Below are 285,896 nucleotides of genomic sequence, written 5' to 3'. Positions count from 1 at the left end.
ATATTGAGAGTGAGAGGAGGGGTAGGGGGGTAGCAGGATGCCTCCTTTTCTTGATCCACCAAGCCGATCTTGACCCTGAGCAAAATCTTCCTCCAGCGAGAATTAATTTCCAAAAATCCATTCAGGAAAAGACTCTTAAAGTTCAGCCACCTGGTTGGCCCTCTTGAAAAGAGAGCTGACCCCCTAGAGCTGTGGTGTTTTTGGGGGACTCTGAGGAATCTCAGGGGAGGGGGCTGGGGGACAGGAGAGCAAGGGCTCTGAACCAATAGCGGTGTTGCCCAATGTTGCCCCATTTGTAAAGGAAACTCAGCAATCAAGAGCTTCTCTGCTTGTCCTTCCTGCCCTTTCTCCTTGTGCCCACACCCCGCGCACCGGAACCCCTGCCCTTCCTTGTGGTCTTCTCTTCACTCCAGTCTGGTAGGGCTGGGCCCATGTTCTCAGTCTCTCTGGGTTGATACTTCTGTGTCTTTCTGATTCCCTTTCTCCTTCACCCACTATATGTGATCTAGGGCCCCAATGCACCCAGTCTTTCTTCACTCTGCCCTTATGTCCACATGTTCCTTTCTCTTCCATGGTCACAAGATGGCCCTGGGCTCCTGCTTGGGCTCCTGACCACTCCCTTGCCTCTCGGCTCCCCCACTGCAGTCTGTCCCCGAGGGAATCTTTCAGAACCACAGAGCTAACAGTGATTCCAAGTCATCTCCCCTTGCCCCACCCCCCACCGCCGCTACACTCTGTCCCTAAGGAATCTCATCCCCCTTCCCTCTTTGGATTAAACAACCCACTCTGTGCTGAAAACCCCCAGAAGTGTATTGCCCACCCAGATCTCATGCCTACTTGGAGGTGCGCTCAGCCGTGAACCAGACAACTCAGCCTGAAATCCCACCAGCACCCCAAAGCAGCACACCCAACTTCCGGTGCTGGACCAAGATTGAGTAGACACATCTCTCCCTGTTCCTCCTGCTAAGTACAGCTTAAACCCTGGAGATGATAGATATAGTGGTTTAAACAATATGAATGAATCATCTTAACGTTGTAAAGGTAGAGGTTCAAGTTATCCTCAGTGGGCTAAAGAACACCAGGCTGTGCTCCATCTGGAGACGCCAGAGGAGCCCACTTCCTGGCCTTTTCCATCTTCTAGAGGCCCACCGTATTCCTTGCATCTTGGCCCCACCTCACTCCCACTTCTGTTTCCATCATCATATCTCAGTCTCTCACACTGACTCTCCTGCCTCCTTCTTATAAAAACCCTTGTGGTTACATTGGGCCCACCAGGACAATCTCCCCATCCCAAGATCTGTAATTCAATCATATCTGCAAAGTCCCTTTTGCCACGTGAGGTAACATACTTATAGGTTCCAGGAATCAGGACATGTACATCTCTGGGGTCCATATTCAACCTAACAGGCCAGTATACTGTGATAAATTGTGTGTGTGAAGTAATACCTAGAGCAACCACTATGTAAACTATACAAAGAGATACACTCAAAAACACTATAGACAGGGACTTCCCTGGTGGTCCAGTTGTTAAGACTTCACCTTCCAATGCAGGGGGTGCGGGTTTGATCCCCAGTTGAGGAGCTAAGATCATGCATCCTCGCAGCCAAAAAACCAAAACATAAAACAGAAGCAATAATGTAACAAATTCAATAAAGACTTTAAAAATGGTCCATATCAAAAAAAAAAAAACCCAAAAAACACTATAGATAAATCAAAATGGAATTCTAAAAAATGTTTAAGTATCCCACAAGACAGTAGGTAAAAGAAAACAGTGAAAATGTAAAAATAGGGAAAACAAACAAAAATTAAAATAAAATGACAGACTTAACCCTAATATATCAATAATTATATCAACTATAAATAGTCTAACTATTCCAATTAAAAGACTGGGATTGGCAGAGTGTTTTAAAAAAACAACCCTGCATTGGCTGTCTACAAGAAACTCACTAAAATATATAACAACATATCTAGGTTGAAAGTAAAAGAATGGAAATATATATACCATGTAAATGTTAATTAAAAAGAAAGTAGGAGTGGCTGTATTAATATCAGATAAAGTCAAATTCAGAGCAAAGAAAATTATTAGGGGCAGCTTGGAATATTACATAATGGTAAGAGTCAACACACCAAGAGATCACAACAATCTTAAATGGGTATGCACCAAAAAACAGAGCTGATAGAACTAAAAGGAGAAATAGATAAATTTATAATTATAGTTGGAAGCATCAAACTCGTCTCTCAACAACTGGTAGAACAGGGAGACAGCAAATCAGCAAGGGTAAGGACCAATCCAACAACACCACCAACCAAGATCTGATCAACATTTATGGAACACTGCCCAACAACAGCAGAATACACATTCTCCTCAAGTGTCCACAGAACATTTACCAAGATAGAGCACATCCTGGGACATAAAACAAACTTCAACAAATTTAAAAGAATTTAAATCGTACAAAATGTGTTTGATCACAATTAAATCAAACTAGAAATCAAGAACAGAGATAGGAACACCTCCAAACACTCAGAAACTAAGCTTCGTGCTTCTAAATAATCAATGGGTCAAAGAGTCAGAAATGGGGAGCTTGAGTTCCTCCCAAAAGACAATGAAGTCATAACTTTGAATAAGAACCTAGGTAGTTTTAAAACCAGCAGCCAAGCCAACATTTTGAGAAACACAGGTGTTCAGATATGGGAGTGACACACACACAGAGACAGAAACAGAGAGAGAGAATGAGAACCCATTATTCTTTGCAGAAGCCCCCTGTGAAATGAGATCACTTTCTTCTGGCTCTCTCCTCCCCCACATCTCCCTTTTCCCCTCCCATACTGTCCTGCAAAGGGCTATTCTTGAATCCCATGGCTCTTTTGATCTGGCTATAGCCAACTGACTTAAATTGTGGATCACCTACTCAAGCTGGCCAAGGAGTCTTTTTTTAACTTTTTAAAAAATGACTGTCATACAGAAAAGTGTAAAAATGTAAGTGTACAGCTCAATAAATTATCCCGAAAAGAACACTTATGTAACCACCACTCAGGTCTAAAAAGAAAACATTGCCAATTTTCAGAAGCCTCTTTATACCTCCACTCAAACCAACACCCTCTCTCTGTCCCCAAAGTTAACTACTAGTCTAATTTTTAACACTATAGTTTACTTTTGCCTCTGAACTTTATGTAAATTGAATCATACAATATGTATTTTCTTGTATCTGATTCCTTTCATTGAACATTATGTTAGTGAGATCATCCTTTTTTTTCATTTTCTGATTTTTATTTTGTTTCCTAATAATTGCTAGTATTACAAATACAATCTATTTTTGGATATTATCCTTATATCCGGTAACCTCATTAAATTCACTTATTAATTCTAAGGCCCCACCTAGCGGCCTCAGTGGCTCATCTTGGCATTTTCTTTTTTTTTTTTTTTAATTTATTTTTATTTATTTATGGCTGTGTTGGGTCTTCGTTTCTGTGCAAGGGCTTTCTCTAGTTGTGGCAAGAGGGGGCCACTCTTCATCGCGGTGCGCGGGCCTCTCACTATCGCGGCCTCTCTTGTTGTGGAGCACAGGCTCCAGACGCGCAGGCTCAGTAATCGTGGCTCACGGGCCCAGTTGCTCCGCGGCATGTGGGATCTTCCCAGACCAGGGCTCGAACCCGTGTCCCCTGCATTGGCAGGCAGATTCTCAACCACTGCACCACCAGGGAAGCCCTCATCTTGACATTTTCTAATCCGTCTTCCAGTCAGCTGCCTCCTGACTCTTAGGTCCTACCTCTGCTCCTACCTCCAAAATTCTCTGGGCTACAAGGAAAGATTTCCCAGAGCCCATGTGGCCATGTGGCCACTTCCTCAAGAGCTGAGGGTCACTATGTTGGTGACTAAGGACAGGTGATGTGCTTTGCAGGGGCTGCAGAGAGTGCCACGGACTGAGGGGTGAGTCCAGGACTATCTTGTTCTGAACCATCATTCCCTAGTCATCGGGAATGGTTCACCTTGTTGAGGAAGCAGCAGCAGGATGCAACATGGATGCCAGATGGCCAAGATGAGGGTTTAAAGGCAGAAGATGATTCGTAGAATGAGGAACTGGTAGCAAAGCCTGGGGACCTGCTAGATGAAGCAGAGCCCGATGGCTATTTGCAAATGGAGTAAAGAGTCAGAGAAGTGAGCAATTTCCAGGATATTTGGAAATATTCTGGCTTGAGGTTGTTCCTATGAAATAACTTGAACAAAAAAAATCAGACACTCTCAGAGTTGAATGTTTCCTTTGATGCTATTTCACAAGTAGGGTCTCTAAGCCCAGAGGGGGCATGTGGCCTGCCCAGACTTGCCCAGGGAGGGCTAGGTAGAATCTGGTTTCCTGACTCCTTGCACTAGGGGAGGAGTGGGGTTCCTTTCAGTTAAAAACATCCTCACTGAGCATTTATTCTGGTCCAGGCACTTGTCAAGGGCTGTGTCACCAAAATGAACCAGATCTGGTCCCTGCCCCCAACGGCAACAGAAAAGTGAGCAGGCAGTTACCATGATGGGAGATGAGAATGTCCAGGAAAAGGCATGGAAGACCATCCCTGTGCTCAGTGCCCTATAAATGGGAGAGGGAGTCTGCATCCCACTTGTGGCAGCTCTGAAAGGGGCAGGCAAAGTCCCCACACACCCTCACTCTGGCATCTTCCAGCAACCTCCACAAGGTGGCCTTGCTGGAACCAAGTGACTGAGAGAGAGAGTATAGGGACCAGGAATTGTGGGGCCTTGTGGGTAACTGGAGGAACTTTCACTTTTACTCTGGGGAGGTAGGAGTCACTGCGGGGTGGGGGGCTAAAAATAGACTGAGAGGGAGCAGAGAGGCAATTGCTGAGGCTCAGCGATAATCAGGGACAGAGATGAGACAGCTTCTCCTGGGGTGCAGCAGCGGGGAAGTGGAAAGACAGGTTGAATTCTAGGCACATTTGATAGGTGGACACCATGGGATTTGCTTGCATTACCAGGGGATATGGGGTGTGAAGGTCAGGAGCGGAAGATGACGCCAAGGTGCTTGGCCTGAGAAGCTAAAGGATGGACTTCCATTAACTGAGATTTGGAAGACTGTGGATGGAACAGATTGGGAGGGGGTGGACCAGAAGTTCCATTCTGGACACCATCAGATTGACAGACCCCTGGACCTCCAGATGGATTGTGAGAGAGGAAGCTCCCTGACTCACCACCACTCAGAATGCACTGGTACTGCAGGAGTCAAATGCAGAGGTCTGGAGCTTTATTTAAAATTATTTTTGGGGCCATGGATCCATTTTCTCTCCAGGATAATGCTAATGTCTAATTACCCAAAACACTGTCCAACTCCAGGGCCTCATGAAACACTCTGTATCATGTTGATGGATCATTTTTACATGTTAGGAGCCTGGGACAACTTTCCTAATGGCCCCCTCAAGTCCCACTCTGACCCTTCTGCCCCTGCCCTACCCATGCCTGCAGCAGTGGAGTGCAGACAATCTCCCATTCAAGCCTTCAGCTTATCGGCACTGTTCCATGCATGTCGGTTCCTTCCTTGCACAGGGACCCAGAAGGGCTGAAGTGTTTCTCTGTATGGTCCATATCTAGCACAGAGCCTGGCTCTGCGAGTTCCATGACTAACACTGCTTTGTGATTGATTGTTGACCACTGCTTTGTGATTGATTGTTGGCTTATCCCTGAGCGAAAGGAAACATCTACCTTGGCTACAGGGAGAACAATGGGTACATTCACAAGCTTCAGAAGGGCTTGTGTGCATTTTTGGACAATGTTTATTCATCATTTTATGGGCCACTTTGTGTTGGCCACAGATTTCAGTGCACTAAAGAATTTACTGAGATCAGAGCTGAGCAGTCAGCCATAAGATGTGAGAATTATACCCATGAGAGAAGCCTTGAGAAGGAGCAGAGCTTTCTCACACTGGGCTTCTGCCCCAGGGACAGCCTAGTTCAGGCTTCCTTCCAGGTGGGCCATGGGGCTGATACATAAAGGACAGGAGACCCGGACGGTAGGGATACAGCTACCAGTGGAGCTGCCCCCAGCTCTGTGCCCTCTGCCACTGTTTATGGGAAGATACTCCAGCCATACTCCTTGCCCTGCAATGCTCACGGGCTATTCCTGCCCTGATGCCTGGTGCCTCCCCTCCTCACTCAAATTCTCAGAGCCAGCAAAGGGCAGCCCCCTCCAGGAAGCCGAGTAGCTGCATCTGCGTGACCTCTTCCTTCCTGCAGCCCACCTCCCTGCCCAGATCACACATCAGCAAGTGGCCCAATGGAAGTAGCATTTGCTTATGGAATCTTTCGTGGATAATTATCACCCAGCCTGTGTCAGCTTGTTTGCTCCGCCAAGGCCTCAGTTTCTAGGAAACTGCTGGTCCTGAGATAGGACTACAAAGTACAACTGAATTTTGTTTAAAACCCCACAAACAGACATATGAATGGGTACAACCCATTTGGAGGACCATTTGGCAGTATCAGCTAAAGCACAATAAGCCCCATGACCAGGGCTGGGCCGCTAAGTGCTTAATAACTGGTTCTGGGAGTGTAATTCCAGCATGACTATTGTTTGATGTATTTTTTCATGTTAAAGAGCAAGAAGAAAGAGAAACGACTAGATGCATGTCAGAAGTTCACTTATTTGTCGGTGATGTGAGCAATGTCTTTCCTGAATCAGATACATGATCGTTTTCCAGTCCTATATAATTGAAAAATATTTTCTCAGTTGTTTGTGCTATTTATGATGTTATAGCTACAGAGATGACACACTTATTAGTTTAATCTGCATTGTGGACACTTTCTCTATCACTTTCTTAAGTCTAACTCTAGACAATCAATAAAAAACAACAATCTATTAAGCCCTGATTTGTAGCATTTGCCAATTTCCAAGGTGACTGATTTCATACTGCCAACGTGGATGGACATCACTGAATCTGGAGTTGGGAAGAGATGAGTAATACCATGTTATACAGTGTTCCTGCCAAACGGGTACAATAGACATAAATAACATCGAGAACGACAGGAATGCAAGGGAAGAAAGGTCAGAGTGGGGCAAAATTCTTCAAGCTCCTGGCAATCTAACAGCTGGTTTTCATGAACTCAGACGAGCCAGCTCCTGCGCAGAGCTGCCTAAGTGTACACCTAATAGAACTGTGTGCACGCGAGCGCCAAAAGCACAAACAGGAATGTTCACAGGAGCATTACCCCTAACATTCAAAATGTCTCTTAGTGGCAGACAGGAAAAATAAATTATAAAGCAATAAGAATTGCTGCTACCCACTATAAGAGGGCTGAATCTCAAAAATACATTGCTGAGTGAAAGAGATCGGACACAAAGCTGTGTCTACCTTCGTGCATAGCTCTGACTGTGCTTATATAAAGCTCAAGAACAGGTCAGATGAGCCTATGATGTCACAAGATAGGAGAGTGGAAACTTTAGGCAGAAGGGGTGGGAAAGTGATCGGTGGGGGCAGGAGTGGGGCTTCAGGGTGCTGGTAATGCGGGGTTTTTTCTTGATTTGGGTGGTGATTACATGAGGGTGTTCATCTTGTGATAACTCACCAAGCTGTACATATATTAACCATGCACTTTTCTACACGTAGGTTGTACATCAATTAAACATTTATTTTTAAATGCCACCAGCATGAAGGCAAACGACTGCATCCCCCAAAGGGGATGTGTCAAAAATGCTGCGCTGGGAGGCCCTCTGGAACCTGCAGGGCAAATCTTTCCTTGATAAACGACCTCCTCTCTCCAATGTCAACCCTTGACAGTGGCTGAAGAGAGAAAGGGGAGGGGTGAGGAAGGGGATGGATATTTGTAAATGGACAAGAGTTGTGGTTACCCAAGTCACAGTGGGATGGTGTTTGAGCTGGGCCTGGGCTCAGGAGAAGGACGGAAGGGAGAGAAGGAGGGAGGGAGGGAGAGGAAAAGAAATGAGCATGGCTGGCAGACTCTGCCCAACACCTGAGCACAGTGGCAGGTGCTGTTCCGGACGCTGTGTGTGCACAACACATTGGATCCTGAGCCACCCCTGCGAGGTAGGTCCTGCCATCACTCTGCCCATCCCACAGATGGGGACACCAAGGTTCAGGGGCAAGGTGACACCAAAGCACCCTCTAGGCAGCCTCAGGCCCCAGGAGCTGTGCTCTCCTCACCCTGCCCCACCCCGTTACTCCCCTAGGAAACTTTGTGTCTCTGCTGGGAAGGCAGTGCCAAGAAGGGCCTGAATGTTCTGCCAATGTTCACCTCCCTCCCACACTGGCACTGAGCCTTCGTAATCTGGGGCCCCCAGCATGTTGCTGTTAATCAAAATTAGCTGTGGCTGATGAAGCAGGGACATCAAAGGGGCCCACAGGAGGAAAAAGGAAACAAATGAAAAATCGGGTCAAATATTCCCAGCAAATGATGACACCTCGAGCTCCACAATCTGTCTCATCTCTCGCCCCCCAGCCCCACCCACCTCGAGTCAAGCAGGGCAAGAACCTGCAGCCTTGGGGCAGAGAGGCCAAGTCTTCCATGCCCTTGGGGGCTGCTGAGCTAGCTCCAGACTGGTAAGGGTCTCCATGACCTCTGGGTCTGGCTCCAAGGCCATGCTTCCTCCCTGGCCAGCCTCCTGCTCTCCCAAGCCCCTGCCAGCCCCAGGAGGAGGAAGCCTTCTTCCTTTCCTTTTGTGGATTAAATTCTGGATCAAGTCAGACCTCAGTCCAACACTCAGCTGGATCGGGGACCAGGGAAGCTGGGAGAAGAAAGCTCAGGGGTGCAAGCTGGCTGAGCCAGAGGCAGGCAGCCCGGAAGGTGATGACAAGGCCTGCTGGCTGGGCCCCAGGCTTTGTTCTCCTGGGTTCCAGTTGTGCTCTGGCCCCAGACCAGCCATGAGGCCTGCAAGACACTGTCCACTGGGGCGGGAAGTAGAGCTCTCTGCTGGGGAGAAAGAGTGAGCAGGAATGGGGTGTGGGGCAAAGAAGGAGAACTGGTGGGAAGCAGGGAGCCCTGCAGGGCAGGATGTCCCCACAGTTCCTATGACAGCTGCTGGTGGCAATGGAGGACCACCCGCTTGCTTAATGTCAATCACCAAGCAGGGATGCCAAGGTCACAGGCTGAGGCCGGTGGGAGTGGGGTGGGGTTCTGAGGACCCACACGGCGCCTAAGGAGAGTAGGGGGCCTCCGCAGAGGAAAGAGACTGCAAGAGGTACCTGCCCCCTAGAAAGCCCTCAAGCCACACCCTTCCTGTGCCCAGCCCCTCCCTCTTTAGAGAACCCACTCATGCCGACAGGCTCCTTTGCTCCCACGGGTGTTGGCCATCACACCTGTGAAGTGGTTCTTCCTACGTCATCTCCCTCAAGCTTTTGGGTCAGGGTTCATTGCTGTGATGCTAGCCATTTGTGGTGCGTTAATTATCGCTACCATTGGCTAGGTGGGAACCAAGGCATCCCGGGCTCTCTTCCCCAGGGAGGCTGGGGCTGAGGCAGCGGTCTGAATTGAAGCTGGGAGGACTTCAGTGAGATACAACCAGAACTGCCACCCTTCATGCAAAGGGCTCAGGAAGGAACTTAGAAGAGAAAATGTCCTGGGGAAGCTTCCTTGGAATCTTTTAAGGCCTGTCACAGACAAGGAAGAGGGCTGGCCTGTCCTCTAGAAGTGAGAGAAGGAGTGAGCACAGGTGTTTGGGTTCTGTGAAGAGAGGCTGGGGCTACAAGGAGCAGCTGTGCTCCACTTCGGGGGAGTTCCTCTGCAGGGAAAGCCCACCCTCCTGTGGCCCCTCTGACAGACCCCCATCCCCACTCTCAGGCTGGGCAGGAACAAGGAAGCAGCCTGGTTTCCTGCTTTCTTACCCACAGCAGTGCTCTTTCACGCTGGGGGGGAGGAAAGCCCCAAGGGAGAAATGATGCCAAGGTTGGGAAGGGATGGCCTCAGATGGGCCAGGCACCTGGAACTTGGGGACGACATAGACCAGCCACACGATGAATGGCAGCCTTCAGCTTCCAACAGTGAACCTGGGCTACGGGAGAGGCATTTCTAATTCACCTCTTCGAACTTCAGTTTTCTCATCTCTAAAATGGGAGTAAAAAATCTCCCAGGGCTGTAGCAAGGATTCGATATTTATATTTTTTAAAAACCTTGGCACCGTGTCTGGCGCATTAGGGAAATGTTGGTTCCAGCTTTGGCTGTTGGGATCTGTTTCAGGTTGGTTCCCGCAACCTTTTGGCATGCCCCCATCCTTTTGTTTTTTTGAGAACCTCCTTATTTTCTGGCACCACAAGATGCTACAGGCTCATCTTGTATGTTCCCTGCCCCCGGCCTAGAATCAGCCATTTTACCAAGCCTGCCTTCCTTCCTTTTACTGGACAATGATAGTCAGAAATCAAAGCCTTAACACGGGGTATACTTGTTGCTACTGGGCTGTCTCAGCAGAGTGAGGTAATATAGGTAAAACTCATACACGTAAAGTACACAGATGTACTCACATTGTTTCTGTATCTAGCCAGCTGTGCACGTACTGAGCTGCATCCTGAGGTCTCCAGTCTAACCCAGTCAGGATTCACTCCAGCCTTCCTTCCTTGTGTGTCGGTAACTTTCCTCTCCTGCGGTATACACAACTTTCTATCATCCATTTACTTCTTTGTTCTACCCCCAGCACACCTGTGAAGCAATTCCGGAACTGCAGCCCTCCGGGAAACAAAGTTACCAATTAGAGTACGTTCTTCACAGCTCCTTTCACCTTTAGCCTTACAATTTCCAGGCAAAACACTGTTTTCTAAAGTGATTCAGATCAGCCCCTTTTCCCGCCAGCCACTTCAATGAGGTCATGTCATGCATTTGTATAAAGTTTGTGTCAATCATCAACTTACCACCTCCCAGCTCTGAATGCACCCTTCAGCATGTGCACTGAGCTGGAACTCCAGAGTGAGCGCGATGGTGAGCTTTCTCAGCAGAGGGCGCCGGAAGGACATTGCAGGAGAAAGGCGTCCTCCTGCCAGCTCCAGTGAGGGCCAGGGGAGGGCCGGGTGGGCGTGAGGACAGGCAGCCTGGGTCTGGTGATGACCTTTTCCAGAGCCCTCTCCATACAGAGCGGGGAGCCCCACGCAGCCTGCGTGGCCTCCTGTGCGCTGGCACCCGGACTTCCTCTCCAAGCCCAGGGTCACACATTGAGCTGCAGCCCCTGTGCAAGCCTCCACGTGGCTCAGGCACTCAGAAGGCCTCCTGGCCCCATGGCCCCCAGTGAACGTCTCTGCTATCCCTGGGCTGACCGCACCTTCTCCAAGGAGACCCGAAGCCCTTCCAAGTTTGTCCTCCCTTAAGGATTCTCCCTCAGCCCTAAGTTTCCTTATACCTTAGAGTTACTCTTGGATTATTTTAGTTTTTTATTGACTCTTCTGCTGCCCTAGGAGCACTCCCTCTGGGAGAGAAGGTTAGCCTCGGCCCCAGGGGAATGTGTCCTAATTTAATAAAGCAGCCCAATTATGACACCTTGGGACCAAGGGGATGAGAAATGCAGACTCAGGTTGGTGGCCCTACCCCTGGGCTGGTGGCAGGACAATCCCAAGTGTTGGTGAGGATTAGAGCAATTGAAACACTCATAAACTTTCAAAAAACTAGCTTATGTACCCAACTGTTGGGCTGCACCACACAAACCTACAAGGCCTGTGCCTGCCCCACTTCAAAACCAAAGAAAGAACCCGGAGTCAGCAACAGAGACGTCAGGGGTGTAATGGATAGGGGAGCTTACACGTCTGAAGCGAGGTCCTGGAGCGACACCCCACCGTGTGCGGTGGACGGGGAAAAGGATCATGGTGGCAGTCTTTGCTCCTCCTTCGCTCACTGGGAAGGGAAGATTACCAGTTACAGGGGAATTGATGTCAGGTGGGCTCATTAGTTACCAGGGAAACCAGCGGAGGGGCACGCCCGTCACCGCCCCTTTGATAAGAACAATCACCAGCTGGGGCGGGGGCAGGAGTTTAGGAAGGTCAGTCGTGTGTAAGATACAGGTGAAGCAGACACTGGTAGGGCAGGGGAGGTACAGAGAGCCATCTTGAGTGGCCCGACCATACACCAAAAAAAAGGCCTATAAAGGTGCATAAGAAGACATGTCTTAAGAATATGCATAGTCCCATTATTTGTAATAAGCAAACATTGGTGTGGATAAATACATTGCAATTTTCATTCAATGGAATATACACGATTAGGAATCAATAAATTATGGCGGCATGGCACAAGATGGATAAATCTCACATACATACTATGGGGGAAAAGAAATGTTAAAAGATAAACTGAGGCACATTAAAATTTTCAAGAGTTTGAGCATATATCAACTGGAATCAGGCAGCACCAAACTGAAGGTTGGCTGGCTATGCTCCACCGACAGGGGCTGGGGGAGGCTTTTCTAGAGAAGACACAGAAGCTAAACAAGGAGACCATCTGATTGGCTATAGCTTACCTGGTTGCCTAATTTGGGAAAGCCTAGTTGGCTATTTGTGATAGGTTGTTCTTAAGTTTCGTTTTCTCAGATTCCAGTGCGTTGATTCTGGCTGAGGTTTCAGTTTGCTTACAAAGACTACCGAGGCAGAAAAACCAACTCAGTCTAACGGACTCCTTGCTTAATTACCTTAACAGAAACAGGGGGCTGTGTTTAACATTTTAATAATAATTTTTATTTTTAAAAAAATGGTCATTTAAGTTTTCACTTTTTTTTGCACCATTAACAACAGAATTATGAAAAACTAAAACTCAAAACACAAAGATGCTCCAAGAGAAGACAAAGCGGCTGAGCAGTGAGGGTCCCTGCCCACGATGGGGGTCTCCATTTTCATGGCCAGAGCAGGCTGGGAGCTCTGCAGTCAGGTACCTCGGGCCTCAGAGCACCCCTGAGTACTGCACTGGCCTGTACACCTCATCCAGATGTCAGTAGGTGCCACTGAGCTGCCTCAACTGCTGTGCTGAGGAAGGCATTCATGTGGCCAGTCACTTGGTCTCACATTCCTTCTGGATTGTTCATTACATTAGCCCTGGCCCAGGCTCTGAATTTTAACTCACAGGGATAGTGAATTTCAGTCCATAAACAGATAATCAGTAATGAGAACTTTTATAATCTAGAGAGCAAGTTGTCTTAATGAGAAGTAAAAAATTCTCAGTTGAATGATAATAAAAACAGAAGTTCAAACGGAATTTTTAAAAGTCCCAAAGATGGAAAATTCTGTTCTTAGGAATTAATTACTGATTAGGAGACTGGTTAGGGTTTTATCAGTCTGAAGGAGGAACTAAATTGGTTTACAAAGCTTTTTTTTTTTTTTTTCTTCTTGCACTCAGCACAGGACAGGGACAGAGCAAAATGAAAGAAAAACCGTGGAAGACATTTGTATTAAAGTTGACTTAAAGAGCAATTTCCTTGGGGAATAAGATCCTAGAGGCTAAGGTGGTCAGATTTGAAAAAGAGACCTGTCCTGACCCAAATGCTCTTAAAGCTGAGACTCTGAAAGAGGGCATTCTTTTGGGATGGATAGATCAGGGATGATGACACGTCCCAGCAAGACCCAACAGAAAAAGAGGCAAATTATTAGAGAGAAAATGGAAATGATCCCGCAGAGTGGGAAACTGTGGACAGTTGCCCTGGAAAAACCCGACAGCAGCAATTGCAGGACCACGCCCATTCCTCCCTCACCCCACCCCCAGGCCCCGGATTGGGATTGTTCTACAGAGCGGCAACAGAATTTGGACAGAATTCATTTAACATTCATTCAAGTAATTCTTGAGCACCCAGGCACTCTCTGGGTGGATAAAAATTCCCTGCTCTCCTATTTCAAATTGGTTGTCTCCTAGAAACTAAGGCTATGTCAGGACGTGGTTTAAAAACAAACCCCCAAAAAGATAAATATAGAATGGTGAGAGGGAAAGAGTGTGGGAGGGGAGGTGAAGGGTGCTACCATATCTAGAGATTGAGGAAGGCCTCCCTACTGGGGTGACATTTGAGGGGAGACATGGAGGAAGTAACTGAGCGAGCCCTGCTCCAGCTTATCACGTTCACGGAGGAGTGAGGAGGCGGGCCTGGCCAGGGTGTGGCATCCGGATTGATTGATTGATTGATTGATTATTTATTTATTTATTTATTTATGTATTTTAATTTGGTTGCCCCGGGTCTTAATAAGGCAGGCGGGCTCCCTAGTTGTGGCTCAGGCGTCTGGATTTTAAAAAAAGCTCTTTGGCGACTCTGTAAAGGCTGATTTTTCAGAGAGAACACTAGGGGAAGAATATGAATCAAGGGGCTATCAAAATTGTCCGGCCAACAAATAATGAGAATCTTTTCTCATTATTCCAACAAATAACGAGGAAGCGGTAGCTGGTAGGGAAAAGAAGGAATGCACTATATGCTGCAGTTGCTTCCTGCTCCTTGTACCTGTTGGAAAAGCAGGCAGGTGGCCCCAACCCTCAGGACTGTTGGGAAATGCCAGGAGGCTTTAAACCCTTCTGTATTCATTTCTTCACTTACTACCACAAGCTGGGTGGCTTAAAACAATGAAAATTTATTATCTTACAGTTCTGGAGGCTGGAAATCTGAAATCAAGTTGTCAGCATTATGACTCATGTCTGAATGAAGCTCATCTAGCACACATGTTTTCTCCGTAGGGCACATCACAGCCTTTGCGCTCTTAGGAACTCAAGACACTACTTCAGCACTACACTTGGGGCCTCTTTAAACAACAGAATCACCAACAAAAAGCACAAAAATTCGAAAAACATGGCACAAATAGACCATGAAAAGGACACCTGTTTACAGCATGAGAGCTGATTCAAGAAGGCAGAGTGCTGTCTTGTTCCCTTTCAGCTGGGAGCATGTGCATTGGGTAACTCAAATTTTTCCCACTCTGTGCATGTCCCAAGCTTTCAGAGATGGTCTCCTCAGAGCAGCTGACCCAGGGCCCAGCCCAGGGTTCAGAAAGAGTATCAGGGAGTGTCTAGGCTGAGTCCTGACCCTGTTTGAAAGAGAATGGCTCCAGGCTTGGAAGCTGAGATGAATGTCCAGAGGGACCGGCCACAGCCATTCCCCATGAGGAAGGGACAGAATCCTGCTGTGCCCTGGCCAGCTGAGAGGCAGTGAGGCAAGCTCCTATTTATACACATGAATTTCCATTTCCGGAGTGGATGGGTCCCTGTGAGAGTTGAGGGTGTTCCAAATGAGGTCCTGGAAATTGTGTTTGTCAAGCTCTCCACATAAGAGACCAGCATCTATGGGCTCTTCTCTGTACCAGGCACACCTAGAATCCTTCCACATAAAAGGCACATTTCATCCTCCAAAAGCCTGAAGCCACTTGTTCACTGCCACACAGACCAAAGACCCCTGACTTCCAGTCCAGACTCTCCCCTGTACCCTCACCCTCTTCCTAAATCTTCTCCTAACCTGCCCTGAGGTTGAGAGTACGTGGGAGGAGCACAGAAAAAGAACTTGAAAGAGAGAAATTGATTAAGCGGGCTCCCCAAATCTGGTTAATTTGTGACCCGAGCCAAGTTAATATAGAGAAACAAAACTGGAGGGTGAGGAGGGCAGACTCAGATGGCCCAGGGTGGGCCTGCTGTTGAAGGAGCTGAACTCTGGTGCAGCAGCAGAGGGCGGGAGAGAGGTGGCTGTGAGGCTGCCAAATGCTGCCATGGCCAGCCCCTCCCCCTCCCCCTCTCTTCCTTTTCCTCCCCACCCACCCCTACTGCCTCCCTCCTTCCGGCTTCTGTCCCTTCCTTTTCCCTCTACGGCCCACTGCTCAGATTGCCAGTGCCTGACCCAGCTGGTGGATATGCCACCAGGCAGCCCTAGGGACTGGTTTCCCCAAAAGCAGGCTCTGTAAACCTTGCGGGAAGGAGGGACACCTCCGTCTCCCTCTCGTGTGATTGCTACCAGGATCTCTCCAGGTTTCCCTTCCCTTCCGCTTCCTCGTGTGGTCTCCACCGTAACCGAGCATCAGAAGCACTTGGGGAGCTTTTTAGAAACGCTGATGCCCAGATCAACTCAATGAGAACTTCTGGGGCTGGGACTAGTAGTGTCCCAGTGAGACACGAATATGAATACCCCGCTATCTTCTCTTCAGCCCCACGGAGCTTTCCCAGGCCTTGGCATACCCCACCCCTACCCCAGAAACCCAGAATTCTCTGGAAAAACAGGTTAAGTGATGTTACTCATGGTAGTTAGAGAGAAGACATTCAGCCTATGTTAATTTAATTGTGACAAACACTCTCACATTCTTTAATACTTGTGTTCAAATATTTCTATCATTTAAGCGCACAGAGTTTTCAAATTAGAATATTCTCACCAAAGCAAGCGGCTAAAGGTAATCTTTACGTGACCCAGAAACACTATCTGCGTATCTTTCAAGATCTCCTTACACAATTATTCTCAAAGGTGGTTTTAATGAAACAGAACTGGATATGACATTTTCACACAATATTTCACACCAGCTACAAAGTCAGACCGATCCTTTGTTTAAATATTCTCTGGTCACCACCTTATTATCTGAATGAGCTTTACGCTGCAGAAGAGTATTTGCATTTGTTCAACTGCAGGGGAAAAGGAGGAGGCCATTCTCCCCTTCAGGAGATCTCTTTCTCCAGCAGCAGTTAGGAGGCGGGCACAGGAATTTCTTTAGTTAACACCAGGCAGGCCCAGGGAGTGAACAGTGGAACATGTACTGAGCGGGCCCTAGAACCTGAAGGTGAGCAGGAGACATGGGAGGGAGGGAAGGTGGGTGCTCTGGGTGGGGTGGATCTGCGTACAAGGCAGGACGGTAGGGAGGGCAGGAGTGTTCAGAGGATGGCCCGGAGTGTGGGGCTGGGGTTTAGGGTGAAGGCGCGGATACGGCCTTGGGGGAGCATGAGCCTGGCGGGGCTAAGGCTGGTAGAAAGGCAGGGCTGGCCTGTGAGGGGTCTGAATGCCATGCTACACCCCCACGTAGGTGGGGGTTTCCGCCTCTGGAAAGACCTGCAGCTGCAGTGTGGAAAGTGGCTCAAGCAGCCCTGGAGGTGCCGGCAGGCCAGGACAGAGGCTGTTCTGCAGGCCTGGGCTGCGGTAGGAGCTGCCAGCCTGGAGGCCTCGCTGAGGGCAGGGCTTTCCTCGTGAGAGGTAGTGTCTCCCGCTTTAGCAGCCACCCTGGCGTCAGCCCCGCTCCTCTCTCCTTCCTCCTTCCCTAGGCTCTCCTGGAGGAAGTAGGCGATGGTGAAGCACCTCGGGGTGTGGCCATGGCCTCCCACCCACGTGGGGACTTTGTAGCCTCCTCTCCGGGGCATGGAAACTACAACAGCTTTGGTCTCCAATGGGTGGAAGAGTGAGCTTGGGAGTTGCCTTGGACAGCTTAGTGTCTGTGAAACACGGTCCCACAGAGACTTGGCGCAAGCAAGGAAGTAAAGAGCCAGAGCGAGGATGCAGGGAGGCAGGAATTTGAGCAAAAGGTCCCAGGACGGCCATGTCCTTCTTTACGTCTCTCCTCCCGGGTCGTGAGCACAGCAGCCCAATGGATAAGGATTTTCAAATGTTACTTCTAGAAAGGGAAACTGCAGCCTGTCTCCACCATCTATGGGGCTTCGGAGGTAAAAAGGTGTGTTCCCAGTTCAAGGTGGGCAAACAGCAGAGCCAAGCTGAGATCCACCCCTCCTGACACGGAGGCCGGGGCCCTCTCTTGGTAATATTTTGCTGGATGAAGCCATGCCTTCCGTGTCTTTCGAAATTCCCTGTGGAGCCTAGTGCTGTTCTCGGAACTTGGAGCCAGAATCAACTGACATTTGTCCTTGGGGCAAAGACGTGGTCCACGAGCCCAGTCCAGGGACATAAAGGGAGAGTGGGTCTGAACCCTTGCTCTCTAAAGTGGGAAACCTCATGTCCTGCTCCAGATCCGTCAGAGCGCGGGAGACACTGTCGCACCCAGCTCACGGGGACAGCGGCAATGCGTCAGGACATGGAGGTGTGGAAGCAGGTGTTCCAGGAATTAATCCGGGAGGTGAAACCATGGCACACATGGAAACTGACACTAGACAAAAGCCTTCTTCCTAACATCCTGAAGCCAGGGTGGACACAATACCAGCAGTGGACCTTCGCCAGGTGAGTAGGGAATGCGAGAGCAATATTCCAGAAAATTCTTCCTTATTTCTTACGGTGTACACTCGTTACTTGTCTTCTTCTGCTCATGCTTGTAAATTGAAGATTACAGGAAGCAAGGTGCCCTTGATCCAAGACGTTTTGGCTTCATTAAAAATGTTTCCTTATTACACTGAACCCCAAAACAATTGCAGGACTGGGCTAATGCCCAGATAGAGAGAAAACAGGCTGCGAGGGGCGAGGGTGAGAAGCAGTGAGGAAAAGAGAAGGGGAGGAATGGAGGCTATTTCCCTCAACTGCAGGAGAGTTGGATGAGCAGGACGCCGGGCTCATGCTCCCTGCGTTGGGAGACCTAGGGTCCAACACAGGGTCTGTGGGGAGAGGCCCTGTGTGCTGAGGAGAGCCGTCAGGGAGGGGCGGAGGACGAGGAGAGCTGAGCAACACTCAGCAGCCTTACCCCTCTCTACTCCAAGCTGATGGAGTCTTTTTAAAATAGGACCCTCAGAAGTCATCCAAAGTCTCACCCTCTCTTTTCCAGTTGGGAAAGCAGAGCCCCAGGGATTGGGGGTGGGAGGCTGGGACTCTATCCCAGGACTGGGGCCATGCTCATTGCCTGCCCACCGACCCCTCGCCGGGAGAGGGTCCGGGCAGAGGAAGCAGAGCTCTCTTCTCCTGGTGGCGCGTGGTTTTCCCAGGCCAAGAGCATGGGAGCAGAGTCTCAGCTCATTTTTCCCAGCTCTGGAGGCTGGAAGTCCAAGATCAAGGTGCCAGCTGCTCTTCTGAGCCACAGGCTTCTCACTGTGTCCTCACATGGCAGAAGGAGCTAGGGCGCTCTGCGGGGTCGCGATTATAAGGGAACTAATCCCATTCCCAAGGGCTCCACCCTCACAACCTAATCACCTCCCAAAGGCTCCACTTTCTAACACCATCACCTTCAGCGTTAGGATCCCAACATGGGAATGTGTGGGGGGACACAAACATTCAGACTACAGCACTTATCCACACCCCCTTGTATCTATTTTTGGATTTCAGTTCAGGGTTCTTGGGGCTGTTGCACTTGTAGCCTTTGACCCACTTAAATCTACATTTGAAGAAGCCTTGATTTGGGGTCAAGAGACTGGAGTTCCAGTCCTGCCTCTTCCACTCACTGGGTCTCTGGGCATGACAAGTTCCCAGCGTGTGCCCCATCTCTAAAATGATCACACCGGACTTCGAATTTGCCCAAGATTCCTTCTAGCTCTGATGGCTTGTGATTTGCTGTTTTCACGGCAGACACACCTGTGGGTCACAGAGCATGTTGGTGGCACAATGGAGATAGGAACAAGGGGCTCGGGATTTCTTCCCCACTAATCCATGACCCTGATCAAATCATGTTTCCGTGTGTCCCTCCGGCACGGCCCACAACTGGGCCGTACTGAGCCAAGCTGAGGGTCTTGTCTTCTTTCTCCACAGGTTCCAGTGCTCCTCATGCTCTCGAAATTGGGCCTCTGCCCAAGTTCAGGTCCTTTTCCACATGCACTGGAGTGAGGGGGAATCCAGGGGCCAGGTGAAGATGAGGGTCTTTGCCCAGAGATGTCAGAAGTGCTCCCAGCCTTCGTTTGAGGTTCCCGAGTTCACAGAAGAGAACATCTCTAGGATCCTGAACAACCTGGTGCTGCGAATTCTGAAGAAATGCTATAGAGAAGGATTTACGTTGGTGGAGATTCCTGTGATCAAGGAAATCTCTCTTGAAGGGCCACATGACAGTGACAATTGTGAGGCATGTCTGCAGGGCTTTTGCGTGCAGAGTGAGTCAGGTCTGGCCATGTGGTCACCAATATCCACATTACCTCCCACAATAAGCTCACCCGTCCTCGGGATCACCACCGAAATACCTTCTCCCACGAGGAGTAGCACCGGAGGGGATGCAGTGAAGAAAAAGAAGGTATTACCCAGACAGTCGTTTCCTGAGACCACACAGGCTGAGAGCCTCCCCACTTCCTGGAGCCCCGGAGCAAACACCAACCTCCAGGCAGAGAGAAGAGACCAGAACTCCTTCAACAATTGCACTTTCTATTCCCACACAGCCCAGCATACCAGGAGCTTAGGCATGAGCTGCAGCTGTCTCATCCTAATAATCATCATTGTAATTGTGGTGAAAACCACTATCTGAGCCTGGAAAGCATGATGTTGAGTTAAAAAAATCAGACACACAGTCATCTATTGTGTAATCCCATTGACGTAAAATATTCAGAATAGGTAAATCTAGAGACGGCAAGTAGATTTGTGGCTGCCAAACAAGGGACTGGGGGGAGAGAGGAAATGGAGAGCAACTATTTAATCTGTATGGGTTTTTTTGGGGGGGTGATGAAAATATTTTAGAGGTGATGGTTGCACAACACTGTGAATGCACCAAATGCCATTTATTTGTTCATTTTAAAATGGTTAATTTAATGTAAATTTCACCTCAATTTAAAAAAAAAAGAACGCTGCAATTTCATTCATTCTCTAGAGAACTGAGACTGAGGCGTTTATGGCTCACAGAACAGTTTGGAAATCTCATGAAACCCGGGGGCCCTCTCCCCAGACGATTTTGCACAGACCTTCTGATGTCAATCTGTGGAGGCGTTTGCCGTCCAAAGCATTAGTCTGAAAAGCCGGGTTCTAGAGCAGTGGTCTCCACCGAGGAGCTACACGCAGCTGAGGGCTGAGACAGGACCATCCGCCAAGGTGGGGAGATATCCTTACAACTCCATTTAATTTTTGTTTGTGCTTAACTATTTCTTGTCACATGTTTTATCATGTATGTTAATATATTAGTAGAATGGTATAGTGATATGATAAATAAATACACACCCATTTGGAGTGGGTGTTCAGTTTCTCATTGACAGGGTTGCAAAATCAAAAACATCGTTGCAGGGGGACCCTGTTCTGAAGGACCAAGGGTGGAAGTCTGTCCATGGATTCTCACCAGGATTCTGAAACCAAGTTGCTTTCTATACAAGTTTTCTGTTCTGATTAATGAGAATAATTTTAAGACTCATTCTCACATCTTTTTTTATCTAGAAATAGGAATCCTTCTGTATATGTAGCTAAAATGAAAGCAGTAGTCATTGACAGCAAATGCTCCTTTTCACTCGCCCTTGTCTCCTTCTCCATCTGCCTGCCTCTCTCATCAACGACAGTGGTTCCAGAAAGCACAGGGTTGGTCTGGCTGACCCCTAGCCTGCAGGCTGCTCCTGCTGGGACAGTCTCTAGAACTTTTTCATTTTGCAAAACTGAAACTCTGTAGCCATTAATCAACAACTCCCCTTTTCTCCCTCCCCCTAGGCCCTGCTAACTATCATTCTTCTTCCTGTTTGTATGAACCTGCCTACTTTAGATACCTCATACATGTGGAATTATATAGTGTTCGTCTTCTGGTAACTGGCTTATTTCACTTAGCATAATGTCCTCAAGGTTCATCCATGTTGTAGCATGTGACAGGATTTCCTTCCTTTTGGGGGCTGAATAATATTCCACTGTGTGTATGTACCACATTTTGTTTATCCAGTCATCCATTGAAAGACGCTTGGGTTGCTTCCACCTTTTGGCTGTTGTGAGTAGTGCTGTTGTGAACATGGGTGTACAAATATCTCTTTGAGACTCTGCTTGCAACTCTTTTGGCTATATACTCAGAAGTGGAATTGCAAGATCATATGGTAATTCTACTTTAATTTTTTGAGGAACTGCCATAATGTTTTCTACAGCAGCTGCACCATTTTACAGTCCCACCATAAGGATTCCAATTTCCTCACATTCTAACCAGCACTTATTTTCTGTTTTTTTAAATATAATAGTCATATCAATGGGTGTAAAGTGATATCTCATAGTGCCTTCGATTTGCATTTCTAGAAAATGCAATTTTTTATGATGTAAGTTTACACTTTCAAGGCAATATCAGAAATAATATTTGTACAACTCAGCACAGAGATAACTATTGGGAACACAACAGAAATGTGTAGCTAAATTCTTCACAGACTTGCTATTCATGTTCAAACGTTTGAGCATAGTCTACGTATCTGTATTAGGCAAACTCCAGGAACTTAAAATGTAATAGTGGGACAAGACAGAACAAACACATGCCTAAGAAACAAACATCTAAGAGAAAAGAGGGTGCCCCCCAGCAGCCCATAAATAGCTGGAAGCTGAGTAACCAGTGAGGTGGGGAAGGAATGCTGGGTCATTAATATAAAAAGGGGTTCTTAGTGGAAAGAAAATCATAAAATATTAAAGTGGGGATCAGCCTTAGAAATTGTCTTCTCCAACTCTATTTTTTGCAGGTGGGGAAAATGAGGCTCACCCAAAGTGAAGTGATTTTTCCCAGGATTATACAGTACATTTGTGAAAGAGCTGGCCTTGCAATCCTGGCTCCCTTAGTTCCAATGCTGACTATCAGTCCCTTCAGGAGGTTACAAAATATGTTCAGAAAGTCACAAAAATAAACATGCTCTAAGTGAGAACCAGGGACTTCCCCGGTGGTCCAGTGGCTAAGGCTCTGCACTGCCAATGCAGGCGGCCCAGGTTTGACCCCTGGTTAGGGAACTAGATCCCACATGCCGCAACTAAGAGTTCGCATGCTGCAACTAAAGATCCCACATGCCACAACGAAGATTGAAGATCCTGCGTGCTGCAACTAAGACCCAGTGCAGTTAAATAAATAAACAAATAAATAATTTTTTAAAAAATCAGTGATGGAATTAAAAAAAAAAAAAAAAGTGAGAACCAGATCTTGTTTTGGACTACTTCATTGCTCGTACCTGGGGTTACAGGAGCTACCTGGGGTTGACCAGTCACAACTGAAATTAGACTGTAGTGTAGCAGCTGATTACTAAAGACTGAAGTCCTAACCCCAGACAGTGTCCATCCTTCCCTCAAAGCCACAGCTCTACTGGTGCAAGCTCAGCCTTGGGTCCTCTTTGTCTCCCTGGTGAATTTCACAATCAAGGCAAGTTCATCTATTTAACATCATATCTTCTTTGGTCCCATTACCAGTGTTTAGCTGCTTTCTTTCCTAAGAATTATGAGTGGTGCTAAGGCCCAATACTCAACTATAATTTGCTTCATCTGTAATTTATATTACGCTGCAATAAAACGACATAAGCATCTCAATTTTTCATCCTGATGAAACAGCTAGAGAATCTAAACAGAGATATTTGAGCTGCCTATTAACACTGCAGTTTGGCATCATTTCAAGTTTTAAAGCTTAGATTTAATTTCCTAATTTTTAGAAATAAATCCAATATACATACCATAAAATAAGCATTTAAACCTACATACACCACAGAACGATAACTAAGAAAACATACAGATGACCAAAAGCACATGAAAAGATACTCAACGTCACTAATTATTAGAGAAATACAAATCAAAACTACAATGAGGTATCACCTCACCCCGGTCAGAATGGCCATCATCAAAAAGTCTACAAACAATAAATGCTGGAGAGGGCATGGAGAAAAGGGAACCATCCTACACTGTTGGGGGGAATGTAAATTGGTACAACCACTATGGAGAATAGTATGGAGGTTCCTTGAAAAACTAAAAATAGAACTACCATATGACCCAGCAATCCCACTCCTGGGCATATATCTGGAGTAAACCATACTTCAAAAAGATACATGCACCCCAATGTTCATTGCAGGACTATTTACAATAGCCAAGACATGGAAGCAACCTAAATGTCCATTGACAGAGGAATGGATAAAGATGTGGTACATATATACAATGGAATATTACTCAGTCATAAAAAAGAATGAAATAATGCCATTTGCAGCAACATGGATGGACCTAGAGATGATCATACTAAGAGTAGTAAGTCAGACAGAAAGACAAATATCACATGATATCACTCATATGTGGAATCTAATTTTTAAAAATGATACAAATGAACTTATTTACAAAACAGAAACTCACAGATTTCAAAAACAAACTTATGGTTACCAAAGGGGAAATGCTGTGGGAAGGGATAAATTAGGATCTTGAGATTAACATACACACACTATAAAATAGATAACCAACAAGGACCGACCATATAGTACAGGGAACTCTACTCAATATTCTGTAATAACCTATCTGGGTAAAGAATCTGAAAAAGAATGAATATATGTATATGTATAACTGAATCACTTTCCTGTACACCTGAAACTAAAACAACATTGTAAATTGACTATACTCCAATAAAAAAAAAAAAGATAACTAAAAGTATCTAAGTTTCCTTCCCACTCATAAAGGGAAAGACAGTAATTGACAGAAAGGGAAAGACAGTAAATGATTTCCGGAGATTACTGCTCACAATCATCATGAGTTACCCTAAACTGGTGTTTGGCAAGCATGCCAAATGGTCATTCTAGAAAGCTAGAGTCAAGAAATCTGGTGTAGGTCTTGCTATTAATTAAAATGCTCTACTCAATGATTTCACCTAAGTGTCTTTGCCCCTTAACTTCCAGCATATGAAAAATGGGTATAATAATAAGCTTTTGGAACCAGAACATTTTTCTCCTAAGAATTATATTTTCTTTCATTCATATTGCTTTAATGTTCATACATATATTCTACTATGCAAATTACTTTTCCAAATTATGAATCAGTCCATAGGCATCATGCAAAATGTTCAAATCTCTATTATTTCCACTAAGATGCTTATTCTACTTTAGAATCTTTCTGCGTTTTTACGTTAATATGAATAAAGTAAATAGTATTTCTACAAGCCTCATATTTAAAAAATATATTTCTTTGGGGATGTTATGTAACATGAAATAATTATATATCAATGTAGTACTTTTTCAGTTATTTTTATGTAACATCGAGATAAGGTTTTTGCACAAAAGACTGGTTTTATTGAAATAAATTTTACATGAGTTATGGACAGTCAATTTATGTGAAAGCCCTCATTTCCTCCCTTTTCAGATATATTTTCCATTTGGCTGTATGTAACATATACTGTAGCATGAAATAAAATTCCAAAATCATTCACGTAGTACAACTAATAAATCTGCATTATATTTGTAAAGTGTTATAAAGAAAAATACAATTGTTTGAGGTTCAGTTAAAGTGATTTCTCATTTTCCTACTCTTTCCATCTCTTAACCTACTTCTCAGAGTTTGTCTTTAAGTTGAAGCAGTACTCTACTGAAGCGTTACTATGTGGCTTTAGACTGTTCTGCCTGCTTTATGTCTGTTGAGGATAAAATATTTAGAGTTATGATTAAACCTATTAAGACAAAATATTGGGTGTCAGTATTAACCCCTCTGGGGGTAGACTGGTTCTTCAGGTAAGAAAATGAAAATCACTCTTCATTTCTAGACCAGATTAACTTCTGAAAAACCCAAATGGCTCGACCCTGTTGTACAATATGGTAGCTACATTTGGCTATTTAAATTTAAATGTAATTAAAAATTTAGTTCTTCAGTCACACCAGACACTGTTCAAGAGCTCAAGAAGCACATGCATCTGGTGGTTACTAAATTAGACAGCACAGATGCAGAACATTTCCTTCACTGCATAAAGTTCTACTGGACAGCACTGGGCTAGACCATATAGGAGTCGATTCATATATAAATATATGTGAAGATATGCATTTTTTCCGTCTTAGTCACAAAAGCTACTTGTTTAAACTTAGCTTCAACACATTCACAATCCTGTTTATTTTAGCCCAAGATAATAGAATAAAAATAGATATTTGTACAATTTCTCCAAATCCTACAATGTGATATCAAAGTTCAAAGCCCTGTAATGAATACCTTCTTTGCCAATGTAAACCCAGTCTCCTGAGCTCCCTCTGGACCGCAGCGTCTTGGCCACAGGCAGAGTTCTCCTGTGGTACCTGCAGGGAAGCCTTGCTAGGAACTCCTCATCAGTGTGGACTAGTCATTCCCACTACTTATATGGCCACCTTGGAGGACAGGTCCCTGGAGGCAAGGCCTCTGCTCTGTGCTCTGGCAGGCGCCCCAGGACCCCCAGGGGGCCCACTCAAGGCAGGCTGACCATCCATGCAGGCCACGCAAGGCCTCCCAGGACCCCCAAAGGGCCCACTCAAGGCAGGCTGACCACCCATGCAGGCCACGCAAGGCTTCCCAGGACCAGCCAGGCCCACACTTACTCCACTAGGGCCACCAGCACACCATCTAAGCCCCATGCCTGGACAGACAATCCAGCCCTTCTTTCTGCCTTCAAGGTCCAGATTATACCTAAAGTCTTTCCTAAAAGCCTACACTTGTAAAATATAACTTAAAACATGAAAATAGCCATTTGTATAAACCCAAGGAAAACTGTCCTCAGTAAAAGAAATAATGCATTAAAACTCTTTCAAAATAACAAAATAAAATAAAGTCTCATCTGACTAGTCCAGTATAAATATTCTTCTCACCATCCCTTTATCTTCAGATTCCTGAAAACAATGCAATCAACTTCAAAATTTGGTCTTTACGTGATAATTTTTAAAAAATAACACATTTTCTAAAATATTAAATGTGCATTATTCGGAAACAAGTGTATGCAAATGAACCTTTAAATATCAATTCTCCAGTCCACAGAGAGAGGTACTCACATATTTGAAATTTGAATATCATCTTTCCTAACAACTATGACCGTGGTTTCTAGACTTTGTCTTTAAGCACAAGCCATTATTCCTCTATGACATGACCCACAACAGGAAGATTTACAGCTCCACAGGTCAGGAAAATTCTGTAGTCTTCTGATGGATGGCATCAAAGCTGAAGGCTGAAAGATACTTTAGTGGTGTAGCTGGGAACAGATTCTGTAACAAAAAGAAAATATATACTCAACCATTCCCCATTTTATTATGAAGTGTAACTATGTCAAAACACAAATTATTGCCACTTCATACTTCAAGTATAGAGATAAATGCATTTATTACCACTAAGTCAACCACTGCAAATGTATAGTCTGGCGTTAGAGATATTTAGATCTAAGAAGAATACATTATTATTAACTCTCATTCTTTTGCAATCTTCCCAACCAACTCACACAGCTACATCAACATCTTGGAAACTGTATGATCCTAAAATAATAAAAGTTGACAAAACAGAAATAGATGGCCAAGGATTTGGGACTGGGGTGCCAGGTGGAAGGGAATACAGTTTACAAGAGAAGTTTGGGCTATTCCTAAATGAAGCACCATCTTATTAATAACCCTTTTATCATTCTTACTCTTCCCACTGGTTACTCCCCACTCTCTCTCTCTCTCTTCACAGCCAATTTTTGTCAAAGGATGGTCTATACCAATGGTTCTCAAGGTGTGTTTCTCAGACACAAGGCATCAGTATCACCTGGGAACTTGTTAGAAATGTACTTTCTCAGGCCCCACCCCAGACCTGATGACTCAAAAACTCTGAGAGTGGGGCCTGCAGCTGATGCTTATGTTCACTGAAGTGTGAGAACCAGCGAGGGGCTTCACTTCCTCATCATTCTTGAATCACATCAGGTTGGACGTCCATGTAGACTCACTAAATCTACTTTTGTTCCTTAGAGTGATGAACTCTCTAACTCAGACGTTAGTCTTATGGGGAAGGAGGAAAAAGAGAGAAGACAACATGATGAAGAAAAAAGAAACAAACTTAAAAAAATTCAGAGCATATGTCCAGCATAGGTTGAACTATTAGGAAATCACCGTTTTCGTCGGTCAAAACCAGCTGAATATTGGCAGTATCATTTAGTTCAACCTACTATGAATGTGTGAAGGATAGAATTATGATAATTATTTAGAAATAAATGAATGGAATCAAAATCTATCATCACTAAAGTTAACTTTGAAAATCAAATTATTTTATTGCTGGCCACATAGATCGAAAGATTAATACTTATTTTCTCTAATTTGTTCTTGCATTTTTACATAATAGCACTATAATACAATTATGAAGAAATGAATAAAATACAAGGTTTTTCACAAGAGGAAAGTTATATGACCCAAAGATAAATTTTGATAAATAAATGGTTCTGTTATTTCAGTTTCATGTTTAACATAAATTTCTAATTTATTTCATAATATTTCAGCATTCAAGATTAGGGATGGACAAACAGATTAGAGGTAACTGTATAGAAATTTTCTTAATCTAATTGAAAAACTTTTAATTTGCCAATAAATGGTATTTTTCATTAATGTCATGAGACAGCAGAGTATCTGAATGTGACCCATCATCTTCGGACACCTACTAAGGAGGGAGGAATAAGCTCACATGCATGTTTTCTGAGCGTGACTGATGGAACCTGCCCCCAGGTGCTTGTCTTCAAAGTTTTGGGGGCCAGGGCTACCTCCTCCCTAAACCCACAGGCGTGACATCTTTCTTTCAGGTCTGCACCCAGCTTATCAGAAAAAGAGACCTGAAAAATTAAGGGGTAACTTGCAGGCATCCACACCCAGAAAAGAGGTGGGGATTAGAAGAACAAAGGCTGATTTATGCCTTTTCCTGTGTCTAGATGTGACAGAAGGAAGGGGTTCTAAGGCTTCTGAAACACTTCAGAAATAGCCACTGGGGAAAACACTTCTGCCCTTTCCTGAGGTACTGTGACCGCCCTGTTTCTCTGTATCTTCACCACCCTATGGGAAACCAAAACTAAATGCATCTACTTACTAATCTGCCATCTTGTTTTTTCCTTTTGTGATTTTTACATAGGTGTACCTTGACTTATACGAGATGACTTTTTTTAAAGTTGAATTTAAATGGGTTTTGACACGGAATCTTTTCCCATTAACTAGAATACTGTTTTATTAATATCATTTCATTGAAAAGCCATGTAAGGTTAGTAACACAATCTTCACATTTTAAGTGCTTGTTTCCCAGCCTCTCTGTCACATGGTTGTAGATGTATTAAGCATGCTAATGCACTAGGAAATTTTCATTATTTAAGGAAAGGCAATGTGTCTTTTTTTTTTTTGGTAAGTAGAAAAATAATTTACAAATTATTTTTATTTATTGGTTATTGCCCCTAACCAATTAACTTTTTGTCAGTTTGACTTATAGCAATAAATGTGTTGCATGAGTGAATGGAATACTATACACTCATTTGAAATAATTTTGAATATAAGTAACCTACCTCTTTCTTTAAGATCTTCAATATAGGCTTTCATAAATTCTTTATCAAAATGTTGGCGATCTTGTTCACTTTCCATCGTTTCATTACCATCTTGACACTGGGTATTCTCAATAGGATTGTCCATAAGACTTACAAATCTATTCAAGAGAGTATGGAAAATATCACATTTTCACCTATGTATTTGTATTGCGCAAAAATCCTCTCAGAAGAAGTCAACCTTTGTGGCATTAAATCCTAAGTTCTCACTTCTTCTTAGAAGTCACAGCTAACCACATAATATGTGTCACCAGTGGAATTCTACTGTGCAATAATCCAACAGGATTATGGAGTCAGTTTACAGCAGAGACTGTACAGAGGCTTGATGGGGAAATGACAGTTACTTAGCCACAGACAGAGGACAGCGGGCAGGAAGCCATGAGGTGAACAATAACATTTAGTTTCCCTGTCATATATGATGTCTTACTATGTTTGTTTGATATTACTCCCAATTAGTGACATCAAACTCTAAAATGATGTGGCTCCTTTGAAAAGGACTCATAAAATCCCCACCCAGGAGGTATTTAAAAGATGGACTACTGCAACAAAAAAAGAAGCTAAAGGAGACATTCCAAAATGGCATTTGATCTAATTTCTTCACAATTTTGAAAGATTCAACAGCCACTGACCCATCCAGGCCAGCGGTGATGGGAGTGCTGAGTATCCGACCAGGGAGCCCTGGTGCCTTCAACCAGCAGGTAGCATTTGTCCAGAAATCCTCTGAGCTCTACCTCCCCATGCCATTGGCCAAAAACTTCAAAATCCTGTAAGAAGGCACCAGAACTTCTTGTTCTCAGAGTACGAGAACCATCTAATCTGGTTCCTGACACGGGCACCCAGGCTCCAGGTGCTTCTTGCTCTTCCTTTGTGTATGAATGGGTCTCTACTGGGCTCTCTGTCTACTCACTTTAAAGGTGTGGATGAGTCACAAAGGGCTGTCGGGAGCTCCACCAAGTGGTCCCCGCTGACGACTAACAAGGTGAGCTTCTTTAAGTTAAGCAAGGCAAAGGGAAGATAGGTCAGCTTGTTCTTATACAGGAGCAAGGTCTGCAGTTCTTGTAGCCTAAGAAGATGTAAAAGGGATTAGAACACAAGGACTTAGCCTCATAGCAAGAAAACCAAAGTGAATTATAAATAAATTCTAGTAGGAAATCCCTAGTGAGTTTATTTTTTTTAAGTGACTCATGAGAATAAACTGACTTTACAATTTAAATAAATAAAGTCATGCCGGGTGACATGATTTGGGTTTCTTTTTTAAGTTTTTACTGACTTAATTGACAGTTGAAGGCAGAGATATAGCAGCAGGATAAGCAAATTACACAATATACAGTAGATCAAGATGGAATTTAAAAAATCAATATATTCAAGTGTCTACTGCATTCCCAAGGGTTAACAGGTCATGGGAAAGAAATCATATTAGAGTTGGAGTGAGAATAAACAAATTTTGGCAACATATTTCCTTTCGTATGTCTTGAAAACACAGTTACTCTTCTCTCCTCATATTTTAACTTTAAAACAGGAATAAACCTGCAGAGTGAAAAGGAAATGAGAAAAATATGCTCCAAATATGTTTTACTCTGTTTTCCATTTTGCTCTAACTCAGTGCCTCCCTCTCTAGTTTTTTCTTTCATTCATTTGCAAAATTTTGACTGATCCCACAAAATATTTCACAAAGTTCCCCTTGTGTTTCAAACTAAAACAATTCCCACTTAGCCTCATAAACCAGGAAGCATCCATACACATCATATGTACCAGGAGTAAAGAAAGGTCATATGAGACGGCATTCGGGACCAAACCATTTTCGGTTCCTATGTCCCAATAGCTTACTTACGCTACTTTATAACAAAGACTGTGGATTCCAGGAGGCCAGAGAGTTTGTTTCATTTACCACCTTGAACCCAGCCCACTCTCTGGGCCTGCCTAGTAATATTGGTAGAATGAATGAATGAAGGAATCTTACATGATTTAGTATAATAGTTACTTTTTAAACAAGAAATAGTTGTAAGGATATAATTTGAAGACATTACTAAGCACATCAATCAAAGCAGTAAATGAAACTTATAAAAATTATCCTGATATCCCAAATAGAATAATATGTTTTGATTCCGTACATAATAAATTTACTTTTCTACTTCTGGGGAGGAAAGGAAAGTTAATGGTTCCATTCTACTGAGAACTAAAGTAAATTAAAGATGTGTTCAAACTATATATATACATATATATATATATATATCTGCACATACGTATACACACACACATATACATGTGTGCGTGTGTGTGTATATATATATATATATATGTGTATATACAGTTGACCTTTGAACAACACAGGTCTGAACTGTGCGGGTCCACTCATATGCAGATATGTTTCAGTAGTAAACATTACAGTACTGCATGGGTCCATGGTTGGTTGAATTCACAGATGCAGAGGAACCCCAAGTACGGAGGCTGACTAGAAATTACATGCAGGTTAACCACCTCGTTGTTCAAGGGTCAACTGTACATGTATATGTATGGTGCAGACTGGGAATTGTCTTATTCTATAAAGAATCAAACTGATTTCCTGGAAACAAGAAACTCTGGAAAATCAGTTGATCTCAGAGAACATTCACGTGTTATGCATGTTTAAAATGTTAGTGACTAATTCATATACCTCACCTTCAGAATGCAAGTAGCTACCTGTCTATGTCTTGTGGCAGGTCATTCAGGTTATTGTTGCTGATATCCAACCACTGCAAATTAGACATCCGCAGGACACAGATCGGGACACTGGAAAATTTGTTTGCTGAGATATCTATGAATGAAACTTGCTTCAAATTACTTAACTAGGAAGGAATAACAAAATATTCTAATTACTTTTTAAGAGTGGGAATTAAGTTCAACTAATAATTTTGAGATTGATGTCTCTTCCCAAAGGCATTTCTATGAACATATACAAACCAGATCAATATAGTATGTATGTTGAGCATCTACTAGGTGTCATTCACTGTGCTACACGCTGGGGCTGCTAGGATGAAAAGCACACAGTGGCTGCCCTTGAGGAGTTTATACTTTCATAAACAAGCAATGAAATTTTATGTAGTAAGAACTAGTGTGAAGTTTCCAATTTGCAATGTTCAATAACACAAAGAAAGAAGCGGTTAATCTGCCCAGCATCACAGTGAGGTGAGGGTCAGTGGTCAGGAAAGATTTCACAGAGAATGGAGTACTTGAATTGGGTCCTGAGGTTCCCTGACAGATGGAAATGTAGGGGAGGAAACTCCAGGTGGGGAACAGCATGTGCAAAGTCAGAGAAGACAGAAAGTGCAAGCCTCAAAGAGTAGGATGACCTGGGGAAGACTGTCTTAATGGGTTTTGGCAAATCTTCAGAAGACTCACATGTGAACCGGTAAAGTGATGTGGCAAATGATCAGAAATCTCCCCTGTTACTCTGAAGGGCGTGCCCAACAGGACTTACTCACGGAGTGGACATGGGGCATGGGAGCAAGAGAGGTCAAAGGTGAGTTGGCTTGCTTCCAGCCTGCGCATCTGAGAGAGGACTGGGCCTCTCTCTCAGATGGGGAGGACTGGGGAACGAGCAGCTTGTGTGGGGAATCCTGAGCCCTGGCTGTGCACCCTCACCGGGACCACTGCCCAGCATTTCCTGGGTGACATGGGTGCTAAGAGCGGAAGTGGCCTCTTCCTCCCACCCGGAAGTTTTCAGGAAGGGAGAAGAATACGCCTTCTAGGACTAGATAGAATCAGTGGCCATGGCCTTGTCAGAGCCTCACCAGCGATACTATTTTTAGCCTATTCACTACCAGCAGAATTTGTGAGATCCCTCTCTCTCTCTTCAAGCACAAGAACCTTGTTGAGTTTTATCTGGCAATAAAAACTGTTCACTTTCATATGTTCTGTTTTATCAGAAAAATAATTTAAAATCATTTCCCCAATGAATACAGACAAAAAGAAACTAATGGATACTTTTAAATTAATGGACTTCTCAAATCCTATCTGTAGAACTGCTTTAGTTATCTATAAGTTTTGTTACAAGTAATATACGTTTTTAAATTTTATCCCCTTTATTTATTTCCAACTGTTTTCAATTTATTCCTCCATTATGGATAAATAAATCGGGATCTGCATTACAGACAACAGGCATCATATATTAAATAGGCATTAAATAAAAATATATTGCATGAAAATAGGATTTTTTGCCTAGTTTTCCTTTGATAGCTTTTTTGAACTTAAATTCAGGTTGTGGCCGAGTGTAAGAACATTTTTAAAGACTTGATAATAGCTGGTTTAGGGTGATTAAAATGTCTGGAAAAGTGATATAAATAAAAATGAATTTCATCTTTTAAAATTCTTCCCCATGTTACAGACCATTCCATGTCATAAACCAAATAAAAGTAAATCATAGTACAAACATGTTTCTTTCTTACTTCAAAGGGGAGCTCAGTTAATTCTAGATTTCCAAAACAATCCAGTTTCTCTAGATTTTCACAGTCTCCCAGTTCTGGAGGAATGCTCTTCAGACGGTTGAAACGTACATTGAGTTCCTTCAGGTTCTTCAGACGACCTGTCATCAGAAAAAGAAAACATGCATGGTGTAGGTCCATTAAGGTCTTTTAAGGACAAAAAGCAAAACGAAGATGTAAAACATTTGTATAAATGATGGTGGGAAAGGCATTAAACATAATTCTGTGTTTGTTTTTTAAGCACTCTGATTGAATGTCTGCTCATCTTTTATCCTGAGCATTTTGGTCCTTGATCAGAGCATTTTTTGCTTATTCTTTATCTGTTTAACCCTTTGTGAAACTACAGGCTAGGTGAGTGTGGGGGATTTGTTCCCTATGTAGACTGGGTCAGGGCCCAGCACCCACAGAGCGCAAACCCCTTTGAAATCACATGATGAATGAAGTAACAGGCAATGGCTTTGAAATGGTCCAGTTCCTAGGAAGCACAGTGACCAGCTATGGCCTATCGGTGGACTCTAATGGGAAGTGAGCTAGGTACTGAAATACACACAAAGCTCTATGTACGTGCTAAATGACTCAAACAAGGAGTCATTGTTTATAGGCTGCATGTAATTCATTTATCTTTGGCTTCAGATTTGCATTTACTAATTATGATGTATCATGCTTCCTAAAGAATATGCTTTAAAAAAGCCCAAGTCCATTTCACAGGCAGGAAGTGAACACACTAAGAATATCAGGCAATAACTGGATTGATGGAGAAACATTGAATCCCAATTCTGTCTTGATTGAATAAATACATGACCAATTCCAAACCAGAAACTAGCACAAGAGTAATATTTAATATTCCAAAAATCATGTCATGTGTGTTCTAAGGCATTGAATACCTTAACATTCTTAACCTAATTTTAAAAATTAGAAAACCAAAATTATTGTTCCCTTTTGCAGAGCAGGCACTCAAAATACAAATTTCCTGCCATTTTATAAATGAGAAAGGGAAACATACAAAGACAGTATGTTGGAGGCAGGGCCACTTCTGAGTCAACTTTGGTGGTCTCACTGTTAGAAGATAATGGTGATGCTGTGGAAATCAGCGGCCCCTCTAACTTACCCACCTGGTATACACTGCAACCTCACGGTCAGCTATTGGTGTCAAAATAGCAGGATGGATATGGGGGCTAATAAAAAATAAGGAAAGACCGCTTTTCTGGGGAGGACTGGAGAGCATGTGATCAGACTAGTGATCGCCACAGCCCCAGCTTCTGTAAGACAGTGTATTGTACAATCCTTCTTTAAATAAGGAAAGTAGAAGATTGGCATAGATGGTGTGAATGTTCTAAGCTGTCTAGTTTCCAGACACGGGAGAGTAAACTTATCTATGAAAGAGTTACCTGATCTGGTTGATGGAGGCATTTGCATTAGGGACACGTTTATACCAACTGTACGTGCATTTGTTTATCATGAGGGGATGCAAAGAGAAGGTGAGGTAACTGGAGAGAAAGCTGTATATGAGCTCCTTCTAGCTAGCTCAAAGAAAAAGCGACTTTCCTAGCTCAAAGGAAAAGCAATAGCTTTAGAAAGTCTGTCTCAAATATAACATTTTAATAATGTATAGACACTAAGAAATTATATATGTTTGCATTCAAATTGTTGTTCTCCATGCCACTTATTTCCACAATGCCTGATCTCCTTATAGACACACTACTTTTTCTTTCTCAACATCCTGGTAAGAACTTGGCATTATTAATCTGAGATGGGCTCAGTTGTCTCCATCAGACATGGTGAACAGCATTATCTTCAAGCACCATGAGCTTGAGGTTCTGGAAAAAACAGTTTTTCGGTGTGACAAGGGTCCCACGTCACAAAAACTAAAATAAAACTTTTAAGGCACTGCTATGGTCTGAGAATTCGTATGTTGAAATCCTAATGCCCAAAGGTGATGTTGTTAGTAGGTGGGGTCTCTGGGAGGTAATCAGGTTTGGATAAAGTCATGAGGGTGGAGTCCCCACGATGGGATTCATGCTCTTGTAGAAAGATCCCACAGAGCTCCCTGGCCCCTTCCACCATGTGAGGATTCACCGAGAAGTCTGCAACCCAGAAAAAGGTCCTCAGCCCACCATGCTGGCACCCTGATCTCAGACTCCAGAACTGCGAGCAATAAATTTATTTTGTTTATGAACCACCCAGTCTGTGGTATTTTTTTTATAGCAGACTGATCGGACTAAGACAGGTGTCATAGCTCCAGCATGTTATATTTCTAAATAGCTAATGAGTCCATCCCTTCCTAGAATGTTCCAGGATCTTTTCCAACTGAAATGAAATCTCCCTACTTATAGCCCATTCTCCCAGGGCCCTCAGACCTAATTTCCAGTGAGGGGAATATAACCCAACTGAGGCACAATTTGTTGTCCAGAGGCTTCTTGTTTCTAGAGCCCAAGGAATACCTTAAGGAATTTACATACTTTAAGTTATTTGAGTAAACATTATTAAATGATTTCAACAATTAGCTATTTTAAACCCATTTAATGATACTTTCTCAGGAGTTCCACAAAGGATTTAAGAGGACCACCCACTGCCATGCTTAATTCCTTGATGTCAAATGTCAGAAATAATTGTCCTGATAATGAGAAAAAGAACACCCCATTTGGTGACCACTTTCCCCGCACACCCTCTGCTCAGCCAATGCTCAGTAGTTCTCTAAGACAGCACTGTAAGAGATCCAACTCTACCTCCTTTACAAAATACAGCCATTCAACAGAAAAGAGCTCAAAACTCTTCATTCCCATGGTCCTCTTTCTTGACTATCTCATCCTGTAGCTGAGTTTTTTTTAAAGTATTTGCCCAAGTTACTCAAAGTCAGACTAGAATCGTACCTTCAGAATCTCAGACCTAGTATCCAATTACTTAGTTTAAATTTAAAATATTTGAAGAACAAGTTAAATAAATCATGCCATAATCATCACTTAGCCATCACTTAGGGAGAATGACGAAAGTTTGGATATTCTAATATTGAAAAATAACATTTATGTAAAGACAACAATAGAGTGGTGGTGGGATGAATTGGGAGATTGGGATTGACATATATACACTCATATGTATAAAATAGATAACTAATAAGAACCTGCTGTATAAATAAATAAATTAAGGAAAATTTTTTAAAAACTTAAGAAATAGACAATGATGATGATGATGATGGAGGTGGCTAGCAAATGTTGTGGGTTTACCTGTTCTAAATGCTTTCTTTGTATTAACTATTTAATCCTTACAATAACCTTGTGAAGTAGGTACGATTATTATCCCCATTTTACAGATAGGGAGACTGAAAACCAGTGAGTGACCTGCCTAAGGTGACCTGCCAGTAAGTGAAAGACCCAGGCAGCCTGACCCTAGAGTCCACCCCCACCTTCATGGTATGATAAGGGGAAACAAGGCTTAGGCTGAAGAACATGCTGTAAGCCCTCGTATGTAAATATGTTTAGCGTGCGTATATTTTAGCATATGTGTATATAAATATTTTTAACATGCATATATATTTTAACACATATTTATAAATAGATATGGCTACAATGTAGATATCTAGAAGAACATGGGTTGTGTGTACAATTTTGATACCCAGGAAACCGTTAACGGTCCTTACTGAGAGAGTTGACTTTACATTTTATTTCTTTCTAGAATGTTTAATTATTTTGCCCTGCTCATGACTGAGGTTTATGGGGATGATATGTCTCCAAGAAGACTTGAGTGTCTTAGAAGAATCATAACAACTATATGCCCAGCACAACTATGTGCCTCACACACAAGACAAAGAGAAACAGTGATGATGATCGCTGTGGACTTCACTTACGGTAAAGCAAGTGAACAACAAAATGATTGAAAATAATAGAACCTTGATCAAATTAATACAGTAAGCTAAACTAAACTTATCAATGGACTAATATGTGGAAACAATATACTGTTATATTATGTTTACAATAAATATATTATTGCATGTTTATTTCTAAAACTAATATGTGGGAACAATATACTGTGTCTCATGTTTACAATAAATATATTATTGCATGTTTGCATTTCTAAAACTAAAAGGAAGAAAAAACAAAAAGTTTCTAAACACAGCACTGCTCACTCATGAGTCTTGTTTCTGAGAAACTGGCAGATGTCAGTACTGCTGAGTTACATAGGTGAGACCCTGGCATCAACACCCAGAGGGGACGCCACGAACCAGCAGCTCTGGGAACACCCAAAATAGCCCGGCCCAGCAACTTCCTGGGGCAGCAAGAGGAGGAAGAGTTCTTAGTATTGCCTGCTTCCCAGACAAGGGGCCTGAAGGCTCCAGCTAAGCAACATACCAATTTCAGCTGGAAGACAGGAGATTTGGTTTTTTGGCAGATCCAGAACCCTGATGGCTTGAAACAGCTCGATATACTTAGGAATGATCTGAATCAGGGTATTGCTTATGTGCCATTCTTTCAGGTGCGTCTGCTCCTTCAAGGAATCTGGGAGCTCCTGGAATAGAATGGATCCCATCGATCAGAACTAGCTCCTCCGTATGTCGCAGTTCAGAGGCAGGGCACACAAAGCCAAGGAAAATGTGCATTTATTTCAAAAACAAGAGGTGAGAGAGCATGGGTGAGAGCTTAACTGCCAGCTCTATAGCCATTCCAAAAAGAAAGCAAGATGCTGCCAATGTCATTAATTTCATACTAGCAGATTAGCCAAATTTCAAAAGGCCCATGAATTCATGATTCTATTAAAGTCAAATGCCGAGTGAATACTGACAACCAGGCTCCCACCCAAAGCCACACATGTATTATTTATTTACAACATATGGATTTAACATTTTCTAAAAATAAAATCTGGCCACGTCTTAGATTTTAAAATGTGTGCTGCATTTCCTTTCCTCTGTACTAACTGCTTTTCTTTTTTTTCAGCAGACATCTTTTTTTTTATTGAAGTATAGCTAATTTACAATGTTGTGTTAGTTTCAGGTGTATGGCAAAGTGATTCAGTTATACATATATACACAAAAGAATATATATATATTCTTTTTCATATTCCTTTCCATTATAGTTTATTATAAGATATTTAATGTAGTTCCCTGTGCTATACAGTAGGACCTTGTTGTTTATCTATTTTATTTATAGTAGTTTGTATCCAGTAGACATCTTTTGAGCCATGTTATATCCAGGCAGACATCATGTTTGGCACTAGAGATACAAGAAGGAATCAGGCAGCTCTGAAACTAATCGCTTTTTAAAATATTTGATCAACACCCAACACCTGCTATGCCAAATTTCTAAATGTTTTTATGAGTCTTTAACAGGGAAAGAGCCCAGAAGGACAGTGTGGAGACCTGGAGGCCGAGCCATGTTCTAGGGGCACCCCCTCCCTGGGCCCTCACTTCTGAAGTGACAGAGAGGGACTCGGCCGTATCCAGGGCCTCCCCTGGATCTAGTGTTCTGGGATAAAATTGTAAAGGTGTTGAGAAGTGCTTAAGGCTTTAGAGGGGGCTATTTGTCCAGTTGAAGAAATTCAGTTCACAGGATTACGAGCCCCCACTGCACTGAGGTGTACTGAGCACTGAGAGACACGCATGTCCCCTGACCTCATGGAGCTGACCACAGCACATCATCAGCAAAGCGGGGCAGGAATGTACAGGGGAGAAGTCGGGTGGGGTGGAGGTAGCAATCAGAAGGTCCACAGTGACCCTTGCTTGGTACCTGGTGCTTGTAATGGGCTTTAGGATCATTGCTATTGGATATGTGGATTAAGCTTTTAACTTGCAAAAGTACTTTCACCTTAAATATGCTTTCACGTAACAGTACCATAAGATAGGCAGAGTGGGCATGATTAAGGCCCACTTAAAAGAGGGACACTGAAACCCAAAGGCATTTAAATGCGTCACTTAGAGTAAGGACAGGCTACATAGTTTCAGGAACTAGTACAAAATGAAAATGCAGGCCCTTTCTAAAAATTAAGAATTTCAAGATGGTGACAGCAGAGCATTAAATCAAGCACAGGGCCCCTCCCAGCATAGGTCCCTGTGTGACTGCCCCCAGCACCTGGGCCTGGCAAACCCATCTCGGCACCTCCTGGTCCTGATCTGAATGCAACCCACACCAGATCAGATGGTTTCCTCCTGCCGCTGAGACAAGATGACGAGCTGGGGCATCAGGGAGCTGACCCTAGGTAATAAAAACACTCTCTCTTTTGAAGCTTCAATTATCAAGTGTCTCATAAATAACTTCTCTCATATTCCTCTTCCAATAATGGCATACTTGGAAAGGCTATTATGCCTTCTAAAATTATATCCATAACTATTTTTAATAACATGGGAAAATCTTAAGATAGCGTGTTAAATAAAAATAAAAGGAACAGGGTAAAGATGGCAGATTGAACACAACACATACACTTTTGCTCCTCTCTAAAATTCCATGAAAGATGACAGTAAAGGAATTATTTTTTGAAGATATAAACCTTACAGAGGGCAAAGAGAAAGAGAAGGGAGGCAGCAACAGGAAAATGTTGGTAGCTGGAAAACTGGAAGATGGTAACCCATCTCCCTTGATCTGCTCAATCTTAGACCAGCAGCAGCAGGAACAATGAGACACAACCTGAACTTCTCACCAGAGGCCCCCGAGGCTCAGGAAGTGGAAGAGCTGGGCATGTCTGGAGGTGAGAGTGGAAGGCAGGGCTAAAAGAAGGAGGTCAAGTTCAAAGTCTAGGACCAGATCTCTGCCCCCGCCCATCATGTCACAGAACTACTGCCCCTGTAGAAGACTGAGGCTTATCCACTGGAGGGATTAAACAGAGTGTCTGGATTGGGGACCATCAGGTACATCTAGGGAGGGAGGCAGCAACCACAGGATGAGTGATGGATGCTGAGACTTCCCCACCCAGCCCTCCTCTCTGTCCAGAGCACTGGCTGCCGGGCCTCTCCCTGCCTGCAGGATGTGAGAGGATCCTCTCTGTGGGCACCCACCAGCTGCAGACAAATCATAAATATGCACTCCTGGGGCGGGGGGTGGGGGGAACGTGCTGGAGACATGGGGCTCTATAGCAACGCCCTCCAAAAACGAAGCCCTTACCTGACACACACTTGGAGCTTCCAGTTTCTCAGTGCTCCCGACACCCCGTGTCTCCAGACCTCCCAGAGAGCCCCAACATGCCAGACCAACACAAACACCCCAGAAGAAAAAGGAGACTCTGAAAGATGGAAACTTCCTCCAAAAAAATCTATCAATCCCAAGATAAGTAAGAACAGCCCCCATGAAATGAAAACAGGACAAAATTTTTAAAGGAAAATTTAAGACTCATCCATAAAAGTAGAAATGTAAAGCCACATTACAGGACTCATTCATTCACAAAACAAACAGACAGCTCTTGGAAATTAAAAACTTGACAGTAGAAGTGAAATTTTCTATTGAAAAGTTGTTCAGTAAAATTAGAGAAATCTCCCTGAAAGAGCAGAGCCCAGGGCCTGGGGGCTTCCAGCTCACAAAGAATGCTTGACTCCCAACACCTCCATCCTAATCGGGTACCCAAGTCATAGGTCACAGCCCCACAGCCGCTCCAGGGAACCCCAGGGGAGCTCTCCCCACCCAGTTCCCAAGGCCCCAGAAGCTCCACCGCCCTGTCCACCTCTTGCTGACCTCCTGCAGGGGCCAGACCTGTTGCCTGGTGCGATGTTAGAGGCCAGAACTCCCTCGCTGCCGTGAGCACTCTAAGACAGCGAACATCCTTTAATGGAGCTTGTCACTCCTTAAGTAGAGGCAAGACTGAAACACAAATCTCTCTGGGGAAGGAGAACAGCAACTGAAATTCATACTAATGAATGCCTGAGGCCCCAGAGTCTTGCCTTCAGTGGGTACCCATGAGGATAGGGTACCAGCTCAGGGAACCGAATGCAGGGGACAAGAAGGCTGTAAGTAATGAAGCCAACATCCACATAGTTCACCCTGGGGTCTCCCTAGCCTGCTGACTCATAACCCTCTTCCTATCCCCCCGACCACACTAGGCACTCACTAAATGCCCTTTAAAGTGGTTTTCCAAAGGTGCTGTGAGCCGAGAGGACTCAACAGGTTCCCCAAGCGGGCTGGGATCGTGCTTGACCATGGCACACGAGAATGATTTACCAGTGGTATTTAATTAGAAATCCAGACAGGCCCTCCCTCTTGCCCCAGAAAAGGCAGTATCCATGTATCCACTGATCTCAATGATGCGGATGCAGGAGAAAGACCACCAAAGAGGTTTCAGTCACAGCCTCTCCCAGTTTTATAGGGCTGTGTCGCTAACAAGACAGTGTCACAGAATATCCGCTCGTTTAATCCTCACAACAGCCCTCAGAGGGGGTCAAGGCAAGCATTAGCACCACTGAACAGAGAAGGGGATAAAATGTATACAAATGGAGCAAACAGCCTCAGGTCACACGGCCAATAAAGGGCCACCCAAATTATATGGTCTCCCAGTCCAGAGTCCTTTCAGCCACAAAATGGTGGGATAAAAAGAGATAGAGGGGGCTTCCCTTCCCTGGCGGCGCAGTGGTTGAGAATCTGCCTGCCAATGCAGGGGACACGGGTTCGAGCCCTGGTCTGGGAAGATCCCACATGCCGCGGAGCAACTAGGCCCGTGAGCCACAATTACTGAGCCTGCGCGTCTGGAGCCTGTGCTCCACAACAAGAGAGGCCGCGATAATGAGAGGCCCGCGCACTGCAATGAAGAGTGGCCCCCACTTGCCGCAGCTAGAGAAAGCCCTCGCACAGAAGCGAAGACCCAACACAGCCATAAATAAATTAATTAAAAAAAAAAAAAAAAAAAGAGATGGAGGGCAGGTCCCAGACAACTCTGTCCCACTGAACGGAAGATAGCCCGAGCTCATTTGTGCCGCCACTCAGCGCACACATACCATGTGCTGCTTCAACCAAGAAACATCAGACCACAGGCAGCCCTGAGATGCCTCTCCAAGCCAGCAGCAACGTGGGGGAGTGGGAGCACGAAGCACCTGTACACACCTGAGGAAAGAAAGAGGGGACATCTTTGTCCTGGCCTCAGAAACTGAGAGGAAAACTGGCTAAAGGGTCTGCGAAATTCCTTCGCGGCTCTACACTCTGTGACAAGTCAGCAAAGTCACCGCCCACGGAGGGGTGTTAGGCAAAGTCAAGCGCTCAGAGCATTAAAAAAAAAAAAAAAAAGGCAAGGAGTTATTTTTAATGGGCGGGGAGGGGTGGCGAGGAGGCGGCAGAATCGAGCGGGGGTTTTTTTGTTTTTTTGTTTTTTTATTTGGCTGCAGCCCGCGGCTTGGCGGAATCTTAGCTCCCCAACCAGGGATTGAACCCGCGTCCTCGGCAATGGAAGCGCGGAGTCCCAACCCCTGGACCGCCAGGGAATTCCCAGAATCAAGCATTGTAAAGGCTGTGCCATCCTAAGGAGCCGCTGGGGTCCCAGTCCCTCGCAGCGTCGTCGTAAAGATCCAAAGGGATCCCGCTGCTCTTTTCAAGACTGCACAGTCTTTCACCGCGGAAAAGACGCGAGAACCCGGTTCAGAGCCGGCAATGGCTCCTCCGCATCCAGGGGGAAGCTCTCTAAAGAACAGCAACAGCGCGCACTGGGCCAGGGTCAACGGCCTGAGCTCAGCCTAGCAGCAGACGTCGGCCGCAGCGCTGCAAAGAGCCTCGGCGTGCTGTAGGGACCGAAACGCATGGACTCACCTTCCAGTGCTCCCCCGTAAGTTCAAACACAAACTCACTGCTCCGTTTGTCTCTCTCCTTGGAAACTGCACTCTGCTTTGCGAGGGAGTTCCTTTCAATCTTGTCCAGAAGCCTCACGCTGGTGTCTATGAAGCCATTCTTGCAGTACACAGCCTGGGGGATGCCCTTCCTTCTGCACTCGGCCACGAAGCTCCACTCCTCCTTTATCCTAAAACGGGCAGCAGAGGTCTCCGTTATCTCCTGGGGAATCGCCATCACCTGCCTGGAGAAGTCAGGTGGGCCACCTGGGCGCAAGGGCAGTCCTTCTCATCACCTGCAGTTTCCCAGCAGGAGACAAGCCCTCCCCTCCACTTCCGCCCCCTCTCCCGCCCCTCCTTTCTTGTTTCCTCTGCTGTGGTGGATATGGGGTGCGGGGGAATCTTAAACCCTCAGAGTTGTAAAGTATTAGCAAATCTGACTTTAAAAGTAGAGGAGGTGAGTTAACATGGCTAAAATTTCTACCAAAATTACCTATGCCTTTGATTAATTACAATATCCCTTGATATTATGAGGTGACACCCAAATTTTTTAAAAATGCAAGGCCACAGGAATCTGATGATCTTTCAGGAGCATATGGATAGAAATATACAGGCAGCCCCAGTTTATAAAATTCGACTTTAGAAGGTCATCCATCACCCACCTTGGGAAACTTCACTCCTGTAGATGAACCTGTTATTCATAAGCTCCAGTTCCAATCTGACACTGGAGCTGGCCCAGGACTCCTCAGCCTCCCCATCACTCCCAGCACCTTCTTGTTGCTACTTCTCTGACACATTATTTTATAGTTGTCTTATCCCCCCACCTTGGTCATAAGCTCCATCATGATGGACCACGTCTTGCTGCCCTCCAGATGCTCACTCAGTCATTAGAACAGTGTTTTGCACCTGGGGGCCTTTCTCCATGTAGAGATTTGATATCTGCTTGGAGACTTTAACAGGTTAACATTCTATGTGGTACAAAAACAAGGTTTGTTGTGGTTTTCCTTCAAATCTATCACACAGAGACATTGTCTCAAAATAAGGTAGCCTGCCTTGGATAGGAACTTGGTGCATTCCACACTCAGGAAGGCATCTGGGCCCTACTCAGCCCAACTCAGGGACTTGGTGACAGGCAGGATCCCAGGCTTCTAAAAGAGGGCTCTTTTAGAAACAGGCTGCAGATGCTGCCCTGGTCTCTACAGGGCCTGAAGCAATACAAATGCTGAATAAAACAAAACAAAACAAAACAAAAAACCCTGTAGTAGAGGGTCAGTCCTAGTACGGAAACTCTCAGGTGGTACCTGAAGGAAAAGTGCACTAGAATCACAGTGGCTCTGTTGTCTCAGGAAAGCCCAGGAGCCAAGTGGTCAGGACAGGCAGGAACAGAGGAAAGAGTCTGGGGCAGAAACATCTTTGAGGACTGGGCATGTGGAAAGTCCTGGCCTGGACTACCAGGCACTGTCAATTGTAAGAATAAATGTAAGGCTGAAAAAAGCAAGAGACTGGTGGATATCCTTTTTCTGGAATACTGGAGACTTGGTGGATTTTATCTGATCCTATAGGGGTATGCACCTTTGTCGTTGACTAAGCTATTTTACAACTCGGCAGAGATTGAAGTTAACTTGTAGAAAATTGATAGCAATACAAATCATTCTTGTCTACAGACATTCTTGTCTCTTGGTGTTAAATACATCTATATGCTGATGACGTGCAATTATATATCTCCAGCCAAGACGTTCTCAATGAATCCAGCCTCTTTGCCTCCCAACATCTCCACCTGAATATCTAAAAGGCATCCCCCAAATTTACATGTTCCAACCCAAACTCCTGATCTTCACCTGCAAAACTTGCTTCTTCCTCCATCTTAGAAAAAGCCTGCCAGTTGCTCTGGTCAAAAAGCTCAGGGTCATCTTTGACTCTGTGCTTCCTTTCATATCTCACATCAAATCCATCAACAAATAGGGTCATTTCTACCAGAATCTGACCATTTCTCACCACCTTCACTGCTCCCATCCTGGTCCAAGTCACCAGCATCTTCATGTAGGCACCACTCTTGCCTCCCTACAGTCTAAACTCATCCAGCATTTTGAGTGAGCTTGTGACAGTGTCAGTCACACCATGTCATGCCTCTGCCCATACCTCTCATTGGTTTCTCATTTCACCCAATAAAAGCAAATGTCTCACTATGGCCTACAAGGTCCTGCGGATCTGTGCACTCCCCCTTGCCTGTCTGACCTCATCCACTACTGCACCCTCACTTACTTTTTCTGGCCCAGTCACTCTAGCCTCCTGGTTCTTCCCTGAACCACCCAGGCAAACCACTGCCTCAGGGTATTTGCACTTGCTGTTCCGTCTACCTGGAGTTCTTGATCCCAGATTTCTGCAGGGCTGGTTCCCCAGCACTATGTGCAAATGTTTCCCCCTTAATCAGACTTTTTGCTATTCAGAAACCACTTCAGGTATCAGTGGAGTTTCGTGCTTGCCATTCATCTAGGAGAACAGGAGCACTTGAAAAAAACCATCTTGCTGATGGCATTGGCTAGCACAGCTACTACCCTACCCAGGTCCTAGTCACAGGTTGCTGAGCTGGGGAAAAGCACTGGGTAATCAACTACCTGGGGCTTCAGGATCTACATATGAAGTCTACAAATAATGTAATAAAACAGATAAATTTTAAAATACCAGCACATGGAGAAATAGGAATTTAATACCAGGAGAAAGTGCTGGAAGAGTTAGAAGTGAGCTCCTCTGGGAAATACTAGCAGGGAATTGGGGTGATTTGCTTTTCATTATTAGCTCTTCTGTGTAATTTAAATATTTTTAATACCATGTGATAAAAATAAGTTTAAATATCTACCTGTAGCTCTAGCTCTGACTGTAGCAGTCAGGGATACAGGGCAGACCCTAGATCCAAGACACTGATTGAAATAATAAAAGAAATCCTCCCAGAATTTTCACAACCAGCAGCACAGCCACAGTGAGTTCTTGTATTCAATGAGCACTTTTCAGATTAATGTCTCTAACTTTTCTTTCTTCATTTCTTAGACTGAACCTGAAGGTAGAGTCTGACAAGGTAATGAAATGATACCGGTTAAGCCCTCCCCAACACATCTTTCCTATATCACAAATTACAAATTGATGTAACTATTTCACATATCTTGGTACAGCCAACGTAAGTGGAGGGAAAAAGGAAATTAGATGCGCTACTTAAAAAATAGTTAAATCCCAAATCTTTTTTGGATTTCTGTTTTAAATGTTTGATGTCTTAGTCCCTTTGAAACCTAGAGAAAGTCACAATGAGAATATAAACTATTTTTACAATTCCATTCTCTTCCTTGAGAGTAATTAACATAAATAAAATGTCATTGTCTTTATACTTTATCGCTCATATAATTGAATAATGGTCCCCTTAAGTCAATTTTAGTAGTATTTCAAATACAAGATAAACATACAAAACAATGCCATTAGAGCTCTATTAATTAAATCAGTAAGTGTGCAAATAAAATACTCTTTCCTTAGGAAATGAGCCCACAATCTTAGTCTAGATGGCAAATAGCCTCACTGGATGAAAAATTCCTCACTTAGAGCCTAACGAAAGCATCTCTATCTCTCCATCTAAATGACTGAGTTTCATTCAAGTAGAGTGATGTTCTCTACTCATAACTTTTAAGTGTTGGTATATACCTCATGGAACAAATACAGTATTACAAAATGAAATACCATGAAGTGAGGTAACAGAACAAGCTAAAGGGTTTTGCCTGGTTTAGTACATTTAAATTAACCAGATTACTGCCTTTTATACAAAGCAGTCATCAGTACATTAACTTTCAGGACTTCCCTGGTGGTCCAATGGTTAAGACTCCGTGCTCCCAATGCAGGGGCCCAGGTTCGATCCCTGGTCAGGGAACTAGATCCCACATGCATGCTTCAACTAAGAGTTCACATGCCACAACTAAGGAGCCCACCTGCCACAACTAAGACCCAGTGCAACCGAATAAATAAATTAATTAAAAAATATATATATATATGTATATATTAACTTTCCCACAGGCAACAAATTTTGAGAAACTAAAGGGTAACCTTCAAATAGTCCTAACAACAACAGTATAAATCATATTATGAAACTTCAAAAATACCTGCCAGAAAAAGGTAAATTCACTACATTCATTTTTGCAGGTCCTGGGAAATTAATGCTTCTTCCTGAACATCACATTCCTCCAGCCACCCTCCCAGTTCCTCCTCACCACCCAGCCAATTTGGTGGCTGTTTTTCTTATCTTGAGCTAGAAAATCCTAACAAATTCCCAAGAAGTTTTCTGTCTTAGGTTAAGATAAGGCACAGCACAAGCCCCATGGCACTGAGCCTAATGCAGGACCAACCCTGTGTACATGAGACGTGTGAATGTGGACACAAAGCCATTTGGCACCACGATGGAAGACAGAGATCAAGAGTCAAACGCGACTGCAAAGTGGCTTCCAGGGCACGGTTCTCAGACCGAAGCTCTTGCAGGTGGCTGCTGTTCCCAGAACCCACAGGGGGTTACCTCAGCTACAGACATCTCCATAAACCTCCCAGGGCTTGGGTCCCCATTCAGCAAGTTGTCCCACCCTAGAGTAACCCCAGATGCTGGGGGTGGGAGGAAGCTGGAGCAGGGCTGAGAACCACTTCGGGCTCATAGGGCCTTGGGACCTGTGTAATTCATGCTCATGTAGATCCCTAAGATCCTCTGCCATGGGTGTTGCCTGGTCTGAGGGTTCCAATTCTTAAATTTAAGATTCATGTCATATTGGATAATCTCATATTAGTGGCAAGTGAAAAGACAGGCCAGCTATCTATGATTACAGCATTATATCGGGGGAAAGGTTTGGCCAAATCCTCCATTTACCAGCCCTGTCATTTTGGGCAAGTTACTTAGGTCCTAACTTCGTCTTCAGACTGGGGATAATTATAACCACCTGGAACAGCTGTAATGCTTACAGCAGCAGCTTAATTATCAAGCATGATCAGAATAGGTATTTGTTTGATCGAAATAGTTCATAGAAGTGGAGAACCAAGAGTAAAGAGACATTCATACCCTACACATTTTGTTTTTAACCTAAAGCATAGACATATGTCACAATTTGCCAATTTGATGTAGGGTCATGGACCGCCTTTGAAAATGGGTCTGCCAATTAGAATCCCACTCTGCCTTTCTTGTATAAACCACACCCATAACGCATCATCCAAGACTTCCAGTTTGGGTTTCCTCACAGGGCATAAAAATTACAGACGTGCAAAGCCACCTGAATGTGCAACCTTTCTAGCTCATTGTACTTTTATCCGTCTTGTACAGTGTTAATTCAATTGGGTGGTTCGTACTGATCACACACATAGTTTTTCCGAAGCCCTCAACCTAGTTTTCACATACACAGTAACTCTCTTTTACTCATACTTCATGAGTGTATGACAGTAGTCAAACCACATCATTCCAATCCAAGTAAAAATTGCATCAACACAATGAATCTTATCTAATGTTCAGCTCAACGGGCGAGAGCTGAGTGCAGGACATAGAGCAGCCTCATGTGGTCACATGGGTGGATGGCATCAGCCTGCTGAGGGCAGCTGGCGGTCTTTCAGAATTTCCTGTAGAGGAATTTGTCATGTCATTGCTGTCTTTTCCATGCCTAGCACAGTACCTGGAATGTATGTGGGTCCTTATAGCTATGAGTATTACTGTTATAGGAATCGAATGTCCATTGTAGGCAACAGCGTGAAGACTCTGAAGTCCAATGAGCAAGTGTCACGGACAGGAAGAAATCTCGGAGGAAAGGCATCCCCCTCCACAACACAAATGCAGCCTGTCTTATTCGCTAAAGAGCTACAGAGCAAGTACAGAGAACACATACTTTTCCAATGCGCTTTTCTCGAGCCTTTCTGCCTCCTGCTTCTGCCAGGCTTTGTGCTTCTTGACACGAGTTTCCCACAAGGCTCTGATGACAGAAATGTCGAATACGACCACTTTAGGCCCCATTTTAAGAGCATGAAATTACCTATTTAAAAAAAAAATTATATATATATGTATATATATATATATGTCAGCTTCATACACACACAGAAGAAAATAGTTTTAACTTGAACTTTAAAATAAAATATGAGTGAATCAATTTCATCAATAATGATGAAATGCCTTGTTTCTTCCAGGATGGCAGTTGCTAATGTTCTTAGGGTCTGAGAGTACTCTTGTTTGTAAGTCAAAATTCAGCGCTCAACTGGGGTCCTCTCCTCTAGAATGTCACACATGTCTCTCTACCCCTCAGCTGACACGTGGGTTCCCAAAGCCCCCTGGGCATTCCTCAAGCTTTGTGGTTCCACATTCTATTGAATTTACTGGCATCTGATCTTCTCAGTAGGTTGTAACATACTCAGAGGTAAGTTTGATGAGTTAATTAGAAGATACACACACACACACACACACACACACACACCAGTTATCTGAGTCTAAACACCAGTCACCATTAAGTGCACCAAGCATTGTACCAAACCCCACTGAGCACTTTTCCTCCTGGGACTGACCACACAGCCTGGGCACTAGTCCTGTAGGTTTCCCCTGCAACATAAACCCTCAGAGCTGCTGATCTCTGTTTATGTGGTTTCTCAAACACAAGGAAAGTCAGACTCAGGTACATCTTGGTCATCACCTCTTAGTGAGAACTAGCACAGTGTCTGGCACATAGTGGACCCTCCATTAATATTTGTTGAAAGACTAAGTGAGTAAATGAATCAATGAAAGTGAATAAAAGATTTGCATCCAGGTTGCTTCACTCTCAGCCCACTCAGTGAACTTTCTCTCTTCTCTTTATTTTCCCACCTCATATTTACTATTTGTTTTAAGTCATTATTTGCTCACTGCAAAAAAAAAAATTATCAGGACATAAAAGTGCATTTCAACATTCATTCCACTAAGCTATGCTTATCTCCCTTATCGAAGTAAAATAAGTTTCTTTATATTGTTTTAAACTTCCCCTACCTACAGCATCAAAATCTGGCTAAATCCATTTCCTGATGTCCACAAATACACAGAGTGTCAGTTGGCAAACAGTAAGGCTATTGAATATTCTCTGTTCCAATTCCAGACACTTCTAAATAGCAGTCAGTGGGGATACAAAACCAAATATTTAAATCTTCTGACTCGTTTGTGCTCTCCACAAATGGCTTGCCAATATGAGTGGCAGAACTGGCTTATGTTTATGCAGCTGAACATTTGAGGTCAATAAGTTTAGTCTGAAGAGCTGAAAACACTGACCCCAGTTGATTTCCCTCTTTCCTTTAATTTCTGACATCTGGGACTGTCTTTTGTCTCCCTTAAAACTCTTTTACCTAAAGGAGATTTTTGACAAAGATGCAAATGGTGCAAGTTTTGTGTGGACATAAGTTTTCAATTCTCTTGGGTAAATACATATGAGTAGAATTGGGGGTCATATGTTAATTCTATGTTTAACCTTTTCAGGAACTGCCAGACTGTTTTACAAAGCAGCTGCACCATTTTACATTCTCACCTGCAGTGTATGAGGGTTCCAGTACCTCCATATCCCTGCTGACACTTGTTATTATCTCTCTTTGTATTGTAGCCATCCCAGTGAGTGTGAAGATTGTCTTTTTTTAGCATTTCCCTGATAGCTAATGATGTTGAGCATCTTTTTATGTGCTTTATGTGTTAAGCATCTTCTTATGTGTATACCTTCTTGGGGGAAATGTCTATTCAGATTCTTTGCCCATTTTTTAATTGGGCTATTTGTCTTTTTAGTGTTGAGTTGTAATAGTTCTTTATATAGTCTAGATACTGGTCCTTTGCCAGATATATGATTTGCAAAAATTTCTTCCTATCTTGTGAGCTGTCTTTTCACTTTCTTGATTCCATCCTTTTACTTTTAACCTAAATATATGGTTATAATCTATATGAGATTTTATAGACAGAATCTTGTTGATTCATTTATTTAACTCACTTGGACAATTTCTGTCTTTTAATTGGTATTGTTAGGCAATTTACATTTAGTACAATTAAGGATATATTTAGATTCAGGTCTACCATTTTACTATTCATTTTCTGTTGGAGCCCTCTTTTGTTTTCCTCTTTTATATTTTCCTGCCTTCTTTTGTGTTATCTGAACATTTTTTACTATTCCATCTTATTTTCCCTATTGTGTTTTTGACTATGTTTCTTTGTCATTTCTTTTTCATGGTTGCCCTAGGGAGTATAAAATACATGCTTAACTTATCGTGGTCTACTTAGAAACAGTATTTTAACCACTTCAAGTGAGATATAGAAAGCTTATTACCTGGGCTTCCCTGGTGGCACAGTGGTTGAGAGCCCGCCTACCAATACAGGGGATGTGGGTTCGAGCCCTGGTCCGGGAAGATCCCACATGCCGCGGAGCAACTAAGCCTGTGCGCCACAACTACTGAGCCTGCGTGCTACAGTTACTGAAGCCCGCATGCCTAGAGCCCGTGCTCTGCAACAAGAGAAGCCACCGCAGTGAGAGGCCCGCGCACCGCAAAGAAGAGTAGCCCCCACTCGCCGTAACTAGAAAAAGCCCACGAGCAGCAACGAAGACCCAACTCAGCCAAAAATAAATAAATAAAATAAATAAATTTATTAAAATAAAAAAGAAACCTATTGCCATATAGGTCCCCTTATGCTCTCACCTTTATGTTGTAGTTGTCCTATGTATTATATCAGTGTTAGATTTCTTGGCTTCAGATCATCAAACTTGTTTCAAAGAACTCATGAGGAGGAAGCTAGCCTGTCATATCTACCCTGATATTTACCATATCTGTTGTTCTTCCTTCATTCCTATTGTTCCAAGTTCCCCTCTGGTATCATTTGCTTTCTGTCTAAAAAACTTCCCTTAACAATTCTTTTAAAGGAGATCTGCTGGCAGATTCTCCATTTTCCTTCTGAAGGAGGGCAGGAGGCCCACAGAGCAAATGGGCCACACAAGCCTCTGTTTTCTGCGTCAAGAGAGCTGCAGAAAGTTATTGCTAGCCAAGGCTGCCAGGTTGCAAAGGGACCATATTCTGTGCCCATGACTGGGGCAGGCTCCAGTAGATGTCCCACAATGCTGATCCTCCCCTGGGAAAGGCAGGAAACCTCTTCCTACTACACTGTCACTCCAGTGTCCTTTACTGAGAAAGGTTAACAATGGTGTTCACTTCAAAGGACAAATACTTAAAGGAATTCCATTATATATCACAGAATACACACATTGAAGAGTGCATTCCAAGTTGAGAGGCAATAAGTTGATAACTAACACAGTAAGTGATCAATTTGGTTGGGTTCAGACCTCACATTCCAACCTGCCCTCGGAGGTTGTGATTCCCACGTCAGATCAGTCTTCTGACTTTGCAGTGCTCTTCAGCTGTTCTGTGGGCGCCACCTAGTGGCCATCTGGGACAGGGGTTCTAACAGACTGCCAACGCTGGTGAGGGTCAGATCCATGCAGGTGCAGCTCGGGAATGAGCCCAGGAGCTCATAAGCAACCTTTTGGGGTTGTTCTCCAGAGCTTCTCCCTCTCGGTGATCTCTCTGGTCCTTCTAGGTTCCTGGGGCTTGCTTTTCAGTCCTCTGGCCAGAGACCTGGTGCTTTAGCTACCCTGCTTTGCTGTGCATGTCCTACAACTGCACTGTGTTGGGCCAAACAGTGGGAGGACAGTGCAAGGAAAAAAGCAATGAGAGTTTCCTCCACCCTCTGGGGACCACAGCTCCTCTGCTCAGAAAGGAAGGATCCCTTATCCCAAAGTCTGGGTGACTGAGGTCCTCCACTACCAACCTTCTCCCCATTGCCCCTCACTGCTGCTACTACTACACAATCCTACGGGGGCCTAAGGCATTAGAGGGTGGAGAAAAGAAAAAGAAAAAAGACAGGGATTTACCCCCACTCTCTGAGCATTAGGAGGCTGTTTTCACTCCTGGAACAAAATTAGGTGCTTTGTGCTCAATTCTGGGTTTCAGGCTGCCTTGAGTCCAGGCTGGGGAATACTGGAGGGGAAAAATGGGAAACAGACCACAGGTTCTGTTCTACTTTGAATTAGGGTGTCCTTCCCTTCTTCTCTTGCAACTGCTTACTTTTCAGGGTCTTCACATTGCTGTTCTGTGTAATAAGCCCAGGTTTTATAGCTACATTTAGTGGGAGAGACAAGGTGAAGTGTGCCTACTCCATCTCATCCCAAACCATAAATCTCTGCATTTAATTTTTCTTTTACCACTTTCCTTACTCTGTTACCTTCAGCTCAGGAGCACCTAAGCTGCAAAGGTCTTAAGGCTTTGACTTTTGACATAAAAGCCTCCATAAAGCAATGCCAAGCATCAGCCTGAGAACAAGAGATTAAAGACTTTAGCCATTAATGGAGAAAATTTTTTTAAAGAGAAAGAATTAAGCAGCCTAGCTCCTTTGAGGAAATCTCTGCATATAATCCAAGTCTACACATAAAAGCAAACCAAAAAGCCAAAGTACAATGAACTGCTTTTGAACAGTGTGGACAGTCAGTCATCCAAGAGTACCTGAAGCTGGAAGACCCACCTGCTGTCCAGGGTGTGTGTGTTCTAGATCAGCCAGTCATGGCTCTGATTCTTTTGTGGAGTTTCCTTTATTTTCTTAGGCCAATAAATCCTTGAAAAGTAACCAGATCTGTACATTAATATGTACATTAATTTCTATGCATTAATTTAGAGAAATATAATTCAAGTCCCTACATTAGAGAAATGGTCTATTCTTGATGCCTTTATGTTCTATTTTTAAATATTTGTAAACCAACATTAGTCTCAGTATTTTGGTGGAAAAGAGTCTATCCTGTCTGTCATCTAACCACATTCACTATTTTCTCTGTGTTTTTGCCAAGCAGAGAAAGAGGTACTATCCTTCAACTAAGGGGGTTTTGAAAGTGCTAGGATTTAAATCAGGGTTTTGCCTATCAGAGGTTCTGTTTACAAATGTGTGTAATGAAAACTAGAGACTCTAAGGATGGTAAGTGATGACCATGTATGGTGGGGATCTACACTGTAACCTCCAGAGATCCTGCGAAGCTAAGAAATACCAGCTCCTAAATCCCAGGTCCAGCCCAGCTGCTGGCATCCTGTGCAGGACAGGGCTGAGTCCAGGCCTCCCTGGACAACTGGAAAGGATGGACCTTAACCCAGGAGGTAGTAGCCCCATGGGCGGGTGCTGAGATTGGGAAAGTGGTTTTATGACAAGAGCCCGTGAGTCATTCCATCCAGGAAAAAAAGCCCCTTTGGGGAACAGAGAGGAGGCAGATTCAGGGACAGATGCAGATGCCAGTCACTTAGCAGCTTGGGGGAAGGAGAGTCCCCTGGCAAATTCACAAAGCTAATCTCTTCTTCATAGCATGAACTCCATTCAACCCAGTCTTTCAGGCAATTACATAAGATGTAATTTTCTAAGCATTAACTTTCTGCAGAGCTATAGAAATATCACCATGGTATGCTATACCAAAGCAGAAGAGAGGAAAATTACCCTCTCCAGGATCCAGTCTGGAAGCCCTCAACACAAATAAAACAATAACCTGTCAGAGAAAATGTTTACAACCAAGGAGACGTTTCTGAGACAGCAAAAGAACGCAGAGCTTTAGCCTGGGCCTGCACTGAACTTGACAGCAAAGATGCATGGTTCCAGGACTCTCATTCCAGTTCTTTGCTAGAGATCTGGCTTCCCATGGTGAGCGCAGAATCACGAGAACAAGCCTCCCTAGATTTGGCTGCACTGTCCACAGCCACAGAGCATCTTCCAGAGAAGAAAACACTTGGGACTATGAGAAAGGAGGGAACTGCGGTGTCCCTCACTGCAACAGAAAAGACACTGGCACAGAGTGTGGTCAGGTTCATTCCCCTCCAGTGCCGAGTGTTTCAGGCTCTGAATGAAATGTCAACAATCAGAGACTCACAAAGGTTAGATTCACAGAGGAAAAAAAAATTTTTTTTCCTGGAAAAACTGTTTGCTTTATTGCAAGGGTCAGCAAACTTTTTTATTAAAGGGCAAGATAGTAAGTATTTTATGTAAGTACAATACTTACATAACAAAAGAGCAAACGCTTGGCCTCCCTGCTTGCCTGGGATGGGCCTGCCTGAGCACTGACCTTGCGTCCACGCTTCTGCCCAGTTGCCACCTACTGGAGACATTCTCAGGATAAGAGCGACTGGCCCAAGAGGGAAAGGCCTGGCAGGCCATGAGCGTGGAGCAGGCGAGGGGGGACCTGCTACAGTCAGCTTCGCTCTCTGCCCCAGTGACACCCAGGTGCCTGTGCGTCCTCTCCTCCCACTCACCTCAAGTTGGGCAGCTGGTAAGTCACCAGCTCTTGCACAGAGATTCGACTGCTTGGTGCCTGGCAGTTGCCAACAGTGGAGTCTCCAATATGTGAATGGCAACCAGCGCGGGCCTTGGGCAGCAGTGAGATACAGCTGGCCAGGTAGACAGGTGCCGAGAGTCTGGGGGAATGGGGACGGAGGGGGTTACTCCAGTTTGGTCTCCATGGCTCACAGTGCTAGCCTGCTCTGGCAGTGCCAGGCCTGAGGGTGATCATTTGCTGATCCCAGCTTTCGTGAACAATAAATGGCAGCAGCTTTCATTCCCCCAAGGTGCTAAGTGAGTGGCACCTGCATCTGTCCCTGAATCTGCCTCTTCTCTGCTCCCAAAAATGCCTTTTTTTCCTGGAAAAAAAGCTTTGGTGGATGTGATGGCTTTAAATTATATGCACAAATTCTTTGACATTCTTCCCTCTAAAAAGGTAGAGCTTAATTCCTCTCTCCTTGAGCTTGGGCTGGACTTAGTGACTCACTTCTAATGAATATAATGTGGTGAAAGTGATGGTGTGTGACTTCTGAGACTCAGTCCCATAAGGTATTGCTCTCTCTGTCGGATTACTCACTCTGGGGAAAGCCAGCCACCATGTCCTGAGGATGCTTAAGCAGCTCTATGGGGAAGCTTCCTGTGGAGAAACTGAGGCCTCCTGCCAACAGCCATGTGGGTGGACGCTGTCTTAACAGCAGATCATAAAGCCCCAGTCAAGCCTTCAGATGACTGTAGCCCTGGCCAAAATCTAGACCTCATGAAAGACCCTGAGCCAGAACCTGAGCCAGAAACCAGGTTTCTGACCCTTAGAAGCTGTGGGATAACAAATGTTTATCATTTGAAGATGTTAAGTGCTGGGGTAATTTTTATGCAGCACTAAATAACTAATAAAGTGAACAGTAAAATAAGAGGCACTTATAAAAATCAGTCTTAATTTACAGTGACATCTGGTGTCTATATACAGCTGCTTCCTTCACATACCCACTTGGATATCTCACGCATATCTCAAAAGAAACACGATTCCCTCCAAACTTACTCATTTAGAATCTATCCATCCCTGTCTGCCTTAATTTCCCATCTCGACAATGACTCCATATTTATCTGGAGGTCACTCCTTTATGCTTTCTGTTTCCTCACCCTGACCACCCAATATATGGACATGCACACATACACACACATACACACACACACACACACTCATTCACACATCCAATTTATTCTGTAGGGGCATGTGTTTCTCACCACCAATTACTGCCACATCTGGCCTCAGTTGTGCAAAAGCCTCTCAGCTGGTCTCCTGACTTCCCACTCACCCACATCCAATCCATTTGCTACACGACGGTGAGCATCACCATCACCAAAGAGAACTAGATCATGCTGCCACCTGGCCCAAGTCCTCCAGAGACTTCCCTTTGGAATGAGAGGGAGATCCCAGCTCCTCACAGGGCCCAGTAAGACGCTGGCACGACCTGCCCTCAGCCAGCCCCTCCCACTCACCCCCACTGCTCTCCTCCTCCGAGCCCGTCCACCACCTGCTTCCTCCCACCTCAGACCCTGCAAACGCTGCTCCCTCTGCCTAGACGGTCCCCCCATTCACACGACTCCCCCCACCCCGACACCCCTGAACTCAGCTTCTGCATTCCCTCCTCAGCGTGGCCTCCCCTGACTCTTCATCTAAGGTAGAGCCTCCTGCTGTTCTCTCTCTCAGACTGCTGCTTACTTACTTCACAGCACATAATACAAGTTGAATCATCTGACCATTTGTTTAATTTTACTTTATCTGTCCATGGACGGAACCAGGGTTTACTGACGGGAGCAACCACCTGAGGGGCCCCAGACTTGGGCTCAGAGCCTGGCCCCTCAAGTCAGCCACCGACACTAGGTCACGCAGTAACAGACGCCAGGCTCCCACTTCTGAACCTCAACCCAGAAACCCTGGGTATGGAGCCAGTTTATTACTTGGTGTGTATTTCTGTTCTTTGATTCCCAGGAACCCTAAATAACTGACATTTGGGGACACTCATTAAATGCAGAAAGATGAATGTCCTTGCCTCTGAGCTCTCAATTTGGAGGGGCGAACAGATGTTTAAAGGGATACATTTCAGTGCAGCGTGTGGATTCGACAACAGAGACTGAAGGAGCTGCTGTGCGAGCCAGAAGAGGAGAGATGTCCTCCAGTGCGTGATGGGGGGTGGGAGTAGGGGGTCAGGGAGAGTCCTGCAGGGACTGTGAGGAAGGCGAAAGGACCACTCTTCCGGGTTTGGTCAAATAGTTTTCCATGCTCCCTCCCCAAGCCAGGTATATCAGAATCACTTTACAGAACCATCTGCGATCCTGAGCCAGAGGGCATGACTGGAAAAACACGTCCTTTGGCAGCGGAACACTAGTCTCCACTTAGAATCATATGCCAGGGTTCCAGGTGGGAGGGGGGACTTTCTGGTCACCTAGTCCTCTCACTTCTTGTCAAATGACAGGCTGGGCTGGAAGAGGGCGGGGGTGGGGTACAGGGCTTATATCTCAGAGAATTTGACATGTGAAGGCTCTGGGAGAGTCTGGGAAGAGACTCAACAAAGTCCACAATACAGGTGCCAAGCCATCCTTGATACTCCCTCTGTGAGGCTGGGAGGGGGACAGCAGCAGAGGGGGAGAGGGGAGAAGGGCATGGAGCTGGTGCCAGGGGGGTCACCTGGACCAGCCATGGGGAGAGAGGCCTGGCTCCCCTCCTCCCCACCTGCCCCTTAGAGCCCCCCAGATCCCTCTTCCCTTTGGACTGACCAGCTCCAGGCCTTCCACAGCATTTTCCAGGTGTATCCACCAGGTGCAGAAGACACCTATCATCAGCCTTGCTGGATCCAAGGGAATGACTGTAACCAATGGGAACTTCTGGTGACACTAAGGTACAGTGGAGGCAATAACATGACAGACCAGGGGCTTTAATGGCCCACAAATTCCTTTCTATCCTCACATAAGGCCACTGCCTGGACCCCAGAGGTGGAATGCAGAGTGAGTTTTCTGATAGAAACAGTGGGGGAAATAGAGGGTAAGTATTCAGGTGAGGTCAGTCACAGTAGTCACAATATTTCAGCCAAATTCTAAATTAAATTACATTTTATGTCACCTGATCAGAGTTCCCCTGGGGACACCCATTATTTTACGGTAATTTGTTAAACTAGAAAATCTGGCCAAGGGAGGCAGAGGCTCCAGACAGGATCAAGAGGACAATCTCAGGGCTGGAGTCCTGCCTCCCCCGCCGACTGCTGCATGTCCCTGAGATGGCGACCTAACCTCTCTGAAACTCGGTGCTCTCATCCGGACGCCGTGTGACAGCAGCACTGAGCTCATAGGATTAGTGGGAGGATCACGCGTCATAATTTGTGTCACGTGCTTAAGACAGTACCTGGCACCTAGTAAACCTCAAAAAATGTCAGTTATTTAAAGAAAAAAAAAAAAGAAATTAAGACAGACCTTGTTCCCAGTTATATATAAGAACAAAAGGTGCATGAGCATCTGGGGATTTTTCTCTATCAGGTATGGTTACAGAGGTTCTTTGGGACAACACCCAGCTCCTAAGTTATGGGAGAGGATTTGGTCCATCAGAAGAGCCGCCACGCAGTGGTTAAGAATCCACCTGCCAATGCAGGGGACATGGGTTCGAGCCCTGGTCCGGGAAGATCCCGCCTGCCGCAGAGCAACTAAGTCCGTGCGCCACAATTCCTGAGCCTGCGCTCTAGAGCCCACGTGCCACAACTACTGAAGCCTGCCCGCCTAGAGCCCGTGCTCTGCAACAAAGAGAAGCCACCGCAATGAGAAGCCCGTGCACAGCAAAAGAGAGTAGCCCCTGCTCGCGGCAACTAGAGAAAGCCCGTGCGCAGCAACGAAGACCCAACACAGCCAAAAATAAATAAATAAATAAATATATATATATAAAAATATATATAAATATATAATATATAATAATATATTAATATTATTATATTAATAATATATTATTATTATATAAAATATATATTTATATAAAAATAAATATATATATGTTATAAATATATACATAATATATATTTATATATATTTATATATATATATAAAAGAAGAGCCACCAGCACAGTCAAACTGCTTACAAAACTAGACAATTCTCTTCCGGGTTTCCAATCACTTTCCCACCCTCACCCCCACGCCTCTCCTGGAGGACAGACTTCCCCGGCCAGATGTCAATCATCCCTTTCAGGGCACTGAGGAAGCACAAACAAGTTGATTTATCACCCCTGGACAGCACTGTGGACCAGAAAGTTTTGAGCTCAGCCTTGGGAACAAGGGTGGTGCTGGGAGTAACCCACTAACAGGAGCCGGAGTGTGGAGACCCGGCCACAGCAGCAGCCCGGCTACCTAGACCTGCCCGCTCACAGGCTCTCCTTCCCCATTCAATTCCAGGCCCTGCATAATCCTCAATCCGTGTTCGTTTGGGAGGTTCACCCCTGTCAAGCCTCAGCACAGCAGGGACAGACATAAACAAGGAAGCGCTGTCCCCCGCCCCCTCCACAGGTGCCCCATGCCCCTACCCTCGCCTTCCTCACAATCCCCCAGTTTCAGGAGCAGCCGCGCACTCACCCCCCACGCCCACCTACCCGTGAATGGGCTGCAGCCCTGAGCCCCTGCCGCTGCCTGCCGAGTGGAATCCGAACCTGTTTACTCCGCAGCAGTGACACACCGGGGCCAGAAGCGCTCCAACTGCCCCAGCTTCCCGGCCTGTGCGCTAATGCGCTATGTTTGTAAGATGATAATATGATCTGTAGGACATGTGCTGATAAACTATCTATCTATTCTATGTGACTCAGCCCAGCATGAGTCAAAACACACTTGGGCGGGGAGGGCTTGTCACAGCGTAAACGATGTGCCGGCCAATCTGAGCCATATAACCCGGGATTATCTGCACCTCCCTGCAGATGGCGGGGGGCCTTTCAACATTGGACATCCTGAAGTGTGCTAAAAAAAAAAAACAGGTCAGAGAAGGCAAAGGGTGCCATATTCTTAGCCCGCTAAGCTGGAAACCAAACTGAAAGCAGGATGAGAAAGCCATATGACCAAGGAAATGTAATTTTTTTTTTCAGAATTTGAAGCAGATGTCCAAGGTCTTGATTTCATCCTTACATTTTTTTCTTAATTTAATTTAAGAAATTAATTTCCTAAAACATATGTGAGTTTAGGTTCTCTTTAGAGATTTTACTATTTTGGCAAATATGTTTTCCTGATATCCAACAGTGGGACAATATGACAGTTAATAAGCAGCAATCGTGCCTACACAACCCCTTGGTGCCCCTTCACGGCAACAGTTCCTCATACACCTTCACCCCAAAACAGAAAAACACCTTTTGTCTAATATATACATAATAACTCTAATTACAAAATAGTTTGATTTCTGAAGGACTATTTTCTATAATGGAACATTTTCTGTTTGTTGACATTTTAATTAAATTACCATTTTTAATTGTATACTAAGTTAGTGGGGCTCAAATAAATCTTTGTGACTATATTGAATTATACCTCTAAAATGTTAGCTGTGCTTTTTATTACTTAGGATAGAATTTTCATATTATATTCCTCTTTTGATAAATAACGTAAGTTACCTATTTAGTAATTAATGTTTAGTTTGCATTTTGTTTTCTTTTTTCTTCTGGTATCCTGAACTAAACAATATAAATTGAAAAAGCAGTTTCAGTTCAGATTCTACTTGAATACTATTTCAATTTATAAGAGAAACATTCAAAAGCTTAATCATATTTAAGTGGAAAAAATTTTTTCCAACAAATGCATTCAGAATACAATGGGATTGGGCTTCCCTGGTGGTGCAGTGGTTAAGAATCCACCTGCCAATACAGGGCACACAGGTTCGAGCCCTGGTTCGGGAAGATCCCACATGCCGTGGAGCAACTAGGCCCGTGCGCCACAACTACTGAGCCTGCACTCTAGAGCCCGCAAGCCACAACTACTGAGCCCGTAAGCCACAACTACTGAAGCCCACGTGCCTAGAGCCCATGCTCTGCAACAAGAGAAGCCAATGCAACGAGAAGCCCGCGCACCACAACGAAGAGTAGCCCCCACTCGCCGCAAATAGAGAAAGCCTGCGCGCAGCAACAAAGACCCAACACAGCCAAAAATAAATAAATAAAAATAAAATTAAAAAAAAAATACAACGGGATGCCTTTATGATGCTGATTGGAGGAACAGGCCATTGTATAGTGCAGACTCCTCAGACTATAATGATGTGCACTCAACAGGATTGAGAAATTTAGCAAATGAAAATAATTTTCAGTTACATTTGAATTTCAGATAAATAACAAATAATTTTTTAATATGTGTCTCAAATACATGAGTCATACCAAAAAATTATTTGTTGTTTCTCTGAAATTTAAATATAAGTGAGTGTCCTGTATTTTACATGGCAACCCCCCACCCAAACCACCCAGGACCTTACTAAAATGCTGAGTCTGATTCAAGAGGCCAGAGAAGGGCTGAGAGTCTGTATCTCTAACAAGTTCCAGGTGATGTGGAAGCTGCTGGTCCAGAGACCATATTGTGAGTGGCAAAGATCTAGAATTAGCATAGTCTGGTGCAGTGATACCCAGGACTGGCTTCTCACTGGCATGGCCTGGATGGACCCCTCTGCCCATCAGAAGTTCTGACTCAGTAAGTCTGGGACAGGGGTCCAGGGGTTGATATTTTCAGCATGCTCCACAGGAGTTGTTGTTTCTGATTCACAGGCAGGGATGTGAACCAGGAAATATTTTAAAATACGAAAGGTACTATGTTCATGCAAGGAATTGTTATTATTGCATTAAACTCACCCTGTGCAGATTGTTGTATCGCTGGGCTAAGTGTGTCCAGAAAGACCTTCCAGTTTCTGAGCTCCCAAGGGGCAGCAGATAGGATTGTGCCCTGCGGTCTTCACATCCCAGTGTCCCCTTACAGCTGGAAGCAGCCCAACTCCTAACAGCCTTATTATTACCAACCCTGGCCACTTTCTCAGAGCTCAACACTTTTTTGTGCAATTCAGCTCCAGCTGGGCTTGTAAACTCATGAAACGCAGTCCAAAGACCACAGCTCCAGCTTCTCCATGGGGAGGTGTATATGTTTGCCTCACATCCAAAGGGGTTCCACACACAAGCTCACCCAGATACCCACAGGGGACTGAATGCTTTCTCACAGCCACTCTGAGTCTAGGATTCCTGTTGGAACATTGAGTCACACGCACCACGAAGCTTTCTTCCAAGTAAATACCTGGTCTCATCAGACCGTTGCCCCTGATTCATGACATAATTATAGAAGAATGAAAAACCCAAACTTTTATAAACTGCTTCATCCTACTTCAGTGACCATTACTAAATGTCTCCCACTGAAGTGGGAGCAAGTGGTAAGGGCTCCTGACTCACCACTTCACATTTGCTGGCTAAAAATCCTGAGCACAGCACCCTGGGTTCAGGAAGGCTGCGCTGGTTATTGAATTCGGGTGATCTATTGATTATTAAGCCAATTTTTCAAAATTATTTTGTCCAACTTTCTAATTGTTTTCTGCAGGTCTGAATTACCTATTCTATCATTACTGAAAGTGGAAACTACAATCATAAAAATAATTTAAAGAAATCTCTCATACCTACTTATTTTCCTTCAGTAGGGATTCATTTATTAATTTACCAAATATTTATTAAGTGCCTACTATGTTCCTAGAAGTATGTTTGGTATTAAATATTTGATAGTGAATTAAACAAGGAAGGATCTTGCCCTTTTGAAAGTCACAATTTGTTGGAAGAGGGTCCTCTAAACAAACATTTAAATATCCAACTGTAAACTGTGGATAATGCTATGAATCAAAAACACTGGGTGTTATGAAAAAGAGAATAATGGAATAGTCAGTGATGATCTGATCTCTTGTGTTGGTCAGAGTTCTCGGCTTGTAAAATTTCTGGGAGACACAGAAAGAAGATGGCCATATGCAAGCCAAGGAGAGAGGCCTAAGAAGAAATCAAATCTGGTGATACCTTGATCTTGGACTTCTAGTCTCCAGAACTGTGAGAAAATAAATTTCTGTTGTTTAAGTCATTCAGTCTGTGGTATTTGTTATGTCAACCCTAGCTGACTAATAATAAGTAAATTTCCTAAGTGTATTGGATACAAGATCAATATAAAAATCAGCACCACGAAAATGGAAGTAAAAGATACCATTTACTTTAACATTAAAAGAATAAATATTTAGGAATAACCCAACAAAACTGTACAACACCTCTATACATAAAACTATAAAAAGTTATTAAAAGAAATTAAACAGCACCTAAACAAATCTTCATGGATTGGAAGACTCAATATGATACAGATAGTAATTCTAAAGGAATGCACTCTAATCACAAAATCCTGGCAGAATTTTTTGGAAATTTAGAAAATGGTTTAAAAATTATATGGAAATTTAAAGGTCAAGAATAGCTGATATAACCTTAAATATGAAGAACAATGGGAGAGGACTGATTACCATGCCAAATAGCAAGGACTTTTATAAAGTATAAAGCTACAGTACTGAAGACAGAATGGTATTAATGTAAGAAAAGACAGACAGAATAAGGCATTAAAAAAGAAAAAACCACCTCAGCCACACAAACACATGAACAATTGATTCCTGATGAAATAGCATGATAGATCAGTATTATAGGAATGATCTTTTCAATAAGTGGTGCTGAATCTTTGTATAGATTCAATGCAATGGAATACTATACAACAATGAATATGAACAAACTTCTACAAACAACATGGATGACTTTCACCAACACAATGTTGAGCAAAAAGAAGCAGACATACATGTACACTGATGATTATAAAAAGGTCAAAACCGTGGAAAACCAACCTATGGGATTAGAAATTAGAAATGTAAAAGCTTTGGGTAAGAGGGACTGGGCAGTGGTTGTGAAGAAGCAGGAGGTGAACTTCTGGGGTTCTAGTAATATTCTTTTTCTTGACCTGGATCGTGGTTCCATGGTACTGACTTTGGAAAAATTCACTAACCTGTAACCCTAACTATTTGTACACTTTTATGAAAGCACAATATACTTCACTAAAAAAGTTTTAAAGTGTTTGTATTTGTTTTATATTGCTGTAACAAATTCTCACAAACTTAGTGGCTTAATAGAACATCATTTATTATCTCACAGTTCCCATAGGTTTCCAGCGTGGGGTGCACTTCAAAGGGCCCAGGGTCATTTGCATACAGGAAATCTTCTCCCTGGAGCACCTTAACCCATCTCTGACACAGCTTGGGTTTTGCACTTTGGCCTCCCTCCACTTGCATTTCATCCATTTCAAAACCATTAAGAGCTGTGAAGAATGCCTGAATGCAATCAGATACAAAATCCACTTAAGAAGCACTTTAAAATGAGATCCTCCAGGTCTTGTGAAACCAAGTGGGACCCCAGCTTGCCTTCCCAAGTCTCACTCCAAGAAGTCTGTCTGCCCATCCATTTGTCTGTCAGGGGCCACTGACCTTGACGTGGTCAGCAGCCATCAGGAAGTGACTGCTCCTTCCCCATCAACAGTTTTTTGATAACACTAAAATGGCACTTGGCATAGATTACTGGGCTCATTTTATCTAGCGGGAAGGGGAAAGGGAACAGGACCCCAATGTTGGAGATCGCTGTCTCCCCCAATATGCCCAGCACATATAGCTGGTCAGTGAATATTTGTCGAATTAGATTGGAAGGAAAAAAATTTTGGTGAGAATTCTAAACTACAGTCATGTCTACAAGTCTAAATCAGAATCCCCTACCCTAACACGGTTTCCAGTAAATACATCAGGACTATCTCGTCTTGTATATGGTGAAGTCTCTTGAATAAGTTGCCCAGAATTTGGCACTGCTTGGAGTACTTAGGATTGACTTTTTTTTCCCTTCACTGTTGCGGGGAGGGAGTATTCTTTGTTGTATTTCCTGGCTCAGGCTAGGAGGCGCAATTTGTTTTCCTTTGGAGCTTCTCAAAGACCTAGTCCACGCCCGCTCCACCTTCCCTTTTAGAAAGTAAGGCTGAAACGTAACGCTGAGTCAGCCACAAATGTGGCAGATGGAATAAGATTTAGCCAAAAGGAAACCAGCACAGGCAGACACTGCACTAGAGGCTGGGGAAGCGAGATTTCCAGAAGACCAGGTTTCTGGATCTCCTAGTCTGAGGGATAAGGCATAGGGGGAGGGGCTGGTGAAAGACAAGAAAACCAGCAATTTACCACAGTGTTGACAAAATGAGGGAAACTCCAGTTCAAGTTCCCTCTAAGAACCACCTGCCAGTCCCTAGAAAAAGAAATACAAGCATCCAATAAATGTAACAGTGCAAATCCAAACAACAACAGGATACTACCTTCACATATAGAATTGGCAAAAATTAAGATGCTTCCTGCAGCCAGCTGGTAAGGACCTGGAGGATCTGTGGGGAAGGGAGCAGGGAGGGACAGGAGACCGGTGCTGCCTTCTTGGAAAATAATTTGGAAATGTCCACCCTTTAACCAAGCAATTCCAGTGCCAGAAGTTTATCGGCTAGATATATTCCCAAGCAATCACCAGGATATACATATAAGGGAGTTCACTGCAGAACACAGAAACACACCAAGTGATTCCTGATAAGATAGTTTATGATATGTCTACATAGAAATTCATATGATATAGTCCCCACCCCCTGCACACACATACACAAATGGAGCCCCCTCTTAAGCCCTTCTCTGTCCCTCTTACCCAATTTCTGTAACAGTATAGCTCTAAAATGGCTCGTTTGAGCAGTCTTCCCTACTGAGATTGAAGATTTTTGAGAGCAAGAATGTATTCTTCTAAAACCCACACAGAGGTCTGTAGCAAATACAGAATAGGTTTCCAGCCGCACAACACAGAATAGGGTTTGTTAACTGGTGAAAACAGAAAGCCATTTACTTGATGAACGGGCGAGGGCTCCACTTCTGACAGAGTGTTACTTGAGTTTTATCAGAAGCTGTTGGGCGCTGAGCTTGGTGGGATAAGAGGCCCCGCATTCCTCAGCTGGAGAAATTCCCCAGCCTGGCTTGCCGCTCTCCCCCATCCTCTGGCCTGAGGGGACAATGACAGGAGCAAGACACAACATGTCCCTAGGAACCCTATGATAAAAGTAGGCTTTGACCTTAAAACCGCCTCATTGTGCTACAGAAATGGCTGCTCTGTTTATTAACTATTCAGTTGGGGTTTAATTCTAAATGGTCTCGACCACTGAAATGTTCGAATTGGCTTTCTAAAACTATCCTACCTCCAAATGTGTTTTCTTCCTTGAATTTGAGACACACACTGGAAGTTTCTCTTTTGATTACGATGTTTTTTGGTTTCGACTATTCTTGGTTGGTTGGATGGTTTTAAGGCAAATTCTTACTTGTATATTTTAAACACACACAACTCTGTCTCTCTTGCCCCAGTGTTTAACACAGGACAGCTCAGAGTTGTCGAAGCCAAGTTCGTGTGCCCAATGCATGTTTCGGTCTGTTTGGCCCCTTTGTGCGTTGGCACACAAACTTGGGTTTGACAACAAGAGGGCAATACCGAACCGTCCTGAGACCAAGACCATTTGTTTGTCAGTGCCCTCCATAAGGGAGGAGGTGGGCTGCCGGTGACTGGAGAACCCGCATTCCAGGGTCTCCCATCCCCAGGCCCTGCGTGGGTCTCTAACACAGTACTCACTGGCCAGATGCTGGGTGGCATCTGTCAGTCAGCAGTGACTGAGCAGAGGTGTCCAGTGGCCGTCCTAGAGTCACCAATCAACTCCCCACCCAGAGACAGCCGCACAACTACCATCACTGATTATCGTCCTTTATCCCCCCACTATGCGGTGGGGTCACCTCTCACCACTGTGTCCCCAGAGCCCAGCCCTTGACCGGTAACATAGTAGACTCATTAAATACTTGTTGAATGAACAGTCTGCAGGCCGCCAGCCGGATAGCAAATGTCTGGCCACTCAGGCACCTCTGCCTTCCCCTCTCCCTCATCTTCTTCCTAACTCAAAAGTTTGCCCAGATTCTGTCTAGTGCATACACTTGCCTTTCTTTGCCCTCTGTGCCCGTGGGGAATGCAGATCTTTTCAGTGAGTTCCAGTCTTTGGATACACAGAGATTCTGTGTGGGCTGCAGGCTGAACACACCAGCCATGCAGACTCAGGGCCTTGGTTCCCTCCTGAAAGTGGGGAGGTGATTTCCAGGGATCCTAATTCAAGTTCTAAAAGTTCCACAAGAGCCCCTTTAAATAAGGAAGTGTCAATGCAGGGGTGGTGTCCTGCTGCCAGTTCTGCCACAGACCTGCCCAGCCTCTGTGGAAAAAGACATCTAAGTCCACAGACGGGATTCTTTGTTTCATCCATAAAATGAGACTAATATTGCCAATGCTGTTATCTACTTAGCACACCGGATTGTTGAGGACTGTGAAGCACAAAGTGCACTAAGAATGTACTGTACTTTCTTTAAGCCTCCGTGCAACTCCTGGGGTTGGGTGATTAGCTTTCTCCTCTGCACTGGCCTTCGCCATATCCAGCTTCTAGAGCTTCAGGCCAAGTTCCCCATTCTCTCTGAATTTCAGCGTGACACTTGAAGCTTTTTAACAAGTTGAAAGGCCACACAGGGAGTTGAAGCACAGCAGGAATTAGTGAGCTGCTGTGGAGTAAAAATGCCACCAGCTATAAGTAAATGGGCTGCATCGCATCCCACCATTGCTTTGATGGGGACCTACCTCCCACTAAAAATAATTTAAAGTTTAATTCTCCCAAGATGCAGGTGTAGAAGCAAATAACGGCTCTTCTTTAGCACCTGTGGACCTGTTGCCTTCACAGAGGTAGACACTGATGCTGAAATGGCTTCAGATGCTGCTGCCAATTCGTTTTGCCACGGTGTAAATCCAATGGACAGAGATGGGTGACAAGAGAACTGAAACAGGAGGGAAGGGGGCAGGGCACAACCCTTCAAGAATAACACAGTGGTCGAGAAAAGCTGGAGACGACAAAAACTGGTTAGATAAAGATGCAGATGTAGAGAATGGACTTGAGGTCACGGGGAGGGGGAAGGGTAAGCTGGGACGAAGTGAGAGAGTGGCATGGACTCTCTCTACATACACTACCAAATGTAAAATAGATAGCTAGTGGGAAGCAGCTGCAGAACACAGGGAGACTAGCTTGGTGCTTTGTGACCACCTAGAGGGGTGGGATAGGGAGGGTGGGAGGGAGACGCAAGAGGGAGGGGATATGGGGATATAAGTATACGTATAGCTGATTCACTTTGTTTTACAGCAGAAACTAACACAACATTGTAAAGCAATTATACTCCAATAAAGATGTTAAAAAAAAAAACAAAACTGGTTAGAGCCGACCAGGCCCACGATGGCAGAAGATATGACTCCCGGTAGACCTTGAGCTCATTATGCACTCATTGTAAACATTAGCATATGCTAAATGACACACCCACAGGCGCCATGACAGTTCCAAGGCTGACCATAAAAGGCCAAAATGTGGGCGGTGGCCCAACTCCTGGAAATCCCTGCCTCTTCCCCACTCGTTAGCCTGTGAAATTACCCAGCCCATAAAAACTAACCAACCCATATTTCGGGGCCCTCTCGCCTTTTGAAATGGACTGCATTCTGCCTATGGAATGTGTATCTCTGCTTTCACTTTACTGTGGTTCACTCTTGAATTCCTTCCTGCTCAAAGCCAAGCACCCTCACTTGGTGGCCCATCCCGAGACCTGGGACATGACCATCCTTTCTAGCTCCGTTTTCCTGCAACCTCTTTACATTAATAAGTCTACTTCTTACCTATCACTTTGCCTCTCGCTGAATTCCTTCTGCGCTAAGACATAAAGAACCTGAGCTTCATTAAGTCCTGAGACAAGTTGTGCCATTTCAGCACCAGATAAAAGCTTCACACTTGTGTGCCTGGCAATATTATGTAAACACTGGGCTTTTACTTTAGAAATTAGGAGTGAATGATATTGAGAAACTACTTATGATTTTGGACATATTTAATAACGAACTAAATGATCTGGAGCACTCAGATGTTAGGTCAGAGTGCTACCAAACCCAGGCTCCGTGGCTCGTTGCTCAAGAGTCCAGTACTGAAAGACAAGTGTAGGGTAAAAGGAAAGATAGCCTTATTGAGGAAGCCAGCAACCCTGGGGAGATGGTAGACTTATGTCACAAAGACCTAAACCCCCAGGTTTTGCTCGGGAAAAGAGGGAAAGGGGTTACGTGCAGGGGAGGGGTCAGTCTTCTATTTTCAGAGATGATTGTCTCCATCACGCGGTTCCAAGTAGTCGTCAGGTCTCGCTTGTGGTTGGAACATTATCTGACCCATAAATCTTTGGTCACTTAGTCCTGGAGAATAAGGAACAAGGGTGAAGCCTATAGAAAAACTAATCCTCAATCTCGATACACATCAACAGCTTTCTCCATCAGCAGCAAGCTAAGCTAAGCTAATGGTAGAAGTCAGGCATAGTAATAATTAAGAAATATATTGGGGGGAACCCCCTGCCAGTCCAGTGGTTAGGACTACATGCTTCCACTGTTGGGGTCATGGGTTTGATCCCTGGTCGGGGAACTAAGATCCCACCAGCCTTGTGGTGTGGCAAAAAAAAGAGAAAGAAATAGATTTGGAACAATGCTGAGTTGCTGACAGTTCTTAGTTACAGTCTCATCTCCTCAGTTACAATCCCCACTGCCAGATTTTCCTTCCATGTCTAGGGAAAAGGGGTGAAGACGTCTTCTGTAACTTCAAGCTGAGCATGGGCGACGAAGGATTCTTAGAGTGGAAGGATCTGACATGGTGTAAGAAATATTCTTTGGTTCCCTTAAGTGCCTGTTGAGATTCCAAAAGAGGCATCTCATTACTAACGTTTTAAGTAACTGTTTTGCAAAGAGTTGGCGTGCCAATTATGATCCCTTGACTAGAAGATAAAATCCCAACTTAAGGATTCCTTCAAGCATTGACCTAATCCCAGAGGGAATCCAAGAAAATAGGTTCATAAACCAATCCCATCCACCTTGAAATAGGGGAGTATGGTGGGCTAAGATCTGTTGGAGCCAGGTAGCCTGTTGTGTCAGCATCATCTTGATTGTTTTAAGCACAGTTAATCTTCAACTCCAGGGTCAGCTTTTTCCCATTCTCTTGAGGCCAGTTCTTGGAATTGTGCTAGCCATAGATTCAGTGCTGCTCAAGACGGAGCAGCTTACGTCACGGCTACAGTCTGGTCATCATCATGCAGTTAGCTTTTACCCTCTGGTGGCAGTTATAGTATCTGCAACACAGCTCAGGAATGTGCATCAGACACGGTGTCCTTCAGGGAGGAACTGAAGATTCTGTGACTCTATTGTCCTAATCATTAACTGCTTGAGCCTGCTCCTTTGTGACTCAACAGGAGACAAGGGATATGGAGGGGCTTTTTGTACCTGGGAAGGCCCCTCAGGGTCCTGCTTGGTTTCAAGAGGCCATGGGCTAAGTGACATGCCTCTCCAGCAGCAGCGTCTGGGGCTTCAGGGAACCACCAAAAAAATGCTTATAGGGTAACAGGGGACACAGCTGAATCTGGGGTTAATTCCCATGTTGTTGGGGGCAGGGCGGAGAAGGGATGGAAGAGGCCACACTGTGGGCGCTGGAAGACTGTTAAAATGCAGTGAAACCCAGTGGCAAGGCTGAAATGGCCTCCCAGGCCGGACTGCCATGTTTCCAGAACTTTTTCCTAGAGCAGGCCTGGCACCCCGATGTGCAGGCCACCAAGAAGGCACGGGCCCTGGACGCACACTCGCACCTCCCTGCCCGCCTCCCCTCGCCCCACACCCCACCCCTGGCGCCGGCTCCGCTTCCTTCCAGTTTCGCTTGCAAATTCAGGTGCTCCTGGAATTTACACCCACTCACTCCTGAGAGGGAAGGAACCCCCTCCTGACCCTGAACTTCTATTTGGACTACCTGCTTCCTCGCCTTTCCCTCCCACCCGCTGAGACACACCCTTCTCGACCACCTGAGTCCGCCTGGGGCGGAGCACGGGCTCAACACACCTTTCTTGGAAAACCAAAGATGAAAGCAAATTTCGGGAAATAAAACTTTTCAATAAAATATCAAACGCCTTGGGAGAACCATACATGGTGTTCAGGTTTTCCCGATTACAGCAATAGTTTCCACCACTCCTCCAACTTGGAATCACCACCCCGATAAGAGTAATTGGTTTGCTCTTTTTTTTTTTTTTTTTTTCTTTCTTTCTTTCTTTCAAAGAGTAAATCTGATCTTTTTAACTCGAAACTAATGATAGAGACATTAGGGCTAATTAACAACTGTTTTACAAGAATGGCCTTTTCCATTCTTTGTTTGGCCGCTTCACCGCCTCTCACCTCCACCCCCGAGTGTTTAAGCATTGTAATGCGAATGGACCTCCGCCTCCCCGCCCACCAGAGGGCTGTCCCCGCCACCCAGGGGCATGTGGCTGAGGAAGGAGAATCTCCCTGAAGGTTTTAGTCAAAGCGTTTATTAGGACCGACCTGTCTGAGGAGGAACACCCCAGTTTCTTCCGACATCCTGGCTCCTGCTTCTGAGACCTTCTGGGGAGACCATATTTCTCATCTGGGATATTTTTCTCTTTAAATGCCCATTTTCACTTCAAGAAATTAACATTTTCCTTTGGGTGTTTTGGCAATGACTGCGAATTAAAAACAGGCTAATATCTTTTTCTTTCTAAATTGTTAGGAGCCATGGACCAAAGAAAGATGGAACGCTTTTCTTTCAGGTATGAACCAATCTTGAGTGTGAGCTTTTGATTACTAGTTTCCCAGCTTAGGAAACATGTCCTACACCTCTCTGTTGTTTGATTTCATCTCGTTCAAACCTTAAAGAGCTGCCAACAGTGCTGCTGTTTTTCCAAAAGACCTGGAACTTAAGGTTGCATCCACCTTTGCTATTGGCTTTTAACATCTTCAAACAGGTTATTGGCTCTGCCTCTGAAATGACTAGTGTTTTCCTACTCTTTTGTTAGAAAAGGTCAATATTACAACGAAATTAAGAAACTGCTTCTGAGAAGGTTAAAGGTATAGGCAGGTTTTCAATATTTGGGAACCGTTAAGAATAATGGGAAATTTTTTTAAACCTTGAATATCTTTTAAATGACTGGTTTAAATGAAATAGTTTGTAAAATGTGATTCATAAATTACATAGAATGTCATCCAGGCATTTAAAATTCCTATATGAAGACTATGTGCAGGAGAAAAAACATACGTGAAATAGAAGATAAAAGATTTATACCTACTTAAAATTATGTGCATATGAGGACAGAGCCTAAGAAGTAATAATACATGTTGGAAAGAGTTGGAGATTAGGTGGGCTTTAATCTCATCATCTTTCTTTGTGTTGTTACATGAATTAGTCAGCCATTTTAAAAGAAAGGAAAAGAAAAAAAGGAAAGTGGTGCTCTACAATTTCTCCCTAGTGGTCTGTGGTCCTGTGATGAGAAGACCCAGGTGTTAACTCAAAGGGATTTTATTTGCTTTGTTTTGCTAATGGAGGTCTGATATCCTCTTCCTAGTGTGATTTTGATCCTGGCCTTTTCCAGAGCATTTGAACTGGGATTAGTCACTGGTAAGAGACTTTGTTTTTTTGATCACTAGCAATTTTCACGTGGCCTGAAATACAGATGCAAGGAGTTAATTTTGTCATTCAGGATTGGGCCACTGTGAACTTGCCCGTCCGTCACAGGGAGACCTGGCCTTCAGAGACGATGGCCTTCAGTCCCGGGAGGAGCCTGCAATTCGTCATCGGCCTTCCCAGTTTGTACCATCCACGGGAATCCAGAACAGTAAGACGTACCTGCCTTAGATCTACAGTGCGGTATTGCTATCCTGGTCCTTCACATGTTTCCTGAGTATCTTTTAGACCCTCCTTCACCTAAGAGAGTGGGCACCTGATTCTGGAGCTGGGCAGATGAATAGTTGGACTGGTTTTGATTCTGGGGGCCAGACAGGCATTGTGTACTTCACCTCCGCAGAATGCAGTTTCCCTCACCTGATCCCACTTCATGCTGGGGACTCCAGGTACCACCACTGGCTTATGCGTGAAAAAAGATTTCTCTGATCAAAAGCACAGGTAGCCAAAGGAACACTAAAAAGGAGAGTCTTATTCTGTGAGGTTTACAATGTTTATAGACATCTGTCAACACTTTGGGGAGATTAAGTCCTTACCGCCATATTAACCTTGGCTTATGGGAACTCAGCTTTTCAATCCTTCCACCCTCTCAGCCACCTTTTCTTACATTTCAGGTAAGGAGCTAAACAGAACCTGCTGTCTGAATGGGGGAACCTGCATGCTGGGGTCCTTTTGTGCCTGCCCTCCCTCTTTCTATGGACGGAACTGTGAGCATGACATGCGCAAACAGTAAGCCACTGAAAGGGGCTGGGGGTGGAGAGGAGAGGGAAGGAGAGGTGGGGATTTAAACTCCGCATGTCCGTTCATCCTCAGGAACTGTGGGTCTGTGCTCCATGACACCTGGCTGCCCAGGAAGTGCTCCATGTGTAAATGCTGGCACGGCCAGCTCCGCTGCTTTCCTCAGCCATTCCTACCTGGTTGTGGTAAGCGGAGGGTTGCCTCTTTTGCCCTCTCAGGTTAGTTAGTTGCCTGTGGACACTTAATTAACAGGGTCTCTGCTCTTACCTCATGGCTTGCTGAAGACTGGCAGCCAAAGTTCTGCTTGTAAAAGCATCGAGGACTCCAGATGGGATGGTCGCCCTGGTGTCCTTGATATTTACTTCCTCAATATGTAGCCAGTCGTGCTGCCTTTCAGGTGGAGAGTTATTTCAAGTCTATCTGACGTTCTACAGTATGTGAAATTCTATAGAGGCAAATAAACAAGAAAAGACTTGGCCTCTTAAACACGAAGAGACACTCTCTGGCGTTCCTTTCTTTGGGCAGGGAGACCCAGACAGGCTCTAGGGGGGCAGCTCAGTTAGTGCCCACCCCACAGCAGGGTTGGGGGCACCCAACTCCAATTATTGCCCTTAAATTCCACCAGAGGAATTGACCCCACTCTCCTTTCTTAGGAACTTCTTCAGGGATCCTAAAAGGCCCCTCTAGGGCGCCCCCTGGTGATTGGTCTCATAACTCTTTCACCTCATTGATTTTTACTGATTTGAGGAAAACAATGACAAGGGCAGGGACCTAGAAGAGAACAAGAGGAGAGGGTTTGCTCCCTACCCCAACCTGAGCCAGATTTCTAGGGCCAACTCAGTTCAGAGGCCTCTCCTACTTCTGACCCTGCAGATGTCAGAAATTGAAAATGTTCAACAAATTGAAAATGAAAACAAATGCTTCACTGAGTACAAGATGGGACCCCAATCCAGGCAGGGATTGTCTTTTCCTTTTGCCTTGGGTATCAGGCCCAGGATAGGCGACTGGAAGGTGTGGGTGGAATGGCTGGATAGGTGGGGACCATATTTTCTCCCTGCAACTCGGGACGCAAAATGTGCTGTCTCCTTAGCATCAGAGCCTAACCAAGTTCTGCCACACGCCAGCAATTATAGGCGTCACCGGCTGGGATAGGTTACCAGGTGGGAGAGCATGTATCCAGGGAAGATCAAGTTAACAGTCTGTCAAAATATTTTCTTGGGGGAGTCTAATCGCACATAATCGGTACTATTGATCCCATAAGCACATTGTACTCATCAAATCTTGGGCCCTAACTGCTTTTGGGTTTGTGTAGATGTGCCACGTGTGTGGGCAACAGGATGAAGTGCCAGAGGGATTTCCTTTAATGACCAAGTGTCCCTACCTTCCAGATGGCCATGTGATGGATGAGCACCTCACAGCTTCCGGGACTCCAGAATTAACACTGTCTGCATGTGCTCTTATGCTACCTGGCATCTGCCTTGCTATACAAAGTTATTATTAACCCACATTTGTGTGCAGCATTTGCCATGCAGGTTTCATGACCTTTAAAGGCTGTCTCTCCAATGTCCCAACTGAGAGATGATCATTTGTTAGTAGCCTTGAAATGGTGACTAGATTTCCCTATGGTCCCTAACATTTCCTTAAAGTACCAACTACTTTCCTCTTCCCTGCCCTCTCCAAAACACTACTTTAAAAAAAAAAAAAATGCCATATCTTGTTCCCAAGTCCTGTGTTTCTTGATACATGTAACTCTACCAGGGCTTATTAATAGTTTCCTTTAAACAATTGAATTCTATCTTCAGATTATTAAAGGTTACTCCCAATGTGGAACTGAGCATAAAGCATTGAATAGAGTTGTGATCAGAATCAATTAAGATAGTATCTTAAGGGCTTCCCTGGTGGCGCAGTGGTTAAGAATCTGCCTGCCAATGCAGGCGACACGGGTTCAAGCCCTGGTCCTGGAAGATCCCACATGCCGCAGAGCAACTAAGCCTGTGCGCCACAACTACTGAGCCCAGGTGCCACAACTACTGAAGTCCGCGCGCCTAGAGCCCGGGCTCTGCAACAAGAGAAGCCACCTCAATGAGAGGCCCGCGCACCGCAACGAAGACCCAATGCAGCCAAAAATAAACAAAATAAAATAAATTAATTTTTAAAAAAGATAGTATCTTGAAAAGGAAAGGAAAGGAAGCATTTGTAAGGGGAGCAAAGGAGAAGGGAGGGGGCAGACATCAGAGGTGAGAGACAGGATGCTGGAGTAATGGAAATGTGTGTGTATCACTGGGAGACTAGGTAGAAAAGTGGGAGCAAATGAGAGATTTGAGAAAATAAAATGCATTACTTGATTGATCAGATGGGTACAGAGAAGCAGATTAAAAAGCTAAGCTGAAGGGCAAGTTTCTATCATCAGTAGGAAGCTGTATAAGACAAGGACACCTGTTTTCTCAAGGATTTGGAAAGAGAATAAAGTTTCCTTGAAAAAAAATTATATCTAAATTCCCTCAATGTATTAAGAGTGCTTAATACCTTATGATTTCTCCATACTATGCAATTATTTTAACAGTGGTAAAAGAGAAAATGTTCACAATATATTTAGTTGTAAGCCAGGTGATAAAACTATACATTGTAAAGCCCATTTTAAAAATATGTATCTGATGTATCTGGTCTGCCCAGTAAAAGTGGGAAGTACATTGACCAATGTGTGAACTGTGGTTATTTCTAGGTGGTGGGATTTTTCCTCTGCACTTCTCTGTTTTCCACGGTGAGGGCGTATTTTTGTTTTCATATGGAACGAGATGACTACAACAGGCTTAAAACTGAGGAAACTGGAAGAGCCAAGAGCTCAGAGTGGTGCCCAGTTTTGTTTCTGGCTTTAGTGTGTGTGTTCTGCTGTGAGGGACAAGATTTGGTTCCGTTATTTATGTACTGCTGGATCCACAATTCATGTTTTTCCAAATTAATGCCCTGCAGATGGAAAATTCCAAATGAGTGGAATTTTTTTTTCAATGTCCAGTGACAGAAGGTGAAAATGGGATAGGCAGAGAAGCAGTGAGGGATACCCCAGAGAGCTCAGAGCGTGAGGGTGGGCCGCCCAGTGGGGAGGGCTGTTCTGTCCACTTACTGGCAGTGGGGCCCAGTTTCCCAGTTTGAACCGGGTTAGTCCCTACACCACAGTGTTGTTAGAATGAAGTGAACAAAATAAAACACTAGCACAAAAAGTTTCTCAACAAATGTCACATTTCTTCTCTTTCTACCTTCCTATTTACCACAAAGTAGTGTAAAACATTTTTTAGCCCAGAAATGGAACAATTTTTTTTAAAACTTCAGAGTATTGAAAGAAGGCTTCTCATTTGCATGCAACTACTGTAATCCCTAACCACACTGTGGGCAAGGCTGGACCGTGTTTTGCAAAGTTGGGCATTCACACTCTACCTTATACGGGCCACATCACCTGTGCTTAATTTTTTTCTTTACATCAACTCATTTGTGTATTGCAGTAAAATATACATAACATAAAACTTATCGTTTCAACCATTTTTAAGTATAAAGTTCAGTGGCATTACGTACATTCACATTGTTGGGCAACCATCACCACCATCCATTTCCACAACTTTTTCACCTTTTCGAACTGAAACTCATTAAACACTAACTCCCCATTCCTCCTCCCCACAACCCCTGGCAACCACTAGTCTACTTTCTGTGTCCATGAATTTATTCTAGCCACTTCACATAAGTAGAGTCATATATATCCTTTTGCGACTGGTATATTTCACTTAGCATACTGTCTTCAGGTTCATCCATGTTGTAGCATGTGTCAGAACTTCATTCCTTTTAAAGGCTAAATAATATTCCATTGTATGTATATGCCACATTTTGTTATCCATCCATTAATGGCATTTGGGTTGTTTCCACCTTTTGGCTATTGTAAATAATGCGCTATGAACATTGGTGTATAAATATCTCTTCCAGTCATTGCTTTCAGTTCTTTGATCTATATACTCACAAGTGGAATTGTTGGATCAAATGGTAATTCTATGTTTTAATTTTGTGAAGAACCACCATACCATTTCTCATAACAGCTGCACCATTTTGCATTCCCACCAGCAGTGCCCAAGTCTTCCAATTTCCCCACTCATCCTCACCAACACTCACTGCTTTCTGGGCTTTGCTTTTATTCTTTCAAAACAGCTATCATAGTGGGTGTAGAGTAGTATCTTACATGGTTTTGATTTGCATTTCCCTAATGACTGGTGATGTTGAACATCTATCCACTTAAGTGCTTTTTACTCATCCCAAACAATAGCATTTGTGAAGCCCTGGATAATTTACACCAGTCTTAAAATTAAAAAAAATAATAATCAATAATAATAACGTTCACCTGTGTGCCATCTAAAATCATGAACCAGAGGTACACTTTGGGAAATGGTGTGCAAGGGGATGCAAAAGACTCTAGATTCTACCCTCAAAAGCCTTACAGACTTCTCAAAGCAAAGTGTCCACATGGGAACCAATAAAGACACACCTGGGTCCACACAGACTGGAAAGCATTTTGGCCTTTGACCCTGTTACTCCATGTGGGTGGACTTGCCCTGGGTCACTCAAATCACTGTTGCTGACCTAGAGGCCTGACATCAGAGAAGGGTTTATTGCACAAGGACTCAACCTTAACCTTGGAATACGACCACCTTTAAAATACCATCTTTAGAAAGAATTTTTAATGACATGAAATGTATAAAACACAACGTCAGGTGAGAAAGGCAGGGCACAGTGTGACCTTAACCAGAATTCTTAAAAGGTAGGAAACATGGAAATACTGAAGTGGTCATTTCCAAGTTGGGGGACTATGAGTAACTTTTCATCCTATTTTCTAAACTATCTACAATTGCATATAATTGATTTTATAACTGGGAAATCAAGGTTTTGTAAAGAGGAAAGGCAAGCGTTCTTTATGATGTTTGTATTTGTGAGGTTACAAATAATCCTAGTGAGGTCCATGGAGGTGTTCATGGGAGAGTGAGGCAGTTAGCCAGGGACAACTATGAAATTACAAGGAAAGAAAATCAACTTCAAGATGAATGGCTAGATGGAGAAGAGTTGTCTCTTTTTCAGTGAAAATGATGACAGAATTATGCTATGATGATGTCAATAAATAAAAGGAAACAGTGTAGGGGAAAATGGTTGCTCTGGGATGAGTCTTAGGTTCCCAGGAAGCTGCGCTGTTGGTGTGCAGGAGGGGATTCCTGGGGGAGCTCCCGGGAGTAACACTTGAAGGGAGAAGGGAGCTGCCTCCGGGAAGGAGAAGTTAATTGCGATGTTGCAGCACAGCAGCGATGCTACGTGTAACGGAGGCCTCGGCTGATGCCATGGGAGCTCCAGGGCTGGTTGACCCTTCAGAGCCATTCCCAGGTGAAGCAAGGGGCTGGGCCTTTGGACTCCTGAGTCAACAAGTCAGTATGGAGGTTCCTCAAAAAACTAAAAATAGAGTTGCCATATGATCCAGCAATCCCACTCCTGGGCATATATCCTGAGCAAACCATACTTCAAAAAGATACACGCACCCCTATGTTCATAGCAGCACTATTTACAATAGCCAAGACATGGAAACAACCTAAATGTCCATCGACAGATGAATGGATAAAGAAGATGTGGTACATATACACAACAGAATACTACTCATAAAAAAAGAACAGGGCTTCCCTGGTGGTGCAGTGGTTGAGAGTCTGCCTGCCAATGCGGGGGACACAGGTTCAAGCCCTGGTCTGGGAAGATCCCACATGCCACGGAGCAACTAGGCCCATGAGCCACAACTACTGAGCCTGCGCGTCCGGAGCTTGTGCTCCGCAACAAGAGAGGCCGCGACAGTGAGCGGCCTGCGCACCGTGATGAAAAGTGGCCCCCGCTCGCAGCAACTAGAGAAAGCCCTTGCACAGAAATGAAGACCCAACACAGCCAAAAATAAAAATAAATTAATTAATTAATTAAAAAAAAACAAACAGAACAATGCCATTTGCAGCAACATGGATGGACCTAGAGATGATCATATTAAGTGAAGTAAGTCAGAAAGAGAAAGACAAACACCATATGATCTCATTTATATGGAATTTAAAATATGACACGAACTTTCTTATCTACAAAACAGAAACAGGCTCACAGATGTAGAGAATAGACTTGTGGTTGCCAAGGGGGCAGGGTGGGGGCGGGATGGATTGGGAGTTGGGATTAGCAGATGCAAACTATTATATATAGAATGGATAAACAAGAAGGTCTTACTGTACAGCACAGGGAACTATATTCAATATCCTGTAATAATCCATAATGGAAAAGAAAAAAAAAATGTAACACCCACCTTGGCAGAGATAGAGCTGTGCCTGTATAATACAAGTATCTTGCATGAGGGGTGGTGGTGAACACAATCTGCGCCTCCACCCTTCCTCCCCCTCCCACTTTTCCTATCTCCCCACCCCCACTCCAACTACTGTGGGGAAAGGACCACTCTGTGAGCTGAATCCCCCCACAGGTCTCTCATAGATCCCATAATACTCCAACACCCTGATTTGTTTTCATGTCTGTCTCCCCAACTGGTCTGTCAGCATCCTCAGCCCCTGGGTGCCAACCTCCAGGGACTCTAGAGCTGGTCTGTGGATGCTGTAGATGGAGGAGGGAGGACAGGAGAGGGAGGGAGGGAGAAGGAGGAGGGAGGGAAGGAGGGAAGAAGAAGGGGAGGAAGGCAGGAAGGGAGCTGGTTCCTTATCTTCTTGTTTCTCATTAATGGCTGTGTTAAAGACAATTAACACTTCTTGAGACCATCTCCTACATCCCCACATAGAGGGAAGATGATAAAGAGAGGAAGAAGAAGGCAGCCTGCTGTTTGACAAAACTGTCATCAGCATGGTCTGGGGCTCCTTCAGAGAAGAGGGTCCTCTCCAGTTCTGGTTGCTTCCAGGAGCCTCGGCATCTCCCAGCAGACTTGGGCAACTTTACCCACTATGTCAACTCTGAGAAAGGAAGGAAGGAAGGAAGGAAGGAAGGAAGGAAGGAAGAAAGAAAGAAAGAAAGAAAGAAAGAAAGAAAGAAAGAAAGAAAGGAAGGAAGGAAGGAAAGGAAGGAAGGAAGGAAGGAAGAAAGAAAGAGTGAGAGAGAGAGAGCGAGGGAGGGATGGAGGGAGGGAGGGAGGGAGGGAGAGAGAGAGAGAGAGAGAAAGAAAGAAAGAAAGAAAGAGAAATGAAAGCAGAAGAGGGAGCTCACAAATCTTCTCCTAAGTGATACAGCACTTCTAAGCCACACAATTATGTCTTATGCTCAATGTGTGATGTAAACGAACCCATCACAGATTAGTCCCAGTTGCACAGGGAACCCTCCATGCACTAGGAATCAAAAGACAAGGGAGAGGGCTTCCCTGGTGGTGCAGTGGTTGAGAATCTGCCTGCCAATGCAGGGGACACGGGTTCGAGCCCTGGTCTGGGAAGATCCCGTTGCCGCGGAGCAACTAGGCCCGTGAGCCACAACTACTGAGCCCGCGCATCTGGAGCCTGTGCTCCGCAACAAGAGAGGCTGCGATAGTGAGAGGCCCGCGCACTGCGATGGAGTGGCCCCCACTCGCCACAACTAGAGAAAGCCCTCGCACAGAAATGAAGACCCAACACAGCCAAAAATAAAATAAAATTAATTAATTAATTAAAAAAAAAAAGACAAGGGAGAGATTATCTATTGTAATTCCAAATCACTCTGGTCTGTTTTTATTTGGAAAAAGAAAAAAAAAAAGCCGTGATAAATCATGTAATCAACGTCAATCAGAAAAACTGACATTATTATAGGATTTACCAGACTAGCCCATCAAAATAAAATCCATGTGCTATGAAAAGAAAATCAAATCTTGTTTGGTATTGTGAAAAGTAAGATGTTCATTTTTCTGTAGTACTTGGACATTTGGATAAAGGGTGTTTCCCCCTCTAAAGTGTGTCCCGGTTGTACAAATGCATCAGTTATAAACAGAAATGTCGACAGTCCCACCAGATAAAAGATGGTTAGATCCTTTGCATAAGACCCTTGCCTTGAAGCTTCGGCTCTCTCTCCACTCACAGCTGCTGAGTCTTGGCTCCATCTCTGTCAGCACAGGCACAGCCTAGCCAAGGGTCAGTGTCGTCCCCAAGTCCAAGACTCCTCCGTCTCTGGGCAGGGGAAGGAGGAGGGAAGTCCACAGAGGGAGATAAGACTAATTGCTTTGTAACTCCATGAGCCCCTAAAAGCCCCAAGTGAGAAGCATCAGGCGATTGCAACGGGTGATGTGCCCTCCAGCCTGGCAAATGCATGGAAGCTTACTCTTTTCTCTGCAAGAGTCACTCAGAGCAGCTCTTTGGAGCTAGTTCTGAATTCAGCTGTGCCTCATCTCACTTCTTAGGAGAGGGAATAACAGCTGCCAGGTGTGAACTGGTCTGCAGGGCAAGCAAGCACACCTAGTGTGCAGAGTTGGAGAGACTGCACCTTCTCCCCATATGGCCATGTTACCAGTCCCCAGCCTCCTTCCAACTTGAAACTGCTAGGTGGGCAGACCTGACTGATGTTCTTTGAGATGGATGTGGTCCTCCCCTTGGCGTCTGTCAATCACTGGGGCAGGTGCTCACACTGGGAAGCAAGTTGTTCCAACCGCCCATTGAAAAATGGCCAAAAGGAGGTTCAGAGCCATAGGTAGCTCAACAGATACATACATACACCCATTCAAGTGTGCTCCTGGAGATCATGTAGCGGCTCGGATAATTTTTTTGAAGGGCCAGTTTCCCCTTTGGACCTGGAAGAAATCAAGTGAACCCTTTCCTGGCACACAGGGAGAAAAGCCTCCTTCTTGGGTGGGGCCTCTGCTGGGAAGAGGAGGAGTGGTGAGAAAGAAGGGCCTTTAAACAGGATGGAGGAGAGCAGGAAACCGCAGACACACCTTTTCAGGCTGCCAAGAGCTGGCCATCCAAACCTTGGTCTTTTTCCCAACACAGTGGGTTTGGACTCTGACAGCCTAGAAGCAAGTCTCAGCCCCGCCCATTGCCAGCAAGTCACCTTAAAGGCCTGCGCCTCCACGTGCTGTGGGCAGAATGAGGGCCCGGGCAGTCTGTTCATCGTTGTCCCCGTGGTACTGGTGCCAGCACGTAAGTGGTGCTCAAGAAATGTTTTGGAAGGGAGTGGGGGAGGTCCTACCACCATGCTTCCCAGTAATCACCTCTCTTCCTGTAAGTCTCTTCCAAATATTTCCCCTGGGCTGCCTTGCTGCAGCGTGTGCTAAACACTCCTCGCCAAACCACAGGGCAGTGCTGAGCACGTGGCCTGGTTCTAAAGCAATGGCTTTAGAAAGTAGGCAGATTAAAGGGGGGAAAGTGGCGGGGGGGTGGTGGTGGGATGAACTGGGAGATTGGGATTGACATATATACACTAATATGTATAAAATGGGTAACTAATAAGAACCTGCTGTATAAAAAAATAAATAAAATAAAATTCAAAAAAAAAGAAAGTAGGCAGATTAGGTTCTCATTTTAATTGGATTAAGAGGGTTGTATCCCTTTCTACTTTCCTTCCTTTTGTTTATTTATTCTTCTGCAGTTGTTTTGGCAAAACATTTGAGTTCAACCCCCACAGAGCAGTGCTGAGTAACTTGAGTTCACACCTCAGGGCAACTCATTCAGCTCCCAGTGCCCTTCTGCTCCGCTACTGAGCTGGACACGTGGCGTGGCAGGAGGTGGCCAGGCTCACCCAAGCTTTCTGTGCCCTGCCTCCACCTCGGGAGATATTTGGATTAAAATCCAATAGCTGATTTCCCTGAATATGTCAGGGGTAGCTCACTCTTTGTTGCTCTTGCCTGAAAACAATGTTTGCACCTGCCCAAGGTGGTGGCCCCAGCAGGTAGAGGGGTTCATCCTTCCCCAAGGTGAGGGCAAAGACCAGGCCCACCTCCTGGCTCCCAGGCTGGAGGCAGGAGGAACAGCAGCTGCCTGGGACTCCACTCTCTGCCCCAGCTGGTCTCTTCTGACCCACCAGGATAGCAGCCCTGTGTCCCGGAGCCTGAAAGCCCAGCCATTCCCTCCCTGAACTCAGCACCCCAACTGTGGGCTCCCCCACTTTGACGTGAATGGGGGTCCCCTCAATGAGGGCTCACCCTCACCATTTGGGGCCCCACTGAGAGGTTTTCTTTTCAGAGACCCCTGGCCTCTCTAAGGTCACCCCTCCCGACACCTTCCATCACAAGGTCTTTCTCATCCTAGTGTTGGTTCATTGTCGTCATACTTACTTGTGTGTTGTCTGTGTTGCTCCACAAGGACAGGGATTTGAGATCCATGAGGCTGAGATCTCTTGTGATTTGTTCACTGCTGTATCTAGAAAAATGCTTAGCACATAGTAATGTAACCAAGCAGGACCCTATGGGGCCTTCCTGGTACAGACCCCCCCCCTCCATGTCCTCCACCTGCCTCTTGTTTGTAGTAAAACTTTAGGCTCCCAGGCCTTCCCCGAGTTCCAAAGAATAAATTTAATCAGAGAAGTGAGAAAATGCAGAAACAAAGGAAAACAGTCAAGCAAGACAAAATAATAATAGTTTAGCCATTAAACAGTCAGGGAACTTTAGTTCCTTCTCAAGGGCTATAGATAGTATTCTAAGCCATGTCCTTTGAGCTGTTTTGCAGACATTGAAAACCTCACCAGGGGGAAGAAGTTAACTCTATGCTGACTACCAGCACATAGACCCTAGACCTATAGGAACCAGAAGGTTGATGATGTTGACTCCCAATTACCTCACCACCAACCAATCAGAAGAATGTCCATGAGCTGACTACACACCCCTCAACCCTCTCCCTCACTCTGTCTTTAAAAACCTTTCCCTGAAAGCCTTTGGGGAGTTTGGGTTTTTTAAGCACTAGCTGCCTAGACTCCTTGTTTGGCACCCTGCAATAAACGTTGCACTTTCCTTCATCACAAACCAGTGTCAGTAGATTGGCTTTACCGTGCAAGGGCAAGTGGACCCAAGTTTAGTTCGGTAACAGTAGGTGACAAACAAATCATTGAAAGAGTAAGTGAAGGAGCCCTGTCCCATATTGTTATCTTGAAAGGTTTTGTGTTTGGGGCTCTTACTTCTTTAATCAGGGTTTCAGCTGTTTATTCAGCTACCTTATAAAACAGTGTTAGGCCCCACCAGAGCCCTCAGCCAGCTGAAGGGGCAAGGCAGGTGGCCTAAGGTCACACTCAGAGTCACACGTTACCTTTCCTCCAGCTGCTGTCATGACAACGGTACAGCAGTGACTGAGCATCCACCAAGTCCCCTGGGACCCAGGAGAGGCCTGGACCAGGCACAGGTGAGGAGTAAGGAAGTTGGCCAGATCCTGAGCTCGCCTGGCCTCCAGGGCTCGGTACCGCCCACTGCTTCTGAGCTGAGTGGCTCAAGGTAACTGCCGGAGCTGCTGCTGTCACCTGCAGAGGGAAGATGAGATGTGCCCAGCAGGGAAAGTGCCTGGGGTTGCCATCGGTCATCGGTAAACCAGCTGTCCTTGTCTTTATCTTCATTGCACATAAAACCAGTCTTTATTAGGCAAATGCCATGGATAAAATGTGTGGTATCACAAATATATAACCAGGCGTACAGCCAAGGAGGCATTCGGTCACCAAGGGGCCAGGCAGTGGTGACTGATCAGAGTTTCGAGTCTGTACTGCCTTGTATGGAAACTTTCTTAACAAGGCAAACCACCTCTAGAAACTCTGAACAATGATGGGTTCGCTGTGGAGAAAACCCAGTGGCTCCATGACCATGGGCAGACATTAATTCTCTAGATCTCACTTTCCTTGTGTCTATACTGTGGATGATACCAATATCCACGACTGAAGGATTATTGTGAGGATGACGTGAGAGCAAGAGCAGGCAGGGGCCCCGCTAGACTGAGTCCTGCACCCAGTAAGGACACAATGCCTCATTCAGAGTCAGGACTCAGGACAGTGCAGGGCAGGGACTTCATGCCCAGCAATGCCCAGGATCCGCCTCCAATGCAAGAGACATGGGGGTGGGAGGAAGTGACTCAAAACCTAAAACCAGTTCACGACCGCTCTGTCCCTCCCTGGCCATGAGGCCCCGGGGCACATCACATCACTTCTCAATCTCTTACCAGTGAGTTGAGACCAGCTGACACACGGGCTCCAAAATCTCTGTGGCTCTGACTTTTTGCGTTTCTCAAAGCATTTGGAACTAAGTGCAAGATGGTTTCTGACTTGTCGCCCAAGAGCCCAAAGCCAACGCCAAGTGACCCCAAGTGACCTTCACAGACCCCTTTCTGCCTTCTCCCCAAGTTCCTGAACCTGACAAGCTTTCTCACTGCTTCCCAAGGCTTTTTTTTCTTTCTGTTTCCTTCCTGACTTCTTCGGCTGCTCAACTTTCCTACTTGATGTGCTTTTCCCAAACTCTCATGTTAGCACCTTCATGGCCCCAACTCCTCTCATTGGAGTTTTCCATCCACATTACACTTTTCCCCCTTCTTTTTCAGAGTGCGATCGAGATGCTGTTCTCACCCTCGAGATCCTGTTTCAGCTCTTCGACTGCTCCTCTCTTGAAGCGCCTGGTGTTTGGACCACATTCTAGGCGTCTCTAGTTCGTGCCGACTCCTTTAAGATGTGCCGTAAAATATGAACTAGAAGGGGATCAGCTGGCAAGTGGGTTTTGCGGTTTCCTTTTCCTTCTGTGGTCTGTAGTTCTCCCAGTCAGCTTTCTGTAGGTTTGCTGAACATGGCCTGGCAAACTGGGACCTGTGCTGGAGGACCAGAAGGAGCACCCTGGGGGTGAGGACCAGGGGCTGCTGTCCTAGCAGTGAGGTCCTGGAGCAAGTCAGTCCAGCCCCGCAGGCCCCTCCAGGTCCCCCAGGGTCACCAAGGCCCCTCTGGGCAGCAGATAGTTTTTCTCCTGTCAGGGAGAGACACGGTCTGACCAGCTTGGACTTTGCCCCACACCCAGAGGAGAGGCAAGCCCCCTCCCCCATGGCTTCTGGTCAACTGCCTTCACCTGGAAGTTTAGAGAATGAAGCCCAGATCCACTCCGTTCCCTGTGCATCTCAGGAGAACATGATGCCCAGATAGCCTTCAAGGTAGCGGTGTTACCCAAAAAAAGTGCAGAGAGGACAAGGAAGGCAGGACAAACATGTGTGTCACCATCTTCCCAGAATCCAGGGCTGCCGTCTGTATTCTTCAGGGCAAACTGACCACCCACCTACCTCACCACCCTGGTGTCTTGCCCAGACTGCACAGTGAGACTGGTCTCTTCATTCTCTGGGGCAGGTGAGGCCCAGGTACCTGAGGAAGTCCTGGTTTGCTCCTCCTCTAGGCCTTGCAATGTGATGGGAGATAAAGACAAATTATTTAAGTTCCTAACACCCTCTCTCCCCAGATATTTTAAGGTAGAACTTCATAGACTAACTAATGAGAGTGTTCTTCATTTATTTATTCTTAGGGTCAGGCCTTTCTTTATGTGCCTGTTGCATTTTTCCTACTTCCTTTCTTTTTTAAAATTACCAAAAAACTTGTGCCTGCCCAACACTATTTGCAGTGCACGGTTGTACGCGAGGCAGGACGTGCAAGGCAGAGCGGGGAGGCTTCTGCAAGCTGTATGGACTCTACTCCTAGTGGATTGGGTTTGCAGAGTGCTTTCACCACTTCCCCTGACGTGTTGCTGCGGCAAACCCCGAGGAAGGGACCGTGGAAATAGGACAGGTGGTGCTCCTACCGCAGGTGAGCCCGACCCTCTGTTCACACACCACAGGGGCCTCTGCAGCTCTGTGAATCCACAGTTCCCGGAGCTGGATTGAACCCCTGCCCAGGCTTCATCTGCCCAGTCCTGAGCCCACCCAACAAGTCACCAAACTGTGGCCCCTGATGGCTGGTGTGGGATCTACACTGGGTTGGCCCCCTGCCCCCATCTCAGCATAGAGGGTACTGGGCGTGTTCAGGGAGAGACCCAGAGGCGCTGGGATTCTGTGAAGCTGAGCGCAGCGAGGGTAAGGTGCATGGGCTTAAACACCCCCTCCCTACCCTGGGGCTCTCCTGACACATCTAACCATCCTTACCCTGCACACAGGACAGAGGCTCCTGGAATTTTTATCTTTTGTGGGGTGTTTGGTTGGTTTCCAGCTCTTCACTGTCTCTGCAAAGATCATCCTTATGCCTGTATATTTGTACACTTGTGTAATTGCCTTAGTGGAATTGTAAAAGTTGGACACGAACTACCAAATTATCCTTAAAAATATTTTTTTGATTATAAAAGTAGGCCTTCTTATAAGTCTGTGGTGAAAATAAGTTCCTAGAGCCTTTGTTAGGACAACCTGGTGGGATTGCCCCCAATTTACGTGGGCTACACTTTGAATTTATCCCCCCCCAAAAGAATTGCACATGTACGTATAAAATTCTAGGAATAACCTAAATGCTTATAAATAAGGGAACAATTAAACAGGTATCGTGTATCCATAACAAGGTATATGGTACATCTTAACATGTACCGGTTAAAAAGACATCATGAATCTATATGCATAGACTTGGAAAGAACTTAAGGGTAAAACATGTGTGTATAACATTGCACTTATATTTAAAAAGCCACATGTCTTATTTCTACATATATTTGTACATATACCTAGAAAAAGGACCAGGAGACACATCAAATTCAGGAGTGGTTGTACCTGAAAAGGAAAGCGGGATTGAGTTGGGGCAAAAGGATGTGGTGGTGAAGGGGGGCATTCATGTCTAATTCTAGGTATCTCTGTGTTCTTTCAACATTTTATACCAACACAACAAAACAAAAAACAAAAAAAGCATGCATATATTACTTATTATAAAAATAAAGCAACTCATTAACCCTAATAAATTGATGTAATAGTATGTTTTTAAGCTTACTTTTCCACCAAATGACTCTGAAAGTGCCTGTTTTCCCACATCATCTCAACATTGGGCATCAGCCCTTTTAATCTTCAGCAAATACTTAGTCTAATATTACATTATTATTGTCATTAGCATTGTTTGAAAATGAGGCTGAACGTCTTTTTGTGTGTTTATTGACTACCCGTATTTCTCCTTCATGTCCTTTGCCTAATTTTGTATTAGATTATCTCTTAAGGATTTACATTAACCTTCTGTCTGTGTATATATAGCCTCCAGGCCTGTGCTGCTTTTCTATTGGCTTTTTATCCCCACAATGCAGTGTAATGAAACAAATACTACTCATTGGGGCAATTCATTTAACCCCTCTGGTTCTTAGTGTTCTCATAATTGCTTCTAATACTCATCCATCTATTGTGGGCTTACTCTGCTAGGAACTTTGCTAGAAAACTTGTACACACATGATCCCATTTGATGCTTTCAACGATAGTGTTGGGTAACTATTATTACCTCTATTTCACAGAAAAAGAAACTGAAACTCAGAGAGGGTGACTAACCTGCCCAAGACCACACAGCTGGTAGGTGAAGATAGATTCCAACACTGATTCCACATTCTAGGCCCTTAAATCCCATACTACATTATAACTCTTCATCCCCAGCCCCATCTCATCCCAAACATGTGGGCTTGGATCAAAGTAAATCTACTGTTATTGATTTTCTTTAAGCTAAAAACATTTAGTAGGGGGAAAAATAAAACATGCTCACTATATGCAAAGCATTGTCCTAGGTGCCTGGGGCAAACACACCAGGACACACAAGACATAACCACCACAGACCATGGTGCCCGTAGCCTGGGGTGTGAAGAGACAACTACACAAAGGGAAAAAGCACAGAGCAGGAGGTGCTGAGTATGGAGCAACTGGAAATAGTCAAGTTCACCATTCAAATCTGAAACAATAGTATTATCGCTCTGTGGGGTATAAAGCCCCATTTTATGCAGCAGGTCACATCTCATCACTACAGTGAGCAGACCATTGACAGGAAATCCTGGAGAGCACACGGTCCTGACTGTGGGTGGAGGGAGGGCCTCAGGTCCAACTGCTGGCATCACCACTGTGCAGAGGCAGCCCTGGCTGGGTGCTGGCTCACGGATCACCAGCTGCACTCCTGACAGAGGGCATCAGCAGGCCGCTCCCCGCACACAGGTTCTCACTCACCCACATCCTGGGCGGGGAGTGGAGGAGGAGTTCCATCACACTGTTACCAGCCCGACCCCCTCTCCATGCTGCCAGCCTAGGGGCTTTTTAAATATAAGCTGATTTAGCATCAGCTCTCTAGCTGCTGCTCTGTGGGCCGCCTCCACCTTTCCCGAGCTGTACCCTTGAAACAGTAAGGACGTGCTTGGCAAGAGGTGCCTGGACTCAGCAGCCTCATTTTTAGTGTCTGGAAAGACCTCATAAAATCCTTGCCCAAAATAATCTTCCCCATGCCACTGCCAGAAAATCTTCCCCTACACTCATTTTTCTTTAGAGGATGACAGGGAAGACTGGCGAAAATGCTGGTGTAATCCAGGCAGCTCACTCACTGGCACCCCCTCCCTGCCAAGTAAGAACAGCTTCTCTGAAGGTGATGGAGTATGGATCAGATTCATAAAGGGGTGGAAAAGGTCAGGCCAAGAGAGACACAAGCCCAGGCCCTGTCAATTTCACAACTCTTATCTTCTGCAAGGCATGTTTCTAAATGAGGTTCTTAAAGGTAAACCTCCAGGGGGACAGATAAATGCATCACAAAGCGAGCCCGTGGTCCTGACCACATGAAGGCATTTGAAGCCTCAGAGGGAAACTTCTGTCAGCATTTGCCATGGATGTCTCTTAGAGAAATTCCAGTTCCCGGCTCTGTATCAGTTGGCGTCTGCTGTGCGCAAGGGTCTTGGAAAATCACTGACCTATGGGTCAGTGATTGTCAAGTCCTGTTCTGCTTCTGCCCAGGCTGCCTGGCACTCAGGGGCCGGCTCACAAACATTATCCTCCTTCACCAGAGGAGCGGCATCGTTTAGGTCACTTCCCAAGCTCATCTTACGCCTTTTGTCATCTTTGCCGCACTTCTTATCACTTCTCCTCACCCTTGTTGATAACTCATTAGACAATGTGATTGAAAGCACTTTGTAAATTAAAAAATATCCTACAAAACCAGTATTAAACGCTTAGCTATGCAGGATCACAATCATGACTCAGGGCTCCTGACCGCTCCACTAGGTCAAGTGGAGCCTGGAAGTAAGGAATCAGGCCTGGGAAAGGAATTGCTGAGAGAAGATAGAGGGAGATGAAAGATGTTCAGCTGCTTCCTATTTAACAACCCATGGGTCCTGGTGAAGGAGCACAGGTTTAAGGTTAAAGCCACCCAGAGATGGCAGAGTCAGGGACAGAGCCCTGCAGTAGACTCCTAACACAACCTCCAGACTTCTCTTGGATTTGGCCCAGCCATACAGAGACCTCTTTGCTTATGGTGACCATATTTCACAAACTGGAAAAAGGACAGATCATAATCTTTAAGTAGCATCATCCTCAAGGGATAATAGGCTGGAATATTTGCAGTCAGGACTTTCCTCAAGATGCTGTGTGGGAAAGTCATCATACCTTTGTAATCTTGGCCATGTGCACCCCTTTTAACTGTCTGTGCTTGGTGGTATGGTCTTTGGGCTGTACACTCATCAGAGTTTCTTGTTTCCCATTCAATGCTCGGCCACATCTTAACGGAGATTGCACAGCTAATGAAGATGAGCTGTCAGGAATCACTTGGAATAAACTGGATTCCAGAACCCACAGTGTTAGAATCCAAGCCCTCACTTTCTGTTGATCAAACCCCAACAATCCCACTCTATTTGGACATTTATTTGGTCATCTGTTTTTTTAATTGACCACATTGGCTAGAGTCATTTTCTATTTAAGTAACAAAGATTTAACTTTGAATCCCCTACCCTCCTCCCTATGAAGATGCCCAGGGATGTTGACATGTCTTAGTCAAGTATGGCTCAAATGACACAATGTTAATCGTGTTTTATAAGGCTAGTTACTATTTATATTCTGTGTGCCTAATATATGGGCCAATTTCAACCAGATACAAACATACCAGCTTTAAGAGCACCTGCAGGCTTTGAGGTCAGACTGCCATAGGTTTGAGCCTCAGCTCTGCCACTTACAGCTGTGGGATCATGGTCATGTTGTTCAGTCTTTCCCAGACTCAGTTTTCATGTCTATAAAACAGGGACAAGAACCTCATGTGAGGACAGTCAGTGAAGAACCACAATATAACATCAAATGCTTCACAATATAACATACATAAATATTAGTTTCATCTTCCCCTACCCTCTCTCATAGAAAATTAGTCTCCTCTACTTAAATTCAAACATTCTATCTTCTTACTAATTTTACATTCCTTCCAAATAGTAAACAACGGGATAACTAATATGTCATATGTAAAGCATTGTGAGCTTTTGCAGGGAATGGAACTCACTCCATGGAGCATTAGGAAGAGAGACCATCATTACGTTAACAGGAAAGTTCGGGGCTACCAGCCCTGGGAAGGCCTTTCCTGGTCCAGTCAGCTTAACCCAGAAAAGCAGCCAAATAAGGGCTAGAAACATCATGCAACCGACATAAATACTTCCAGTGTTGCAAAACCCAGGTTAGTAAGAGGTTGGGATCAGCTAAAGAAATGTGTTGGCTCTCCACTTTCTGCCTTATTGACCTTGAACTTGCCTGTAAAAGGCCTAACATTGTTGAGGGGCAGTACTTGCAGCTCAGCGTTGAATGAAAGCACCTTCCTCTAACGAGGGGCTTCTTAGAGCCCCATTGCAAATGACAGAGATGGCCCTTCCTGGGGGCTCTGCCACTTCCTCAGTCTGGGCTGCAAGTGTGTTTCCTGCCAGCCCTCTTCTGACCAATGACTCATAACTTCTTTGCTTCCACTCAGCCTCCAAGCTTAGTAAAGCAGCCCCCTTCCTTATACATGGGGTGTCTCACAAAGTCTCATTTGTGAACCTGATGGCTGGACCAGGTCCCCACGTGCCTGGAGCTGAATGACTCTTGATGTTTAGGGTTCCTGGTGTGCAGCCTGGTCTCTCTAACTGGGTTTCCCTTGGACTGTTTGGCGGGAGGGTTTTTTAAGCTGGGTTGTTATCTCCTGCAGGAGAGGCATGTTTTCATGCTATTTATTTCGCTCTCTCCCTGCCCATCCCCACCACATCTAATGACACAGTTCTCAGAGCCAAGACTATATGCTGCACAGAATGCAAACATCTCAAGATTCAGTTGGGCCCTGGCAACCCCTGGAATTCTCCTTCACCATTCTGGGACAACCCGTCTCAAAAACGGAATCAGTACAAATCCCTTGTTTCCAAGAAAGGAGAAAGACTGTGTACGATGATAGCGGAAGCAAAAACATCTCCATCTATCAGGGTCTCCTCTGGGACAAGAGCTATGTGAGGAGCAAAGCAGCTGCATTTTCCAAATGCTCTGCCTGGTGGCAGAGTCTTCTCCTAGGGACTGTGGCCTCTGCTTCTCTCCTGTCCTCCAAGGACTGCTTCAGCCGCACGGCTCTTGCAGTTGCCCTACTAGGTCAGGCCAAGTTCAAGGAGGGAGTTGTTCAGACCCTCAACTCAGAAAATGTCCCATTTCCACTGTATTGGGCTGTCTTAGGAATAAATGCAACTAGAAACCAACCAAGCAGCATCAGGCTCTGCAGCGTCCCCACGACTCGCTTCAGAAAGCCTGAAACCTGGGTGCTGAGAGGGCTCGGAAGCTGTGACTCTTCCACTGCAAGCACGCCCAGCACCCAGGTCTTGGTGCATCAACACCTTTCTCCAGAAAAGGAGCCAGGGCTGCAAAGAGAAATGGCTGATTCCAGTGCAGGGGCAGGAAAGGTACAAGATGAGCCAAAAAGTAAGGAGGTCCTCAAAGAAGGATGGGGACATGTCAAAAGACACAGAAGCCAGCTTGAAGAGGCTCCCCCTGGCCAAATCTGCAACAATCTGGGCATCAAAGTTTTAAATGGTAGTATGGATTATAATCCATTGAATAAAATAATAATCTGTGAATCCATACTGACGATATATAGACAGACCAATAGACTGAGAGATAGTTGAGAAGAGCAAACTCTACTGTAAAATGCCAACTAATACATGTAGAAGGAAAGATGGTATTAGAAAATTACAGTTGCAACCATTATAATAAAAAATGTTTCAGGCAGGAGTCATCAGTGGGTGCTAAAACTGAAGGCTGAAAGTTTGATGAGCAACAGGATATTTACAGTCTCCTACTTGTTCCCCACAAAATACTTATTAATTAAGGGAGAAATAATAACTTTACAGTGGATAAAACTGTCAGACACTATGTTAATCAATGATCAACAGAGACACCACCAACATAGAAACAAATGGCTATCTGTGCGTCCTGCTAGGGTGCCCTGAGCAGGAAACATCACTCCAGTGATACTTATGCCAAAAACCCATAATCTGATTCTAACGATGACAGGAGAGCAAACAAAACCAAGTTGAAGGGTATTCTACAAAATACTGACGTATAGAATTAAAAACTGTCAGTGTGACGAAAGACCCAAATAAATAAATTAATTAAAAGGTTGAGGAAGTGTTCCAGATTAATGGAGATGTGACAAGTGAATGCAGTATACACACGATCTGGGATTGGATTCCAAATTGCTATCAGTTGCATTGAGAAAATCTGAAAAACATTTGTAGGTAAGATAATAATTTTATATTTCCTCATTTTGACCACTATATGGTGGTTATATAAGTGAACGTCCTTGTTCTTAGGAAATACACACTGAAGTATGAAGTATTTAAGAGTAAAGGGGCAGGATGTCTGCAAGTCACTTTTAAACAGTTCAGAAAGGAGATGATGTATGGATGGATGGATGGATGGATGGATAGAGATGATAGGTATAGAGAGAGAGACAGATGCAGGAAATGCTACAGCAAATGTGGCAAAATGAACATTTGGTTAATCTTGGTGATGATATGGAATTCTCTGTACTATTCTTACAAAGTTTCTGTTAAGTGTGAAATTATTTTAAAACAAAAAGTTTTTAAAAAAACAAAGCAAAACATGACAAGTGAAAAGGAAGATACTAAAAAAATATATGCAGGATGGGAATATAAAGTGGTACAGCCACTCCAGAAAGTAGTTTGGCAGTTTCCTAAAAACCTAAACATGTACTTACCATATGACCCAGCAATTGAACTCTTTTTTTTTTTTTTTTTTTTATTATTTATTTATTTTTGGCTGTGTTGGGTCTTCGTTTCTGTGCAAGGGCTTTCTCTAGTTGCGGCAAGCGGGGGCCACTCTTCATCGCGATGCGCAGGCCTCTCACTATCGTGGCCTCTCTTGTTGCGGAGCACAGGCTCCAGACGCGCAGGCTCAGTAGTTGTGGCTCACGGGCCTAGTTGCTCCACGGCATGTGGGATCTTCCCAGACCAGGGCTCGAACCCGTGTCCCCTGCATTAGCAGGCAGATTCTCAACCACTGCGCCACCAGGGAAGCCCAGCAATTGAACTCTTGGGTATTTATTCCAGAAAAAGAAAATTTCTGTTCATAAAAAGCCTGTACACAGATGTTCATAGAAGCTTTGTGTATAACAGCCCCAAACTGGAAAGCACCAAAACATCCTTCAATAGGTAAATAATTAAAGAAGCTGATGCAGTCACATCATGGAGTACTACTCAGCAAAGGAACAAACTATTGATACACACAACAGTTTAAATGGATCTCAAGGAAATCAGGCTGAGTGCAGAAAGTCAATGTCAAAAATTTACACACTGCATGATTTCCATTTATATAGCATTATCAAAATGACAAAATTGTAGAGATGAAGAACAAATTAGTGGTTGCCAGAGGTTGTGGGTGGAGGGAAGGAAGGAAGTGGCTGTGAGTATAAAAGGACAACACAAGGGATCCTTACGATGGAACAAGTCTGTATCTTGACTGTGATGGTGGACACATAATCTGCACATATGATAAAACTGCACAGAGCTACACACACACACACACACACACACACACATGCACACACACAAGTGCGTGTGAAATGGGTGAAACTTGAAGAAGCTGTGTGGATGGTACCAATGACAGTTTCCTGGTTTTGCTATTGTACTATAGTTATGCAACATGCTAACTCTGGGGGAAACTGGGTGAAGGATGTGCAGTACCACCCCGTGCATTTCTTTGCAACTCTCTGTGAATCTATAATTATTCCAAAATAAAAAGTTCAAACCAAGAAAACAGCAAGCCCCCGACAGAGCTTGTATGGGCTGCCCTGTTGACACTGCCATGGCCTCTGCTCCCAAGAGATGTCCCTTGGGGAGTCTGGCCTGTGTGGTGTCCTTTCTTCTCACTTTATCTGGCAGCCCCACAGCTTTGCATGAAGTCTCAACCCCCTTCACTGTGTAACTTATCGCTGGGGAACAGATGATGGAAGCACAGGGCAGAGACCCAGAGAAATCTGGGTATGACCTTTAACAATACTGGAGCTCACGTTGGATTAAGGGCTTTGAAGTCAGGCTGCTTGGGTTCAAACCCCAATCTGTCTCTTACTATCCATACGGCCTCAGATAAGATGCTTACCCTTTTGTGCCACAGTTTTCTTATCTATGAAGTGGGAGTGATGATAGTCCCTGATCATAGGTATATGATGTATATCATACTGTGTTTCTACCTATAAATCTTAGAACAGTACCAGACACCTAGAAAGAGTTAATAAATGTTAGTTGTTATTTATAATACAAATAAAAACAATTGTTTACCATTATTATATCTCTCTACAGGTTTAATCATTCCTATTTTACAATGAAGAAGCTGGGACTTAGCAAAACTAATTAGCTAGTGTGGGTTGACTAGTGACAGAGCTGAGATCCAAATCCAGAGCCTCCAAGTGCATGCCCTTTCCAATACGTCTGTCTGAGTCAGTGTGTGTGGAAGCCTTACCAGAAAGAGGAGGAGGGGAAAAATTCAGAAAGCAGAGAAAAGGAGAAAGAATAGATTATATTCTAGGAAGAAAGATGTGAAAGAACATCTCAACTGACTTAGACTATAAAGGAAATTTACGTTCCCACTTATTATGAGTTCCTAAGGTAGGGAGCCTCTAGGGTTGGTGAATTCAGTGGCTCAGCAATGTCATGGATCATATGGGTCTATCTTTCGACTCTGTGCTGTCAATTCAAATTTCAGTCAAATTAGGAAAATCATAAATGTTTGTCCTTTGGAGTAAACAAATTATAGAGGCTGTGAAATTCCATGCCAGGGCATTAAGTAGGTTTTCAGATCACTTGTGAGCACAGAGGAAATAGAAACATTTCAGAAGCTTAGTTTGATAAGTTTTTTCTTAAAGGACTTGCTAATGGCTTCACTAAAATTTGAGGAAGCTCATGTAACCAAAAAGGTTTTCCCAGCATATAACATGTCTGTAAAGAACAACAACAACAAAACTTTCAAGTTAATCTTTCACCTATTAAATATTGTTCCACTGTGGATTTCTCTTAAAGAGGAAAAGGGTATTAAAAACTTACAGTAGAAATATTTTACTAGCTTTTTTATCCTATCCTCTCTGTTTGCATATAACATGTATCAAGAGAAAAACACTAAAAGCAAAATGGGTATTTTTACTTTACATATAATCCAGTGATATCAGCGTTGCTCTTGCTATCATATTGAATAGGTGATGCTTTGAGGGGTTGCTTCCCACTCTACCTCCCTCTTTCCCCGATGAGAAAACCTCCACTGCACTATCTGGTTCTGCTGCGCCATGAGGCATTCATATTCGGAGAGAAAAGGCTTATTAAAACACCTCTGCAGATTCAACATCAGCAATTCCACTTGCTTCACTGCCCTCAGATTTTGCAGTGGAGGTTTGAGCTTTGACACTGAAACTCATGTAACTAAGTTATAAGCATGCTTCCTAGTAGCCTAGCAGGGTTTGATGATGACCTGACTGTTCTCAGACAGGGACCATCCCAGATGTTTAACCCAAGAACACAACAAGCTCCTTGAAATAGCTTGAAGGCCCCTTTCAACTGAAAAGCCCTTCTCGGTTTAATGCCTTTGCTGGAAGATGGTCATGGGTGTCCAGTTCTTGCTCTTGCTGGGGGACAACTAAGCAAACTGTGAAATGTTATCACCAAGCTCCCCGAGTGGATTAGCAGCTCCAAAGGGCAACACACATCTCTAAGTCATCCTGTAAAGTGACCCCAAAGTGTGACTTGTCACACCATCCTGGGCTCATTTACCCTCTGAAGGGCAGAGGGCCGTTTTGCCTGATGCACAGCAGGTTTAAGCTCACGGATAATCCAGAGAATGTTCTGAACAATAACTGTGGTTCCAGCCAAGTCATGGTCCCTGCAGGGTCTGCCAGGGCAGAAGCTCGCCTGCCCTTGGGTGGGCAGGGGGAACAGGCAATGGGAGCTATTTTTCAACAGGAAGCAGGTCACCATGTCCCTGGAATGAGACCTCTGTGATTCTGCTACTAATTTGGTGCCTGTAACCTTGAAAGGCTGAGGCATTTCTGAAACACCTCCACTCGGCATATAAAGGGTTGAGGCCCTGAGGTTTCAGGACAGGCCGTGGACTTTGCAAACTCTAGAGCTGCAATACTCACCCTCCTTGACACTGTATCAAGACAGCAGCAGATTCATCTCAAAGGTAAAGGATTTTGAACTTGAGTGTGCCAGGGATGGAAGTTCATCTTGAACTTCTTGGGGGAAGCAAATGGATAGACTCCTTGTAACCCTGTCTTTTTCAGCCACTGGGGTTCATCTTTCCCTCTGAACGCTCACCTTGCATCTGCTTGGGAATGACTTAGAAATCTTAATGGGGCTTTTCCATATCTAATTTATATATTTAAGTGATGCATTCAAAACAAGCTAAACTCTGTGAGAGCGCCAGAAATCAGTGCCAGTGTTCATTTAACACGGCACTGATAAGATGAAATCTTGTAAATGAAAACAGTGCGTATGGAGGGAGAGATGCTGAAACCCCCAGAGGAACCAACATCCTCAAGGAATGTTCAGATAGAGACTCTCAACCACAGTCGGCTCCTCAGAAGACTGATGCTTAAGAGGATGTGCTAAATTCTGGTCTTTGTAATTCTGAAGCAGAGCTTCTTGAACTTTCCTATGCACGTGAATCATCTAGGGATCAGGTTAAAATGCAAATTTTGATTCAGATTTTGGTCTTGATAAACTCTGCATTCATAACAACTCCTAGGTGACGCAGGTGCTGCTGGCCCATGCGACAACTGAGAAGCAGGGTTCAGTGGTGTTTCAGGGATGGTAAATAATCTTTAGACTTTGCAATGACTGAAATCTTATCAAATAGCAAAAAGTCAAAAATATTTCCGCTCTGTTTTTAAATTTTGATTTTTATATTAACATAGAGCAAAATGACTCTTTTGTGTGTTCTCAGTTCTAAGAATTTACCACACATTCAGCTCTGTGTAACCACCATCACAATCAGGATACAGAACAATTACATCACCCCTTCCCCCCACCCCACCAGTTTCCTTATGCTATGGCTTTGCATTTATACTCTCCCCCTACCTCTAACCCCAGGCAATTATTATAGCCTTGTCTTTTTGAGAATGTCATATAAATGGAATCATAGAGGGTATAGAGTCTACTGAGATTGGCTTCTTCCACTCAGCATGAATGCCTTTGAGGTTCATCTAAGTTATTGAAAGTAGCAACAGTTTGTTCCTTTTTATTACTGCACAGTATTCCATTCTATGGATGTTCAACAGTTATTCACACATTCAATGACTATTGGTTGTCTCCACATTTTGGCAATGACAGATAGAACTGTGTGTGGGTGTTTAGGTTTTTGCTAGAACGTAAGTTTGCATTTCTCTAAGCTAAATAACTAGCAACGGGATTGCTGGGTCATATGGTGGGAATATGTTTAACTTTATAAGTTATAACATATGAGAGTTCCAATTGCTCCATACCTCTCCTCTCTAGCACTTGATATTGTCAATACATAAATTTTTATTTTGGCCATTCTTATAAGGATGTAGCAGTATCTCTGCACTTTCCATTTAATTTGTATTTCCCTAGTGGCTAATGATGTTCAACATCTTTTAACATGCTTAATTGATATCTGTGCATCCTCTTTGGTGAAGTGTCTGCTAAAGTGTTTTGCCCATCTTTTAACTGGGTTGCTTGCTTTCAAATTGTTGAGTTTTGAAAGTTCTTCATATATTCTGGACACAAATCCTTTATCATATACATGATTTGCAAATATTTTTTTCTCAGTTTGTATCTTGTCTTTTCATTCCTTTTGGAGAGCAAAGTTTTCTAATTTTGGTGAAGCCTAATTTATTAATTTTTCTTTCATGAAGTGTGCTTTTTGTCATGTCTAAGAATTCTTTGCCTAGCCTCAAGCCACAAAAAAAATTTCTCTTATATTTTCTCTTAAAAGTTTTATAGCTTTACATTTTATATTTGATCTATAATCCATTTGAGTTAATTTTTATATAAGGTGTGGGGTTTAGGGGGGTTTTGGTTTGGGTTGTTTTTTTTTTTTTGCATATTGGTATCTTATTGTTCCAACACTATTTGCTGGGACATATCTCTGTTGTGTCTTTCTTTTTTTTGCCGATATCACACATCTTCATTATTGTAGTTTTATAGTAAGACTTAAAATCAGGTAGTGTAATTCCTTCAACTTCATTCTTCATTTTCAAAAGGGCTTTAGTTACTCTAGTCCTTTTGCCTTTCCATAAGTTTTATAATCAGTTTGTCTTCATCTATTTTTAAAAATCCAATTTGGATTTTTATTAGAACTGCAATAAATCTATAGATTAATTTCGGGAGAACTGATATCTCTGCTACGTTGTCTTCCAATCCATTAACATGATATGTCTCTGCATTTATTTAAGTTTTCTTTTATGTCATTCATCAGCATTTTGCAGTTTTTAGCAACCATATTTTGCACACGTTTTGTTAGATTTATATCTAAGTATTTAACTTGGGGGGAGTTATTGTAAATGGTATTGTCTTTTTAATTTCAATTTCCAATTGTCCATTGGTAGCATATACTAATTTCCATGTATTAAACTCATATCCTGCATCTTCGCTAAACTCACTTACTAGTTCCAGGAATTTATTTTTTGTGATTTGCTTCATGGGCACTTGGAAAGAATCTGTATTCTGTCGTCACTGGGTAGAGATCTACCAACTACACTTAGATCTAGGAGGCTGCTGCTGCTGCTGAATTTTTCTATATTGGTGATTTTTCTCTCTACTAAGTTCTGCTGTTTGGGATCAGATCCACACATGTGCAGCCCACAGGCCAGCCTAGGCGCTCATGAGCAATTTTTAAGGATACCCACCTCCATGGTATCCCTGGTAGTTTCCAATTCCCTGGACTCCCCTTTTTCAATCCTCTGGCCAGAAACTTAGGGCTTTAGTTACCTGCTCTGCTGTGCACTTCTGGTGGCTGCACCCACACCTGGGTCATGTGCTGAGAGGACAGAGAGAGAGAGAGAAAAGCAGCGAGGGTCTGCTCCATCCAGTAGGACCACAGCTCCTCCTATCAGAGCAGGTGGGTTTTGCGTCTCTGCAGGCCCTGCTGCTGGTCAGTTCCATTGCTGCTGCCAAGCTCCCTCGCCTTGGAATATCCTGGAGACCCGCAAGAATGGGGAAAAGGAAAACTAGTGATTTCCCTCATTCTCTGAGCATCAGGAGTCTCCTTTCTTCCTAGAATCAGAGGACTGCTTGGAGCTCTCTCTGTCCACGTTCCCACTTCTGAGTTTCCTGTTGACTTGAGTCTAAACTGGGGATACCAGGATAAAAACAGAAAACTTAGCGCCATTCAATGGTAATTGGAATTCTGGCCTTCTTCTCCAATCCACCTGCTACCGTTTACGTCTTGGAGTCCACAAGCAGTTGCACTGAGTATTCTGTCCAGGCTTTGGAGCTGGTTCTTTGGAGAGACGGGTAGAGTGTGCCTTCCTCCATTTTATCTGGAACTGGAACCCTATTTCAAACCATGATCTTTATGAAGCTTTTTGAAATGTTGTTAAAAAAAAAAAAAAGAACCATGAAATAGTTGCTCTTATGAGGTGTTGGGTATGCAAGAAGTGCATTGGTGGCACACACAGTCGGCTGGGATGCAGTGAGCCACACTAGCCGAGAGTCACAGGAATAATTGATACGTCAAAATTCTTCTTAAAATAACGCTCACATTCCTCAATTTGGGTTTAATACTCTGAGTGACCAGAGACTTAGGAGATTAAATGGTTGGCACAGCAATTAGCGCTCACAATGGACAAATGTGCCTTTGTTTCAGTTGACTCACTAACATCATTTGGCACTTTGTGCAGCACAAATGCCTCACAGATGGTGACAAGTTCAACACACTTTGTTTAACTGAATTCTGTGAAGGTGTTACACACTGTCGCTCTCTTTAAGCACTCATTAATTTTGTGAAGTAAAGTTCATAATTGTCATTGAAGTTATGGCTTTTCTGGGTTGGTGGTGATTGACTGGAAGGAATACTATTGATTCTCTTGAGAGGAGTGCAGTCTGGTGGATGGTATTCTTGGCTGAGCAGATACAGACGAATAGAGCCATTTATTTATCAAGGACAATCACCTGTGTTTCCAAAAGGCTTTCCAACTATTGATATCTTCCTCATCACATTTCTGCAAGGTGGAGTAGTTGTCCACATTTTAGAAGCCAGAAAACCAAAACACAAATGCTCCCAGAAACATGTATTACCCGTGAAGGAGTGGGCTAAACCCTAACAATGAGATGCTGGGTCTCCCAGGAGGTTAGAGCTGGGGAGCTTGGATGAATCTCCAGTCCAAAGACAGAAGACAATTTTTCTCTACGCTTATTTTATTTTATTTTTTAAATATTTATTTTATTTTATTTCTTTTATTTTTGCTGTGCCGGGTCTTAGTTGCAGCACACAGGATCTTTTTGTTGCAGCATGAGGACTTCTTAGTTGCAGCATGCATGCAGGATCTAGTTCCCCGACCAGGGATCGAACCCAGGTCCCCTGCATTGGGAGCACGGAGTCTTACCCACTGGACCACCAGGGAAGTCCCTTCCTACGTTTATTTAGGCATAACTTGTGTGTAATAAAATCCACCTGCTTTAGATGTACAGTTTGCTAAGTTTTGGCAATTGTATACAGTTGTTTAACCATCATGAGAAGCAAGATACAGAACATTTCCACAAGCTTAAAAGGCTCCCCAGGCCCCTTTGCAGTCAGTCCCCTCCCTCACCTCGACCCCAGGCCACCCCATCTGCTTCTGTCACTCTGGTTCTGCGGCGCTCCCACCACAGGCCTCTGCACAGTCCACTTCCTGCACCCTGGGTGCTCCTACCCACTCATCCTGCGTGTCCCTGCCCCGAGGAAGCACCCCGAAGCCCTCAGACCAGGCCAGGTGACTCCAGGGTGCCCCTCACTGGCCCCACAGACTTTCCCTCAATGCCTGAAGCACTGCCACAGGGATCACTGCCACTTCCAGGCCAGCTCTTCAGGATAAAGATAACTTGGAGACGGGGTGGGGGGGGCATTTATTCAATTCAACAAATATTTATTGAGCACCAGTACATGCTTTAATATATTTAAATAAAACATAGGATAATCACATTTCCTAAAAGCTCTGGGGGCTTACTGCAAGGTCAGTTGGATCTCTGCTCTTTTGCCAGGAAAGTATGAGATCACTGAGCACTTCCAGGGGATAAGAAAGTCACTTTCCTCCTCCCTAGGGGACAGTTGGGGGCAGTGGATGGGGCCTGGGCCCTGAGTATGACAGCTGCCCCACTTACCAGCTGTATGACCTCGATAAAGCCAAATTGCTACTCAACTTTCTTACCTGCAGAATAGTGCTTACCTTGCAAGATGGCTGTTGCTGTGACCTCCCTATGCTCAGCCCTCACTACCTCAGTGTCCCTGGGGCCAGCTCTGACCCAGACGTGACCATCGCATAAGAGGACAGGATCAAAGACCGAGTTCTCACCTTGGCTGCACATTAGAATCACAGGGGGTGCTTTTAAAAATCCTGACACCCAGGCCACATCCCAGGCTGATGAAATCAGACTCCCTGGGGACTGGCATTTGTTTTTTGTAAAGCTCCCCAAGTGATTCCAAGGTCAGCCAAGGTCAACAGACACTGATCCAGAAAGAAAAGAGAAGAGAAGTAGAATTATTTCATGTCTATAGAAAGAAAGTTGGGGGAGGTTGTGATAATTACTTATTGTTAATTATTACACTATGTCCTATACAGTTTGAGGTTTTAGAACTACAAAAGTTATATTTATTCAGAACTTTATAAACTGTGAAACAATTGAATATTCATGATCAAATTTAATCTTCAGAGAAATTTTAAAGATGAGGAGTCTGAGGCCTGGAGAACTTATTGTCAAACAGAAGGTGCATCAAGTTAATGGGCAAATAGGTCTGCAGTGAATGTCTGGCTTCAAACCCCTCTCCGCTTCCACCCTGCCCTTGTCAGTCCCTCTGGGAGAGCTGTGATCCAGACCTTCATGCTGATTCCAGACCCAGGTGTCCAGACGCCCCTTCAGTACTTCCCCTTGGATGTTAGCACCCAGGCAACTCAAACTCTGTCCAGCACTGCTCAAGGTCACTCTGCACGGCCCTCCTCCTCTGGTTTCCCATCTTTGCACAGGCACAGCCAGTGCAGCTCCACTGACATCCCTCACCTTTTTTTACCACATGGCGCTGACCACCTCCAGAATGCCTTCATTACCCTTGCCTCTACCACCTGGTCATAGCTCCTCCCTGGACATTTCCAGTAGCCCACTAACTCCTTTCCCCGCACCCACTCTCCCCCTCCAGCCCCTGCTTTTGACCTGTCTGCTAGACCAACCAAGGTCTAGGAGTTGGGCAGGGGTTTCTTCGTGTAAAAAAGTGAGCATTTTTGAGTATCTGATATGTATGATTTCACACACAAGCGTGTGCACACACACAGGCACGCACAAACCTCAAAGCTGCTTGCTCGGTTGTGTCAGATGTTGGGACCATTTTCTGTGACAAACCTCTTTAGTAAAGGGCTTGAAAACATTCAGAAGTGTGAAGGCTGCCTTCTGCCAGTTACAGTTGTGGGACCACAAGCAAATTCTATCACTCCTCAAATGTCTCACCTATAAAATGAGGAAGGGAATGTTGACTCATGGGGATGTGGTGATAACTAAAGGCACAAAATGCCTGTCACACACTACTTGCTGATAAAAAGCTGAGGGGCCGTTCATCTGTAAGGAGGAAGGAAGGACAGAGGTATTTGCTAGGTGCCTGTGACACGCCAGGCTCCAGCAGGGAGCTTCTGTCTTCACATCCCTGGATCCTGTCAACAAACCAGTGTATCCCCTCATGAGGTTCTGTGCCTGACCTGGGTCTCCCTCAGGTAAATAGCAGGGTCTGTACCTTCCAGAGTCCAAGAGAACGTGTTCTACGGGGGTTCGACTGATATTTTCTTTTTCAGGTGATGAACAATCAGTACGTCCGCCGGGAGGTCTTCTGCCGGAACACCTGTCACGAGCTCAAACGCTTCTGGGAAAGAGAAATTGGCAAACAGACTTATTACCGAGAATCAGAAGAGCATCGCCTGGGAAGAAGTGCACTGGGAAAGTATGTGGCTTGTCTATTTTTTATTATTGATAATTAATTTTTAAAAATAGACTTTAATTTTTAGGGCAGCTTTAGGTTCACAGAAGAACTGAGCAGAAAGTAGAGAGCTTTCATACACCCCCTCCCTGCCATACACAGCCTCCCCTACCAGCAACATGCCCCACCAGAGAGGTGCATCTGTTACAATCCATGAACCCACATGGACACATCATACCCACCCTTACTTGTCTGTTTTTTAAAAACAAAATTGATTTCCCCAGAAAAATGTCAGATGGGCATCCTAAAGGACATAATTATTTTGATTTTCCATGCATATGGTCCTGTCACCATCTATGGTTATGGGCAGTAATTTTAAAAATTCTTTAGGACTTCCCCAGTGACTCCGTGTTTCCACTGCAGGGGGTGCAGGTTCAATCCCTGGTGGGGGAACTGAGATCCCACATGCCGCGTGACAGCAATAAATAAATAAATAAATAAATCAATAAATCAATAAATAAATAAATAAATATAAATTCTTCTAAGCTAACAAATGTACACTCTAGTTCTTATCTGTATAAACAGAAAAATCTCTCCTCTCTGTCACCATTTCTAGTGTGTGAGGGTTACACTAAATTTGGGGAGCAGATCAGCAGATGTATCCGTGAAGAGCAATCAAGCAAAGGAGACAATGACCAATTAATTCTCAGTGCTCGTTTGGGTAAAGACACAGGATGTCCTGCGTGTTCTAGGAGGAGGGCCAATGGGCTCTCAGCCCTCTGGTGTGCATCCCTGTTCTAGCCAAGCAAGTCGAGTGGAGAGCAGTAACTCACGTGAGCAGACCAGGGTTGCTGTCTCTGGAAACAGTGGCACCTCACCACCCTCACACATACTGCCTCTTGATGACTGCAGGGGGTCACCCACAGGACACAGGGAAGGACAGGCCGGGTCGTCTACCCCCTCATAGGGAACAGCTCAGCTACTGTCTGTTCACTAAGACCACAGCTAGTGTGTGGCCAGTTGCTGGTGGGGCAGGTGTGTGCTGGCCCAATGGCAGGGCCCATGACCCCATACTGTCAGTCCATGGTTGCTGGGCTGAGAACATGCGTGAACTCACAAGAGTTAAATTCACTGTTACCTTCCAAAACCCCGTCCTGAGCCCTAGAGGTGAACCCAGCCACTTCCACATGCAGAGACCTGCTCAGCCATATTCCTGGCCACAGGCAAGAAAAAGCAGACTGTCCTACCTGCTGAGGCGTTGTGTTAGGGCATCTTGTCCAGGGATTCTCAGAGAAGCTGAGTCAGGTGGCCAGTCATCTGGGGAGTCCCTGCCATCTTCCTCCCCCGAGGCCAGGCCACTCAGCATGCTGCACACCAGAGGCCACACTGAGGCCTGTGCCACGTGTGTGTCCCCCGGGGCAGTACACAGAAGGCCTCAGGTGGAGTGAAGCTGACCTGCGGAAGATGCAAAAACCTTGTCTCTAAGCAAGGAGTAAACCAAGGGGTGAATAAAATAGGCTCTGAAACAAACTGTGGTTTATTAAAACATTAAAATATATGTGTGCAGGATCTCTCCATGCACATAAAAAAGACTGCAGGAAAGACACTTTCTGGTTGGTGGGGTCGCAAGACTCTAACTTCTTATTTATCCTTCTCCTGCCTCTTCTAATCTGAACCTGGGTAGTCTGGCTCCAGAGGGTCTCTGCTCCTCACCACTACTCCATGTTGTCCCTTCATAAATTGTAGAAGACAGTTCTGGTTCATTAGGTTGTTCTGAGGCTTGAATAAGAAAATGTGCCTAGAGACTTCCCTGATGGTCCACTGGTTAAGACTTTGCCTTCCAATGCAGGGGGTGCGGGTTTGATCCCTGGTCCGGGAGCTAAGATCCCACATGCCTCGTGCCCAAAAAACCAAAACATAAAACAAAACCAATATTGTAACAAATTCAATAAAGACTTTAAAAATGGTCCACATCAAAAAAATCTTAAAAAAAAAAAAAAAGAAAATGTGCCTAAAGCACCCAGCATGGGGCAGGGCCCAAGGTCAGGGCTCACAAATGTCAGGCCCCCTGCCTCCTCCACACTCCCACTTAATCCAGGATTGAGTATAGCAGCAGCAAGATGCTAAAGGAAGAGCCCTCCGGATGAGTAGCAAGTCTCCCTGTGCCTCAGTTTCCTCCTTGTTATTTTTATCATAGAGAAACAAACACTGACAGAAGAGGGATGTTGGGGAGTTACTGCCTTTAATTAGTGGGGAGCAGTAGGTTGATAGTGTTGTTCAACTATATCCTTACTGATTTCTTGTGTTTTACTGATGGTTGAAATATCGGTACTGAAGATTTGCAGATTTGTCTATTTCTCCTTACAGATCTATCACATTTTGTTTCATGTATTTTGAAACTCTATATTAGGTACATAAATGTTGAGGATTATTATATACTCTTGATGAATCAAACCTTTTATTACAAAACAACCCTCTTTCTCTTTGGTAATATTCTTTGCTATGAACTCTACCTTGTCTGTTGTTAATATAACCACTCCAGCCTTCGTTGATTAGGGTTAAGATGGGATATTTTTCCATCTTTTTACTTTTAACCTATTTGTGTCTTCATATTTAAAATGAGTTTCTTATAGGCAACATATATTTGGATATTTTTTAATGCAATCTGTCAACCTTTGCATTTCAATTGGATTACTTATGTCATTAACATTAATTGGTATGACTGGGTTTAAATCTACCATCTTGTTATTTGTCACCCATTTCTCTCAACAGTTATTTATTCCCTTTCTTTTTCTGCCTACTTTTGAATTAAATATTTTTTATGATTCCATTTTATCTCCTCTTTTGGCTTTTTAACTATATCTCTGTGTGTTATTTTAGTGGTTGCTTTAACATTTACATATACATCTTTAACTTATCACTGTCTACGTTCAAGCGATACATTATTTCCTGTAGAGGGTAAGAACCTTACAATCATATAGTCCCATCTCTCCGCTCCTGGTCTTTGTGTTATTATACAAAGTACAATTTGACTTCCACATATGTTATAAACGCCATATTACATCATTAACAGTTTTGCTTTGAACTGATTATCTTTTTTTTTGGCTGTACCGTGCAGCTTGAGGGATCCTAGTTCACTGACCAGGGATAGAACTCGTGCCCCCTGCAGTGGGAGCACAGAGTCCCAACCACTGGACCGCCAGGGAACTCCCATGAACCACTGACTATCTTTTAAAGAGATTTAAATAGTAAGAAGAAAAAAGTATTAATACGCACACACACAGATGTCTTTCCAGGTGCTCTTCATTTCACTGTGCAGATTTCCATGTGGTGTCATTTTTCCATCTGCTTGAAGGACTTCCTTTAACATGTCATATGTGACAGTCTGCTGGTAGTGAATTCTTCCAGTTTTTGCATATCTGAAAACAACTTTATCTCACCTCTGTTTTTGAAAGGTAGCTTTGCTGGGTAAATAATTCTAGATTTAAGGTTTTTTTCCCCCTCCTGTACTTTAAAGATATTGCACTTTCAAGGGAAATTTCAGAGAATTAAGACTAGAATAGTGCTCAAACAGAAGTGAGAGTTCAAATATGTATATATTTAAATTTGCAAGTCTTCTGCACACTTTTTAAAAACCTGAACACATGCATGCACACACATGCATACACAGAAACCTTCAGAATAAAAAGGAAGGAAGCTTCCCTGAACCAAAAGCCATGGAGATGAATACTCCGTTTGTGTATATTTTGTTTCTATTTTCAGGCTCAGAGAAGAATGGAAGCAGAAACTGGAAACAAAGCTGAGACTACAGAAGAATTCAGATGAGACAGAAAAGCGGGCCAATGTTGGCCAAGAGCTTCACTGACACAAGAGGATACAAAGCACGGAGGTCACTCTGCCAGGACAAGCCAGTGCAAATCCCTGAGTCCCTTTGCTACACCATACAGATCCCATACTATTGTTTCCCCCACCTGTAAATCCTGTGGGGATTTACCTGTGAATCCTTCCCCACTGCTGAGTGGGGATTATTAGCCAAGGCAGTCCTCTCTGCATGGGGACCAGAATATTATCCCCAACACGTCTAAAGACGAGATTATCTAACAGCAAAGCTCCATGCAGCATACTTTATTTCCATATAATTATCTTCTAATTTTGAAATCCCGATATTTGAAATTCTAAGCACATGAGGGGGGATGATTTTCACGGTCATACTTTAAACATCGCACATTAGTTTTGCTCCACATTTCTCCTAGGAAACAGCACCATGTAATCCTTTCTCTTGTTTTCTCTTTATGAGAAGAGAAATGCACCTATCTGCAGAAATAAAAATATTGTAACTAGTCATTAAAATAAGGTTTGCAAATTAACTGATCTAATATTATTTTTCTCCACATGAATTTAATAGGCTTATTCAAAAACATGTTTACGTAGAACCATTCAATAAGATCGGGATAATTTTAATAAAACTTGGTTGCCATGCCATCACTGGTATACGCGCTCTTCATTTTGTTGCTTTCTTTTAAATCTCCACATGCTGGCACTGGTTGGCTCTCTGTCAGCTCAGCTAAAGTATATCTGGCCACCCCAACAAAGTGCTTGTCACGTAGATTCTGGACTTTGAAATATCATTGTCACTGCTCAGCAATCTCTCAGGTCCCCATACAGGGTTGCTGCTTCTAAAAGTGCAAACTGTAACTAGGCCTGGTGCAACATTTCCCAACCAGGGCAAAGGAGCAGAGAGATACATGCTGTAAAGTACTTGATGGTTGTAGGCAGTGCCTGCAAAGCCTTACATATTCAAGGGGCAGTGTTACCAGGAGACACAGAGAGCAAGGCAGAGGCAATTCTGAACAGAGCAAGTGTGGTGTTCCAGTCCTCTAAATGCCCTGATGTGCCCTAAGGTGCTTCCATCCACATCCCCAGGGAGCCCAGATGGGAGCCACCAGGAGGCAAGAAGAGTTGGGGGAGCATTTCCTCAGGTTCCACACTTATATGATCCAGGAAACAGGGCTTAGAGCCCTCCTTCCTGCTATGGTCTCTCATTCAACCTGGGATTCAATTCAACTAATAAACCATGAATCCCAGCTGGGTTCATTTGAGATTGATGAAAGAGGAATTTTTGTTGGGTATAAGAGGGAAATAGGAATTAAATAGAAGGAGAAGAAAAGACAGAGCTTTCAGGCTGAGAGGCTCTCAGAAGAAAAGGCCTACCATCATGAACTGCAAAACGCTGCTGCTGGAATCTAAATGCAGTCAAATGAGGCAGATAATGCCTGTGAAGATTCGTTGTGCATTAATTCATTCACCGCATACCTGGCACTGTGCTGTATGACCAAATACAGCAGAGTAAACCAGAAGTGATGACTCTGGAGGCTACAGTCTAGGGAAGATGGCAAAAAAGCCAAGGCAATAAGTGTGAGGGACTAAATAGCACTGGGAGCCACAGCAGGCAAAGGTGCCCACCTGATATGGGGACCCATTCTGGTCTAGGGAGGGCTTCTTAAGAACAGGGTAGTTAAACCCAAGTAAGCATGATCCAGTGAAGGCAAGATTCAGGGTTCAGGTCCTGGGTGCCTTGAGGGAATACATTTAGCTAAGCTAGAATGGGAGTGAGGAGAAGGTGTAGCAAGAGCTGAATCTGCAGAAATCAGCATTCAGGGCCTTGCTGGCTGAGAGTATGAGCTTTTCCCAAGGGCACAGGAAGCCACTGTAGGGTGTTGGCCAGGGGAGAGCCACAGTGGCCATGGTTCAGGATGATTACTTTGCACAGAAAGATGGGAGGACAAAGGTGGGAAGGCCAGCCAGGAGGTTCTGCAGATGCCTCCCAAGAGGTAAGAAGGCCCACAGAAGAAGAAGGTCCTCAGTGCCCTGGCAGCAGGGACTGGGGGGGAAAGAGACAGGGAGAGAAGCATGAGTGCCTTTTCTCACAATACTAGAGGCCTGAGGTCAAAGATCAAAGTGGCAGCATGGTCGGTTTCTGGTGAGAGCTCTTTCCTGTCTTGTAGATGGCCGCTTCTCACTGTGTCCTCACATGGCATGAGGAGAGACAGAGAGAAAGGGAGAGAGGGAGAGGGGGAGAGAGGGACAGAGAGAACAAGCTCTCTGGCATCTCTTCTTATAAGGACACTAATCCCATCACAAGGGCCCCACCTGCATGACCTTATCTAACCCTAATTACCCCCCAAAGGCCTCATTTCCAAATACCATCACATGAAGGGTTAGGGCTTCAGCATATAAATTTGGGGCAGGGTAGGGTTTGAGGGGCAGGGAGGACACAATTCAGTCCATAGCAGAACGGGATGCTTTCAAACTATGTATCAAGTCCTGGACACATCCCATTTATAAAATTGACCAGGCTCAAACAGCAAAAACTTTGAGAGCTGAACTATGGTGTGGAATACCATAGGTTTCAAACTGGCCTCTGGGTAGCACACAAGCAACAGACCACAAAAGCAAAGGCTTTGAAAAGTAATTGACATTTAAAGTGTAGCCCACGAAAGTGGGGCAGGACATGCGTTCTTAACATAAACAGATTGACTGCCTACTAAAATAGATACATAAAAAGGAGAGTCTCCTAGCCTTGTACTCAAAATGTCCAGGATACAGTCCAAAATGACTCATACCAAAAGCCAAGAAAATCTCAACTCAAATGAGAAAGGATAATCAACAGACACTTAGTACTGAGATGACACAGGGGTTGAAATTATATGACAAGGATTTTAAAGCAGTTATATAAATGCTTCAACAAGCAACTACAAGCACTCTTTAAGCAAACAGAAAAAGTAAAAATATCAGCAAAGAAACAAAAGATATAAAGAAAAATCGAATGGAACTTCTAGAAATGAATGCTACAATAACCAAAGTAAACAAACAGACAACAAAAATAACACTGGATGAGCTCAACAGCAAAATGGAAAATACAGAAAAAAGGATCAGTGAAGTTTCAGATAGTTAATAAAATTATCTAATTTGAATGAGAAAGAGAAAATAGTTTTCTTTAAAAAAAAAAGAAGAAAGAGGGTCAGGACCTGTGGGACAATAAGAGAAGATCTTAAATTTGTGTCACTGGAGTCCCAAAAGAAGAGGATGTCCACTTTCACCACTTCTATTCAACATAGTACTGGACGTCTAGCCAGAGCAATTAGACAAGAAAAAGAAAATAAAAGGTTTATCTCTGTTCACAGGTGACATGATCTTATATACAGATAACCCTAAAGATTACATACACATACAAAAGAAACTGTTAGAACTAATAACAAGTGAATTCAGAAAAGTTGCAGGATATAAAATAAACACACAAAACAAAACGTATTAGTTGCATTTCTAATACACCAACAATGAAATATCTGAAAAAGATTATGAAAAAAATTCCATTTGTAATAGCATCAAAAAGAATAAAATACTTAGGAATTAACCAAAGAGGCAAAAGACTTGTACACTGAAAACTACAAAACACTGCTGAAGGAAATTAAAGAAGATGCAAGTAAATGGAAAGACATCCCATGTTTACGGATTGGAAAATTTAATATTGTTAAGATGTCAATACCACCCATAGCAATCTACAGATTCAATGCAATCCTATCAAAATCCCAATGGTGATTTTTACAGAAATAGAAAAACCTGCCCTAAAATTCACATGGAATCTCAAGGAACTCCAAATAACCAAAACAATCTTGGAAAAGAAGAAGAAAGTTGGAGTTCTCATACTTGCTGATTTCAAAACTTTCTACAAAGCTAAAATAATCAAAACAATGTGGTGCTGGACACATAGGCCAATGGAATAGAATAGAGAGCCAAGAAATAAACTCTTGCATATGTGGTCAGATGATTTTCAACAAGGGTGGGAAGACCATTCAATAGGGAAAGGACAGTCTTTTCAGCAAATGGTGCTGGGAAAACTGGATACCCACATGGAAAAGAATGAAGTTGGACACATACCTTATACCATTTACAAAAATAAACTCAAAATGGATCAAAGACCTAAACATAAGGGCTAAAACTATAAAAATCTTAGAAGAAAACAGGGGGAAACTTTATGACATTGAATTTGACAATGATTTCTTGGATTTGACTTGGATATCCTAACAAATAAAAATAGATAAATTGGACTACATCAAAATTAAAAACTTCTCTACATCAAAGGACACAATCGACAGAGTGAAAAGGCAACCCATGTGATGGGAGAAATCATTTACAAATCATATATCTGATAAGGGATTCATAACTAGAACATATACAGAACTCCTAGAATTCAACAAAAAATAAACAACTTAATTCAAAAATGGGTAATGGATTTGAGTAGACATATTTAAGTAGAAATTCAATAGAAATCTCCAAAGAAAATATGCAAGTGGCCAATAAGCATGTGAAAATGTGCTCAACGTCATTAATCATTAGGGAAATGCAAATCAAAATTACAATGAGATACCACCTCACACCCATAAGATGGCTACTATCAAAAAAAACAGAAAATAAGAAGTGTTGGGGGGCTTCCCTGGTGGCGCAGTGGTTGAGAATCTGCCTGCCAATGCAGGGGACACAGGTTCGAGCCCTGGTCTGGGAAGATCCCACATGCCGCGGAGCAACTAGGCCCGTGAGCCACAATTACTGAGCCTGCGCGTCTGGAGCCTGTGCTCCACAACAAGAGAGGCCGCAATAATGAGAGGCCCGCGCACCGCGATGAAGAGTGGCCCCCACTTGCCACAAATAGAGAAAGCCCTCGCACAGAAACAAAGACCCAACACAGCCATAAATAAATAAATAAATAAATAAAATAAACCCAAAGTTAAAAAAAAAAAAAAAAAGTAAGCTGAAATATTAAAAAAAAAAAAAGAAGAAGTGTTGGTGAGGATGTGGAGAAATTGAAAGCCTGTGCACTATTAGTGGGAATGTAAAATGGTGCAATTGTTGTGGAAAATATATATCAGTTCCTCAGAAAATTAAACATAGAATTATCATATGATCCAGCAATTCCACTTCTGTGTATACACCCAAAAACTGAAAGCAGGATCTTGAAGTGATGTTTGTACACTTATGTTCATAGCAGCATTATTCACAATAGCCAAAAGGTGGAAGCAACCCAAGTATCCATCAATGAATGAATGGATAAGCAAAATGTGGTATATCCATACAATGGAACACGATGGAGCCTTAAAAAGGAAGGGATGTCTAACACATGCTACAATATGGATAAATCTTGAGGACACTAGGCTAAGTGGAATAAGCCAGTCATGAAGGAACAAATACTGTATGATTCCCACCAGGCCTACATGGAATGGGGAAGGATCAGTTTCTCAAATAAAAAGTGAAGAGTGTACTGAGTAGAAAATAATTAGTCCCCATAGATCCAAGGGGACCATGACCAAATGGCAAACACCCACAGGACCTCAACAGACCTCCTGTTGGAACCCAGTCACGCTTCCACCCTTAAATGTTCTGAGCAGTGTCTGAGCTAAACTCAGAGGAGAAGTTTCTTTCTGGCTATTCCTCTCCAGATCTGTGGTCCCCACAACAGCCATGCTTGTACCACAAAATCCTGTCCTGACTCGGGTTCAGAAGAGAGAATGGCACAGATCCAGTGGACATTTCCCCAGGGTGGGGTGGGGTGGGGCCAAGGAAGAATCCATTTCCTTCCGAGCATCTGAACTAATAGCATGGAGATCTGAGAGCTCCAGGGGCCACCACTGCCCTCAGACTGGAAAGTCTAACTGCTAGGAAATGAGAGGGAAGTAGACACCTGGTGAAAAACATATGGGTGACAAAAGCGCCCTCCATGGTTCTTGGCAGCCTTCCACTCCCACTTCTGGTCCTTCTCAGGGTCTGGCCACTTTCCCAACTTGGGCTCCACGAGGTACTGCTGCATTTGTATAATAAATTCCCTTACTGGGGCTTCCTTCAGGGCACAGTGGTTGGGAATCTGCCTGCCAGTGCAGGGGACACGGGTTCGAGCCCTGGTCCGGGAAGATTCCACATGCCGCGGAGCAACTAAGCCCATGCGCCACAACTACTGAGCCTGCGCTCTAGAGACCACGAGCCACAACTACTGAAGCCCGCGCGCCTAGAGCCCATGCTCCACAACAAGAGAAGCCACGGCAATGAGAAGCCTGGGCACTGCAACAAAGAGTAGCCCCGCTCGCCACAACTTGAGAAAGCCAGCATGTAGCAATGAAGACCCAACGCAGCCAAAAATAAATAAATAAATAAGGGAATTTATTTACTTATTTTTTAAAGTTTTAAATAATTTATTTAAAAGTTTTAAAATAGTTTACTTAAAAATTTTTTTATAAATTTATTTATTTAAAAAATTTTAAATACATTTATTTTTTAAAATTTTAGATAGATTTATTTATTTATTTATATTTGGCTGCTTTGAGTCTTCATTGCTACACACGGGCTTTCTCTAGTTGCAGAGAGCGGAGGCTACTCTGCTGCGGTGCACGGGCTTCTCATTGCAGTGGCTTCTCTTGTTTCTGGGCTCTAGGCATGTGGGCTTCAGTAGTTGTGGCATGCAGGCTCAGTAGTTGTGCTGCATGGGCTTAGTTGCTCCAAGGCATGTGGGATCTTCCCGGACCAGGGCTCAAACCCGTGTCCCCTGCACTGGCAGGCGGATTCCCAACCACTGCACCACCAGAGATAAATTCCCTTTTTTAAGCTGCCTGCACATTTCTCTTATTCACAAAGAAGGTTACAAATAATATGGATTAAAAGGAGATTTCAGAGTCTGCATCAGGGAATGGGGTTGTTCTTTAGAGACAGGGCCTCCCACATCACCTGTAAAGTCTGCTAGGACCTGAGGCCCCAGATGTGAGCAATGCTCTAGAATGCCAAGTTACGCCTCTAGGGGAAAGCATCAGTCTGAGAAGTTAGGTACTGGGTTACTTACTGGGAGGAGAGCACCCAGAATCCACTCAACTCAAGGACTAAATTCTGCAAAAAAACCACTCCCAGGGCTTCCCTGATGGCGCAGTTGTTGAGAATCTGCCTGCCAATGCAGGGGACACGGGTTCGAGCCCTGGTCTGGGAAGATCCCACATGCCACGGAGCAACTAGGCCCGTGAGCCACAACTACTGAGCCTGCGCGTCTGGAGCCTGTGCTCTGCAACAAGAGAGGCCACGATAGTGAGAGGCCCGCGCACCGCGATGAAGAGTGGTCCTCGCTTGCCGCAACTAGAGAAAGCCCTCGCAGAGAAACGAAGACCCAACACAGCCAAAAATAAATAAATAAATAAAGTTAAAAAAAAAAATTAAAAAAAACAAAACAAAACAAAAAAAAACACTCCCAGTTCTATCTCAAGGGCAGCCTAATAACCTGGGCTCTCCGGAGCAGTCCCGATTTCAAATGTGCTGCCAATATCTGATCCCGTGTCACCATTTTTGGTGAAGAAATGTGGTCATCATAAATATACTCCAACAGGAGTCCAAGAATTTTTCAAAGACATCTCTCTTAGATTCTCTTTGCTCAGCAAGTTAAGTACTGTGCACTCACTGGATAAAGGATTTAGTGACCAGGAAGCTACTGGATGGGGAAGCACATATTCCACAGGGACCAGGGAGCTGGTGCTGTTTGTTTTGCAGCCACAAAGCACCTACTGTGCTGGGCTAACTTTCCATGTAACATATTAACTATACAGAAAGAGAATTCAACTGTGCATAATTCTAGCTAGGTAACCTTAGTCAAGTTATTTAAAATGTGAGCTTCAGTTTCCTCATCTTTATAATACAGTTAATAATTACCTTCCTCATAAGTAAAATACAGTGCCTGACACATAGTAAGTTATGGTAGGCAAATAGATGGTGCAAATGGTGGTGTAAAACAACTGAATAGATTGCTAAGCTTCTAAGAATGATAATTTCTAGAATTACAAATGGGCTTCAAGTGAGTGCACTTAAAGGCTGTTCCTACATTTAAAATTTCAAGATCAAAGCATTCCTTCTTCTAAGATTTTTCCAGAAGGCTTCTCCATACCCACCCCCACCTTCCACCACCCCCCAATCTCATTATCTCCATAAATGTTGCCCCATTCACCCTGTTACTCAGATTAAAACCTAGTCACCCCGTCTCCTCTCTTTCTCTTAAACCTTCCTTCTAAGCCATTCACAAATCCTGCCAGTTCTACCTTCAAAATTCACAAGGTTTAGAATCAGACCACTACACCCTAGTTCAAGGGTGACAGTAATTTTAACACAATTAAAATTTATCGTCTTTATACTGCTTAATTTATAAGAGAAGGTCAGAGTCTCCCACCCTCCCCAAGGTCACCTCCTCCAGGCAGTTGCTGCCCCCTTTCCATGAACGATGGCTCACTCAGGGTGGGTACAAGGGAGTTCGGTTGATGGGTCGTAGGTCACTCAGAAAGCTTGGTGGAAGTGGTACTTTTTAAATGGAGTGTGAAACATAGAAGGAATTCTATTCCCAGGTCACTGCTCAGATATTCCGGAGCACTACCTCCTCAGGACTTTTTAGATACTGTAAAAGTGGCTATCTTAGGACCCTCTGTTCTGATGTCTATCTGGTCTTCTAAATGGGGGATAGAGACTTGGTAGAAATCTTGGCTGATTCCATGCTGGTCTCCACCCAGCCGAGAGAATGACGAATTCATGGTCAAGGAGGTGATGAGTGGGAAGAAGAGGTTTTGGACTTGGAGATCCCATTTCCAAGGGGAGAGGTTTTATGGGTGTGCTGGCAGGTGAAACAGTCTGTGAATGTCTCATCTCCGAGTATTAAAAAGGGATGTCTCTCCTTGGAAATACCCAAGTGTTACTGACTGGGTGGGGCTCTATCCTATTCCCAGGCTGAATATGTCCTGAAGAAATTTTTATTGATTGGTGTGTTTTAGTTTAGTGTTTTTGTAAAGCACATGAATACAAGCAGAATGAAATTCTTCTTTTAGGATTGATCATAAGATCAACTTGTCATGTCCACCTATACGGATGTAACTCATCATTTTTAAAACTCCAATGGAATTCTCTTCTAGGAAAAACATGTGATTTTGGAACCTTGTTTAGTCCTTGAAAATAACAGATGTATGACATAGGATTAGTTTGTTCAAGGTCAAAAAAGAGCCTTAGGGGATGAATCAGGGCTTGAAGCTCAGCTCTCAATCCATTCTTCCCCAGGGGCTTGGTGTCCTCTCAGAGATCTGAATAGTCCTAGTTGTTGTTCCTTGGAAATGAGCAGACACTGCTTCCTTTTCTCTAATCTATGGAAAGGTCACCAGGATAATGCATCCACTAGGCTGGAGACCAGCTTTGGGAGAACTTGAGAAAGGCAACGGGAGAAGACCATGAAAGGAAGGTTCCAGCTACACAGTCTGGCTATGGGAAAGGGTGAGATAAATTAGGGCCAGGAAGACCCAGGACCCACCTCAGGGGACTCAGAGGCTGAATATGATGGCAGAAACCTTGGCATCTGGTATAGTCCTAGGATCTGGAACAACACTCATAATATGTTATGAGACACAAAACTTATCTGTTGGATGAATGAATGGAGGGTTTGCACAAGCACACTGCTCTATGAGAAACTCCTCAACAATACCCCATTCACAGCAGGGCAGAGGAGACTGAACAGTTGTCACCCCAGGCTTATTTCCTCCCCCTTTTAGCAGAGAACTAGCTCAGCTTGTCTGAATTAGTCCACATAAAACAGGCTGATGTCAGTGGCTAAGCTTCAGAGGCTTCTTTTTACAAGGGCACTTCCTGACCAGGAAGATTTCATAATTTCATAATTGTCCAAGTGTTTCCATTCGGCCTATAAAATGAAGGGCATTACAGGGGTGTGGTACTTCTGGAACCTTCTCACATGTGTCCAGTCCAGCTGTGCCAGGCCTGAGCCCACCTCTGGGTGTGCTCTGTGGCTTCTCTGCTGGTAGTTTCTCCCCCTAATAAACATTAATTGTATATGTATGCCCTGAGTTGCTTTACTGATGGGTGGTCCCTGCCCCTTGTTCATGACAGTGGCCCCATTCAGATCCTCCCAGCCCCAGAAGGCTATCTTGGAGAACAGCTCCAGAGTCTACAGAAGACTTGGGACAAGAAGAGGGAGGGATACAAAGAAGGCAGAGAACGAGCCGAGGGAAGTAAAACCCACAAACGAGAGAGACAGAATAGTTTTTTGGAAAGAATCATGCAAAGGGTTTAGAAGAATTTATTCCTGATCTGATACATCTGACTGACAGGCCAGCCAAATGCATTTTGTTTGATTCACACAGCAGTTAATTAAGCCAACTGTGAACAGGACCTCAAGCTGCAGGATGAAACTCTCCTACAGTATTGACTCAACCATGTACCCCAGGGTCCAGGATCCCACCAGCTGAACAAATCCCACCAACCATGACAGATCTGTACTCTAGAAAGCCAGGTGGCTTCCCCCTTAAGTCTCTGTATTGACCTTTCCTCTTGGCCCAAGGCATTAATCTAGGTGGGCAGGGTGTATTAGCGATTGCAGACCCCACTTGCTCCTGTAAGGAGGAAGCCTAGGGAGATTCTGTCATCCATAACAACCTGGCCTGTGAGCTGAGGCTGCCCTGAATGCCTTCCAGAGCCGAGGTGGTGTCGCTGGTCACTTCAGCTGAAATCAGGGACAAATTTTCACACCACCTTTTCTAATTGGATGATTCCCATTGCGGGGAAAATGCCCTCAGGGTGCACATACATAGTGAGTCTGAGAAAACAATGGTAGCCTCATTTTGAAGAGCTCTTGGCAGTTGTCTGAGGGCTACAGGAGCCACTGGTGGCGTTTCTTTAAGCACTCAAAGGTCTCTTATGACACCCCCAAGATACAAGTCACCTATGGGCCTGATAGGATGGAGACAGGTGTCTGTATCCAACAGAACCATGAAAGATTAAGTCTTTCCCTTCTCTGAGTTTCCCCAGCATACTTAGAGAGGTGTGTATAGCCTTTGATCCCTCTTGGGGAAAGGGAGACCTCTGCCCCGCCCCTAAGAATCTTTCTCCTTAAAGGAGCTTCAGTGAGGACAGAGGGGGATGGAGGGATCAATATCATGTCTCACTGAAATGCAAATCAAAACTACAATGAGTCATCACCTCACAACAGTTAGAATGGGCATCATCAGAAAATCTACAAACAATAAATGCTGGAGAGGGTGTGGAGAAAAGGGAACCCTCTTACGGCTGTTGGTGGGAATGTAAATTGATACAGCCACTACAGAGAACAGTATGGAGGGTCCTTAAAAAAATAAAAATAGAATTACCATATGACCCAGCAGAGAAAACCATAATTCAAAAAGACACATGCACCCCAATGTTCATTGCAGCACCCCAATGTTCATTGCAGCACTATTTACAATAGCCAGGTCAAGGAATCAATCTAAATGTCCATCAACAGATGAATGGATAAAGAAGATGTGGTACATATATACAGCGGAATATCACTCGCCATAAAAAGGAACGAAATTGGGTCATTTATAGAGACGTGGATGGACCTAGAGACTGTCATACAGAGTGAAGTAAGTCAGAAAGAGAAAAACAAATATCGTATATTAAAGCATATTTGTGGAATCTAGAAAAATGGTACAGATGAACCAGTTTGCAAGGCAGAAAGAAAAATGGTACAGATGAACCAGTTTGCAAGGCAGAACCAGTTTGCAAGGTAGGGAACAAACGTATGGACACCAAGGGGGGAAAAGGGGGACAGGATGAATTGGGAGATTGGGATTAATTTATATACACTAATATGCATAAAATAGAGAAATAATGAGAACCTGCTATATAGCACAGGGAACGCCACTTTGCTGTACAGTAGAAACTAACACAACATTGTAAAACAACTATACCCCACTTAAAAAAAAAAAAAAAGCATGTCTCATTGATTTACTCCTGGTTTGCTGGTTTCCTGTGGTGGCAATCTTGGTGCTTTATTAACATTATTTTTGTAGACTTTTAAATTCTATCCTGTATTTTCTGATGGATTCTTGGATGAAAGACTCAAGTAACATACACTGATTATCAAGTGCATAATTTATAAGCAGAAATTTAGTTGTATAATATGTAAGAGACACAAAGGACTTGAAGCAGTGTAGGTAGACAGACATAAAATAAGTTAATAAAAGTGAGCCTGTCTTATTATGTCAGTTTATGACAGATAACATTAAAACCTGGAATAACTGTGTGCCTACTTTTAAAGGAATTTTGTGTTATTTTAACTCAGTGCTTAAATTTGGGGCTCTGGAATGAATTAACAATTTTCCACTGAAATTAAACTTAATTATGCTTTTAACTTAGGAGAATTTGCCCCAAATGATGTTTATGGTTTTTTTCCTCTTCTGATCTTTATGTTATAAGCATTTTCAAATTTAAAGTATAATGAATATGCATATATATGTGATCAAAATTTTAACTGCTAACATTTTGCCATGTTTGCTTCACTTATTACTGTTCTGCAAATGTTTTTGAGAATAAATTACAGATATATTGAAATTTCACTCCTTAGGTTTCTCTGAAAACTTCTCTGAAAATATGACATTTTCCTATATAACTAGTACAAAATTATCACACCTAACAAAACCAACAGTCATTCCTTAAACTTATCTAATAATCAGTAAAAACGTGTTTCTCAAGAATAAATTACTCACCTAAAGTGGGGAAACATTGTAATCCGGGATATAACCTGAAGATATAATATTTATATCTCTAAGAATCTATAATAGTTTTCCTGTGAAAAGAAACAAAATAGCTCCCTTACACATAGGAAATGATAAGTGACAGAAATTTTCATTTTGTCCAAAAAACCTTTAGACAGCATCAATGGAAAATTGTAAATTTCACTGCTATTGTCTGAATGTGCATCAGGATGGACAATATGTCCAAAGTTCCCAAAGGGGACTCTTTTTCTTAGGAATTAGTAAGAGTCCGTGAACTGGAGACACTGCACATCTTTTCTCTTCTCGTCAGATACACACCAGTGTGTGAGGTGCCCAGACCATCAGTACTCAAACCCAAATCAAAACCACTGTCTCCCAAAGAAAGTGACTTCCCTACCTTATCAAGACCCACTGAGGATGGCTCTGGCCTGCACTGCTCTATGCTTCTCTGTTCTCACAGCTGTGGTCCTTGGGGTCTCTGGGAAGCACAGAGACACTCCCATGATCAAGGCCAACAACCAACCCACAGCTACATCCTGCTCACCTCCTTCTTCCTGGGTTCCCTCTGTTTCTTACTCTCCATTGGCCTTCCCAACACAGGCATTTGCATACCTCAGCAAACAACATTTGCATTTGTGTTTACTGTGGCTATTTCCACTGTTTTGGGTAAAATCATTACTGTGGTTTTGGCTTTCAAAACAAAGGGAAAAGGATGAGGCAGTGGTTGATATCAGGCGCACCTGACTCTGTCCTTCCTATCTGTGCCCTGATCCAAGTCACTATCTAGAACCAGATTGGGACTCTCTCCTCCTTTCATTGAAATGAACACACACTCTGGCCCTACACACATCACTGGTTGCATTAAGGGCTCTGTCACTGCCTTCTACTGTGTCCTGGGGTACATGGGATCCTTGACCCTGGGGAGCACTGCTGTGGCTCTCCAGGCCAGGAATCTACCTGACACCTTCAACGAAGTCAAGTTCAAGCATGCTGGTGTTCTGCAGTGTCTGGGTCACATCCTTCTCTGTCTATCACAGCACCACGGTGGCCATGGAGATCTTTTCCATCTCGGCCTCCAGGGCAGGACTACTAGGCTGAATCTTTGCCCCTAAGTGCTACATTAGTCTTCTGCTGAGTCCTGATAAGAACATCTTGCAAGGGATAAGGAGTAAAACAGGTCCTAGAGCCAATAAGCATTCCAAAGATTTAACTCATGGCTCTCAAATAGATGAGTAACAGACACATGAAAATGAATCACCATTTTTATAGAGACAGCGAATCAAAGCCAAATTTATAATTTCTCTTTCTCAATTAACAAAGGTTTTTTTTTTTCTATGTGCTCTAGTAATACCAGGGGCACAGCCATGCTCAGTCAACAGTTCCTGAAACTTCAAGGTCATCTTGGATATTCTGCTCACCAACATTAAATCTATTGTCTATTTACATGTACAAGAACTTCATTTTACCCTCCACTTCTTGAATGAATTTTCTAGCTTATGCACTGATAGTTGGTACAGTCTACCAGGTGGTCTGCTATTTTAACTTGGTCCCCAAAACCATTAGGCAGCATCAACAGGAGTTCATGCTCATACTTAAATAAAATGATCTTTCGCATACTAATTTGGGGACTTATTCTGCTATCTCTTCTTCTAATATATTTAGTTTTATTTTTACCTTTTAACTATTCAGTTTATCTGGTGCTTGTTTTTGTGGTCTGTGGAGGAAGCTACACCATCTCTTTTTACGAGAGAGAACTGGAGGGCATGTGGTTTGTTACCTACCCTGAGTGAGTTGGGTCTACGTGACCAGAAGGGCCTAAAGTGAAAGACTGAAGAGGGTTTGGGGCCAAAAGTCCCAACTCTGGGGAGGCCCTACATGATGACAGGGTACTTTATAAGTTGAAGATGTCACAAGCAAGGAGGGAATAGAATCTTAGCTTCCTGGGAGCCTGGGAATCCTGTGGGGTCTGTGCCATCCAGGGGCCAGTTATAGGACACACAAGATTAGAGACACACAGAGGCTCATCAGAGGGAAGAATTTCCTGCACGTCAGAGCCACTCAGCATGAGAGATAGAGGTAGGAGAGATGGGATCTGCCCTGAGCTCACACTGCCCACCATCTGGAGTGACAGGAACATGCAGGACGTGAGGGAGTTGGAGGGAGTCTCTGAATTAGCCCAGGGCAGGGAGGATGAAACCTCACCAGTTATATTAACAAAGAGAATTTAATATAGGAGCATTAACCAGTTATGTGTTTTTTATTGCTGCGAGAGCAAATTATCACAAATTTTGTCACTTAAAACAACACAAATGCATTCTCTTTCAGTTCTGTAGGTTAGAAATCCAACACGGCTCTCACTGGGCTGTGTTCCTTTCTGGAAGCTCTAGGAGAGAATCCATTTCTTTGCCTTTCCCAGTTTCTAGAGGCTCTCACATTCCCGTGCTCCACCCCTGCATCTCCCGGGCCATTCCTCAGTGGTCACATCTCCCTCTGATTCTCTTCTGTCTCCCTCCTCAACTTCTAAGGACCCACATAATTAGATTGAACCCACCCAGATAACCCAGGATCAGCTCCCCGTCGCAAGGTCCTCAACTTAACCACATTTACAAAGTTCCTTCTGCCATATAAGGTGACCTATTCTCAGCTTCCAGGGATTAGGTTGTGGACATCTTCGGAGGACAATTATTCTGCCTACCACACCCAGCAACTGAAGAACTAAAAAGGCAAAAAAAAAGAATGCTCAGTTATATAAAGCAGCTTCCTCTCCCTAGGGCTGGAGGAAGAAATGGGGGAGGCTAAAGATATGAAAACATAGAAACTTGGAAGACGGGCCCTATGGGGAAGGAACCCAGAACTCTGAGAAGGGGGTGCCTCCCTCGGGCATCAAGAAAAGAACTGCCGTCCCTCACAAGGTGGAGGAACCTATGTTTCTGATACAGACGCTATCACTGTGTGCTGGATTTGTAACTCCAGTCAGAAGGTTGTCTTAACAGGGAAAAAAGCCACACTCCACGGGGCTGTGGCCCTATATGCTCCTGATGAGATCTCTGGCCGCTCCTCTCCAGGCAAGGATAGTGCTTTAGGCTGTTCTTTTTAGGTTACAAAGGTGCCGTTTCAGCCAACACTGGCCCTACCATGTGCTTGAAACTAACCTGTGTTGTTTCATTTGGTGGACATTCCACACACCCAGGTAGCTGACCCTGCTGAATAATGCCTTGTGGAAACAGAGGTTTTAGGATGAGAACTACTTCTCCTTACTGTGAGGGATGCTGCCATTGGGGAAAGGCCACAGTTAGGACAGTGACATTGGGACTGGTGCCCAATAGGTGCCCTCCAGGCTCCCCGGCCCAGCCACGTGGTGGCAGTAAAGCAGTTTAGAAGACAAGGGTGGACGGGGAAGGAGATCACCACACACCAACTAAAGAGCTGTGGACGCAGAAGTGCTTAAAGAAAGCAACCAGCAGGCTATACAGACTGCCTCCCACTCAGGCCAATTTGTCCTAAAGAGCCTTTCCAATGACAGTGTGGGGGACTGAGATATGCAACCTGAAGCCTGGGGCAGAAGGAAGTTGACACGCAGCAAAGGCGACCCCTGGTGTTTTGAGTGGCAGTTGCCTGACAGTCACGGCTCAGCATACCCCATGTGAGGGCCAATTAACTTGGCTTCTAACTGGGCATAGGTGGACAATGAGAGACCAGCTCCCCTGTGTTGCTCCTCCCCGGCACATCTGTTATGGGATAAAGTGGGCCCTGCCCAGCAAGCACCTGTTATTAAATGAAACTGGTACATCCAAGAAAGGAGTAAACCAGCCATCAACGGACTCTCTCACCTGCGTGAATGGGTGACCCTCAGACGTGGGGTCTTCAGTACACCAAGGTCCCAGAGGATGCCTGGGCCTGATGCACAGTCAGACCAGTTATATTAAACAGTCCACTGTGGCTGGGCAGCCACAGGAAAAAGCCAAAGCATGCAGAAAGGAAAAAACTCTGCCCGTGGACAGAGATGCAGACTGGTGCTTGTCCTGGAAGACACCCCCTGAACACATCTTGTTACATTTTCACCAACTTGCAGCCAGTAGCCAATGGACATCAGTGTAGCACCTGACAACCGAACAACCTGGATCAAATCCCAGCCCCTTAGGGACAAACACTGTGGCAGCAGACTGCACAGGACCCATACACTCTGTCCATGACCCATGGAAAAGGATGCTTTGGCAATGAACATCAGTGGAACTGACATGCTGACCAATTCTGCATCACACAGGTAAAGACCACAGCCACCTGGATACATCATCACAAAGGGCATGGCAATCAAGCCATAGATCAAAGCCTGGCAATGCCAGCACCTGAGGCCAAGGAGGCCTGGCTAATGTGCCTGACTGGCAGCTCCACCAGCAAGTGACAAAGAGAACTCTGGGGTGCACGGTCCAGTGCACTAGACCCGGCCAGTCCTGGCAAATAGAATCTAGAAATCCTTTACCCTTGTCCCAGGAGTACCACTGGGTGTTGACTACAGTGATACCCTTTCTGGGTACAACACAACAATTCCCACTTGCAGAGCAAACGCAGGCCATAGCATTTGAGAACTCCTAAATGTGCTGCTACATATTTGAACTCCCTGAACACATCTAGTCAGACAGTGATGCCAGTCTCATGGTCATGAGTGCCAACAGCAGACAACTATCTGGCACTCATGGGACCTTTCATGTAATGCGCCTTCTCCCGCTTCCCTTTTCCCCTCCTGTGCCCACCTTCGGCTCTGCTCTGCCACCCACAGGTCCCGTAGCCTGGTTTCCTGAAGGCAGTAGTGATGGTCTGGGATGAGGTTGCCAAAACATTCTGAGATGACAAGCCTGGGGCTTCCCTTACCTCATGCCTATGCTTGCTGGATCAGGCAATTGTGGACATTGCTGATAACGAGCATGAGTATGAGATGACAACTCCTAAGGTGGTCCTGCCAGCATGGCCACCACGTTCTGGGATGCCACATAGGAATCTCCCAGGCATGAATCCAGCCAGAGTAAGAAATGGCGAGGACTTCTAAAAGGGTAAAGTCCCGGTGCTGCAGGGACAGGTCATACATATACTGACCTTGCAGCCGTGAAAGGACAGCTGCTCCGCTGGTGGGGAAGGAGCACCTCGGACTCCCGAAGGTCAGAGACATTGGGGAGGGGGGCGTTAGCGACTTGGCTCTCACCTGCAGGACACCTGGACCAGCCTGTCGTCTCAGAATGCTTTGGCAACCTCGTCCCAGACCATCACCACTGCCTTCGATCTAAGTCCTGGACACCCACTCTCGGGACACTCTAAACTGAGGACTATTGACTCGGGAGGCAGGATGGCCTCCACCAAAATGACAAAATAAGATTAATTTTCTAGTTGCTGATATGATCTCCCTCAACGTCATCTTATTACTGCTGGTGCCCTGTGGTCTCCCTCTACTGTCAGAACAAAACAAGAACAAAACCAAACTTCTCTTGTGTGCTTCCTCCAGACCACAGCTAGTGCTCTAAACTGAACTAATTGCTGGATCTGTCACCCCCAACCTGGTCCTGCTGATGGGACCACCTCCCCCTCTCCTGGTCTCTTGCCAGCCCCCCTTGGATCTGAGGGGTCAGGCCTCATCCAGGGGCACATGCAGAGGTGGCTTTGGGAAAGACTTGCCCATCTCGAGGAACCTCCTGTGCATGTGGGGAGAGGGGAGGTGGCCCCGACTCCTGGGCTCCAGCTCACCCCCCAGGTGGAGCTTGGGCTCTGGTGTGAGGCTGTCTGGGTTCAGTTCCCATCCTGACCTAGCCGCTCAGTCCTGTGTTTCTCCAGGAGCAGAACATATGTTCCTCCGCTCCAGGTCTCCTCCTCCTTCCTAGATGGCAGAACAATAGTGCCTAGCAGCAACCTTCCTTACACACAGCGCAGAGGACCCAGTTAGGGGAAGGACTTGGCCGAGGTCATGGACAGGTCAAGGCCTTGGCAGCCTGGTCCCCATCCCTGGTTCTTGCTCACAGTGAGATAAAAGCCAGAGCTCACTTCTGCACAACTCTTGACCAAGCCAACCAGGAAAGCCCTGACCTGCACTAGGACCCTGAGCTGACCTGAACCTGACCTTGACTCTCACTCTTTCAATCCTAACCCCTAACCCTAACCTGACACTGACCCTGACTCTGACCTTGACCCTAACCCTGAACTTATCCCTTCCCCAGTGCCCACAGGAGGGCAGTCCCTGCCATTTGCTGACCCCACAGTAAGACAGCCATCCCTCTGGGAGCCCCAACAGCTGAGGCCATGTGGCCCTCACTCAGGTCCCTGCTCGGGTTACACAGCATTGCTCTGACTGCTCTCTCACCCCCCACCTCAACTCCTTCCAGCCTTCTCTGGGGCTGCAGTGGGCAAGGGGCTGCCCAGACTGTGCACTAGCTCCCAGCACCCTCAGGGGTGGTCTGAATAAACAGAGACTTGGTCAGAACTCGGATCCGGTTCCCCCTTCTCTCGGCCAAGCAAGTACAGTGAGCTGTGTGCCTGGTGAACTGGGGGGAAGCAGGCACCCACCAGTCACACACCAGTAACGTGATGAGGCCGGGGAAGGGGCCCTGGAGAAGGGCTGGGGAGCGGGGAGACTCCTGCCCTGGGACACGGGGCTTCATGAGAGCTGGGCCTGCGAGGATGGAGCAGCCTGCGACCCAGTGGGACTGGAGGAGGACATTTCTGGGGGACAGAACAAGGAGGGGCAGGAGCTGGAGAGCAGGAGGTGGCAGCTGATAGGTTTGACTGCTGAAGGGAAGTAAAGGGTGGGGGGGAAGTAGGGGTTGAGAGGTTGCATGAGAGACTGCATGCAGGACCAGGGCTGCAGTGGGGGAGAAAAGTGGGGGGTTGGGGCGTGTGACTCAGACACATCTGCTCACTGAGAGGCCATTTAATAACTCTCAGGTGTCTCTGTCTTTCTCAGCCCCAAGTCCAGGCCCTTGAGGGCAGGGCCAGTGTAGCTTTTTGTAGCCTGTCAGAATGCCGTCAGTGAAAAGCATCTCCCTTGGCCTCTCTCCTCTCAGGCCCTGGTGATCATGAAGTCCTGATTGAGATTGATTGTGAAGAATTTTACCACTTCCTCACGATCACTGCTGAAAGCAGAATCCTCATCCTGAAGAAGAGATGGGGACCAGAAGGACGGAGGACAGAGGCTGCTTTTGACGTCAGCTGGATCACCCGAGGCGCGAGAGTTCCTGGTTCCCAACCAGACTCACAGAGTGGACACCAGTGCTCTCACTGCAGCGAAGGGGCTCCTGCAGCAGCCGGGGGAGGCCATCACTGGAGCGGGGACTCGCCTGCCCGCAGGTGGCCATCTCCATCAGCCTCCCCAGGCACCCACACGGCAGGTGGTTACCTGGCTCCAGGTGTCTCTTCTGTAAATGAAGAACTGACCTCAGTTGTCAATTCACTCACTGTCTAATTCGAAGGCCCCTGCTGGCTCTATGGCTGTGCTGAAAGGGTCTGACACAGCAGCCCGAGCTGCCCTGGGAATCTCCTGAAACCCTGTCCAGGGGCCCCAATTCAGGAGGTGTTAGGGAGGCCCAGCAAGAGGATGGGTGAAAGGTCCTGGTGAATCTGCACTGCGGTGAGCGTGCACTGATCCTGATGGAGCCGGGGAGTGTGCGGTGCTCTCTGGAGTGAGGCTGCAGCATCGCACCAACTCAGGGCTGCCCTTGGGCAAGGCTGTTGTCACTTGTTAAGGGACAAGAACTACCTGACAACTCCTGGAGAGTTGCCATAGTCCTGGGTGAGGTGCATGCCCACGGCATCCTGGATATCCTTACCCTTCCTCAGTTCAACCCTCTTCCAGGGACTCTGCGGGGACACCACAGGAGTGTCTGGCAAAACCAGAGCCCAGGACCTTTCTCCATTCAAGCTGCCACATTTGGCGGAACAAGCCAGGGAAAGCTCACCCCCGCTCCTTCCTCTGGAGGCGGCAGTGCATGGAGGCAGCTGAGTCTCTCCACTCAATGCCCCACAGTATCTCTGAGGGTCCTTGGATCGCCCCCTGCTAAATCCTTGGGGATTCGGCCTTGGGCCCAGGCTTTCTTGGAGCCTCCCTCAGGGTTCTTTTTATGGAAGGCACACCCAGAGCCAAGATGTGTGACCCAATTTGCTGACAGTCCAAGGCATGGGCCCGGCAGCTGGGGCCAGCTTGTCCTCCAGGGCTACGCCCCTGCATAAACCCACCCTCTCCCCATGCTTTGCCCTTGGACCACTTCAGAACACAGTCACCCTGCCTACTGTCACACATCTCCTGTTAGGGCAGGGGGAGCCCCTGCAGGCCACCTGGCCCAAACTCCTCCATGTGGGGAGGAGAAACTGAGGCCCGGCAGGGATGAAGCTGCCCCGAGACCCAGTTCTGTGTTTCTTGGTTCCACACTAGAACCACTATTTAAATAAACTCCTCCCCTCCCAAAGGCTAAGGAGCTCCCAATGCCTCCCTCCCCAACTCCTGTTGGGGTCCTGAGCCAGAGGTGCTTATCGGTCAGGGCATAGGCCAACCTCATGCCTCCGTTGTCCCTCCTGCACGCAGGCCCACAGAGGTCATAGGTGTGTAATTCCCTTGGCACCTGCTGGCAGTGAGGCAAGCAAGGTGAGTTTCCTCCCCTGCCCCCAGCCTGCTCCAGCACGGCCATGATATGCGGACTGTAGTTCAGAGACCTCCAAGCCCACACTCTCAATTGCATACCCAGCAAGGGGAAGGGCCTTGCCAGAGGCCACCCAGCAGGTCAGGGTGGAGCTGGAGCTGTTCCTGCCTTGCAGCCCTGAGAGGCCAGCTCTGCCCTGGGGCAGTCGGGAAGAAGGCAGGTCCACAGGAGACAACTCATGGGAAAAAAGCCCAATAAACGGAGCCATCACTAGCAGCTTGGAGCCTCTGACCAGGAGAGGAGAAATGGAATGACACAACCCAAGACACAAGAACTTCAGTTACAGCCCAACAGACCAAAGTCAGACTTACGGAAGGATGCCAGAAGTCAGCAAGATGGATGGAAGGCCCTTTACAGACCATGTAGTCCACCATTTTACAGATGGCAACACTGAAGCCCAGAGAGGCTCAATAACTTGGAGGCAAGGATGAGGCAAGGAGAAGCCAGGGGCTCCTTGTCCCCAGTCCATGAGCTGCTGCAGGTCAAAAAGGTCACCCGAGGCTGGCCTAGAGAGTGGCAGGGGGCAGGGGAGGGGAAACCACCAGCTCTGGGGCCACACCCATCGCCCTCACCCTCCTCCCAGTCAGGACAGCAGCAGCATCTCCCTGCAAGAAATTAAACGCTCATCTCCTCCAAGAGCCACCTCCAGGGCTCATCCTGCCTTCTGTCCTGTGGGCCACAAGGGCCAGACTGGGCCATGCTCACTCCACGGGAATTCCACGGTGGCCCCTCTCAGCTCTGCGGTTTGTCCAGGAGAAGCTGAGCTACCACGGTTCCCTGGAGTTCTAGCGGCTGGGCAAGCGATGCAGCCTCATGTCCTCCTTCTGGATGTGCTCGTAACAGGACTGGCGGGAGAGAGGCGAGGCTGAAGCCAGCTGGCCTGCCTGCTTCAGCCACATGCACAGGCTCTAGGGCCTGACACTGGGGTGCACCCACCTCCCGGGCCTGGACCACTGTGTCTCCAACTCAGCCCTCAGCCACAGTCTGCAAGGAAATGGGCCCTTCCCTCTCCTATTGTGCTCAGGGGTGCAGCCGGGAACACACTCAGCCCTGGGGATCCGAGGGCCGGGATGCACTGTGCCCACCTCCCCCCACCCAGCCCTTTTAACAAGGGCAAGAGCAGTGGCTCTGTGAGGACCCTTCCCATGGAGACACACAGAAGCTGTGAATTTGAGCTCATCCCCGTGATGGTGTCTGGGGTGAAAGGGGTCTGCCCCAGTGGCCAGGGCATTTCTGCCTGGGCCCGCCGCCTCTGTCCCTCACCTCCAGGGCCGTGAGCAGGAAGTCATACAGGCCTCCTGTGTGGATAGGGGCCATCATATCACGGATCAGGTGGATCTCGGCTCCCAGGTGCTGGATTCTGGAGAACCACCGCCACCACAACGAGAGGGAAAAGGGGACCTATCAGGGACAGGCACCGAGCGGCCGGGAAGGAGCTCTGGCCTGGGTGGCTGGACACCTGGGGTGTGGTCCCTGCTCTGAGTTTGGCACCCACAGGACCCTGGGTGGGCCTCTCTGGGCCTCAGCTTCCCCATGTGTACCAAGAAAGGCTGTGTCCATAAACCCCCATGTTCAAAGACTTTGGAGTATGTCTTGGTTGGGGGTGGGCAGGGTGGGAAGGGAAGCTCCGGCAGCCCACCCCCAGCTGGGGCTCACTGGGCACGCGACACCACGTAGATGAGCAGCGACAGCAGGTCGTCCATGGGCAGTTTGTGCTCCTGGCCGAGCAACCGCGACACAGTGGCCTCAATTTCCCCATATGTCCTCTCCAGCACCTCCAGCTTCTCCCGGGGGTCCACCGTGGTGCTGCATCAGGGTAGCTAGCTCCAGATCAAGGCCCTCAGGTTCAGTCCCAACCAGGGGCCCCAACACTCCTGCCACCCACGCCCACCCTCCCTGGGCTGTGGACTCACATCATCTTCTGCAGACATTCCGTGGCTGACAGGAAGCACTTGTCTCTGACCAGGGAGTATCTCTGCGTGGTTGGGGGAGTGGGTTAGATGAGGCCGCAGCCCCCCAGCTCTGTCACCTCCTCTTTCCCAGGGTCAGGGCTGGCCCCCGAGCCCCTCACCACCCACCCCTTCCCCATCACTGGCTTCACAACAGCTCTGCCCAGAGGGTTGAGTGACCCAGGGCAAGTCACAGATCCACTGTAAGCCTCAGTTTACTCAACTGTAAAGTGGGGTAAATGGACTCCAGGAGGCTGGGAGGATCAAAATGGAAAAAGAAGATAAACATCATAACAGCCAATGGTCACTGGGTGCCACCCAGTTCTATGTCAATGGCTCTTGAGTCCTAGGGCTTGCTGAAACACCAACTCCAAGTTCACTCCCTGAGTCTCTGACTCAGTAGGTCTGGGATGGGTCCAAGAATCTGCTTTTCTAACAGGCTCCCAGACGATGCTGATGTTGCCAATCCAGCAAACACAATTTGAGAACCAATGCCCCTTGTGTTCTGGCCCACATCTCCCGACAACAATCACATGAGGTAGTACTAGTACTGCATCAGGGACTACTTCTACAGATGGGAAAACTGAGGCACGGAGATCAAGTATCTCACCCAAGGTCGTACAGCCAGTAAAAGGGTGGAACCTATGCTTGAACCTGGTCACTGTGGCTGTACACTCACCCACATGGGAAATCAGAACAGTGCAGAAAGCCTGCCATCTCCTCCCTCACCCGCTTCTGCAGCTTCTGACCAGTGACCATGAGGCAGAGAGCTGCTCGGAAGCCTGGGCAAACCTGGGGGCCCAGCTCAGGATCAGGCCTCCCTCTCCTGGGCAGGTAATGGGCCCACACTCTCACCTGATTGGTCGTCAGCGTGAGGTCCTTGAGGGGCCACAGGTGCCTGAAATTAAAGCAAGATGGGAAGCTTTGCCAGGACCAGGGTGCGGGGTCTGAGGTCAGAGGGCAAATTCCCTGCATCTCCATGTCCCCCAGGAGGGCTGAGCAGGGGAAAGGGGCAGGGGATGCACAATGGCATCTGGGAACGCTTGTGTGAAGCCCAGGCAAGAGGAGGGCAGGAGGGATTCCCTGAGGGGCAGCCCTCCATGCAGCCCCAAAACACGAGTGGGACTGGGACACAATGAGGAGACAGACGGGCAGTGCTGCAGGCCAGGGAACCCTCCTGGGCAAAGTCCTGGGGGTCAGGCCAGAGAGCTCAGTGGTGCAAACTGCTCCAGGGGTTCAGTGAGCTGGCCCAGGCTGGTGGGAAGTAGGGATGCCACACAAGGCAAGTAGAGCCAATGGAGCAGGGAGGCCAGCATGGAGGAGGCGGCACTGAGGCAGCAGGAGGGGTGGGGAGGACGGACACTTGCAAAGCCATGGACAACCAGGTCTCTGGGCTGGTGCCTGGTCAGATACAGGAAACATTCACCACATCGGAAGGGGAAACAAGGTTTTTTGGCAGGAGGGGGAATGGGAAGCGCCATCACCTTGAGACAAAGGGGACCAGGTGTGGGAGGAGAGAGTGTGTTCATGCCCTCAACACTGGTAGTATCAATGGATCAAAGGGGCATGGAGGAGAAAGAATATTTTGATGACTGAGGGGAGAAGGGAGGCCCTGACCTACTTCTGGAACAGTCCTCGGTTTCCCCTTGAGGATCTCCCCTCTCCCACTCTCAGTCCAAGAGCTGGGAGCAGGCGACCTTGCCCCAGCCCCAGTGGTAGATATTGAGGCCAGCCTGGCCAATCTGGGCCGCAGCCAGCATTCAGGGGCACATTCAAGACCCCAGCCAAGCCAGGGAGGAACTTCAGAGGCTCTGCTGGAGCTGTTGGGAAGGAGACACCAGCTCCCTGTGGGGCCTGAGCTGGGAGAATATAAACCTCGAGTGGCTGGTGCCATATTTGTCACCATACGGGGGAGCCAGAGACAGCCCAACAGAGAAAGAGAGAAGTTGCTTCCTTTATCATGCAGCTGACCACCCAGATCCAGCCACACCTGAATCCAGCCACACCTTAGAACTTCATGGGTACACAAGCCAATTAACCTCCCCGCTTTTTTGCTGAAGACAATTTGGGTTTGTACCCTCTGCTACACAATAACTCTGGCAAACGTGGCGTGGTAGGGAGGCTTACTTCTGTACGTCCAGGAACTCAAGCAGCTTGGTGTCGGGGAAGAGGCTAAGGTTGGCAATGCCCTGGCTGTAGAGGCTGTCCTCCCTCTCATGAAGAAGCAGGTAGAGCGTGAAGAGCTCCGAGTAGAAGCTGGGCAGGACAAGGGGTAGCACCAACCTGTGCACATGCAGTTCCCTGAGTGAGAGCCACCAGGACAGGTCAGGGTCAGCAGGGTGGGCGTGGGGATCTATTTGAGCTGCCCCTCAAAGAGCCCACAGAACTCCTCGTCCCACCACAGTGTTCCTGCCTCCAGCCTCCTCCATCCCGGAGAAAACCCTTCCCAGCCTGTTCTCAGTCATTTCACAACCAATTGTCATCTGTGACTACCTCACGCTCTCAGTTGACTTTGAGAACCAATATGGCAGCTGAGGCAGAATTTTGATCCCCATTTGATTGAAAGCAAAACCAGGGCCCTGATAGATGAGTGACCTGCAGCAAAGCTCTCAGCAGCCATTCCAAGCTAGTCCAGTTCTGCCTCCTAGTTTTCTGTGCTTCCTAGGACTCAGGGGGAAGTTCTCCCTAATGTCTAACCCCATTGCCCATGCCTCCTGCAATGCAGTAACAGAAAGACCTCTCTGATCAGGATCTCTGGGCCTGGAATCTGAAGGCAAATTGTAAGGTTTGGTCTCGGGGGACTGGGGAGACAGATTTAGTGACCCACTTAATTCCTGCTCTGTGTGACCTCAGGCTCAGCCCCTGCCAGGCCTCAGTTTCCACATCTGTGCACAGGGAGAAGGAGGTGCCTGAGGCAGCTGCTCACCCGCCATACACCCAAGAGATGAGGGTGGGATAACATGTTTAGAACAAAGATGCATTTGATGCACTGTGGCAGTGCCCCTCCCCAGGTTGCTCAAGGAAGAGAGGTCATGGATCATTCTGATTCTTGAATGGTCAATGAACAATATTTGGTCAACAGCATGAACCCCTAACATTTCCCAAGAAATACCCTTTTCCCCCGAGGGAGGGCCCAGGAGCAAAGGTATAAGGACTCCCAGGACCCGAGCTTGGCTGCACCAGGGCAGAGAACCCCACAGACCTAATGGGGGCAGTCACCTTGTCTCTGCATCTTCATCTTCCTCTGGGGCTTGGCCCTTGCACTGTAAGGCAACCTGCAGCAGACCCCTGCAAACCAAAAGGAGGGGTGGCGTGGCTGCCATCTCCCACAGGATGGGAGTCACCAAAGGCCAGGCAGGTGGGCTCCGCCCCCATGGAGCCTGAGGCCTGCAGAGCCCAGCGGCCCAAACCCCAGCAGTGAGGTTGGGAGTACGGGATGTCCGCCTGAGTGTCCTGGAACCCTACGACAGAACTAACTGCAGCATCTAAGGTTTCAGTTTATAGTGTTTGAAGAGGTCACAGCTCAGCCGGGACAGGACAGGAGATGGTGTCTGAGCCCAGGTCAGGCTCAGCTTGCAGTGGGGTTAGAGTTCTCCTGGGGTCAGGGCTAGCCCAGGGCCTGGCTGGGGCTTGGACTCTGGCTGCAGTCAGGCCTTGCTATCACCTCCCCACCCTCTAACCCCTATGCTCACCAGCTGCATATTAACCAACCCACCCTGTTTCTCTCTCGATCCAGACCCAAGGCAAAGGCACCCTTCCTACCCAGGGTACCAGGCAGAGCTGATGCTTGGAAAGGGCAGAGCTCCCCCCACCCCCCCGCCCTGGGGTCACAGGGCAGTGGTTGTCCCCATGTGCCACCAAGCTCACCTGTAGGCGGCCCAGAGTTCCTGGGCGTGCTGCTTCACCTCCTCCTGCGCCAGCCCCTGCAGGTGCTTGTTGGCCCCAATGCCTGAGTATGTGGCCTGGAAGGTCAGCATCAGAGTCCGGAGCAGCTTTCCCAGGGGATGCAGAGAGTTGTTCAGGGCCTGGGCAGGTGCAAAGGCAACAAAGAGATACTCAGCACCGTGGGCTGGAGCACAGCATGCCCACGCAAGACCCCACTTCTTAGATGGGAGCACCGAGGCCCTCTCAGCAAGGGCCCACAGGCAGGCCTGTCCCCTCTGGTCAGCACCCTCCCCTGGAGCCCTTACCTTCCTGAGGCACTGCTGCAGGGCCTCGGGCGCCCGGTGCTGCAGCAGCTCCTCCAGGATGTCCTCCATTCTGCCTGCGTGGTCCTCAGGGTGGGTCCTGGGGCACCACACACACACACACGTCTCTCACCCACGCCCAGGCCTGCCCTCTCTGGGAAGCCTTCCTCCCCTGGCCCACTCAGAGCCCCACTGACCCCAACACTGAGCTCTGGATGCCCTATGGGTGCACACGCCCACGCATGCCTGGGCCTCACCTCTCGCAGCACAGGTACTCCTGGGACTTGCGCAGCTCCCTTGAGCTCTGCACGTGGAAGCCCAGCAGGGCCTCCCGCAGGTCTCCAGGGCAGCCAGCTTGAACAAAGTCCTGGAAGGGGCCATAGACGCCCTGCCAGCGGTTCTCCACGGGGAAGACGCCCAGGCCCAGCTGCCTGCGATGGAGGCAGTGGGAGACATGGATAGGGATGGAGCCATGCTGGGCAGGACCCTGTCCAGCCCTTGGAGAGGTGGGGATATCCAGCCTGGCCCAGAGTCAGGGCCCAGAGTCAGGGCCCAGGTTGGGTGGATGGAGTGGGGGATGCAGAGCGGCCTGACCTCCAAGGCTCCAGGAGGAGAAACGGGAGGCAGAGAAGGGTCAGAGAGAATCTACTCCGTGGTAGAGAAAAGAGACAGGGGCACACAGAGCACTGGAAAAGAAACAGAAAGATCTGGAGAGCTGAAGGCCAAGTCCAGAGAGTGGGGTCTCGGCCTAGAGAGACCAGGGCCCAAATCCCAGGATTCCCCCGCCACGGGACCCCGCTCTCCCTCCTACCACACCTGGGTCCTTCCTGAGCTTGATCCTGTCTCAGCCAATAGGCCTAGGGGTCTGGCCATGTGTGTGTCTGGTGCAGTGTCTAATGGAGGAGCACTGCTCTCCCATGTCACGCTCACAGATTTTCCTACACCTGCACCCAACCTGGGCTCACACCCCTAGGGTTTGCCATCCACTTTTAGCTCCTGCTATCAGGGAAAAGAAACATGCAGGGACAATGTGTCAAGTAATCAACATGTGAAATGCTGGCTGGCACCATTAGAACCACCACCCATACCTCAACAGACATAGTAAGAGTCACCACCTGAACAAGGAAGTTTTCCAAGGAAGTTTTCCAAGGAAGAACTCTGTCCCCATAGGGAAGAAGTCCATCCCCTTCTCAAATACCCCATGATAGGGACAGTGATTCCACTTAGTAAGTTTCCTTCTTTACCCTGGCTGCCAGGGAACTCAGAGCCAGGCTAATGCTTGATTATAAGGCTTATCTGCACCTCCCTTTCTTGTAAGCTCAACTCACACTTTAATTTTCTATCTTATTCTTGTTTGTTTTGTTTCATAAACTGTCTTGTACCCTTCCTACAAAAAAAGCAGGGTCTAAGCAAAGCCTACACATAGTATTTTTCTCCAGTTTTGTGGCATGTGGAGTTACCGTCACATAGCCCTTAATTCCAAGAGTCTCTGACAAGGGTTATGTGACCTGAGCTCTCTGAACTCTCCAAAGAGCTAAGAGGAGGTACAGAAAAGCCGTTCTAATGAGACCTGAGTCTTTAGGGTAGAAACACAGATACACACAGACACACCCCCCAGAAAGGCTTCAGAATACACAGGCCAGACGGTCAGTCTCTCACCTCTTGCGGGTACTGCCTGGATCTGGAGGGAGGGCAGCTGTGTCCAGCACACCCTGGGTATGCAGTCCTCTCCCTGCCCCACTGCCAAAAGAGCCCTCCAGGGTGAAGCCATTAGGGAAGGTGACCTTGCCCTGGAAGCCGGGAGACAGATGCAGGGATGTCTGTCCAGCTGCCCTTCCATCCCATCATGACAGGCCTCATGCCTGTCCATCCTGGGTCACAGAGGCTAGAAACTGATGGATGGCCTTCCCACCATCCATTCAATCTGCCCCACCCCAAGGGGCTCATAATCCTCCACCCCTGCAGGAGCCCCTGACTGTGCCCACCACCAAGGGGCTCATCTCTGAGGCAGGAAACGGCGAGGGAGACAGAGAAGGGACTCACGGGTCAGAGTGGGGAGGACCACCACTGGGTCCAGAAGTAGGCAGAGGCCTAGGGAGGACATGAGGTATCACCAGCCTTGAGGAGGGGCAATTCCTTGCTGCATGGGACTGTCCCATTCACAGCATTCCTAGTCTCCATCCATTAGATGCCATAGTACCCTCCAGTCAAACAGCCCCCACATTTCCAAAGGCCCCAGCAGGGATACAACTGCCTTCTGCGAGGTCAGCTCAGGCAGAAACATACTGAAGGACAACGCCTCCAGGGGCACCTGTCCAAGGCACTGATGGTGGTGGTGGAGGGGGTGGATCCCTATCTTGGGGGCCAGGAGGGGACACAGCCAGGAGACCACCAGCACCCTCTGCACCCAAGGCAAGCCTACCTATCCCCTGTTGACTCACACCCGATCAAATCACACCTCCGCAGCAGGGAATGATCGCTGCACCCACCCCCTAGATGTAGTGGAAATGGGAGAGGCCCTCCCTTACCTGCTCCACCTACCCTCAGCCCTGGATCCAAGCAGGGAGATTATAGACCCCAGCCAAGGTCTCAGCAGGGAGTGGAGTAGGGTCTCAGTGGCTCTCACCTTCCCCACGAGGGTCAGGTCCCTGGTGAAGGTGCCCTCATACAAGGAGTCGTCTTCAGAGAGAAGGATCCCTGGGCCCTAGGGAAGGAAGCGGGGAGGGTAGGAGCAGTGGGTTAGGAAGGGCCAGAAGACTGGCGGTGGGGAGGGGAGGTGGGCAGTGACCCATGGGCAGAAGGGTCCTGAGCCTTGCCATACCTCCCAGGACTGTGCCTAGGTGGGATGCCAGCCCCTGGCCTGCTGAGCACTGAGCACAAGGCCCATGGACCTCGACCCTGGGTTACCCTGATCGACACCCTGGGACCTGGCTCCTCCCCTCCAGCAGCCTCTCTCAAGAAGCCTCCTGGGGGACCCTTCCTTCCCACCTACAGCTCAGGAAGTACTGGGCTTTTCCTGAACCATCCCCACTTCCCTGTCACTGACCCCGGGGACAGCGGAGCTGAACAGGCTCCTGTGCTGCATCAGCTGCCAGGAAGCTCAGAACCAAATGGGATACAATTTGTGTTCTACTTATTCCTGAATCTATTTTATGTGCCTATTCTTACCTTTTCTTCCTCCTTCAATCCTTTCCAGGACAAAGTATAGATAAACAAACAAGCCACAATATCAATAACAGCCATCAGGCCAGAGCTTCACTATGTGCCAAGCACCTGGCAGGGTGTGGGTGAGGCAGAAGGTGAGGGCTATGCCCGGGCGCGGGAGACCTAGGCTTGAGCTTCAGTTCTGATACTCAACAGGATGCGACATTGGGCAGGTTCTCTGACCTCTCCAAGCCTCATGTTTGTCACTTTTACACTAGGGACAATAACATGACCCCAGGGCTACTGGGAGGATCCCACGAGATCATGTTGGGAGGCTTAGCCCAGAGCTAGACACCCAGTTAGGGGTCTATAAACATGGGTAGTAGAAGCTGCTGGCATCCTCATTACTGTGCACTTCATTGTTGCTATTTTACTGAGTCATTATGATAAGTAGTTCACCTGAGCTGCTGATGGGAAAACTGAGGCTGGGAGGGGAAGGGACTTGGCCAAGGCCAGGGTAGGTGGGTGGCAGAACTGGATTCCTGCCCAGGTTCTGGCTCCCTCCAGCACGTCGGAACCCCGCTTCCTGCCCCATCCACCACTGACCAGTCTCAGTTCAGCTTTGGAGCCCCCAGAGCAGGGAAAGGGTAGCTCAGGACGCACGTGGGTCACTGCACTCACCACCATCTTGTCTGCCTGGAAGGTCCCCTGGTAGCAGACACCTGCCTGGGTGACCATGACCCCTGGGCCATGGCGTTGGTCAGCCTGCCACATGCCAATATAGCGCTCACCCCTGGGGGAGGAAAGAGTAGGGCCAGAGTTGGATCAGAATTGTTCCCATGTACCTTCTGTGTGTTCTGCTGGCATGGGACCGGGGTGGGGGGCAGGGGTCAGATAAGGAGCAATGACATGGCCTGAATCCACTCAAGTCAGACATAGGGCAGGTGAGGTCAGGACCTGCAAGAGGAATGAGGGTGGAGGAGGAAGGGAGCCTGCCTGGGGGAGGGCATCCTGGCAGGCTTCCCGGGAGAGGTGGCAGGAAGGACAGATGGAGTAAGGGTGCCATTTAACATATGCAAAGCCATTGAGGTAGTAGTGTACGATAGATACGTGGGGACGTTCAGCGGTCTAGAAGGCTGGGGGGTACACAGGTGGCATGGCAGGCATGAGGTCAGAGGAGCAGGCAAGGCCTCAAATGTCAGGCCAAGGACACTGGGCTCTGTCTCAGCCCAGAGAGCCTGGAAGGGCTGTGATCCTTTGATAGGACCAGATCAGGGGGTCAGAAACTCCTCTCTGAAAGCGCAGGGAGGGGCCAGAGTGGGGGGGCTCCTGCAGTCAAGGTCAGGGTCCCTCATCCTGAGCCTCAGCAACAACCGAGGGAGTGGAAAGAAAGTGAGGGGCTTCAGAGAGACTCTGGGGGACAGATAGAATGGACCCAGTGATGACAGGGAACCCGTGCCCTGAGGCATTTGGTCTGTGAGGGCCCTCTCTGCCCCTCAATCCTGTTGCAGGGCTGCAGAGCACTCACCTGTCGCCGTCCTCCTCGATGCCATAGCCACTCCTCTGGCCCCTCTCCCAGTGGCCCGTGTACCTGCAGGGCTGAGGGGTCTGCGGGGTGCTCTCAAGGACCCCAAATCCATGCCGCAGGCCTTCCTGAAAGTAGCCCTTGTACACCTCGCTGGTGCTGTACCTGGGGAGGGTCACCAATGGCTGGCCCTGCCTCCCAGAGGACGAGCCTGTCCCACGAGCCTGTCCTGCCATCAGGCCAAGGGTCACTTACTCACAGATGCCATAGCCGCACATGCTGCCTTCCCGCCAGTGGCACTTGTAACAGTCAAACTTATCCTCGGAGGCCTGGGGCACCAGGCGGATGCCAAAGCTGTCAGTGTGGGTGGGCAGGGAGGGAAGTCAGCACTGGGGCCACAGCCCTGGCCCAAGACACCTGTCACACCCTCTCCATGCCCAGGAGTGTCCCTGCTCTTCCAAGGGGGCTTCTCAGACAATGGGGAGAATCTGAGAGGTGCTGAGCCCCATCTTGCTCCCAAGAGCCCCTCAGGACACCTCATCTCCACCCCAACCCCCATGCACCCTGGGAGGGCCTTCTGGCCCTGGACCACTCCCTCCATGACCTGCCCCCCTCCTCAGGCCTAGTTTCCCCTTTAGGACAATGAGTGGAGCTGGGCCACGTGGCCTCCAAGTTTCTGCTTGAGGTTTGGGAATTTAGGATGGGGCCAGGCTGGTGACAGTGGAGAGGGGTGGAAACCACTCCCTGCTTGCCCACCACACAGTCCCGTGTCAGCCCCAGCCTTACCCGTGCTCCAGGCCCTGGCAGAAATCCCCCACATGATTCCGCCCGTCTGGCCACTTCAGGGTTCCCCTGGAACACAGTCGAGGTCCACGGGCATCAGGTCCATGGGCACCAGACCCACCAGACCTTCAACACACACAAGACCCCCAGCCAGCCTCCACCGCAGACTCTCTCCAAGGCCTCGATCCCCCTTGGACTGGACTCTCTGCCCCAACTCAGCCTTCTTCTCCAAGCTTTATGACCCCACATGGGCTCTCAGCCCTTCTCTACTCCTGGCACAATGGCCCCAGCAGCCTCACAAAGTGCGCTCCACACCCAGCAGGGAGAGCTCTGGAAGCATCTAGGTTGCCTTTTTCCCTTGACCAACAGGAAGCTCAGAGCTAACCTTCAAGCTCAAGCCAAATGCTAGTCAGTGGGGTTTCTACCATCCTTGTCTCCTCTTCTGACACAGCACTGCTTTTTCTGTGTTTTTGTTCATAAGCTTCCTCAAGCCCTTTCTGGAAGCAGGCAGGGTATCAGAAATGAGTGGAATGCTTGCAAGCGTAACCTTGGCGAGTCCTTTCTGCTTTCTGGGCCTTGGTTTCGCCAGCTGTAGCACAAGTTGGGGCCATGTTCTTCAAAAGTCTATCTGACTGTGGGGACGTGTCGACCCGCAACTGAGGCCAGGCTCACCCTAGAACCTGCCCTGAGGCCTGAGGAAAGTCATGCCAGTCTCTGGGCCTCAGCTTCTGCACCTATAAAGGGGGTGATAACACTCCCCCAGAGCATTCCTGTAAGGACTGAGGAAGACAGAATGTCTGCAAAACATTTCTACCATCACCAGACAATGCTATGTAGACACGAAAGTTTTCTTCCACCCGCCTGAGAACAGAATGGTAACCGTGGGCCCTGCAGGTCGGCTTCCTGATGTCTCCCCCACGCTCGGTAGCCTCACTGCCATCAAGACTGTATCTGGCACAAACCTACAATGGGCCAGGTCCTGTCCAAGAGGACTTAAGAGAGACTCTGGGGGACAAACAGAATTCACCACAGGGGGTAAGAGCCTTTGGTTCATGCCCCGAGGCAATTAGGCCCATATGGGTCCTGTCTGCCCCTCAGACTCCCAGGAGGATCCCTGCCTGGCTTGGCCCAGAGCCTCGGTCACTCACTTGCCATGGGGCCTGCCCCAGTACCACTCGCCCTCATAGGTGGCCTGGTTGAAGTGGCCCTCCGCACGGAAGGTGTATGCTCCACAGCGGCAGGTGGGGGGTTCAGAAGGCTCCAGGCCCGCCCCCAGCACCGGGAAGTCCTTCTTCCCACGCAAGGTCTGGCACACAGCCTGGGTAACCTTCCACTGCCAGGCCACCTGCGGGGGGACAGGGAAACATAGGACAGGCCACTGCTGCTGGAGGCAGCCCCTCTAGGAAGCCTCCTGGGGCAGCATCAGGTATCACCCTACCCACACCCCACTCTTATCACTTGCGGGGACCTCCAATGGCTCCCGCGCTGCTCCCTGGGGCCTAATCCAGACCTGAGATAATTGTTTGCAGCTTCGGGCCTGCCCAGAGAAGCCAAACAGAACCTTCGAACAGGCCCCAACTCTGGCTTCACAGAGAAAAACACCTGTTCTCTTCAGCATTCTGATGCCTGAGCCCAGGCTGACCCCTGACTCACTCTGACCATGACTCCAGAGGCTTGACATTCCCAATGAGCCTCCAGGGTTGTATACCTGTGCCCTCCCCTTACCCTCCTGTCACCTTCCCTCACTCCCCTGACCCCACTCCCCGAATTCACAGTCCGCCCACACTCACCCGGCCCTGCGGGTCCTTGGAGCAAAAGGAGAACTCTTCCTCAGGCGTGAGGAGGTGAAACATGCACCTAGACAGATGGAGCTGATGAGTAGGCCCCAGCTCTGTCCAGGAGGGTGCTGAGGGAGGGCCCAAGTCAGAGCCCTGGGGTGGGCAGGTTACATGGGGTAGAGGGAGGGAAGGCCTGGGGTGTCATTGGATGGGGGTGCTCACCCGTCCTGCCCAGGTTCCACCCACACCAGCTTCAGATCAAAGGTGTAGACACTGTGGCCCTGGAAGAAGATGGGGCACAGGTGGGCAAGATGCTCACCTATCCTCTGGTCTGGCCTTGCTCCCAAGCAGCAGCTCGCTGGCACATCGCTGGGTGTCCCCAGCACGCTCAGTGCGGCACGCCCAGCACTGAGTCCCACACCACCCCTGCCCGTTCCCCATCTCCAGGGCAGCTCCTCCACCTCCCTTCCCACCCGAGGGCCTGGCCAGAAACCCAGGATCAGCCTCCTGCACTCCCGACATTCTGCTCCATCAGGGCCACCGGAGTGGTCTTCTGGAAATGCGTGGATCTTGTTAGCCCCTGCTGGAAACCTCTCTAAGGTCCCTACGGCTGAGCCTGACACCTGAGACCACACAGACCACTCCCCTCCACTGCCCGGGCCTCCTCCGTTTGCCACAAACTCTCCTCAGCCTGAACCTTTGCATGTGCTGTTCCTTCTACTTGGAATGTCATCCCTGCTCTGAGAGCCAGACCAAACCTCCCTTCCTCTGGAAGATTTTGTGGAGTGACCTTACACCTGGCAACAGACACAGGTGGAAGCGGTACCAGGCCCAGGCCTGAAGGGGAGGAGGAGTGTGCCAGACATGGGCCAGGACAAGAAAGGGTCCAGCACAGACAACAGGACGTGCCAAGGTCCAGAGATGGGAAAGGGCTCAGCACTTTTTAGTGACAGTATCTCTTCAGTGTACCTGGAGCACAGAGGGTGAAATCGGGAGTGGAGGGAAACTCAAACTGAATCAAAACCCCAAAACCAGGCTTCAGGAGACACAAGTTTGGATGGGCAAGGAGCATCCCTTCTAGGCCTCAGCCTCCCTATCTGCAGGGGAGTTCCAGGCTGACACTCTAGGGGGATAGAGAAGACAGTGCTCTGGCTATCACAAGGGCAATACAAGTTCAGGGGGAACTAGGCACAGCCAAGGTTATGGGCCACATAACAAATCCCAAACCCTAGTACTGGCTCCCTCCTGACTTCTGTAATGCCGAGAGCCCGGGCACTGCTGCTACATGGAACTCTTCTCTAGAAGCCTTGCATGTGCCCTGAATGGTTCATGCAGCCCTCCTCAGCCACTATGGGCCACCTATGACCATTGTCTGAGGTTCCTCTCCTATGGGAGGAAGAGAACTAGGAGTTGTCTGCCATCTGCTGAAGGACAAACTGACAACTGTCCCATTTTACAGATAAGGAAACTGAGGTGAAGACATTTAACAGGGATGCCAGCTGTGGAGAGTTGAGACTGGAAGAGCCCTTCTCCATAGCCCACACTCCTTCAGGGATGGCTCCACCTGCTGCCCCCACCCTAGCACTCTGCCTTTCTGTCCCCATCACCTCCCCAGGCCCAAGTTCTCGCTCCCAGCCACATGTCTCTTTCCTACTCCTTTTTTCAACCAGCTCCCAGACCCCCACTGTGACCCCAAGACCTCTGGCCAGCCCCACCCTACCTGTAGCAGGACAAGGGCATCATCAAAGAGCAGCACACGCTCTGCCCTCAGTGGGGTGACCGTCACAGGTATGTCCTGGCTGTCTTGCAAGAGTCGGTGAGCGGGGGTACAGAGCACATCCTGGCGAGGCGAGGAGGGAGGTGCAAGGCTCAGGGACCTCTGTCCTGGATGCTGCCGGCCACTCCACTGCCCGCCTCTGCCCCAGGCACCTCCCCCCAACACTCTGAGCATCTCCTGGAGGCTCCCAGGTCAGTGATGGGCACTGGGGCTCCAAGGTGGCGGGGGGGGGGTTCATTCCTGGCTATACCCAGCAGGACAGCACAACTTCTCTTGAAGCCTTATTTTGTCCTCCTCCACCCCATCTCAGGCCACGGCCCCAGCCAAGCCTCCATCAACTCTCACCCAGGGTTCTACAATCCCTGCCTCTCTCTGGCAATTTTTGTCCCCTTCACTTGTCCTCCTAATTCTCTGCACTGGGCCCCAAGCCTGTCACGCCCTGTCAGAGCACAGGGGAGTTTCCTTCCTGCAGGGGCAATACAGGCAGTGACTCGGGGGTGCAATCATTCAGTGACATCCCAGGAGAGAGGGTCGGTTCTGCTGACCACTCTTCCCCAGAGCCAGAAGCTCACATCCCAGCCCAGGAGGTGCTCAGCAAATGGGTGAGGATGGCTGGACAGGGGAACGTCACAGACACCTGCTTTAGCCACTGCCCCCCACCCAGGTGGGGAAGCTGAGGCATGGAGAATGCAGCAGCAGGCAGCTCAAGCTACCCAACGGGCCCCTGCCGGACGGCAACCCCTTCCCTCACTGCCCCTCAGGCCTCAAACTCACCCTCAGCCGGCTGCTCAGAGTGTGCCAGAGGGCCTGTGTGGCCATGGCCTGGTCCAGCTCCTGCCTCATGAAGGACTGCAAGTTCCCAAAGACTGTGGCTGCGTGCACCAACAGCTCCCGGGCGGGGTGACGCTGTAGGGGGACAGAGCAGCCGGGGCGGGGTATTATCAGAATCCTCTCACACCCTGTGATGACTGCCCCAGCCCTGGCCTGGCCCCAGCTGGCCAGGAGGGCTGGGTCTAAGTCTAAGCTTTCCCTTTTCTCCCTGCCGGCCCCTCCTCTGGTAGTAGGAGGACGCTTCCAGGGGATTTAGGACCATTCGATGACTCCCCCAGCTGGGGCTGGGCCATGTGTCCTCACACCCAGTACATGATTCTACATCTGTTCTCCGGGTCTCTGCTGGCTCCACCAGGGCAGGGCCATGTACCTCAGATACCCCAGGGCAAGGACATGTCCCTTCAAACCCCCCAGAACAAGACCATGTCCCCAAGGCGTGGCCAGGTCCTTCTCAAACCAGGGTTCCTGAGTAGGCAGGTTCCCTGAGCCAGAGGCCCGTTTCTCCCGTCCCTCAGCTTCCCCACGGGAGACAGGCCTGATAACCAGCAACTCCCCGTCACCCCTGCTACCTACCTCCCCAACACTGTCCCCGAGGCTCAGCAGGAGGAGCACGTACTGCTGCACATGATGGGTGAGTGGCTGGCGGAGGGCCTGGACCAGCGCTGTGCCCACCGAGCCCTCTGAGTTCATGCCCGACAGGAGCTGCCGCAGCGCCTTCCGTTGGCCCTGCCAGTACTCTCTGAGTGGAGGGAGGGCCACACACCCCTTCACTCTCCCCTCCTCCGTTCCCGCACCTGCCACCATTGCCCCCTTGCCCTGGCTAATCCCCCAGATCCCAGGACCAGTCCCAGACCCCAAACCTCTCTCCCATCAGAAAAACAGTGGCTGAGTGACCCTCTTGGAGATTTGGTAGCAGTATCTCAGAGATTAAAGCCCACCCTGAGTAGCAATTAGGAATGCTTCCCCGCCCCTGGGTCACCCCCGCTAGTTGGTATATGGATTCTGCTCACAGCCTCACTAGGCTTCCCTCCCTCTCTTCAGTGTGGATCAGCGTGTAATTGCTAGAGCCAGGATTGCTCAGGATGAGTCCTGGGCCGTGACACTCACTGCTCTGGGGACGTGGCTTCCCCAAGCCCTCCCTCCCAGACACCACCAACTCAGAGGCCCACTGCAGCACTCCGTGCTCACCTCCTCCTCTTTACTGCCTTCTGAAAGGCCTGCACTGCCACACAGCTTGTGTAGGACTCGAGGTACCTGTAGGCAGCACAGGGGACACCCAGCAAGCCCAACCCTCAGCTCCAGACCCAAGCCCCTGCCCTTTTGGTGTCCCCAGATCCCACCCACTGAGTGGCTGCAGCCCTGAGGGCCTGGCTCTGGGCACTGGTGACCTTGAGTCTTAACTGACCCAACTAGACAATTCTAACTCAAAGTCTCTTTTCCCTGGGAGGCCACCAGGCTCAGATCTGGGGTGCATGAGCCTGCCACCAGGCTAACACCCAAACCCAGGGCTGAACCCAAACCTTTGCCGAAGCCCTGACCCAGGTGAGTCCCAGTGCCAGCCCCAGCCCCGCCTCGGCTATCTTACTCCAGGTGGACCTGCAGGACACGGTCAGCGCTGTGCAGCAGCAGCAGGGATTCCAGACTGATGGAGTCCGGGTGGCGCAGCCTCTTCTGCAATGAGTGCAGGCTTTCCTCCGTCACCTCCCACAGCTGCTGGGAGCTCCTGTGCAGCTGCTGCAGGAGCTGTAGGCACTCTCTGCCCCAGGGATCTGAGGGCTCTGGAGTTGGGGCAGGAGCACAAGCACACTGTGAGGGGAACAGGGCCGCTCCACCTTCCAGGGAGCACGCAGAGGCCCTGGGTGGTCACCCGACGGGCAGCAGCACCCCTGGCCCTGGAGCTGCAGCTAGGGTCCCACATCCCTGGGGTCCTTGGGACAGAACTGGAAGCCCCTGTGCCCCCTTGAGCTCAGCAAGGGATGGGCAGGCTACAGCAGTGGGCAGCACGCTTGTGGATTCAACAGGGGCACGTGTGCACCTCCTCACTAAACAGGGACAGCACTGATGACCTAGGGCCACCAAGTACAAGAATTCCCCCTGAGTTTCAGAGCTTCCTCAGGTCCAGAATGTGGAGTCCATAGGGTTCTGTAGTCTCCTGCCATTCACAGATGCACCAACAGAGCCCCCAAGAGGAAGGCACCTGCCCAAGGTCATTTCGCAAACCGGGCATCCTGCCTTCCAGTCATGCCCTGGGTGAAAGCAAGATGAGAATTCAGGCAGAGAATCCAGGCCTGTGCCCTGGGAGAGATGGAACATCGCCTCCGTTCACAGCAGGTCTGGGCTAGAATGAGGTTCACAGCCTGGTTCCCTGGGGTCCCTTTGAGAAGGAAGCAGCCAGCAACTGGGGGTGAGGGCCCTGGACCCATCCGAAGACACCCACACCAAATGTCACCGCTCCCATCTGCAGCTGAGAAAGCTGTAGTCAGAAGGTCCAACAAGGGAGGACTCCTGTCCCTAGGACGGTTCCTGCATCCCCCACCCTCCCCTCAACTCACCGGCCTCCAGAAGGGGCTGGAGGACACAGCTGTTGATGCGTGCGAGTGTGGCTGAGAAGACCTCCTCCAGCCGCAGCAGGGCTGCCTCCTCAGGGCTGCACATGGCCAGGGTGCCAGACTCAGGGCCTGAGAACCAAGCACAGATTAGAGCGAATAGCAGCCATGGGAGCAGGGTGCCCTCTCAGGCCATATGCCCAAAAGCAAGGCCCATGACCACCCTACCTCAGAACTGAGCAAGGAGCCCAGGTCACCCCGAAGGGGAGTTTCTGAACTGGCCAGTGACCCCTGCTCATGCTCCACTTGGGCCCAGCTGAGGGGAGCCCGAAGGAGTGGGAGAGAGGGCTCAGAACTGCCAAGGGAAGCATCTATTTTTTACCCAAAAGGCAGATGCTCCTTAAGCCCTCTGGCCTGCTCATTCCTCTGCTCAAACACCCACCATGGCTCCCAAGGGCTCAGAGTAACAGCTAGTAGTGCTCCGACCTAGCCCTCTCTCCACTGACTCTCTGGAAACAAGGACATACTCTCGGAGGAGCACAGCCTTTATCTCAAGGCCATGGCTCAGGACCCCCTGTCACCCAATAGGGCTATGTAGGAGAGGTCTGGGGGAAGTGGGAAATTTCCTGCTGGAGCCATGAAGGATGGGCAAGAAATAAAGAGGCAGAGAGGAGGACAAGGCATGCAGGTGGGGGAACCATGAGAGCAAAGGCTCATGGGCATGAAGGCCCAGGCTCTGCAGGTGGCCCACCAAGAGCTGCCTAAGTGGCTAACAGAGGAGCCATGGAGGGCCTCAGAGTGGGGGAGTGATGGGATTCAAAGTCAGACTTGGGGACACGGACTTGGTGACAGTTGCAGAGGAGATGATTCCAAGCCATGAGAGGGTGAGGTGAGTGTGGGCAGGAGCCAGACCCTTCATGCCCCCCTGCAACCTGCAGGACAGGTTCTACTCCAGACATGGGGGCCATGGGGGTGGGCAGGTCTTTGGACCTCCTGCCCTGGACAGCGGGACCCTCCAAGAAAGCAGGATCACCTGAGAACGCAGCCTCCTGACTGGAGGGAGGGGGAGCAAGGGGCCTGGGTTCAAACCCACCCCCATAGCCAGGTTGCATCCTCCAATCAGACACAGCCCTCTCCTACCAGACCTGGCAAAGGAGGTCATCTGCCCAGATTACGTGACTGTACATCTCAGGGTTGAGAATTAGAGTCTTTTAACCCCAGACCCTCAGACTCAGCCTCTCTCCGACTCTGACACTCTGAGGCTCTGAGTTGGTTGATCTGGGTGGGGCTGTAGACATAATATGAGGCGATACAGACAGACCCAAAGGACCAAATGGGAAGGGGTCTCATCCCTCCCCACCCAACCCCAAAGACACCAAAGGGCATTCCAGGCCCCTGCCAGAGCCTACAATTCCCAGGGAATTGGCTCTGGGGCAGAGTGAGATGAGTGCCTCAGAACTCTGGCCAAGGGCCCAGGCCCAGGCATTCCTGCCCCACCTTTCCTGCTGTTGTTGCTTCAGGAGGGCGAGGCCTTGGGAGGGAGAAGCAGGAAGGAGAAATGGCTGGACACCCAACTGCAGGCTTCTCTTTCTGCTGGCCCCCTGCAGCAGCCCCAGCCCCCTGTGGAGGACTGGGGGAGGGTTGCTCCAAGTCAGCTCAGACATACCAGGACAACACAGCCAAGGAGTCAGGGGTACAGCAAGTGCGGTCTGGGCCCATCTGACCCTCACCCATATCTCCAGAAACTGGTGGAATGGAAAGACCCTTTGGGAAGTGACCTTTCCACCCTCAGCTGGCACTCTGTCGGGGTCTGAGCTGAGAGGTGAGGACACTAGCTAAAGGTGGAGGGGGGAGGGTGCAGCCAGGATGGGAGGTACAGACTAGGAACCAGATCAGGGTGAGCTGGGGACCTGCAGCAGATAACCCACTGTTGGGAGGCCTTGCACATCAGATCCCCGACACTTACCTGGGGCCCACCCCAACCAATGCCACACCCAGGGCGCTCCTCTCCCCCTTCGGCTTCCTCTCCTTGCCCCCATGGGGCTGGCAGAAGATCCCCTACCCTGGACCCATGGCTCACACCTCAGCAGCTCCCACAGGACCCCCTTCTGACCTCTGCCCAGCTATTCGGACCTGGCCATGCCCCAGCTTATCCAGAGCCCTGCTCTTCTCTGGGCTTCAATCACCTCCTCTGTGAAATGGAGGTCTGACTAAATCACAGCTTTTCAAACTATTTTAGGCCTCCCTAGAAAGGATAAACCGGTGGAGGGGAGCTCCTCTGGGTATGGGGACCTGCTCTTCAGTCTCCCTTATCTCTCAGTGCAGCCTGGGGCCCCTGAGGATGTCTTACCGACACAAACTGGCAACACTACTCTGGGACCCTTCCAGGTCTGTGGCCCCAAAAGGATCTCTAACCCTAGGAAACCGAGTCACACTGCCCAGAGGAAAGGCCAGAGGTTAAGCATGGCTGGTGAGACGGTGGGTGGGGAGAAGACTGCAGTTGAGGCTAGACATCTGGTCTGGTGGTCCCGAGAGCCTCTGCTCCCAGGCTAGGGAGTTCTGGGGCTTCATCCCGAAGGCAACGAGGAGAGTGTGAGGGCAGGGGCCAGGCCAGGCATGAGTGTGCCTGAGTGTGTACACTGGCGAGGGAGGAGGAAGAGGTGCTGAACCTAACACCCCAGGGACCCGGCAGGAGTCTCCCCTTTCAAACCCCAGTCCCACCTCCAACCCACTCCTCTCTGGTTAAGGGCATGGCCTCCTTACCCTCTCACTCCATCCAGCTCTAAGGTTCCTTAGTAGTAGACTGCACATGATGTACATATGGGGAAACTGAGGCCCAGAAAGCAATGGGAGGGCCCAGAGGCACTAACTGTAGAGCATGTACAGGGCTCAGACCCAGGCCTCTGGCTCCCAGTCCCACCAAGCTCACCTGAAAGGCTGGGCGACTCACCTTAGGGCACACAGCAAGTACCTAGGCTTCCCAGGCAGCCTTCAGGTTCACCACGGGGCGGGGTGAAGACAGACTGGCTAGTCTTGGCGTGTCCAGGTGAGTCAGCTGCCAGTCCCCGTGGCAATCTAACCAGCAACCAGACCTGCTCTCTCTCTCCCTCTCTCTCTCTTGCATTCTTGGCCTCTGTCCATGCTGGGTCCCTCTCTCCCTTGCCTCCTCCAAGGCCTGGCCCCTCAGGTCCCTGGGCCACACCCTGTCATGGTACTCACTCTGTTATTTCCTGGTCTGGACAGGCAAGGAAGTGCTGCTTGCTGTGGAGGCTTTTTCCTGGGCTGCCTTGTAATCCCCTTGATCATCCAGCAAACTCAGGGGTAGGCAGAGGAGGGAGGAGCTGCCCAAGGGAGGAGGCGCGGAACTGTCACAGCTGACGGGTCCCAGCCTCCACCTGGGCCCCTCCCCCCACCCTCCCCCCGCACCCCTCCTCTGCCCTTCCGTGGCTCCAGGCTTCTTGTCCTAGACCCCACCCCCCACCTTCCCAATCTCTCTGGTCGCTTTTTTCACAGCTTTCCTTCCTCTTCCTGGCCAGGCACATGCAGTCACTGGAATTTCCCAAACATGGGATCCAGTTCCCACCACCAGGCATTTGCCCATGCCGTTCTCACTGCAAGCAACACTAGCCGGCGTCACCTCCTCCTGGCAGTCTCTCAGGCTGGGTGAGGCCCCGTGGGGTCGCCCCACAGCCCAGGCCAAGCCCCTGGGCACTGCCCACGTGTTTGTCTGCCCTCGTGTCAGGCACGGGCCCAGGGAGGCTGTCCCGTGGTGACAGGGTGACCAAGGGGCAGGGAGGACGAAGCTGAACCCCGCTGGGAGGGAGGGGCCTTCGGACAAACTCGGACGGCCCGGGTGTGAGCGCTGCCGGGGACCGAGGAGTCGTGGAGGGCCGGCGCGCGGCGGCCCGAGGGGGCGCGGAGACTAAAGTCCCACCTGGAGCGAGGAGGGGCGGGGAGCAGCAGGGCTCTACCCCAGACGCGCGATCTCCAACCATCCCTTACCTGTGCGGCGCGGAGGCGCACGCCGGGAAAACCGCCGCGGTTGCTCTCTCGCGGACGCCCGCCCCACGTCGGCCCCGCCCCCGAAGGCCCCGCCCCCGAAGGCCACTCCACCCCAACCCCGCGTCCCCGCTTCGCCTCCCGGTACCGCTCCGAGTCGAGGGCGGGGGCCTGCCTGGAAGGAGGCGGGGTTTGGCGTCCATTCTCCCCCGCGCACTAGGGCTCTCCTGCGGTCTTAGTCTGCTGTCTTCCGGGGTCTGAAGTCTCCTGGGACGCAGTGGGGAGTGGGAGAAGGAGGAGAGGAGGTGGGAGCTTGACCCGCCCCCCGCTCCCCCCAACACACACACGCACACGCTCTTGCTCACGCCCAGGAGAGCCGGGGTGTGTCTAGGAAGCAGTCTTGGTTTCCTCGTCCCGGCGGGGTCTTTTACAACCCCCCTCCCCTCCCCTCCCCCCCGCCCCCATTCTGACTCCCTGCGGGCCTAGGTGCAGCCCGGTGACCTTCCTCCGCCCGCACCAGTCACAGGGGCCGGCACAAGAGGAGCACCAGGTGGGTTCATGAAACCTGTGGCCGAGAGTAGGGTAAACCGAGGCTGCCCCCGGTGGGCAGGGCGTCCGTGGCCAGCGGCCACTCCTGAGTAACCTTGGGAAAGTCCCCTGCCCGCACTCCTGAGTCTCAGCATGGTCCGGTAGAGCGTGAAGCCAGCGGTTGTCTGCGCGCCAGGGCCTGCGACCTTGGAAAAGGTGGTGGGAAGCCTTGTTCCAGCGGACATCCCGGCAGGGGGAGGGCGCACGGTTCAAGCCTGTAACAAAGGAGTCTGCTGTCTGCCTCCGGTTCTCCATTCACTTACCGAGGCACGCGGATTCCAGGGAATGACCCACGTCACTGCCCCTTTCACAGCTGACAACACTGAGGCCGAGAGGCCCCATCCAGAGACAGGCAGTGGAAATGCAGAAAGGATGGCCCACCAATGCTCTACTCAAGTCTGAGCTGGTGGGAGGCATGCCCCGTCCTGCCAGGCTGAAGAGAGATCCCCAGTGGAGTGGAGTACATGGCGGGTTGCAAGCGCTCCTTCACAGATGAGCAGGGTCTTGGCGGGTTTGTGAGTGGCCTGGCACATTGCGGTGGGCAGGCAAGAGGTCTCTGGGGCTTGGAAGGAAGGGCCAAGGGCTGAAGAGTGGCCATAGCCACATGTGGAGACAGCAAGGTGATCCAGGAGCGTATGGTCCCACCACTTGGCAACAAACAGGGCAGGCAGGCCAGGCCCTGAGCAGGAGGGATCTAATCTTATGCTGGGTGTCTCTGGGCCAGCCCTTCCCCCTCTCTGGGCCTCAGTTTCCTTATCTGTACCTGTAGCTGAGGGAAGGCAGTGCTGCCTAGGCTCAAGCAGGAAGAGAAGCGCCTTGTTGACTTCCTCCCCAGAGCCTAGATTTCCTGTTCAGCCACATCTAGGGGAATTGGAAGGCTGGGGGCTGGTCTTCCCTCACTCATTCCCCACTCACTGGGTAGCGTCACAGCCATTGCCAAGCCCAGTTTTACACCTGATAAATGGGGCAAGACCTGCCCAGCCTCTCTCCCAGCGTTGTTGGTAATTTGTAGTGCCCGGTAGTGCCCAAAAGACAGCCTCCACTTGGTCCACCTGCCCTTGTCCCCCTGCAGTACAGCCCAGGGCCCTTACCCAACCCCACCACAGATGTGCACACACCCACCTGCACCTCTCCTACACCCCCTGCACACATACATGACTCCACAGTCACAGGAATGTGGTGGTGTGTACACTTACCTGTGTCACACGGACGCATCTGCTATTGACCCACTGGCAGGGCCTCCATATCGCATAACTTGGGTGGCAGCTCTGTACATGTGCACATGTGTGCAGACTCACACACTGCTCCATGGAACGCGCACTGAGAGACCCAGGCATGCAGAGAGGCCAGTGCAGAGTGCGTGTGTATTCCCACGTACTCGAGCGCCCTGGGACATAAACGCATGCCGATGAACACACAGGTCTCACCCAGGCCCAGCTCAGCCCCAGAGCTATTCTGGGCCAGGCCCGAGGCCAACAAGGTCAGAGACTGCCAGCTCCCAACAGGCCCCAGCCACTGTGTCACAGGCCTAGGCCACCCAGCCCCCACCCCCAGCCCAGGCTGAGTCCAAGATCCACTGGATCTCAGCCTGGCTCTGTGACTAGGCGGATCCTTGCTCCCTACCCCCTGCTTCCCCAGAGCTGAACCTTGAGCTCTGAGGTTTCAGGCTCCAGAAGAGAATGTCCACAGGGTCCCCTGGCCCCTGCCAAATGACTCTGCCCACAGCTTCCAACCCAGAGGCCCTGGAGGCTGGACTGGATCCCTACAGGAAACCCATAGGAGCTAAAAATAATACACAAGGGACAAACAGGATTCTGCAGGCCAGCATTCATGCCACGATGCATGGAGGGAACACTATCTTCCAGGGAAGCCAGGCTGGAGAGCGTGGGGGTCCAGAGCTCTGCCACCCCAGACCTGATGGGCCCAACAGGGAGTGGGGTGCAGGAATATATGGGGACCCTCATAAGAAGTAGAAACAGTACTGGACAGTGAGCAGAGCTATGGGTTAGGAGCTGAAAACTGAGTTTGAGGCCCCAGTTCCTGAGTGACCTTAGGTAGGACACAACCCCTCTCTGGGCCTCGATTCTTTGCAAGTAAACAGGGGGGAGGAATAAAAAGGTGGAGTGAAGTAAGTCAGAAAGAGAAAAACAAATACAGTATGCTAACACATGTATATGGAATCTAACAACAACAAAAAAAAGGTCATGAAGAACCTAGTGGCAAGATGGGAATAAAGACACAAACCTACTAGAGAATGGACTTGAGGATATGGGGAGGGGGAAGGGTAAGATGTGACAAAGAGAGAGAGTGGCATGGAAATATATACACTACCAAACGTAAAATAGATAGCTAGTGGGAAGCAACCGCATAGCACAGGGAGATCAGCTCTGTGCTTTGTGACCACCTAGAGGGGTGGGATAGGGAGGGTGGGAGGGAGGGAGATGCAAGAGGGAAGAGATATGGGAACATATGTATATGTATAACTGATTCACTTTGTTATAAAGCAGAAACTAACACAGCATTGTAAAGCAATTATACTCCAATAAAGATGTTTAAAAAAAAAAAAAGGTGGAAAAGGCTTTAGCTTTCAGGATGTCCCTCTCACTATGGTGTTTAACACTAGAAAACTGGAAACACGCAAATATTCGAGAATAAGGAATTGATTGAACAAAGTATAGTTGGGTCCTATACAATGTAATTTCACACTGCCTTTAACAACAGTGACAGCAATAATCATAACGACTTGCATTTACTGAAGGCTTGTAATGTGCAGGTGCCATGATACTGTAGTTATACTCATTTTACAGATGAGGGATTGAAGCTTGGAGAGGTTCAGTAGCCCACTGAGAGCTCACTGCTGTCAATATGACCATGACCCATAAGTCTTCATTTTCAGCTTTAATAACTTCAGAAGTTATAAAGTATAAAACTACAAATTTACAAGAAACATAATTTGAAAGTTTCATTCCTTATATTTTCTTTATGCTAATTTCATCGTGAATTTTGGATAACTTTAATTCTTTTCTGTCAAGTTTTGCCATCTTCAAAGGGCAAAAAAGGAAATTTAAATAATTAAACTTCCAAATGGTGTCTCTTGTAAGTGTGTAGCTTTATACTTCTGAGGTTATTAAAGCTTAAAACTGCACTAAGCCTTTTGGGCCATCTTGTTATTTTAAGTCAGTTTGACTCCAAAGCCTGCATGACAGTATTGACACTGTGTTTGGGGGATGTGGGGATCTAGGATGGGTTTCTAGGAAAAAGCTCTGGGAAAAAGGTATATGATAAATGGCATACGGTGAGATTTCAGCTGTGTTCAACAGCCTGCCGAGAGGTAAAGCCCACTTGGAGCAGAGGCCATATCAGGGGACACTGGGGACACACATGATTGTATTCCCTTTCAGATTTCTTCACTGGGCTTTCCCTACCTTTTGGATGGAAAGAAGCAATGACACCCTCCCCTCCTGGGCTGAGCTGTCCCATCAAGGAGAGCCAGCTTGTACTCATCACTCCCATAATCGTTAGACCATATAATCCTCCCATCAGCCCTGTGATGAGAGTCTTGCCCTCTCCATTCCATAGATGAGGACATCAAAGCAGAGAGGAGTAATGGTTTACTCAAGGCCACTGTCAGGCTCACTAACCTCAGCCCAGTCCAGCCAAGGCTTCTCTGACCCCATTGTCCCAAGGGTGACCTCCCTGGCTGGTCAGTGTGGCTTTCATAACAGATGGCCTGAAGAAATGGTGGGCAGAGAGCTGCAGCAAGTGATTTGGGCTTCAGTGAAATTCTTGTTTGCCTGACGAGGGCAAGCCTGGGGAGGGTGGGGTGGCCCAGCCCAGCCCACCCAGTCCCCAGACTTTGCCACCCACTGTCAAGGGTCTTCTCGATGGGCCAGCTGTCCTTTGCCAGTGGTTTTCTCATTTTCCTGCCTGCCCTGTCATCTAGCCCTGACGCCTGTAGGTATCCGCAGCTGGCCCTCTCCTCTCTGCTGCAGCCTGCCTTGGTCCTTGCCCATCTATGGCACCGCCAGGCAGGAGCCGCAAAAGACTCTGGATCTACAGGGTCCCCAGTTCTGAGGGCAGGCCCAAGGCCCAAAGCACCCCAGCCTGCACAGGTCTCCACTGGTGCCCTTGGTGATGAGGAATGCAGGGGTCCAACACCTGGGCTGCTTCTCAGATTAATAATAATGGAAGGAAGGAAGGAAAGGAGAGAGGGGGGAGGATGGATCAGAGGAGTCTCCCTATCGCAGCCCTCCCCACTCCTCTTCCTAAGCCCTCCCCAGGTCTCCACAGCTCCTCCGAGCCTCCCTCCCTCAATCCCTGGGTTGTCAAGGCTCACTCTGAGGTCAGGACCAGAGTGCAGTGTGGGCCAGGTTCAGTGTGAGGTCAGGGTCATGGCTCAGACTGGAGTGAGAGTCAGAGCTCAGGCTGGGGAAGAGGCTGAGGATCAATCAGAAGCAGAACATGGTCCTCCAGCCCTTCCAGGGGGAGCCCACCCTGTCCTGTGGGGTCACAGATGCTGGCTCCTTCAGGAACCTTCCATCACACCCGCAGCTGGCTCCTCTGACCAAGGCATCCCCTGTTCCCCCTCTCCCTCCCCCCTGCTCTGGTGTCCAGAGTGACCAGAGCTGCCTCTGGGCAGGAAGCCAGCCCAGAAAGCCCAGGACATCCCCGAGCACCTGTCACCATGGCAACCTGCCTGCCATGCCATTCCCAACCCCCCCAATCTGGGTCCAGTACAGTTTTTCAAATTCAGAACGTCAGAATGGGAAGGGCCTCCTAGATCAGCAGATTCCAGCCCCTCCCTTTTGTCCCAAATGAATAAACTGAGGCCGAAGTGGGGAAGGGAAGGTGGGACCTGTTGTTCAAGGACCTGACCCCAGCCTGTCCTCCCTCCCACCCACTCCCGGCCCTATGTCGGTCAGGGTAGGGGAGTGCGGAGTCTGATCTCCGGAGAGGGGCGGGCCCTCCACCCAGAGTGGTGTGGGAGCGGGCAGCACAGGAACCAGACACCGACAATGAATAAATGATGCCCACTCGCAGCCTGCCTTCGACCAGATCGCCACCGCCGAGCGCCGGCTGGCCAGGGGGCAGTCACCGAGCCAAGGCGGCCCGGCCGGCATCCCTCGGCTCCCCTGACCTGCTGCCGAGCTGTGCGGAGCGCCGAAGATGGCGGGGCAGCGGCTAGGCGCGGGGCCGCTCTGGGCGCTGGGCGGCGGCGCCGCCCTGGGGGTTTGCCTCGCGGGGGTCGCCGGGCAGCTGGTGGAGGTGAGGCGGGGCGGCGCGGAGGGGCTCGGGGTGGCTGTCACCCTCCAGGCAGAGGGTTGGGGGGCGCCTTTCTGCAGGAGCTGGTTTTTCCCTTCCTCTTGCCCTAGAGGTCCTGACTTAATGGGGAGACACAGCTCTATCCCAAGTGCTTCCAGGCTGTGGAGGAGACCCAGCCCCCAATCTTAGTGTCCTTGGTCGGATGGGAGGGCACAGCCTCTGATTTCAGGAACATTATTCTGATGGGGGAGACTCACTCTGACCTTAGGGATTCCCGGTCTGATTGGAGATACAGCCGGGCATCAGCGAGTGTCTGATGGGGGACGCTCAGCCCCTATATTCTAATCTTTGGTCTAGTGAGGTCGAAGGTGGTGGGTGGGAGGCAGGAGGGTGAGGACACCCTTCCTAGAGCAGCCATGTGTTGAGTTAGACTCCATGCTGCACACTAGGCCCTGGAGGGGAGGGGCAAGCAGGGCAGGGCCCAAGGACTCAGGGTCTTACTTGGTCCTGGTGATAACTGGGAGCTAGCAAACGTTTCTGAGCTGGCAAGAGCCATGAGTCCTGGTTTGGAAGGAGAATAAATCAGAAGAGGGCACATAGTTGGGAGAACGGTTAGTTGCTGCTCAGATAGCCCAGGAAGAGGTGAAGAGGACGGCTGGGGGGTTGGCCAGGAGCCTGGCTGGGGCCAGGGAGGGAAGAGTGGGGGCCATCTGCAGCCTCCTTGGCTGGCCCCTCTGTACCCCATTCCTGCTGAGCCAGGAAGGGGAGTCAAAGAGGCTGACCAGACCCAAAATTCTGGAGCATGAGGCCGGAGGGAGAAGGCCCAAGAGGCAGGACAAGGGAGGAGTAGGGTCGGAGCCTTGTAGGCAGTGGCAGAGTGCAGACAGCAGGGAAACAGAAGTGTAAGAGACAGCCAAGCGCCCAGGAGAGCCCTCAAGGGGCAGGTGCTGGGGGACAAGATGGGGGAGGGAGGACAGGGCCTTATCCTTGGGGTCTGAGGGGACACAGCCCTGAACTGGTGGGTCTGAGGTACATGGAGACAGAGCCCTGCATCCCCTGTTCCTGCTGCTGACCAGGGGGTGTGATCAGAAGGCTGGGCTGGAGTCAGATGTCAGCTCTAGTGTCCCTGTAAGGGGAGCCAGGCTGGCTTGAGCCCCATGGAGTGTACTTGGTCCCCTCACCAGCTGCCCTGAGGCCTCAGGCACAGAAACTGAGCTGGTCTGGGTGTAGGAGAAGCCTAAGCGTGGGGGTCAACTCACTTCTGAGCCAAGGATTCTTCCCTCAGCCCCCAGGAAAGCATCTTCTCCCAGCCCATCAAGGGAAACTGCATTTCAAGTCCATCTGCCTGCCATCTGCCTACAGCCTGAAGGAGGGCCTGGCTGAGTCCAGGCGATCCAGGGAAGCACCAGAAAGATGAGCAGGGCTGGGGTCCATGGCACCACCCCCCCACCCACAGGCATCACCCTCCATCAGCCTGTGAGGTTCTGATGGAGGCCAGGCCTCCAAGCTTGAGTTCAGACCCCTAGCAGTGCCCACAAGGAGATGCCCGACTGTTACCTGTTTCCCTCTACCCAAGACCCCTATCAGGGTGTCTTGAACAAAGCTGAAACAAGAATGTGTAAGAAGTGAGCTCTTGGCTGCCCAGGCTCTGAATCTGAGATCTTTACCGTGGCCCTCAGAATCTTCCAGTTATACAACCCAACTGGGCCAACACACTGAGCCTTAGTTTCAGGGAACCCTGCCACTGCCCAGACCTTGGCCCTGACTCTACAGATGGGTGCCAAATCACATGCATGTGTATCCAACCGCACGTGCCCTATACCCACAGTGCCCAGCCCTAACCCCATATGTGTGCTCCAACCCCACACACATGTGCCAGACCCCACATACATGTGTCTGAGCCCGCAAATGGGTCCAGGCCCCTGGGATGATGCTGAGGAAGGATATCTTGTCAGTTTTACCACTCAGGTTGTGTAGAGAGCTTCCCAGAGACCGCTGGAACCATCCCACTCAAGTTAACAGATGGAGAAACCGAGGCCTAGAGAAAAGAAGTCTCCTACCCCAGTTTGCCTTGGTTAAGAGAAAAGAGCCGGGAATCATGTACCACTCCTGGGCACACAGATCCTCTGGGTTACCTGGGACAGGTTGCTGATCCTCTCCAAGTGTCCCCAATACATGCTGAAGGGTGGTGTCCATTAGATGAAGAAGTACCTGGCTTTTGGTAGGTGCCCCATCCATGCTTATGGACCAGAGGAAAGACTGGACAGATGGTTGAGCTGTAGGTTGCTTTTCCTTCCCAGAGAGCTGGAAGAGACTCCTCATGTCTGTCCTTATTTGGTTAATCAGGGGACAAGGCACTGCACAGATGCCCCAGGATCCCCTCTCCCTCCAAGTACTAACCCCCGTCCACACACCTCAGCCAAACTTGGTGACAGAGATAGGTTCATATCCCTCTCAGCCCCACAGGTCAGGGATAGGTCTTGCTCCCACCCACCAGAGCAGGGCCATGTCCCCTCAGACCCCCCAGGACAGGGTGGTGTCCTACTGGGAAAGTGGGAAGTGGTGCGCTGTGCTCTGCTCACGATTGCTCCAGCCATGCTTACAGCTTTTGGCCTCCAGGTGTCGCTACTGCATTTCAGACAAATTATCTAGACCCATTTTGTGAGGATTCTGGCCTAGCCTTCTGGTCAGAGGCGGTGACTCAGGTAGGACAGGTGACTGCTGAGGCCACCTGGTGGGAGTCCTGGTCAAATAACAGAGTCACGGGGCCCTGACTCCAGTTCCACACCCCACCCCACACTGGAGGTACATGTGAGCAAAGTCCCACAGGACAGGACTCGCCTTGTCTCTGGCCTTGGTCCTGAGACCCCATCTGCCTGTGTGGAGGAGCCCAGGGCTGGAGCAGGAGGAGAGAAGGGTCCTTGAATCTGATTGGGACAAGCCATCCACCTTTGCCCCTTGGGCTTTGGTTTCCTCAAGCATCAACCACCCTTGCACTCCAAGTTCCCAGATCCATGGTTCTGGGGCTCTACCCTCTTCTCGTTCTAAATCTGGAACTTCCCAAGGTCTGAGGCATTGTTTATGAATGTCTAAGACACTTGATTCTAGGAGATTCTGAAATGTTTGGACTGAGTGAGTGCTTGCTGAGACCTGGGCCTCTCTCGGCCCCGTCCCAGTCCCTGGCCTCTGCCTGGCTCATTCCACTCTCTCCTGACCCACAGCCCAGCACGGCCCCACCCAAGCCCAAGCCGCCCCCGCTGACCAAGGAGACGGTGGTGTTCTGGGATATGCGCCTGTGGCACGTGGTGGGCATCTTCTCGCTCTTCGTGTTGTCCATCAGTGAGTAGCTGCTCCCCCCATCACCGCCCCCTGCCACTGCCACAACACAGCGGGAGCACGGCACCGCCTCACGACCCCCCCTACCCCCCCCGCTCCACCCCCAGGGGCTCAGAGCAGCAATTCCGGGCAGTGCAGGCAGGCCAGGCGCCCACAGGAGGCCCGTTGTGGTTTCTGGCACCTTCTGATCCACACAAAGTCCCTGTGGAGGGCTGACAGGCCGGTGGTGACCTGAAGTATTCTGCCCGACCGGGGATGCAGCCACATGGCAATTATGGTAATTACAGGGGACTCCACTGAACCAGGACGAAGACGTGTCATTTTTCCCTATCGTTGGCCTCCTCATGCTTTTTCTGCCGTTTGGCCAGCTTAAAACACCCACACCCAGGGGCCCCAGCATAGGCCACCCTTGGCTGCAGCTCAGCCCAAAGGCTCCCCAGACGCCCAGCAAATGTGGCTCCCAGGCTGCAAACCCTGCATTGTCAAATACCATTTCCCTGGAATGACTCACACCCACCTCAGTCAAAAGCAGAAGACCCCTTCCTCTCTTGGACCTGGGAGTTGCTTGATGCGAAGTCGCAGCAGAAGCCGGTTTGGCATGCTCCCTTCAGTTGTCCTTCCAGAGTTGGGGTCTGGAGTTGGGGAAAAGGGGGCCGAGAAACGCCGACTGGATGGCAGAGGCCGCCAGGGTACAAAGCAGAGTCTGACAGAGGTTCCTACAGGCCAAAGGGAGGAGTGGGGCACAGGCAGTAAAGAGAAGGAAAGCACACTCTTCCAGCAAAGGGTTCATGGAGGAGGGGTCCTCCAAGCTGTAGATCGGTAGGATGGATGAGTGGTTTTGTGTTAGGCAGCTGGAAAGGCGTTACAGGCAGAGGTACAGTGTGGGCAGAGGTGCAAGGAAATGGCCTTCACACAGGTCTCAGATAACCCCTATAAGACGTTTACTGAGTGCACCCGGGTCAGGGGCTAAAGGAGCATTTAAGTTCTAGCTGGAGTTATCCTGGGGGCAGGGTTGATCACAAGGGCCCATCCAGATGCGGGGGCTCCAGGGGAGACAAGGACCTCTAATTTGCATGTGCTTCTCTTGGCACCAGAAGTGCCCTTCCACCCCCACCCCCCATGTCTTCCCGGCTGGAGTGGGAGCAAGATCTGAGCAAGAGGCTGCATTTTGTTCCTAGCCAAGGCCAATGATCAGTCAGGCTTCTGAGTGGAGGCCCCACAGAAAAACAGGTGTGGCTGCAGCCCCAGCTCAGGTGTCCAGAGAGGGGAATAACCCCCAGTACCAAGAGGCAGGGTTGGGGGAGGTATCTGCCCTGCAGGGGCCACAGGAGCAATCCAGGGTACAGGTCCAAGGAGCAGCTCTGGGGCACCGCAAGAAGCAGGGATGAGGGCACCATGGGGCCTCAAGACACACAATGGTTTCTCCAGGGCTCTGCTTGGCCCTAGATGGTAGAAGTACCTGGGGCCACATAGGGAAGTTGCAGTTTCAGGCCCAAAAAGGCACTTGGACCTCAACCACACAGACTGACTTCTACTCCTAAACCCATTTCCTAGAGAAAGGTAAGGGATAGTCCCAAAGGCCTCTGAGCAACAGGTTAGCATTTGTTACCCTCTATGCAGGGCTCTAGGGAGTAGGGAAATCCATCTCCTGGGGAGGAAACATCTTTCCCACTTCCCTGTCTGCTTGGGCCTAGGTGGTACAGCTGTTTGTGGAGCGTCACCCCCAGAACCTTGTGGAGAGAGCTGGAGTTGGATAGGGTACCTCTTCGGGGTCCCCTCCAGCCTGGGGACCCCTATCCCAAGCCCCTGCCTGGGCCTGGAACTCGATCCAAGGAACTTTGTTCCTCTCCTCTTTGAAGAGACGCAAACAGGCCAGGCTGGGTGGGGCAGGCCTGGAGTGAGGAGCGGTGCTTGAGTCCTGCTCTGACTGCCAAAAGCTGTGGCTGAGCTCCCTTTAAAGCCCAGGCCTCCAGCCTTTGCAGAGAGCATGGGCATGGTCCTGAGGAGGCACCTGGTGGGGTAGCTGGAAAAGGTGGTCCAAGCCAGTAGGGTGGAGGTCCAACATTGGACCTCTGGCATACAGGGGTCTGGAGAGGACCAGAACCCAGTTCTTTGGGTAAGAAAGGCAGACCTACTGCTGGGACCCTTGCACAACTAACCCCCCACCATGTGTTCCTGGATGCTGTTGACACCCCATCCATTTATTCAGGAGTCCAGTCCTGTCCTCAGCCACAAAGGCTTTGAAACCATCTCATTCATTTGTTTTCTTTCATTCTGTGAGTCTGGGGGAGATTCAGTGGGACCACAACATTGGCTGAAGGGGTTGCACAAGATGACCCCAAGGGGTGCTCCAGCCCAGGCCACATGGGTCTGATCTATCTTCCCCAAAATAGGCCTGACTTGTCCTGCCTGGCCCTCCTGCCCCTAGGAGTCTGTCAGGAAGTTATGTCTGGTCATCTGATTTATAATAGGAAGCAGCTCCATCCCCTCCCCTGAGGCTGGGGCCAAGGTGGTCAGACTGTAGGGGCCTTAGAAAAATAAACTCAGTCCAGCCGGGTCCTGGCAGCCCTGCCCTGCCCATCCCTAGACAGGCCAGCTCCATGCCTTGGCCCAGCTTGCGTGGGCACAGCTGCCCTGAGCCAGAAAACCACTCCTGGAATAACTCTGTCTGAGGTGAAGGCCCCGGGGCAAGGTCTGTGCCCTCTTTCAGGCTCTCACAGCCAGGAGCAGCCCTGGCTTGTCCTCAGGGAGGTTGAGGAGGATGCAGCCATGTCCCCCAGGGTCTGAGGTGCTCTCAGGAGCCTGGGGAGGAAAAACTAGGATGCACAGGAGCCCAGAGGCCTGGGTTAGAAGCACAGGACACCCTCCAGGAGGCTGCAGCTTGAGTCATGGTCTAGCCCACTGCCTGCCCTCCAGGACCTCTCAGTCTAGTCAGAAAGACCCCCCAGAACCAGGATTGGTAACACAATATACGGGGCCAGGGCAAAATGAAATTGTGAGCCCCTCTGTTCAAAAATTATTAAGAATTTCAAGAAAGTGACAGCAGAATAACAAATCAAGCACAAGGCCCTCCTGAAAGTGGGCCTACTATGTGAAGCCAGCCCAGCTCAGGAAAGATATTCTGAAAATCCCAGAGCCCACAGGGGTTTTGTCAAAATGTGGAGCCTTCTGAGAGGGTCTCTTGGGTAGGACACACATACGTAGATGGAGACAGGCCTGAAACTTGGGAACCACTCCTGGGGTGTCTGAGCTCTGGCCCTTGCCAAGCCTGCTCTGTCCTCCCCGTAGTTATCACTCTTTGCTGTGTCTTCAACTGCCGCGTGCCACGGACCCGGAAGGAGATTGAAGCCCGGTACCTACAGCGAAAGGCAGCCAAGATGTACACGGACAAACTAGAGACTGTGCCACCCCTCAATGAGCTCACAGAAATCCCTGGAGGTGAGCAGGCCTGGCCCCCAGCCCCGCCACCCTCTGACTCTGCCAAGCTGGCCAGTTCCTCGATCCTGCCACCCAGAGTTGCCCTATTGCTCCCCTCCACCTGGTTCAGGGAGGGGACCCAGCCCTGTTTCTGGAGACCAGAGCAAAGAAATGGGTCAGAGTGAGGCAGGGAGAACAAGGAGCTATTCTGCAGGTAGGAGAGGTTTGGAAGGAAGAAGGCATGAAGGGCTGGACTGGGAGGCTCTAGTGCAGGCCCTAGGACCCTGACTCACTCCTGTTGCACCCTTTTTCCTCTGCTCCACAGAGGATAAGAAGAAGAAGAAGAAGAAGGACAGTGTGGATACAGTGGCCATCAAAGTAGAGGAGGATGAGAAGAATGAGGCCAAGAAGAAGAAAGAAGAGAAATGAGGAGAGCTTCCTGGAGGTGGAGGCTGGGGCTAGCCGGCCCTGGGGCTCATAGTCCTGGCCAGAGTCCAGACATCTTAGACTCCAGGCTCATACATGGACCATAGAGGTTGCAGAACACCCTCTCCCTGCTCAGAGGGGGTTGCTGAGGCCCCGGACCCTGTCCTAGAGCCTACTGGGGCAAGGATATGACTGCACCAGGTGTGCTGCCTCCCAGCCTGGATTCCACTCTTTTCACCCCATCCACGTGGCCGCTCAGCAGAGGTGGTCTTGGATCACTGTCCCTCTGTAGATCCAAAGTGGCCTCTACCCACCCAGACATGCCTCTGTCCCCTCTTCTGCCAGGAACAGCAGTGGCTAAAGGGGTAATGGGATGTGGGTTTCCTTCTGGAAGGGGATGGCTGACCTGGATGGGCTAGATGTGAGGCCCCATCAGGCTGGCCATGAGGAGGGAGAGGGTCACTGGGGGAAGCAGGGGCAGCAGAAGGTTCTCGGACTTAGCTGGATAGCAGCTCTGGTGGTGAGGGGGCTGCCCCAAGCCTGGCAGGGGTTCTGGCCCAGGGCAGTGAGCAGAGGGAGACCAGAAGCAGAACCCCCAGCATAGCAGATACCGAGCTCTAAGCAATGGATACACTTGTCTTACACGCTGTGATGCAGCTGAGGCTGCTGGAGGGCCTAGCATGAGGCCCATGGGCTCAGGGCTAGGGGCTGCAGGGGTGCAGAAGGCTGAGGCCAGTGGGCCAGAGAGAGAAGGGCCCCATCTTGGGAATCCAGGGAAAATTTGAGAAGCCAAGGGGGACTTCGGGTTTTTCTGCTGGGTTTTTCTGCTGGCCTTTTCTAGGCTCAGCTGTGGTAGCAGGTGTCAGGGCCCCAGGAGATCACCGCAGGGGGCAGTTAGGGATTGAGGCAGCAACCAGCCTTCCACCTGCTGAATGTAACAGCACAGAGCTTCCTCTTCCACTCTTAACTACGGTGCCTAAAAGAAGCACTGCTAGCCAGAAGGTGAAGGCTCAAACTTGACCTGGGGACTGAATCCTTGGGGAGGGGAGATGCAGAGAGGGGTTTCTAGATGGCAGCGAACATCAACTGAGGTACTCAGACCTTGGCCTGGAGACTAAGGAGACACCGGAGATTTCCGAGGCAGGGGGAGCTGCTGGCAAAGCTCACGCTGCCTCTGCAGCCTGCAGAGATTTGTAAATAAAGCTGAGTGCCTTCTCATACCCAAGTGACCTGAGATGACCCCTCAGGATGCCCCATCCCTGGAGCATTTACGTGGAGGGTGGTGCAGTGATCAGTGATAGGTGGTGTAGGCCAGGCTGACGTTCCCTCTCCTGACTTTTCTCCCAGCCTGAATGCGGATGAGCTGGAGGGAGAGGTGGTGGCCAAGAGGCAGCGGGTCAGCTGCAGCCAGTGGGGCTTAGCCCTGAGGCAGGGCATCAGGACCAGGGAGGAAGCTACCTGCTCTCCACTTGCCTCTGCTCCACACCCTGGGTTTCAATAAGTGGGTGCTTGGGACACAGAGGAGTCAAACCTGGATTCTGATCTGGACCTGGACCATTATTACACGAGAAGAGGGAACCAGGCTGACATGGGGGAAGGAGCATGGGGTCTTAGAGCCATGAGGGGGCAGAGAGATTACAGAAGGCCCTGCTGTGGAAGCTGAGTACTCACTGCGCCACCAAGTGGGAACCCTGACTCTGCCCTTGGGCTCCAGCCTATGGGCTTCTCATACATATGGCTGTGGCAAAGATCATTCTGCTCATACAAGCCAGAGCCCTCCTGTTGGCTGGGCAGCAGAAGCCCAGAGGAGCAGGGACCACTATAAGTCAGAGAAGCAGCTGGTAATGCCTGGGGTAAGTCCAGGCCCGGGCTACATCTGCCCTGCCAGCTGCCTCCCTGACCTCTGGCCTGGGCCTCCACTAGCCCTTTATGGACAGGCTGGTGGGAATGGTGGGGATAATATCTGATCCCAGTGGGCATCTGCCCCAGTCTCCAGACAGCGGACAGGGCTGGAAGGTCAAAGTCCACTACAGTGCTTCAGGGCAATAACAGGATATGTTCTAGCCACTGGCCAGAAGATGGGCCAAAGTCAAGGAGAACACACTTACCTCCCCGGCCCAGACAGAGCTGCACCCTTATGCCCAGCCTCACATTGTGTCCTGGCAGCCCCAGCTTCAGCCTGACCCTCCATCATCTGACCCCAATATCTAGGCCCTCCATCAGCGGACCCCAATATCATCCCTACACACTCCCTCCACCTTCTGTGGGAGCCACCCTGAACCTTTGGATGGAGGCGGATCCTGGGGCTCTGTACTTTTCAGTATAAACTGCCCGGAGTCACCCATCCCACCCCTGTCTGGTTCTCTCATCTCCCACTGGAGCAGGCCGAGGAAGGAGGAAGCATGGGGAAGAGAAACATTTAATTGAGCACCTAGTCTCTGCCCTGCCATGTGGGGCTGTGAGAGCTGCACCCATAGCATTCTAGGCACAGAGGGTGAGGAGGGGCCTGGGCAAGGGAGGGTGCACCCAGAGACAACGGCACGAGTATCAGAGGACAGCAAGGAGGTTGAGGGGCAGCAGGAGTGCCAGGAGCAGGGCCCTGGATGGGGCTGGCAGAGTCTGCCCGTTGAGGCGTTCCCACTGCTGGTAGGAGGAGATGTGTAGGTAGATGGGCAGGGCCTTGCTCTTCTTGCAGCCTGGGCCCCAGCTCACCATTCCCACCAGGTACCATATGCTCTCCACAGGACAGGCCAAGGGCTCACCACTTATCTCCTGTGGGGAGGGGTGGGGGAAACAAAAAAGGAGGCCAGATGTGGTCCAAGGGAGACTTAATCCAGCTCAGGAAGAAGCAGGGTGCCCTCACATCAGACCTTCCCTGCAGCCCCCGAGTGTCACATAGCTGAGGGGTGCCCTTGAGGTCCTGACCCAGGAGACCTTCCTCAAAGGGCTCCACCTCCCATCTCTCTCTTGCCAGTTCTCCATCCCCCATCACTTTAACACCCACCCTCCATCTTCCCACTACCTCCCATTCTTCTCCCTCATCTCCAACCTCCATCCCCACTCCCCATCTCTCTCACCCCAACCTTCATCTCTTTCCTCCCAATCTCCATTCTTCATCAAATCTCCCCTCCCCCATCTTCCTATCTTCCCCCTCAGTCACCCCTGCTCATCCCCATCCCCTTCCCCACCTCCCCGCAGGTCCTGCCTTCCCTGTGCCCCCAGCCCCATTCCTGGCCAGGTGCCCTTGGAGGCAAGTGAGCAAGGGGGAGAGATGCTCACATAGCAAAACTGTTCCTGTTGATGTCCTTTGCACAAATCATCTGGGAGTTGATGATCTGAATCAGAGAGGGGATTTTGGAGAACCTGTGGTAGACGCTTTCACACTCCGTGCTGTTCAGGATAGTGACTTCCTTCTCCTGGATGGTCCTGAACTGGGGCCACACACCTGTGGGACAGGGTCCCCCATTCAGGCTTGGCGGTTTCGCTCCTGCCCACTGCCGCCAGCCTTGTGTCCATCCTCCCTTTGTTCTTCGCCACTCCTCCAGCCTCTTCTCCTTGCCACACAGCAGCTCTGGAGATCTCTCCAGGCTTAGGCCACCCACCACTCCAGCTGATGCTTCCCAAGGGCCCCTTGACATAGAGACCTTGGGAGCAGGCTACCCATGATCTGGCCTTGTTGGACCTCGTCTCACATCCTGCAGAATACTATCCATTGAGTCCATTCTGATCTCAGCATCTTGGCTCTTGTGTTCCTTCTATCCCCAAAGCCTACCAGGCCCATCTAAGGTCCAAATCCTGCCTTTTCTTCAAGCTTTCCCCAAAGGCCTCTTCCTTCTCTAAGCTTCCCTAGACTCCCCTCCGTGGGTCCCGGGCACTCTTTACTCCCCTCCCCGCTCTCTCAATTGTATCTCTGTCCCTAGTCTGAGCTCCTAGGGGACAGGTGACTTCCAACCATTCCCAGCCATTCCTCAGATAGGCCATGGCAGGCAAGACAAAAAGCCACCCCACCCCAGGCTGGAGACCCTGTGGGTGCTTTCAGGCAAGCTGACTCTATGAGGCCACAGGGAAGGGTGCCTCTCTTGTGGGAAAGGGATAGGGGTTCCCTGAAGGAAATGGACATTCTTGGGGCTCATAAGGAAATGGTCCCTTGGACGGCCCTGGGACAACACTCCTGCTCTTTGGGCTCCTAAATTGGGATGATGAGGGATTGAGGGTCACTCCTGGGGGAGGGAGCCATGAGTGGACCCTCAGTGACTCCCACCTTCTGGGTGCAGATTGCCCTTAGCCAGCCACATGGGATCTTCTGGGGAGCCTTTTACAGACACAGAACCCTGCTCCTCTCACCTTGGCTGTTCTGCTTCAAGACATGGATGCCCTGGGATTGTGTGCAGACAGCAAGATACTACTCTGTGCCCCCTCTACCTTCAAGGAAGTCCTATTTACAACCCTGGCCTGGGCCTGAGGGTTCAAGGGCAATCTGGGTCCCCTAAGGCCTAAATGGCCATGATACATTCACTGTTGAGACCCTCAAAGGGAAAGAGACCTCAGAGATGAGAGCCCGACGGGGGTGGGGATGGGGTCCCTGGGGGAGGTGTCTCAGAAATATCTGCCCATGGTAGACCCTGGCCTGCACCCAGGTCCTCTCCCACAACACCCACCCTGCTGTGGGGAGGCTCCGACTTACCATCAACCCTGGGGAGTCCCCAGCCTGTCACAGTGCAGAGGGCGTGGTCCTTTAGCATATAGTCCAAGCCAGGCAGGCAGATGGGCCAGACATACTTGTTGTACTTGAGTGGCCGCTTAAGCTTAAGGAGGGCAATGTCATTGGCCCGGCCAACCCAGGACCAGTACCGATGGGACCAATAATGGCTGTTCACGATGACCTGCTGTGCCAGGACGTCGACAGTAGACTTGGATAGCTGGTCAACCCATGGACTCCCCACCCGCACTGAATAGGTAACACCACTCCTAGGGGAACAGCGAGGAGAGTCCTCCATCAGCTCCAAGAACCCTATGCCAGCCTGCACCCCCTACCCTCCACCACACTGTTGCACCCTGAGCAAATCCTGGTAGGCCACCCACCTGCTTCAAGCCCCAGAGCCCACTCCTCGCAACAGATGTGAATGGGGCCCTGCACACACATTGTGTGGTCCAGTCCTCACAACAACCCTTCCTTTTATGGAGAGGGAAAATGGGGCTCAAGTGACTGACTCAGGTTACACAGCTAAGAAGTGTGGAGCTGGGACGTGGACCCAGTTTTCTCTGGTTCCAAACTCTGGACTCTGTCCAGCATCCCATGCTGGGCCCTGGAAGTGACAGAGACCTTGTGCAATCAGCCCTGCCTTGCCCTCCAGCCTCCTTTCTCAGCGTGTCCCTTAGGCTTGGAGCTCGCTTCTCCGCTGGTCAGCCCTCATGGCCAGATGTGACCCTCAGGCCGCTCCCTGGCCCCAGAACATGGGCATGCCCACTCTCTCATGCCCACACTGACCAGACTCCCCTGTGAGCATCTATCTTCTTGTCTGTCTTCCCCAGCAACCTGAGAGGAGTGGTGCAGCCCTTTTCTGCCCCCAGTGCCCAGGCCAGGCCTGGCTTCAAAGACTGGCAAGGCTGTTGGTTGAATGAAGGAAGGAATGAGTAAGTGAAACAAAGGGTGTGGAGCAGAAGAATTAGGACATTCTTTCTGCAGATAGGAGGAAGGAGGCCTAGACAGTGGCTGCAAGCCTCCGTTTCCTATCTATGGAATGACTGTACAGGACTGGAGGGGGCCAGGTGAGGGGAGGAAACCCCCAGCTCCCAGGAAGGAATCTGCAGGACTCATCCCCCACCTGCTCAGAGCTAGGGTGAGGTGGGGCTAGGACTACGGTGTCTGCCGCTGATGGGCCAGCTGGCAAGATGACTGGGGCCCTGGTGGCTCCAATGACTTTCCACTCATCCATCTAGGCCCCGACTCACTGGATCATGCAGTGGGCCACGGTCAGCACCCACTCGGAGGCAATGAGGGTGCCTGCACAGATATGTGTGCCATTGGCCTGCACACTGACCATCCATGGCCACCACCGAGCCATGGCCTCCGGATCCCTGAGGGTGGGGTCCCGCTCATAGGAGAAGCCACAGGCTAAGGAGGAAAATGAAAGGAGCTTGATAACGAATGGGCCCTTCCAGCCACATCCCACAGCACCTCTCCCTCCTCCCTCCCCTCAGCCTGATCTCCCACCTCTCTAGCTGGCCTGCACCCATCCAATGATTCTCCTTCTTCACTGGTCATCACATAATGATGTTGTTCACATGAGGACTGGGGTCTCCAGCCTCAGAAGGGCCTCAGCACTCCCCAGGTATCCCTCTCTCTGGTCCCACAGCTTAGGCCCCAGGGCGTTCCCAGCTGACCAGCCTGGTGCGCCACTAGCTCCTTTGTCCTGGTCAAGCAGACCTCAGCTCTGGCCAGGCCCTTCACAAACCCATCTGTGTTTCCATCTGGTTCCCTTACTTCAGCCAAGGAAGACCCCTCCCCCTCCTCTAGGATCCTTCTCCTGTGATTCAGTGAGAGAAAGGCAGGTGACCTAAGAGAAAAATGGGCAGTGTGCATGAAGACATACATCTGAGGACGAAACCCCAATAGCAAACGAACGCAGAAGCTCTTCAGACCCAGTAGTCCTCAGGGAAGTGTGGACTTAAATCACAGTGAGGTTCTACTCACCACCACCTGCCAGGCAAAACTAAATGTCCCTGATACCAAGTGTTGGTGAGGAGCATGGCCCCAGACTGCTCACTCACTGCTGGAGGGAGGGTCAATGGGTGCAACCACTTTGGAAAAGCTTTCATGTAAAAAGTTCTTTAAACTGAAGATGCACATATCCAACACCACAGCAGTCCCGCTCCTACGTGTTCCAAATGGATTAGAGGATTGTGAGATCAATGTAAGTGGGCTGTCACCAGCGGCTGTAAGGGCTAACACAGAAGAGGGAATAGCGGCATGCACAGCAGGGTGCAGCTGGGTACTGTGTGTGACTTTCTGTGACAGTTAAATTCTGTGCACTCAGTTCCAGGATGAGAAGTATTTCTTATGTGGGTCTTACTTCAACATGCTTGGAAGCCACTGCTGAAGAGAATGCCTTGTGGGTGTGCCCCGAGACACACAAGGGAAGGCTCCCTGAAAGCCATGCTGGAGACCCCCAAAGGCCTTGGCTGGGAGCCTGGATCAGGGACCGGGCCGGATGGAGAGGCGCTGTCCCCATAGACCGTTCAGGGAGGCAGGACGTGAGCACACCCCAGGCTCCCCCCACCTTCCTTGCCTCCTACCTCAACAGCATGGGAGGCCTGGCCCACAATAGGTGCTCAATAAGCACTGGTAAAAGGAAGGTCCCCTCTCACTCTCCGTGCCCCTTCTTCCGCTGTCCCTTAAGGTCCTCAAGGATGCTTGGGCACCCTCCTCCCGCGTGGAGGCCACAGTACTCACGGGGAAGGAACTCATCCTCGTCGGCTTTAGAAGCAGAGTACTGCAGGGTCCTGGGCGGCTGGCTAGTGGCGGCCTGCCGGGGGAAGCGACGTCCGCCTGAGGGACAGGTGGCACTGGGGGCACAGGGGGCGCCAAGGTCGGCAGGGGCACCCGTGGACAGTGCCCCCTGCACTTCGCCAGCGCCCAAGCAACCTGTGGAAGGACGCAGAGGATCAGAGGTGGAGGCCAGGCCTGTGGGAGGAGGGGCGGGGGCGGGGCTCACCCGAGGGCTGCAGCAGCAGTAACAGCAGTAGCATCAGCAGGAGCCCGGCGTGGGCAAGGGCGGACGTCCGGGGGCGCGGGGGGCTGTGCCTGCCGGCCGGCGCCCCACACCAGAACTCCATCCCCGAAAAGCAGCGAGTAAGCCGCGGTGCTCCTCTCGCGACACCGCTCCCGGGGCTCGCCCCACGACGGCGCCCCCCATTGGCAGCCAGCGGCAGCTTCTGCGGTGTGGTGGGCGCGGGCGCTCCCGGCCCCGTCCGCGCGGCGCCCCTCAGTGGCCCCCTGCGGTGGTGCTCCTGGTGTCCCGGCCGCCCTGTGTCTGGCTTGCTGGTGCTCAGGACTGCCTGGCTTCTGGCCACGCCTCTGCCCTCCTGGGACCCCGTGTCTCCCAGTCGGCCTGGCCAAGCAGTTTCCTGGAGTCCCTTAACCTCACCTCGGCCGGTTCTTGCACCTCCTCCTCCGGCAGCCCACTTCCACCCCTACCCGGTGAGATGAAGGCCCAACCCCTGGGGCTGGCATCCGGGATTTCCAAGCGGTTCCACCTGCCCTCCAGCCTGGTAATTACGGTGGGGCCTTGCCCCAGGGCACTGAAATTAAGCAGATTGAAATGTTTTCAATAATAATTTTTCAAGAGTGCATAATTTTAAGCATTGTCGCCATTCAGCAAATTTCCTTCCCTTACAGATCCATCTGCTTAGAAAGATGACACAGGTGAGGTTTCCATAAACAGAGAAAGAGGGATAGTAACCATTGGGCCCTTCTGGGAGCAGAAGGCCACTTGGTATGTTGGAATTTGGGGAACACTTTGATGACTCAGTGACACAGATGGATAATACAATTAAAAAGTAGTCTGGGGAAATACTATGAGAAGCTTTCGTTCAAAGCTGTTGGAAAATTCTAGCCTAATAAATGATAAGGTGAAAGTTAAATCAAGCCAGGACAATCTAACATTTGCCAGGTCCTGCTGTCTTGGGAGAGACAATAGGGCTGGCCATTCAGTACTCCAATCTCCAGCAAACCACACCTACTACACTCTGGAGCCCGAGGGCAAGGGTAGCTGGCCACTGTGAACCTGAGGCCTACCAGGTCTGAGGGGCCCCCATGCTACCTTCCACAAGGGTGGCAGAGCTCTGCCCTCTCAGTCTGGCTAGCTTGCGCCTGTCCTTCCTCTTCAGAGTATGATGGAGGTCACTAAGGCAGCTCAGGAGCTCAGGGTGCAGTCACCTCACACAATCACCTAAGCAGGCACTCTGCCTTGCCCCTCCCTGCCCCCCATCATCACCTATCCCTGCCAGGGAGGGAGGAGGAACCAGTCAGGTTCTGTAGACTCCTAGGGTGATATGAGGGCTTGGGAGAGACCCACATGTTCTGGAACCAGGTCCACAAGTGCAGGTCTGGTCATTGTGAGTTTCTTGGGAAGAGGCCAACCCTCACAGTAAGGCCTGAGGGAAAACTGTTGGGTCAGAGACCCAGGAGAGGGTCATGGGGACCTGGGGATTGCTGGAGTGCTGGGATGACTAAGCAGGGAGTGAGATCACAAAGTCCAGCTCCATATTTGGCAGAAGAGGAAACTGTAGCCTAGAAGACGGGAACATGATGAGCACAAGTACAAGGAGGACTATCAGGGAGGCTCCCCTTGAGAGGACAGCCAGGCCTCTTGGGGGTGGCGAGGCTTTGAAGGGTCTGGCTATAATCAAGAAGAAAGATGATGACGTCAGTGACACAAAGTTCAAGAGCATCTTCATTGAACGATTGAAAAAACAGTGGCTCTGGGACCCTCTCCCAGAGTACTCTGCCCTGATGTCCTGTGCTCCTCCAGTCTCCACTTCTCCTGAGGACAGACAGAGGGGAGGAAGAAGTGGCCTCCGGGAGGGACTGCCCTGGAAACATCACTCACAGGAGCCACAGGGAGCCCAAGGAAACCAGCAGAATGTAGCCAGTGAGGAAGACCAGGCTCAGGAAGTCTGGCCTGGCCCTACTGACGAACCTCATGTCACTGATCTGTTTCTTGATCCAGTCGGTGAAGTAGGAGGTGCTGGTGTAGATGCCCGGGAAGCGGTGCCGGCTGCAGCTAAAGCTCCAGCTCAGCACCCCCATCCGAATCCAGGTGTGGTTCACTTGGCAGACAAGGGAACTGCCAGAGTTACCCTGTGGAGGGGAGGAAGGGAGACATAAAGGAGGCAGCAGGAAGGCCTCCCTGCAAGTCCTGGACAAAAAACTTGCACCTTCCCGGGCCATATCCTTAGCACGAGCTGTGTTAGGCCCATGCTGTCCCTGATATCGAGGCATGGCTATGAACCTGCTCTGTGACATGGAAGCATTGCACTGGGGCCCAAGCTCAGGATCACAATGGCCTCTCTCTGCATTCCCCTGCTAACTCTCTGACCATAACTAGCAGTCCCCTCCTCTGCCTTCTCTTTAAATCGTGGTGGGCCTCCAAGGTGTTGCCCTTGACTTTCTTCTTTCCTACAATACTGCTTACAGAATGAGCCATTTGAAATGCAAACCTGCCCCCTCTCTTTTTGTGCAAAGCAGGTGCATGTATAAGAATAATGTTTACAACAGCATACATCAAAAGGTAGTAGCTGTTATTTCTGCTGATGGTGGGTTTATGATTTTCTTAAAACTTTCTTACATTCCTCTGTATTGTTGAAAAGTTTTATAAATCTGAAAAACAGCTCATGCTCTCCCTCCCTCCCCCACATATATGTATATTTTTAAATGTAGTGTAAACCAAGATTTATAAGACATAATCTAATGAAGAGTGCATAAGACATGTAAGGAAAAAATAATAAAACTATACTTAAGAACACAAAAGAAGACCTACATTAATGTACAGATATACCGTTGTTCTTAGATGAGGCAACTTAAAACAATGTAAAAAAGTCAGTTCTCAACATTTGGCTTCCTACAGTATGGAAGACTAGATCCCCTTTCCCACCTTGCTGAAGATAACTAAACATGTGAGATTTTAAATGCATGGGTGTGCTGGCAAGAAAATAAAGACTCCTCAGAGTGCAAAACCCAAGGGAGGGCTGAAACACAGAGAGCCATCAGCAAAGCCCAGAAGATGACTTTTGCCCCAAGGCCATAGGCCAAACCCAGTGAAACTGAGCTTTGGTTTTCACAGCCTCATTCGTGGGTACAGAAGACAAAAGGCAAAACCCAGGGCCTGCCCAAGGAGGGGAGCCTAAGAGGAAACCTCCTGCAAAAAACTATACCTCCCAGAAAGGACCACACCTTCCGAGTGAAGTTAAACTAGGAACACCTGCCCTCATGTGAACTTGCAACTTGAATTCACACTGTCTGGGTGGTTAAAAAAACTTGAGCCAAGAACGTCGTTTAAAGAGGTCCTGGGTTGGTTTTATGTCCAGGTATCTGGCAGAAGCAAATATAGATTCTGACTGAAGGAACCCACCTTCAAGCCATGCTTCAGCGAACTCCCACAAAAAAACACTCTAAAGAACATGTCCTCACTCTTAAAACATCACCCTGCACACAGGGAAGCTGAGGCACCAAGAGCAAATGCCAGCCAGCAGAAAAAAACAAAAGCAGCATCAGAGCCTTCATGGTTTGAGATTCAGAAATCATCACGTGGAAGCCTCAAAGTTTCTGGTAATGCACTATTTTATAGGCTTGGTGCTGAGGGTGTGGGTGTTGGTTGTGTTATTCTTTATTCTCCATACACATTTTATAAATATTCTTTTATCTGTATTCAATAGAGAGTAAACGAGTCAAAAATTATAACAATGTCAGTTCTCTTTATGTTGACCTCTAAAGTTCAAGCGATTCCAAATAAAATGCCAGCAGGATTTTTTCAGGACCTTGACAATCGGATTTTAGAATTGATATTGAAGGATAATAGTCCATGAATTCTATGACAGGTTTGAGAAAAAAAGAGCAAATTGGAGAGGCTGGGGACTGGAGAAATATCTAAACAGGGTTAGATATATTTCAAAGCTATAATTATAGAAACCACGGTACTAGCATAGAAACAGAAAAATAGACCAATGGGGCAATGGAGAGCCAGCCAGATGCCTGCAGGTGGAGGAAACTTGGCACATGCTCCAGAAAGTGTCATGACTGTGAGAAAGGAGGTCTCTGTTGTAGAGTGTGGAGAAACTGATGGAGAAAAATGAAGTTGGACCCTATCATAACAAAACTCCAGAGGAAATAAAACTCTAAATGTGAAAAGTTAGAAAGATAAAGCTAATTAAAAATGTAGGGCCATGACTTTATGACTTGGGATGAAGCACATGTTTTAAAATAAAACCCCACAAACCTGAAGAGGGCAAATGTGTTAGGCTTAATTATATCAAAGTTAAGACCATCTGTTCAATGAAAGACACCAAATCTCATTGAAGATAGATGATGAATTAAGATAGGGCATTTTCTCTGTCTAAAACCAACTAGAGGTCAATTTTAGCATATCTAAGGAAACCCTGAAAATTAACAAGCAGAGAAAAAGAGTTGAGGGAGACTTGAAGGTTTCCATGTCTAGGCTGACCCAGTTGTCAGCTCCCAGTGTCCAGACCCCCATGCTCCAGAGGAGGGAGATGGAGTAGGGCTTGGTGAAGTTTAAATCAAATTGACTTTTATTTATTTATTTATTTATTTGGTTGTGTTGGGTCTTTGTTGCTGCACGTGGGCTTTCTCTAGTTGCCGCGAGCAGGGGCCATGCTTCACTGTGGTGCCTGGGCTTCTTATTGAGGTAGCTTCTCTTGTTGCAGAGCACCGGCTCTAGGTGCGCGGGCTTCAGTAGTTGTGGCACGCAGGCTCAGCAGTTTTGGCTCACAGGCTCTAGAGCGCAGGCTCAGTAGTTGTGGCGCACGGGCTTAGTTGCTCCGCGGTATGTGGGATCTTCCTGGAGCAGGGCTTGAACCCGTGTCCCCTGCATTGGCAGGTGGATTCTTAACCACTGTGCCACCAGGGAAGTTCCAATCAAATTGATTTTTAAATTGAGACTTATAATAGACAAGGTATTTAATAACTGAAAGTAACTGAAAATTATGGGCTCTGCCCAAAATGATGTTTGGAGAAGGGAGGAAGATTTGACACAGGGCATATGGGGGCAATGACTGGAAAGAATAAAACTATTTAATGTGGATTCTCGAACAAATTGAGATTCCTCAACAAACAAATACAGGAGGGGACTGTAGCACAATATCATTTATGCAAAGTAAAATATACGTATAGCAACACTATGCATTTTTCAAAGATACAGACGTCTTTAAAGACATGTATTAAACAGATTTCAGTAGGGGCCTTTTGTGGAGACAGAAAATGGAAGATGAAGGGGAAAATCAAGCCAGTGATAGTCAAGCTAGTGATAGAGATATGGTTGACTGGACTCTGGCAATCCAGAGAAAAAGAGAACTCAGAGGGAGAGAGAGAGAAAATAGAAGAGAGAGAGAAAGATCTTGTATGTGGACATTCTCTTACCACAGTGAAATTAAGCCAGAATCCAGTAACAAAATGTGAACCACCCCCATCAAAGAAAAAAAAATTAACTTTCAAAAATGTTAAAATGAAAACAGAATTAAAATCTACAGTTAGAGTGTAGAAAGATAAGAAGGCCATACATTGCAAAGCCCATGGGATGTGGGCCTGAATTTCACACAGAAGAGTCTTAGTCTAAATACTTTAATACCAAACAAGAGAGAACGAAAATAAATTATTTATTATCATCATCAATTATTTATCACTGCATATTCAGCTGAAGACACTTGAAAAGGAATTAATAAAGACAAAAAGCAGATGTCATGCATTAGAAAGCAAAAAAATCATAGACTTGAGGAATAAAATCAATAAACTGTACTTAAAAAACAACAACAAAATAAATATCTTGTAAGTTCTACCAAGAAAAACTCAAAGAGAAGGAAAATTCAAATACTTTGTGGTATAAGTAGAAAAGAGACTAGAATCAGATCCAGGGAAAATACACTTCCTAGTATCTGAAGATTATTTATAACTTTCTCTTTATGGATTTAAAATCTGGATGAAATGAATAATTTCTAAGAAAATCCAATAATCATGGACAAAACAACTTAAAATATTGCTCAAGAACTACCCCTTCAAAGGAAAACAGGCCTATGTGGTTTCGCAAGCAACTTCTATCCAGCATTCAAGGAGCAGATAATTTATGTTATTTCAAATGTTCCAGAACATAGACTGTGCTTTCAAGTGAAGCATAGTCGTGATTCTGTAACTTGACAAAGGGGGTGCCTTCCTCAACACACCTTCAGTGGAGCCCAGCCTCACTGGAGGAAGACAAAACAAAACGCAAAGGCTGCGTGGATGGTATCTCATAGGACTGCTGTTTCAGGGCCAGTACCTTTCCTGGGCCATGCACCAGCACTATCCTGTGCCTGGCCCAGAGCCCAGCACGGGGTGTCTTGTTGGATGAACAAATAAATTAAACGTATTCTAAAAAAAGATATTATAAATCTGAATCCAACAGATGAATGAAACCAAAGTGCACCATGACCAGGGAGGGCTAATCCTGGAAGGCAGGGTAAATGGACATGAAGAATCTGTTCACGGAACCGACTCAGCATCCTGAGTCAGAGTGTAGAGTCATCGTGATAGCTGCAGAAAACACATTTTATGAAGCATAGCATTCATTCCTGAAATAAAATGCCACAGTGAAACAAAGGAATGGCTCTCTCCTCGACAGATGATATGCCATGTTAGCAACATGCTTCATGATGAAGTGTGGGAAGGACTTCCAGGAAGGTCAGCAACAAGAAAAAGCTACAATTCCAGGTTGCTTTTGGGGAGCAGTACCCAAAATAATGAAAAAAGTAAAAATCATGAAAATGAAAGAGGCAAAATCATCACTAATTGTAGCTCATATGGGCATAGACCTGGAAAGCCCAAGAGAGTCAACTAAAAACTCTTGGATATAATAGAAGGGTTCAGTGAGCTGAACTCCCAGATGTTTTCAACAAGATGAGTCTGGGGGATGGAAATGAGGCAAGTGAAAAGGAAGGAAGGCTCTTGTCCTGCTGAGGAGGAAGCAGTAGACATTGATTAACTCTAGGTGTTAAGTCAACTTTAAATACGTGTGTGGAAAATATCTGTAGTAGAATGACGTTGAGCTATGACAACTTTTAAACCACTACAGGGGAAAAGTGGAGTGGAAAAAAAAAATCAAACCAATACATAAAGTAAGGGGATAAAAAGAAACATTCTTCTTGGTAAATGGATTAAAGGAAAGCCTCCCACATGTGTTGAAAAATATAGCACTGAGCATTATACTGTTTATAAGAGACATACCTAAAACAAGATAGCACAGTGTCTCCTGGAAGACAGAGCAATTGTTCTGGAATATGATTCTTGACATTGCAATAAACAAGAAAAAGAAGTAAGAGGCATACATATTGAAAAGTAGGAGACAAATTTACCATTGTTTGCAGATGGTATGTCTCAAAATTAAAGAGAATCCATTATATCCACTATATCCAGGAATTTTGCTTATTACAAAGTAAATACACAAAAAATCAATATATAATACAAACAGAAAATACACTGAAAAAAACATTTTATATTACAATAGAGATGTAATATAAAATATCTAGGAATAAAGTTAAGAAGCAGCATGAAGTAATTATATGGAGAAAGCTATATAAACTCCTGCTCTAGGGACACAAATAAAATAGAGCAAAATAGAGTCTATTTTCCCTAAATCAAACTATCAGTTTCTACCAAAATCACCACATGATTTTCCTTTTAATATTATACTGAGATTGTTCAAAAGAAAATGGGAAAAAAACCCAAACACATGGAGACTAAACAACATGCTACTAAAAAACCAATGGGTCGGGCTTTCCTGGTGGCACAGTGGTTAAGAATCTGCCTGCCAATGCAGGGGATACAGGTTCCAGCCCTGGTTGGGGACGATCCCACATGCCACGAAGCAACTAAGCCCGTGCGCCACAACTACTGAAGCCCACACGCCTAGAGCCTGTGCTCCGCAACAAGAGAAGCCACTGCAATGAGAACCCCATGCACTGCAGTGAAGAGTAGCCCCCGCTCGCCACAACTAGAGAAAGCCCGCACACAGCAACAGAGACCCAATGCAGTAAAAAATAAATTAATTAATTTTAAAAAAATGGGTCAACAATGAAATCAAAGAAGAAATCAGAAAATACCTTGAGACAAAGATTGTTCAATTAGAATGACATGGGAGAAGAGCAAGGTAAATTCTTTAAAAGAAGAATAATGAAGGAGGACTTGCCTTACCACATACAAAAAGGAATTATAAAGCTACAATAATTTAAAAAGAGTGGTGGTGGCATACGAATGAGACTACAAAGGGCAGAAATACACAAAAATAAGATGGGAATGTATGATATAATAAAGAGGGCATTTCTAATTCATTGCCAAAAAAAAGTATTCAATAAAAATTATTGACATAACTGGCTACATTTGGAGAAAAATAAAACTGGTTTCCTCTCTCACCCTTCTAGATGAATCAAAATTAAAATATTTAAAGAAAAGAATTAAGAACATGTATGAGTAAAGAATTTTATAATCTCAGAGTGGGAAAGATATTTCTAAGCACAGCACAGAAACTACAATCATTAAGGTAAATAACGATAAATATGAACATATGAAAATTTTAATAATTAACTCTATGGGAAGAAATCCACACCAAAAAAAGGTAAATCATGGACAAGTAGGGTAAAATATTGTAAAGCATTTCACAAAGGGTTAAAACTTCTGGTTCCTAAAGTTTTTTTTTTAACTTTTTATTTTGAAATAATTTAAGACTTACAGAAAAGATACAAGTATAATATTTTTACCCAGACTCACTAATTTAATGTTTAACCATATTTGTTTTATCTTCTCTCTCTCTCCATAAGTATGTGTGTGTGTATACACCTATACTTATGAACCACTTAAAATTAAGTTGAAAAAGACATGATGTTCCTTTACCAATTACCACAGCATATAATATCTACAGTTTTTACAAATCAATAAAAAGAAAAGTAGTTTAACAGAAAAACATGAGCAAAGGACAGGGAAAAGTGTAAATGGTACATTGAACACAACAGGCATCTTCATTGGAACCCCCTTTGTCCCTTTAAAATGTATTTAAGGGGTGAGTTCTTTCCCTGATCCTGGGTAAAAACTGGGCAGAGTCAGAACGTTTTGCTCACTGTGATTAATGTAATCATAATCAGTATGATTACGCGGTCACATAAACATCTCAGTTCAGAAATCAGAATATCCATAGCCACGCAATAATCACAAAGCTAGACTTGATTTAAAGTCAAACTTCTCAATAGATAACTAATTAGGACCACTGTATAGCACAGGGAACTCTACTCAATACTCTGTAATGGCCTATATGGGAAAAGAATCTAAAAAAGAGTGGAGATATAGATATAGATATATAGATATAGATAACTGATTCACTTTGCTGTATACCTGAGACCAACACAACATTATAAATCAACTATATTCCAATTCAGCCCCATTTACTTCAGCACTCCCCTCCTTTGGGGCAAAAGCCCCAGTGAGGGGAGAAGGTAAAACACACTTAAAGGGAACAGAGCTGGCTCAAGCCCGACCTCAGAGTTTCCGCTCTAGCAACGTGGGAGCAGACTCCACCCCTGACAGGGCGGCCACAGCCAGGGAGCAGAGAGGAAGTCCCACCTCACACCCTGTGCAGGCTCTAGCTCCTCCATCACCAGCCACACCCTCTATCAAAGTGATAGTGGCCAGCACACCATGAGGAAAGACGTGGTTGGCATCCGCATCAAATCCGGCCCACACACCAAAGACACTGGGCACACACAGTCTATGTAGGGACACTCCCACATAAAAACACCACTTCAAGACCACAATAGATAACTGTTTCACCTAAATTCACAGAAACAGAGAAAGTTAAGTAAAATGAAAAGAAAGAGGAACTACTCCCAGCTGAAAGAGCAAAAGAAAACCCTTGAAAAAACAAATAATGAAACAGATAATCAGTCTACCAGACGCTGACTTCAAAAAGTTGCTAATACCCGCGTGTCACAACTACTGAAGCCCGCATGCCTAGAGCCCATGCTCGGCAACAAGAGAAGCCACCGCAATGAGAAGCCCGCGCACCACAACGAAGAGTAGCCCCTGCTCACCGCAACTAGAGAAAGCCTGTGTGCAGCAACGAAGACCCAACGCAGCCAAAAATAAATAAATTAAATAAATAAATTTATTTAAAAAAAAGAAAAGGAGGAAATTTCAAAAAAAGTTGCTAATAAAAATGTTAAGTGAATTAAGAAAGAGTATCAATATAAACATAGATGCTTTTTAACAAGGAACTAGAAACTATAAAGAAGACCTAATCAAAAGTAGATAATTCAATTTCTGAGATAAAAAGCACTCTAGAAGCAATGAATAGCCAACTAAATGACAAAGAAGAACATATAAGAGATCTGGAAGACTAATGGAAATCACCCAATCAGAACAGCAGACAGACAAATGGAAAAAAAAAAAAGAAAGCAAAATATGAGATCTATGGGATAATATAAAATGTGCCAACATATGCATAATAGGGGTTCTGGAAGGAGAAGGGAGAGAGAAGGGGATTGAAAATGTATTTGAAGAAATTATGACTGAAAACTTCCTAAGCCTAAAGGAGGAAACAGATATCAAGGTACAGAAAGAACAGAGGGTCCCAAACAAGATGAATCCAAACAGACCCACACCAAGACATATCATAGTTAAAATGTCAAAAGTTAAAGATAAAGAGAGACTCCTAAAAGCAGCAAGAGAAAAACAGAGTCATGTACAAGGGAACCCCCATAAAGTTATCAACTGATTTCTCCACAAAAACTTTGCAGACCAGAAGGGAGTGACATGATATACTCAAACTCATGAAAAGGAAAAACCTGAACCTAGGATACTCTACCCAACAAAATTATAATTTAGAACAGAAAGAGAGAGAAATAATTTCTCAGACAAGCAAAACTAAAAGAATTCAGCAATACCAAACCTAACCTAAAAGAAATGTTGAAGGATATTCTCTAAATTGAAAAGAAGAAAGAATCTGTAGGAAAGGGAAAATCCCAATAGGAAAAACAAATATATAGTAAGGATTGAAGATAACTTAAGTAAGCCAGTACATAGAATAAAAAAACAAAAAATATTGTAAAAGCAACTATAACTACAATAAACAGTAAAGGGATAAGCATGAAGATATAAAATATGACATCAAAAACCCAAAATCTGGAGGAGGGGAGTAAAAAATGTAGATCTTTTAGAATGTATTTGAACTTGAATGACTTCAGTTTAAAGCAAATAGGTATAATTATGGGTCAATATACATAAACCCCATGGTAACCACAAATCAAAAACCTACCTATTGTAGGTTTTGTATACACAAAAACCAAAAAGAAAGGACCTCAAGAATACTATAAAAGAAAATAATCAAACCACAATGGGAAAAACAAAAAGAAGAGGAAAGGAAAAAATAAGAACCACAGAAACACTGGAAAGCAAGGAATAAAATGGCAATAAGTACATACCTGTCAATAATTACTTTAAATGTCAATGGACTAAATCCTCTGATCAAAAGACATAGGGTGACTGGATACAAACAAAACAAAACAAGACCCTTCATTATGTTGCCTACAAGGGACTCACTTCAGGGCAAAAGACACACACAGACTAAAAGTGAGGGGATAGAAAAAGATATTTCATGCAAATGTAAATGACAAGAAGGTGGGGGTAGCAATACTCATATCAGACAAAATCGACATTAAAACAAAGACCATAATGAAAGACAAAGAAGCATATTATATAATGATAAAGGGATCAATACAAGAAGAGGATATTACACTTGTTAACATATACACTCAATACAGGAGCAACTAAATATATAAAGCAAATACTAACAGACATAAAGGGAGAAATTAACAATAATACAATAATAGTAGGAGACTTTAACACCCTACTGACCTCAATGGACAGATCATCCAGAAAGAAAAACAGTAAGGCAACAGAGTTCATAAGTGACACCAATGACCAGTTGGACTTAATTGATATCTATAGGACACTACATCCAAAAAAGAAAAAAAAAAACGTAGAATACACACTCTTTTCAAGTGGGCATGAAATGTTCTCCAGGTTAGATCACACACTAGGTCACAAAACCAGCCTCAACAAATTTAACAGAATAGAAATTATGTCAAGCATCTTTCTGACCACAATGATATAAAACTAGGAATCAACTACAGAAAGAAAAATAGGAAAAGAACAAACATGTGGAGACTAAACAACATGCTACTAAAAAACCAATGGGTCAATGATGAAATCAATGAGGAAATCAGAAAATACCTCAAGACAAATGAAAATGAAAACACAACTTTCCAAAATCTTCAGGATGTAGCAAAAGAGTTCTAAGAGGGAAGTTTATAGTGATACAGACCTTCCTCAAGAAAAAAAGAAAAATCTCAAAAAAACAACCTAACCTACCACCTAAAAGAATTAGGAAAAAAAAAACAAAGAAAGCCCAAAGTCGGCAGAAGGAAGGAAATCATAAAGACCAGACAGGAAATAAGTAAAATAGAGATTTAAAAAAAAATATATATATATATATATAGATAGATATATATATATAAAAGAATGATGAAACCAAGAGCTGGTTTTTTGAAAAGATAAACAAAATTGATAAACCTTTATCCAGGCTCACGAAGAAGAAAAGAGGACCCAAATAAACAAAATAAGAAAGAAAGAGGAGAAATAACAACCAATATCACAGAGATACAAAAAATCCTAAGAGAATACTATGAACAGTTATATGCTAACAAATTGGACAATACAGAGGAAATGGACAAATTTCTAGAAACATATAGCCTGCCAAGAATGAGTCAAGAAGAAACAGACAATTTGAACAGACTGATCACTACAAGTGAAATAGAATCTGTAAAACAAATAAACAAACAAACTCCCTGCAAACACAAGTCCAGGTCTGGACAGTTTCACTGGGGAATTCTACCAAGCATAGGAAGAACAGGTTACACCTATCCTTCTCAAACTATTCCAAAAAAGTGAAGAGGATACTCCCAAATTCATTCTATGAGGCCACCATTACCCTGATACCAAAGCCAGAAAAAGACACTACCAAAAAAGAAAATTACACACCAATATCTTTGATGAATATAGACGCAAACATCCTCAACAAAATATTAGCAAACTGAATCCAACAATACATAAAAACGATCATACACCACGATCAACTTGGATTTATTCCAGGGTCCCACGGATGGTTTAACATACACAAATCAATCAATGTGATACACCACATTAACAAAAGGAAAGACAAAAACCACATGATCATCTCAGTAGACACAGAAAAAGCCTTTGATAAAATTCAACATCCATTCATGATAAAAACCCTCATCAAAGTGGGTATCTCAACAACACATGGGAACATATCTCAACATAATAAAGTCCATTTATAACAAACCCAGGGCCAACATAATATTCAACAGTGAAAAGCTGAAAGCCTTCCTCCTAAATTCAGAAACAAGACAAGGATGCCCACTCTTGTCACTGCTATTTAACATAGTATTGGAAGTCCTAGCCACAGCAATCAGACAAGAAAAATAAATAAAAGGTATCCAAATTGAAAGGGGAGAGGTAAAACTGTCACATTTGCAGATGACATGATACTCTCTATAGAGAACCCTAAAGTTTCCATCCAAAACTATTAGAACTAATAAATGAATTCAGTAAGTTTGCAGGATACAAGTTTAATATACAGAAATTTGTTGCATTTTTATACTCTAATAATGAAATACCTGAAAGAGAAAGTTTCAAAAAATCCTGTTTAAAATAGTGTCAAAAAAAACTAGGGATAATCTTAACCAAGGAGGGGAAAGACCTATACACTGAGAACTATAAAACATTAATGAAGGAAACTGAAGAAGACTGAAAGAAATGCAAAGATATCCTGTGTTATTAGATTTCAAAATTAATATTATTAAGGTGGCCATACTACTCAAAGCAATCTACAGATTTAATGCACTCCCTATAAAAATACCCAGGAAATTTTTCACAGAACTAGAATAAATAATCCTAAAACTTATATGGAACCACAAAAGATATCAAATTGCCAAAGCAATCCTGAGAAAAAAGAACAAAACTGGAGATATAACTCTCCCAGACTTCAGACTATACTACAAAGCTACAGTAATCAAAACAGCATGGTATTGGCACAAAAATGGACACAGAGATCAATGGAACAGAAATAGAGCCCACAGAGAAACCCACAAACCTACAGTCAATCTATGACAAAGGAGGTAAGAATATACAATGGAGAAAACACATTCTCTTCAACAAGTGGTACTGAGAAAACTGGACAGCCACATGTAAAACAATGAAGTTAGAACATTCCCTCACATCATATATAAGAATAAATTCAAAATGATTTAAAGACCTAAATGTAAGACATGAAACCATAAAACTCCTCAAAGAGAACATAGGTGAAACACTCTTTGACATAAATCACAGCAATTTTTTTCTTGGATCAGTCTCCTAAGGCAAAAGAAATAAAAGCAAAAATAAACAAATGGAACCTTACTAAACTTAAAAACTTTTACACAGCAAAGGAAACCTTGACAAAACAAAGAGACAACCTATGGAATGGGAGAAAATACTTGCAAATGATGGGACTGACAAAGGGTTAATATCCAAAATATACAAAGAGCTCATACAACTCAATATCACAAAAACAAATAATCCAATCAAAATGGGCAGAAGACCTGAATAGGCATTTTTCCAAAGAAGACAGGCCAACAGGCACATGAAGAGATGCTCAACACTGCTAATTATTAGAGAAACACAAATCAAAACCACAATGAGGTACCACCTCACACCTGTCAGCAAGGTTATCATCAAAAAATCTACGAATAACAAATGTTAGAGAGGATGTGGATAAAAGGGAACCCTTGTACACTGTTGGTCGGAATGTGAATTGGTGCAGCCATTATGGAAAATAGTATGGAGATTCCTTAAGAAACTAAAAATAGAGCTACCATATAATCCAGTAATTCCACTCCTGGGTATATACATTGAAAAAACAAAAACACTAATTTAAAAATATACATGCATCCCCAATATTCATAGCAGCACTACTTACAATAGCCAAGACATGGAAGCAACCCAAGTACCCATCCACAGACAATTGGCTTAAAAAGATGTGATATATATATATATATATATATATATATATATTACAATGGAATATAACTCAGTCATAAAAAGAATGAAATACTGCCATCTCCAACATGGATGAACCTAGAGAATATTATGCTTACTGAAATAAGTCAGGTAAAGACAAATACTGCATGATATCACTTATATGTGGAATCTAAAAAATAATGCAAATGAATGTATACACAAAACAGAAACAGAGTCACGGATATAGAAAACAATCTTGTGGCTACCAAAGGGAAGAGGGAAGCAGTGAGGGACAAATTAGGTGTATGGGATTAACAGATACAAACTACTATTCAATATATATAAAATAAATAGGCAACAAGGATATATTGTAGAGCACAGAGAATTATATTCATTATCTTGTAATAACCTATAATGGAATATAATCTGCAAAAACACTGAATCACTATGCTATACACCTGAAACTAACACAATAAATCAACTATACTTCAGTTTTAAAAACCACAAGAAATACTTGTCTTAAAAATGAAAAAAAAATTTTTGAAGGTGTCCAACTCAAGAAATTATCCCCTGTATATATAGAAATTTGATTTATGAGAGAAGTGGTGACAGCCAGTACAGGAAATGGTTTTTTCAGTGAATGACACTGGGACAATTTGTAGTCCATATGCAAAATAAATAAAAATAGACCCCTAAATTACACCGTTCACAAAATGAATGCACATGGATTCAAGACCCAAATGTGGAAACCAAAATTCCCAAACTTTTAGGAAAAAGAGAACATAGGAAAATGTCCTTATAACCTCAGGAAAATGAAGGGTTTCTTAAATAAGCATAAACTAAAAAGGAAAAAAAGGATATATGTTTGATTGAAATAAAATCTAAACTGCTAACACAACATTATGTCAACTATACTCCAATAAAAAAAATTTTTTTTAAATCTAAATTGCCGTTGAGCAAAGGAGAGTATATACAAAATGATCAAAAAGAAAGAAAATATTTGCAATATACACGATGAACATAAAATCAGTATCCAAAATATAAAAATATAATAAAAAGAAAATGACAAACAACAGAAAAATGTGTAAACTATCTGAACAAGTGATTCACAGAAAAAGAATTATGAATGGTGAATAAACATATGAAAGGATGCACAGTTGCACTAGTAACTGGGACAGGTACATGCAACCGCAATGGGATACTATTTCTCTAGTTCTCATCCTCAGAATGGAAAACATTTTACAGTCTGACCAGTACCAAAAGTTGGCAAGGATATGGAACAATGGAATTCTCAAACACTGCTGTAAGACTATAGATTAATACAATCACTTTGGAAAATAATTTGGCAATGACTATTAAAGATGAAAGTATGCACAGCCTATGACCCATCAGTTCCTTGCAGGATGCACCATACTGAGAAATTCTGGAACATGTAAATAGGGAGATGTGTGTAAGAATATTCAGAGCAGCAGAGTATGCGATATGAAAAAATTAGAAGCTACCTCAATCTTTATAAACAAGAGAATGCATAAACTGTGGACTATTCACAAAAGAGTATATTGTAGATAGAGCTGTTAATTAATGAATTACAGAGGCAGGTATCAATATGGATAAATCTCAAAAACAATGTTGACTAGAAGATGCAAGCAGCAGAAGCTTGCTTACAGAATGATGCCATTTATGCTAAACTCGTTCTGCCAGAATCTGGCCCAGATCTGGGCATGTGACTGATGTTCAGAAGCGCTCAAATAACGTGAGAAGTACTGCCATTATTAACCATAACTGTGGACAGGAGTGAAAAGTATTTTCACCCTTATTTTACAGATTGGGAAACTGAAGCCCAGGGAAAGGAGATTTTCATAAGGTCTCCCAGTGCCATGTGGAAAGGAATGCATGACCACTGAAAGTCTTCTTGCCCAGGTCTAGACACTGTGCACCTGACAGGTGTCCATGCCCCACTGTAAGCTGGCACAAATCATGTCATTACTGATTAACTTCTTCTGGCCCTTCAAGAAGAGGAACTTGTACTGTTGATTGCAGATCTCGTTGTTTACAATCTTGACAGCTACCTCCTGAAGACCGTAGGAGGGCTGTGGGGTCTCTGAAGAGAGAGAGATCCTGCCTCGTCATCCCTTCAGCTCTTTGGCACATCTCCATCTTGGAGCTATCCAGATTGGTAATGTGGGAGGCAGGGCCATTTCCTGGGATAGTGATGTATAAAGGCCCCAAACCACAATCTGACTTTTGAAAAAGCCCGAGCTCATTAAAAAGTCTCCCGAGGGGCTCAGACCAACATCCAGGCACTGAATGAAGCCAAGGAGAGATTACCCCAGTAATTCACGTTCCATGAGGGTGAATGGCTGGGCACTTCTTCATGGCTACCTGCCAATGTGGCAAGACCTTAGAGCCCAGAGTGAGCCACCCCCTGGAGGGAAGGACCCCATAAAGGCTCCTCAATTCTAGGACCTCAGAATGACACCAACAGGGGACAGGAATTATTGGTGCTCAAGATAACAAGTGGGTACAATGGCTACCCAATGCCTAGGTACCCCCCTGAGACCACAGTCCTTGTGCCACCTGCAGACAGGAAATCCCATTAATAGCCAAAGATTAATTTCCTTCCAGGCTGCAAGGTGAGAGTTTGACATTCGAGTTAACTTAACTTTGGGAACTGAGGTCCGTACACGTCATGAGTGTCTTTTACACCAGGGCACTGTGTATATCCTCCTATCAACAGAGTTCAGGGCAATGTGCAGCACGTGTAGGTGCTCAGGAAATATTTGCTGATGGAGTGAATGAGTGAATAAAGGAATGGATGAAGGAGCCCATGGTGGAGTTATGTTCTGAAGAGGCAGGTGTCTTGGGACCTCGGCCTGCCTTCACTTACCTTGAGTATACGTTTGTCCCCACCCAATCATCCAGCACATGGATCCAAGAGATGGCTTGAGTTTAGGGTTAGGTAGACAGTCAGGCTGGATGAGGGGGGACCAGGAGACAGAGTTCCTGAGCTTCAGGAGGGCAATATCCTGGACATGAGCTTGGTGAAATCCTCATGAATCACGATGCAAGTGACTGAGAGTTCGGTGCCATTTTCTGAGAGGCGTTGAATTCCCATCTTCACAGAGTATGATCTGGGGTCCTTGGATCTGCAGGGTCACGGGTAGGAGGCAGATCACCAGCAGTGGGGTCAAACATGGAATGGTTGGAGAGACACAGGCTGAGCACAGGGCTACCCAGCCAGGCCCCGACTCCCGGATCCCCAGATTCAGCAGGGGCTCCCAGGCCAGAAAGCAAAGCCCCTGAGACTGGCTGGCCACCCTGACTGACCTCTGAAAGCAGTGCGCAGCTGTAAGGACCCACTAGTGGTGGATGAGGGAGCCGCTGCAGTTGTTCGTGCCCAGGAATAAGATGCTCATTTGCCATGGCCATTTGCCTACCTCTACTAGCTTCCCCTTCAGGTTCTTGCAGGAGATGTTAGTCTGACCACAGGCCTGGAACCAGGACCCTTAGGAAAAGGGTAGAGAGGAGGCCATGACAGCCCCATGCAGACTCTCAGGCAGCAAAGGGCAGCCCTCAGACTTCCAGCCGTCACAAGCAGCCACTGCCACATGCACGTGTGGGGAGGGGCTTTTCTCACCACCCCCAAAGTGGCAACCAAAGGCCCAGAGGCAGCAGGAGCCCCATGTTATAAAGAGAGCCTCCAAACAACGGGGACCAGACAACCCCTCCAGGGCTTCTTACAAGCCATCAGCCCAGGATTCGTCCCTTCTCCCTTGTTTACACAAGTGAAGGAGAAGAGAGAATCATCAGAGGGGTGAGTGTCAGTAAGCGCTAAGTGATGGGGCACAATGAGCAGGGCTGTTGGTCAGTTGTAGCCAGAAAGCAATGGACAGTGATGTCACATTGTACAACTCCAGGGCCTGCCTCCATAGACCACCAGCCCTGGAGGTGCGCTCTCTGCGACCATACCAGGAAATGAGTAGAGATGCTTGTCAATTTCCTCCTTGCCCCTCACTGGCCCCAAAAGCAGGAGTGGGAGCAGTGGGGGCTGCATTGAACTGGATAGGAGATTGAGATTCTGAACTGGACCACCTTGGACTGGTATTTAATAACTGAACATCACTGAGGACAGGAAAGAGAGAAATTCTACAGCAAAGGTTGGAGACCAAGATTAAAGACAAATTAAAAGGTTCCTTATGTATAGCCTGGTGTAAAGTTTGGGCTGGCCAAGAAGCTGTCATAGGTGGTCACGGACCTCCTCATACAGGCAAAGTTGGACATGTGTTTACACTGTCTCAAGCAGACGTGGTTCCAGAAAGTGTTTCCCTCAGCAGTTCAGCGTGCAGTGCCAACCAGAGCTTCAGGGACTCAGCAGCAGCAAGCAAGGCTCGTCCTTGCCTGGGAATGGGGGCGGGGGGCGAAGGGGGGGGGGGCGGGGGCGCGTTCCGTGGTGGTGGTGTAGAAGGTACAACAATCAACAGACCAGGCTAATAATCTATTGCGGCTCATACACATTAGCAGAAACATCTACTGGGCCCTGCCTCATAGCAGTCCCTCAGAGGGTCCCAAACCATTGATGTTTGGTCTTGTTCCACCATGTCCCAGGGCTCCTGGTACTGCTATCAGATGTGGATGGCTGGTTCCCTTGCCACACACTCCCATGGCTGGTCACCTTCACCCTCAACCAGTGGCTCCCCACAGGGATCCACAGGCACCTGCACAAGCCCCAACATCTCCATGGAGTTTTGTCTGCCTTGCCCTCTCATTGCTCCATTCTTGCCCATGTTTCTGTCCAATGGCTTGCTGTCTTATTTTCTGTCTCCCCCAAGGGGGAGCCACATTTCCAGCCCTTCTCATATACTGTGGTGGGTTTATGGCTACCTCGTTTCAGATTACAGCCTGCTCCAATGGAGACTTTGGGAGGAAAGAGAGGGCTTCCAAAGCCTTGCCCTTGCCTCTCTCACAGAGCTTAGGCTCTGGGACCCAGGGTCCCACAGAATGAACTTCGCCACTTAAAAAGTGACAGCTCTAAGAGGTAGGGTTGGGCTTTGCTTCTGTGCTCCACACCCTCAGTGGGTTCCTCAGTTTCAGAGAACAGCACTCCTCAGAACTCACGTCCAGGACAACGTTGACTCTGATCTCCTTCCCCCAAACCTTATACAAGACGTGCAGGATTCAGCCTGGAGATGCCAGCACCAGATGCCAGCACCAAGAACAGCAACTGAATCTGGAGGGAGCCATAATGGATTAATTTGGGGGCATGAGGTGTTGCGGATCAAGCTTGTCATAGACACAGTGATACCATTCCACGCACGGGGGACACTCAGTGGCTCAAACAGATTCCACTGCAGACCACCTCTACCCCTTCTTGGAGTTCTAGAGTCCAAGCACTCCCACTCACAAGCTGTATTCCGATGTCACCCCGTGCACTCACACGTGGCAATGGGAATGCGTGTCTTGGCTCATGACCTCCGTCCCTACAAGGTCCCAGACCCTCACCCCACATCATCACAGGCACAGCAGTTAGCTACAAGGAGCAGTGCACATCCTCACCACCCCCAGACGTCACAGATGCCTGAAGACAGCACAGAGTAGGAAAGCGCTCATTCATTCACTCACTCACTCAAGGAACTGGTCTGGGAAGGGGAGTCACACAGTGAAGGAAAAGGACAAATTCCCTAAGTTGGGGAACACATCCCTACTAACAGATGCCACGCCAGCAAATTTTCTGCCTAGGGCAGAATGGACAGCTGGCAGGTAACCTGAATCAGGGCTGCCACCACAAGATTACATGTGGTCAGGTAGGGTGGGAGCCCAGAGACCTTGTCACATGGGGTCCCACACTTTTTACCCCCGAAGAGTCTACTGAAAACTGGTATTGAATCCTGACGCCACAAGCACTTAGTTCTCTGGGCCTCAGGTTCCTATTGTGAAATGGGGATATTGGTAAAGCCCACTTCAAGGGGTGTTGAGATATAAGCCATGTGAATGATGCTTTATGCGGGATGAGCAGTCACCCACATATCATATCGCCCTCATCACAAGTCCCAGTTCTCTGAGATTGTGCCTCCCAAATCCATTCCATGGATATTAGTTTTTTTTCCATTTTTAATAAGGCTCTTTCCTCGTGTTCATGGTCACTGGCAAACAGGAACTGCCTCGACACTGTCTGGGCCCCCAGGTTTGGCACACCATGCAGTGTGACGAGGAGATGCCCATCAGGAACAAATGGAGGCCACGCAGGCATGAGGACAGTGGATATAGGCACCCAGGCAAACAAAGCCCTCCTGCCTCTCTCCCATGTTCCCAAAGCCCTACCTTCAACATAGAGATTATTCTCAGCCCTGGCAGAAGGAAATGGAGATGTGAGGCCCTGAAGATCTCCCTGCCCACATGCCATGGCAAGCAACTGCACGGCCCTCACTGGTCCTCATAATGGGACTTAGAGGCAGGGTGGGGCAGGGCATCTCTACTGTGTGAGAATTTTAGAACTCATGGTTTGTTTATGCAGGGCAGCAGGGAGTGAGCCTCTGCCCCAGGGTTGGGGGCTCACCCAGCTGGGGCAGCAGCAGGAGGCTAAGCAGACAATGTGGTCTGGGTCATGGCCTGCCAGAGCCATGATGTGATGCTGCTGCCAGACACCTCTCTGGAATGGTGCTGCTGATGCCTTGCCCTGAGCCTGTGACAGCATGTGCTGTCTGGCCCGAGACAGTGCCTCCTGGGCTCAGCCTTGGCCTTGACGGGGACCCTGTATCCCTAACCCTAAGTCTGTCATAGCGCCAGGTATCTGGCTTGTGACAGTGCCTAGTGCCTGGCCTGTGAGGCACTCCCAGTGCCCAGTTCAAGTTCCTTTATGAAGCCCTTCTCATGGCTCCCCTGGAGGTATGGAAACTGAGGCTCTGAGAGGGGGACGGCTAGTTCCTGCTGTGATTGATTGAGCTGGAACTGAAGTTTTCCTTTTTCCCACTCTGCATTTTTAAGAGAACAGCTCATGGGTAGAGGCCAGGTGTTTTGGGCCTGGGAGGTGAATTCCTGAGAGGAAGCCGCTTGCAAGCGTGGGTCTTCATGAATCAGCAGAATAAATGACATTTTGGGACCCCTCCCCACCACTCCATTGAAGTCCTCACCCCAAGAATCCCATGAGGGACTGTCCAGGAGGACGGCTCACTCCTGCTCCACCCCGTTGCCAGTGTTGTCAAGATCGTGGGTAATGAGATTGATGCTCATTACACTGCTAGAGGAGATGGACTGGGGCCAGCACTGTGGAAAACTTTGGAATCGTTTAGCAAAGCAGAAAATGTGCCTACCTCACAACCTGCAGTTCCACTCCTGGTTGTGAGCCCTAGAAACATCATGCACGTATGCAGGAGGAAAGACACGTGAGACTGTTGGCAGCAGCACTGTTGGGTAGAGCCCCAACTAGAAACTACCCAGCTGCCATCAAAGGCAGGATGAATGCACGGAATACTCGAGCAATGAGAACGGACCACTACATGTAGCGACATGGGAATCTCATAAAACATATTGCTGAGTGAAAGAATTCAGACAGCAAATGGTACATACTGCATGAAATTCAAAAACAGGCAACACAAACTATTTTTAGGGATACATGGTAGAAAATCAGATTTCCTACAATCAGATTTCCTCTGGGGGAAAGAGGGAGAAAGAGGGAGGGAGAGAGAGAATAAAGAAAATCCAGAGAAGTAAAATTCTCTCTACTCTTCTGCCTTTGTGGAAAGTAATGCTTTACGGGGGAATGATCAACCAATAAAACCAAGATAATTGAATAAAGACCAAGCATATCCGTTATCACTGCCAATGTGAATACAAAGAAAAACCTCTACTTTTACAAGTCAGAGATTCTTATATTGGGTAGAAAAAAATCCACTCACATGTTACTCAATAGAGACTCACCTAAAACAAAGTGATATGAAGCAGTTGAAAGTAAAAGATGGGCAAAAATATATTAAGTATATGTAAGCAAAAATAGAAATGACAATATTAATCTCTAAAGATGTAATTCAGGACAAAAGCTTTAAACAGAAAAATAAAATTACTCTCTGTTGAAAAAAGATAAAAATTATAATGACTATGTAACATTAAAGTTCTGTTCATCAGTAACAACATCAAACAGTGATACACGAGAAATGGAAAAACCTCACTTGCAGTGGGAGAGTGTTCTCCAGCTTTGTCTATCTTTGAAGGATTGAACATCTATAAAAATCAACTGCACACCAGACTACTAAGAAAACCACAATAACTTCCCTAAAAGTGGAACTAGTTTGAGCCACATTTTTTACCATGATGCAATGAAACAAGGATTTAATAAGAATGAGTAAGTGAAATAAAACAAATGACTTGAAAATTTTAAAAATAAAGTTGGGGGCTTCCCTGGTGGCGCAGTGGTTGAGAATCTGCCTGCCAATGCAGGGGACACGGGTTCGAGCCCTGGTCTGGGAAGATCCCACATGCCGCGGAGCAACTGGGCCCGTGAGCCACAATTACTGAGCCTGCGCATCTGGAGCCTGTGCTCCGCAACAAGAGAGGCCGCAATAGTGAGAGGCCCACGCACCGCGTTGAAGAGTGGCCCCCGCTTGCCACAACTGGAGAAAGCCCTCGCACAGAAACGAAGACCCAACACAGTCATAAATAAATAAAAATTTTAAAAAATAAATAAAGTTGGTTAACTTATTTCAAGGAAATAAAAACATTCTATAAACTATTTAGAAAATACTAATAATTAGAGCAATACATTAAAAAAACATTTTGAGTGTGTTCAAGGCAAATCTATAACCTTAAAGGTATTTATTATTGAATAACAAAGAATGAAAATAAATGAATTAAATGTTCAAAGCAAGAAACTGTAAAAGGTACAAAATAACCCCAAGGAAAATCTGTAAGAAACATGTACAAAATATAAAATTATATCCTAATCAATTATTACAGCAGAGTTAGGAATGAACTCGATGATCTGGATCTTTGTAAAAAGAAATAATATTAAATAGGACAACGGGCATATTTTACACTGATGGGGTATAACCCATCAAGATGGTACAGCAGGCATGAACCTTGTACTCCCAACAACACAGCTTTCAAACACAAAGCAAGAACTGTTAGAACTGCAGGAAGAAATAGACAAACTCTGAATTCTCATGATAAACTTCTCAGAAATCAACAGATTTATAGATATAAAATATTTGAAGTGTTGAGAGGATTTGAATAACACAATCAACAAGCCTGATCCAGTCAATTATAGCTAGAACTTTGTTTCAAAACACACATTTTACTTCAAACGCACATGAAATATTCAATAAAACTGACCAAATACTAGGCACAAAGAAAACCTCAATACATTCCAGAATGTGGAAATAATTAAATCCATATTGATATAATTTTTAATAGAGAAAAAGGAGAAGCCCCTATCCCTCCCCCAAACTATCCGTCAGGAGATTAAATAACACCCATATAGTACTCTTGGGTTAAGTAAGAAATACAGTGTGAAATAAAAAACAATATAGAAATGAATGGCAGTGAGGTCAGTACATATAAAATCCTGTGAAATACGGCCAAAGTGAGACTCACAGGAAATTTTATGGAATTAGTGAAAATATTAGAAATGAAAAAAGTCTATTATAATGAACTAAGCATACTACTCAAGAAGTTAGAAAAAGAACAATAAAGTAAATCTCCCCAAAGGAGAAGATTGAATTACTAAAGCTAAAAGAACTTTCATGAAATAAACAAAAAGAAGCATATTTGATCACTAAAATCAAAAGGTAGTTTGTACCATTTAGGAGTTGACAAGAGAAACTTCCACTCAAACAGGCTTAAAATTTCTGTCTCCTCTCTTCAGTGATGGTGGCTTCATTCTGAGTTGATCCCCTTATTGAAAAATGGTTGCCAACATCCTTCTGCTTCCTCACCCACATTAAGAGAGACAGTATGGGGACTTCCCTGGTGGTGCAGTGGTTAAGAATCCGCCTGCCAATGCAGGGGACACGGGTTCGAGCCCTGGTCCAGGAAGATTCCCACATGCCGCGGAGCAACTAAGCCCGTGTGCCACAACTACTGAGCCTGTGTGCCTAGAGTCCATGCTCTGCAACAAGAGGAGCCACCACAATGAGAAGCCCGCGCACCACAAGGAAGAGTAGCCCCCACTCACCACAACTAGAGAAAGCCCGCGTGCAGCAACGAGGACCCAACGCAGCCAAAAATAAATAAATAAATAAAAATTAAAAAGAAAAAAAGAGAGAGACAGTATGCATTTCTCTCCTCTAACCATACCTTATGCTTATTGGGATAACCTAACTGGGGTCAGGTGGCTGGGCACTGGACTATGCTAATTAGATCAAGCCAATGAGCCACCCACTTGGGAGCTGGGAGTGTGACAGCTTCTTCCTGAAGATGATGAGCAACATGGCAGACAGTGTGTACTAATGACTTGGACCTGTAGTAATATGAGGGAAGGATGGATACCATAAAGCTAACCAATAACAGTACACCAGGTGTTTTTTTGGAAAATACCTATGAAATAGACAAAAATTTGGCAATTTTAATCTTTAATAATTAAGAAAAGTGAAAGAGTACACATGTAAATAATATTAAAAATAGGAAAGGAGCCATAGGTTCAAGTTTTACGTATCAGTTTAAAATTTTAAAATCTAAGCTAAATTGATTTATTTTACTAAAATTAATGCAAAAAGAGGTGGGAAACCCAACTAAGCCAATAACTATGAAAAAATTTTTTTAAATAGTCAAAGATTTGTCCCCTAAAAGAGGCATCAGGCCCAATAAGTTTTACGTGCACAATCTACCAAACGTAAGGAACAGATAATGCTGGTGTTATATAAACTGCTCTAGGGCACAGGAAAAGACTAGAAAACTCCTCAACATGTTTTAAGATGCTAGCATAGCAATGGCACCAAGGGTGGAACAGAAAGGAAAATTGTAGGCCAATCCAATATTGGAACAAAAATTCTAAACAAAATGGTAGAAATTTAATCCAGAGTGTATTACAGGATTTACCTAAGAAACCTACCAGAGATCTAGTCATGTGTTTCACTAAGTAAACAAATTAAATAAGAATAATCATCTTAACAGTTCACAACTGTGTCACCTGGGCCCAAAACCGTGCCTGACACAGAGGAAATTCCAAGTATCTGGGGAATGAATGAAAGAATGAAGTCAGGGTCAGCACATGTACCCTCACCATTATTGCTACTATTTCATATTGTGCTGGAGTCTCCAGCAATGAGATAGCAAAAGAAATAAACGGTGTGACTTTCAAAAAGTACAAGAGGGAGCTGTCACCATTTTAGGTGATGTGATTACCCCAAAATAAGCCAAGAGAATCAACTGAAAAACTACTGAATTTAATACACAGTTTTGCAAGACGACCAGGAATCAAGATCACTGCTTTTTTAAAATCCATCAACAGCTTTAAAATACCTAATATGCAGAATTAGAAAAAGTGTAATGGGAAAAGATACCACCCATAACAGACATAATCAAAATTTGTAAACTACTTAGAAATAAACTCAATGGTTTTCCAGACATCCATGAATAGAAGAGCTGAATGAATGGAGACATATACCATATTCCTGGTTAGGAACTCTACACTGTAAAAGTGACAGTTCTCCCCAAATTATTCTGTGTATTTAATTTCAGTTCAAATACCAATAACATTTTTAATGAAAACCGACAAACTGATTCTAAAGTTTATATGGAAGGCAAACTTTGTAGATTAGGCAATTTTTTTTTTAAAAGAAGAGGAGAGTTTTTTTCTACCATTTAACAAAACATAACATGAAGCTGATTGAAACAGAACAGCACTAGCCCAGGGACAGACAAACAGATTAGTGGGAAATAATAAAGGTTTCAAAAACATACCCACAAATATATTAGGATTTCGTTATTATAAATGTGGACATTCAAATCAGCAGGAAAAGGATGGACTCTACAAGAAATAATGTCAACCGAGTTGGTTCTCCAGTTGAAAACAGAGTTAGCGCCTGACTCACACTATACATAACAGAAATTTCAAAAGGATTACAGTTACACATAAAAAATAAATTTATCAAAATATTAAAAGAAATATGTGGGGCTTCCCTGGTGGCGCAGTGGTTGAGAATCTGCCTGCCAATGCAGGGGACACGGGTTCGAGCCCTGGTCTGGGAAGATCCCACATGCGGCGGAGCAGCTGGGCCCGTGAGCCTCAATTACTGAGCCTGCGCGTCTGGAGCCTGTGCTCCGCAACAAGAGAGGCCGCGATGATGAGAGGCCCGCACACCGCGATGAAGAGTGGTCCCCACTTGCCACAACTAGAGAAAGCCCTCGCACAGAAACGAAGACCCAACACAGTCATAAATAAATAAATAAATAAATAAAAGAACGTGAATTTCTTTAAAAAAAAAAAAGAAATATGTGAAGATAGTTTTATCATCTGGAGGTGGAGAAGGCCAAGTTAAGCAAGCCACAAAGTCTATAAAGAAAGTAAACACTGACTTCATTCAATAATAATTTTTAAAGTCTTTACAGGAAAATTACCCATATATTCCACATATTTGTAAAAGATAAGTGGCAACAACTGGAGAAAATATTTGTAAAATAATTGACAAAAGCTTAATATTCAGAAAAGATAAAGACCTTCCATGAGAAAAAGATAAACAAGCTAATTTCTAAAATAAGCATATGAACGGAGGATTTACTAGTGAAAAGGTATACCATTTTTCAATAAACACATGAAAAGATATTTTTCCAATCAAGAAAATGCAAATTAAAACAGCAATGATATAACTTTCTACCACTGGATGGGAAAAATTTTTGAAGATTAATAATATCCAATTTTAGCAAAAAGGAGAAGCGTTCATTCTTGTATACTGCAGGTGTGAATGTATACTGGTTCAGCTTTTGGGAGGAGTAAATTATATTCATCCAAAATTACTAAATTCGTGTTTCCTGTGATGGTCCTCCCCTGAGTCCACTCCTAGGAAGACCGCGGAAGAAATGCTTCAGACTGTGTTCTCCCCCACCCCACCCCCGAGCACGCAGGAATATGCTCATGGCAGCACTGCCACAATGCTGACAAGTCAGAAACAGCCTAAAACCTGGTGCTGGTTAAATAACATACATTACATCCACACGGTACACATGCAATAATGTAAAATTATGAATAGCTCTAGTTACTGACATAGGTTTTCAAGGCATATAGCTTTTTCTAAAATGTAGGTTATTAATAATACATATACAAGATTCTATTTATTTAAAAACCATAAAGATATTTTACTTAAGGATGCTAACAATGATTACTTCTGGGGAGGGGAGCAGCATTGGTGGTGGGGGTGAATGAGCAAGGGAGACTCTTTCATGTATTTCTGAATTTTTTTGGTAAATCACAACAAAAATTCAGACATTGTTTTTAATTTTTAAAAAATGTAGGAGGGGAACTTTTGAAATCAGGTTTTTTTTTTAATGCCATTTTTTTAAAAAAAGAAAGCTGATTTTGGAGCATGATATGTGGGTCCTTCCTACTGTCACCTACAGTGCATGTCGCAACTGCTCTCTTACAGCACACCCACTTTACAGTTGAGGAAACTGATGCCTCAGGCCCAGGACCTTTCCCAACGCCCCAGCACAAGTGATATAGCAAAAACCATCAGTCCCCACTCTGGGGAGCCTCCTGGCAGAATTAGTTCCAGGAGGCCTTACCCACGCACCAACCCCCAACTCCCAGGGCCACCCAGAAAAGAGAACAGAGCCAGCTCATGTTTGCACAGATTTAATCCCTGCTATCCTGGTCCCCAATTCCAAAGCCCTTCTAGGCCACACTTCCCTTCTCCTGGTCACTCAAGGCCTAGTCATCTACCACATCCCTTCCCACTAGGAGGCCAAAACAGGACCCAGTCTCCCAGGGGGTCACTCTTTCCCCACCTTGACCCTTGTTGAATACAGACCCATGACCTTGGTCTAACCTTGATCTGGCCCCATTCGGCAAAGGCAAAGCACGGAGAAGAAAGGAGAAGGGAGATCAGGGGCCCATCTGGGGCTGCAGCAGCCAGGACAGGAGTAGGAGCCAGGAGGAGGTGCAGGGGACTGAGAGAACTCCATTGCTTATTTGCTTCTTGATCCATTTGCTGTATTTGGTGATATGGGTGTACACACCTGGATTACGTACTTGGGCGCAGGCCTTTTCCCAGGACAACACCCCAGCAAGAATCCATCTGCCCTCGACTTCACAAGCCAACGGACCCCCAGAGTCCCCCTAGGCAAAGAGAGAGGAGTGACGGAGGCTCTGGACCCAGCTGGGACCCAAGGGATTGGGGGACCCAGAATGCCCACCCTCTGAGTTCTGCTTGGAAGCTTCTTTCATTCCTTGAGGATCTCACTACCTGGAGTCCTCCTTCATTCCTCAGTTGGGGATCCCATCCCAGAATATCAGGCAAAATCAAAGTCACGGGGAAGGAAGATGGGAGCAGAGCACTACCTGATGATGACAAACAGCGAGGCCAAGCAAACCTCTCCCTGGGGAAATGCCCCCCACCTGGAGTCATCCCAACCGAAGGAGAGCTGCCAGAACCTCCCAGAAACTTACATAGCACAAGTTTTCTCCATAATTGGTGGCACAGATCATGTCCCCCAGGACAAGCGGGACAACGCGGGGGATGAGGGACTTCTTGCGGTAAATCCGGTCACACATCTTGTTGTCCATAATAAACACCTCGGCCTCCCGCAACTCTGGGGTCAGCGTGGAGTTGGCTGTGGAGGAGTCCAGTGGGGTGAGAACTGACTCCTCACTCTACTCAGCCCTGCCTATTCCCAGGGTCTTGTCACCTCCATCCTCAAGACTCAGCCACACCCCTTCACACCTCCATGCCCTCCTTCACTTGGCCCTTCCCCCTGTGGTGTGGACCACGTTTGGCAAGCACCTTGCCCTCTAAGGCTCTATTTCAGGATCCCTTTCTCTGGGAATCTTTTGCTCCTGAACCAAGCAGGCTACAATCCAAGTTTCAATGCAACCACTCAGAAATTGAGACCCCAACCCCATGCTGCTTCTCTCCAGCCTCTGAGCTCTATACTGGCTGTGCCCTCTGCCACCTGATTGACATTTGCTCTTCCTTCAGGCATCTCAGGCAGACTCTCTGCCAGAGCTCATCCCAGATCCCTCCCGACTTGCTCTCAAGATCACCTGAAAAAGTCTTTGCCTCTTTCCTTGTTAATCTGTGCTTCCACCCATACTCAGTTATGAGATCCCTAGAGGCAGGGCATGCATTACCAGTGACAAGGGTTTGGCGTGTGGCAGATGCCTGAACATCTAAGTTTGTCAGGTGAACAAATAAGTGAGTGAGTGAATTTATGAATACCTGACTCTGAGCTTCCGTAAGAGGCAAATGATCAGGATTTCCTAGGCCTAAATGAAGTGCCCATAGCAAATGCAATGGTGTAAACCATGGCAACGGTTCCCATGTGAGGAGCAATCCTAACACATCCAAAGAACCAGGGGCCAGAGGTAACAGCCACAAGCTTCCTGAGAGGCACCATGAGAGGGCTCAGCAGGAGAGGCCCCAGAGGAGGAAAGGAGTGTACCCTCTGGGGTACCACACGTCACCCCCGACCCCATCCTCCTCACCTGAGAAGCGCTGTTTAACCTGGCCCCAGCCGGTCACCCAGCACTGCGTCCCAACCTTCAGGTTGTAGCTGGGCTCCGGGAGGCAGATGGGCTGCACGTACTTGCTGACGACAACAGGAGTGTGAAGCTGGAGGAGGGCAACATCACCCGTGATGAAGTTCCGGCCCCAGTACTTGGGGTGCATAATGATGTCCCTCACAGGGATCGAGAGGGCCCTTGTGGAGTCCGTGGGCTTCAGCTTGGAGGTGCCGAGAATCACTGAATACTCTTTTGTGCTACAGGAGACACAGAGCCCCACCTGGTAGATGTCAGGTTCTCAAGCAACACTATGCTCCTACCTCCGCTAAGGACGTTCCTCTTAGCAGAAGTCCTGCCTGATTTGCCCTGCTCACTCCATCTTGCTCATCCGGCCAGGGGGCCCTCGGAGTCAGAGATATGACTGCCTCCTCATTCATCAGTCAAGCTGATTCAAGTGGCCTGGTCTATGTGCTGTGTATTTGAGTGTGCAGCTATTAGCATGCACGCATGTTCTAATGTGTGTGAGGGGTGGGGTGTATACGGGGTGTATGCTGTTGCCCTGGTCAGGATATAGTCTTTGTTGCTTGGGGCTCCTGCCCCAGCTCAGTCCCTGGCCCTGTGAGGTCATGAGCATGACTCTTCCCTGTTCTGGACATCCCTTCCCACTCCCCCCCACCTCCCCCACTGCCACATTGTTTCATAGAGGAAATAAGGAGTCTAGGCTGGGCCCGCTGCAGCCCTGGGTCTCCATGGGCCACACTCACCCTTGGATGCAGTGGGCAGCAGTCACCACCCAGTCGAGATCAATGAGGGCCCCTCCACACACGTGCTCATTTTCCACTCGGAGGCTCACCTCCCAGGGCCAATAGCGGGTCACGTCCAAATTCTTCGGCCACCAGGGTTTGCCACAAGCTTCAGGAACAAGCGTGACAGGGAGATACAGTGGCCGCATAGAGGAGGATAAGAATGACTGTGACCAAGATGCCCTCCAGGGTAATCTGCATGAGGCTGTAAACTTGGGAACTTGCTTCCATTTCAAAGAAGGGGAGACTGAAGGTAAGAGAAGAGCAGTGGCCTGCCCAAAGGCATTGAGCTGGACAGAAAATGACAATGCCAGCAATAAAAAGCATCAAGACAGAAACACAGAGACATGACAGGAGGAGGAGAGAGATACTGAGACACACAGGGAGCAAGCAGCACAGAACCTCAAAACAAGGGAGAAGCATAGAAGGAGCCCCAGGACAGGAAATGTATTTTCTTGTGTCAGGGTAAGTCCCTAAGCCACGTTCCTGAAAGGCTATAAAGCTTTCTGCATCTCTTAGATGCAAAAGGCCTCTGTCCCCACACTACTCAGAGTCAAGAAAAGCTCCAGACTTCTATGTCAGAAGTCTTTACATAGACCATTCAAGAAAAAGTCCCAGCATGGAGCCAATAGAGGCCTCCCACTCTGTGTAACAGCTTACACACTATCAGTTTGCAAGTAGTTCCAACAATCAAGTTGTATGACTGCATGAATATGAACACAGATGCAGAAATTGTAAATAAAATATTAGCTAATATTATATTTTTTAAAATAATGCACCATGATCATGTAGAGATCGTCCTGGGGTACAAGGGTGGTCCCACAATGGAAGCGCTCTCTGTGTATTCCCCACATAAACAGTTCTTTTTCTCTAAAAGAACTGTGCTTTTCTCAATAGACGCAGAAAAAGGCATTTGAAAAATTCAACACAGATTTACGACTAAAAAACAAAACACTCTTATTTAGCAAACTAGGAACAGAAAGAAAATCCTTATTTATACAAGTTATATGCCACAAACCTACAGCAAACATCATGTAACATTAAGAAACGGGCCAAAAAAATTACACTTTCTGAAGCCAGGAATAATGATACTTTGTGGGAGGAGGACAAAGGAAGTAACTGGGAGGACATAAGGGAGCTTCTGGGTGCTGGTACTGCTCTGCTTTCTGACCTGGGTGGAGACTGCACAGGTGCGTTCACTGTGTGATAATTTCTTGAGCTGGACACATAATTTGTGCACTTTTTTTGTGTATGTATATAATACTTCAGTAACTGACTTTTAAAATCAATAATATTTCTCTATGCCAACCAACCTGAGTATAGCACAACTATATTCAAAATAAGATACAGTTTATAGCTAAAAATTATAAAATACCCTGGAATTAAAGTATCCAACACTAAGCAAGATTTTTGCAGTAATACATGTTAAACTCTAATAAAGGACACTGAAAATGACTGGCATAAATGGAGAAAGATCCATTGCTTTTAAATAGAATAACTAAATATTTCAGATGTAATTTTTCCCAAAATTAATCTATAAAGTCACTTACCCAGTTAGAATTTTTAAGAAATTTGATAAACTTACTCTAAAATTGAAATAGAAAAACAAAGGTCCATAAATAGTTCCATCTTTGACAGAGCAAAGAAGGGACACTTGTCCTAGCAGATAGTAAGGCACACATCAAAGCCATAGTGACAAAAACAGTGTGGTATTGACAAGGACAGACAAGTGGACCAAAAAAAAAGGAATAGAGAGCTTGAGACTGTTTCAGAGAATACAGGAACTTAATGTAAATAAAGGAGCCACCACAATCAGTGAGTAAAGGATGGATTGTTGAGTAGATGGTGCTGGGAAAACTAGCTCACTATAAAAGAAATAAGAAAAACAAAACTGGATTCCTCTCTAGTAGTACTTGAAGACCTAAACGTGAAAGGTAAAACCGTAAAGTTAACAGCCAACCATGTGGCATGGGATGGGAAAGGCCTCTTTAAACAAAACCTCAAACCACAATCCATAAAGCTTTAAACTGATTAACTTGATTACATCAAAATCAAGGATTTTTGACCCCAGGAACAAAGTTAACAGTCAGATGACAGATTAGGAGGTAATATTTGCAATATCTAAAATCAATACAAGACTTTTATTAGGAATATACAAGGAACTCTAGGAAATCAACAAGAAAAAAGAATAGACAATATGCAAAGGATAAAGACAGTCAATTTGTTAGAAGAGGAAACTCAAGAAGCCAACAGCACATTGAGACATGCTCAAACTCATTAGTAATGAGAAAAATGTCAGTTAAACTAAGAAGTCACTTTTTTGTCTATTAGATAGGTAAAAAATGTAAAAGCTGGATCATGCCAAGGGGTGGGTGGTCTGTAGCAATATATACACCTTCACAAACTGCTGATAGGAATGCAGAGGGCTGACTCAATTGGAATATGGACAAATATAGATTAAAATATGCTATCAATGTAAATTTTTGAAACTGATAACTTGTACTGTGGCTATCTAAGAGAATATTCTTAGAAAACACACACCAGAGTATTTAGAGATAAAGAGCCATGCTGTATGTTACCCTCAACTGATTCTGAAAAAAATTTTGTGTGTGTGCGTGTTCCTTGTACTATTCTTGCAGTCTTTTTTGTAAGTTTAAAATTATTTCCACATAAAATGTTTTTTTAAATGGGACTGAATGAAAAGAGGAGGAAACAGAAAGAGATCTAGAGAACATATTATTTGCGTAAGTTAGAAATACATGCACACGAAACCACAATATGTATTTTTACAAAAACACAAACAGAACGATACACATCAAATATACAAGAAAGGCTGGGAGAAGGGTGAAGAGGGGGAATAGGGGTGGGGCATGGACACAAGCAGAAATAACTTACTCAACCAAACTATCCATAACAAATCAGGGTGCATCTGTGACAAAGGAAGCCCGTGAACAAGCAGGAGCAACCCAACCCTCCACCCTTGAGGTCTAAGGAAAAAGACAGGAAGACCCCAGAAGAGCCAGGCTCTGCAGACACTGCCACAGGGCCCAAAAGGCTCCATTTGCAAATAAACAGTTTAGAGCTCAAAATGTTTGTGTGTGGAAAAGGGTCTGCATCAGCTTCCTGGACATGTTCCCTGATGGGATGCAGCCCGGGTTGAACTTGAAGAGGTTCTGCATTCCCATAGGAGGCCCAAATACTCTTTTAATGTGCACTGTTGAGTCTGTACGTCCTGAACAGCACAGGCTGTTCTTTAGAAGGCAGGCCCTTTAGACTGAATTTCTGCTTCCTATAGACCTAGAAACACTATCTCTGTGACCCTCTTCAGAACATACCCTCCCAGGATCCAAGGTTTTCTTGAAGCAGGGGCTCATCTTACCCACCTGGTTTGGTGTTGTCTCCTTTGTAACCTGGAAGAGAAAGCGGGACAGAGATGAACTAAGAGGTTGTCACAGGATGAGAGTGAAGAGGTGCATTCTTCATTAATTAGTTAATTTATTCATTCACCAAATATTTCCTCACCTCCCACTCTGTTCCCAGCCTGGAGCCCAAGGCCGGGGGGCTGGGGGCAGGGAGCGGGGGTGTACAGAGGTGTATCAGACAGACACATCCTGTATTTGCCCTTGAGGAGCAGGTTGCCCAGCAGAGGAGACATAAGTAAACACACAATCACCCATGTGCGATCAATGCGGGGACAAGGCCACAGGTGTCAGGTAAGCCCAGAAAAGCGGTGGACAGGGAGGTTTCTAGAAAGAGGGGTTATTGTGCCAGATCTTAAAGATGAGAAGGTAAAACAGAAATGAAAAGTGACAACGACATTCTTTATGAAAGAAACACCATGGTGTAAGCTGGAGACTCCAGAGGATAAAGGGCAAGGCCCATGATGGCAAGAAATGATGCCAGGGGAAGAAAGTCAGGGGTCAATCACAAGTGCCTTCATAAGCCAGGCCAAGAAGCCTGAGTGAGACTCTCTGGGAGGAGGGAGGCCAGTGGAGGTGTGACATGGTCAGACTTGTATTGTGAAGGCAGTATGGAGAATAGATAAGAAGGTAACAAGACTGAAGGCAGTAAGATCCCACCATAGGCTCTGCAGAACCCAGGCAAGAAATGAGGGCTGAATGAAGAAGTGGCAGTGAGAACAGACTTGGTGAGCTGGATGTGGGACTGAGGGAGAATGGTGAGTCTAGGATGACCCCCCCCCCCCAGTTTCTGATTTTAGAGAAGAGTGACTACTATCCACGGAGTAAGAGAACCCAGCTTATAGGAAGAAGAGGGCCTCAACTTCGGAACCCAAGGAGTTGAGATGGTTCTAGGTCATCCAGGTACAGATGTCCAGTAGGTGGCTGCACATCCATGCACGTTGTTTTGTGAGGCAGCATCACATACATGGCAGCTCAATGCCCAGCGCAACTGAGTTCACCCAGGGAGCAGTGAAGAAGGAACCCAGACAGCATCTTAGGGAACACCAATACGTCAGGGGTGAACAGGGCATGGGTGGCCTGGGAGGGACACAGAAGGGCAAGGGAGTCACCCTGAGGTAGAGGAGAATTAGGAGGCATGGCCTGAGAGAAGCCAAGGGACTAGAGAAAATGAAAAAAGAGGGAGGAGCAGAAAGGTTAGGGACGGTAGGGCAGAGACACGCCAGGAATGGGCTAAGGGTTAAGTGAGAAGTGAGGAAGCACCTGAAGGAAACATGAAGTGAAAACTTATTTTGAGAAATGTGGCAGTGAGGGGAAGAGATAAGGTGAAGAAACACAGCAAATAGAAAGGGAGAGGATAAAGATCTATGAGAGCGCAGAGCAGGGGTGAGCAGGCTGACCCTCAACAGGAGGCCTGTCTCTGATTCCTAAGGAAAGGGGAGAGGGTGGCACTGAGTCGTCAGGTTTGGAGGGGCCCCCGGGGCTGAGGGAGTCAAGGGGACAGCACCTGAGGGCACGCGTTCCCTGAGGGAAGGAAGCCGCTGCTAGTGAGGCACCCTCGGTAGGAGCAGAGGGTCTGGGAAGCAAGTGAGGTGAGGAACATTCCTTTAAGGGTTTGGAGACCACGAGTTTGGCCCGGACCGCCTGCCTGGAGCGGGGTCTCCAGCAGTGCCCTGCTGCGTGGGAAGATGAGCGAGGCTGGGCTGGGGGTGTAGAGCGTGAGGGGCCTGAGGATGCCGTCAAGAGGGTGGTTCAGGTCTCAGCCGCGACATCCACGCCTCCAAGAGGAAACGCAGGGGTGCCCCCCGCACCACAAGGCCCCAGGAGGCTACAGGGCTGGCGGGTCTGAGGGCGGAAGCTGAGAGCGCGGGAGTCTGGGATCCCCGGGACCGCCCTGGGAGATGCCCGGAGGGGTAGCAGAGAAGGGGCTGCGGGTGGGCGCCGCGGGGCCTGTCCCGGCCTCGAGTGCGGGTTGCGGGGGGGGGGGGTGGCGGTGTCGGGGAAGAAGGACCCAGAACGGGAGCGGCGCAGAGCAGGCGCCGCCTCACCGGAGTTCAACAGCAGCAGCACCAGGAGGCGGCAGCTCAGGCCCGAGGGCCTCGAGGCTGCAGGCCCAGCGCTGAGGCAGGACAACGACGCGGCCATGAGGCCCCTGAGGCGTCCGCTAGCGGCAGCAAGTACGGCTCGCACGAGCCCCGGACGCCGCGACTACGTCTCCCGCACATGACGCACGTGACGCAGCCCCGGCACGTGACAGCCCCTCCGGCACGTGATGACGTCACGGACCCATGATGGTGCCCCTGGAACGTTGAACGTTCCTCTGCACTTACCCCACCTCGTGCAGGTTCCTTGAAGATGACTGCAGAGCCCTGGGCCTGTCATTGCCTCCGCGGTGGCCAGTCCCGTGGAAGTACCCCCAAGTGCCTTAAGTGGGTGACTGTCCCCCAAAACCTGGCCGGTGAAGGCACATCCAAATCCCTGGACTGGTGTTGGCACCTTGTCGCCCAGCCTCTGATCATAACCTTGTTTCCCTGGGCTTCCTGCATTGGAGAGCTTCATAATTTATATTGACTTGAGAATCTGAAAAGGTGTAGAAAGCACAAGAAAAGAACAGTAAGGCTAGGGAATCAGGGAGGATGTCTTTACAAAAGTGACATTTAAGCTGGACCTAAGATGAACAGAGAGTCTTGGGGGAGACCTCAAAGGAAAGGCATTTATCCTCTTCCACAAACCGTCAGTGGGATGGTGGAAACTGAAAGAAATGGTGGCGAATACCACCATTTCTTGGGCTTTCACAGGGTGTTTTTGTAGAAGAATGTGGTCTTTGGATCTGCTCAGCGTGTCCAAGATTGGGAGATGACTACCAAGATTCCTGCTGCTCCTGTCCAGTGTGGGGGATCCAGCTCTGGGGACCACATTCCCCACCCTAGCATCTAAAGGGGTCCAGATGATGAGCTGCACCAATAGGAGGTGAGGAGAGGTTACAGATGCCACTTCCATGCCAAGGCAGTAGAGAGGAGGTTCACTTCTCTACTTGTGTTAATGCAGAGCAATGGTTCTCAAAGTGTGGTCTGCAGAGCAGCAGCAGCAGCACCTGGGAACTTGTTAGAGATGTACATTCACAGGACCCACCCCAGACTTATAGGATTGAAAACTCTGGGAGTAGAATCAGTGATCTGTAGTTTAACAAGCTCTCTCCGGGGAATTCTGAGGTAGGTAAGCATGAACCACAGGGTTGAGTGGAGCTATAAGATGGAGAAAAGCCACCTGCTGATCAAGAACACCTGATAGGGGTGATATAGGAACAAGAAGTTAAATTTATTTTGTTAACCCATAAATACTCAGTGGCTTCTTTTTTAAAAATTTATTTTATTGAAGTATAGTTGATTTACAATGTTGTGTTAATTTCTACAGTACAGCAAAGTGATTCAGTTATATAGGTATAGATATTCTTTTTCATATTCTTTTCCATTATGGTTTATCACAGAATATTGAATATAGTTCCCTGTGCTATACAATAGGACTTTATTGTTTATCCATTCTATATATAATAGTTTGCATCTGCGAATCCCAAACTCCCAATCCTTCCCTCCCCGCTCCCCACCGGGACAACCACAAGTCTGTTCTGTATGTCTGTGAGCCTGTTTCTGTTTCATAGATAAGTTCATTTGTGTCATATTTTAGATTCCACATATAAGTGATATCATATGGTACTTGTCTTTCTCTTTCTGACTTACTTCACTTAGTATGATAATCTCTAGGTCCATCCATGTTGCTGCAAATGGCATTGTTCCATTCTTTTTTATGGCTGAGTGGTATTCCTTTATATATATGTACCACATCTTCTTTATCCCTTCACCTGTCAATGGATATTTAGGTTGTTTCCGTGTCTTGGCTATTGTGAATAGTGCTGCTCTTAACATAGGGGTGCATGTATCTTTTTTTTTTTGGCTGCATTGGGTCTTCATTGCTGCACGCAGGCTTTCTCTAGTTGCAGCGAGCGGGGGCTACACTTCGTTGCAGTGTGCGGGCTTCTCATTGTGGTCGCTTGTCTTGTTGCGGAGCACAGGTCTAGGCGCGCAGGCTTCAGTAGTTGTGGCACGCTGGCTCAGTAGTTGTGGCTCACGGGCTCTAGAGCACAGGCTCAGTAGTTGCAGCGCACGGGTTTAGTTGCTGCATGGCACATGGGATCTTTCCGGACCAGGGATCGAACCCATGTCCCCTGCAATGGCAGGCGGATTCTTAACCACTGTGCCACCAGGGAAGTCCGCATGTATCTTTTTGAATTGTAGTTTTGTCCAGATATATGTCCAGAAGTGGGACTGCTGAATGATATGGTAACTCTATTTTTAGCTTTTTGAGGAATCTCCATACTGTTTTCCATAGTGGCTGCACCAATTTACATTCCCACCAACAGTGTAGGAGGGTTCCCTTTTCTCTACAGCCTCTCCAGCATTTATTTGTAGATTTTTTGATGATGGCCATTCTGGCTGATGTGAGGTGATACCTCATTGTAGTTCTGATTTGCATTTCTATACTAATTAGCGATGTTGAGCATCTTTTCATATGCCTATTGGCCATCTGTATGTCTTCTTTGGAGAAATGTCTATTTAGGTCTTCTGCCCATTTTTCGATTGGGTTGTTTGTTTTTTTGCTGTTGAGTTGTATGAGCTGTTTGTATATTTTGGTAATTAAGCCCTTGTCAGTCACATCATTTCCAAATATATTCTCCCAGTCAGTAGGTTCTCTTTTCCTTTCGTTTATGTTTTCCTTTGCTGTACAAAAGCTTGTAAATTTGATTAGGTCCCATTTGTTTATTTTTGTTTTTATTTCTATTGCCTTGGGAGACTGACCTAAGTAAAAGTTGGTATGATTTATGTCAGAAAGTTTTGCCTATGTTCTCTTCTAGGAGTTTTATGGTGTCATGTCTTATTTTAAGTCTTTAAGCCATATTTTTAAAGATTTATTTATTATTTTATTTATTTATTTTTGGCTGCATCGGGTCTTAGTTGCGGTACATGGGATCTTTGTTGAGGTATGCGGCATCTTTCGCAGTGGCACGTGGGCTTCTCTCTAGTTGTGGCGCATGGGTTTTTCTTATCTCTAGTTGTGGCACACAGGCTCCAGGGCACGTGGGCTCTGTAGTTGTGTGTGGGTTCCAGAGTGCATAGGCTCTGTAGTTTGTGGCACACAGGCTCTCTAGTTGAAGCACGCAAGCTTGGTAGTTGTGGCGCAAGGGCTTAGTTGCCCCACTGCCTGTGGGATCTTAGTTCCCTGACCAGGGATCGAACCCACGTCTCCTGCATTGGAAGGCAGATTCTTTACACTGGACCACCAGGGAAGTCCCCTTTAAGCCATTTTGAGTTTATTTTTGTGTATAGTGTGAGGGTGTGTTCTAACTTCATTGATTTACATGCGGCTGTCCAACTTTCCCAACACCACCTGCTGAAGAGACTGTCTCTTTCCCATTGTATATTCTTGCCTCTTTTGTCAAAGAATAATTGACCATACATGTGTGGGTTTGTTTCTGGGCTCTCTATACTGTTCCATTGATCCATATGTCTTTTTTTTGTGCCCCTACCACGCTGTTTTGATTTTCAGTGGCTTCTTAAAGCAGCTGGCTTGATACTTATTAACAGACTGTATTTCATGTAAGTTCCAAGTCTCTCAACCCCAGCCTTCCTTGGGCAACACATGAGACAGACTGCACTCTGAAGCCCAGGGATATCTGGGAGCTGAAACGCTGACCCCTGGAAGGGCAGGTGACAGGAGATTGAGAGGGAATTAATCACCAGCAAGACACAGAGACTCTGGGACACTCTGTCCTGGAAAAATGGTAAAGAGCCAGTACCTAATATAGGGAATCTCTCTTATAATCCTCCCTGTGGAAATGCAGATCTTTGGTAACAGTGGAGGTGAGCAGCAAGTAGAAGCAGGGAAGGAGGAATAATATTGCTCATGCCCTAATTTTACTTACTCCTAGTTCCAGTCTATCTTGATTCTCTACTCTGAGCTATAAAGGCTATGAAATTAGGCTACAAAGCTCCCCGCAGACATGCTGATGACTATAACAGGAGTACAGGGAGCAGGACCCAGCTGGCTAAAACCATCCTTAGACTCACAAATGAGCAGGTTTAGACTCACCTCTCCCTCTAGGGCTTAATAAGAACCATGAATAGTTTCTAAGGCAAATGAGAAAATAGTTTTCTACAGAGCATGTTATATGCAACCCCACAGTCCCAAGGAGAGCAGAGCATAAGAACACAAAAGAACAAACCAAACATTTATTCAGTTGACATCAGAAATCTCCATACTCCATAACTGCCTCAACACAACTTGGGGTGAGCCTGGATGTGGCCACTGGAGTACTGGGAAGGGGGTTCCTAGACTGAGTTGCCCCAGGAGGGCTTGTGTGGCAGACGCTGGACACTCACAGATGTATCCGCTCGGGGCAGCAGGGGACCTTCTCCCAACCCAGACAACTGAGTCAGATGTGGACATGGTGATGCCTCCTCACTCTCTCCCAACAATCACCAAGCGGACTGGTTTGATAAAGTGTCAGGTCTAATGCTGTTTCACCGGTGATGATGTCTCTTCTTTGCTAGGTGTTCTCCAGATATGGTGAAGCATAATGAAGCATCACCTGGCAAGTCGCTGGCCATCCAGTTGGGATGGTTTCACCCACTCCTTTCCAGCATGTAGAGCACAGTCACGGTGTAGGTGTGGATGAGGCAGGTTCCTTCAGCACCAGGCTGGAAAACTTCCAGGGTTTCTTTCTTGCTGCCACTCTCTGTCATGTGGATCTCCACAGGGTCAGTGAATCCCAAACAGGTTTGAGAAAAGTGCATTGAGTAGGAGTGGAAGGTCAGATGCACGGCTAGTGTGAGACTCAGAAACAGGAGGGAGTGTGGGCCAGGGTGATCACGGGGTCACCAGGATGCCCAGAGGCAGCATCAGACACAGCGGTAGGATAAAGAGCCCTGCTGAGCCACAACAGGACACCTTAATGATGTGCTCAATGACCCAGTCTTTGTAGTAACTAACTTCTGTATAAACTGCAGGCAATTCTGTGTGACCACAGTGAACACCCCAGCTCACAATCCCCACCTGGACCCATGAGTCATTAAGTTGACAGACCAGGGGACCCCCAGAATCTCCTTGGAGAAAAAGAAGAAACAAACACAGGAATGGAAGGGGATCATCATCAGAGCAGGCTGATTGCTAGCCAGGCACTGGGGAGATAGGCACCTAGGTCCTTTCCCAGGTACCCACCAGGCCCAGGTTTCTGTGAATGAGATTTGAGAGTTGGAAACTTTAACATCATCTGAGAAATACTACTCCTTCCCAGGTGCTCAGGGACCCACAGGAGCTATAAAGCCAGTAAGCCCTGTACATCAGTCCTGCCAGTATATACTCAAATTCTCTTTCAGTGACCCTAATCCTTCACTGCCTGACCCCTCCCCATGACCCTCTCCAAACCTCCCAACACCCAGCAACTAAAGGGGCATCCCCTGGCACTGTGAGCAGCTTCCAGAGCCCCTCTCCAACTCTAAGGTCAGAGTCAATTCCAACTAGTCAGTCCTAGGCCTCCACAGCTGTAAAATACTTTGAAATTCATTTCTGCATGGGGACTCAAAGTCATCACATCTACCCTGAAATCTCTCCCTGCCCCTAAACCCACATATCCAATAACATCCTCTCACCAGTTCCCCCTCTCTCCAAACACAACCAGTCATGCTAAACCCCACCTCACACACGCTGCACATCCTTTCCCAAAACTGCTCTGGAGGCCCCCACCAACCAGCTCAGACAGAAACTCAGAGTCCTCCTCAAGCCCTCCCTCACCCGCACCCTCACATGCAGTCAGTCGATGACTCAACCTCAGACACAACCCCTTCACCCGCCCCACCAGCCCAGGTCCTGCCTGGGGCTCAACACCATTGCCTACACGGTGGAAAACAAACTCCTGCCTATAGTCCCGCATGGACAGGAATGAGAAACATAGCACAGCATTGCAGGCCACACATATTCTGATTCCAATCACCTTCTCTGGCCATATTTGCCACCTCATTGCTCCAGACCTGAAACACATTCCCTAAACATGACACGTTCTTCAGAACTCTGAGCCTCTGTACTTGCTGTTCCCTCTCCCAACAGTGATGTTCTCCTCTTTCCAAGACTCCAAATACTCATCCTCTAAGACCTGGCTCAGATGCCCCCTGCTCAGAAAGGCTGCTTGGTGCAAAGGGGAGACTGTGGGCCCAGGCACTCCCAGGGGGACCTTGAACTTACGTCTTTTAGGGACCACATCTGTATAATAATATGTATAATTATGTGGCAGGGTTGTGAGCTGGGTAACTGAGCTAATGTGGGTGAATGCTCACACTGGCACGGTAAGTCGCCATAGAAGGAACTCAATTATAGGAACTTACATTATTATCGTCATCACCCCCAACTTCACCACACCCTGGCAGCACGCCCAGGATGCGAGGGCTGCTCCCTATTGGAGGAACAGGCCCGGCCAGCTCAGGGGCGTCCTGAGGGGTTCTCCCCTGAATCTCCTTAATTAAAGCCTGAAAGAGGAGGTGGCAAATAACCCAGGCTTTGCCACTGGGGAATGAGGAAACTTTGAAGGGACAACCTTATGGCAGAGGTGGCCAGGGACCCATGAACTCACCTTGCAGGGACTTTTAATCTTTTCGTGATAGCCACAGATCATCTCTCTACCAACTACTTGGCGATGGACTCCTAACTGTGTCTGTATCTTCTGATTACATTTCTTGTGGTGAAGAATGATTTCCTCAGTCTCCTGAAGAACACGTGGCAGTGACATGGCTACAGAGAGACAATTCAGAAGTAAAAGGATTGCATGAGCAGAATAGAACAGGGGCCCCCAGATCCCATTCTGGGTCTTTTTATTTTTTTAACTTTTGTTTGTTTGTTGGCCACACCACGCAGCATGCGGGATCTTAGTTCCCCAACCAGGGATCGAACCCGCGCCCCAGTGCAGTGGATGTGCGGAGTCTTAACCACTGGACCACCAAGGAAGTCCTGTATTCTGGGTCTTGATCAGCGCATTCACACTCTGTTGCCCCCTTAGAGAAAGGAAGGACAGTGGGTATTGTCCCATTTGACAAAGAAGGACCTGAGGCCAAATGCTGACATGGGGAACAGAGGAGGTAAGAAGCAAAGCCAAGTCAAAAGGAGGAACATATCAGGACAGAAAGAGGCAAGGCCTTACCAGCCTGATACAAAAGCAAGTGTCTGTCACTCCGAGTATCAACAGTAACAGTGACAGGTGCCTGTACAGGGAAGGGTCACAAACTCCAGGACAGGTAGTGCCCAAAGGTACCCAACCAGCCTCTTCCCACACAGGGGGCCTTACAGACTCACCAACAGGCCTGCTCTGGCTAAACCTACATCCCAGGTACAAGAAGCTCCCTGCCCCCTGCCAGGTACTTCCAGAGAAGGACAGCTCTGACTGGCAGACAGCACATCACCCTGGAGCTGAAATCCACCCTGGAGAGAACCCATAATACCTGGGCCCAAGCCCCCGGGTCCTAACATAACAATAGAAATCCCTACTGCACTTCCATCACTCCCAGGCAGCATCCTCTCCACCTTCTCCCTTGCCCACCTGTTAGAGAATCAGCCTCCCTGTCCCTCCCTTCAGCCTGCAGCCCAACCCCAGAGCACCAGGCTGCCCCCCTCAGATCCTGCCTGCCAGTCTCACCGAATTCTAAAGTTCGGCCCCATCCAATCGCCCAGCACTGTGTCCCAGCTTTCACTTCAAACTTCTTTTCAGGGAGGCACACTGGCTGGATGTAGGAAGAATAATTCAGAGTCTGCCAGTTGAAGAAGGGCAATGTCATTAGTGATAAGGCTTGCATTAAAATCCCTATGCCAAATGATGTCCTGAACTGGAACGACCACTGCACTTAGGCAATCCGAATATAAAAATGTGTTTCCCATCTTCACTGTAAGGTCCTTATAGCTATGGGAAGACAACATGCACCTCAGAGAGATGCTGGAGGGTCTACACTCCCCTCCACCCCTTCCAGGTTCTTCCCAGCCTGTTCCCATCTCCTACAACAGCCATCAGCCGTTTTCTCCCTCTAAACCACATCCCCTCCACAGACCCCTAACCACTCGAGCTAGTGCTTCTCCAAGTGAGGTCCCAGGACCACCAGAGCAGTACCTGGGACCTTGGTAGAAATGCAAAACTCATGTTTCATTCATAGTGAGCACAAACCAGGGGCTTTGGCTTTGTTTTAAGGTGAGGAAAGGAAAGCTCAGGTAGGGAAACAGGCCGACCAGCAGCCCAATCCCACCACCCCAAATTCTCACCCTTTTACACAGTGAGCTGCAATCAGCACCCACGGTGGGGAAATGAGGGAACCTCAACATTTCTGGACATTTCTGATCTGCAGGCTCACCGGCCAGGGCCACTTTCTCTCTGGGGCTGCCATTCCATCAACTATCCTCATAATCTGATGGTCACATGCTCCTTGGCTCAGTAAAAAGAGGACTGGAGGTGAAGCTGCTGCCTCCCTTCCACTACTTCCGCCACCTCCACCTCCTCCACCTCCACCACCGCCACCTCCTCCTCCTCCAACTACACCTCCACCACCTCCTCCTCCTCCAGCTACACCTCCACCACCTCCTCCTCCTCCAGCTACACCTCCACCACCTCCTCCTCCTCCAGCTACACCTCCACCACCTCCTCCTCCTCCAGCTACACCTCCCCCACCTCCTCCTCCTCCAGCTACACCTCCCCCACCTCCTCCTCCTCCAGCTACACCTCCACCACCTCCTCCTCCTCCAGCTACACCTCCACCACCTCCTCCTCCTCCAGCTACACCTCCACCACCTCCTCCTCCTCCAGCTACACCTCCACCACCTCCTCCTCCTCCAGCTACACCTCCACCACCTCCTCCTCCTCCAGCTACACCTCCCCCACCTCCTCCTCCTCCAGCTACACCTCCCCCACCTCCTCCTCCTCCAGCTACACCTCCCCCACCTCCTCCTCCTCCAGCTACACCTCCCCCACCTCCTCCTCCTCCAGCTACACCTCCCCCACCTCCTCCTCCTCCAGCTACACCTCCACCACCTCCTCCTCCTCCAGCTACACCTCCCCCACCTCCTCCTCCTCCAGCTACACCTCCACCACCTCCTCCTCCTCCAACTACACCTCCACCACCGCCACCTCCTCCTCCTCCAACTACACCTCCACCACCTCCTCCTCCTCCAACTACACCTCCACCACCTCCTCCTCCTCCACCTCCACCTCCACAACCTCCTCCTCCTCCAGCTACACCTCCACCACCTCCTCCTCCTCCAGCTACACCTCCACCACCTCCTCCTCCTCCAACTACACCTCCACCACGTCTTCCTCCACCTCCACCTCCACACCCTCCTCCTCCTCCTCCACAACCACCTCCTCTACCAGTACCTACAACTCCTACACCTCCACCTCCTCCTCCTCCACACCCTCCACCACCTCCACCTCCACGTCCTCCACCACCTCCACTAGCCCCATGTACACCACCTCCACCCTGCCCCAGGGCAGAGCCAGGTTTACTCTCAATTCCACCAGGATAGTCTGACCCTTCAACCCCCCAGCCAGGCCGTGTTCCCCACTGGATCCCAGGCGGGCCTGTACAGTCCCGTACAGAAGCAGTACCTTGAGGAGGCAAGCATCCAAATACAGGGTCCTGTAATGATTTCAAAGTGTCTCCCACTGGGGGTGTGGGCGGCACAGGTGACACAGTGGGTACTGGAATCTTCAGGGATTTTAGGTGTCCTGAAGCTGAGGGGGCCTCCTGGATTGCCGGGCTCAGTGCAGAATCCTCCTTGGGTCCATCACCCTCACCTGGATAAGATGAAAGAACAATGAAAAGAGGAGCTGACTGGAGTGCACCCCCCACATCACTGGCCTTTTCCCATCGCACCCTACTCACCCTCAAACCCCACCTTCCATCCCCCAAGACCCACCTGCCAAACCCCATTACCCACAACCACCCCCAGACAAGCAGCCCAGCCCAGCCTTCTCTCTTTCCTGCTTGCCTGGGCCTCACTGAGCAGAGGCTGAAGGACCAGGAGCCAGACCAGGAGGCCCAGGGATCGGCCGCCGCTGCGGGGGACACCCGGGGACGCCATGGCACCTCTGGTCGCTTCTGTGCTCTGCGGCGCCCCCTCGCGGCAGCTCCGCGCCTGCCCTCCTGTTGGCAGGAACACTGGGCCAGGGACGAATCCCAAAGCTGCTCCTCCAAGATCTTCATCTCATGCATATTCAACCAAACCTATTCTAGGTCATGTTCTTAAGGCCCTTGAACATGTAAGTAATTTCTCCACTTTGTAGTAGAGATAGTCTGGATTATATACCTCAGCGTGATCTAATCACTGGAGCCCTTAAAAAATATATATATAAATAAAAGAAAAAGAAAAAGAAATGCAATCCGCCCAATGAAAGATAAAAGAAAAACAAAGGAAAGTATGGTAAATAGAAAATACAGGACAAAACGGCAGTAGCATCTGCAATAAGCCCGAATGAGTTGAATATACCAAACAACATAAGGACTTTCATGTTGGAGGAAAAGGCAAAGTCCAGAAATAGACTCTCTGAAGAGACAAATTTACAACAGAGAGATACAGATACGTGGGAAATAAAGGAATATAAAGTGAAATGCCAGGTCACACTGGTGCAAAAATAAAGCTAGGATTGCAATTTGGTTATTAAATCATAGCATTTAAAGCAAAGATTGTATAAGGGACAGAAGGAGTTAGATACAGTAAGAAGAAGACATGAAGGAGAAAATGCAATGACAAGCCTTTAAAGGTAAAGCAAAGAGGACCAATTTATGGGAAACTGGAGCTTCTGATATGCTCTTCTTAGGAAGCTGACAACTTACGTAGGCAAAATTAAGCAAAAATATAGTCTATTTGACTCTCACACCTTATCATCTACACCTAACAGCACTATGATGAATTTTACAACTACCAACAGAAAACACTCATTGAACACACAGGGAACTTTCAGAATCAAGGCCCTAAGGAAAACCAGTATCTCAAGTAATCAATGTGATACACATTCTGTTCATGAGCCGCACATCAATAACATTAAAATCAACTTTTGGAACTAACCTGGTGGCGCAGTGGTTAAGACTCCGCCTGCCAATGCAGGGGACATGGGTTCGAGCCCTGGTCCAGGAAGATCCCACATGCCGCAGAGCAACTAAACCCGTGCACCACAACTGCTGAGCCTGCACTCTAGAGCCCATGAGCCACAACTTCTGAGCCCACAAGCAACTACTGAGCCACAGCTACTGAAGCCTGTCTGCCTAGAGCCCATGCTCTGCAAGAAGAGAAGCCGCCGCAATGAGAAGCCCATGCAACGCAAAGAAGACCCAACGCGGCCATAAATAAATAAATAAATTTATTTAAAAAAAAGAACAACTTTTTAAAAATCCCATTTTTCTGAAACAAAGCCAAAACCCTAAACAATGGTCCTCCTTTAAAAAGGAAATCACGTGACTTCCCTGGTGGTGCAGTGGTTAAGACTTCACCATCCAATGCATGGGGTGCGGCTTTGATCCCTGGTCAGAGAGCTAAGATCCCACATGCTTTGCAGCCAAGAAACCAAAACATAAAACATAAGCAATATTGTAACAAATTCAATAAAGACTTTAAAAATGGTCCACATCAAAAAAATCTTTAAAAAAAAGGAAATCATGAGGGAAATATGACTTTTTAGAGATCAATGCCAATGAAAGCACTACCTATGAAATTGTATGTGAGACAGCCATAGTAGTCCCAGAAAGTAATTTATACCTTTGACTATATCAGAAAATAAAGAAAACTGATAACAAATGAGTTCAACTCAAAATGTGGAAAAGATAATGGAGTAAACTCAATGAAAGAGCTTGGGAGAAAGGAGGAAATAATGGGAAACATGAGCAGGAATCAATAAAGTAGAGAAAGATCAGAGAGAGGATTGACATAATCTGAATTGTGGTCTTTGAAAAGTTTCATAAGAGACATTTTAGGAAGACTGAATAAAATGCTACAAGAGAAAAACCAAATTACAGAATGAAAAAAGGGAAGCAACTTAAAGATATGACAGAATTTTTAAATTTTTTTTTTAAGATTTTTTGATGTGGACCATTTTTAAAGTCTTTATTGAATTTGTTACAATACTGCTCCTGTTTTATGTTTTGGCTTTTTGGCCACGAGGCATGGGGGATATTAGCCCCACGACCAGGGATGGAATCCACACCGCCTGCATTGGAAGGCAAAGTCTTAACCACTGGACCACCAGGGAAGTCCCTCAGGCTTTTTTTTTTAATTCTTAAAGAATCCTATTAACTGCATATGCTGACTTCTCCTATGACCAAGATAGACTAATAGGCATTGCCCTTCCTACCTGAAACAACCAAAACTGACAAAAGTATGAAACAACACTTTTGAAGACACTGGACACCAGGCCACAAAGGACAAACTGCTGATTGACTGAGTGAGCCCTACTTTTGCCTCTGTTTACTGCCTGAGAGGGTTTCGAGGCTGCAGTGCAGAGAGAGAGGGCAGAACCCAGCAGGCTCCCTGAGGCGAGCAGGTGAAGCTGAGAGGCTGTGCACACAAAGGCAGCTTTGCAGACAATACAGGAGTGGGGAGTTACACAGAGAGAGAACTCCAGAGATCAGTGGAGGTGCCCCCTTGAGTGCTGGACTGAGCACTGATCAGTACATGTACGTGAAGAAGCTACCTGAATGAATACTATCAAACATTTAGAGAAGAGCTAACACCTAACCTTCTCAAACTCTTCCAAAATAGAGCAGAGGGAGGAACACTCCTGAACTCATTCTATGAGGCCACCATCACCCTGATACCGCAGCCAAAGATGTCACAAAGAAAGAAAACTACAGGCCAATATTACTGATGAACATAGATGTAAAAAACCTCAACAAAACACTACCAAACAGAATCCAACAGCATATTAAAAGGACCATACACCATGATCAAGTGGGCTTTATCCCAGGAATGCAAGGATTCTTCAATATACACAAATCAATCAATGTGATAAACCATATTAACAAATTCAAGGAGAAAAACCATATGATCATCTCAATAGATGCAGAAAAAGCTTTTGAAAAACTTCAACACCCATTTATGATAAAAAACCCTCCAGAAAGTAGGCATAGAGGGAACTTACCTCAACATAATAAAGGCCATATATGACAAACCCACAGCCAACATCATTCTCAATGGTGAAAAACTGAAACCATTTCCTATAAGACCAGGAGCAAGACAAGGTTGTCCACTCCCACCACTATTACTCAACATAGTTTTGGAAGTTTTAGCCACAGCAATCAGAGAAGAAAAAGAAATAAAAGGAATCCAAATCAGAAAAGAAGTAAAGCTGTCACTGTTTGCAGATGACATGATACTATACATAGAGAATCCTAGAGATGCTGCCAGAAAACTACTACAGCTAATCAATGAATTTGGTAAACTAGCAGGATACAAAATTAATGCACAGAAATCTCTTGCATTCCTATACACTAATGATGAAAAATCTGAAAGAGAAATTAAGGAAACACTCCCATTTACCATTGCAAGAAAAAGAATAAAATACCTAGGAATAAACCTACCTAAGGAGACAAAAGACCTGTATGCAGAAAACTATAAAACACTGATGAAATAAATTAAAGATGATACAAACAGATGGAGAGCTATACCAAGTTCTTGGATTGGAAGAATCAACATTGTGAAAATGACTATACTACCCAAAGCAATCTACAGATTCAATGCAATCACTATCAAACTACCAATGGCATTTTTCACAGAACTAGAACAAAAAATTTTACAATTTGTATGGAAACACAAAAGACCCTGAATAGCCAAAGAAATCTTGAGAAAGAAAAATGGAGCTGGAGGAATCAGGCTCCCTGACTGCAGACTATACTACAAAGCTACAGTAATCAAGACAGTATGGGGACTTCCCTGGTGGCGCAGTGGTTAAGAATCCGCCTGCCAATGCAGGGGACACGGGTTCGAGCCCTGGTCTGGGAAGATTCCACATGCCGCGGAGCAGCTAAGCCCGCGAGCCACAACTACTGAGCCCACATGCCACAACTACTGAAGACCGCGCGCCTAGAGCCCGTGCTCCACAACAAGAGAAGCCACCGCAACGAGAAGCCCATGCACAGCAACAAAGAGTAGCCCCCACTCGCCGCAACTAGAGAAAGCCCATGCACAGCAATGAAGACCCAATGCAGCCAAAAATAAATAAGTTAAATAAATAAATTTTTTTTAAAAAGAGAATGTATAAAAAAAGAAAAAGAGACAGTATGGTACTGACACAAAAACAGAAATATAGATCAATGGAACAGGATAGAAAGCCCAGAGATAAACCCATGCACATATGGTCACCTTATCTTTGATAAAGGAGGCAAGAATATACAATGGAGAAAGGACAGCCTCTTCAATAAGTGGTGCTGGGAAAACTGGACAGCTACATGTAAAAGAATGAAATTAGAACACTTCTTAACATCATACACAAAAATAAACTCAAAATGGATTAAAGCCCTAAATGTAAGGCCAGACACTATAAAACTCTTAGAGGAAAACATAGGCAGAACACTCTATCACATAAATCACAGCAAGATCCTTTTTGACCCACCTCCTAGAGAAATGGAAATAAAAACAAAAATTAACAAATGGGACCTAATGAAACTTAAAAGCTTTTGCACAGCAAAGGAAACCATAAACAAGACGAAAAGACAACCCTCAGAATGGGAGAAAATATTTGCAAATGAAGCAACTGACAAAGGATTAATCTCCAAAATATACAAGCAGCTCATGCAGCTCAATATCAAAAAAGCAAACAACCCAATCCAAAAATGGGCAGAAGACCTAAATAGACATTTTTCCAAAGAAGACACACAGATGGCAACAAACACATGAAAGGCTGCTCAACATCACTAATCATTAGAGAAATGCAAATCAAGGACAGGAATAAAGATGCAGACGTAGAGAATGGACTTGAGGACACAGGGAGGGAGAAGGGTAAGCTGGGACGAAGTGAGATAGTAGCACTGACATATATACACTACCGAATGTAAAATACATAGCTAGTGGGAAGCAGCTGCATCACACAGGGAGATCGGCTCAGTGCTTTGTGACCACCTAGAGCAGTGGGATAGGGAGGGTGGGAGGGAGACGCAAGAGGGAGGGGATATGGGGATATATGCATACATATAGCTGATTCACTTTGTTATACAGCAGAAACTAACACAACATTGTAAAGCAATTATACTCCAATAAAGATGTTAAAAAAAAAAGAAGAATCAGATACCTGAAGTCAGAGAAACAACCTCTTGAAAGGATTAGAGTAACATAGCCTGGTGGCCACAGGGGACCAGGAATAGTGCCTGTTCCCATCAGCCAGACTGGAAAAACTCAAGATTCACAGAACACTCTGTAGTGTATTAGGAAAGGTCTTGCCTCAGTGACAGGGAATAGTAGTCCCTAGACTGAGCATCACTCCAGTCCTGTCAAGAAATATAAAAACAAGACTTGAGAATATCAGTTTCCAAGTAATTTAACTGCATCCCAAAATGAAGCCCAAGAATATTTCTAGGAAAATATCAAACATCAGGTAAAGGTCACAATGTATGGTATCTAATCACTAATAACCACCATTCAAGAAGCATGAAAATACAACCCAAAAAGGGAATAATCAATCAATCACAATTAACCCAGAACTGACACAAATGTTAAATGCACAGGCAAGAATAGTAAAACAGCCATTAGAACTGTAGTCATACATACACACTCAAACATTAAGTAGACATACTGAAGATGTAAAAGGACCCCAATCAAACTCTAGATATGAAAACTACCATGTGTGAGATGAGAAACATACACTGATGATGGGATTAACACTATAATAAACATTTAGAAGAAGTGATTAGGAAACTCAAAGACATGACAATTTTTTTTTAAAAAATCCAAAATGAAATACAGGTAAGAGAGCGTAAAGAAACAGAGCATTGTGAGCTGGAGCCTAATGTATGTGTCACTGGACTTCCAAAGTGTTGCATGGCAGAAGGGACAAAAATATTTAGAGAAATAATGGCAAATATTTTCCAAATTTGATAAAAACTGTAACTCCAGAAACCCAATAAGCTCAATGAACACCAAACAAAGAAACATGAAGAAAATGAGACCAAAGTATAAGGTAATCAAATTGCTCAAAACCAACGAAAATGTAAGAGGAGAAAGATAAAAACGACAGGACATTTCTCAGTAGGAACAAGGCAAGCAATGTTCTCAGCTGAGGTCAGAGAAGATGTTGCTGTGCCTTATCGTTTCAGCTCTCATATTGTAAACAGATGTCCTATTCCCAGTCTATTCAGTGCCATATTTTTGCACTTCTGTGCTTTTTGTTGGTGATTTCACTGCTTAAAAAGTCCCCACGCGGGCTTCCCTGGTGGCGCAGTGGTTGAGAATCTGCCTGCCAATGCAGGGGACGCGGGTTCGAGCCCTGGTCTGGGAAGATCCCACATGCCGCGGAGCAACTCGGCCCGTGAGCCACAATTACTGAGCCTGCGCGTCTGGAGCCTGTGCTCGGCAACGAGAGGCCGAGATAGTGAGAGGCCCGCGCACCGCGATGAAGAGTGGCCCCCGCTTGCCACAACTAGAGAAAGTCCTCGCACAGAAACGAAGACCCAACAAAGCCATACATACATACATACATACATACATACATAAAAAGAATGTAAGCAGACAAGAATAGCATTAAAAATATATATATATATTTAAAAAAAAAAAAAAAAAAGTCCCCACGCATATTGCTGGCGTGCTGTCTAGCGCTCCTGAGGACTCCAGCCTGGGATGTGCATTGCAGAGAAAACAGATGGGTTAGGTCTGCTTCATACAGGCATGAATTACACTGCTGTTGGCCATGAGTTCAATGATACTGAATCAACAGAGTACATCAAATAAGGTGTTTTTAACCAAAAAGAAACATAAAATAAGGTTCCATATTGATCACTTGATGAAAATGTTGTGATCAGAGGTTCCCAGGAGTCTAATCCTGCATTTCCCTGAGAAGCAACTGTTCGGTGTCAGCTAATCAGTGCTCAGAGCTACTTCATAGAACATATCAACCACAAGAAACCCTGGTGATTTTGGCCACCAGGTCTTAGGGTGGTTTGTCACACAGCAATAGGTAACAAACACTTACTGAAAGTCAGATTGTCTTACCTTGGCCAGGCCAAGTGTCATAGATTGGTTCCCTGGAAACAGACTCTGAGAGAGACCTGTATGCAAGGGTTGAGGAGTGCTCTTGGGAGGATTCACACCTGGCAGGGAGCATGTGAGGCAGAACTTGGCAATGGGAGAAGCTGAGCTGCCATGCAGTTGCAACTGCGGTCTCAGCTGATCCTAAAGAAGCCCTTCCAAGTTGCCCCAAAAGGAGGCAAAGAGGCTGGGCCTTCCTATCCCTGCTTGCCAGTCATTTACTGTGGGCTACTCCCTGTGAAGGGGTGTCATCTTGAGTGAATCTGTTTCTGCAGCTGAGTTTTTGCGAGCGAGGCAGCTGTGAGTCGGTATTCACAGATGCTGGGGAATAGGTGTGACTCTTCTGCAAGTGGGATTTAGCAGAAATGCCACACTTCACTACAGGGTACCTGTACCAATCAGCTCCTGAGTCCTTTTGACATGAACCTAGTTATCTGGAGAACTTCCTCACCATCTGGTGTGACAGGAAATTTCAGGCTGAATTTATACATTTCCTGGCCCACACCTGGACATTTCTCAAGCCATTTCTCCAAGAAGCCCTGGTTTCTTTGGGTGGAAAATCATATTTCAAACCACAATTTGGGCATTAGAAACTCACATCGGTATGCCTCACTACTCCTTATGACTTGAAACCCCCAGCGTTTTTTGTTGGGTTTTGTGTCCTTGTCCTTTGAAGTCCAATATTTTTACTAGAACGCACTGCCTGCCTCTCAATCTCCTCCTCTCCCTGTGTTACCTAGCTCTTTCAGAGGGTGGTTCTACCCAGCCACCAAGCCCCTCACCAAAGGGTCATCCTAATGACCACTTCTTCCCTCCCACCTGAGCTCCACATCTTTATGGCCACAGCCCAGTGCCTCATTCACAAAAAGTACTCCATAAATATTTGCCGGAAAGGATAAAAATGGCTACCATTCAGTTGGAGGTTGCTGTTCTGGTTTCTGAGAGGCCATGCCTGACTTTTCTGGGAGCCAGAGGCTAATTCTCAATATCTAAGCTGCTTGAACTCAAATCCTTTCCCCCACCACAAAAAGCACATTCAAATATCAGCACACCAAAGTGCACCCAGGCTAGGACCATAAACTTCCCAAAGCTTGGGACTTCTCCTACAGCAGGGGCTGTAACACTTGCTTCCCAGGTGGGATTTTCCCTCCTTGACAAATCAACCTGGAAAGTAAAAGGGGGACAGAGCAATGAGCTGAGAGGGCCCTGAGAGAAAGGAGTAAGGTGACAGAGGAGATGTGAGTATTCACTTTTCCATTCATTCACTCATTCACCAAATATTTCCTGAAATCTTGCTCTATCCCAAACCTGGAGCTGGAGGGGGGAAGGTAGAGAATGATGACACAGAGTCTCTTAACCTTGAGTACAAAATGTCACCCAGTGGAAACAAGAGACAGGAACCGGCCCAGGACCAACAGAGTCAGGGGGGCCCAGAAGAAAGCACATTACACAGGCCAGGGTAGGCCACAGGAGATGCTCTGGGGAGGACTCAATGCTGATACTGAGTCTTGATCAGTGAAGAGGAAGAGAAAGGGAAATGAGAAGCCATACTGACATTCTCAGCAAGAGAACATCACAGAAAAGAACAAGGTAGCTTGTTCTGAAAGAAAGCTGCACGTGAGAGTGGTATGTAGCCAAACTCCAGCCTACAAGTCTGCCCAACTGTGCATTTCTGTAAAAGGACGGTACTAGACTTTACTAGGATTAACTATAACCAGCTGGGGTGTGAAAAGCAGAGTGTCCCGCCCCAGCCTCCCTCAGGCAGCAGGTGGGACTATCACACGTGGCTCTCTGAGGTCCACTGATATCTGGAAGCCTGAACACTGACCAGGGAAGGATGGGTGGGCAGGAGGCAGAGGCTGGGGGAAGATCAGCAGCCAGTCCAGGTGACTATGGGACACTAGGTCTACTGATAGGGACAAAGAAGCTAAACACACACAAACACACACACACACACACACACACACACACACACACACACACACACACAGCCAGGCCCTTCCTCCTACCCTCCCCTGTGGGACCTCAGCTCTTTGAGCTCAAAGTGTCTTCACACCAAGCCCATGGGGTCTCCTCCAGGCACTCCTCTTATGGGGCAGCACGAGAGGTACGAGGCTGTGTGAGTGGGCCATGCCCCAGTCTCCGCCCTCTTGCTCCCCTGTTCTTGTCTACAGAGGCTGCCAGACTCAACTGCAATGCCCCCAGTTATAGCGATGCTGACACCTACAACAGGAGCACAGGCCGCTGGACCCACTGCCTGAGACATCCATCAGACTTCTATCCAGGTAGTCAGGCTCCTCATCTCACACTTTCTGGAGTAATGGAATCCATGCAAGCTCCCTCAGCTAAGTGGGAAACTAGTTCTCTAGAGTATGTTATGTGCAGCCCCACAACCGCCAGGAGAGCAGAGCTTCAGAACACACAAGAGACTCTCCAAGCATTTATTCAGTTGACATCTGAAATCTCCACACTCCTTAATGCCTCAACACAACATGGGGTGAGCCTGGATGTGGCCGCTGGAGCACTGGGAAAGGGGTTCCTAGACTGAGTTGCCCCAGGAGGGCTTGTGTGGCAGACGCTGGACATTCACAGATGGATCTGCACTGGGGAGCCGGGGACCTTCTCCCAACCCAGACAACTGAGTCAGATGTGGACATGGTGATGCCTCCTCACTCTCTCCCAACAATCACCAAGCGGACTGGTTTGATAAAGTGTCAGGTCTAACGCTGTTTCACCGGTGATGATGTCCCTTCTTTGCTAGATGTTCTCCAAGATGTGGATGAAGCATCATGAAGCGTCACCTGGCAGGTCGCTGGCCATCCAGCTGGGATGGTTTCACCCACTTCTTCCCGGCAGGCAGAGCACAGCCAAGGTGTAGGTGTGGATGAGGCAGGTTCCTGGAGCACCAGGCTGGGAAACGTCCAGGGTTCCTTTCTTGCTGCCACTCTCTGTCATGTGGATCTCCACAGGGTCAGTGGATCCCAAACGAAATTGAGGAAAGGGCATTGAGTAGAAGTGGGAGGTCAGAGGCAGGGCTAGTGTGAGACTCAGAAACAGGAGGGGGTGGGGGCCAGGGTGATCACGGGGTCGGCAGGATGCCCAGAGGCAGCACCAGACACAGCGTTAGGCTGAAGTAGCCTGCTGAGTCTATATGACAAGCCTGACTCATTTTAGCAACGACCCAATCCTTGTAGAAACTCACTTCTGTAAAAACTCCTGGATACCCTCTGCGACCACAGCCAATGCCCCAGCTCACTATCCCCACCTGGACCCATGAGTCATTAAGTTGACAGACCAGGGGACCCCCAGAATCTCCCTAGAGAAAGAGAAAGAAACAAACACAGTGATGGAAGAGGATCAACATCATAACAGGCTCACTGCACTGCAAGACGCTGGGAAACTGGCATGCATGGGGCTCCCCAGGCTCCACCAGCCCTAGGTTTCCATGAATCTGAGATGTGAGAGTTAAAAAAATTTTACAAACAAAATTTGTATATGTCATCAATAAATTGTATACAAAAAACTGAATATTCTCAAAGAAAATGTACGTACTCTGAGATATGAATAATGAATAAAGTCCTTACTTGTATACATTTCCTGTCACTTGACTTGTATTATTGGTATTTCATGCCTGAATCTCCCCTCCTCCCCTGTTTCCCTCTAGGCAGCATCAGATCCTCTCTACTGAAGGATCAGGTCAGGCCAGCCTGGCAGAGCCTTGGTGGCTTGTCCCCTTTAATCCTCTTAACTTGAAGATAGGTGAATGGAGGTGTTGCCAGATAACGTAGGTCCTACTGCCTGTGGATGAGGAACATCTGGGAGGACAACTAAAATGCAGAGGCAACAAAGGGCCCATGAACTGACCTGGCAGGCATCCTTTCCTGTGGGGCTGGTACCACAGATAGCCCCCTTCTTGACCATGTCAAATCGACTTTCCATCTTTTCTTTGAGCACCTCATTACATCTCTCATAGCGAAGAATGCTTAGCTCAGCCTCCTGAAGCAGTAGTGTAGATGCTTGTGATGGTTCTGTAGAGGCAATTTAGGAGTAGGTGGATCTGCCTAGTGGGACAAGACAGGAGCCCCTGGTACCCACTCTGGGTCTCAATACAGTGTGTTCACATACAGATGCCCTCTTAGGGCAGTGGATATTGTCCCCATTTGACACCAGAGGAAATGAGGCCCAGAGTTGACATGGTGAGAGGAAGGGGTAAGAATCAAAACCAAGACAGGTAAAGAAGAACAGATCAGGACAGGAAGAGGCAACCTGAGAAGTCAAAACCAAGTGTCTGTCACTCTGAGTATCATTAGTAATAGTGACAGGTGTCCTGTACATCAGAAAGTATCTTTAGTTTAGAGCGGGATCAGATTCTCAGACACGTAATGCCCCAAAGGTATCAAATCCAGTCTCGCCCCAGGGATAGGAGGCCCCACAGTTTCATCCAGAGGAGTTCTCTGGCCTCTTCTCACTCACAGGAAGCTCCCTAACCACCAAGGCAGGTACTTTCAGTTTGGGACAGCTCAGATTAGCAGACAGATCAACACCTTCTGAGTTTAAATCCACCCTAGAGAGAACCCACTTTGCCTGTCACTCAAGCCCCCAGGTCCTGACATACTAATAAAAATTTGTAAAACCATCAAATTACTCCCACCAGCATCTTCTCCACCCTCCTCCCTTACCCACTTGCTAGAAAATTGCCTCCCTGTCTCTCCCTTTATCTTGTAGGCCAACACCAGGGCACCAGGCAGCCCCTTCCCTGGCCCGAGTTTGCTGCCATCTTGCTTCACAGTCTCACCTCTTTCATCTAGTTTTCCCCAGCCAGTCACCCAGCACTCTGTACCAGCTTGGACCATGAAAGCCTTTTCAGGGAGGCACACAGGTTGGATGTTCGAGGAGAAATTCACAGGGAAGGCAAGCAGAGCAAGGGCAATGTCATTTTCCACTGTTCCAACAGGATTAAAATATCTGTGGATAACGATGTCTCGGACTGGGACCTTGATTGCCATTCTGGAGGTATGCATCAAGCGTATGTCTCCCATCTTCACTGTGTATTCCACATGGCTGCAGAGAGATCTTCGAGGCTCTACACTCCCCTTCCACATCTTCTAGGTTCTTCCCAGCCTGGTCCTATCTCCAAAGCCACTTATCAGTCACCTCCCTCCCTCCCGACCACATCCCTTCCTGGACCCCTGGCCACTCTATCCAGTGATTCTCAACGTTTGGTCCCCAGATGAGCAGCATCAACATTACCTGGGAACCTGTCAGAGATGCAAATTCTCAGGTCCCACTCCTGACCTAATGAATCAGAAACTCTGGGGTTGGGGACAGGCAATTATTGTTTTAACAAGCTCTGCGGGTGTTCCCATGCTCATTAAAGTTTGAGACCACTGAGCTAGCCAAATTGGCCAGCTACAATCTATTCCCCTTAAATATTCCCTCTGCAAGTTTTTGCCCACAAACTGTTTCCCAACTTGCATCTCTCCCCGCTTCTTGCCACTTGGCTCGAAGGCTAATCAGCACAGGGTTAAAAAAAAGTAGTTTTGAACTTGATTTTGCATTTTGACTTTCCAGGCTACCAAGGGCCCTAACATCATCTACTTCTGACTGTAGCCTGAAGATCTATAGTCAGGGACTGTGACCCCCTTTTTCAGATGAGAAAGAGGAAGCTCAGGAAGAGGTCAGGACTGGCTCCAGGTCACACAGCCTGACCAGGAGCCCAAGCCTGGAACCCCGAAAACTCACCCAAATATGCAGTGGGCCGCGGTCAGCACCCACCAACTGGCAATGAGGGAGCCTCCGCATATGTGTTTATCATTGATCTGCAGGCTGACTTGCCAAGGCCACTTCCTCTCTGGGGCCGGCCTTCCGCCAACTACCCTTGAAGTACGATGGCCACACACTAGAGCAGGTCAATGAAGGGAGAGGACTGAAAGTAAAGCCGCTGACGCCACCATGACCAGAGCCAGATAATCCTCAGAAGTCTCAGAACCCTCAGAGCAATGCCATGTCCCCTCTGACCCCCAGGGCAGGTCTGTATCCCCTAAGACTCCTCAGAGAATGGTCATGTCCTCTCAGATCTCAAGGACAGGGTTGGGTCCACTCAGACCCCCCCAGAGAAAACTCGTGTCCCCCCTGAGAGCCTTCTCCCCCATGGCAGGGGCCCACGCCCCTCAGACCAGGCCGGTTCTCTGCCGCAGGGCTTGGCCCGGAAACATCACCTGAAGGAAAGAGCTGTGGTCGTTTGGTCCCTCCTGGTGCTGGTGTATGTGTAGGTGTCAGAGCCTTGTAGGAATCAGAGTCACCTAAGGTAAACGCCACCAAATCGGGGGCTACCGCAGTCATACGGGATTCCGAGGCCCCCAAAGTTCCCGGAAGCCCTCGAGGAGGCAGCTTCCACGGGCGTGCCCTGGCGTCCTCGCGGCCGCCCCCCGAGGTGGGTGGAGAGCCTGAGGTCAGTGCCGCCCAGCCCTGCGCCCCCTCCCCGCCCGCCCGGGCCTCACTGAGCCGAGGTTGAAGGACTAGAAGCCAGACCAGGAGGCCCAGGGATCCGCCGCCGCTGCGGAGGACGCCCGGAGACGCCATGGCACCTCTGGTCGCCTCCGCGCTCTGCGGCGCCCCCTCGCGGCGGCTCCGCGCTTGCCCTCCTGTTGGCGGGAAACAGGGCTGGGCGGGGGAAACCGGTGCCGCGCGCCTGTGGGGTCATCTGAGGTTCAGGGCCTGGGCCGGGCGGGGCCTCGGAGTCGTGACTCAGGCGACTCCTTTCTCTTCCCAGCTCTGCGTGGACTCATTAACGGTGTGCCTCCCAGGCGCTCAGCGTCCCCTGGCCTAGGTCGCTGGCCACAGAGAGCGGCAGCCGCGCCACCGCCGCACAGAGATGTACCCCGAACTCCCTGTCGGGCTGCATCAGGCCTTTACCGGCGTTTCCCTCCCCTTCTTGTTGCCAGTAAAAATTTAAATTCCTCAATATAAATGTTGCGCTGAACGTTACTAACCACTGAGTTAGAAATGATACCGATATCTTTTTAAAAATCAACATCCACGTGAAAAGAGCCATTAGTGGAATGCAAATTAAAACCACAGTGAAATATCACCACACATCTAACAGACTAGCTAAAATTTTAAAATAATGACAACACCAATACTGACACGGATGCAGAGATATTGGATCACTCATACACCGTGGTAAGAATATAAAATATTACAGCCACTTTGGAAAACGGATCAACAGTTTCTTATAAAACAAAACATACAATTACTATATGACTCAGTAATTGTACTCCTGGGCATTTATCCCAGAGAAATCAAGATTTATGTACACACACACACACAAACACACACACACACACACACAGATACTTTTACAAATGTTTACAGTGGCTAAATTCATGATAGCCAACATTTGGAAACAACCTTGTAGTAGACAGAATAATGGCTTCCCAAAGAAATCCACATTCTGATCCCTGGAACCTGTGAATATATTACCTTGCATCGCAAAAAAGAATGTGATAAAATTTTTTAATCTTGAGAAAAGGAGACTAACCTAGATGACATACATAAAAGTGGCCACAATGTTTTGCAGTTCCTCCGTCAAGAGGCAAAGTCAGACTGCGATATAAGCAGCCGTGTCACTTGGTCTGTATGACCTGGCAAATCCTATGGTGCTAGAGTTTGCTGTGGTGAATTAAAATGCTGTAAGGAGTCTGCTCTGTCCTAACTAGAGAGTCACAGTATAGATCCCTACGGTTCTGGAGCACGACCATACTCTCTGCTGCAAAGAAACTGTATAACCTTTGAAAAGCAACTCCTGACACACTACTGAATCCTAAAAGGAAACTAAATGCCAGACCATGGGACATTAAATGACTAAGAGACCAGCACCTCCTATCATAAGATGGAAATTTAGCCAAATTCACTAAGTCGTAAACTCAGTTGGAAAAAGCAATTCATGACTCACTGGAAGTGATACGTTTGGGATTGGATCATGGCAGTCTTGAAGACACAAGTAAGTTGTGCAGAGAAAAGGCCTAGACCCCCATGTCACTTATTTGTATTGAATTGAAACAGTTCTCCATCAGTTCACACCCATAGCCTGATAGGGTGTATCCTATGACCAACGGATGAAAGAAGAAAAAACCTGGGCCTGGTTCACAGATGGGCTCAAAATCTTGGTGCCAGCTTAAAGTAGACTACTGTTGCACTAGAACCCCATTCAGGGGTTATATATACACATATATATTCTATATATAGCTAGCATTGCCTGCCTATAATGTCTTTGCTGACACCACTATCAGTGGACTCATGGAAGGTCTGACTTACCATCATGGAATCCTGAGTAACATCACCTTAGACATAGGGACCTGCTTTTTGGTCAGGAAGGTGCAAAGTAGGTACATGATTAAAAGACCCACCGGAACTATCATGAACTTCATTATACAGAAGCTAGAGGCTTTATCACATATGGGAATGGCCTCTGTATTAGTTTTCTCTGCTTTGTAACAAATAATCACAAATTCAGTGGCTTAAAAAAAAAACAGACGTTTATTATCTCTCAGTTCCTGTGGGCCAGGAGTCCAGGTACAGCTTACCTGGGTCTTCTGTAAGGCTGCAATCAAGGTGTCAGCCAGGGCTGGGTTCTCATCCACCAGGAGACTCGACTAGAGAAGAGTTTGCTTCCAAGCTCAATCAGTTGTTGCCTGAATTCATTTCCTTTGGCTGTAGGACTCATGGCAGCTTGCTTCTTCAAAGCTAGCAAGGAGAGGAAGACACATAGAGTGAGTCTTCCAGCTAGACAGAGTCTTACATATTGTAGCATAATGACAAGGGTGACATCCCACTCCTGGAATCAATCAGTCCAGATTCACTTTTCAAATGTCCTTGATGGAGAAGCAAAAATTATTAATTTTATTAAGTATTGACACTTTAATCCACATTTAAGATTTTGTGTAATGAAATGACAATTATGCACAAAGCACTACTGCTGTATAAAGAAGTAGGATTGTTAACTCAAGCAAGCTGTACAATTGTTTGAGTTGTTAGCTGAATTAGCTGCTTTTATCATGGGACATCATTTTTACTTAAAAAGAGTGACTAATAAACTGCTATTATTTAGACGCATATTTGGCAGACATATTCTCAAAAATAAAGTTAGAGTCTGCAACTTTAAAGAAAACAACTGACGGTACTTGCTGCAATGATAAAATTTGAGCTTAGAGGTGAAAATTTGAATTTTGGAAAATTTATATTTGCTACCATGAGCTCAACAGCTTTCCAATAATTAAATACTTTTCTGACAACAGTAGTGGTAATATGAGTGAATGTGATTTTTTGATATTGTGTAATGAAATGTGTGAACATTTGGAAACTCTGCATAACTAAGTGAACCAATATTTTTCAATGATTTACAAAATTATGCATAGCTTCAAAAGATCCATTTGGAGTGAAAGGTAGACCAATGGATTTTAATGTAATAAGTACAAAAAGTTCAAAAAGTTTTATACTCCACATTGCAAAAAACTACCACTTGTCAAGTTTTGGTGTATTATAAAATGATTTTTTAAAATCCTCAATTATTTGAAAAGTTTATTAAAATACTCCTCCCTTTTCCAGCTGTATATCTATGTGAGACTGGGTTTTTTTCATATACTTCAACCAGAACAATAAGTTTTGGAAGAGAATGATAACCCAGCTGTCTTCTGTTAAGTGTGCCTTTACTCTAGGGTTACCTCAGCCTTAATACTAAGGTGTGAGCCTTGCAGGGTCTCTACTGATAACCTGAGTAGACAGTGAAGTCCCTCCCCTCTGGATGGATGAAACTGGAATGTTTCCTAGTGCCTTGTGGGCTCTGAGGCTGGTTCACCTTATAGTTCCCTGGCAGGTGTTCTTTGTTCTTTTGCCTAGCCTCCTGGAAATTTAACCTACGTGTGTACAGATCAGTATTCAGCCAAAGACTAAAGGGGATTGTTCTACAGGGTTCTGGAGTTCTTTCTCTGCATATCTCCATCCTATCCAGCAGGGATTGGCAAACTTTCTCTGTAAAGAGACAGATAGTAAATATTTTAGGTTTTGCAGGTCACACATGGACTCTGCCACATATTCTTTTTTTAAAACTCTTTAAAAGTGTGTAAATCATTCTTAGGTCAGTACAAAAACAGGCTATGTCTGGAACTGGCCCACAAACCATAGTTTTCCAACACTTCTCTACAGTATTCTGACCTGCAAACTCCAGATACCTAGCCTTCCGGAACTCCAATCTCTTGTCTCCTTAACTTCGTGGTATCATCATGTTCTGTTTGGGTTTCTCTCCCTGTGCCATCTGAAAATTGCCCTGCTTAGGAATCCAGGACAGTTACAGGGTTTGTCTCACTTGTTTCCTTCTCTCCAGGATCACTGTGCTATGCTGCCTATTGTCCTGATGTCTGAAAAATCATTTCTTTTACTCCATCTAGTTTTCTAGTTGTTTATAATGGGAAATCAAATTCCACACTGGATATTCCTTCATTGCCCTACAATATAACTTTGAGTTTCTTTTTTTAAATAGATAACAGAAAGCTTAGACTGATCTCTAGGTCTCTTGGTGTCCTGAAACGTTCACCTCAGTTTTTTGTTTTTTTTAAAAAATGCTTAATTCAAAGCCTGGAGTTAGCCCAGGTTTTGACAAATTCCTAAAATATCTGGTAATGGAGCTGGAATCTGACTCCTTGGTGACTCCCTTCTCTTCCTATCTTGCTTGCTCTGGGAATCCTGACTTCTTAGAGAGGCAGTCACTTAGAAATGTAGGTAAGGAAAAAGGTTGGAGAGTTTGGGAGTCTTCGTCCTTTCCTTCTCATTACCACTCTGGCTACTTAAGACATAAGTGCTTGGTAGTTTGAGTTGAAAATTCTCTCTGCTTTGCAACTGGAAACCTGCAGGGAGGTAAAAAGTGTTGGAAAAGTTAAGGCAGCTTTTAAAGCTCATCCTGTTGTTGACCTATGGGAGGAATCTTAAAGGCCATTGAATGAAGACACAGCGCCTGCATCAAAGAAGACACAAAGGACTAATGTGTGGAGAGGGACAGTTCCCCACCAGCATTAAGAAAGTCCTAAATTGTTCTCCTAACTGGGAATATTGCTTACCAGTCTCAATTGAGAGAGGTACCTCATTGGGCCTTTAAAGTGATCAAGAATTCTGATCTGAAAGGAGAAACTATTAAATACCTGCTGAGAATGTTAGATATAGGAGGGGTAAGAGTGTAGATGAGAGAAATGCTAACTCTTAACAATTCCAGTCTTTCAAAAAAGTAGAACAACTGATTTTCTATATATACTCATGGTATATTTTCACTTTTGATTATGAGTCCTCTGTTTCAATGTGTGTCTTTTGAATTACCTGTGTCTTCTGAGTTATGACCTTCGATGTCAACGATTCATGTGTAAATATGTTCATTTGTATTTTTTAGTTTATAATGCCAATTTTCAAAGTAGTTTTACCAAATTACACTCCCACTATCAGTGTGACTCTTTCTATTATCCCCATTCTTCTCAACAGTTATTCCCACAGTTATTAGCTTTTCCCACATGATGGGCACAAAATTATATCTTGTTATGGTTTTAATTTGCATTTCCCTGAAGTTGAGTATATTTTCATATCTTTACTTGTCATTTGTGCCTTCTTTCTATAAAATGTTTGTTCATAACATCTACTCAATTTTACATTTGAGCTGCTTTTAAAGTATTTTTTGTTCAGTTTTTTTATGTATACTAATCCTTTGTTGGTAATGTGTGTTTCAAATATCATTTCACAATCATGATTTGTCTTTTCACTTTATTGTACTCTTTCAGGTCTGGCTTCTTTCACTCAACATAATGTTTTTGAATTCATTCATGTTCCTGTGTATAACAGCAGTTTATTCTTTTTAATTGCCAAGTAGTATTTCAGTGGCTATCATTTATCTGCTGACAGACATTTGAGTTGTTTCCAGATTCAAGCTATTATGAATAAAGATGCTATGAACATTCATATATAAGTCTTTGAGTAGCCATTGTTGCTACTTTCTTCCAGTCTGTGGCTTTCATTTTCATTTTCTTAACAGTGTCTTTCAAAGAACAGAAGATTTTCATTTTGATAAAATCCAATCTTTTTTTTTTTCTTGTATGGTTCATGCTTTTTGCATCCTATATAAAGAATCTTTGCCTACTCAAGGGTCACGAAGATTTTTCTTTTAAGTTTTTTACATTTAGTTCTATAATCCATTTTGAGTTATTTTTTCTACATAATGCAAGGTAAGGATTGAGTCACTTTATTTTATTTTATTTTTGTATAGGAATGTCCCATCGTTCCAGCATCATTTACTAAAAAGACTATCCTATCTCCAGTTGAATTATCTTGGCACCTTTGTTAAAATCAACTGGCCATATACATGTGGATCTATTTCTGGACTCTCTATCCTGTTCCACTGATCTATATGTCTGCCCTTATGCCAATACCACACTGTCTTGATTGCTATACCTTTATACTAAGTCTTGACATCCAGTAGTTCTTTATTTCAGTTATTCTAGGTCCTTTGCTTTTCCATATATATTTTAGAATCAGCTGGTCAAGTTTTACAAAAAAAGCTCCAGCTTGAAAAACATGAACAAATTTGGAGGTATAACACTACCAAATTTCAAGACTAACTACAAAGCTATAGTAACTAGGACACTGTGAAGTTGACATAAGAATATACAAATAGATAAGGAACTGAATAGAGTCCAGAAATAGATGCACATATATACTGCCAATTAATTTTTACCAAAGTAGCAATGCAAATCAATGTGAAAATAAATGTATTTTCAACAAATGGTACTGGAACTGGATAAACATTAAAGATAGAGAAAATTACACCTTGTTCCCTATCTCACTCTGTGCCCCAAAATCTGTAGGCCATAGACCTAAATGTAAAAGCTAAAATTATAAGGCTCATAGGAGAAAAAATAGAAGAAAAATTTTTGCAACCTCAAGTTAAAAAGTGAAAAAAGCATGTCACAGACTTAGGACTCTAACCAGAGTACATGAAGACTACTTACAACCCAGCAATAAAAAGACAAGCATCTTGATTTAAAATGAACAAAAGAATTGAAAAGATGATTCACAAAAGAAGATATACATATGAGCATTAGTATATGAAAAGGGGCTCAATACCATTAGTTACAGGGAAATGCAAAATTAAAACCTCAGTGAGATACCATTTCATACCTATTAGAACTGGGAATCCTCATCAACTACCGATGAGGACGTGGATCAAGCAGAAGTCTCATTTATTGCTAGTAGGAGTATAAAATGGTACAACTAATTTGGAAAACTTTGGAAATTTCTAATAAAGTTAACCATACATCTATTCTATGAACCAGCAGTTCCACTCCTAGGTTTATTCCCAATAGAAGCAAAAGCATATAGGCATAATAAGTCCTGTACTAGAATGTTTATCAGCAACTTTATTCATAATAACCCCAAACTAGAAACAACCCAAATGTCCATCAACAGGAGAATAAACAAACTGTGGAAAATTCACATAATGGGTAACTATTCTACAATAAAAAGGAATGAACTGATGATACACATGACAACATGGATGAATCTCAAAAACAATACGTGGAATTCGATGAAGGCAGTCAAAAGGTACAAACTTCCAGTTATAAGATAAATAAGTGAGCTTCCCTGGTGGTGCAGTGGTTAAGAATCCACCTGCCAATGCAGGGGACACCGGTTCGAGCCCTGGTCCGGGAAGATCCCACATGCCGTGGAGCAACTAAGCCCATGTGCCACAACTACTGAGCCTGCACTCTAGAGCCCACAAGCCACAACTCCTGAACCCGCATGCCACAACTACTGAAGCTCACGTGCCTAGAGCCCATGCTCCACGACAAGAGAAGCCACCGCAATGAGAAGACTGCATACCTCAACGAAGAGGAGCCCCCGCTCGCCACAACTAGAGAAAGCCCGCGCGCAGCAACGAAGACCCAACACAGCCAAAATAAATAAATAAATGAATAAAATAAATAAATTTTTGAAAAAAGATAAATAAGTACTAGGGATGTGATGTACAACATGATACGTATAATTAACACTGTTGTATGCTATATATGAAAGTTGTTAAGAGAGCTAATCGTAAGAGTTCTCACAAAGAAAACTATTTTGCTATTTCTTTAATTTTGTGTCTATATGAGATGATGGATGTTCACTAAACTTACTGTGGTAATCATTTCATGATGTATATATGTCAGATCATTATGCTGTATTCCTTAAACTTATATGGTGCTATATGTCAATTATATCTCAATAAAACTGGAAGAAAAAAGAAGACAAAAACTTCCCCTACCTATGTGGAAGGTAGAACCAAAAGAACACTTACTGTATGATTCCATTAATGTGAGATGCGATAACCTGCAAATCTAATCTGACAGTAAACAGAACAAAGGTTGCCTCTGGGAGGGGATGATAGAAGGGAATATAAGGGAACATCCTGGACTGATGGAAATGTTCTCTATCGTGATTTGGGTGATGTTAGCGTGGGTATACATTTGTTAAAACTCATAAAATTGTACAGTGCAATGTGTGCATTGTACTATGAATAAATTATACCTCAATAAAGAAAATAATATAAAAATGCATTGAGATAATACATTCATTCATCAACATAAACTTTTAACCTTACCAATTTTTAAATATGAATAGAGAAGGAAGCAATGGCATACAGCAAAGTAGGAATAAAGGAGAATTTAGTCTAAATAAGAAATGACTTTAAAAACTTATATTCCTAACAATCCAGAAATAAAGCTCCAGATAATATCAACTGAATTAGTTAGATTAAGGTTTTTCTGTGAGCAAGTGAGACTGAAGATGATGGTGGCTTAATTAAAAGAGAAGTTTATTTCTCTCTTGCATAAAGAGCTGTGATGGCAGCCCTATAAATTCCAAGGAGTCAAGTTCCTTCTGAATTTCTGTTCCATACCCTTAACATGTTCCTCATGTCCCAAGATAGCTGCTCAAGCTCCAACCACCATGTATACATTCTAGCCAGGAAAGAAGAAAGTGATGAAGGGCTTGTTCTCCTTTTAAGGATATTTTCCAAAATTCATACCCAACATTTCTGTTTATACTTTATTGGCCAGAACTTATTGCCAAACTTAGATACATGGGAAGGTTGAAAATATACTCTTTATTCTGATCCACTATATGCCCAGAAGGAAAGGGATGAAAGGTGCCACAAGAGAGGATTATCAAGCTTTACCCCAGTCCACTTTTTTATTCACCTAACTATTCACTTGCACCTCTTCCCATATGCAAAATGCACTAATCCTCTCCTAAAAGAAGGCAACCTCAAACTTTCACGAAAGAAATCAAGGAAAAGTGAAGTGCTCTGCATCATGACAGAGAGCTAATTTGGGACCATATGGTAATGAAGGAAATGAGCCAGCACAGACACAGTAAGCACCCCAACCTGTCCCCTCCCTGAGTCTCAGTGCCGTTCTCCATAGCCTGGCCAAGGCAGTCTGGTGCTCAAGACTATTTACCAAGAAGGGGAGCGGCAGAAACACACAGAAAAAGGGCTTGATGTTTGGGCCCAATGCCCTGACCCCTCTCTTGCTTCCAGTCTCTCTCACTTCCTCCTTCCCAGATGCATTGGCTAGCAAACTCATCCACAAAGTTCCCTGCAGAGATGCTAATGGCTATGAGGAACACAGCAGCAGAACCCAACTGCTAAAGCCATCTGTCAACTCACATCACATCACATCACTCCAGGGTTTAAAAAGTATCACAAACACTTTCCTAAGCTAAATGTAAGTTCTCTTCAGTGATCCCAGACCAGCAGAGATGCAGAACACACACACGACTCTTCAAACATTTATTCAGTTGACATCAGAAATCTCTGCACTCCTTGACGCCTCCACACAACTTGGGGTGAGCCTGGATGTGGCCGCTGGAGCACCGGGAAGGGGGTTCCAAGACTGAGTTGCCCCAGGGGGGCTTGTGTGGCAGAGGCTGAACACTCAGATGCATCCGCACTGGGCAGCAGGGGACCTTCTCCCAACTCAGACAACTGAGTCAGATGTGGACATGGTGATGCCTCCTCACTCTCTCCCAACAATCACCAAGCAGACTGGTTTGATAAAGTGTCAGGTCTAATGCTGTTTCACCGGTGATGATGTCCCTTCTTTGCTAGATGTTCTCCAAGATGTGGATGAAGCATCATAAAGCATCACCTGGCAGGTCGCTGGCCATCCAGCTGGGATGGTTTCACCCACTTCTTCCCAGCAGGCAGAGCACAGCCAAGGTGTAGGTGTGGATGAGGCAGGTTCCTGGATCACCAGGCCAGGAAACTTCCAGGGTTCCTTTCCTGCTGCCACTCTCTGTCATGTGGATCTCCACAGGGTCAGTGGATCCCAAAAGAAATTGAGGAAAGGGCATTGAGTAGAAGTGGGAGGTCAGAGGCAGGGCTAGTGTGAGACTCAGAAACAGGAGGGGGTGTGGGCCAGGGTGATCACAGGGTCACCAGGATGCCCAGAGGCAACACCAGACACACCAGTAGAATGAGGAGCACCACTGGATACAAAGAGGTAGCCTGGTTCACCACTGCAACTAGCCACTTAGTGTAGAAGGCAGTATCTGTATAAACTCCAGGTGAAACTTTACGACCACAGCTGACACCCCAGCTCACAATCCCTATCTGGACGCATGTGGTATTATATTGACAGAATCTCCCTGGAAAAAGAGAAAGAAACAAACCACAGGAATGGAAGAGCACCCACTTCAGGGCAGGCTGATTGCACTGCAAGGCGCTGAAAGACAGGCACCTGTGGGCCTTCCCCAGACATCTCCCAGGCCCAGATTTCTTGATTTTGAGAACTGAGAACTGAAGAGTCAATTGGAAAAATTTAGTAGCCTCTGAGGATATTATGCCTGGTCATTTCCTATACCACAGTGGTTGTTAAACACTTTGAATACCACCTTTGCATGGAGCCTCCTAAATCCTTACACCTAGCCTAAAGTTTCTCTAGAGCTCCTGACCATATAACCAGCTCCCTCCATATTCTAAGCTACACTCTCAGACATCCCACATAGTCACCCCAGCTCACGCAAACAATGCACATCCTTTGCTAAAACTGATCTGGTGGTCCCCCATCTACCAGCTCAGTCAGAAACTCAGAGTCGGGCTTCCCTGGTGGCACAGTGGTTAAGAATCTGCCTGCTAATGCAGGGGACATGGGTTCGAGCCCTGGTCCGGGAAGATCCCACGTGCCACGGAGCAACTAAGCCCGTGCACCACAACTACTGAGCCTGCGCTCTGGAGCCCGTGCTCCGCAACAAGAGAAGCCACCGCAATAAGAAGCCCGTGCACCTCAACAAAGAGTAGCCCCTGCTCGCCGCAACTAGAGAAAGCCCGCACGCAGCAACGAAGACCCAATGCAGCCAAAAATAAATAATAAATAAATATTTAAAAAAAAAAAAAAAGAAACTCAGAGTCCTCCTCAAGCCCTCCCTCACCCGCACCCTCACATGCAGTCAGTCACCAAGAACTGATGACACAACCCCTTCACCCATCCCACCAGCCCAGGTCCTGCCTGGGGCTCAACACCATTGCCTACACGGTGGAAAACAAACTCCTGGCCTACAGTCCTGCATGGACAGGAACGAGAAACATAGCACAGCGTTGCAGACCACACGCAGTCTGATTCCAATCCCCTTCTCTGGCCATATTTGCCACCTCATTGCTCCAGACCTGAAACACATTCCCTAAACATGACACGTTCTTCAGAACTCTGAGCCTCTGTACTTGCTGTTCCCTCTCCCAACAGTGATGTTCTCCTCTTTCCAAGACTCCAAATACTCATCCTCTAAGACCTGGCTCAGATGCCCCCTGCTCAGAAAGGCTGCTTGGTGCAAAGGGGAGACTGTGGGCCCAGGCACTCCCAGGGGGACCTTGAACTTACGTCTTTTAGGGACCACATCTGTATAATAATATGTATAATTATGTGGCAGGGTTGTGAGCTGGGTAACTGAGCTAATGTGGGTGAATGCTCACACTGGCACGGTAAGTCGCCATAGAAGGAACTCAATTATAGGAACTTACATTATTATCGTCATCACCCCCAACTTCACCACACCCTGGCAGCACGCCCAGGATGCGAGGGCTGCTCCCTATTGAAGGAACAGGCCCGGCCAGCTCAGGGGCGTCCTGAGGGGTTCTCCCCTGAATCTCCTTAATTAAAGCCTGAAAGAGGAGGTGGCAAATAACCCAGGCCCTGCCACTGGGGAATGAGGAAATTTTGAGGCGACAACCTCAATGTGGAGGTGGCAAGAGACCCATGAACTTACCTGACAAGAATCCTTTCCTATACTATTATAGCCACAGATCATTCCTTCCAGTACTACATCCTTATCTGTTGGCATAGCCTTCTGGACCATCCCATTACATTCTTCATAGTAGATGATACATTGGTCCATCTCCCGGAGAAAGACTGAGACAAATGGGCCACCTACAAGCAAAGAAACTCAGCAGTGGGTAGATCTGCACAGGTGGACAGTAAGCCCCCAAACACCTTGAATCCCCCTTGAAGAAGGCAGCACAGAGGATATTGTCCCCATTTGACAAAGGAGGAAACTGAAGCCCAAAGTTGACATGGGGAGAAGAGAAGGTAGGAACCAAAACCAGGACAAGAGAAGGAAGAACAGATCAGGATGGGAAGAGGCGAGGCCTTACCAGCCTGAGAAATGATAACCAAGCATCTGTCACTCTGCGCATCAACAGTAATAATGAAAGGTGTCCGGTGCATCAGCAAAGTGTCTTTACTTTAAAGCAGAATCACAGACTCTCAGACAGGTACTGCCCAAAGGAACAATCCAGCCTCCTCCCAGAGATAGGAGGCCCTATAGCCTCACCAACTGGGGTCCTCGGGCTCTGCCAACAGTCCCAAGGACAGGAAAGTCCCTAGGCACCAAGACAGGTACTTCCAGCGAGGGACGGCTCTGCCTGGCAGACGGCTCATGACCCCCTGAGCAGAAATCCACCCTGGAGAGAACTCCAGAGCATCTGGCTCTGTCCCCAGGGAACCTAAAAATGCCCCCAAACCAGCCAGGCACAGTTCCCCACAAATCTGCAGGAGATTTCACCCGTGTATTTCTTCTTCTCCTGGGCAGCTCTAGTTCCCAGGACTGGTGCCTTGCTTAAATGGCTGCCATCAAATATTTGTGTGGCAACAAAAGACCTCAACCAATTTCTGGGCTCAAGCCAATTGGGAACCACTAGCCTGGCTGCCTCCTAACCCACCTGCCAGGTGGTGTGCTTCCCTACCCCTCCCTTTAGTGTTGTTGCCTACTCCAGGGATAAGGCTGCCTCCCTCTGCCCAAGGTTACTTCCTGCCTCACAGTCTCACCGAATTCTTGTTGCTTGCCCCATCCAGTCACCCAGCACCTGGTCCCAGCTTCCACCTGGAAAGTCTTCTCAGGGATGCATATAGGCTGGATGACCCCAGTGAAATTTACAGGGTAGAAGAGCCGGAGAAGAGCAAGGTCATATTTAACGGTTCCACGTGTTGAGAACTGAGGGTGAACAACGACTCGGCTGATCGGAACCACCAACCCTGAGATTTCACCATAGACACTCCGATCTCCCATCATGACACTGTAGCGGTAACAGCTGTGGGAAGAGGACATGTCCCTCGTAGAGACCCTGGGAAGCATCCCTTGTGCCTTTCCACACATATCAGCTGTTTCCCAATCTGGCCCCAACCTCTCTCACCACTCTCGCTACGACCATATCAGCAAAAAACCCTCCTAATGACTCTCAAAATTGGTTGGCTCGCCCAAACAATTGGTTTTGTTCACCAAACTAGTATTCCTAGTAACAAGACTACCAGTGCAGAATCCCTCCCATTTTTATTGTGTGTGCTTTGGTTTGGGTTGGGTTTTTATCAACTTGCAGGGCAGCAGAAACTAGTGGGTATCTGAGAAGGGCAGGACTGACTCCAGAACTCTCACATCTCCACTTGTCATTACTCACCTTAAAATACAGTGGGCTGCAGTCAGCACCCACTAAGCTGTGATGAGGGAACCTCCGCACATGTCTGCCACTGACCCTCAAGCTCACCTGCGAGGGCCACTTCCCTTCTTTCGCTCTGATTTCCTCCCACGATTTTCAGGAACACTTGGCTACATGATGGGGTGAGGACAGGGTAGCAAGGAGAACCTCAAAAAAACAGGCCCTGTCTCCCAGGAGCCCCTCAGACAGCCGAGAAGGCCATGTCCTCCTAGGCTCCAGGGCAGCGCTTCCAAGTCCGCAGGCCATGGACCCACAGATGAAGCGCGTCTCCCTCAGGCTCCACAGCAGGGCTGCGCTAATTCAGACCCCGATCCCCTCAAACTCCCAGGGAGCACCGGCTCCCATCCTGGCGCCTCAGCCTGCCCCTCCAGAAGGCCAATGCGAACAGTCACCTGACCTAAACTCCACCAACTTGGGGGCTCCCAGGGCCTCCCTGACCCCCTCCAGGGCTTGGCTGGTCCGCCGTGGGGTCCTCGAGGCCACCTCCCAAGAGGGGTGAAGTGGGCGAGGGAGTCGCTGACCTGCCCGCCGGGGCCTCCCTGAGCCAGCGCTGAAGGAGGAGGAGCCAGACCAGGAGGCTGCGGGGGCCGCCCGGGGACGCCATGGGCTCGGCGACGGCCTCGGCGCTCTGCGTGCCCCTGCCCACGAAGCCTCCTGCCTGAGAGTGCAGGGTCGCGCTCTCAGATCCTCACGCCAGACTGTGTCCAGCCAGAACGCTGCCCAGGCCCGAGGGGTGAGGGTACATCTGAGGAGACTGTCCTTGCTAGGGACCTTCCAATTTAACGTCGGCTCTAAAAGGCGGGTGCTTTCGGACGCTCCTGCCCTTCTTGGTGTGGTACCTGGCCTGGAGCCGGTGAGGGTGGGCAGTCTGGGAACTAGCTGAGGAGCCTTAATTCTCCATAACGGTTCCTCAAGGCAGGGCCTCATTCACCAGACCTAGATTTGGGGGGAGGGGGACTACAGATGAAGTGGGTGTGGGTTGGACAAAGGAGCTGGCTGCTATGCAACTTCAGTTGCGGGGATCCCTGTAAAAATGAGCCACCACCAAAGATACCCGCAGGTCAACCCATTCTTATTAGCTCTATGTCCCTGATGTCTATTTGTCTTTGTTGCTTAAGTGCTTCTACCAGGCCTCTGCCTCTCTGGGTTTCATCATCCCTGTTGAAGTCCGGGGAGAAAACAACAATAACAACTTTTGAGTTGCAGTACTTTTCCCCAGCCAAAAGAGGACAGCCAGTTACAGTGTTTTTCGAGGATATGGGTGTTCGCCTCACAATTTATTTTTCAATGTCTTGATGAAGGGGTTATTCTCTAAAGCCCTCTCTCTTTGCATTCCTTTCTCCACATTAGGCCAAGGAATTTCTGACATTTCAATTTCCTTTAGCGTGGTCCACTACTGCGTTCAGGTTTAAAACAACACAGTAAACATGTAGAATCATTCCCACCTGCCTGAACCAGCAAACTGAATTCCAAATTTCTAGCAAGTGTACTGTTGATAAATTTGGGACCAAGACTTCCCAATCAAGAATCCTTTGAATCCCGTCCTATATATATATACCCCTTGTTCCTTCCAATGTAGATCAGCAAAATCTTGCACTTCTTTTTGTAAGGAAGCCTCCTACCCCTGGATTATACTTTGCACCTGTCCTAGAGCATGCTGGGATCTTACTCTAGTTATTAGGTCTAGAGGCAGTGAAGACTGGGGTGGTTCAGGCAGAGAATTGGTATGCCCTTATAATGTAATTTACTCACATGAAGTCATTACAGTGTCTCTAAGGTGGAGAGGACCAGCCTTATCAAATGGGAGGAGGCGCTGTTTCTGTTAGCAAGAGTGGTTCAACGTGGCTGGGGGTAAGGGTGTCCTAAGTCTATCCAAATGTATTCCCATGTAAATTTTCAGGGTCTCACTCCCAATCAATGCCCTAACTTTTTTGTAAGAGTTCTGATGAAGCTCTTAATTCAATTTATGTTGAAATTCAGCGAGCCAAAAGATCAGATACTACATCTTATTATCAACTACATCAACCCTGCAGTTATAAGGCATATGAAAATATTTTAGGGAAGTCATGGAAGTTTTTAAACTGAGAAGTTAAAATTGTAAGCCTTAACTACAGTTCAGTCTTTGGAGAGGTAAGCAGGAATCACTACGGGAAAGGTATGAAGTCTGGCCTGGGTCCTTCTATTTTGTTTCCTCTCCCCCTGTGCTGCCAAAGAAGAAGGAGAAGGAGGAAAAGAAGGAGAAGGAGGATAAGAAGGAGGAAGAGGAGGAGATGCTGCCTTATGCAACTAGGGGAAGGGCATAAAACTGTAATTTTCAGGACACAGTTTAAAGCCTACTGTAGCTGGGTGAAGAGAACATAAAATAACCTCTATCCCTGGGGGAGGAGCAGGAAACTCTCCTGGACCAGACTTATAGAGATCTCCTATACTGCGAGAGGGTCAAGGTCACTGAGAAGGCCTCTTCTCTGAGAGCCAAGAATATAGCACCTGCCTAAGAGGGAGGCTGAATCAGGACAACAAAGAATGCCCCACCTCCTCCCTCCGCTAGCAAGTGTCCAGGAACAAGTAACAGCAGTCTATTGCTAGAAGAGAGAGTAAAAGCATGGAGAGACATCTTCTGTGAGACACAGGCACAAAGAGAGGACAGACAGGTGAGAGTGGAGAAGACACTGAGAAAAACTCTCCAGCAAATCAGCTACCACTCTAAGCAAAAAGTAACACTAGAAGAGTTTGAAGCCTGCTGCATATTGAGGGTAACCATAGCAACAACAAAAATCAGAGACAATCAGGACACAATTATCTCAACACTCCCCACTAAAGAAAAGACATGCCCATTTCTGGACATAAATAGTATTGCTTAAGTCTCTACTATTCTACACAAGATGGCCAACTTTCAACCAAAAATGACAAGACACACAATAAAACAAACAAACAAACAAAAAATAAATAACACTCTTTCAAGAGACAAACCAATCAACAGAACTAGAGTAAGATATAACATGGATTTTGGAACTATCACACAGGGAATTTTAAATGCTATGATGAATATATTTGAAGGCTTTAGTTCAGAGGTCCATAAACATTTTCTATAAAGGGCCAGATAGCAAATATTTTAGAATTTGCCAACCATAAAATAAAATTAAGGATATTATGTAGATTTTCTTATAAGAAGGAACCATTTCCTCAAAAACAGTAATAATACGAATTGGATACAATATTTTATAATATAAATCTACTAATGAGAAGATTGAAATTTTGGAGAGGGGAGGAATAACATTTTATTTAATTGGGGTTCAAAGGTAGCATTCTCTATCATCAAAATCAATTGTAAATGTTCTGTTAATGGTGAACTGTAATGATATTGGGTTGGCCAGAACTTTTTGGCCAACCCTATATTTTATGCTTTTCGTTTTTTTTTTTTTTTTTGGCTGCGTCAGGTCTTAGTTGTAGCACACGGGATCTTTGTTGAGGCATGCAGGATCTTTTCATTACCCAACGCGTTCTGCTCAGGCTTTCTAGTTGCAGCGGGCAGACCTCTCTGGTTGTGGCGTGCGGGTTTTTTCTCTCTCTAGTTGTGGCGCGCAGGCTCCAGGGCACGTGGGCTCTGTAGTTTACTGCACACAGGCTCTAGTTGAGGCGCACGAGCTCAGCAGCTGTGGCACGCAGGCTTAGTTGCCCCGCGGCATGTGGGATCTTAGTTCCCAGACCAGGGATTGAACCCACGTCCCCTGCATTGGAAGCCAGGTTCTTTACCACTGGACCACCAGGGAAGTCCCTATGCTTTTCATCTTTAAGAGTGTCTTTTCATGCAGATAGGTGCCATCATCAAATGCTGCTATTAATCTATGAACATATGGCTTTGAGCAAAAAAAAATCTTCACTTGGAAGGCATTTATTGAGTTTTTTTGGATTTTTCTCTTGATATGTGCCTTTTATCCTGTCATTACATTGCAAATTAATCACTTCATTGAAGTTTAGGTGGAAGCTCCTCAACTGCAATGTTAAGTGGATTTTTGAAATATGTAAATCTCCTTTGCACTTGCATTAAGGTCCAAAAACTGCTTCTCGAACTGTAGCAGAAAGCTCAGAAAATATATCTACTGCAAATGTGTGTGGAAATGCATGTCTTGCTCCTTGTTTTAACTTTGGACAGCACAGGGACTTTTTTAAAGTAGCTTGATATAACTTGTGATTCAAAAAACATTACTTATCATCAAAGTGATTTTACCATAGTATAGACAGCAACAGAAAACTAATAAAGGATGGGAGATACTGTTATAAGGCCCTTGCACTACCTAAAATACTAATCCTGTTATTTGAAGAAAGAGGACAATTAACTAAAGATATTCACTGTAAACTCAAGGGAAATTAGAGAAAAGTTAAATAACTATAATAAGTAAGACAACAGTAAGGATAAAATAGAATCATAAAAAATACTCCATTAATTTAAAGAAAAGCAGAGAGGAAAAGAGAAACAAGAGATGGGACAAATAGAAAACAACTAGCAAGATGGTAGATTTTAATCCAACAATAACAATACTTACACCAAAGGTAAATGAATCTATTAGATGAATTAGCGATTCTATTAATTCACGTTCATGTTGTATTATATGAATTAAGACAGACTGTCAGACAGGATTTTTTTTAAAAAGCACAACTATTTACCCACATTAAATATAGACAGGTTATGGGGGAAAGTATAGAATATGATATATGATGCAAACACTAATCAAAAGAAGAAATGGCTAGATTACTATCAGGCAAAGTCAACACCAGAACAAAGAATATTGTCAGGGATAAATAAAGACATTAATTGCATAATGATAAACAAAATCCTAAATATGTTAGGATTCTAAATGGAGCTAACAACAGATCCTCAAAATTTACAGAGCAAGGGGAAAAAGACATTCTAACCACAATTAGAATTTGGAACTTTAACATGTCTTTCATAATTGATAGAACAAGTATACAGAGAGCTACTAAGTATACATAAGATCTGTAAAACACTATCAATGAATTAGACCTAACTGACATTTATAGAATACTATATTCTAGCAACAACAGAATATACCTTTTTTTGAGTGTACATGGAACATACACCAAAATAGAGCATATTATGGGGCCATTAAACAAATGGTAGCAAATTTGAAAGAATTAAAATTGTACAGAATATGTCTTCAAATTATAACAGTATTAAACTAGAAACCAATAATAGAAAAATATCTTGAAAATTGCCAAATGTTTGGACAGATTTTAAAACTTTTATTTTGGACTTCCAGAATAGCTGCATGAGGAACTCGGTTGATTCTCTCTCCAGAGAGAAAGCTATTTAGCTGGTGAAAATTATTTTTTTAAAAATAACTATTTAGGGCTTCCCTGGTGGCGCAGTGGTTAAGAATCCGCCTGCCAATGCAGGGGACACGGGTTCGAGCCCTGGTCTGGGAAGATCCCACATGCCGCGGAGCAACTAGGCCCGTGAGCCACAACTACTGAGCCTGCGCGTCTGGAGCCTGTGCTCCGCAACAAAAGAGGCCGCGATAGTGAGAGGCCCACGCACCGCGATGAGGAGTGGCCCCCACTTGCCACAACTGGAGAAAGCCCTAGCACAGAAACGAAGACCCAACACAGCCAAAAATAAATAAATAAAATAAAAGAATTTAAAAAAAAATAACTATTTAAGTTCTATGGAAATTGTCCTAAGGGCATACAGAAAATTGAGAAATATTTATGCAAGAAAATCTAAAAATTCTTGGTAAGAACCAAGATTTCTTGGCGAGAGTCTGTGGTATTTGAGCCACGACCAGCTCCCATCCCTACTCCTTAGCTTCATATTATGGAACTCTGTTCTGGGCAAGTGGCCAAGACAATGGGGTCTCCCTCTCCCCCAGCTATGGTTTCACCCCAGGAGAAGCAGATAGCTGGTGTCTTTCATTCTCCCGAGACCATTTTTGCAGAAGATCTGTTCTAGAAGGCATGACCAAGAGGACTAGAGCTTCCTTCCCTCACTTAGCCCCTACTCATAGAGCAGAAGCTCTACCCCAGGCACAGCAGGCTAAGAATCCTGGGTCTTCAATTGTCCCATCCCAGCTCACTCATAGAGCAGAGGTTCCATGGGAAGGGCAAGTGAGATACCAACTCTCTCCCCATTGCCCACTAATAGAACAGGAGTTTCATTCCAGGAGAAACAGGCTGCCATTCCCATCCCTAGCTCTGGTACAATAGCACAAACATTCTGCCCAGGAGGATAGGCAGGCTGAAAGAAATACTCTGCAACTCTGCTTGAAATAGCTGAATCTATTTGGAACAGAGGGTGGAGAAATTCATGCCTAATGGAGTTGTTAAGAACAACAGAGATCTTCCTGGTAAGCAGTTAAGAGAGGGTCAGTAGCTCCATGATACTAGCAACAAAAAGTGAAACAGCAGACTAACCAGTTTAACAGAGAAAACCAGTGAAAGAAGCAGCCAAGAAGAGTTCTCCTGGGATCACACTCATCCCCAGGGGTCTAAACCACTGTGCATGCACTAGGCTACACCAACTCAGGAACAATAAGAGCAGGAAGTAGAGCAAATTTAAATGTATTTCCCAAACCAAACACAGATCAGCAAAGTGCAGAAACCTTGCTAGTGCAGTGGATTTAAGCACAACCTCTGACCAAATACTAGCTGCACAATAAGCTTCTCTGACCCAGGGGCAACTCCTAATAAGCCCAGCTTAAAAATAAAATCACACTCATCCTTAGTAGGCTGAGAGACGGTGCACATACCCAAGCCTGTGTCTTTTCAAGAATGAATGGATAGGGAATTTCCAAGTTTCTAGTCATTGGATGAACATGTGGTGGCGGAGGGGGGAGTAAATTCCCTAAACGGTGAAAGCCGTCTCCAAGACATGCACACATTACCAAAGACAGTGAAAATAAAACTGACCAAAGGGGCTTACACACAACTACTGATCAATTGAGTAGCTAGCTTACAGTGATCCAGGAGTTAACCCTAGGAAGCCAGGCTAAAATATAAAAATAAGGAAAAAACCTAAGCAGGGATATCAGAGGCTGCAAATTGAGGGGGAAATAGACTTCACCAAATTATCTCACACAAGTACTAAGCAAATAGACAAATGATCACCACAAATCCTGGGTGGGCAGGAATCAGTATCCGATTTGCTATACTATATTACCTATGACGTTTGCTTTTCAATGAAAAAATTACAAGACATGCAAAGTGATGAAAAAAAATTATTTTTAAGGCAGGACCAGAAAAATTTTAAACATAAAATTCTCTCTCTGGAGGAGATTAACCAAGATGGCGGAGTAGAAGGACGTGCTCTCACTCCCTCTTGCGAGAGCACCAGAATCACAACTGGCTGCTGGACAATCATCGACAGGAAGACACTGGAACTCACCAAAGAGGATACCCCACGTCCAAGGACAGAGGAGAAGCCGCAGTGAGACGGTAGGAGGGGCGCAATCAGAGTACAATCAAATCCCATAACTGGTGGGTGGGTGACTCACAGACTGGAGAACACTTATACCACAGAAGTCCACCCACTGGAGTGAAGCTTCTGAGCCCCACGTCAGGCTTCCCAACCTGGGGGTCCGGCAACGGGAGGAGGAATTCCTAGAGAATCAGACTTTGAAGCCTAGTGGAAATTGATTGCAGGACTTTCACAGGACTGGGGGAAACAGAGACCCCGCTCTTGGAGGGCACACACAAAGTAGTGTGCGCATCGGGACCCAGGGGAAGGAGCAGTGACCCTGGGGGAGACTGAACCAGACCTACCTGCTGGTGTTGGGGGGTCTCCTGCAGAGGCGGGAGGTGGCTCTGTTTCACCGTGGGGACAAGGACACTGGCAGCGGAGGTTCTGGGAAGTGCTCCTTGGCATGAGCCCTCCCAGAGTCTGCCATTAACCCCATCAAAGAGCCCAGGTAGGCTCCAGTGTTGAGTTGCCTCAGGCAAAACAACCAACAGGGAGGGAACCCAGCCCCACCCATCAACAGTCAAGTGGACTAAAGTGTTACGGAGCTCTGTCCGCCACAGCAACAGTCAGCTCTACCCACCAACAGAGCCTCCCATCAAACCTCTTAGATAGCCTCAACCACCAGAGGGCAGACAGCAGAAGCAAGAAGAACTCCAATCCTGCAGCCTGTGGACCAAAACCCACAGTTACAGAAAGATAGACAAGATGAAACGGCAGAGGGCTATATATCAGATGAAGGAACAAGAAAAAAACCCAGAAAAACAACTAAATGAAGTGGAGATAGGCAACCTTCCAGAAAAAGAATTCAGAATAATGATAGTGAAGATGATCCAGGACCTCGGAATAAGAATGGAGGCAAAGATTGAGAAGATGCAAGAAATGATTAACAAAGACCTAGAAGAATTAAACAACAAACAAACAGAGATGACCAATACAATAACTGAAATGAAAACTACACTAGAAGGAATCAATAGCAGAATAACTGAGGCAGAAGAACGGATAAGTGACCTGGAAGACAGAATGGTGGAATTCACTGCTGCGGAACAGACTAAAGAAAAAAGAATGAAAAGAAATGAAGACAGCCTAAGAGACCTCTGGGACAACATTAAACGCAACAACATTCGCATTATAGGGGTCCCAGAAGGAGAAGAGAGAGAGAAAGGACCAGAGAAAATATTTGAAGAGATTATAGTCGAAAACTTCCCTAACATGGGAAAGGAAATAGCCACCCAAGTCCAGGAAGTGCAGAGAGTCCCATACAGGATAAACCCAAGGAGAAACACGCCGAGACACATAGTAATCAAAATGGCAAAAATTAAAGACAAAGAAAAATTATTGAAAGCAGCAAGGGAAAAACGACAAATAACATACAAGGGAACTCCCATAAGGTTAACAGCTGATTTCTCAGCAGAAACTCTACAAGCCAGAAGGGAGTGGCATGATATACTTAAAGTGATGAAAGGGAAGAACCTACAACCAAGATTACTCTACCCGGCAAGGATCTCATTTAGATTTGATGGAGAAATCAAAAGCTTTACAGACAAGCAAAAGCTAAGAGAATTCAGCACCACCAAACCAGCTCTACAACAAATGCTAAAGGAACTTCTCTAAGTGGGAAACACAAGAGAAGAAAAGGACCTACAAAAACAAACCCAAAACAATTAAGAAAATGGTCATAGGAACATACATATCGATAATTACCTTAAATGTGAATGGATTAAATGCTCCAACCAAAAGACACAGGCTTGCTGAATGGATACAAAAACAAGACCCATATATATGCTGTCTACAAGAGACCCACTTTAGACCTAGGGACACATACAGACTGAAAGTGAGGGGATGGAAAAAGATATTCCATGCAAATGGAAATCAAAAGAAAGCTGGAGTAGCTATACTCATTATCAGATAAAATAGACTTTAAAGTAAAGAATGTTACAAGAGACAAAGAAGGACACTACATAATGATCAAGGGATCAATCCAAGAAGAAGATATAACAATTATAAATATATATGCACCCAACATAGGAGCACCTCAATACATAAGGCAACTGCTAACAGCCATAAAAGAGGAAATTGACAGTAACACAATAATAGTGGGGGACTTTAACACCTCACTTACACCAATGGACAGATCATCCAAAATGAAAATAAATAAGGAAACAGAAGCTTTAAATGACACAATAGACCAGATAGATTTAATTGATATTTATAGGACATTCCATCCAAAAACAGCAGATTACACGTTCTTCTCAAGTGCGCACGGAACATTCTCCAGGATAGATCACATCTTGGGTCACAAATCAAGCCTCAGTAAATTTAAGAAAATTGAAATCATATCAAGCATCTTTTCTGACCACAATGCTATGAGATTAGAAATGAATTACAGGGAAAAAAACGTAAAAAAGACAAACACATGGAGGCTAAACAATACGTTACTAAATAACCAAGAGATCACTGAAGAAATCACAGAAGAAATCAAAAAATACCTAGAGACAAATGACAATGAAAACACGACAACCCAAAACCTATGGGATGCAGCAAAAGCAGTTCTAAGAGGGAAGTTTATAGCTATACAAGCCTACCTAAAGAAACAAGAAAAATCTCAAGTAAACAATCTAACCTTACACCTAAAGAAACTAGAGAAAGAAGAACAAACAAAACCCAAAGTTAGCAGAAGGAAAGAAATCATAAAGATCAGAGCAGAAATAAATGAAATAGAAACAAAGAAAACAATAGCAAAGATCAATAAAACTAAAAGCTGGTTCTTTGAGAAGATAAACAAAATCGATAAGCCATTAGCCAGACTCATCAAGAAAAAGAGGGAGAGGACTCAAATCAATAAAATCAGAAATGAAAAAGGAGAAGTTACAACAGACACTGCAGAAATACAAAGCATCCTAAGAGACTACTACAAGCAACTTTATGCCAATAAAATGGACAACCTGGAAGAAATGGACAAATTCTTAGAAAGGTATAACCTTCCAAGACTGAACCAGGAAGAAACAGAAAATATGAACAGACCAATCACAAGCAATGAAATTGAAACTGTGATTAAAAATCTTCCAACAAACAAAAGTCCAGGACCAGATGGCTTCACAGGTGAATTCTATCAAACATTTAGAGAAGAGCTAACACCTATCCTTCTCAAACTCTTCCAAAAAATTGCAGAGGAAGGAAAACTCACAAACTCATTCTATGAGGCCACCATCACCCTGATACCAAAACCGGACAAAGACACTACAAAGAAAGAAAATTACAGACCGATATCACTGATGAATATAGATGCAAAAATCCTCAACAAAATACTAGCAAACAGAATCCAACAACACATTAAAAGGATCATACACCACGATCAAGTGGGATTTATCCCAGGGATGCAAGGATTCTTCAATATATGCAAATCAATCAATGTGATACACCATATTAACAAACTGAAGAAGAAAAACCATATGATCATCTCAATAGATGCAGAAAAAGCTTTTGACAAAATTCAACACCCATTTATGATAAAAACTCTCCAGAAAGTGGGCATAGAGGGAACCTACCTCAACATAATAAAGGCCATATATGACAAACCCACAGCAAACATCATTCTCAATGGTGAAAAACTGAAAGCATTTCCTCTAAGATCAGGAACGAGACAAGGATGTCCACTCTCACCACTATTATTCAACATAGTTCTGGAAGTCTTAGCCACGGCAATCAGAGAAGAAAAAGAAATAAAAGGAATACAAATTGGAAAAGAAGAAGTAAAACTGTCACTGTTTGCGGATGACATGATATTATACATAGAGAATCCTAAAACTGCCACCAGAAAACTGCTAGAGCTAATTAATGAATATGGTAAAGTTGCAGGATACAAAATGAATGCACAGAAATCTCTTGCATTCCTATACACTAATGATGAAAAATCTGAAAGAGAAATTATGGAAACACTCCCATTTACCATTGCAACAAAAAGAATAAAATACCTAGGAATAAACCTACCTAGGGAGACAAAAGACCTGTATGCAGAAAACTATAAGACACTGATGAAAGAAATTAAAGATGATACCAACAGATGGAGAGATATACCATGTTCTTGGATTGGAAGAATCAACATTGTGAAAATGACTATACTACCCAAAGCAATCTACAGATTCAATGTAATCCCTATCAAATTACCAATGGCATTTTTTACGGAACTAGAACAAATCATCTTAAAATTTGTATGGAGACACAAAAGACCCCGAATAGCCAAAGCAGTCTTGAGGCAAAAAAACGGAGCTGGAGGAATCAGACTCCCTGACTTCAGACTATACTACAAAGCTACAGTAATCAAGACAATATGGTACTGGCACAAAAACAGAAACACAGATCAATGGAACAAGATAGAAAGCCCAGAGATTAACCCACGCACCTATGGTCAACTAATCTATGACAAAGGAGGCAAAGATATACAATGGAGAAAAGACAGTCTCTTCAATAAGTGGTGCTGGGAAAACTGGACAGCTACATGTAAAAGAATGAAATTAGAATACTCCCTAACACCATACACAAAAATAAACTCAAAATGGATTCGAGACCTAAATGTAAGACTGGACACTATAAAACTCTTAGAGGAAAACATAGGAAGAACACTCTTTGACATAAATCACAGCAAGATCTTTTTTGATCCACCTCCTAGAGTAATGGAAATAAAAACAAAAATAAACAAATGGGACCTAATGAAACTTCAAAGCTTTTGCACAGCAAAGGAAACCATAAACAAGACGAAAAGGCAACCCTCAGAATGGGAGAAAATATTTGCAAACGAATCAACGGACAAAGGATTAATCTCCAAAATATATAAACAGCTCATTCAGCTCAATAGTAAAGAAACAAACAACCCAATCCAAAAATGGGCAGAAGACCTAAATAGACATTTCTCCAAAGAAGACATACAGACGGCCACGAAGCACATGAAAAGATGCTCAACATCACTAATTATTAGAGAAATGCAAATCAAAACTACAATGAGGTATCACCTCACACCAGTTAGAATGGGCATCATCAGAAAATCTACAAACAACAAATGCTGGAGAGGGTGTGGAGAAAAGGGAACCCTCTTGCACTGTTGGTGGGAATGTAAATTGATACAGCCACTATGGAGAACAATATGGAGGTTCCTTAAAAAACTAAAAATAGAATTACCATATGACCCAGCAATCCCACTACTGGGCATATACCCAGAGAAAACCGTAATTCAAAAAGACACATGCACCCGAATGTTCATTGCAGCACTATTTACAATAGCCAGGTCATGGAAGCAACCTAAATGCCCATCAACAGACGAATGGATAAAGATGTGGTACATATATACAATGGAATATTACTCAGCCATAAAAAGGAACGAAATTGAGTCATTTGTTGAGACGTGGATGGATCTAGAGACTGTCATACAGAGTGAAGTAAGTCAGAAAGAGAAAAACAAATATCGTATATTAACGCATGTATGTGGAACCTAGAAAAATGGTACAGATGAGCCAGTTTGCAGGGCAGAGTTGAGACACAGATGTAGAGAACAGACATATGGACACCAAGGGGGGAAAACTGCGGTGGGGTGGGTATGGTGTTGTGCTGAATTGGGCGATTGGGATTGACATGTATACACTGATGTGTATAAAATTGATGCCTAATAAGAACCTGCAGTATAAAAAAAGAACAAACAAAACAACTAATACTAAACTTTCATTGGGTTATTTGTATGGAAATATGTTAATATAAATGTTTCAGACATTACATGAAATTTCTAAAAATCTTATATGTTCTGGTATAATGTTATAAGTCATAATCCTAGTTATTACCTTAAAATGTATATCTCAGAAATAACTAATTTTCTTGTCAACTGCATTATTATGAACTTTCATCAAATTTTTAACTGTGGTCATTTTTAAGTCTTTTGTCATTTACAGACAGTTCTGGGTGTACTCTGATGCTTTTGCAAATATGTTCCTATAAAAGGGTTTCATCTTTAAGAAATTCATGGAAAAGACTCTGACAAGTACAGGTTTCTGGTAACTGACTGTACTGCTGAACTGAATGAATAAGCATTTTCAGAACTCTAATGAAAAACTGATGAACTCATAAAAGTGCTAACAAAAGATCAAGATGAAAAAAAAAATTAATTACATGGGACTGAGTGAACTGATGAGGATGAGGATAATTTTTGTGACTTTCTGTCTGAATTAAAAAAAAAAAAATCCAACAAGGACTCAGAGGCAAAGAATATACAAATCAATTTTCACTGCAAAGTAAAGGAGCTGTTACAGTGGAGGATTACTGGACTGAATGTCAATATTATGACATAGTATGAGTGTGTTTCATGTTTGGTAATTGCAATCATTGTTGCTTTTGTTGTGGTCATCCATGTACAATGCTTGGTGTCAGTCTATTTATCTCTTGTAAAAATAAAATACACTGTGTGTGTGTGAAAAAAAAAAAAATTCTCTCTCTGCCTGTTTGAGCCACTAGCCCCTCCCCTTTAGTGTGCATTGTGCATCTGCATTATACACTAACTAGCTCCCCTCAGAAGACACAGGAATGCCTACTCGCCAAAAGAAAACCAGTTTCCTCCTGGCACCAGAAGGTAACTCCTTAGGAGATAACATTCCTTTCTCAATCCTGTAAGGGCTCACAATAACCCACTACTCACCTTGGTGAACTATGTAAACTGTCAATATGGGACTTTGATGCATAAAACTTTGTCTCAAAATCTTATATAACTGTGCTTTGATCTCTAACAGGCAGAACAGTCCTCAGAACTTTTTTTTTTTTTAATTTATGTATTTTATTTATTTATTTTTGGCTGTGTTGGGTCTTTGTTGCTGCACGTGGGCTTTCTCTAGTTGCGGAGAGCGGGGGCTACTCTTCTTCGAGCGGGGGCTACTCTTCTTTGCGGTGCGCGGGCTTCTCATTGCAGTGGCTTCTCTTGTTGCGGAGCACAGGCTCTAGACACGCGGGCTTCAGTAGTTGTGGCTCCCGGGCTCTAGAGCACAGGCTCAGTAGTTGTGGCGCATGGGCTTAGTTGCTCCGTGGCATGTGGGATCTTCCCCGACCAGGGCTTGAACCCATGTCCTCTGCATTGGCAGGCAGATTCTTAACCACTGCGCCACCAGGGAAGTCCCCTCAGAACTTTCTGAAAAACTGTCTCCCAGGTTATAATCCTCAGGCTGGCTCAAATAAAATTTTCTACTTCGTTCTTAGATTGACTACTGATTAATTTTTTGTCAGCAAAAGATACAGGAAAGTTTAACCAATACATAGGAAAAGAAGCAGATAAGAGAAACTTAACTTATGGGGTCTTCGAGGGGCCCCATGTGTTGGACATAGTAGACAAAGACTTCAAAATAGTTATTTTACACATGTTCAAAGAAGAAAAAGAAACACACACACATACATACACATACATGTCATCTCAATTGAGGCAATAAGCATTTGGCAAAATTTAACACCCTTTCATGATCAAAAAAAAAAAATCAATAAACTAGGAGCAAAAAGAAACTTCCTCAATATGATGAAGGCCATATATGAAAAACCCACAATGAATATCATACTTAATGGCAAAAGACTAAAAGCTTTTCCCTAAGATCAGGAACTAGACAAGGATGCTCACTTTCACCACTTCTACTCAGCACTGTACTGAAAGTTCTAGCTAGCCAATTAGGCAAAATGATCTTATATATATAGAAAACCCCAAAGATTCCACAAAAAAACCCTGTTAGAGATAATAAATGAATTCAGAAAAGTTGCAGGATACAAAATTAACATGCAAATATTTGTTGCATTTCTATGCACTAACAGTGAACAATCAAAAAGGAAATTAAGCCGAAAATTAACCAGAAATCAATGACAGACTTAAATGTAAAACCAAAAACTATAAAACTCCTAGAAAAAACTATAAGGGAAAATTTGTGTAACCTTGAAGTAGGCAAATATATCTTAAATAAGACATAAAAACAAGTGATAGAAGAAAAAATTGATAAATTGGACTTCATCAAAATTTTAAAATTTTGCTCTTTGAAAACTACCGTTAAAAGAATGAAAATTCAAGGTAAAGATTGAAAGAAAATATTTGCGATACATCTATGACAAAATATTTGTATCTAGAACATATAAAGAACACTTACAGCTCTGTAAGAAGACAAATGGCCCAGTAAAAACTGAACAAAAGCCAAACACTGGGAAAAAAAAAAAACAATGACCACTGACAGGTAACTGGATAAACAAAATATGACATCTATACACATCAAAAGTTAACTAATTAATTAATTAACTAACTCCTGATACATACAAATGTATGGGTAAATCTCAAAATCATTATGTTGAGTGAAGGAAGTCAGACCCATACAGAATTATTCCATTTATATAAAAATTCATATAAAATTCCAGAAAATGTAGACCAATCTATAGTGACAGGAGGTAGAGCAGTGGTTGTCTTGGGCCAGGGGCAGAAGGAAGAATGAACTGTGAAGGGACACAAGGGCACTTTTACAGGGGATGGAATTGTTCTGTATCTTGATTATTGTTGTGGCTTTACAAAAATATGTATCTCTCAAAACTAGTCAAATACGTGCAATTTATTTCATTTAAATTATACCTCACTAAAATTGATTTTTAAAAATAAATAAAAATAAAATTGGGATAAAAAGGGAAATTAAGAAAACAATCCCGGGACTTCCCTGGTGGCACAGTGGTTGAGAATCCACCTGCCAATGCAGGGCACACAGTTTGGAGCCCTGGTCCAGGAAGATCCCACATGCCGCAGAGCAACTAAGCCTGTGCGCCACAACTACGGAGCCTGTGCTCTAAAGCCCGTGAGCCACAACTACTGAGCCCGTGTGCCACAACTACTGAAGCCCGCGCACCTAGAGCCCATGCTCCGCAACAAGAGAAGCCACCACAATGAGAAGCCCACGCGCTGCAATGAAGAGTAGCCCCCGCTCACCACAACTAGAGAAAGCCCGCGCGCAACAACGAAGACCCAACACAGCCAAAAATAAATTAACTAATTAATTAGTAATTAAAAAAATTAATAGCTTTTGTGCTGCAAAAAACACTATCAGTAGAGTGAAAGATAATCCACAGAATGGGAGAAAATATTTGCAATTCATATATCTGATATGGGATTGATATCCAGAGCATATAAAGAACTCCTACACTCAACAACAAAAACCCAATTTAAAAATGGACATAGAGGGCTTCCCTGGTGGCGCAGTGGTTGAGAATCTGCCTGCCAATGCAGGGGATACGGGTTCGAGCCCTGGTCTGGGAAGATCCCACATGCCACGGAGCAACTAAGCCCGTGTGCCACAACTACTGAACCTGCGCGTCTGGAGCCTGTGCTCCGCAACAAGAGAGGCCGCGATAGTGAGAGGCCCGCGCACCGCGATGAAGAGTGGCCCCCACTTGCCACAACTAGAGAAAGCCCTCGCACAGAAACGAAGACCCAACACAGCCATAAATAAATAAATAAATAAATAAATAAAACAGAGCTAGAATCTTTAAAAAAAAAAAGACATAGAAATTGAATAGACATTTCTCCAAAGAAGATACAAAAATGTCCAGTAAGCACATGAAAAGATAACCAACATCACTAACATTAGGAAAATACAAATCAAAACCACAATATGATACTACTTCACACCCATTATGATGTCTAAAAATAAACAATCCAAAATCAACAACACAGAAAATAACAAGTGTTGGTAAGGATGTGAAGAGATTGAAACCCTGTGCATTATGGAGAGGAGAGAGGAAGGAAGTAAGGGGAGAGAGTAGGGAGACAAGCAGAAGGGGAGTGGAGGTAGGTAAAGAAAGGAAGAAACTGAGCTATATATAGGCAGGAAGACCAAAATGCATCATTTGTGGAAGATATAATTGCTTTCTAAAACAAAGCCAAACAAACCAACTGAAAAATTAATAAAACTATAAGAGAATAAACTAAGAGGGCTGGGGAAAAGATCAATATACAAAATCAATAACTTTCTACCCTGAAGCAATAATAAATTAGAAAATGTAATAGAAAAAAAAAGATATTCCATTAAAGATAGCCACACACACTTCTTAAAAAAATACCTAGGAATTGGCACAAGACCTTGCACCAATCTGCCTGGGTTCCTCTGACCCTTTCTTATCACTCTCCTCCTCACTCACAGGGCTCCAACCCTGCTGGCCTCCTTGATGTGCCTCACTAGCTCCTGCCTCCCGGCCTTTCAACTGGCTGTTCCCTCTGCCCCCAGATGTCCACACAGCTCATTTCCTCACCTGGTGGGTCTATACCAGGATCAGTAAACTTTTTCTGTAAAGGGCCAAATAGTAAATATCTTAGGCTTTGTGGACCAAGAGACAAAATCAAGATTATACAGGTACTTATATAACAAGAGAGAAAATGAATTTCCATCAATGTTTATTGATGAAATTCAAAATATAATTAGGAGAACTGAGTACTGGTTTTGGGGGGTTTTTTTGTTGTTATTTTGGTTTTGGTTTTGGTTTGGGGTAATACAGGTCTACTAAGAAGAATGGAATTCTTTTAGGGGGATAACATCAAAATTAGTGTTCCCTATCTTGGAAATGATTGCAAATGCTCTTCTGTAAAAACTATTCTCAGCTAAGAGGTGGTGAGCCAGACTTGGTCTGTACTCAAATGTCACCTCCCCATTGAGGCTCTCCCAGGACACCCTCTCAAAAAGTGTACCCCCCTACTCTGCCCTCTTGATCCCCCTTATCCTCTAATTTTCTCTGTAGCACTTCTCACAATCGGAAATACTATACATTTTACTCACATATACATGAGCTGTCTTCCCCTTCCACGTGTAAACTTTCTTCGGACAGGGTTTTTGTATGTCTTGTCACTGCTGGATTCCCAGCACCTGGAACATGGCTGGCACACAGTAGGCACTCAACAAACATCTGCTGAATGAATGAACAAATGAATAAAATTCTAGTGAAAAGAGAATGAGTTAATACCTGTAAGTGCTCAGAGCATTGCCTGGCACACGCTTTGCTCAAAAAGTATTACTCACTGTTACTGTTGTTCCTTTGAGGAGGGGCCCCAAGCATCTGGAAAGTGCAAGCTCCAGAGCAAACAAATCTTCCAGCCACCAGATATGTCCAACGCACACCTATCTGCCTGCTACAACTCCTCTCCCTGTCTCCCTGCTCCCCCTGTGGCTCCTGGCCTCTGTCCCTCCACTGGACCCTGTGTCCTCCTCTGGCTTTCTGTCTTTGTCCCTCGGTTACAGATGGGGCTTCAGGACCAGTTCCCAAGGGCCGTCACCCCCTACGGTGCCTCCAGCAGAGTCTCCACTCACTACCAGAGATGCCTTGGACCCAACTGTCTGGTTCCACTCTCCATTCTGTCCCCCACCCCACCCCTTCATTGCCTAAGTATTCTGCCCGCCCCCTGGGTCTTAGCCTGACTAACTGCACCTCACTCAGCGCCTCCTCCTCTGGAAAGCCTTTCCTGACACCCTTCCCTGACTCCAGGTGTCCCAAGCCCCCTACGCTGACCCTTCATTGAACACTGTCATTCTGCCAGGACATCTGTGCTGCCCTGGCTATCTCCCCGGAGGCCCTTCCTCTAGCTCCCCAACTCTGCCCCAGGAAGACCAAGGCCTGATTCCTGGCCCCTTAGCTCCCGAGAGACCCCTCCTCCAGCCCTCTGGAAATTACTTGTTCCTGGGGTCCATCTGCTCTCCCTTGCTGGTCCCCTCTCAAATCCCACAATGACCTCATCCTACAGTGGAGGAAATGAGAGGTGAGAGGTTAAGCAGTTTACCAGGACCATACAACGAGGCAGGAGGAAAGCGGGACCCTAGGCATGGCTGAGGAGGAGGGGCGCTGGAAGCACTGGCCTGGGATGCACAACATTGCAGACAGACAGAGGGACAGATTTTTGGATGAGCCAGCAGCTGAGCTGGGACTGGAAACCAGAGCTCCTCCTCTCTGCCCGACTTCTCTGCAAGGGCAGGCATCAGGGGCTCACCCTGAGGCGGCTCCCGCCCCCTGGCCCACAGCCAGCCGTCATCCCCGTGAGGTCAGCCACCGGGCCGCGATTTCGGGGAAATACCAGCTGCTTATTAAAAACAGGCGGTGGTCAGGCCCCTGCTGCTTTCCCAGTAGAAACTAGGCTGTTTGTTCCAAGAGGAGCAAGAGTGGGCAGGGCCTAGTCAGGGCCGCGCGGGGGCCTGAGTTGCAGTACCTGGTGGAGGGTCCGGGCTGGCCCGAGTAACTGGGGGTGGAGTGGGGTGGAATCCCATGTTTTGGCGAGGGCAGCCGGTGAGGGGACCGCCACCCAGCACGTGGCCGCTGAGCCGCCCACAGGGGTCGTGGGCTGGGACCTGGAAACCGCGCGGGACAGGCAGGACAGCCTTCGCAGCAGCACGCCCCCGGCTCCGAACTCAGGCAGCGGGGAGAACCGGAGGAAAAGCGGGCGGGTGAGCTAAGCCCCGCCCCTTCCGGAGGCAGCCCCACCCCGTCCCCCGGGTGCCTGCACCGCCGGGAGCAGCTGAGCCCTGCAGGGGGTGCCAGAGGGCCGTCCTCAGCGCTGCCGGCTCGGGCCGCGGGGCATCTGGAGCGCGTTAGACCTGGGCGGCCGGAGGCGGCGTGAGCTCATCCCGGCCGGCCCACTGCGGTTTCTAGGCGCGGCGGAGGGAGCAGAACACAGAAGCGCCGCGCCGCGGCCCCAGGGGAGCGCGGCGGGAGCACAGCTCCTCCCGGGACGTGGGTGTGAGTCGGAGCGGCGACAGTGTGTGTGTGTCACTGGCGCGTCGCCCAGGGAGGGCGGGCCCTGGGAGCCGGCTGCCAGCGTGCGTCGCTGTGTGTCACTGTGTGTCGTGGCTTGTGAGGGTGTGTGTGTCCCCGTGGGGGAGACACTGCGTGTGATAAGTTGCAAACATCACAGCACATACTTCTCATTTTACAGGCAAGAAGGCTGAGTGCAGGGGAGGGAGAGGGCCGGCTGGGTGGCACAGGCCCGGGACTCCAGGCGTCCCGCCCCTCAGCCTGTGTCTCTGTGTGTGTGTACAGAAGGTGCGAGCCGGCCCATCGTGTTCCACAGTGCCGGGCGGCGGGTGTGGGTGTCCGCCTTCCCTCCCGCATTAAACATCCTCTTCCTGGTCACTACCGCACCACCACCCACCCCCATGCCTGCAGGACCTCGACACTGGTCTCCTTCAGGAAGCAGGGAGAGACCCCTTCACACCAGGGCCCTGGTGAACAGTGACACACACCTGGGTACAGACTCGCACATGGAGCACACACCGGCACACATATGAGACACCCTCCTGTTGGTGGGACTCTGAGCTGGGAGAGCCAACAGGCAGGTTGCAAAGTGGTGACAGGGTTTGGAAAGGCCTCTTGGTGCAATGCCCCCATCCCTGCCAGGGAAAGGGAGCAGGAGGGACTAGAGGTCACTGAACCCTGCATCTTGGGGGCTCCAGCTCCCTGCAATGGGCCCTGAGGCTACTGCACAAGATGTGAAGGGCCCCAGGACTACAAGACTCCCAGGGCCAGGAGTCAGGGTGGGGACACTGTGGGCAACACCAGACACAGAGTGGGGAGCTGGGGCTGCAGCAGGTACCTCTGAGCATCCAGGGCTCCCCCAACCCAGAAGGCTGCTCCTTAACTCGGGCCCTCACCTCAGGGACCTACTCTCCCAGCTTTGGTTAATCGTAGCCCCAGCTGTGCTGGAGACCTCAAGGAGGTGGCCCAGCACCCGTCAGCCTTCCTGGCTGGGCTCGCAGCATTGTCATGCCTGCATCCTCCTCCCTTCACCCCACAGCTGGGCAGAGGCTCTGAGACAAAGACCCTGCCTGCAGGATGGGGCACAGGAGTCGATCGCCCTCCTCACCAGCTATTGCTCCCCAGGCCCAGAGCACACATTTGCAGGGGGTTGGTGATGCTGGGCTTGCTAGGAACTCTAGGCCTCTGTAACCCCTCTGTGTTCCCACCTGTGAAACAGAGAGGACACCTGCCCTAGCTAGACCTCCACAGGGAATGTAAAGTCTAAAGGGATGTGCATCTACTGTAGCCACAAGGGTCCTCAGCTCCCAAGACACTGGGGCAAGCTGGGTGAGGGATTTTTTTTAACTGGAATGACTCTGGTTTGCATAACCAGAGCTTCCAAATTACTTAGCAAAACATGTTTGCTTTTTAATTAACATGTGCTTGAAAAACAATGGTTTTAATTAAAGTGGGTGGGGGAGAGAAGGGATGGTGGGGGAGAATATTTCAAGCTCCAGGGCCCTGGTCAGACTTCTTAAAAATAAAATGGGAGACTTGCCCCAAGCTGGCAGAGGCTGGGAGGCCAGGATCCTCGGGGAGCCTTAGGAACATACCTACCTGTCTCCACTCCTCTACAGCTCCCTTGCTGAGAATTTACCCTTTTGCTGACAGTTTAATTACTCACTTACCCACTGTTCCCTGGGCCCCTCTGGAAAGGAGTGGGTTTTTTTAGAAAGCAGTCTTGGGGAGTAGATGAATGGGGGTCCACCAGACAGAAGGAAGAGTATGAGTGAAGTAAGAGAGTGTGGACCTTGTTGGGGGAACATTAAGTTTACTGGGGAGGGAGAGAGAGGAGGTGGGGGAAGGTGACCCATAATAAAGCCAGATCCCCCAGACTGGTGGACTGGAAAGGTAGAGCTGGACCCAGAGCCACTGATGTCCAAGCCCCGGCGAAGGGGGCAGGGGTAGTACTGAGCTGGGGCCAGGAACATAGGGGTGGAAGGCGGGTGAGGCCACAGGGGACAGAGGGATTGGCAGAGGAAGGGGAAGGGCTGTGGAGACTGGAGACAAGAGGTGGCTTGGGGCCTGGGGGCTTGCTGGTCAGATGCTGATGGGCTCTGTGGATTTGATCAGTCCAGCAGGGGGCAGCGTTGACCCCACCATCCTGCTGGCAGGAGATACCTACCCAGTGGGTACTCAGTAAATGCTTGAAGAAGGGAGAGAATGAGGAGATGATCCATCCAAATCAGCCACACCATCTCCCCTTTCTGACCTTTCAAGGCCAGCACGGGGGTGCAGCCTGGGATCAGAGGTCAGCATGGAGGTGGGACAGGATGACCACCCCCTCACCCATGCAGACAAAGGGAGATTGAGAGGAAGCTTCTGGGGAGTGAGAGCACCCCCAGGGGTCAGGTTAGGTGACCTCAAACCCCCAGCTCCCAGTGGCCCCATCCAGGACCCTGTTTCTCATTAGGAGCCTTCTGGCCTCCTCCAGCCAGCACCCCGACATGAAACATGCCTCCCTGTACTTAATTCATTACGTGCAGGGTGGGAGGCCCAGCAGGCGGGGGTTATTTTTCCCCTGAGCTCAGACATTCCTTGCTTTATTATTCTCCACGTTTCAAAGCAGCTGTCGCCTCCACCGACCGCCCCCAGCCCGAAGCTCAGAGTCCAGAAGGGGCCTCTCCAGGGCTCAGAACACCAGAGGTTCCCACCTCTGGTGGGAGCTCAGAACACCTCCAGCCCGCACCAGAGGGAAACTGAGGCCCAGAGAAGAAGCCCCAGGGCAACCTGCAGGGACCTCTCTCTCCCATAACACTGCCTTCCTTGCCCAGAAACACCCCCTCCCGGCCACCTTCCACACAGGTGACCTCAGGGCCCTCTACGCTGCAGAGCCAGCCCTTGCCTTCCAGCTCCAGGAGCAGGTGCTGGGATAGTTCTCAGGACCCTAAAAAACTGAGTGCCGGGCCTTCCCTGGTGGCGCAGTGGATAAGACTCTGTGCTCCCAATGCAGGGGGCCCATGTTTGATCCCTGGTCGGGGAACTAGATCCCACATGTATGCCGCAACTAAGTCCTCATTCTGCAACTAAAAAAAAAAAAAAAGATCCCTCATGCTGCAACGAAGATTCTGCATGCAGCAAGTAAGACCTGCAAGAAAGGAAGGAAGGAAGGGAGGGAAGAAGGGAGAAAGAAACACTGGGGTGCTTTAAAAAAAAAAAAGATTTCTATTAAAAAAAAAACAAAAACACCCCTGAACCCCGACTGGGTCGGCAGCCTTACAGAGGGCAAGGCCCATCCCGGAACAAGGGATCAACCTAGAAAACAGCAGGGCTGGGTCAGCCTAGTGGATCGCAGAGGGTTCAGGTGGGGGGAAAAACAGTTCTAAGGACCCAGTTTCTGAGGACTAGAGACACCTGGACAGATTTTGGCCCTACGTCAGAGAGCTGCCTGCCTGGCCAAACTGCCTCAACAGGGGGTGAGCTCCCTGTTTCTGGGGGTGTTCAAGCAAGCAGCAGCTCATCAGTCTTACACAGGTATCTGAGGCCCCTTCCTGTCCAACTTTGAGGTCAGAGTCGGGCTGGCAGGCACAGTACCCACTCCAGGTGAACGGAATTAGGGGCCCCTCCCTGTTCACTCAGGTCGGAAGTCACAGGCACGACACAAGGACAGGAGACCTGGGAGCTGGGCCAGGGCCAGAGTAGGACCCGGCCAAAGCATTTTCTTTGTGAGTTCACTACAAGGTCCTGGCACCTGGGGAAGTGCTGGGAGCACAATAGATGTGTGATCACTGTGTACTGATGAGTTAAATGGGCCCTACTAGAGTTAGGGGAGGAAGGCAGCCTGCAGGGTTCAGGGCCTCCACCTAGGAGAGGGACTCTGACCACAGGGGAAACTGAGGCAGGAGCCCAGGCGGGGCAGGCAACCTGGCCATGCTGGGGAATGAATTTCAAGGTCACTCTTGGCACTGTGTAACCATTTTGCCCCTGCTGACCCTATAGCCAGGCCTGTCCACCCTGAGTATGGGGCTTGACGGCTGGATCCTCAGGTGCCCAGGAGGGTAGGAATCACTCTGTGATGTGGCCCTGGAGCCACAGCAAGCCTGGGGGCCCAGGGCCTGCCCACACCTCCAGCTCTAATCTCCAGACCAACCCCAGGGACCCCCTTACTACAAGGAAGGCACCCTCTGGGGGATGGACTACACAGAACCTGAGCCCCTGAGAGAGGGAGCAGCTTGCTACTAGCTGGCCCGAGCTGTCTCCACCTAGAGCTGTGGGATCTGTGTGTGTTACCCTCTTGGGGGCCCCCAGCCCAGGCTGTGCAGAGGAACCCCCTGATACTCCTGGGATGTGCCCAGCTTCCCTTCTTATCCCTCAGCTCTGAGCATGGTTTCTCTTCACAAAAGCTAGAAGCCATTCAGTGTTTGCCTTCCTGCCCAGCAGCCACCGTCCCACACCGTGTGCTGCAGCAAGGAATGAAAGGTCACTGCCACTGGCTTCCCACCAGAGGTGCACACAGGTATGGGTATCCAGCGATCTGGGGACACCTGGAATCTCAGGGTCCCAGACACTCCAACGAAGGGAGCTGAGGCATCTTCACTCATGTGCCCCACCCCCAAGCTCATCTGCACTGCCCCTGCCACGTCTCCACTCACCACTCCATCCCAGCTGGTAGGGCCAGGCCCCTGTTAGTCATCACAGTGGAGCACAGTCGGCACCTGATTCAGACGAGCCTTGAGCCTGGAAAGGACCTGCCCCATTCAAGGGTCTCTATCCAGGGATATGGGGAGATTTTCACTGCAACAAACTGTGCAATTGCCTCAAAACTTAAAAATGGACTTGTAAGGTCTTATTTTGCCAAGTAAAGAAATGGAAAACAACTGCCACCAGCTATCATCACCATTGTTTTATGAACAAAATAATATTCTTAAGGCAAAAAAAAAAAGGCAGGATGCAGTCCCTGAAGAAAAACAGCCAGGCCTTGAAGATGCATAAATTGAGCTTCATGGAAAACATGTAACATGGGCCTTATTCTTCTCCCATGAAAATTGTCTTGGATATTGTCACACGTTGGGCCCTGGAGCCTGAGGACACCCAAGTGCTTCCAGTCTCCAGCAGAGCAAGAATCCCTTCTGCAGCCTTCCTGACTGGAATTGGTTCCCCTCTGCTTGCACACCCCTTGGGACAAGGTGCTCACTGTCTCACCCAGTTAGCTTGGGAGCTAGGGATGGCATTCTAAGCACCTTTAAGTGGCTTCCAAGCAAGCCTACTCTGGGAGAGACGGAAAGAGATGAAGAAGGGCGTGAGATGGACAAGGTACTGATGGGAGGGAAGACAGACCTCCAGACCCAGGGCATAGGAGTGGTGGGGAAAAGGGGTGCTCGTGTTCAACTGGACCAAAGTATAAAAATTAGGAAGTTGGCAAAGATCTGAGACTTCCCAGGGAGCACTATCTACCCCATCTCTGGAGTTCCAGAGTCTTCCACTGCCTCACTCCATTCCCCAGCCCTCCAGAAAGGCTCTGACACACCCATTCTCATTCTCACCAAGACCTCAGTAGATATGCAAGGTACCCAGACCCACAGGCCGAAGAAGAGATTGGAGACTGGAAGAAAATGGTGGAACCTCAGGTGTCCACAGCCAGGCTGGGGAGGAGTGGCAGGCAGGTGCCCTTCCCAGCTCTGACCTTCTAGGCCCTTCCCCATCCAAGGGGCCCTGGGCCCTGGTTGCTGACACTAGAGGGGCCTGTTGGGCGGGCGACCCTGGGGAGCCTCGTGTACACACTCACACGCACTATACGTTCCAGCTGTGCTCTGTCAGCGTTTGGGCAAACCAGCATTGTGTGGCTTTGGGAGGGCAGGAACAAATAACCCCCAAACTTGGGCAAGGGCGGGCCTGGGGCTGGTTGGAAGGGGAACCCCGGGGAGGCTCTTCTGTGCTGGGTCACTGGGTTCAAGGTCTAGGGTTTTCCTGCTGTTCCCTGAGGTACTTGGGTTCCCTGGGGTGTGGCTGGCCCTGTACCCAGGCAGGCTCGCCCTAGCCCCCTCCCCTAAACCCTCCTTACCACCCAAGGCCTCAGAAACAGCAGCAGAGCACTCCGGCCTGGCACCCCCACAAGAACCACTTACGCAGCGTGAGGGCTGCCTCACACCACTGCCCAGTTTTTGTTGCCCCTCTTCCTCCCTCCCACCTCATCTTCACAGCCCCTCTGATTTTGTGCACGCCACTGCTTAGACCCGTTTAGTCTACCCGCCCCTCCCCACATTCTCTTAAGATCTTTATCCGCTGTCTGTCTGTCAGCCCCTGTGCCACTGAGCGCTTTGAGCCCTCGAGTCCAGGACCTCATCCCTACAGTTTGATTTCCTTCCTTCTTGTGACCTGGTTAAGAATTTCCTCCAATACTTGATTTCTTCAAGACCCTGCCTGACTTCATTCTGCCTCGACTTGAATTTCTGGCCTTCTTGTCCCCCCACTCAGTGCTACCTAGTCCGTGTCCCAGTGGTGACCCCAGGATCCCTGCAGATGGCATCTGGAGAGAAGATGCAGGCTGTGGCAGGGAGCCGTGCAGACATCAGAGCAGAGGAGGGATGGTTGGTCCTGGGGTCCTGAGGTTGAACTCTGCCCTTGGCCCCCTAGCCCCCTGACTGCCCCCACTGACCCTCTGGTTCAGCCTGGACCAAGACTGGAGAGGTAAATATTCCTGCCACCTTACAGAGACCTCAGAGATGAGGCCTCGGGCCAGATGGGGGAAGTAAGGCATAGAGAGACCCCAGACCAGACTCCAGCCTTATGGGGCACATGACCTGGCACCTGAGGCCTGGAGGGGACCAGGCTGACACGAGGGCAAACCCTTTGCCACATCCACCCCTTTCCACCGGCCGCAGGGACATAGGCTGGACCACCCTGCTTGAGGGGGGGAGCTGGGACCAGTGTTTATGCAACTGTGGGGAGGCCACAGCCCGGCTGGCAGTGCTGCCCGCCCAACACAAGCGCTGACTCAGCAGAGCCCCCCAGCACGTACACACTCAGACATGCACACTAACAGACACAGACACACACACAGAGGTAAACATACATGTGCATGTGCACAGACAAATGGGCACCTGCATTCGCTGGTATACACACACAGACACACACTCACAGACACAAGTACACAGGCAAACTTGTGCATGTGTGCACACACAGACACAGGGACACACAGAAATGCACACACATTTCACCCAGCCAAGGTAGGTGGGAGGCTCCTGAGTGAGGAGAAGCCTCACCCCTGCAGCTGAGTTCTACCCTCTAGGCCCCTCCACTCTGACACTCACACCCACAGCCAGTGACCAGAGCCCACACGTGGTCAGCACAGCCACATATAACAGGCAAAATGCCCCAGAGTGGCATCACGACCATGACTGGGACAGAGACACATTCTAAGTGGAGTAGAGCCCCAACAAGGGGGACCAAACAGCCCCAGGCAGAGCTCAACAGACACAACAGCCCCAGCTCTGCCCGCACCAGCCCCCCACGGCCTGCCCACTCTCAGTCCACACTTGAAGACTGGCGGGTGGGAGCTGCAGGGGGTCTCGGGGGATGTGTGGGATACTCCCTTCCACTGCCAGGCCAAGCCGAGTAGGGTGGTAGCTCCCAGGAACTAGGGGAGCCTGCAAGAAGGAGGGTGTGTTTGGGGGAGGGCTGGGGGCACTGCAGGACCATTCTGGAAACCAGAGGCGGGGGCAGGCTTTCTTGCGAGAGCAGGACACATACTCCCTGGGATCCCAGACACATGGAAACTTGGAGGCACGACCACTTCTTGCCTGGGGATGGCTGAGAACAGGTGTGATCCCTGCCTACAGGACTCAGCCAAGGGTGGAAAGAAAAAGCTGGGACCACTCAGTCCCATGTGGGCCCTGGAGACTTTTGAAGGGGCGCTCAGCTGTTCCTGGGCTTGGTGTCCAAGAGCAAGGTGGCTGGGCAGGCAGGAGCTGGGGCCTGCCCAGAAGGATATTGGCCAGTTTCTCTGCCCTGACTGGGGCCAAAGGGAGACACTGCTCTCCTCTTTGGGGGTCCACGGCCACCAATTGGCCAGAGAGGCTAGCCAGAGTCCAGCAAAGTCAAACATGCACAAGCAGACACCCCCACTAGCAGAGGCCACCGCAGCAAGTCCACTAGTGCCTCCATTCCCTGCCCTACCAGCCAGCCAGACTGTGCACCATGAAAGGGCAGACCACGGTCCCTCACTCCCACCCCACACCAGATCTGGGGCTGGAGTGGACTGTGTTTAGATAAGGAAAGGAAGAAGAAAGCCTCAAAATCTGCCCAAAATGTTGCTGAGAGTGTTTTAAAAAATGACCCGGAATCTGATCACTTCTCACCATTTCCACTGGACCACGCATGCATCTTCTTCTCTCCCCTGGACCCTCCTACCTGAGGTCCCTGCTTCCGCTCATGTGCCCCAGTCTATTCTCCACATAGCCGCCAGAGTGATGCTGATGAAACATCTCCCCAGAGCACACACCAAAGCCCTTCCCACGGCCCAAAGACACTCCATCACATCCTGTCGCCTCCCCACCGCACTCTCTGCTCCCGTCTCTGCTGGAATGTTTTCCCTCTGATGCCCTCATGGCTCCCTGGAGCAGATACTGAAGTATTGCCCCACACAAATGTCCCAGCCTGCCTCTGGGGCCCTGCCCTAACCAGCGAAGGTGGGAGCTGGTAGATAAATAGTCTGGTTTCCTCATGCCCTCAGTGAGACAACACCACCATCTCCTGGAGGTCCCCAGTGGGGCTGAGCCCCCGTTGCCCACAGGGTCTTCTGCTCCCATGAACCCTAAGGACCTCCTTCCCTGCCCAGCTGCTCTCCCGTGCTCCCTGGGGCCACCTCCCAGGGACACTACTTACATTCAGGTCCTTGTCTCAGCTCTGGTTCTGGGGAAGTCCAGCCTAAGGCACTCCATCTCACCTCTCTTTTTTGTGTTTCTTATCTTTAACAACGATTCCCCATTCCTCCCTCCCCCCAAGCCCCAGCAACCACCCTTCTACTCTCTGCCTCTATGAATTTGACCACTCTAGGAACCTCGTTTGAGTGGAATCATATTGCATTTGTCCTTCTGTGTCTGGCTTATTTCACTTAGCATAATATCCTCAAAGTTCATCCATGTTGTACCATGTGTCAGAATTTCCTTCCTTTTTAAGTCAGAATAATATTCCATTGTATGTATAGACCACATTTTGTTTATCCATTCATCTGTTGATGGCCACTTGGGTTGTTTCCACCTTTCAGCTATTGTGCATAATGCTGCTGTGAACATGAGTTTACAAATATCTCTTCAAGTCCCAGCTTTCAATTCTTTTGGATATATACTCAGAAGTGGAATTTCTGGGTCATATGGTAATTATGTTTTTAATTTTTTGAGGACTTTCCATACTTTTTCCACAGCAACTGCACCATTTTACATTCCCACCCACAGTGCCCAAGGGATCCAATTTCTCTACCTTCTCACCAACCCTTGTTATTTTCTGTTTTCTGGATAATAACCACCCTAATGGGTGTGAAGTGGTATCTCATCATGGTTTCGATTTGCATTTCCCTAATTAGTGACGTTGAGCATCTTTCACGTGCTTATTGGCCATTTGTCTATCTTCTTTAAAGAAATGTCTATTCAAGTCCTTTGCCCATTTTTGAATTGGGTTGTTCATTTTGTTGTTGTTGTAGTTGCATTGTAGGAACCTTTATATATTCAGGATATTATCTCTCCTCTTTTCAATTTTTGCCCAGCCATTGCCTTCTCAGATACTCACTGATCTCATTATTTAACATGTCATTTGCCTCCCAACACACACACACACACACACAGCACACAGACTGCACAGCCCCTCCCCTACTTTGGGTCCCTCCCCAGCCTTTATCACTGGTTGACACACTTTATGGCTTTGGTGATTTGTCAGCTTTGTATGAGTGCCACAAGGGTGAAGGGTTTGGCCGCTTCCTCCACTGCAGTGTTCCCAGGGCCTAAAGAGTCTGGCACACAGTAGGTGCTCCATAAATGCTGAGAGGATGAAAGGAAGGGAAACAGACTCCTGCATACACACTCACAGCCCCTCACAGACTCTCACATACACTGCTGCCACTCCCACACATACGTGCACACATACTCTCACACTCACGGTCGTGCCATGCTCGCCGCACCACGCAAACACCCTGAGGCAGCCTGATCCGTGCAAGCCTCAAACCCGCTCTCACACACCCACACACTCATCTCACAAGCAGATGCATTCACATCCAAATGCACCCTAGCGGGGCTGCCCTGACCTCCTGAGTCCTCCTGGCCTGCAAGCAGTTTCCTACCCTGCGTGGCCTGCTCCACACTCTGGGCCCTTGATTTCTCCACAACCCTTATCTCTAGGGCCCCCAAGCCTCTCTGCAGGGCATTGCTCTTCCTCCCCTTCAAACCGGAGTGGATGACCTCCTCCAGGAAGCCTCCCCTCACCCTCCCCACTGGGCTCCGAAAGGAGGGGAGGCCCTGGCCCAGGAGCAGGGTGTGACAGTGGGGCTGGCATTTGCAAGGGTGTGTGCATCTCCTCCTGTCATTGTAGGGGTAGTGCACTTGTCTTCTGATGAGAAGCCCAGGGCTGAGAAACCACTGGTGGACCCCGGATTCTCGCCCTCTGGCCTAGAGCCACACCACAGGCTGAGAGCCTCGACTTCCCACCAGAGTCAGGCAGGGGTCTAAGGCCTCTTTGGCTCTGACAGCCTGGGGACTGTGAGTCAGGCAAAGCCATTCTCTGCTCTGGGCCTCAGTTTCCCCACCTGTGACATGGGTGGCTCTGGGCCAGTGCCCTGCAGTTCCCTGATTGCTGGTTGTGGAGTGAGACAGCTCAGACATAGCTCTCAGGCACCCAGTGGCATCCCTGTGCTAGAGGCCAGAGCATGGCTACTGTCTCCAGAAGTGGGGTGGGGCACCCAGTCCTCGTCCAGCTCAGCCCAGTGTCCTGGTGGGCAGGCTCGGAGGGTTTGGCACACCAGATGGGACAGTTTTGATGCGGTGAGCAAGGAGGCAAGATTTCAAAGTGATTCCTCTCGTTTTATCCAGGGCTCACTGTGTGTGAGATTTTTATAAAAGTCAACCAAAGGGCCACAGAGAAGAAAGAAGGAAGGAAGGAAGAAGAGAAAGAAGGGAGGAAGGAAGCAAGGAAGGGAGGAGGGAGGAAAGAAAGAAGGAAAGAAGCCATTTATTCATGAGGCCCAAGGGGTGGGGACAGAGCTGCAGTCACAGGCAAGTGCAGCCTGATGGGGGGAGATGACAGCCCCGCAGAGCTGTGCAGAGAGAGCCTGTGCAGGAGTCTCGATGTGCTCCCCTCCGTCCCACAGACTCCAGGCCACTGGTGTCAGCAACTCGAGTGGAAGATGAGCTGTCCCCAGCACGGCCTCCCCCGGGCTCCCTGAGAGCAAAGGTGGTCACAGGTTACAGTGGAGGGGGGCAAGCAAGGCTGCGGGATGTCAGCTGAGAACTGGAATTGGTGGAGTTGGGGAGGTGGCAACAGGGGATCTGGATGACAGAGGCAGGAGGGCGACAATAGGGCTGAAATCAGCAGAGTTGGCAAAGGGAGGGTGGCAGGTCTCACCTGGGGCAAGAGGTTCAGCTGGACATGATGTGCTTGACAAATGCTGAAAAGAAGGAAAGAGTGAGCAGCAGGGGTTCGACCCTGGGTAGCCAAAGGTGGGGACCTGGGATCCTAATGCCCTGCTCCCGCCAGCAGACTCCCTGCCCTGCTGAGTTTACCTTTGTAGTTGATGCAGCCATTGGAGTCCTCTTGCCCAGCCATCAACTTCTCCACCTCATCTTCTGTCAGCCTCTCACCTGGCAGGAGTGGAAAGCTGAGTCAGCACTGTTGAGGTGTGAAGGGTGGGGGGCCCCCTGAGCCCCTCTGGATGGTGGGTGTGCCTCTCCAGTATTCCCGCACCTCATATTGGTACACACAAGGCCTGGGCTGTCACCCCTATTTCTGAAACCAGAAGAATCAGTGACAAGTCAAAAAGGGCAAGGCCTGGGGTGCAGGCCTGGCACTCCCTCCGAGCCTGGGCTCTGTCCGTAACAGTGCCATCTTGTTGTTCAGGTCACCAGCACATACTGTCCCCTGTCCTCAATAGGCTGGCGGGACTCCCTCCATCAGGAGTAGGCCAGGTCCCCCATCTCCCTGGAAGCAGTCCCTCGGGGCAGCCGTTCAAGGCTAGAGGAAGGACGCATACGATAGAGCTGGGGACCTTAGGGGATGACCATGGAGGGGACCAAGAGACACCACCACTGTTCCCCAGACAAGTCTGGCACTTTCCCGCCTCTGTGCTTTTGTATGCGTTGTGTTGGTTCCCCCACTGGAATGACCACTGCAGTTTCCCTCACACCTCCTAGCCCCCGGCCACACACACACACACACACACACACACACACACACACAAAACCCCAGAGACCAGCACAGGACTGAGCACACAGTAGGCACTCAGTAAATGTTTGGTGCAGGAAAAGTTCACTTTGCGCAGACACAATTGGTGCTCAATGAACATTTGCTGTAGGAAAACTTCTCTCTGAGAAAGGAACGCTCCTGCCAGCCAGGCACCTGACGGTGGGGGTCAAGATGCCCAAGAGGCAGGCACAGTACCTCCTTGGCTCTGGAATTTGACCTTGAGGCAATGAACACAAGGACTGGATTGATCGCCCTGGATGTACCGCCCTGCCCCACCCTGTCCCCAGAGCTGTTCCTATCCCCCTCCAGTTCTGTGAGCTGCGCCAGCTGGCTTTCTTTACTCCCCACCTAAATTTCTAAATTCCCCACATTTCTGTCGCCTGCCGTCGAGGCACCTTGACTGCATCACCCTCCATTTCACAAGTGAGAAACAGGCCCGGTGGGTGACAGAGTGCTTTCTCCCGGATGCCCCAGGAAGGAGAGAGTTGGGTGGGGAAGAGGCTGCCCTCACCCAGCGTGGCCAGCACGTGGCGGAGCTCGGCGCCCATGACCGTGCCATTGCCCTCCTTGTCGAAGACCCGCAACCCCTCCACAAAGTCCTCGTAGGTGCCCGTGTCCTTGTTCTTGGAGATGTGCTGAAGCATGGGCAGGAACGTGTCAAAGTCCATCATCTTGGAGTTAAGCTCTGTGGAGAGATGGCCCAAGCATCAGGCTCTGAGGGGCACATGGGCATCCCGCCCCTGTGTCTGACAATGAGGAGCTACTGCCCTCACCCAGCTCCCAATGCGCTCTACACCAGTTTGTCATGTACAAAGCACTCCACCATCACAAGGCACTTTACGGTCAACTGAGAAATGCATTATTTACATTGTCCTTTGCTGTTCACAAGGACAGTGGCACGACAGTGGGCTCTGACTAGCACCTCTGCTCTTCTTTGGGGGAACAGTTCTCGCTAGCGTCTCTCTATTTTTCTTATCAACCCCGCTCTCCCCACACCTGTGATTGGTCGAGAGCAGCTGGACCGATCAGAGACCTTCTCTGGGACTTCTGTACCTGTGGCGAGGGCTTGGGTCTCACTCCTCCTTGGGGCAAAGCAGGCAACCCTCTCTGGCCGTGGTGGTGAGGGAAGCTGGCCCTGCCCCACAGAGAGATGCCCAGGAGGCCAGGAAGGACAGGGAGAGCATATGGGACGCTGAGGCCAGGCACACCCTGACCTGCCCTCACACCTGCCACTGAAGCTAGTTTGCGCTGTTGTCAGTCCCCTACGACCAGGAGGCCTGGCAAACAGGCATGGGGCCAGATGGTATAGGAACCATCACTGCTCATCACCTTGTCAGCATTACCTGAGACTGGCCTCCAGGTCCTCCTCCAGACAATGGGAGGATGTTAGGAGAATGCACAGCAGGGGAGTTCCCGTGTTGTCCCACCAGTGATGGCAGCCCACCCGGGTGGTCTCCCCCAGGACTGGCACTAATGGGGACATCTCAGGCTGGGCGTACCAACCTTCCTGCTTTGGCTTCCCTAGGACCCGGAGCACCTCGGCCTGTGTAGGGTTCTGGCCCAGCGCCCGCAGGACATCCCCACACTGCCCGTACGTGATCTTCATCTCACACTTGGGTGTGCGGTCGTACAGCGTGAAGGCTTCCTTGAACTCTGCCGGGAGAGGGCGTGAGCTGCGGACACTTCTAGAGTCAGCCCCCCCGACTCGCCCCACACTGCAGGGGAGGACTCTCAGCCTGGGGGACCCGGGCCCCAACCCTGCAGCCCCTGGCTCAAGACCCCCACTCACCTTCAATCTGCTCCGGTGTAAACTCGATCTGAAAGGAGACCCCCAAAGATTCTGAGTGTCTGGTTCAGAGGACGGGGCCAGGCCTCCTCCTGGGCCCTCCGTGTCCAGACCGGGCCTCAACCCCTCAGCTGCCCCAACCCGTCCACATTCCAGGATTCCAGCTTCCACTGCCCAGGACCTCCTGCAGTCCACCTTTACTCCCTCCTGCCTCCTTACCCCTCCCCACATCCCACCTGAGGACCTTGGGTCTGCATGTGCCCTGACCCTGACACCAGGTAGGCCTCATCAGGGGAAGTGGTGAGGAGGGAGGCCTGGTGCCCTGAATCCCCAGCCCAGGGTGGGCCTTACCTGAGGCCCCTGGTCCTGGACAGACGTGCCTGAAGCACAGACTGGCTTTGCCAGCTCTGCCAGGCCTGGGGCCCAGTGGGCAGGACTGTCCACATAAGTGAGATGGGAGGCCTCATCTCACCAGGGTCGGGGCAGGAGGTGGCAGGAGGAGCAAAGGCGAGGGGGCAGGCCAGAGAGCCCTGTCAACATGAGAACATATTTGCAGGAGGGGGTGTGTGTGCGATGTGCATGTGCGTTCACACACCTGTGTGTGCATCTGTTTGCATGTGTCTGCCCCCCACAGAGCCCTCAAGGCTGGGCACTGTCACTCACGTGGTCCTGCCTACGCCTGAGTCTTACACAGTCCCATCCATAAGCGCAGGGCAGCCCCCAGCATGGCACAGCAGGGGGCCAGGGCCCAGCGGTTGAGTGTTTGCTGAGGCCACATCAGGGCCACCTGAGGTCAGGAGGCCTCCTGGGACCCAGTTTCCCCCTCCTCACTCGGATGCCAGGTCTATTTTTATCACTGCAGTCACTCGCCCCAAGGTCAAGGTCGCACAAGGGAAAGGAGCTTGGGGGAGGGGGACTCGACTGGCGCCTCTCCCACTGCTGCTGCCTCAGAGTCCCCTCCACCAACCTCCGTAGTGCACACCAGTGCAGAGGGGGATCCCGCCCCTGACACCCTGCTGGGTTGCCCCTCCCAACCCTCTGGCTTAACCCTGTGTTGGGAAGATCAAGTTGTTGTTCCTGGCCCCCCCGAGAGCTCTCTCCACCAAGAAGCCTGCTGAGACTATGGGCCCTGGGCCCCTGGCACAGCTTTCTGCAGGGGTCACAGGAGAGGCCTCACTAGTTCCTCTGCTCAGAGGGGAGTCTGTGTAGCCTCAGATCCGGTGAGACCACACAATGCCACCTTGGGCCCTAGGGTTGTCTGACCCTCACCAGGGGGCCTGTGGGACACAAACCTGGGGTCAGGATGGTCAGGAGTCAGAGTCAACTCCAGGGAGCACTTGCCATGAGTGGTTCCCAACAGCCTGTGAGGAGGACTTATTGTCCCATTTTACAGCTGAGGAAACCAAGCCTTAGAGCAGTGATGGGAATGGAGCAGAGTTGGGATTTGAACCCGTGTATTGAGGGACAAGGTAGGTGCCTCCAGGAAGGGCTCAGGAATGGAGATGGATCTGTGCAGATGGGCTGCAGGTCTTGCTGGGGACCGTGAAGGACTGGGAGGGCTCCATGGGGCCCCTCAGCCAGCAGCCAGGGCAGCAGTGGCCAGTGGCCAGCCAAGAACAGGCAACAGGCAGGACACGAGTACGTGCCACTACGCAGATGCCGCAGGTGGGAGTCATGGCTCATTCTCCAGGTTTAGACTCTAAGAAAGGCTTTCAAGCCAAGCCAGGGAAGGGCTCCTGGGGCCACTGGTCACAGTTCCAAGACCAGCTTCCTCAATGACCTACCCAGACTGGCTCAGTATCGCCAGCTCAAAGCTGAGGCCCCAGCAGCTCTGGGGCTCAGGGACCTTGGCAGGGGTGAGTGTGACCCAGCCTGGGCAGGAGCCCTGCTTCCCCGTACTCCCCACCCTGTCCACCCTGGGGAACTTGGTGTGGACTTAAGACCCCACAGCTGGACAAGAAAGATCCCTGCCTGGCTGTGGGGGTGAGGGGCACAGGCAGGTCCAGGATTCCCCAAGGATGTGAGGTCCAGGGAAAAGGACAAGGGAGAGTCAGTTTCCAACCAGCAAAAAAGATAGTCCCTTCAGCAGCACTGGGGGAGTCCTGCCTGATGTCTGACCACCATCCCTCTTGCTGCAGCCCTCCTGATGCCTGAAGCTTCCAGCTTCAGTTCAGTACTCACTTTCTGGAGCCTGGTCTTCCACGGGTTAGATCCACTCTGGGATTCACTTACCTACCCTGCCCTTCCCACCGAAACCCAGCTCCCACACCCACCTTGACCTTGGAGGCATCGAACTCAGGTTCTTTGGGGGGCTCTGGTACAGGTGCGGGTGCGGGTGCAGGTGTGGGAGCTGGAGCTGCCTTGGCGGCTGCCTTGGCCTCATCCTTCTTGGGCTCTGGCTTTTTGGGAGCCATGGAGGTTGTAAGCAGAGAGGGACGTGGAGAGAAGGAAGCAGAGAGCCGGGTAGGTGAGCCTCCCGTAACCGGCCTTTATGCTGCCTGGACACCTCATGACCCCAGCCCCACCCCTGCAGGGCACAATGGGGACAGGGCCATAAAAGGACATTGGCTAGGCTCAGGGGCTATTTTGGGGCCTGGGGGGGCATTGTTCAGGCTCAGGAATGGGTGGGGGAGAGGGAGGGCTCTCCATTCCTCCCAATCACCTGTTGGGGGGAGAGCGGGGGAGGGGAGGACAGAGGTCACTGCTCAGCCCACACACACACCCTCAAAAGCACACGCACACACGCAGGGGCCCTAATGCCCCTCAGCAGGTCAATAAACTGAAAGGGTGCAGAAGGTGGCACCGAGCATGTGTTGTGTGTTGTGTTGGGGGCAGGAGGACTGGGATTACCTAAGGGCACCCCTTGAGTTAAACTTCCCATCTGTGCATC

The 285,896-nt window shown here is 47.1% G+C and overlaps 10 protein-coding genes and 2 pseudogenes across 54 annotated transcripts; 5 read left to right on the top strand and 7 right to left on the bottom strand.

Annotated features, from left to right (window-relative positions):
• Window positions 1-17,663: 17,663 nt before the first annotated feature.
• On the top strand, window positions 17,664-20,653 carry RTP3 (receptor transporter protein 3; the record flags this gene model as incomplete). The annotated part of the gene is made up of 2 exons (XM_082347521.1): window positions 17,664-18,064; window positions 19,514-20,653. The coding sequence occupies 2 exons, from the start codon at window positions 17,664-17,666 to the stop codon at window positions 20,211-20,213; spliced, it is 1,101 nt and encodes a 366-aa protein (XP_082203647.1). The 3' UTR covers window positions 20,214-20,653.
• Window positions 20,654-24,895: 4,242 nt separating this feature from the next.
• On the bottom strand, window positions 24,896-60,462 carry LRRC2 (leucine rich repeat containing 2). 6 transcript variants are annotated; one of them, XR_014232642.1, is made up of 10 exons: window positions 60,309-60,462; window positions 49,235-49,378; window positions 43,333-43,540; window positions 37,975-38,131; window positions 33,596-33,732; window positions 31,851-31,996; window positions 30,079-30,234; window positions 29,136-29,272; window positions 26,153-26,838; window positions 24,896-26,089 (listed from the first exon to the last, which is right to left on the bottom strand). XR_014232642.1 is itself a non-coding variant. In XM_082347426.1 (10 exons), exons 3-10 carry the CDS (start codon window positions 49,357-49,359, stop codon window positions 26,789-26,791), a joined length of 1,116 nt encoding a protein of 371 aa, XP_082203552.1. In that variant the 5' UTR covers window positions 49,360-49,378; window positions 53,905-53,994; window positions 60,309-60,459; the 3' UTR covers window positions 24,896-26,788. The 6 variants fall into 6 exon arrangements, 5 of the variants coding, with proteins under 5 accessions (XP_082203552.1, XP_082203554.1, XP_082203551.1 ...); XM_082347426.1 differs by adding an exon at window positions 53,905-53,994 and having other exon boundaries at window positions 24,896-26,838; window positions 60,309-60,459; XM_082347428.1 differs by lacking the exon at window positions 60,309-60,462 and adding exons at window positions 53,905-53,994; window positions 55,662-55,783 and having other exon boundaries at window positions 24,896-26,838.
• An 11,972-nt stretch (window positions 60,463-72,434) lies between these two features.
• CRIPTO (cripto, EGF-CFC family member) lies at window positions 72,435-92,235 on the top strand (the record flags this gene model as incomplete). The annotated part of the gene is made up of 6 exons (XM_082345826.1): window positions 72,435-72,469; window positions 73,289-73,314; window positions 73,397-73,531; window positions 73,992-74,106; window positions 74,191-74,300; window positions 75,504-92,235. The coding sequence occupies 6 exons, from the start codon at window positions 72,435-72,437 to the stop codon at window positions 75,614-75,616; spliced, it is 534 nt and encodes a 177-aa protein (XP_082201952.1). The 3' UTR covers window positions 75,617-92,235.
• Window positions 92,236-97,372: 5,137 nt separating this feature from the next.
• FAM240A (family with sequence similarity 240 member A) lies at window positions 97,373-109,658 on the top strand (the record flags this gene model as incomplete). Its single annotated transcript, XM_082345825.1, is given in 3 exon segments — window positions 97,373-105,650; window positions 109,389-109,480; window positions 109,483-109,658. Coding segments are annotated over 3 exon segments (411 nt in total). The 5' UTR covers window positions 97,373-105,507.
• On the top strand, window positions 107,089-129,226 carry LOC309607390 (vomeronasal type-2 receptor 116-like; annotated as a pseudogene). The gene is made up of 2 exons: window positions 107,089-122,925; window positions 123,001-129,226. The product of its transcript is annotated as a vomeronasal type-2 receptor 116-like (transcript).
• A 2,006-nt stretch (window positions 129,227-131,232) lies between these two features.
• ALS2CL (ALS2 C-terminal like) lies at window positions 131,233-155,335 on the bottom strand. 28 transcript variants are annotated; one of them, XM_082347348.1, is made up of 30 exons: window positions 155,200-155,335; window positions 153,981-154,218; window positions 153,591-153,682; window positions 152,636-152,757; window positions 149,423-149,548; window positions 148,456-148,676; window positions 148,059-148,124; window positions 147,444-147,609; window positions 146,814-146,945; window positions 145,983-146,102; window positions 144,485-144,543; window positions 144,275-144,341; window positions 143,633-143,829; window positions 142,488-142,553; window positions 141,957-142,055; window positions 141,705-141,866; window positions 140,858-140,969; window positions 139,659-139,736; window positions 138,692-138,822; window positions 137,290-137,463; window positions 137,036-137,132; window positions 136,713-136,870; window positions 136,065-136,133; window positions 134,973-135,146; window positions 133,701-133,743; window positions 133,070-133,099; window positions 132,810-132,871; window positions 132,553-132,702; window positions 132,160-132,256; window positions 131,233-131,741 (listed from the first exon to the last, which is right to left on the bottom strand). In XM_082347348.1, exons 4-30 carry the CDS (start codon window positions 152,720-152,722, stop codon window positions 131,682-131,684), a joined length of 3,003 nt encoding a protein of 1,000 aa, XP_082203474.1. In that variant the 5' UTR covers window positions 152,723-152,757; window positions 153,591-153,682; window positions 153,981-154,218; window positions 155,200-155,335; the 3' UTR covers window positions 131,233-131,681. The 28 variants fall into 28 exon arrangements, 24 of the variants coding, with proteins under 24 accessions (XP_082203474.1, XP_082203475.1, XP_082203464.1 ...); XM_082347349.1 differs by having other exon boundaries at window positions 154,059-154,218; XR_014232628.1 differs by lacking the exons at window positions 153,981-154,218; window positions 155,200-155,335 and having other exon boundaries at window positions 132,553-132,716; window positions 153,591-153,838.
• A 138-nt stretch (window positions 155,336-155,473) lies between these two features.
• Window positions 155,474-167,664, top strand: TMIE (transmembrane inner ear). Of its 3 annotated transcripts, none has more exons than XM_082347515.1 (4): window positions 155,474-159,268; window positions 162,487-162,604; window positions 165,890-166,039; window positions 166,344-167,664. In XM_082347515.1, exons 1-4 carry the CDS (start codon window positions 159,170-159,172, stop codon window positions 166,445-166,447), a joined length of 471 nt encoding a protein of 156 aa, XP_082203641.1. In that variant the 5' UTR covers window positions 155,474-159,169; the 3' UTR covers window positions 166,448-167,664. The 3 variants fall into 3 exon arrangements, with proteins under 3 accessions (XP_082203641.1, XP_082203639.1, XP_082203640.1); XM_082347514.1 differs by having other exon boundaries at window positions 159,237-159,268; window positions 160,551-162,604; XM_082347513.1 differs by having other exon boundaries at window positions 159,181-162,604.
• On the bottom strand, window positions 162,719-174,280 carry LOC309608107 (putative threonine protease PRSS50; the record flags this gene model as incomplete). Of its 3 annotated transcripts, XR_014232644.1 has the most annotated exons (8): window positions 163,214-163,233; window positions 165,802-165,957; window positions 169,157-169,216; window positions 169,724-169,889; window positions 171,129-171,412; window positions 172,397-172,559; window positions 173,898-174,089; window positions 174,160-174,280. XR_014232644.1 is itself a non-coding variant. In XM_082347463.1 (6 exons), the coding sequence occupies 6 exons, from the start codon at window positions 174,278-174,280 to the stop codon at window positions 169,210-169,212; spliced, it is 933 nt and encodes a 310-aa protein (XP_082203589.1). In that variant the 3' UTR covers window positions 169,126-169,209. The 3 variants fall into 3 exon arrangements, 1 of the variants encoding a protein (XP_082203589.1); XR_014232643.1 differs by having other exon boundaries at window positions 162,719-165,957; XM_082347463.1 differs by lacking the exons at window positions 163,214-163,233; window positions 165,802-165,957 and having other exon boundaries at window positions 169,126-169,216.
• A 201-nt stretch (window positions 174,281-174,481) lies between these two features.
• On the bottom strand, window positions 174,482-279,853 carry LOC309608089 (serine protease 45-like). Of its 7 annotated transcripts, none has more exons than XM_082347413.1 (13): window positions 277,186-279,853; window positions 266,835-266,964; window positions 237,088-237,247; window positions 220,884-221,072; window positions 218,934-219,045; window positions 217,878-218,035; window positions 211,531-211,780; window positions 209,165-209,191; window positions 205,743-205,890; window positions 204,961-205,235; window positions 203,926-204,089; window positions 176,146-176,306; window positions 174,482-174,745 (listed from the first exon to the last, which is right to left on the bottom strand). In XM_082347413.1, the coding sequence occupies exons 7-13, from the start codon at window positions 211,757-211,759 to the stop codon at window positions 174,493-174,495; spliced, it is 1,257 nt and encodes a 418-aa protein (XP_082203539.1). In that variant the 5' UTR covers window positions 211,760-211,780; window positions 217,878-218,035; window positions 218,934-219,045; window positions 220,884-221,072; window positions 237,088-237,247; window positions 266,835-266,964; window positions 277,186-279,853; the 3' UTR covers window positions 174,482-174,492. The 7 variants fall into 7 exon arrangements, with proteins under 7 accessions (XP_082203539.1, XP_082203540.1, XP_082203543.1 ...); XM_082347414.1 differs by having other exon boundaries at window positions 266,835-266,961; XM_082347417.1 differs by having other exon boundaries at window positions 277,134-277,209.
• On the bottom strand, window positions 228,040-235,406 carry LOC309607389 (putative inactive serine protease 43; the record flags this gene model as incomplete). Its single annotated transcript, XM_082345824.1, has 6 exons — window positions 228,040-231,818; window positions 232,367-232,530; window positions 233,753-233,760; window positions 234,245-234,401; window positions 234,847-235,146; window positions 235,295-235,406. 6 exons carry the CDS (start codon window positions 235,404-235,406, stop codon window positions 231,582-231,584), a joined length of 978 nt encoding a protein of 325 aa, XP_082201950.1. The 3' UTR covers window positions 228,040-231,581.
• On the bottom strand, window positions 237,256-268,078 carry LOC309607388 (serine protease 42-like; annotated as a pseudogene). The gene is made up of 7 exons (XR_014249663.1): window positions 268,037-268,078; window positions 249,077-249,213; window positions 248,517-248,665; window positions 247,891-248,153; window positions 246,833-246,993; window positions 243,159-245,218; window positions 237,256-243,080 (listed from the first exon to the last, which is right to left on the bottom strand). The product of XR_014249663.1 is annotated as a serine protease 42-like (transcript).
• A 121-nt stretch (window positions 279,854-279,974) lies between the features above and the next one.
• Window positions 279,975-285,493, bottom strand: MYL3 (myosin light chain 3). Its single transcript, XM_082347511.1, has 7 exons — window positions 285,280-285,493; window positions 283,010-283,037; window positions 282,724-282,873; window positions 281,732-281,905; window positions 280,542-280,619; window positions 280,384-280,426; window positions 279,975-280,200 (listed from the first exon to the last, which is right to left on the bottom strand). Exons 1-6 carry the CDS (start codon window positions 285,418-285,420, stop codon window positions 280,398-280,400), a joined length of 600 nt encoding a protein of 199 aa, XP_082203637.1. The 5' UTR covers window positions 285,421-285,493; the 3' UTR covers window positions 279,975-280,200; window positions 280,384-280,397.
• Window positions 285,494-285,896: the final 403 nt, after the last annotated feature.

Source organism: Balaenoptera borealis, assembly GCF_965194805.1.
Source record: "Balaenoptera borealis genome assembly, chromosome: 12".
Taxonomy (NCBI): Eukaryota; Metazoa; Chordata; class Mammalia; order Artiodactyla; family Balaenopteridae; genus Balaenoptera; species Balaenoptera borealis.
Note: the sequence above shows the minus strand (reverse complement) of the source record. Positions and strands in the feature narration are given on the sequence as shown.

What these genes read in the sequence shown, in the direction of transcription:
- MYL3 (XM_082347511.1), bottom strand. Translation starts at nt 285,420, where the DNA reads ATGGCTCCCAAAAAGCCAGAGCCCAAGAAGGATGAGGCCAAGGCAGCC. An exon ending in CCACGTGCTGGCCACGCTGG is followed by an intron (nt 280,620 to 281,731) that starts GTGAGGGCAGCC and finishes CACTCCTGCCAG; the next exon opens with GTGAGAGGCTGACAGAAGAT. An exon ending in TGGCTGCATCAACTACAAAG is followed by an intron (nt 280,427 to 280,541) that starts GTAAACTCAGCA and finishes CCTTCTTTTCAG; the next exon opens with CATTTGTCAAGCACATCATG.
- TMIE (XM_082347513.1), top strand. Translation starts at nt 162,385, where the DNA reads ATGTTTGGACTGAGTGAGTGCTTGCTGAGACCTGGGCCTCTCTCGGCC. An exon ending in GCTCTTCGTGTTGTCCATCA is followed by an intron (nt 162,605 to 165,889) that starts GTGAGTAGCTGC and finishes TCCTCCCCGTAG; the next exon opens with TTATCACTCTTTGCTGTGTC. An exon ending in GCTCACAGAAATCCCTGGAG is followed by an intron (nt 166,040 to 166,343) that starts GTGAGCAGGCCT and finishes TCTGCTCCACAG; the next exon opens with AGGATAAGAAGAAGAAGAAG.
- ALS2CL (XM_082347348.1), bottom strand. Translation starts at nt 152,722, where the DNA reads ATGATCAAGGGGATTACAAGGCAGCCCAGGAAAAAGCCTCCACAGCAA. An exon ending in CCAGACCAGGAAATAACAGA is followed by an intron (nt 149,549 to 152,635) that starts GTGAGTACCATG and finishes CTTGGTTCTCAG; the next exon opens with GCCCTGAGTCTGGCACCCTG. An exon ending in TGCAGCAGTGCCTCAGGAAG is followed by an intron (nt 136,871 to 137,035) that starts GTAAGGGCTCCA and finishes GCACCTGCCCAG; the next exon opens with GCCCTGAACAACTCTCTGCA.
- LOC309608089 (XM_082347413.1), bottom strand. Translation starts at nt 211,759, where the DNA reads ATGAAGCTCTCCAATGCAGGAAGCCCAGGGAAACAAGGTTATGATCAG. An exon ending in AGGAACCTGCACGAGGTGGG is followed by an intron (nt 209,192 to 211,530) that starts GTAAGTGCAGAG and finishes TTTCTCTTCCAG; the next exon opens with GTTACAAAGGAGACAACACC. An exon ending in AAACAGATCAGTGACATGAG is followed by an intron (nt 174,746 to 176,145) that starts GTTCGTCAGTAG and finishes GCTTAATTTCAG; the next exon opens with TGCCCTGGGGCAAGGCCCCA.
- LRRC2 (XM_082347425.1), bottom strand. Translation starts at nt 49,359, where the DNA reads ATGGGGCCTAAAGTGGTCGTATTCGACATTTCTGTCATCAGAGCCTTG. An exon ending in TTACGGGGGAGCACTGGAAG is followed by an intron (nt 38,132 to 43,332) that starts GTGAGTCCATGC and finishes ATTCTATTCCAG; the next exon opens with GAGCTCCCAGATTCCTTGAA. An exon ending in TGAAGATCTTAAAGAAAGAG is followed by an intron (nt 26,839 to 29,135) that starts GTAGGTTACTTA and finishes TTTTTGTTACAG; the next exon opens with AATCTGTTCCCAGCTACACC.